Genomic DNA, 288,358 nt, shown 5'->3' with positions numbered 1-288,358 from the left:
TCATTCCGTGTTTCATGTGCTTCCATGTAAAATGTTGCTGCTTTCTAAAAGAAATTTACAGATATAAGATTTTTTTTCCATTGGAGGGTTTTTAAAAACAATTATTAATCAGTATTGACAACATTTTCCTTTATTTCAGAAATGTTCCGCTGACAATCTATTTATGGTGAAGTTGAAGAATTTGCAAGAAAGCAAGACGTACTCCAGTGAAATAAGGTGCAATGTGATCGGTTCTGAGGTCTGGAGTGATAAAGTGGATGTAAAATTCACGACACCATATACAGGTGAAAATAAGACAAAACTCTAAAACGTTAACTATAGCAACACCAACAACACATTTTGTACTTATAATAACCACAAAAAGTTACATGTACTTACAAAGTTTACAATAACCACAAAAATTACTTGTACTTACAAAATTTACAATAACTACAAAAGTTACATGTACTTACAAAGTTTACAATAACTACAAAAGTTACAAGTACTTACAAAGTTTACAATAACTACAAAAGTTACATGTACTTACAAAGTTTACAATAACTACAAAAGTTACATGTACTTACAAAGTTTACAATAACTACAAAAGTTACATGTACTTACAAAGTTTACAATAACCACAAAAAGTTACTTGTACTTACAAAGTTTACAATAACCACAAAAGTTACTTGTACTTACAAAGTTTACAATAACTACAAAAGTTACATGTACTTACAAAGTTTACAATAACTACAAAAAATACATGTACTTACAAAGTTTACAATAACTACAAAAGTTACATGTACTTACAAAGTTTACAATAACTACAAAAGTTACATGTACTTACAAAGTTTACAATAACTACAAAAGTTACATGTACTTACAAAGTTTACAATAACCACAAAAAGTTACTTGTACTTACAAAGTTTACAATAACTACAAAAGTTACATGTACTTACAAAGTTTACAATAACCACAAAAGTTACTTGTACTTACAAAGTTTACAATAACCACAAAAGTTACATGTACTTACAAAGTTTACAATAACTACAAAAGTTACAAGTACTTACAAAGTTTACAATAACTACAAAAGTTACATGTACTTACAAAGTTTACAATAACTACAAAAGTTACATGTACTTACAAAGTTTACAATAACTACAAAAGTTACATGTACTTACAAAGTTTACAATAACTACAAAAGTTACATGTACTTACAAAGTTTACAATAACCACAAAAAGTTACTTGTACTTACAAAGTTTACAATAACTACAAAAGTTACATGTACTTACTAAGTTTACAATAACCACAAAAGTTACTTGTACTTACAAAGTTTACAATAACCACAAAAGTTACATGTACTTACAAAGTTTACAATAACCACAAAAAGTTACATGTACTTACAAAGTTTACAATAACCACAAAAGTTACTTGTACTTACAAAGTTTACAATAACCACAAAAGTTACATGTACTTACAAAGTTTACAATAACCACAAAAAGTTACATGTACTTACAAAGTTTACAATAACCACAAAAAGTTACTTGTACTTACAAAGTTTACAATAACCACAAAAAGTTACATGTACTTACAAAGTTTACAATAACCACAAAAAGTTACATGTACTTACAAAGTTTACAATAACCACAAAAGTTACTTGTACTTACAAAGTTTACAATAACCACAAAAGTTACTTGTACTTACAAAGTTTACAATAACTACAAAAGTTACATGTACTTACAAAGTTTACAATAACCACAAAAGTTACTTGTACTTACAAAATTTACAATCAACACACTTATAACGAGTGCTTGCAAAGTAAAAACACGTATTAACCACATAACTCGTACGTACAACATTTACAAAAAACACATAACAAAGTCAACAATAACTACATAAATCACATGTACTTAGAAATTAAATAATAACCCCAGAAGTAACACTTTCAAAGTTAACAATAACCTTTTTAAATAGGCATTCGCAATAATCACACAAATAACATATACTTGCAAAGTTAACAATATGCATATAAATAACACGTAGTTCAAAGTTTACAATAAGCATATAAATAACATTTTCATTTTGGAATAAGAAAATACAATATAATACATTGATAGTTAAGGAACACTGCAAGTAATTTGAAGGCAGACTTATATAGCCAATGTTTATCAGAAACACCAATGTGTGAACACTGTACCGATTCTGTTGAAGATGCTTACCATTACTTTTTTGCTTGTCCAAAATATACATCTTCTAGAGATGTACTCTGACTTTTTTTCGTACTATTTGTTAGGCCATTATTTACACACTGAATTGTCGACGGATTTTTTCCGTAATTTCCCGATCATGACAAAGAGCACACGGCGGGTGTGACGGTCGGCAGGGAATGCTTACTCTTCCATGGCATAACAAATAACACGTACTTTCAAAGTTAACAATAAGCAGATAAATAAAACGTAGTTTCAAAGATAACAATAAATATTTAAATATGTGCTTACGATAACCACACAAATAACACATAATTACAAAGATAACAATAACCATACACATGTACATGTAAATAACATATACTTTCAAAGTTAACAATATAACCACTTATAATGTACTTACAATAATCACAGAAAACAACAACAAATACTTACAACTATGACAATAGCCACATAAATTGCATGTACTTTCAAAGGTAATTTGACACATTAATAATACGTACATGTATATACAAAACTAACGATAACCACATAAACAACACAAAATTACAAGCTTAATAGTAACCATATAAATTACATTTACAAACAAGGCTTACAATCATCTCATTAATAACACGTATTTAGAGTATTTACAAAGATTAGAATACAATCACGTAAATAGGACACTTGCATTGTTTACAATCATACATAAATAATTACTTACAAAGTTAATAGTAATGAAATAGATAACACGCACTAACAGAATTAACCAAAATCATATGAATAAACATACTTTAACCACATTTATAATATGTACTTAGAAAGTTTACATTAATCACATAAATTACATGGGTCTACTTAAAAAGTTTGAAGTAAACAAATAAATTAAAAATTACGTCTTCTTAACTAAAAATAAAACAAACAAAAACAAAACAAACAAACAAACAAACAAACAAAAAATTACCACATAAATAACACGTACGTACTTAACAAAGGCTACTGTCAAGAAGTTGTAGTTTTTGTAAAAAGAAAATGGAAGCAGTTGAAATGTTTTAAGTACATGTATTGCATTGTCATATTTCAATGTCCATATCATCTTCTTAGGAAATAACGCTAAATACTAGTGTGTTATAACACATATATATCATGAAAGAAAACCCATATTATATGTAACACTATTCTTTTTAAAGCCCCTTTAAGTGGACCTATAGTCGGCCCAGGAGGATACGATATGTTTGTCTGTCACAAAAAGTTCTACTGTCTGGTTTTGTACTGGAAGGCAAGTTTTCCCCCTCATCTTTCCAAGTTAATTTTGTTAAATAACGATGAAATTTTTGAAATCTATTAAATTTCTGCTATAAAACACTTATTTTTTGTGTGTAACTTTTTTTTGTCTCGAGACGACACCATGGCAATTATTTGTGCGATATCATTTCGCTGTATATTCCTTTCGATAAATAATAGTCTGTTTCTGTTCTGTTTTTATTCAAAAGGTCTTTTTAACATTCATTTAACTTACACCGAAATGAAGTATCTAAGATTAAAAATCAGTTTAAAATACTACAGTATATAGAATAGAAATAAATTTATTGCAGGTTTTAAAGGAGGACGTATCAGGTTTTAAGATACTGGTTTCTGACAGAACCCAGAAGTATGAGTTTGATGTTCCAAATTCATCTGTGGGTAAATTGCGCATTCCCAAGACCAGCAGTTGTCAGCGGTTTAATGTCAGTATCTTTAGTGTAAACTCTGTAGGAAAATCACAGAATGCTACTTTTCTGCAAGTAGTGGATCGGTTTTGTAGTAAGTTAATTACATTTCGTTATTTCTTTTTAAAGAAAATCTTTATGCATGAAAAACTTGGAATTGAATCGATCTCTCTGAAATTAACACTGCTTAATTTTTCATAGATTCAAATAGCGTGATGTATTTAAGAAATCAGTGTCTAATTTGTTGGGTATGCCAGGTCATTAATATATAAATATTGCATGTAGTTGAGTGTAACATTGAAAATTTTCACCCCAAGAAAACCATTGTCAACCGAGGCGTAGCCGAGGGGTAAAAATTTTCAATGTTACACTCAACTACATTCAATATTTATTATATTATACTAAATGTTTTATACATAAACATATAACAGTGAACCTTGAGCGCATGAATTCTGCGCAGTCACTATTTTTTTTGGAATATCACCCGTCGTCAAGCAATGTTGACTGTTGCTACGCTGGAGGGCGTGGCTTCATTATTCAGCGGTTAATAGTGTTTTTAACAAATGTTTCTGGACGAATCAGATTCAACTAATTTACATGAAAGTATAATATCTAAAGTTAGAAACGTGGGATAATATGCAGAATGGTGAAGCCCATTATGCATAAATATCCCACGTTTCCAACTGTCGTGAATGATCTGGCATACCCAACAAACTAGAGAGTGATTTCTTATATTTACATTTATGTGTGAAATAAAAATGTGAATAGAAATAAAAAAAATGTTGTGTAAAAGAATTATACACGAGGCATTCCATGTTAATTTCCGTAGTCCCCGCCAACTGACGTCTGACGCATTGACAGTGGAAATTGACAAGCATATTAGGCAACTGACCTTTCACTTTGCAAAAATACATTCAGTTGTAAATATCGTGAAATTTACAAACTTAACTTTCAAAGAGTTATCACGCAGAAAACAGTTGGAAATGTAAATATTTTGTGATCAAAATAAATGCAGTTTCATTTATTCTTTGATTGTGTTTTATTTCTTATATCTCATATTAAAGAAATTTTTAAGCTCTCTTGATGTAAGAATTCTATTATATTCTATTTTATCGCCCGTCTAGGTCAACATCGCCCCATTTCATGCATTATACGTTACAGCAATAACTCCCATGGTTATACAGGATTAGTGAATGTTAACGCACCATGTTTGAAATACCATAGCTGTGATATTGCTTACTACTGGTGTCAGGGAACTAAACATGATTCTTATGTAGAATGTCAGGTATATGGCAACATGCTTTATAGTATTAGAAAATATTCGCTATTTGACAAAGATGATTGATTGCTGCTTTAAAATTTCTTAATCGAACTTCCAGTTTATAATACATATTGTAAACTTTATAAGGAACCATGGTTTATAGTAAAAGAAAATATTCTCTTATTAACAAAGTTGTTTCATTGCTTTAAGTTTCTTAATCAATCTCCCTGTAAATTTATGGTGATTAATGGAAAATCTTAACTTTACCCTCAGAATTACGTCAAATGGACGAAAGCAAACCATAATGTATCAGCGACAGTGATTCCGATCCAGCAGAGAAAAGCTAACGGTACTGTGTATATAGGTGCGATGGTCAGTCGTGATGGTCAGTCTCCCGGAATAGACTGGGATATATGTCAAGGTGAGTAAAACAAGCCTAATTTAACGACATTCACATTTTTAAAACAAATTATCAACAAATACTTTCTAATAAAATACAACTAAAATAATTTGCCTGTACTTGTATATTTACATACAGTATACGATCTGGGAAACAACAATTAAAATGAAATTTCTATTTTAAATTGAAGCTTAAAATAATATATATTTACTGTTTTATATGAATCACTGTTAATGAGCATGTGGTTGACATTATCCACTTGCATCCTCCTTTTATGCAGAGAGCACTGAAAATACAAGATCTTCTTCCAAGTCTTACATCTTCGTCATCATTCCTCTCGTTGTCGTCTTTGCAGTTCTAACATTACTTGGGACCTTAATCAGAAGGTACTAATGTTTTATGTAGTATTTGAAAAGTTTTTAAATTTTCATTCATACTTAAATGAAATATGGAGATAACGAACAGTAATCAAGCTCAAAAGTCCATTGAATCAATAAAAATCGGAAGCAGAGCAAACACAGACCTCTAAAATACATCAGAGGTGGGATAAGGTGCCATGGAGGAGTGAGCATCCCCTGTCGACCGGTCACAATCGCCGTGTGCTCATTGTCATGATCGGGAAAAAGGAAAAAATCCATAGACAATTCAATGTTTAAATAATGGCCTAATAATTAAAATAAAAAACGTCAGTCAGCATTCGACTTGATGATAGATTGTATTTGCTGACAAGGTCATTATACCGACCACAGAACTTGCGAAATACAAAGAAGTTCCCAAATATACTGACATTTCATCATCTTGTATATAATTCAATTATGAAGAAAACAATCTTTTAAAAAATCGCATTATTGAAAATATCAGTAACAAAAATGTGAAAAATGTACTTCCTGCTTTACCTGATTTAGGCGAGGTGGTCTCAAGAAGAAATTATGGAACGTCTTAAAGAAATGCTCTATGGTAAGAAAATGCTTATTTTATCATTATTAATGAAAAGTTTAGTAAGGAGGCTAACATTTTTAAATATCTTTCTGTTACAATCAACAGAGAAATGTAACATCTGTAAGCAACAACCAGGGAGATCCCCCAACGCTGAAGGGAACCCCCAATACTTTGCAAATGTCTGATGTACAACCTCAGTCTGTGGAGGGTTACTATGAACCTGTATGTAGCAATACCTCCCATTCTGTTCTGTCTACAGACACATCCAATCACAATCTGAACGCTGAGTCTTCTACACCAATATCAGATTTGGATCGCTCGTCTCAAACATCACCGAAAAGTGTTTGCTCAATCATACCAAAAGAAAAATTATTCAATGGTAGGCACACAGAGGAAGCTACTTATATGGATGTTAATGCCGTATGTCCCATCAGTGATGATTCTGAAACAGATAAGAAAACCATCAGAGATGACTACGGCAAGGTTGACGACTTTGATGGGTTTTTGGGAAACAGTGAAACTTTTGAGAAAGAAATTGAAATTTTTTTTGAAGACACTAATAATGCTCAGAAGATAAACAATCTGGATTATACACGAAGTATGGAAGGTTCTGAAGAATTTTCCCCTAATGTGTCCATGTGTTCCAACAGAAGTATATATTCTGAAGAATCAAACAGTAAACAACAAACCGCAGAAGAAGATAACAAAATTCCGCACGTGCTTCCTTCTGAAAGAAAATTTGAATGTGAAGACATACCAATGGTAAATCAGAATGAAAACAAAGAAGAGGATTTTAAATTTTCCACCTGTGTTAAACCGATTTGTATGGACAACGGAGATCCTGACTCAAAAGACCCAGATGATGATCAAAATGCAGCTAAAGACCTTACCTGTAGAAATAATAGAAAGTCTGATATGTTGTTACAAAACGATTCAAAACTATCTGAAGAAGAATGCAATGATTATGTCAAAGCAGAGGGACCAATCAGAAATGACTTTATTACTGGCGAGTTTGACTACGTGGTCATGGAAATAGAAACACATCCAAGTTCTCTTCATTAACACTGATTTGTAAGCCGTGCTAAAAGTCATTCGTTTAAAGTCAGCAGTTTGCAAATGTTATATTCATAGTATAATGACCTTATTTGCATATAAAGCCTATCCTAGGGTTGCATTTGGCTGACATGTTTCATACCGATTGTTGGGGCATTGTTTTCCTAATAATTTTGACTACGGATTACTCCGTTCACTCAATACAGAGGGGTGCTTACTCATTTCAGGCACCTGATCCCAACTCTTTTTCCAGAGATTTTTGGTTTTCTCTGTATGTTTTGTATTGTTTACATGAATTATGAGATTGATCATGGTTCGTTATCTTCACTTTTTCATCCAAATTTAAAGTGTTTGAGTCATAAACAATGATAATAAAGCATAATTTGCTATAAATAAACAAAACAAAATGTTGAAAGGCATTGTTTTTATTTGAAAGTCACTTTTTTCCACATAAGAAGAGTATTTGTAAAAAAAATCTTGATCAATGATATTTTTGATATGGATTCTACATAAAAAAGTATTCTGCAATGATTTCAATAAAAATATTTAGATATGGCTTTCAGAAAATAAATTAACACATGCATATTTAAAAACAATTCGATTCTTTTTTTATTATTATTTAAAGCGGAGAATATTCTGAAAAAAATTCTGTTCTCCATTTTCTGATAAAGCAGAGAATACTCTTTTTAAAAAAACTTTTAAATAATTGAAAATAAAACTCTTAAGTAAACATGTAGTTTCTTGCAATTATTTCTATCTGTATTTTAGATGGTATTTTGTGATGTTTAAACATGAAATTAATTTTTTTGAAACGTAGTTAAGTTATAATTTCATGTACTGTTAGATTTTCAAATAAAAAATACAATTACTTTTTTTCGTTAGGTTGATTTTCATAGTTTTTTTTAGTTACTTTTCAAAATTACTTTCAAAATTTAATCATGATTATTTGGTTTACGAAAATTTTTAATTCGACTTTTGGACATACGATTACCATCTGTTTCCTTGTGGCTTAAAATTATTCATTTATTTTTTTAAAAAACAAATTTAAACAAGCTAAATGATAAAGAACAGATAAATCAGTAAATTGTAGGGAACGATAAGAAAAAATTAAAAATAATTAATTTCCGTAATTAAATTTTACTTTTGATTAAAACGGTGAATTGTTTCCTACACCATAAATATCAAATTATAGCAAAAATTTACATATATTTCTGCATTTCATATACCTAAAGATCTTTTTAACAACATTTTTAACAATTGTGTAGAGAAAAGTTTTCATAATATAATCAACTTAAAGTACTCCGTAAGCAAAATTAAAGATATTGATAACACATTATTCTGTGTAAATATGTACATGTATTCAATTACAAATGTTACAAAAAAAATTAATGACTTACACGTATTTTATGTTGTCATTCATTTACGAATTAGAAAGTAAGAAATAAAGCTGATATGTGCATTTTGGTGCTAAAAATATAATTTGTATGCATGAACTTTTTACAAAGTGTTATGTGCATTATTGATATACATTTAGAAACAGTTCAATTATTGGCTTTTAAGACAGTAAAATTATTGAGCTATTAATAACACATTGATACAAGATAATACAATGAAATAACATATCAAATGAACAGAAAACAAAAACATTTAGTAAAGTTCCTATAGGAAAATAAATTTACAAACTTCACATTAAAGACATAGTTCATATCTGCCGAGAAGGCTGGGTCTCAACCCTCTGCTCCACGCCAAACCTGAAGTAACAATTTCCGGTGACGTCCCATGTTACTTCTTTTCCTTTGATGGTGCATCCTCCGAATCCATTGTTTTTGCAATACCACCTCATGATTTCCACGAATGGTGCATCAATAGACTGCACCAACCGGTCGTCGATTCTGTTGTGGATGGCAACATGGACGGTTCCGTAAATAGTGGTCTTCATCTGGAAGGCTGCGTTATATTCCTTCTCTGTGACAGAGATGTTCGCCGTCACCTTCTTCTGTTTAGGGACCCTAACTTTGCAGTCGGATCCCCAAGTCATCGTTTCCTCTTTGGACTCTTCTGAATTGTCGGTGATGTTTACGGAGTATCCGAACGCTGTGGTGAGGTTAGCTACGTCCCCTGGCACGGCCAGCTTGAGTCCGACGTTGACCCCTTTGGTGTACCCCTTGGTGACGTAAGCTTTGCAGGTGCTCTTAGTGCTTCTTTGCATGGAGATGGAATGTTCCTGGTCTTCATTTGTTCCGTTCACGTAGGTTGATCTGTAGATCTCCTGCGCCGTAGGGAGATCTTCCATTCCCACGCTACCAAATGTTGGTTTTGATGCCACGAATTTGGTCCTCGACCAATCAATATCAATTCGAGCCTCTTTATAATCGAGTTTCTTTTCGCTTACTCTTGAAAAGGTATTCCATGCATAATCCTTGACAATGGTTTCTAAATCTGTTAGTTCGGCCATAATGGTTCAGTTTTTTATATGTAGTTCCAAGATTATCTTGATGAAGTTAACTTCTGCAAATATATTTTCATTTTATAACAACAACAAAAAAAGTTGGAAAAAACGTTATTCTTTTTATTTGAGAATGAACAAGAATGGAAACATTGAACATTTCAAAGTTGTTTAATAATCTCGTGAACTTTTCTTTAAGATTACAGCAAATCATATCCTTTTCCATGCAATGAAAGCAAACGTTCAAAATGAAAAGATAAATAAGTAAATAAATGAATAAATAAATAAAATGGACAAATACTAGTAGTGCCTCGACGGTCAGTTTATTTAAAATTTTATTTTACTTCGTCAATTTCTATATCTCTTTTTAATTTTTAATCTAATAAAAAAAGTAAGACGACGTTAAGAAAAAATAATGAAAAACTTAAGAAAAAATATGGATTAACTTACCCTGTATGCAAAATTTTCATTACTGCATAAACTTCTTATTAAGCCAGGGGTATATATACACCCGATATAAATTCGAAAGGAAATTCCAAAACAATTTCGAAAAAACCATCCATAATGTATTTTATTTTTAAAATACACGTAATTTTATCAAACCGGGTATGTTTGCATTTTATAGATTTGTGTCATCATTTTCTTAATATATCGTTTTATTTTTCCCCCGATAGTTTTTAGTGTATGTCTACAAACTTTTCAGTAGTAAATAGTAACACCAAAATGCTCACGCATGAGCTGTTGATTCCTTTCATTTTCTTATGTTTATGAATACCACATAACATTTGGAATAAATCCCAAAATCAATCGAAAGATCATTATCAACGTTCTTTATCCTAGTAAGGGATTCCTGATTTGTAAGGGGTGAAGATAGTTTGATTCTAAAATAAAAATTCAACGTCTAGTTCCAGACGTTTAATTGATTCACTTATGATAAATGTTAAATAAAAGTTTTTCTTAGATGTAGTAATGCTTGTACCTTCAAATTAAAAAAAAAAACATGGAATATGGCAACAAAATTACCTGTACAAATAAAAAAAAATATCAAAGTATTCCATAGGTGTTTTAAATTATAAATCAATAGAGTTGAATTTAAAATGGGCATATATTTGATGGGTATATATTTATGTTTCTTATATGAGATCACTAATAGCATTACCACATTATAATGACCAATAATACACGGTTTATCGATTTAGTACTTTTTCATTTGACCTACAAATAATTCAACTGCCTGGCTTAAAATAGCACTCATTCAATGTTCCAAATGTCTTGAAATAGTTCAGGAATTTAACAATCTAAAATTGAAAAAAAGTAGTGCAATTTATATAGTTCGGTTCATCGATACAGAACAGTTAACAGATCTTCAATCAGAATCACATTCCTGTTATATTGAGCTGGTCATAAAATCTGGCTGTACAAAATATCCACCAGGTAAATTTTAGAAACAAACGTTTTGGAATGGGTATAAGATTCATAGAAAGCCACGATAATGATCTGTAAAATTTGGTTAATTCTCAGGATATATATAGTTCCGCCCTACTCTGAAGTCAGACATTCAAAAAAGTAACATTACTGACTTTTGGACCCGAAATTACTTCGATTCGTGTGATTTAAACAAGAGAGAAATAAACATGGAAAATTTGAACTTGATTTCATTAATACCTTTATTGCATACTGTAGATTCTTTATTTTTTGCGAATACTTAATAATAATTCGCGAGTGGAGATTGATCAAGAGATTTTATATGGATTTCCATACAATAAAAATAAAAGCGAGTAAATCAATTTTGCGAGTGGTGCTTCTCGAGAAATTACGCCATAATTAATACCTCGCGTATATTTAAGAATCTACAGTAGTTGTATAGATAGAATAGCAAGCTTTACTGTATGTCGTACTGTTTTGAAGCAATTAATAATTATCTTTTCCGGCTTTTTTTTTTTTTTTTTTTTTTTTTTTTTTTACATTTTAATATCGACATGAATTAAAATCAGTTTACTTTTCGAAATGAATTTGTTGTCCCTCTCATAATCTTATACTGTCTCTTCGAGACGAGTTCTCTTTCCGACGCTATGTTAATTGGACATACTGCAAATCAGACATACAACGTATACAATTTGGTTTTCTTTGCATTAAAAATAGTAAGGTTTCTAGTTCATACTGTGCTATTTTACCAATAGAACGTTTCAATAATGAAAATTTCATAACTTTTCTTTTAGACTAGTGCAAGAATCAATTCAGTCGAAACAGTCTACGAATATAGCTGTTTATTCATTTCAACAATTACATATACGTCAATCACAAAATCATTTTCCAAAACTTACGGGGTATATACGAAATAACAGATGTAACGTTAAATACCTATTAATATATTTGATGTCGTTCTCAATGATTTATTACGAAATGTCCTTTTGAATATATTCTTTTGATAAAATGAGAATGTCCAAGCCAAGCAAAGAATGAAACTATTTCAAAATTATATTCACTTTTCATATATACATTATGTTCATGGTTTTCCCCAAATCAAATATTTATAACATTGAAATCATTCTTATATATTTTATTGTTTGATTTTATTCACCTTAGTATGTTATTTGAAATGTTTCGGTATAGCCTACATTTATATTGTGTTTTTCAGTTTCTCTGCGAAAGACTTAAGGCTGAAACAGAGACCCCCAACTGTTCCACAATGATGTTAATAAATTAATAAAATGGCCGCGAGTTCCACTCATACCCATGACGTGTTTTGTGAGGTTACACATGTTGAATATTCAATCAAAAGTATTTGAAAAAGTCCTTTCTTGTCAAAAATACACTTCAGAGACTTTTTATAAATACATGTAGATGTATTAAAACGATCTTGATAAAACTCTTCTCTTAATGTTTGGTTTGCAATATAAGCCTGGTTTGTGTTTTATAAGTACAGCAGAACATATACTAATTTTTTTGGCTTTGATTTTTAACAAATATATTCAGTATTTATGTTGCAGTCGATCGATATTTTATTCAAAACTCTTTTGAAAAATCTGGTCTGTGCTTTAAATTTTAGATTTTAGAATTCCTAAACTATTTTAAGGACATGAGGGTGTGATTCATTTCTATTTAAATGTATTTTCAGAAAACATTACATATTTTATATTTCTTTGTTTTCTCCTTCTGAGAAAATTGTACTACTCACACATTTTACTTCTCTCACAAAAAATTATTAAAGGTATAAAAGGGATAAAAGCAATTATTACACTTAATTATTATACATATAATCAAATATCAAATCAGAGTTTATGACACAGATTGCCAATTCCTCTAACAAACAAAAGGTTAAGTGGTTGTCCTTATTTTTATTTATTTATGTTTTTTTAATTTATTTTATTTATTTTTTATTTTTACAAACATTTCACCATAAAGAATTTTCCGTTCTTTCCGCCGTTAATCGAGAGTTTCACAGATATCTGTTATATTTACTGAAAGATAGCATCATTTTGTCCATCGATTCTAACTTTGAGTGATAGAAATTTATTGTACGAAAATATTTTTACATATTTCCTCCTTTGACTTTCATCAAAGTTCTACGTCAATGACGAAAAACATTCAAATTTCAGAATTGAGTCATGCGTTTTTAGCAACAGAAAAGCATGAGAAAAGAGATGCTGCACTAAATACTTGTGAATATTGAATTTCTTTGAGGATTTAATATTAGTTCTGATGAAATATGGAGATAACGAATAGTAATCAAACAGAAATCAAACTCAAAAGTACATTGAAACAATACATATTGGGAGTAGAGCTCTAAAACCAAAGTGGTGGGATCAGGTGCCTTGGAGGAGTAAGCATCCCCTGTCGATCGATTACACGCGCCATGTGCTCCTTGTCATTGTCGGGCAACCGAAAAATCATTGGACAATTCAGAGTGAAAATAATGGCTTGACGATTTGTATGAAAAACGTTAGTCAACATTCTATTTCATGATATATTGTATTTACTGACCATGTCATTGTATCGACGGTAAAATTTGCAAAATGTTGACTTTGAACGAGCTTGTTGATAATCTTGTTTCAACAACTTATTTGTCAATAGCTTGCCTACTTTCAGAAATTGATCTATGTAGGGTACGCTATTGTGTATCGAATCAACTGGGAGACATAAACTTCATATGCAGGTGATAATGGTATATTGCTACATAAATAAGGGAAGTTGATGATAGAAAAGTTGCAGTCATCAAGTTTATGATAAAGTTTTGTTGTTGACAATAACGTCTTTTTCCAGAAAAAAATTCCAAAAATGAAACAGATGTCAGACTTTGTGGTATCTTTCATTTCGAACTGAAAGAGATATTTCTAATCAAAGTATGAATGAAAATGAATATTGTTAATTAATAAAACGCCGTCGATATACATGTATCTAAATGTTGAATTGATGGCCAAACCAAGTGACTTTTTCTTTTCATGTATAAGTTTTTTGAAAACTTCATATGAATTCAAAAATAGGTATGTTCATGACGGGGTGCAATTAAAACCCATGGGAATTCCAAGAGATTGTTGGAAGACTTGATCTCCAAAATAAAACTACGTAGATATTGTCAATCAGAAACTTAATCATATTTTTAATATCAGCTATGGGGTACCTGTGAGTACAATCAGAATATTGTTTAAGTAAGTATCCCCTGTCGGTCGATCACAACTGCAGTGTGCTCCTGGTCTTGATCGTGATCGGGTAAACGGATAAATCTGTAGACGATTGTACACACAAGTACTCCAAAGTTCATACCGGTATTAAAAAGATGCTCGAGTTTCTGATTGACAATATCTATATAGTTTTTGGAGACTAAGCTTCAAACAATATGTCGGAATTCCCATGGGTACTAATTGCACCCCGTCATGAGCAGAACTGTTTTTGTATCCATATGAAGCAGAATTTATCTCAAAACTTTTACATGAAAAGAAAAGTATCTTGCTGTGGCCTTCCATTCATTTGATATATTCTTTTGAACTTGAAAGAAAAGACATGCAGAATCTGACACATCTGTTTCATATTTGGATAATTAAAAAAAAAGACGTTAATGGTAATCTAACAACAAATCTTTATGACGAATGTGATGACTTCAACTTTTCTACTGTCAGCTTCCCTTATTTATGGAGCAATATGCCACTATTACCCGCATATGAAGATTATGTCTCCCAGTTGCTTCGAGAACCAAGAGTTTGCTCTACATACGAACAATTTCTAAAACGAGGCAAGCCATGACACCTGATTCCACCTCTGGAATTTCCGGGGTTCGTGTTTTATGCCCTGTTCACAGATTTGTATTGTTTGTAGATTTTTCAGATCGACCACTGTTCATTATTTTCACCTTTTTCATTGATGAAGCAAGGATATCAGCAGTCTCCTTTAAAGTAAACATTTCGCGGATTCCACGGTCAATAAAATGACTTGTCAGCAAATACAATCTATCGTTTGGTCGAATGTTGAGTGATGTTTTTCATACAAATTGTTAGGCCCTTATTTTGACACCGAATTGTCTACGGATTTGCCTGAACACGACAAGGATTACACGGCTGGTGTAACCAGTCGACAGGGAATGCTCACTCCCCCATAGCACCTGATCCCACCTCTGGTATTTTTAGAGATCTGTTTTATTGCTCCCAATTTGTATTGTTTTAATAGACTCTTGACATTATTACTGTTCTTCGTCTTCATATTACAGTGTAGAGAAGAATTGACCCCCCTTGTTAATTTGAAATCTGTGTCCTGATACTCTTTTATTAAGTGATCCCTTGGTTTCACCAACATAAATAAGCCCACAAATACATTCTATTCCGTAGACAACATGAGAATATTTGCAGTTCAGATTTTCTCGCGTTTTGGTATAGAACTCAGTCCAGTAAGATTATAGTAAAAGAACACTTGGATTCGTAATATTTCAGGTTTTACGGTTTTTGACAAAGCAAAACATTTAAAAATAGAATTCTAATAAACTTCGATCTAACTTTGTTCACATTTCACAAAATATGTGAATAATGCAGATAAAAAATAAAATCGGAGTGCTTTCTATTGCAGAGTAGTTTGTGAGTCCAAAATTCGGAATTAATCTATACTGTGTATCATGTTTTATAAACTAATAGGGAATAATCTTGATCATATAGATATATATGTAATTTAAAGGAGTTTGTATTTCTTTAAATTTCTGAATAACTTAGAATTAATCCACTTATGTTATAAATGATACTTTGATATAATATAACATAGTTTGATACTTTGATTTATTCTGATGTACATGTCTTTGGTACTTTGATTAACTATACAACTTTCTTCCTATACTTTTATGGAATTTCCCAAAGTCATTTCCCCCAAATCCATTACCAGTAGAATAGATATTGCCTTTTTAAAATCAAATAATCGATATTGGATGAACGTGAATGTAACATTTTTTTCCTGTTTCGATTTCATGAACTATTATTGGATGATCAAAAGGACAACTGATTCACTGTTGAAAGAAAGCACTTTAATGGCAAAAAGAAAAGAAAAAAATTGATGTATTTTTGTTATGGAAGTAAATATATCTGAGGAGAGTAGTTAACTACAAATAACAAAACAAAAATGTCCTATATAAATGAAATATATGGAGATAACGAACAGTATTCAAGCTCAAAAGTCCATTATACAATACAAAATAGGAGCAGAGCAAACACGGACCTCCAAACATCAGAGGTGGGATCAGGTGCCATAGATATAATTTGTTTTCTGAAAATGAAAAGCACTTAAATAGAACTGATTCAAAACTTTCGTGTCCTTAAAAAAGTTTTAGGAATTTAAGAATTCTAAAATTAAAAGGTTGTGCAAAATTTAAAAATAGCCATACCTTTGAGTATACATTTTCGATCAATCCAATCATGAAATCTAAAAAAAGACACTAACCTGAGCGTGCTTTCTCATATGAATAGTACAAAGGCCATGCTTACATTAAAAACTGTCAGAAAATATTTTGCCCTCGATCAATCACTTATAGATTTAAATGTTTCTGAAGTGTGTTTATGAAAAGGAAAATGTCTATAAAAGTTGGGCAATTTATTTCCTCAGATCACAATTTCTTGAAAACATGAGAGCGCTAACTTTGTACAATTTCTTAATAAAAATTAATGAAATGTGAAGATAACGAACGGTAATCATAATCAAAAGTCCAATTAATTAAACAAAACATATTGTGAGCAGAGCAAACTTGGACCTCTGAATACAAAGCTGGGATTGTGTGCCATGGAGGAATAAGCATCCCCTGTCACACCAGTCGTGTGTTCTTTGTCATAGTCAGGCAAACGGAAAATCCCAAGACAATTCAGTGTGAAAATAATGCCTCCTAACAACTTGTATGAAAGAATCCAGTCAACATTCGACTTAACGATAGATTGTACATGTATTTGGAAACAAGGTCATTGCATCGAACAATAAAATTTGCGAAATGCTGTTTTTAAACGAGACTGTTGATATCCTTGTATCATCATCAACATACCCGTCAGTAGCCTGCCCCGTTTTAGAAATTGTTCTTACGTAGAACATGCTATTGCATATCGAATCAGCTGGGAGAGATAAACTCCATATATGCTAGTGATAACGGTATATTGCTACATTTCGCAAATTCTATGGTCAATACAATGACCTTGTTAGCAAATAAAATCTATCGTCAAGTCGAATGTTGACTTGCGTTTCATACACATCATTAAAAAATTATTATACCCATGATTGAAAAGTGGGGATACTGAGTATATAGTGATGGGAGTGTCCGTCTGTCCTTCCGTCTGTAACACTTGGGGTACTCATCTCTTATCCATAACCCCTCCAATACCGCTGAATGCAATTTAATGAGACTTTCGCAGAATTTTTATTACATAGTGCAATTTTGCACCTCCCAATTCCTTTCCACTTTCGATCGGACAGATATTTTGGGTTTTCCATAGCAAAACACGGACACTGACATTCTTTCTATAATATTGGAGGTATTATATGATTTTGATATCGGACAAATTTAAGCCCACATTTCTGAGTTATTTACAACCAAGAGTACAATGTATTTTTATTAAAATAATATTTTGTGAGCATCTTCATGCGCTTTCCATTCTCTGTAAGAAACTTAGGACTATGAACTTAAAAGCATTGAAAAAAAAGTACATAACTGATTGCTCTTATTTTATTATCTACTTTTTAAAGTACTGAAAGAAAAAAAAAACTGTCAAAGTGTTTTGAAACAGCTACATAGAGAAGCCAAGCATCAAAGTATTTTTATCCAGTTAAAATATATGAGAAATACGAAAAGTAAAGGGAAAATTGAACTAGGCTTTAAAATAAAAATACATTGTACTCTTGGTCGTAAATTGTAATTTTAAAAAGATTAACAAATCAACATTAAGAAACTTGATTGCTTCTATTACTTTCTAATTCGGGATATTTTGAAATATCACAGAAACGAAGCAAGTTATTGGCCCACTATTGTGTTCTCTGAAAAAATCTGAATTTAAATAGCATCGATTCAAAACTTTGAATGTCTTAAAATAGCTAACGGAATTAAAAATAACACTGCGGGGTATATTAACAAGAGGCCCATGGGCCAAAATGCTCACCTGAGTCACCTTGGCTCTCCCGATTTTCAGAAAAAAAATCATTATTATTATTTTTTTTTTTTGGCTTTTCATATATTATCTTTATTCCAATAAAAAATTGACCCTATATTGTGGCCTTAACATATCTTCAAGAGCTTGTGATATAACCAAAGTTAAATCCACACATTGAGATGCCTCAATATCAACATGGCTAACATGGCTCTGTTGTTCCCCCTAGATAACATTTTTTCCCCGAGCTTTTTTTTTTGTACACATACATGATGAACAAGAGGTCCAAGGGCCTTAACGGTCACCTGAGTATAATACAACAATTTAGAGGATCCATAGAGTATAAAATGAACTGAAAGGTGAAGCTTTGTTGCCCAAAAGCAAGAAAAATAGAATGATCAGGATCAACAAAATAATTAGTCTAGTTTTCATTAACAGTTCATAAATTAGGTTCTAATCTGCTCCCCATTTATCACTATCACCATGCAGTATATTAACAAATTATCAGTGATTCTGAACTATTTTAATTCCTTGATGAAATCTCTTACATTGGACTCTTTTGGTCTTTGATGAACATTGAATTAGACAAGTTATTTTTTGTCTCATTTTTTATTTATCTATTACTTACAAGTCTACCTAATCATTTAAACTATAAAAGTACTTTATCTATTATACATTAAAAAATCTTGCATAATTCTCCTATTCTATTAACCTTTCAAGTACATTATTTACAGTGATTAATTATCAAAAGTAAATGGCAAAGGGGAATAACTCCTCCCAGTTGAATACAAATTAATAGAGCCCTGGCCAGGACCAGAACACTTGACCAAATGGTCCAGATGTTCAAAAATCTTTATTAAAACTTTTACTCTTTTTGCCTCTGATATGACCAGGTGCAGAGAAGATTTTCCCCCAAAAAATGCATTTTTACTACAGATTCACTATATTATCAATAGAGCCCCCCTCCCTCCCCCTAGCACCAGAACCCCTGACCTTGGGGCCATGACTTTCAAAATTTTGGTAGAGTAACCCTTGCTTATCATAACTATGTATTCAATTTGTTTCAATAATACCCAGGAGTAGAGAAGAAGATTTTCAAAGAAATAATGCACTTTCAATATATGATCTATATAGTTCCGCCCTAGCGCCAGAACCCCTGACCCTGGGGCCATGAATTTCACAATTTTGGTAGAGTCACCCTTGCTTATCATAACTATGTATTCAATTTGTTTCAATAATACCCAGGAGTAGAGAAGATGATCTATATAGCCCCGCCCTAACACCAGAACGCCGACCCTGGGGCCATGAATTTCACAATTTTGGTAGAGTCTCCCTTGCTTATCATAACTATGTATTCAATTTGTTTCAATAATACCCAGGAGTAGAGAAGAAGATTTTTCAAAGAAATAATGCACTTTCACTATATAATCAATAGAGCCCCGCCCTACCACCAGAACCCCTGACCCAGGGGCCATGAAATTCACAATTTTGAAAAAGGCATCAATGCTTATCATAACCATGCACTTAGTTTGTTTATATAATATCCAGGAGCAGAGAAGAAGATTTTCAAAGAATTAATGCATTTTCACTATATAATCAATAGAGCCCCGCCCTAACACCAGACCCCCTAACCCTGGGGCCATGAATTTCACAATTTAGTTGGAGGGCCCAATGCTTATTACAATCAGGTAAACAGTTTGACTGCTTGATGTCCAGGAGTAAAGATTTTTAAAGATTGCATCAATTTTGGTGGTTTTAGCCCCACCCCTGGGGCCCAAGGGTGGCAGGGACCATGAAATTCACAATTTTTGTTCCCCTTCACCCAAAGACGCTATATGCCAAAATTGGTTGAGCGGTTCTAGAGAAGAAGTTGAAAATGTTCAAAAGTTAACGCACGACGGACGACGACAGACAAAAACGGATAGCAATAGGTCACCTGAGTGACTCAGGTGACCTAAAAATTTGATCACAAATTAATTCTAGCCGTACCCAAAACCCAGGGTCTATAATTTAAAACAAAAAGGTCGATACAGCTTAGGTATGTTTCCAAATCAGTATGATTTAGCGTGATTGTTACTTTTGAAAAGTAACTGAAATGAACAGTTCTTAAATTTCTTGAAAGCAACCATTTTCTACATTGTTAAATTTTAACTTTTTTTCTGACGCATGTGTAAAATGTGTAGCGGTAGTACTTTAAATCTCTGAAGGATAATTCTCATATATTTTCAGGTAAACTTATTTTTTTCTTGTATTTTGTTAAGTGTGACCTATCGACGGATTATTTTAATTATAAAGATCACTATTAATTTTAGACCTCCGTGGATACATATAAATTTCCAAATAAATACTTGTCCGTTTTGATTTTAGGAAAGAAATGCATTTTGTATTACAAGAATTAGTTAGTTAGCAATTATATTAGTAAATGATAGTTAATATATCATATTAGTTAATATATCATATTAGTTAATTCTAAAGATATTATGAAAATAAAAATTGTAAAGTTAATAATTTTAAAGTGAACACGAGTACATTGAGGCATTTCTTAATAGTAGTTCTTTAAGAATCTTTCTATAATTTTTACCCATCTGTCTTCTTTCAAAGTAATTTAGAGATATTGGTTATTTTATCATAAATAGATATCTCTATTTATATACAACCATATATGGTTAAATTATAAGTCATGCAAACAATTTGGCTGCTAGATGACCAGGGGTGAGGAAGGCTTCTAAAGACATTAAAAGAAAAATATTATACGAAAAAAAGGAAAAAAACCCGTAAGCTATGGCTATTAATGGCACGTTTTCTGGGGAGTTGGTTTATGAACTAAGGGAATGCTAAGTTCATTTTAATTAATATGCTTTTAATAAAACTGCACTCTTTCTGTAAATTGCTTGCAGACAAATCATGTATGCTGCTATGAGCAACTCCTCTTCAAAACTTGTGAAATCCATTCCTTGAGCAAATAAATTCAAAATTCTTAAACTGTGTTCTCATACAATTAACAACTACTGTAAACCAACTTTTATTCGCGTGCGAGAAATATTCGCGAGTTTCGCGAACTACTTTAACTCGCGAATATTAATCGCCGCGAACCATTTATTTTACTTTGTATAGAATAATCCCTCAGTCGCGAAAATAAATCGTCGCGGATTGATTTCAAACTGACGAAATGCGAATAAAAGTTGACGCGAATAATAGTTGGTTTACAGTATATACCAATACAATCAGATTATAATTTGGGGTACAAGTCTGCTACAATCATCCAAAAGAAACATTATCTGACATATTTAACCTCATGTGACACCCTTTCAAAATACTATTCACTTTCACGTTATGTAGCTGACCCAAAGAGGACAAAGAATGATTTACAGTTCGAAAAATTGTTTACGTCTGTCTTGTTCACAGCAATATGAACGTGTACATTTAACAAGCAATTGTGAATCATATCTATATAAGATTGATGTCTAGGGCTTTTAAGTCCTAAAAGGCGTGCTGGTTCCATCCTTGACAGACCATGCTGAGGATGTTTCAGGGTTATACTTCAAAATCCAAAGGTCACAATTCACGCATCTGGAATCATTTAGAAGCAGCAATTGGTTACTTCTGGGAAAACAGTAGGAAATAATCATCGCATGTCTGCCTAAATTACAAACTGAATGGTGGTAATATGTCACTCATTTGTCTTTCTCAAAATCCATAATTAGACTATGCTCAATTAATGCAGTGAATGAGCATTCAAATTATTGCACTTTTCAAAAAAATAAAGTGTGATACCTTGAGCGAGCATTTGTACCGAGCATCTTAATCAGGATAACATAAAACCTTCAGTACCGTTCACGGTAGCTGAGTCAGTAGAGCGCTCGCTCCGTGATTGGGAGGTCGTGACTTCGAATCTCGGCCGCAACTGACCTAAGTCGATAAAAATGGGTAGCAAGTGTTCCTTCTCCATGCCCTTGGCACTTTGAAGGGAAGGTTGGGGGTCCTTTGGATGAGACCTTGAAAACCGAGGCCCCGTGTCACGGCAGGCGTTGGCACAATAAAGATCCCTCACTGCTCAATGGCCCTGAGTGCCAAGTAATGGTCAAAATTTGAAGCCCTTCACCGGTGTATGGTGATGTCTCTATATGAGTGAAAAATTCTCGAATGGGATGTAACATACAATCAATCAATCAATAAACCTTCGGTAGCCTGTTCTATTACTGATGATGTCACCAACAAAGAAAACCTGTTCGACTAAGATGGAAGCATGTTTGTACATAAATTTCATGTTTACAAATGGTAATGATCTTTCTTTAAAAACAATTTTGAGAGATATTTTCATGCAAGCAACTTTAAGCATAATAATTTTGCAACATTTTACAATCAGTTAAAGTTTATAGGACCTACTTCATGCTGTTTGTTGATACCATGACCTTATCAGTAATTCAGATTAACACAAAACGCTGGATGAGATGGACACATGTACCACCCATTCATTTACATATCTGGGTAGTTTATCACAAGAACATTTACAATTTTCATATTTGTATTCAGAAAAATCTTCCACAAAAACAAAATAGTTTATTTCTTCAGAATCTAGTACAATGTGACTTTTCGATAAATCTCTTATCATGAACTTCATAAAGAAGAACTTTTACAAAGTTTACAAAACTTAAGAAAAATAAACTCACAATTAACATGAAGATGCATTATTTCCATGATAGGATAAAAATTAACATATTTTGGTGAAGTCTTCAATAGCCTTAATGTATGATCAATGCTAAATTCAACTTAAGGTGACAATGAAAAACTCAATCTACAAGGTACCATGAAAAAGTTCAGATAATTCGTTTGGAAACCTGGTTTCAAAGATTACATACTTTATCAATAATATGCTATATAATTCTATTCAATTGATATTCATGATTCCAAGGAATTCTAAAATCCTTCTTCCTTGAATATCTTTATCATACTTCATTTAAATTAAGGATTCTCTATAAACTACAACTTGTGATGTGTAACAGGGAAAACACAATTAACTTCTAATTTTGTATAGTTTGTGCAAAGATTTGCCTGGGATTGCTTTTGGGCTCTCTATACAGAGTCTTACCAATGTTTTAGAGATGAACGTTTGTCAAAGGAAAATTATGCAGTAAACTGAGACACCGTTAAGAATGGACAAGAGGTGTCAGTATCTTTCAGTTACATGTAAATCACAGCAGACCTTTGAGTTCTGGTAGCATAATATTTCATACACATGTACATAAGAGGTAAATTTATGAGAAAACAATTTTGCTTATTTATTTATCATGCTAATCAATACAATTATTGTCAATAAAATCTGCTATAAACTTAGTCCCCCCCCCCCTTTACTGAATTGTGCATTTCAATTAAGCCAATCTAAAAGTGTGATAAGAAATATTGTTAGCTTTGCTCATTGATTGCTATCCAGTTCAGTTGTCTATAATGTGTAAGATGAGTATAATGACATATGAGGTGTCCTACCAGTGTTTTTGAGTAATTGTTATGTATATATTTAAGAAATAAGGTATTTTTAAACATCTATCGGGATATAAATACGGGTTGGTACCAGATCAAATTTACCATAAAGCCCTTCGGGCTTTATGGAATTTGATCTCGTGACCAACCCGTATTTATAGCTCGATAGATGTTTTAAAATGTTACCTTATTACTTAAATTTACATTTGTGACTTATTCATAGTTTATATTTGCCTGATTATATTCTTTAGCACATGAAACGCTTTATTTTTCAAACCTAACAGCACGTGTTTGATCCACTGATTGCGCGTCGACCCTTTATGACGTCACTGAGAAATTACGTCAAACGTTTATGACGCGAGGAACCCGTGTTTTATACGGATATAGATACGCGTTGCTTTTAATAGTGTTATATTAAAGAAAACATTTGCAAATGTAAATATTATGATATATGATGATAAACTTTGATACCAAGAATTTTGTCATCAATAACTTTGATTTTGATTCAATTTCTTGTTTTGCTTTATTTCATAATTTTTTATTCAAAGATTTTAGAGAAAATTTCATACTTTTTAAAAAATTTCTTAAAGAATATGATGAATGTTTAAAATTAAGTTGATGATAATGTTTTATGAGCTTATTCCGATTAAAAGAACACTTACTGCACTACTTTTCAAAACTGGATGGAAAAAAATTCTTAATATTTATGAATAATTTTTAAACACAACTATTTCAAATGATGCATTATTTAAAGGTTGATATGTTTGTTAAAAGTAATACTCAGTAAGAGTAGAACATGTGTGAAGGACCCTTAATTCAAGTACAGAATAGGATTAAGAAATCAAGAACTTCAAAGACTGAGCTATCAAGAGTCTGTTTATCCAATACATGTATAACATTATCTCACGACATTTTAAATTTGAATTCTTCAACATGTTTAAGCATTTAAATATACATACAAATGTACTCAAGAACACTTGTGATAAGACTGTTATTCATAAATATACTAGTGTTTGACACTCTCCTGATTTGTGAGTTATAACTTATTAATACGTTTTTTAAATGCTTGGTATAAATTAACACAATTTTAAAGTTCAGCCTCACATTTAGTAAAGTAAAATCTCAAAGTACTGCAACTATTTCTCTACACATACATGTACATGTATTTAGATATGCATTTTGGAAAGACATTTTTACATCTTCTGATTTAACAAAACAGACCTTAAGAATTATTCAAGTATACATAATACCATGAACACATTGCAAATATCCATAGATACAAAGATAAACATACGACAAGAAATGTTGTAAATCATTGACAACACACAGTCACTGACATTCATCACTAAAACTCACAAAACAAACAAAATCTTTCACCCCTTACATTTAGTCTTTAGCCACTCAGGCCTGCTGTTACACTTCTATTATGCAAAAAGGTACAAAATTCTCTGTCTCTTTTCCTCACACACACTCCTGAAACATTGACCCTTAATGAAATAATATTTTACAAGCATGAAATCCTGCTCAGTAAAATTTCGATGTCACCAATCACTCATTTATCATTGTAAGCATTTATCATCAAACATTCAAGTTTGGACGTACAAGAAAAAATATTTTGACTTCAGTGATGATGATGGTGATGATGAAGATTTATTAAGAAAACCTAGGAATTTGTTGGGCTACTATTGGAATGGTTATAATGGACTTTGTCTGGAACCAAAGGACGGAGAGACACCAGGAGATCTACTGTAAGGGGACCGCCGGCGGGGACTGCTTCCATCCTGAGGGTGGTACTCTGTGGACCACAAGATCGGGGATTTTGCACTTGTCAGTGGGGAGGCATAGCTTGTGTATGGGGGTGGGGAGTGGCCTGTAAATTAGAATAAAACCTTAAAATGAGAAAACAAGGTCATTTAGGGGAATTTACAAAAGTTTGCATTTACATGTATCATTTTATTCAAAAAGATTTATTTTGATTTTTGTTCAACTTAATTTATCATCAGAGAATAATTTTCCTTATTCTGTTTATCTACTTCCAAAAACTCCCTAATTGATATTCAAAATAGTGATGCACGATAGTAATAACTCTTTTGACAAATTATATAAAATAAATAATCCATTAGTTGCTTGACCTGAAAAGAAGTAAATATAAGACAGATCTTACTGGGTGAGAATTGTGGCGAGGGGTACACCGGTGAGGAGGGTGTGGCCGCTCCAGCGGCCCCGGGTCTGAGGAAGGCTGGGTTACTGCTGGCCGCGGCCTTGTAACGAGGTCCAATCACGTAGTGGTAACCTACAATAAAGATACCTTATAGCAAGATCAATTCATTCAAGGGTACCTTTACAATTTCAGATATCATATGCTATTACTAGATCTGATTTAGCATAGATATATCAGATATCAATTACTCTTACAGTAATGGTAGCTAACAAAATATCAAATGCTGTTGCAAGATCCAATCATACAGTAATAGCTTATAATACAGATATCAGATATCAAATGATGTACATAATTCATGTACAGTACGCAAGGGTAATACACAATAATTCAAGAGACATGACATGTCATTAATCTTTAACCAATAGTCTCATTTTCCAATACATGTAGCATGACTGATCAAACTCAACAGAAGCAGGGCTGTACATCCTGAAGGAAAAATTTGTCGCAATATTATAGAAAAATATCACAATATATCATGATATATCAAGTTTTTACATTTGCTGGTTTCTTGATTTTAAGGAAGGAAAAAGTCTTTGGTACTTTCTGAAACTAAGATTAAAGTAAAATAAAGATTTCACTCTTCCTTTTTTACCAATTGCAAGAAAATAAGGGACTTTTCTATTGGATTTCTCTTCAGTTTTACAATATCGCAATGCAAATACTCAAATTTAAGGACCAAAACATGTCATAACACATTATCTACTTTTGGAAAGTATTGAAAAAAATTATTGATATTTCATCTTATATATCGAAGTATCGTATCCACAACCCTTTGTATCACAATACATTGATTTATTACACCCCTAAACAGAAACTGAAGTGGATATAATTCAACACAGGTCTTACAGAGATATTAATGCCTGCCTAATACATGTACTTACAGATCTCTACATATACAGCTAAAGTGTAGATTTATATCTAACACCTCACATACAATGTATAGCACAGACATTTATGGCCTATCTAACACTGTATGGTGCATTAGCATGGCTTCAAAAATAAATGCAGTCAAAGCTTCATATCAGATATCTCCAATTCTGTTGGATTGGCAAAAATAGAAATGAGCATTTAAGAGGGCAGGGAAAGTCTATACTGACCTACAAAAACCATTTCAGCTGTAGACAGGATACTGACCTACTAGAACTGCTACAGTGGTGGCTAGGATACTGACCTACTAGAACTGCTACAGCTGTGGATAGGATACTGACCTACTAGAACTGCTACATCTGTAGATAGGATACTGAATACTAGAACTGCTACAGCGGTGGCTAGGATACTGACCTATTAGAACTGCTACAGCGGTGGCTAGAATACTGACCTACTAGAACTGCTACAGCTGTGGATAGGATACAGACATACTAAAACTGCTACAGCTGTAGATAGGATACTGACCTACTAGAACTGCTACATCTGTAGATAGGATACTGAATACTAGAACTGCTACAGAGATGGATAGGATACTGACCTACTAGAACTGCTACAGCTGTGGATAGGATACTGACCTACTAGAACTGCTACAGATGTGGATAGGATACAGACCTACAAAAACTGCTACAGCTGTAGATAGGATACTGACCTACTAGAACTGCTACAGCTGTGGATAGGATACTGACCTACTAGAACTGCTACAGCTGTAGATAGGATACTGACCTACTAGAAGTGCTACAACGGTGGCTAGGATACTGACCTACTAGAACTGCTACAGCTGTGGCTAGGATACTGACCTACTAGAACTGCTACAGCGGTGGCTAGGATACTGACCAACTAGAACTGCTACAGCGGTGGCTAGGATACTGACCTACTAGAACTGCTACAGCTGTGGATAGGATACTGACCTACTAGAACTGCTACAACGGTGGCTAGGATACTGACCTACTAGAATTGCTACAGCGGTGGCTAGGATACTGACCTACTAGAACTGCTACAGCGGTGGCTAGGATACTGACCTACTAGAACTGCTACAGCTGTGGATAGGATACTGACCTACTAGAACTGCTACAGCTATGGATAGGATACTGACCTACTAGAACTGCTACAACTGTAGATAGGATACTGACCTACTAGAACTGCTACAGCTGTGGATAGGATACTGACCTACTAGAACTGCTACAGCGGTGGCTAGGATAAGGAACAGGTAGGAGAAGAGAGACTGGTTGTTGTTGATGCTGTTCAGGAAGAAAGCTCCCCAACCAACAGAACGGCCTCTGTAACCTACAAACAGATCAAAGCATCTTGTCAAACATTACACAAGGTGTATATAAAAATCATCAGACAGTAATGCACTGAGAGAAAAAGATAATAGCTTGAAAATAAAAAAAAAAAGAGTATGAAAATTATTTGTTTTACTATAAATTTACTTCTTCCACAGGGACATAATTCCGGGAAATCACAATATCTGATCCATCCACAGGTAGAAAATTATGAGGATTTCTTGGATTGCCATTATTATGTCTTAAATGCACTTTAAGTATGCTGTGATAAATATTTGTGGAATTGGTGTGACACCTACATAGGGTAAATTAATTCTATGTGGAAAGAGTATGTCTACAGTATTCTAAAGATAAAAAGCCATCCAAATGATTGAGTAAAATGCTCACCAAATTGTTCAGGTCGTTGTCCAATCAGCCTGACCGATACTGGGAGTCTGACCTTTTGACCTGTCTTTCTACAGGACAGTTCCACATGACTCTCAGCATTCTCTCTATCCCACAATGCTGCAGACTCTATAAGCCTTATGGGAAATATCAAAATAATTCCCGATTGGCTGTCTTTCTCCGGGGTCATGACCTCTAAAATGCTCTCATCACTTACTGCAGCCTGAAGAAATACCAAGGTTATTAAGAACATTTCATTTACAGGTGTACATATATGTAGCTGTAAGACATTCTTATAAAGCAGTCAACATTATTTCTTCAAAACCATCAGCATATAAATGTAGTATAATGCTAATTTGTTTCTACTTTGAAAAGTTGAATATAAGAAGAAAACATGGTCAATTAAAAATATTAGATACATGTATATGGATGACAATAAGAGGAACATGTTCTGTGAAATCACTCTTTTAATTTTAAGCTTCATTATTTTTTCCCCCATGGTATGAATAGACACAAAGTTCAGGTCCTCCACAAAATATTCAAAGAACTATGCACACTAACTCTCGATTCCCGCCTACATTTTACACCCATTTAATTCTATACTAATGGCAATTTGGCCACAAAATCTTTGTTGAATGCAAAGAACAGTTCAATGGTAATTGACTGATAATTTTAATACCAGTATTAAATAGTTATTTACCCCGAATTCCACCTCTTTAAATAAGGGGGTGAGACAATATTTTTCATTGAAATCGGGCTTTAAAACATCAGTATATTTTAAAATATTTTTGGATATGAATGAATGTTCCTTAAATCTATTCTTATGTTTTACTCATATAAAATTAAACATATGTTATTAATAAAATACAATGTTTTAGTTGTAAACCCCTTTGAAATTGGTGAAAAAATAAGCATTTTTGTGGTTTTTGTCTGTAAACATATGTTTCCTCCCGTGAAACACAAAAACCTTTGGTATTAAATTGTGAAATGACAGTCCATATTACCTGTAAAAAGGATTTTTTGTTTCATGGGGGGGGGGGATATTTTAAAAATATTTTCTGTTTTCCGTTGATTTCTATAGTGAAAAACAAGAGTTTTACCAAAATCATAGATTCATCTCTCTTTGTTTTCCCAAAGAAGTAATGTTTTATGAAAATTCATATAAATATCTATATAGATATGAAAAATCATTCAAATGTGTTAACTTTTGAAAATTGACTTTCAGGTAGGCGGGAGAACAATACTATCGTTCGCAGTTCTTACAATATTATGCTTCTTCAACTACAAAATCGAATCCCAATATTTTTCTTCAAAGCATGAAAGTTTGACCCCTTGAAAATAAGTAATTTTATAGTAGCCCCCCTCTGTCCTGAGTTTATACCTGTATACATGAGGACAGGTCTGGAATATACGTTATGAGTTACCAGTATACATGAGGACAGATCTGGAATATATGTTATGAGTTACCTGTGTACATGAGGACAGATCTGGAATATACGTTATGAGTTACCTGTATACATGACGACAGAACTGGAATATATGTTATAAGTTACCTGCATACATGAGGGCAGATCTAGAATAAACATTTTGAGTTACCTGTATACATGAGGACAGATCTGGAATGGTGGACACTCTGATGGAGGAGAGAGGTGCTGCTGTTGACAAGGACACGTCCGAGTTGTGGACATAAAATGGAGGCAGATACTGGTACTTTTTGACTGGTGCCCTCACTGCAGGCTGGTTCTCCAAACTGGGAACCAGCACAAATAACTGAAGGTCAATAGACATGGTACTAATCTGTTGAACTAATGTCTCGGGGTGTAACTTTTTCAACAGACATCCATACTTTCCTAAAAAAAAAATATTTTTTGGAAAATTAATATATAAAAGCTGATGATTAACTAAAGATAATCTTCTATTGCAATTGCATGTAACTGCATAAGCCTTTGTATAATCCTATTTTTACAATAATCATGGATTCTCTAACCTTTCTTGGAGCTGAATGTAGCCGACACTTGGAAAAGATCGGCAATAGTCAGACCATTGACAGTGGAAGAGAACTCTAGTTCACAGGTGATAGGAACAAAACTAGACTGAAAGTTTCTAGCCTGAATCTCACCAGTGCAATTCTCCCCTAAAAAATTTAATGCAAAACTGACTTAACTCTTTTATTTACATGGTGACAATACTGTCTTCATGAGATATATTTAAAACTTAACTTATATGATGGTTAAGTCAAAACATGTAATAATAACTAGGAAAAAACATCTAAGCAATAGTTAAGGTGATAGTTATTATTACCTATAACCTCTGAGTTGGAGTTCAAGGACACTTGGATAAAGTACTCTGTCAGGCGATTCTTGACATTTGTGAGAAACGACCAGGAGTCATCGACAGTCAGCTGATCAATGGGTGTGACAGTCACCTGATAAAATACAGCAAGTACTTAACTTAAATATAGGGAGGCAGCATGGAATACACTAATTAATTAACACTGAACATTTTATGAAATGTCACACAAGATCCTGTATCTCTGTAATTTTGCTTTTGTTGAGTTTACTGCAGCTAAGAAGATGAACACTATTTCAGTGTACTCTGGCAGGTGGTACTATCTTTGTTGGTGGTGAAATTTACATACCTCAATGTACAATAAAGGTTACTTTCCTACACATTGTGTACTCCATTCAGAGGTGATGTCTTGTGTAGATGATACCTGTAGGTGGTACTTACCTCTGTGTAGGTGGTTAAATTCTGTGCAGGTTGTGACTTCATACCTATGTGTGGGTGGTGAAGTCCTGTGTAGGTGGTGACATCCCTTTTAGGTGGTGACATCCTTTGTAGGTAGTGAAGTCCTGTGTAGGTGGTGAATATAGACTTAACTCTGTGTCGGTAGTCATGTCCTATGTAGGTGGTGACATTACTTACCTCTGTGTTGGTGGTGACGTCCTCTGTAGGTGGTGACATCCTGTGTAGGTAGTGAAGTCCTGTGCAGGTGGTGAGTCCTGTGTAGGTGGTGATATAGACTTACCTCTGTCAGTGGTGATGTCCTGTGTAGGTGGTGACATTACTTACCTCTGTGTAGATGGTGACGTCTTATGTAGGTGGTGACATCCTTTGTAGGTAGTGAAGTCCTGTGTAGGTGGTGAAATATAGACTTAACTCTGTGTCGGTGGTGATGTCCTATGTAGGTAGTGACATTACTTACCTCTGTGTACATGGTGACATCCGAAGTATGTGGTGACATCCGAAGTAGGTGGTGAGTCCTGTGTAGGTGGTATTGTCCTATGTAGGTGGTGACATGACTTACCTCTGTGTAGGTGGTGACGTCCTGTGTCAATGTATACTCCACCAGGTGATGGCCTATCGTATCTGCTGTTCCAATCCCAGAATTCTTGTCTACATCAATCACTTTATTTCTACTCTGCCAGACACCAGAATGACCTAATAAACAAGAGATGTTTGTGAAACACTCATGCTCACCCCCCCCAAAAATTGGAATTTTTCTAAGTCCAAGGGGCTTAACTCTGCCAAAAACTGCTCGATTGCACCCAAAATAGAACTTGACCTAAATATTTTTATGATAAATCTGTATACCAAATTCTATTTCAGAAAATGAACCAAAACTGCAAATAATTAAAATTTTTTGAAGTCCAAGGAGCATAACTCTGTCAAAAATTGCTCATTTGTCCTTAAAACAGAACTTGACCTAGATTTCTTATGATAAATCTGTATACCAAATTTCATTTCAGTATGTGAAACCTCTGCGAAGAAAATGAATGGAAACTGTTGGTAGACCGACAGACAGACAGACCGACCGACAGCAGCAAAGCAATATGCCCTCCCTTCTTCCCAAGGAAGCATAAAAAAGGTCAAATTAGTAAAACTCAAAAAAACCCTCTATCAAATCGTATCTCAGCTATGGATTGTTCACACATACATGTATCATGGATTTACAAGTACATTATCAAAGAAAAATACTACACACTCCTCCTGATAAAAACAAGATAAAAGGTAAAACATGTGACACTGAGACTTACCCGTGGTAGAGACGAGGGGGGCTTTGAAGCAGACGACTGTCCCCAGGGTCATTGTGACCTTGGATGGTGTGATGACATAGTCTACAGGGATGTTGATGTAGTCAGCTAGCCAGGGGTTCCTCTGATCCCAAACCTGACAAACGTTACAGTCTGATATCAAACATTACAGTCTGATATCAAACATTACAGTTCTGATATCAAATGTTAGAGTCTGATATCAAACATTACAGTCTGATATCAAACATTACAGTCTGATATCAAATGTTACAGTCCAATATCAAACATTACAGTCTGATATCAAACATTACAGTCTGATATCAAATGTTAGAGTCTGATATCAAATGTTAGAGTCTGATATCAAACATGTTACATATAACATACTTCACTCCATCTACAGGAATATTCTCTTCAAGGAATGCATACTTTTATCAACACTAAATCATTGTCAAATATCCTCCATGAATATTAGCCAGCATACATGTACATGTAAATAGCTTTGAGAAACTTACAATGAAATATACAAAAATAAGTAAGCCAAATTGTCTTTAAGAGATACATGTAGAAGCTCAGTCTCATGTTTTAATATTCTAACCTTGAGTATGGTCTGTCCGATTTCTGCTGCCTTGACAACCAATGTGTCATTCTCAGATCCATGTTTTATGTGAACAAGGTCATATCTATGGAATACAATAGTGTTAAATGTGAAAAAATAATAAATAACAAACAAAATGTCTCTGATCATAAAAAGTCGAGCACCTGCTACAGCGATATCTCATCTGGACATTGGTGGCATAAAATTGTTCTCCTACGTTGTCATGGTAAGTTATTGTTAAGGTTAAGATTGTCCCCACAGGAATGCTTTTGATGTAACCTTCAGCTGTGCTCAAGGACAGGTCAGAGTTTATCATTAAGTAAGAGACAGGTTTCACCTACAACAAAAACACAAATCAGTTCATCTATAATGGTGTAAATGTTTCATTTTGATTGTTTAAATCATACTTTCCATTAAGAATCCCTTTCTGTATTCTAACTTTTGTTTATCTGATTTTCTCTCTGTTTACCTTGACTAGTAATACCAGGGTCTGATTGGTACCAAACTCCTCCTGAGATGTGACGTGTAGCGCCACCTGTCCGGTGAGTGGACCACTGGACAGTAATCCTCCCTCCCCCACTGTCACAGGGCTTGGATCCTCCAGGGATATCACTTGATAACTCATCTTAGCAGAGCCATCCCTAGTGAGAGCATATCATAAAACTCTGTATATATATGCACATGTAATGAGGGTTCATTATGGTCACACATACAGCTATAAGTACATGTACATGTAATGCACATCTATTATGGTCAAACATACAGCTGTATGTACATGTACATGTAATGCACCTTCATTATGGTCACACATACAGCTGTATTTACATGTAAAACAGGTACATGCATTTCTTAATGAAAAAGCAATAAAATTATTAACCTGTTACAATATAATAATTAATCTCTGATCAATTGATCAGTGAACTCATTTGAACATCTTCAATACCTTTTACTAATGCAGGGCATCTATTCTAATTTGTATGAATATTAACTGGTTATTCAAAATTTTGTCAAAAATCCTATTTTAAAATAATTGTTCAATCAATAATTGATGGGAACAAGGATTAATCAACTATTGACTGACATCCCTATTTTTTACCCATTTGATTGAATAACTATGAGACAGAGACTAGTAACCTGTTAGTTTTGATGACAGCTTCTGTGTTTGGAGTCAACAGAATTCTCCCATCACAGACCTTTGGGCTTATGACTGCTAACTTTTCAAAAACCTATAAAGCAGAAGGATGAAAAGTTACAAAAGTCCTTCTTTATCAATTTCACTTTTTTAAAAAAAGACTTTCATATTTCCATGTATATCTTGCATTTTATGCACCCTTTGATTATAAACAGTATAAAATCTACACTGCATACCTCCACCTGCAGCTCATCTGTCAGTGTTCTGTGACCTTTGATCTGTGACCTAGAGGTTAAATGGGGTCTAACTGTCAGTTTGACGGTAACTTGTCCAGCTGAAATGGCCACCAGTTGACGAGCAAAGTCACTCTCTGCTGGGGACTTCAGACCAGTCTATAAATGCAAGAACAACTTATAAATAAATTCAATAAATTTGAATATTGATCCCACTGCTTTCTTTAATTTTATGTTCTCATCCTCATTTAGAGATGAATGTAAGAGAAATGACTATTGAGATCTTGTATTATATATATACATGTAAAACTGTTTGACTTGTTTAAACTGAGATCAGACCTTATGGAAGACATTCTGTAGCTGTATAACATCCTTATTGTTAATGAACCATGTGAAAACCAGAGGGGGCATGGCACTGCCAAAAGTGAACGGGGTCTCATGTTCTGACAGACCAATTGCATACAGGGGCATCTAAAAAATAAAATTAGTCAGAGCATACAAGTATTTAAGTATTTATACACCACTGCTCGTCTTCATACATGTATCAACTAAGTATAAAAACAAAACTTTAATATCAAAACAAAAAAATATGTACATGTAAACAAGGAACTTCAAATCATAAAACACACTATGTATAAACAAATGTGTAGACAAATTTTCATAATATACTAACTCAGTATGTTTTTATAGTAGAATAAACTGCAAAATTGAATCCTTCAATTCTTCATTGAACCAGCTTGATATGTATAACTGTACTTTACAGTGTAAATAGTGTGGCCGTGATGAGGTACTTACCTTGGTCCCTGTTTGCATCCTGGACAAAGCTGAGTGAATTCTGATCCCAGACAGCTCTACTACATTCACTGTTACTTCATCCTGATAATGAACACACAAAAACTTATACATATACTTAAATTATATATTACCTGTCTGTATATAATTCACCTGAGAGTATACAATGGTTTCTCCTGTGTGTATATATAATTTACTTGAGAGTATATAATGGTTTCTCCTCCGTGTATATATAATTTACCTGAGAGTATATAATGTTTTCTCCTGTGTGTATATAATTTACCTGAGAGTATATAATAGTTTCTCCTGTCTCTGGGTCCTGACCCACAGCCTGACCTAACACCCTCGTCGTCCCGAGGTTCTGGGCATCCAGCAGACCACTGCTTGACACGTCTGCAATACGACTGTCCTTGATGGAGAACAGTACTGTACATTGGGGGGTGGGGCCTCCTTTACTGAGTACCTTCAAAAATACAAAGGTTAAAGGTCATCAAAGTGTTATAGAAAAGATACAAAGGATAAAGGTCATCAATTAAAGTACTACAGAAAAATTTACAAAATGAATACAGTGCCATAATGTAAAAATTATAACAAATCAGTTAAAACCAGATCATTATACAAGTTATTCATTGTGTTCAGCTGATAACCAGATACTGTAGATTCCTAAATATACGCGAGGAATAAATTATCGCGTAATTACACGAGAAGCACCAATCGCGAAATAAAATTACTCACTTTTATTTTTATGGTGCTTTTATGTATGTAAAATCTCTAGATAAATCACCGATTCGCGAATTATTGTTCTCGCGATTTGACGCCCTTGGGTCATTTCGCGATATTAAGTACTCGCGTAAAATAAGGAATTTACAGTATTTTGTACTTCTTAGTGATTATATGTGACACAGAGGAACTTATTGTAAGAGGCTTCTCTATATAATTAATATGTTATTTATGGGGTCAATTTCAAAATACTTTAAATTACACAATTTATGTGAACATATATATACACAAAACATTCCTGAAAATCTTATTAAAACACACACACACTCAAAAAAAAAAACAAAACAAAACAAAAAACAACACATTTCAAAAAATTCTCTGAAGCATGGCTCTTAAAATTTGTCTGCAATGACCCAAACTCACCTGAAACTTGGCCCCAATTATCATTGTAATATTCCTAGGAATTAACTGGAGTGGTGGGAAAACCTGTGCGTAGACAAAAGACCGAGTACTTCAGTATAAATCCATTACTCTAATATCGGGTGTGTAAACTGAAAACTCATATTAAAATAAATCTGACTGTAGCAGAATTATACCGACTTCTACTGGTCTTGATAGACTCTTGATCACTACAGCATGACTGGGATGAGCCTCAGCAACCAGTGAAGTGTGACCAACTTGTGCTCCATGCATGATGTAGTACTCAGTGAAGAGTTCATCTCTCTGATCTTTGTCTTTTCTGAGGAAAAGACAGTCTTATTAAAATTCCAATTACATACCTTAATGTACGTACAAAAAATTAACAACAGAACTGCAATTTATTTTCACATGGTCCAATTCACAGTTCTGATAACATTTCTAATCAACACTTAATGCAATCTAAAAGCTTGTATTAAAATGCTACATTTACATATATGTGTGCGTTTTAAAAATGTAAATATTATTAATCACTCAAAAATTTTAATCCACATGTAATTCAAGTTTCAAATCATTCAGTAAGATGTAAAATCTGATTTTATCATTACAGCATTTGAGTTACATATGTGGAAAAAATATAATATCTGAAGCAAGACTGCTGTATACATCCTAGAGGCATCATCACTGCAAGTTTGGTTGCAAATGCTTATCTAAATTTCACTCGAAATGAGCTACAAAGGACCAATACATTCAGAAAAGATGTAACTACTGAGACAGCAAAATTCCATGAAAACAGACATAACATTTACATGATTGAAATAGATTTTCTATGTTTACATCTTCTTATGATTACAGATTACATGTTAATAAATACCTGATGGTGATAATATTAGAGGTGGGAATCAATTTTAACCCCATTAATCTAAAGAAGCTGGCCTGCAGGGGTTTTCCGTGGGCATCCATAACTCTAACCTTGACCTTGGCTTCTTTATTGACTTCAACCTACAAAAAGTAGTCAAGGATAAGTAGATGAAATGCTCATTGATAAATTAATACAACCATGTTAAATTTTTATACCAGAAAAAAGTTCCTGTACACCAGCAGATTACATACTGTATAAGTAGAATTTTTAGGGAGAACTCAATTTTGGAATTATTAGTGACAATGTTGATTTTGCTAAAATTTTACATACAATTCATTCTGCATCAGCTTAAGAGATATTTTTCTTGGCAATAAAAAAATCGCTATAATTATTTTTACATACATTATATACTAATTTTTAAGGATAAATTGCTAACATGATACAATAAACATTACACTTATATTGATAGTGTTCAGCTCATCCATTACTTATACCTTTTCTGTCACGGAAAGTTCCACACTACCTACACCTGACACGAATATGGTGGCCGTGGGAGGGTGTCGAACGTAAACACAAAGGTCATACACCGTGACCTTCATAGAACCATCAGCCACAGGAACTACCTGAATAAAAGACAGCCTCAATCACATACACTGAAATCTACACAATATGTGGAGAGCCGCAATAACAAAATTATACTGAAATCTATACAGTATGTGGAGAGCTGCAATAACAAGATTATACTAAAATCTATACAATATGTGGAGAGCCGCAATAACAAAATTATACTGAAATCTACACAATATGTGGAGAGCCGCAATAACAAAATTATACAGAAATAAATACAATATGTGGAGAGCTGCAATAACAAATTTCTACACATCATGAGAATGGTTGAATTCATTCAAATGCAAATTTTCAGCTTTGTATATTTTTCTTACATGTAATATAACATTCACAATTCTCATTTCTGGTCCATCTTAATTTCACTATTTCTTAATCATCAATTGACCTACTCTCAGGCAAGCCAAAATCCATACAATTACTCCTAACACAATTCTTTTTTTAATCCATATGCATACATGTATGTATTACAGTTACCTGCATTTGTTTAGTTTTATCAGTATAGTCTAGATTCACAACCCCTGCTTGATCAGGGATTACATGGAAAAATCCGGAACCTTTCTGTATGTCCACAGTGTACTGAAAGAATAAAGATAGGAAAATGTGATTCCTACAATATAACTACATATAGTCACATTGAAATGATAATGACCACTTCATGAAAATGAACAGATTGATCTATTTATTGTAAACCAACATTAAACACCAAACCTACCGTGTTAGATGGGTGATTAAACAGCGAGATGATGTCTGGTTTTACAATGACTTCCTCTACGAGCTTCAGCTCCAGGGATCGGCTTATCTTAGGATGGATTCTGGTCTGAAATATCAAACATAATGTGTACTAAATACTCCCAGATCAAACATCTGATGAGGATCAGTTATAGCGATGTAATTAAGAACTGACAAATACTGAGATAAGAGTGTGATTACTGATATTGGAGATCCCGCCATTCTGAGGTGTCTCTCCAGGTAAGAGTTGATGGAGGCCGTGATAACAACAAATCCAGGTCGACCTTGAGGTACAAGGCCTCGGTAATCTGAAAATAGAACTTCTGTTATTGTGAGGGTAAAAAAGGACACTTCTCAAACAAACTTCCAACAATAATTACATGTACCTACATAGCTGTATTATAAAAGTTACATTAAGTTTACAAATATTTTGTTTGTTTAACAATCTCTGCTAATTTTTCTGTGTTGATATAAATCTAATGTGTATGATCAACTAGTATATTCAATTATTGTAGAGAAAACATGCACAACTTACATTTGACATAATTAAAGCCTTCCTTGCTGGATATGGTAGAGATCTGTATGGAGCTGTCCACAGAATTGTCCAGAGTGGCCAGAGACTGGTCAGACACTGACCACTGAAAGTCCAGGGAGGAGAAATTGTCAAACTTCCTCCCGAAGGAGTCGGTGACCGTGACGAGGATGTCTAAATTCCGCTGACAGTGGACTGGGATCTGTAAGTATGCATGTACTCAGTAAAACCACAATTTTAATGATATTCAGAGTATGACTATTTAATAATAAGCAAGTTCCAAATGTTAAGCATCATTCATGTACCAGGGATATAACTGCTATGTTTTGCTCCATTGTAATAGAATAGGAGGAGGGGGATTTTCTGGGTACTTACTGCTATGCCTTGCTCCCTTGTTACAGGGCAGGGAGGGGGATTTTCTGGGTACTTACTGCGATGCCTTGCTCCCTTGTTACAGGACAGGGAGGGAGATTCTCAGGGTACTTCAGATCTGGGTGGAGCTGTAAACCCACTGGTTCAGAACAACTCAACCTGCACATAATTAGTTGAAACTTGATGATTATATCAAAACATAAAAGATGTTAACAAATTATTAACCATGTTGTTTAGTACTCATAATATAAAAATCATTTTAGAATCGTAAGTCAGTTAAATAAAAGAGACAAGAGTACATAGTCTTACAACTACTTTTTTTTCTATCACACACACACACACTGACCTTATTGAGGCCTCAGCGACTGCCGGATATTGATTGGTCGTTGTCTTATTGTTACCTACTCTCAGGGTCATGACCTGCTCCCCAAAGTCAACACACGTCGCATAAAAATGATGGAAACCACCTAAAATTAACAAATCTCTAAAAATCAGAACATTATTGTCTTTAACTAAATAAAGAAGTGACCAACAATTTGAGTAGGTCAAGTGACTGTCTTTTAAGCCCTATCAGAAGCTTCTTTTTATATATCTATGTTCTGTCTTACGTGTTTTTGTATGTGTCATGTTTCTGGTGGGTCTTTGTTTTATATATACGTTTGTCTTAATTGTGTTTATACATGTATATGTCTTATATGTTTCTAGAGTGTTTTATATGTACATGTACATTTTATGCATTTGCTTATATGTAAGTGTGTTCATATGTTCATGTACATTTTATGCATGTTTGTTTATGTATGTTTTACGTGACTAACTAGTCGATTAAAGAGCTTCATAGCATATGTTTCTTCTTATCTGTAATAGTCCGACTATAAATAAATTTGACTTACTTACTTAAACCAACATGTTATCATTTTTAACACATAGTCAGGCATGCCTGGCAGACACAGACACATTAATAAGGTGTTATGAGAACCAAAAATAAATTATGCTTATGCAGATCCAGACCATACTGCATGTGTTTTTTTCATAAAAAGCAAATTCTTTTGCCAAAAAAAAAGCAACCAACCAACCAACCAAACAAAAAAAAACATTCCTTCTTAGCACTTAATCACTAAGACAGCAGTGAAGAGTTGGTGAGAAAACGGTCTTTAAAAGACACCTGGTTTTACAGCATGTTTAATTCATTTCAGAATTACAAGCCTCTCTTGTTAAATTCTGAAATATACACATGATACAATGTTTACTTACGATTGTTTCCAAGAATTTTCACTTTTTGGACCTTTGTAACAGCTGAGTTGGTACTGGTCACTAAATGAAGAGAATTACATAAAGAATGAAGGCTTCATTACTGGTAGTATAAATTTACAGCTTACGGGGAGGAGATGCAAAAATTAGTACATGTACAATGTATATGGGTGAAATAGATTTACATGTATACACCTTATGCCCCATTCACACAGACAATTTAATTAGAATTAAACATAAGTAGCTGTGAATTTAAATCTGAACCATGTTCACACAGAGAATTTAAAGCAAATTAGTTTAATTCTTATTAATTTACTGCACATCAAATTGCAATGCATTACTTAAGTGTGAACACTAAGTGTACCTAATTCAAACTAAATGCTGCATGCAAAATAGCAAAATTAAGTCATAAGCCATATGCTGGTGGCCAGATATGGGTACTTTGCTAGATTTGAGTAAAAACAAAGAAAAATAATGTTAATCACTTTAAATGTTTACAAAGACTATGATATATTAGATGTATAGCTGCTCTGTAGAAGGTGACTTAATCTGCATGTGACCTCATAATAGTCTTAATTTGTATTATAAAATATTAATGCCAATAGTTAACTTCCTATTCACAGTCATTTCAATGCTATCTAATTCAAAACAAATTAATTTGCATTATTTTACTTTGCATAAATTTACTGCAAATTAAAAATTTAATGAGCATTTGTGTGAACAGGGTATTAAATATCGATCCTGTGTTTGAGGAAAAGAGCAACACTAACTTAAGCTATTCTTTGAACCAGGGCCAAGAACAACTTACAGTGTTGGACTGAGAACCAGGGCCAAGAACAACTTACAGTGTTGGACTGAGAGTTGCTTACAGTCTTGGAAGTAATTAAGCGAGTCTATAATCCAAAATAAAATGACTTACATCTTCATACTTGAGTGATTTTCAGGGCTGTGAGTTAGTTACAATATTGGAAGTACATATAGTTGAGAAGTCCTTGAGTGAGTATATGACCCATGATTTTCAGGGCTGTAAGTTAATTACAATCTTGGAAGTCCTTGAGTGAGTATATGACCCAGGGTAAAATGACTTACATGTACAATCTTCATACTTCAGTGATTTTCAGGGCTGTGAGTTACTTACAATCTTGGAAGTACTTGAGTGAGTCTATGACCCAGGGCTGAGGTCCCCCTTTAAAGATCAGTTCCTTCCTAGATCCTACAGCTATCACTGCAACCTTCTCTGGATCAACAGGCTGAAGTAAAGAATAAAGAATACGTCTAAGACAATTAATTTACTTCTATCTAAATTTGTAATTCATATCATCACTTTCAATAAACAATTGTTCATATCATCTCTTTCCATATACAATTTGTATTTATTTTTCATATTGAAGACAAAGAGGTTTAAGATGTTCTCAGTATTTATGCTCGACAGACTGTGAATTACACCTAAATATAAAAATGCTGCTGAGAATCCAAACATATCTACCATGAGTGGATCATAAGCTGCTATGGTGACAGAGGCAGACAGATCTATCCCCCGGGATGTGTAACTGGCGAGGACGACCGTGTGACCTCGCTGTACTGCCTTCAGTCTTAATGAACAGCACCCCTCCTCAGGAAGTGACAAAGAAACTGCAATAAAAAAAAGCACACTACACATGGTTTTTAAAATTATTTTATAATGGAAAATTCCAGCAAGTTCATGTGCATACCTATTTTGTAAGAAAAGTTTAAACTGGTAAAACATTAATTACATGTCCATGTACTGTGAGTGAATTCTCATTCATGGGTTAGAACTATCTACCTCTGTTCAGTTGTGAGTGAATTCTCATTCACGTGTTAGAAGTATCTACCTCTGTTCAGTTGGAAGGCTGTTGGATCAGAGAAAGAAATGTTGACCTTCATTCTGCGACAATCATTGAAAGGGAATAGTTTTCCTGAAATGAAGAAAATTGTTTAAATATTGATATACAAGTACATGCTTTCCACAACTCCATACAAGAAACATTACTTTCCAAACAGAAACACATTAAAGTTATGAACTGGTATGAAGAATTTACTGGCATAGCATTCTAATTCTGGCTTAATATTTATACGGTTCCTTCTCAGTTACAGAATCTTGGTTCAGATGTACTAAATACAGTGAAATGTAATAAATGTAACCTTGGTGCCGTCCAAACACAGAGAGTGGCATATCTAACTCGGATCCCACCTCTGCCTCCACATGCTTTGGGACAAATTTCATGTCTTCTGGTGGCAAAACAAACACCTAAAATACATAAATTATTGAAGATTTTGTTAATACATGTATATGTACTGTTAATACATGTACATGTATGTACAAGATATTTAAGAAATAAACAACAATGTTAAAAAGTTCTCTGGGATATGAACTTGGTTGGTCACGTGATCAAATCCTGTGAAGCCCGAAGGACTTCTTAGAAGATTTGATCACGTACCAACCAAGTTCATTTCCCAGTGAACTTTTTAACATTGTTGTTTATTACTTTTATTTACATTTGAGACGAATATTTTGAAAAGAACTGTATTTATTACACGAATGGCCTGCCGTATTGTTATGTTGTGATGCGCAATGACCTAGAAGCTGTTTGGTCTTGAGAGTTTGCCTCGCTCCAACATTTGAATACTTACATTGATGTTCAGCGGTCCAGATCAGGAAATATCTATTCATAATGAAAAAACTGTGATCGCTATTGAGAATAAACTTATTATTATTGTATGAGTTCTTTATATATGAAGTTAAAAGCGGTGATATTGTCTTAAGTTTACAAACCTTCAAAGGAATTTCGGGGTAAAAAGGTGAGCATGATTTTAGGCTAATTATAAACATTTTTCACACCAAAGACAGAAATAATGATCATTTGTTGAACAAAAAAAAAACATATTTTATCTTTTTCATCGCTTTGACGGCTTAGAAGTTCCGAAACCAGTGTCAACGTGACAGAAATATGTAGACAAGATATGATCTCGCTGTGTGATTCGGTCAAGCCTTGACCTCTGACCCCCTAATAAGTTCATACAGAATTGAACATATTTTCTTTTCAATAGGTTCATCTAAGAAAAATATTTGCAAATGTAAATAATCAGAAATAAATTAGGCTTTCCCACTCTGACAATGTACAGTAAAAAAACATATTAAATAAATTCTTCTCATTACATTATCTTAAGTTCTCTGTTAGACTCTAGTATTATCTCCCTTGTATACCTTGGCTGACCCGGTGTGAATCCTGTTCTTGGCATCAGCAGCTGTGATGGTGGCCTCTCCCCTCTTTCCTGTCGTTATCTCCCCCCTGACGCTGACCGTGGTTGTCTCCACATTAGACGAGCTCCAGACATACTCCCCGCTTCCTCCCTTTACCTGTCACATGACAAACATAATATTCTGACAGGCCCCAAAATAACATGTCACAATTAATCACGTCATTTAACTTGCATTAAAATGAATCTCTGTATAGAAAATGTTTGTTACCTGTAATCTATACTGGTGACTTGTGGGTGAGTGGGGGTCCCAGGGAAAATAAAGGGTCTCAGGTCTAACTCTGATTGGATCAAAAATCTCCACAGAACGCGAGCTTTTTACAGCAGGGTTAACTTCTATCTTTGTATCGTCCTAAAGTCAAATTAATGACATACACATTATAATCTCTACAGAACGCGAGCCTTTTACAGCAGGGTTAACTTCTATCTCAGAGTCTGTATCATCCTAAAGTCTAAACAGTACAGTGAAATACAATATTATCTCTATAATTATCCATCCTGATCATGTCAACACAGTGAAATATTTTATAAAGTGATTTATGGTTAGATTAACGACTTAATCTTTCTATCAATAAACATACATATCCTGCAACTTAGAATCACTCTTAAACTAAAAGTATGTTGTCCTACACGTACATGCAACCAAAACCTGCCTTAACACAGCTCTATACAAAGCAACTTCTTAGAATTATCTTAGCTTATGTTAACTTTTAAGAGCCCACAGTGTCCTGTGCAACTTTATAAAACTTCCATTGAAAGGTTGCTTAATAAAGGCTTGATTGTATGTGATCTGTTTATTTTCATATTCCTTTAATTTATCTGGAGACAATGATGATTCATTATTAATGTCCAACAAACACAAACTTGCTGTTAAATGTGAGTATAATTAACCACCTCTTGTACAATGGCTTTCAGGACGCCTTCAATGCTAGTTTTCCCCGGCTTCAGAGTGTATACATGGTGATAAGTTCCATTCTTGGTGGAGAATCTCACATCAAAATATTCTTTAGGAAACAATGCCCTCAGTATAACATTCTGCAATCAAATAGTATTGTATATTACATTGAATAAAACATTTTTCCCATCATATATGCCAATAAATAAATGTACATATGCTATTCTTGGCACATTATGGTTGATTAATACAACCCCCCTTCAATTTATACCAACAAACAAAAGAAACACATTCTATATTAAAGGAAAAAATTCAGAAATTTAGTATAATTTTGTACTTAAAAAGTAAGAACTATTTTGTGTAGTTGGTTTTTTAACAGTTGATTGATTTTCATCTTGTTACCGGACCAAATCTGAGCCCGACTTAATGCAAATCATGAACTGCATGTTTACTCAAAAATTTGTCTATAATTGAGTTTACAAGAGTTTGTTTCTTTATCATAAGTATTGCAGCAATATTCTAAAACTAGATGTGTCGTAAGGCCATGAATGAGCCCGCAGGACGCCAACATTTCAAATTGTAGATTGCACATTTGTAACCGATATAATGATTAGAAATTGTGAATTTTTAAATCTTTTCCAAGTTCAAGGGGGACAACTGTCAAAAATCATCGAACCATGACCAAATTCAAACTTGACCTGTATTTTCTGGTAAAATACCTGCGTGTACAATTTCAACCTTACACATACATCCCTACAAAAGGAAGAGAGCGGAAACTGAAAATTTCTTATTTTTCTAATTTCAAGAGGGATAACTCAGTCAAAAATCATCAAACCACAACCAAATTCAAACTTGACCTGCGTATTTCTATGACGTATTCATATCTTGAATTTGAGTTGAATGTGTGCAACTGTTGCCAAGATAATGAACAGAAAGTGAATGATAACGGAATAACAGAATAACGGAACAGGGTAACATTTATGCCCCTGGCCATTTTATGGCGGGGGCATAAAAAAGGTTTTGTTTCTTTTATCTGTAAGTGATGCCAAGGCTTCCTGAAAATGACTATTAGCATGCATTTTGATTGCTCTAGCTGGAAATTCTCAAAAAGACAATGAAAAGTATTGCAGATGCAAAATTGAACTATTTCATCCTTCATCATGCTCATACATCTCATAAGCTTGAATGAGGTCTGTGGACCAGAAATCCAACGGATACTATGCTGCACCAGGTTCGCGGAAATGTGACTTCAGTACCTGAAAAACAGGCACTTCAAAAGGCTGAAGAAATATTTCTTTTGCTCAAATCAAGAGACTGCTTATCTTACTGCATCGTAGAATCTGAACTGTAATTGTTGTACATGGCGGACTTACATGCTACAATTGAATGGCTGAGGGTGGGATAAGGGTGTTTTAACGGTTGTCTGTTACTTTCTAAAGTTAAAGGATGACATTCAACATTTACTGTTGAAATCTGTCCAAAATTGAGAATATCATTAGAGTAAAAACCGAGATACACTATTTGTAGTTAACTGCTTTTTGAGTTTGTTTTGTGTGTCAGTATACATACACAAGATTATATTCCCTACTTACCGGTACATCTTTATGTATCATTATTATTTAAAAAATTATAAAAAGTACTGAAAAAATCCATTTGCTTTTCCTTTTTGGAATTTTTATCTAAATTTGGAGGGAAGAAAATAGTCAATTTTAAAATGGGCTAAAGTCCTTTTACCAGAACCTGGATGCAATGGATATTAAGCCCTGGAATTTCTCAGTAGATAAAGAATTCACTTTGAACCTGTCTTTTACATCATCAGATAGACTGAGCTTGTAACTTTAACCCTTTCTGTCAATTGTACCTTTACAAGTTGTGACTATTCCTATGATAAACTTTATAACAATAGTATATATACATACTCTGGCTATTTTTAACATACTTAATGAGAGTGGTACATCAGACAGGTAGATTTTGTGGCTATTTTTATCGTACAGCTCTATGACAATGTAACACTTACATCAGATGGGTAGATTTTGTGGCTATTTTTATCATACAGCTCTATAACAATGTAACACTTACATCAGAAGGGTAGATTTTGTGGCTATTTTTATCATACAGCTCTATGACAATGTAACACTTACATCAGATGGGTAGATTTTGTGCCTTTTTTTATTGTACAGCTCTATGACAATGTAACACTTACATCAGACGGGTAGATTTTGTGGCTATTTTTATCGTACAGCTCTATGACAGTGGTTTACTTACATCAGACGGGTAGATTTTGTGGCTATTTTTATCATACAGCTCTATGACAATGTTGTATTCTTTCTCAGTCTCCAGGACCCACTTCCTGTCCGGCAGGACCACAAACCCCAGGTAACTGGGGGCCACAACATACAGCATGGCACTGGGTTTGACAAGGGCATCCTGCTTCAGATCTCAGAACTGTTAGGGAATCATACTGTCTGTAGTTCACATCCATTGATTTCAACTTTATTAAATCTGACAAGGCATTACTTGAAAAGAATTGAAATCAAGAATGTGTCATTAAAATGACTTTTTATCAAAACAATCTTGAAAAGTGCAAATACCATATTCTCCCTACTAAGCACCCCAGGTGCTTAGAAAATTGCAGAAAGGGGGCAGTTATGCGGTATTTCACATTAAAATCTTCAATGCTTTTCTGTGAAATTTTGACTTTAAGGAATATTTAAAATAAATATCAATGTCAAACTTAGAGTTTGTTATGTTTTCCTTCATGATAATTTAATCCACTCACGTCATATGACTGATTTATTATTCCAAAGGAAAGAGTAGTAATATAATACTACTTGATCCCTATACAAAAGGAACATGTATGTAACTTTCATTTTCAGACAATACTCATGTTAAGTTGTTGATGATATATTTTGTCTATTCCTGATGAAGTGGGGTCACTCTCAGTTTTATTTCCTGATATACACTGTAATTCTGCTTTTTTCTTACTCAGTATTTTGAGTCTAGTCAACCACCTGTAGGCTTTCAATTCTTGGTATTGGAGGTTTTCATGTGTACACAAGATATTTGGAATCCAATTATCAGAGACAGGTTAAACACGGAGAAAAGGTCATAATTCTATTAAATAATATACAGTTACCATGGTTACTGTAATGAAGGTATCATTGTTGGACATACAATATATGTTGAGAAAAAAAGCAAGATAGTTGGTTCTTTCCTTAGCAAAGAGGGACATTAAGGTGTACTGCAGGGTTGTCCCTAAGACCTGGGGGCCAGCAACACTCACTGAAAGGCTTCAGGGTGAATACATTTTTTATTATAAGGTAATAAAAGCAGATCCTTATTCTCAGACAATTAAAAAATACTTTGGGGGGGGGGGGGGGGGCACTTGATAAGGAGAATACGGTAAATAAATTTTTTTTAAAAACATTGTGTTTGTATAAACTGGTATACATGCATTGTTGAATTAGACATTTACAGAACAAGGATACTTCTGTCTGTCAACACAATTTCAGTGGAGCCGATTTCCTGTCCTGTTGCAATGGAGGTTTTGGCGTCTAAATTACAAACGCCATCATCCTGTACCTCCAGGAAAAATTGGGAGGAAGGCAGGGAAATCTCTGTCCAAAACAAAACAAATATATCTAATAATAATGTCCACTCTGGAAGGAAATCTCTGTCCAAAACAAAACAAATATATCTAATAACAATGTCCACTCTGGAAGGAAATCTCTGTGAAATATTAAACATTGATACTGAGGACAAATCTCTAAACCCATAAATACAGAAATTCACTGGAAAGCCAACTTAAAACACAGTATACGAAACAAAATTATACCTAACTCACTAAAAATTAAATTGTTTATGAAATAACAAAGCTCATTATTATATTAACTATCTGGTGATAAGAAAATCCACAAAATAAAGTACATGTATCTCATATTTTACTACGGTTATTGCAAAGATCAAAGAAATGCTGTGGCCATTATTCTCCAGTAAATCACAAACGTCATCTACAAATTATCAAAAATTTTAAATCGGTTTCCTCTAATTTTGACTGCTCTTCCTAGGAAAAGGACTGAGGCCTCTTTTAATTGTGACACAAATTAGTGGGGGAAAAGTTTACTAATTTACGGATTACCTCGTACGTTTTCTAATGCCTTAAGTGCAAATAAACGAGAAGTAGCATTCAATTGTGACGTAATAAGGCACTTATGTTGACGTCGACATTTACTTCTCCGTTTCTCTATATAGTTTAAAAGATTTGCCCTAGTAGAATAGAAATAATTCCCTTGTCATCAGAATTGTTGGAGAATATACCGCTCAGTCTCGAGATTTTGTTGGCAAATAAAAACGGAGCCCTTCGAGCTTAGTTTTTATTTGCCAACAAAATCTTGAGGCTGAGGGGTATATCTAAGAAATAATTCCTGCATTGGAGGAATTGTTGGAGAACATACTCCATTAGTGGAGAGATTTTGTTGGCAAATAAAAACCGTGCCCGGAAGGGTGAGGTTTTTATTTGCCAACAAAATCTTGAGACTAAGGGGTATATTCTCCAACAATTCCAAGGACAAGGGAATTATTTCTAATCTACTATGACGAATATTAAAACTTACATAAAGAGAAACGCAGAAGCTAGATTTGGATGTCATCATAAGTGTTTTATGACGTCACAATTGAATGCTATCCTTGTTCATTTGTATCTCAAGGCTTAGAAAAAGTACAATGTAATCCGAACCCAATGTAAATGTTTTCCCACCAATTTGCGTGACGAACAAAAGATACCTCTCTCCTTTTCCTAGAGAAGGCTGTCAAAATTAGAGGAAACTGATTTAAAATTATTGATAATTTGTTGATGACGTTTGTGGTTTATCGGAGAATAATGGCCGTGGTATCTCTTTGATCTATGCAATAACTGTAGTAGAATCTCCAACAATTCCGTCGACAAGAGAATTATTTCTTAAATCCTTACCTATCATGGAGCTCTGTTTGATCAGCTTCACGGCATATTTAATTGTGGCATGTTTTAGTATGTAAGCCTCAGCAGGAGTGATAATTAAGTTGGCCACCACCACCAACTTCACAACTGGTGATTTCACATCCTTGAAGACAAGAAAATGTTACCAGCTCACTGATACATATGTACTTATATACCAGCTCATTGATACTTATATACCAGCTCATTGCTACTTATATATCTGCTCACAGATACTTATTTACCTGCTTTGATACTTATATTCCAGACCACTGATACTTATATTCCAGACCACTGATACTTAAATATCAGCTCACTGCTACTCATATACCAGCTCACTGATACTTATATATCAGCTCACTGATACTTATATTCCAGACCACTGATACTTATATACCAGCTCATTGATACTTATATACCAGCTCATTGATACTTATATATCAGCTCACTGATACTTATATACCAGCTCATTGATACTTATATATCAGCTCACTGATACTTATATATCAGCTCACTGATACTTATATACCAGCTCATTGATACTTAAATATCAGCTCACTGATATTTATATACCAGCTCACACTGATACTTATATACAAGCTCATTGATACTTATATATCAGCTCATTGATACTTATATATCAGCTCACTGACACTTAAATACCAGCTCATTGATACTTAAATGCCAGCTTGCTGATACTTATATACCAAAAGTTGTCTCTTGGTGAAACCTTTTCATTGCTGCCATTACTGGATTTGCTATTATCAAGCAATAAAAAATGCTTGATTCCAATAGAAATGCAAATATTTTTGGCCCTAACAGAAATGTGATTGATGTTTGACTGTAGAACATATATAAAATACAGCTGACCTTGTATGCTCCATCTCTGATGCGAGCTTTAACAAGAGCACTTCCTGTTCTCATTCCCTCCACTAGAATCAGATCGCCCTGTAGACCCTTAGCTTCCAACTGCTGAATGTGATTCGGCATGACATAATGAGACTCCGTAAACTTAGTGATTCTGAAAAATTAGACATAGTGAGACTTGGTAAACTTAGTGATTGTGAAAAATTAGATTCAAAACTTCTTGTTAGAAGTGTTATAAGTTACACCTGCGTATAGATATTGAACACAATGAATTTGATGTACAGCATGATACAAAAGAAAAACAACCACATATATTTTAATGGCTAAACTGTGTCTGAATTAAGTACAGCAAAGATCAAATTAAAACGGGAGTCACCTTACCCCTGACATCTTCACTAGAGTTCCTTCTGAGGGATTAGTTAAATGAACACCTTGTGACCTGTCAGACATACCTGAGAATATCCACCATCTCCTCTGGATGTGTACTTGAGTCTGGGAATACTTCCTGTGACCTGTCAGACATACCTGAGAATATCCACCATCTCCTCTCGCTGGGTACTCATGTCTGGTAGTAAACTCCCTGTGACCTGTCAGACATACCTGAGAATATCCACCATCTCCTCTCGTTGTGTACTTGTGTCTGGAAGTAAACTCCTTGTGACCTGTCAGACATACCTGAGAATATCCACCATCTCCTCTCGCTGTGTACTTGTGTCTGGGAATACTCCCTGTAACCTATCAGACATACCTGAGAATATCCACCATCTCCTCTCGTTGTGTACTTGTGTCTGGAAGTAAACTCCTTGTGACCTGTCAGACATACCTTAGAATATCCACCATCTCCTCTCGCTGTGTACTTGTGTCTGGAAGTAAACTCCTTGTGACCTGTCAGACATACCTGAGAATATCCACCATCTCCTCTCGCTGTGTACTTGTGTCTGGAAGTAAACTCCTTGTGACCTGTCAGACATACCTGAGAATATCCACCATCTCCTCTCGCTGTGTACTTGTGTCTGGAAGTAAACTCCTTGTGACCTGTCAGACATACCTGAGAATATCCACCATCTCCTCTCGTTGTGTACTTGTGTCTGTGAGTAAACTCCTTGTGACCTGTCAGACATACCTGAGAATATCCACCATCTCCTCTGGCTGTGTACTTGTGTCTGGGAGTAAACTCCTTCTGACCTGTCAGACATACCTGAGAATATCCACCATCTCCTCTCGTTGTGTACTTGTGTCTGGGAGTAAACTCCTTGTGACCTGTCAGACATACCTGAGAATATCCACCATCTCCTCTCGCTGTGTACTTGTGTATGGTAGTAAACACCTTGTGACCTGTCAGACATACCTTAGAATATCCACCATCTCCTCTCGCTGTGTACTTGTGTCTGGAAGTAAACTCCTTGTGACCTGTCAGACATACCTGAGAATATCCACCATCTCCTCTCGTTGTGTACTTGTGTATGGTAGTAAACTCCTTGTGACCTGTCAGACATACCTTAGAATATCCACCATCTCCTCTCGTTGTGTACTTGTGTCTGGGAATACTCCCTGTGTCCTGTCAGACATACCTGAGAATATCCACCATCTCCTCTCGTTGTGTACTTGTGTCTGGGAGTAAACTCCTTGTGACCTGTCAGACATACCTGAGAATATCCACCATCTCCTATCGTTGTGTACTCGTGTCTGATAGTAAACTCCTTGTGACCTGTCAGACATACCTGAGAATATCCACCATCTCCTTTCGCTGTGTACTTGTGTCTGGGAATACTCCCTGTGACCTATCAGACATACCTGAGAATATCCACCATCTCCTCTCGCTGTGTACTTGTGTCTGGGAGTAAACTCCACTCAAACTCTAATCCAGCCAAAGTGGAAAACACATTTCCTACAACAAACACAGAAGTTTGTGAGCTTAAATTTTTTGTTTTTATCTTTAACCTTCCATACAGATCTTATGTCTTTTGAATCTATGAATGCTAACATGACGAGTATTAAGGACCCTCTATACACTGATGAAAAATGTTTTTTGGACTTTGGTGAAAATTATATAACATAAAGGCGGATATTTTGAAATTAACTAACTCATTTTTAATATGGGGAGCGTGCCTTTTTCATTCAGGAAAAATCTTCAAAGACATTGAAGTAATAGAAAAGAAAAATTGCCTTCGCTTACTCAAATGGATAAAATACATGCAAATAAAGTTTTCAAATACTCTATCTTGGTCTAATATAATGTTTAGAATACTTGGATTTATTTTAAATTATGTTATACAGTTCAGATTACAATTTTTTCTACTCATATGTCAAATGGTGGGTCAGTCTAATTACACAGAAGTACCCTAAAAATAGGGTGCAGTGTAGAGAGGGTCCTTAATAAAAGCTGTCAGAGAATATTTTATAAGGGGTTAAAAGTCAGTTCATAGAAGAAGTCTGCATTCAAATTCATCTTTGAAGATCTATAAGTCCTGTTGAAAAAAATCACACAATTTAGTCAGCTTCTTAACATTTAACTCTACCTTCTTCATCATATCCTTTAATAATAAGCTCTTCTGGTGAGTCTTCTAGATACAACAATCGTGTGGTGGTCTCAATTTCAAATCGGGATATTGCCTCCACAATCACTATGCAACGGAGTACTTCTCCAGTTACTATTAAAAAAACAATTAATTTCTATACTTAATATGTTAAAAAAAACTTAAATATTTTTCAGGGTAACCACAAACATTTAACAGTTTTCCTTGTGTAAGACACTACCTTTATTCTCGGCAAGCACCATGGATGTTTTCCTGTAGGGTGACTTGGACACTGCAGAGATCACAGCAGAGAATGCACACTCTCCATCCGTGCTGTTGACGAGCTGAATAGTGGCCACCTCCTGCTGAGTGGACTGCCTGCAAGAATGATACAGAATTGCAGTAGAAATGATGTTCAATTATATGCATAACAAGGATCTAACTGTAGGCTAGTGAATACAGGGGGAGACATGATTTTCGAACGATTGACTGGGTTGAGTGACTGGGTTGAAAAACATGCAGACCAAGGCTTTCTTTGACAGAGTGAAGTTTTTTTCTAAATAAAAAACAAAAGTGTGGTTGTTTGTGTTAGGACAAATTACGGAAAGGTATCAAGATAACTGATTATATCTACTATATGCTTAGTTATTGCCTACTGAACTTCAAGTCAAACAAAGTGACATCAGAATTCTATGCCATGTATAGGTCCATTCAAATTTCTACCTACACAGCTATATATTAGCTACCTAGGTATTTAAACCTACTCAAAGAAGCTACTTCTACCTGCTTTTTACCTGTCTTTAAAATAGAGATAATAATTAAGGTGCATCTTTAAAACAGGTCAGACTTGTTGTTATTCTGGGTGTAAATTTATAAGGGTGGAGACTGGAGAGGAAATGCATGAAGAATCGCCCCAAAACCTTTTACCTTTAGGATGCATGAATACCAGTTTTTATATTAATACAGATTAGCATGACATTTGAGGCTTCTTACGACTTACCTTTGATTCTTAGCTCTTAGATTTTAGAAAATGGAGCTGGATATAGTTAGTTACTGATGCAAAGTAGATAAGTTAGAAATAATCATTTTTGGTCAAAATCTTTGTTGCCTTCATTGTCAGTGTGACTGTATCAAGAAATTTGGTAATCACCTGACACCATATTTCTACATTCCCGCATTTGCCCATGTTATGAATGAAAAGTAAAAAGTAGGTAAAAATAGCTATCTGAGTAGGTTTTCATATGTTGGTAGCTAATATGTTGACGGTGCGACTGTTGGGGCGAGTTCATTGTTCACTTAATTTTAAGATCCGCCTCTTTAAACCGCACGAGACATTTGGAACGTCTAGACTGTGACGTCACATGATGTTGTATGTTAGCTGCATTTCCATAAACAAAAGTTTGAAAAGTGCTTAATAAAGCACTTTTAATCTAGGATCTGTATGCAATATCCATTAAATTAAGGTGAGTTTATTTTTTGTGAATTTTTAGTTGATTACCCCGAGAACGATGTTAGCAGTGAGAACAACAAGCGTTGCATTGTGGGTCCAGAGTTACTGCGTAAAAAAATTCTATTGAATGAATGTGCAGTCGTCCGAATTTTCTCTTCGCACAGGCATTGTCGTTAGAGCTCGCAGTGACGATAAATAGCTCGCGATCAATAGCTTAAGTATGCCATCCGACAACAAATTCACAACAAGCAAGTTTATAGTCTGAAGAGACGACTATAAACGGTTAGGAGGTAGATAAAATATACATGTTGGTTAAAGAATATGTCTAGAATTAAGGAATGAAAAGTAGTTGATTGAGCAATGCTGGAAAGCAGTCAGGGGTGAGACTGAAATTCGTCATTTCTGAAAAATGACGGATAATCGTCATATTTACTAACTACATATTTTCGTCATTTTTGTCAATATGACTTACTATTGTCATATTTTCTTTTTCAACTTAATTCTTCTATCCTGGTTGCATAAAAGCGAAATTTGAATTCACCGCTAAAAGAAGAGTGTTTACGCAAGTTTCATTTCATCCGGGTCACTAATTACTGCCGACCATGTGCGTTAGAACATCAACATGGAAGGTGAAAGTTATTATTTAGCTGTAAAATGTTGAATTTTGGTAGAACATTCGCCATTTTTACATGGCTTTTAGCCCTATAAAAACATATAGTACACCGTCTGGAAGAATACGTACTTGTAGAGAAAAGTCTCGACAAAAAGTTAAAGCCATAAAAAAGTAGTGCGCCCCGTAAAACAAGCGAGATATTTCAGTGCGCCCAGACCCTCCATTTTGAAGAAGATGGAATATTGTCATTTTCGTCTTCTTTCCTATTTAATGCAAATTAATTGACAAATAACTCTTCCACTCTTATTTTTGCTTGGGAAATTTGTACTGTCAACATAACCAGTATTGTAGTCAACTGTATTAGAGAAATGAAGTTTGTTTTTGATGTTTTTTGTCCTTTTTTCGGTTGGTGGATCTAACATTTTTCAAAGAGAGGTAACTCAGTATTCTAGAAACACTCTAAATTTTTATGACTGTTTTTCGTCATTTTCTTAAAAATGATGAGTTTAAGTCATAATAAAAATTTTATTTTATGACTAAAAATCGTCATTTTAAAAATGATGGATTTCAGTCTCACCTCTGACTGGAAAGTGGCAAAATACATCTCCAAAGTGCGCAGAAAATCTTGAACCGTAAATTGCACTTTATTTACATTATGGGATCTGTAGCGTTATGGTCAAAGACCAAAATATAAAACCATAAAACCATAACGCTACAGTTCTGCAGCTATAGCTTAAGTAGTTGAAATGTAGTCTTTGGACCAGGTCCAGGAAAATCACTATATTTAGCTATATAGCTTAATTTACCTATATAGCTTTATTTACCTATATAATATAGCTTTATTTAGCTATTTTAGAATAAGTTTCTGTTTTATGAAAAGCAAACAAAAAGTCGCATGAAAATTATGGCTGATATTTTTTTAAAAAAGGTTTGATAAAAACAACCTAGGGCATAGATAGTAAAAACATTGCCTCTTTTAAACACTTTTTAACCAAAAAATGCATCTCTATTGTTTGGATAGCTGTCCATTACTGGAAGTGCGATGAGGCATGACTAAGTGTGATTGCCTTGCATTGTGCTGAATTATTACCAATCAATTATCTTGTTGACCAAAACTGCTTTTCTTTGTTAAAGTAGCTGCTTATTCACAGATTAACTGTTATACATAGCCCCAAAACTTTTAGATCTTTGATTGCAATTGCACAAAAGGAGAAACATTTTTAAAAGTGGGTTTTTGGTGAATTGTTTTCAGTCCATTTCAAAGTTGAAAACTAATACTGCCGCATTATGCGACTTTTTGTCTGCTTTTCATAAAACAGAAATTTACTCTGAAATAGCTAAATAAAGCTATATTATATAGGTAAATAAAGCTATATAGGTAGATTTAGCTATATAGCTAAATATAGTGATTTTCCTAGACCTGTTTGGACTGGACCTCTGATGTACACAAAGTATAACTTAAGCTAAATGATTCAAGTGTAATGTGCATTATGACTGGCTTTTTCAAACTTAAATAAGGTAAAAAGACATTTTTATTAGAGCACATGCTAAGAAAGCTGAAACAGTCATTGTAGCATAGCGACCTACCATGTGTAACAACTGTCTGGAAGCCTGGCTTCTTCTCTCGATAAATTGATTTTCAGAGTGAAATTAGTAATAACAGAGCTATGGTATGGCAAAAGAATCTTAGGATCGCTTAATCTTGCTGAGTTTATGACAATCACTGCGATGGTCAGGAAAATAAATAAACACAAAACTGTGTTTTGATTTATCTTTGCCGCCATTCTTGGATGAATGGGGGCTGCCATGAAAATAACCTCTAAACCAAATAGTTATCAATTTTCATTGAAAAAAATAACATTTCTTAATCTAGAATTAATTTTGTTCCAATAAGAATGTTAAATATTAGATAAAAGACCAAAAAATAGGTAATCTAATGAACTACAAATTATTGATCTTGTTTAGAGATTATGAAGCACTGACGAAATTTCCCGGATGACACCCCGCCATATTTGTTTATGAACCACTTAGCTTCCTGGACAAGACGGCTGAAATAGTATCCATGGTGGGTTTTTATTAACATAGATCGTCAAGAAAGCCTCCAAAATGGCAAGTGATTTTGATCCAGAGGACAAATACAGGTAAATATGCGTGAGTCACAAGGAAACTCGAACTAGAGAGCCCCTCCTATAAAAAAACCTTCATATACAGATGAGATAGATATATCTGAAGTTAGATGTTATACAAATGAGATAATATCGTTTTGTAGGCATTTAGCTAAAAATAAAATAAAAACAAATACAGAAACATGAATTTCTAGTGTCAGTACAATTTTCATCAGGGTTTACATTGTGGTGGTATTCTAGTAATGCTATGACTCACAACTTTAAAAATTTGTGAATGACATAATTGTTAATGACTTTAATGTGCAGCTGACTTTTCCTGTTATGAAACTACTTGAAAGGACTAGTTATGTCATGTGTGGAAAGTTGTAAACAATTAACAGTTCATTCTAACTGTATCTTGCAGTCATAGTGATGATGCAAAATATCAGGCTTTTCTTGAAAAATCTTGTTCTGTACTAAAAATCTTACACACAATCAGTAGCGGTAGACAGACACCTCGGCCCAACGACACCTCGGCCCGTCACTTTTGACACCTCGGCCCTGACAGATCGGCCCAAAATTATTGACACCTCGGCCCATACTGAAGACACCTCGGCCAATGGATTTTTTTTTTTTATTTTCAGAATTATTATCTGTATTCACTATGGTAATATAAATGTATGTGTGTATAATGACGATATGTAATCGATAAATAGGAGCAGATAATTTCAGAATTTTTTAACGAACGACAGCATAGATGTCAGCGAGTATCTATTGCGTGGGAGGTAAGAGGTCTATTTATTTATTCATTTTGTTGCTTATTACAATGCAACTTTATTCATTTCATGATGTTAAGAATTCTTTTTTTTGGTTAGGATATGTTAAAAATTGCATATAATCTAACATTTATTTTCACTTAAAAATTTTCTGAGGGTCTTTAAAAAAACTAACTGGTTTTCAATTAGTTGTTGACGTATGTATTTCGATCAAAAATATCAAGCACCCAATGATGGACCTAAGTTCACTTGATTGACGGGGGTACACAGACCGGGTAAATCTGAAGGCGGTGCTTATTATCTGGAGCTTTAATCCTGCTCGTAATTAACTCCTCATTGTCACCACCCCATATGACTCTAAAGGATGCACCGCATCTTCTTGTTTGTTTAACAATTAGCACTTTGTAATGGATTATCTTTTTTTTAATTACCGTCAATTTACTCTTGGAAGATTATTCATTTATTTTCTTTCTCGCTTCATAGATATATAACAATATAATCCGTCGCATAATTCTTGTATAGTCCCTATCATAATAAAATACTTCAGAATATATTGAATAAATATATTCAAAATAATACACTTTTGTTTGTGTCGAGGTGTCTTTTATGTAAGCCGAGGTATCTCAAATCTTGGGCAGACCCGTCGGGGCCGAGGTGTCAATGGGCCGAGATGTCGTTGGGCCGAGGTGTCTGACATTCTCAGTAGCAAACATCATACATGTATTGTAGTAAAAAAATACAACGTTTTGGATTAAAACTCCCAAATGTTCTGCAGTAAGAATCATACATGTTCTGTAGTAAAAATCATATACAAGGTCTGTAGTAAAGATCGTAAACACATTCTGTAGTAAAGATTGTACACATATTCTGTAGTAAAAATTGTACACACATTCTGTAGTAAAGATCGTACACACATTCTGTAGTAAAAATTGTACAGTAAAACTCATTTAGTATGAACACAGATATATTTTGGGTCTCCAGCAAAATTCTGAAGCAGTAATTCTTTGTAAAATTTTATGGTTATAACAAATTCTGATATAACAAATTTATTTTGATTTTATTTTTATTATTTATACTTCACTAAAAATCCTATCACTCTGTAGTAAAAATCTTACAAATGTAACAAATGTAACAGGAAGGAGGATATTTATGGCTGGACTAGGAATTGAACCCTGTACACTTACATCACTAGTCAGGTGCTCTAACCATTGAGACATCCAGGCCTATATCAATTGTCCATTTAATCCAAAGCACCACACACATTTCTGTTCTGTTTTATATAGTGAGCTAATTAGAGCAGCACCAATATTGTTCTATGCTTTCCGATTTTGATTTTTTTGGTTTTCTGATTTTTTTTTCAACAAATATCAATTATTTATATTATAAACTTTGAGATTCCATGATTCTATTTCTCTTGATACCATGCAAACCTATGTATACCAGGGTTGCATCTAAGACCCGGGGGCCAGGGAATTTCCCCACCTATAATGATGTAATTCCCAGGTTAGGCTTTTGGTATTCACCTAAAACTCTCCATTAGGAGAGGAACCCCAGACCACTTCTTATTATTATGCTGACTATTGTATAAAAATGACAATATTTTCTCCATTTCCAATGTTTCATCACCTTTTACATTCAGTATACCCCTATTATGACGTCATGTTGTGCTACATGTACGTCATAATCTTTTCTCTATCATTTTGAATGTTTCATGCATTAGGTATAATGTACACAAAGTTTCAGAGAATTTTAGGTGAAAGGGAAAATAGCTAGAACCTACTTTAGAAAAATTATTTTGATTTTTTTTTATGAGTAAAATATTTGAAACTAAGTTTATACATGTATATATTAAAACATAGAGTTTTAGGTAACGGTGTCTGTGGCGTAATCGATAGCGCGTCAGACTGACAATCTTGGGGTCGTGAGTTCGATCCCCGGCGTGGCGCTGTCGGATTTTCTTCAGAATAAGAAGCCATGCACTATTTCAGCGTAGTATGCTTATGCTGTATAATTCCTTAGAACACTATGTGAAAAAAGTTTTTTTTTAACTTTTTTTTTTTTACGGAAATAGTTGGGTAGTGATTATATAGAGACAAACTGACAGGAAGCATAATAAAATTAATATTTTATATTGATGGGCTATATTGCCAAAGGTTATATTGACTGAATATTAAACCATGTTAATTGTGCTGGTTTTGTTTGCTTTTTTCTTTCTTTGTTATGTAATATGATTTTTGTCTATTGTTTATTGTTTGGGTGAAGTGTAGAAAGGAAATGTAACAACCAAATATTTGTTGTTTTTTTTTGTAGTTGGTATTTTGGGACCCTTTCCCGGGAGGAGACCAATGAGATTTTAAATCCGACAGATCCCGGGGTATTTTTGGTCCGTGATAGTCAGTCTATAAAAGGAGACTTTGTTCTCTGTGTCAAGTAAGTACACACACTGAATTACAAATGGAATTGATTTTAAATTTCAAATTTCATTTGAAAGAAGGAAATCTAACCGTATAAATTGTGTAAATAATAATAATCTTAGCTTGTATTTTTAATATATATAAACACTTCTCACTTCTGTGATAAGATTATAATGACATGTGCACAATGAGAAGACCTTGAAGCCTGTATTTTGTCAGAGTAAATGTTAAGCATTGTATATTAAGGAAGCAGTTATCATTACTGCTTTAATGACTGTATTACTGTAATTTGATAGTACTGTCCTTTACTTCCTGATTCTTTATTTTCAGAGAGGAAAACAAAATCAGTCACTACATCATAAACAGAATCCATGTGGGGACGGGGACGAGATTCCGGATCGGAGATCAGGAGTTCTCAGACATTGCTAGTCTCCTTAGCTTTTACAAAACACATTACTTAGATACCACATCACTAATTAAGCCTGTAAGTAATTACCACATCACTAATTAAGCCTGTAACTAGATACCACATCACTAATTAAGCCTGTAAGTAGATACCACATCACTAATTAAGTCTGTAAGTAGATATCATGTCACTAAGGCTGTAAGTAACCACATTACTTAGATACCACATCACTAATTCTACCTGTGAGTAACCACATTATTTAGATACCACATCACTTATGAAGGCCATAAGTAAACACATTACTAATATACCACATATCCTATTAAGGCTGTAAGTAAACACATTACTTAGATATCACATCACTAATTAAGGCTGTAAGTAGATACCATATCACTAATTAAGCCTGTAAGTAATAGACAAGACTGTGTGTTCTATATTTCAATTGCTTCAATTTACTGTACACACTAGTGACATACATGTAAAATAACTTTAGAAAGTATATATCAACTAAATAAATCATTGCATTTGTCAAGGTAAGTCGTGTGAAGTTATGGTAGAGAATAAGGAAATTATCTGATAAAGTGGGCTGCCTATCTCATATATCATCTCTTACTGTTAAGATCTTACAACAGCAATTGCTCTTAATACACTAGGATATGTCAAATATATTTTTTTCATTGGTGCAGATTCTGAGATGTCGGTGATATTGTTAAGTTTTGGCACTTGAAAAATGCTTATAGGGAAAATTCAGTGTGTACATTATGTAAATAGGTCACATAAAAACTGACTGGCGTCAACGAGAGACCAGTAGCAAAACATAGGAAATTCCTTGCTATCATGACTATTGTGACAAAATTTGTTCATTAAGAACTTGAAAAGCTTTGCAAATTAACATATTGTTATTTTTCAGGATTGTGAAGATGTTACAGATTTTAAAATTCCTAAATATTTAATAGAATAAAGGAAAATGTTTTCTTTGTTATTCTTCTAAATGACTTGAGTCATATTAAGCAGGATTAAATGTGTAAAAAATGTCCATAATTTTAGATTCGTACAACAAAAATTGGATCCTGATCAGTTGTTTTATTCTTCAGAAATTAGAATGAATTATTCTTTAAAAGATGTTGAACAATTTCATTCCAGGCACCCAGGGACAAGGTTGTTGCCAAATTTGATTTTCCAGGAAGGGTAAGTATAACTGTAAACTCTGCTTATTCATTATTACTTAACAGTTCAGTTTTGTTTACAGTCAGTTTAAGGACAGTTAAGTTTACAGTTAGGTAAATTTACAGTCATTATGTTCAACCAAGCTGTAACATTTCTTTAATCCACACGTAATCCCTATGTCTTGTCAAGAGAAATTGAATATCTTTTAATACATGTATTTTTTTTGTTATTAGCTGGATGAAATGAGCATTTCTGATTGAAGTTCAATATGTTGTCTGCACTAACTTTTCACATTTTCAACTTCTTCAGGACATTTATCCATAGCCAACAATTTAAAAAAGATCATCCTCCAACGTAGCATTTGCCTAGAAAAGTTAAAAACTAAGTTAGAAATGTCAAAACTAAGTTAGAAAAGTCAAAACTAGAAACCAAGTTAGAAATGTCAAAAAAAAAGTTAGAAAAGTCAAAACTAAGCATGCCTTGTCAGAAAAGTCAAACTAAAATTAAAAAAAAGTCAAAACTAAGTGAAAAGCCTCTTTTTATACTGTAAATTGAATTCAAGACTGATTCTAAGTTGTTGTTTTTTTAATTCATGTATGTATTGAATATCCTTAACTATTTGTAGTGATCACATTTAGTATATACATGTATGTCTGGTGTATTTTATGGATTAAATTAGAACTTGTCCTTGATTCTAGCTTCGGTCAAACTTTACAATTTTTTGCAAGAGGTGAAGAACTGAAAACATAAATATTTCTGTTATTATACTTTTATTTTTATCATACATTGATTCTATTATTATACATTGTATAAATAGTGCACGTTTTTGAGGGTAACAGTTGAAATTGACATCCCAAGGAAAACCATTGTCAACCGACGCGTCAGCGGAGGTTGACAATGGTTTTCCGAGGGGTGTCAATTTCAACTGTTACCCTCAAAAACGTGCACTATTTATTTTATTATACTGAATGTCTTATTGATTTCGGATGTCATAAAAAAAATTTGGAGATCGTCGTTAAGTTCACGCTTAGAAAGCTTTCAAACTCCCTGCTTCTATTTTTCTCAATAAGAAAGCTTCAGAAAAGATTTACCAACCTCTTTATTGTTTGTTTGATACTCAAAAAGTCCTTTATCATCTAAAGTTTGCACTCGCAAGGATGTTTCGTCTGTCGTTTGTTGTTTTCAAGTAAGCTACATCAGATGCAAGCTTTTATTGATGTCATTTATTCGGCTTCTTTCAAACGCACAACCGATGTTTTGAGAATACTACGGTGAACCGTACGCGCATGATTTGAACGCATGTGATATTTTCGTAATGTTACCCGTTGTCAAGTGTGTTGCTAACACTGAGGGTAACATTAGGGATTGTTAAATGCGTCTAAACCAATCAGTTTTTAGTATTTAACATGAAAGTATAATAAACAAGCATTCTGAGAGTATTGCATTAGCAATACTAGTCCCCTACCGGCAAGTGTAATCTGGTTCCCGTTAAGAATTGAAAATGCCATAATTCCGTCAAAAATTAATGAAGCTGGACGAAATGCAAACATGATCTATAACTAATCAAGGTAAAGCCACATACCAAAAATCAGGTCAATATCTACAAGCGTTTAGAAGAAAATTGCGGAAAACCCTTAAAAATTGAAAAGGCCGTAATTCCGTCAAAAATCAATGAAGCGGAACGAAATGCAAACTTGATCTGTAACTCATCAAGATACACTCACATACCAAAAATCAGCTCAATATCTGCAAGCGTTTAAGAAAAAAGTGCGGAAAACCAAGTGGGACAGACTGACAGACAGACAGAGGGACAGACAGACGGACGGACAGACTCAGAGGAAACCTATAGTCCCCTCCGGTTTCACCGGTAGGGGACTAATTAAAATTTAAGGGTAACCGTTTCCCTTTTTTGCACATGGTGAACCTTCTTCAGTCTTGTTCCACTGAGAATTATTCTTTTCAGATTCTTAATTGACAACATAATACTATAATTGGCCATACAGCATATTTAATACTGGTATTCTGTGAAAAGCAGAAAGTTATAAATATAGACACAAGGCATTTTAAGAATAAACATACATGTATGGTTGTCTTTAAAATTTTTGTCATTTGGTGAAAAATGTGTATGAAGAGTTTTCCCTATACCCCTAACTTTATAATTTCTTGAAAGATTAGTGATTTATTAGTCCCCTACCAGTGAAACCGGAGGGGACTATAGGTTTCCTCTGAGTCTGTCCGTCCGTCTGTCCGTCCGTCTGTCTGTCTGTCTGTCAGTCTGTCCCACTTGGTTTTCCGCACTTTTTTCCTAAACGCTTGCAGATATTGAGCTGATTTTTGGTATGTGAGTGTATCTTGATGAGTTACAGATCAAGTTTGCATTTCGTTCCGCTTCATTGATTTTTGACGGAATTACGGCCTTTTCAATTTTTTCGGGTTTTCCGCAATTTTCTTCTAAAAGCTTGTAGATATTGAGCTGATTTTTGGTATGTGGCTTTACCTTGATTAGTTACAGATCATGTTTGCATTTCGTCCCGCTTCATTAATTTTTGACGGAATTATGGCATTTTCAATTCTTAACGGGAACGGAACCAGATTACACTTGCTGGTAGGGGACTAGTATTGCTAATGCAATACTCTTAGAATGCTTGTTTCTTATAATATCTCTTAATTAATACTTCAATATCATAATAACAATTAACACCTGGAATAGTACTAATGTGTGTAATATTTTAGTGGCATAAGAACTGACGATGACATGATTGACTATAAATAGATACCCAGTAACTATAAAACTAACAGTAAAACATCAGAAAAAGAGAGGGTTTCAGGTGTGCAAGTCAGACATCTAGTTTGGAATCCTTCTTGGACTTCCCAAATCAGACTTACTGTAGAGTACACACACTGTATATATAATGTAGGATTTTATTTAACAAAGATATTTTAAAATGTTCAATAGAATTACATTGTATAAGGATATAAATAGGGAAAGTAATGTTGAAGCATCTCTAATATTATTGTGATGCATAAACTTGCTAATTAGTCCCCTACCGATGAAACCGGAGGGGACTATAGGTTTCCTCTGTGTCTGTCCGTCCGTCCGTCTGTCTGTCCGTCTGTCCCTCTGTCTGTCTGTCAGTCTGTCCCAATTGGTTTTCCACACTTTTCTTCTAAACGCTTGCAGATATTGAGATGATTTTTGGTATGTGAGTGTATCTTGATGAGTTACAGATCAAGTTTGCATTTCGTTCCGCTTCAATGATTTTTGACGGAATTACGACCTTTTCAATTTTTAAGGGTTTTCCGCAATTTTTTTCTAAACGCTTGCAGATATTGACCTGATTTTTGGTATGTGTCTTTACCTTGATGAATTAAAGATCAAGTTTGCATTTCGTTCCGCTTCATTGATTTTTGACGGAATTATGGCATTTTCAATTCTTAACGGGAACCAGATTACACTTGCCGGTAGGGGACTAGTATTGCTAATGCAATACTCTCAGAATGCTTGTTTTAAAAGCACCAGATCCTTGAAGGCACATTGAAGGATGAGGAGAAATGTAACTCAGGCTAGAGTTTTGGCCCTTGGTCCTCTTGTATTTGGTGAGGATTTAATAGTTGTTTGACTTGACATTCTGGATCTTTTGACAGGACCCTGAGGATCTGCCGTTCAGGAAGAGTGAGGTGTTAGATGTCATCTCTAAGGATGAAAAAGACTGGTGGACCTGTAGAAACAGCAGAGGAAATGTGGGTCAGGTTCCCGTCCCCTACGTCTCAAAGGTTAGTATCAGGGATAACCACAGTCTAACAGCAGAGGAAATGTGAGTCAGGTTCCTGTCCCATAGGTTTCAAAGGTTAGATCAGGAGTGGCCAGAGGAAATGTGGTCAATTGTCTGTCCTCTATGTAGCAAAGATTAGTATCAGGAGCAACTACAGTCTAACAGCAGTATCACAAATATTGAAGATTTAAATTAGACAAGGATAAGCTTAATTTGTGGTAAAACCAATACTTATTACACTAGTTCTACCAGTATCCCAGTTATATATCATTTGACTTTAAGTTTCCAAGCATTTACAAGACCTAGAAGACTGAAGTATACAGAACTGACAGCTCAAGTAAATCTTTAAAAGATTGGAAATTCATCAAGACACCAAGTTCTAGCTAATTTAGTTTTTACCTTTTGAGACTTTAAATATGTTACTAGGTAACAATGTGGTCTTTATTTTATATTTACTTCATTGTATTGTTTTTCAGTTTGACCCAAACAGTCCCCCAGTGGTTACGACCCCTGCTGCACCCGCTCAGTCACCCCCATCACCCACGCCAACCCAGCCAATCAAAGAGGTACACATATGTATAACACAGTCAATCTAAGTTGTACATCCATGTAAAATGTAGCTAATTTACGGGGTACAGTAACACACACAACCCAGCCAATTAAAAAGGTACTTGTACATTTATCTAATCATTAATCACAGCCCATTTAAGATGCTGGAAAATACATGTACAGCAAATCAAAGAGGTAAGTACAATACAAGTAATTAAAGAGCTACCTGTATGTACAACACAACCAACTGATGAGGCAGTCTACATGTACAGTGTACCTGCTTATGGAAGATGAACTAGGAACTAGTTTTCATCTACATTCATAGGGGTCTGACAATATGGCTTAAGTGTTTTATGATATGTGGGATACGTTCAGACTTATCATAATGTGCATTGTGGTATATTGTCTTTCATTATATTTATATAATTTAATTTTGGTTGTAATGCATCATTTGATTGGATAAAAAATTATTTTATATCGTATAACCTGTGTTGCCTATGTCACAATGACTTCCGTCAAAAACCTATCAATCTGCTTGACAGTACGTTTAAAATATGTACAATTTGAAGGCATTTTTGAAGGAGAAATTGACTTATTTTGTACACTCAATGGTGGAAAATTAAATCATAAGGATTTACATTACAGAAAAACATTGCACAGAACTAATTGATTTTTTTTCTCTTGTTTTTAGATTCAGCTTCCAGCAAAAGCTGTGGTCATCCACCAAAGGATACCGAGTGCCTACGATCGCACTCAGCTTAAACTAGAGGTCTGTTTTTGTGTCACTTGTACTGAATTGTTTTACAATCCTGTTAAATTAGAGTGAAAGCAAATACTTCCTTCTAGAAATAAATAATTAAACAGATCTTCCATGTAACATGGAAAAATGTTGACAAGTTTGTAACAGTATGCATCTATGTGATTTTTATTATTACAGAAAGGTGAAACTATTATTGTGACAAAAATGAATTCAAATGGACTCTGGGAAGGCGAAGTGAATGGAAAAAAAGGAATGTTTCCGTTTACCCATGTGAAATTTTTAGATGACATTTCTGAGGATGGGACATAACAGGATGCTCGTTAATGTTAACAAATTACTGTCTATTAATAGTGCTGATGTAACAATAAGGAGTCTGGGAATCGTCTTCCCTGGTGGTGCTGCATTACTAATCTGATACCAAAAACCAGAAACTGAGAGTCAGTAGGCTTGTCAAATTGTTTTCTGTCAATAAGCTTGTCCAGAGAGTGTATAAAATGATTGTAACCCACATCTCTGTGTCAAAAGTAGGGATCAAATCTTTATTATGCTTCATGAAATCATTAGATTTACACAAGTATTAAAAAAATTGGCTAAAAATTGAAATTTATGAAGTTTTTTAAGAATTCATTCAGAGGTACATGTATATCAATATGTTGTGACATTAAGAATGGGTCACAAAATAAGTGTTATAAATATGGCTAAACAATCTATTTAATGATATGGCATGTACATGTATGTATTTGTATTTGTTAAATCATATCAGTATTACAATGTTAACCAGTAGGTTAGATAATATGTACATGTATGTGTAGGATGTATGTGTTAATTTACTAGCCAAAAATATACATTAAGTGAACAGTCAACATGCATTCTTTGTAAATTATCGCCCTCTTCCGACTCTACAACGAAGGAATACAGTTCATATCTTGAATTCATTCAGATTTGTGTTGAAAATTTGAAGAAATGCTACAAGCTTTACTCATCTGCAGTCTGCCAACAGGCCTATGAAGGTTAAACTCCTTGTGGGAATATATTCAAAAGTTGCTGAAATGTTTGCTTTCAGTTGTGACTTCATATGTGTATACTAAGTTTTAGTGCATGCATTAAATGTTGTAAAAAAAGGCCACCTTTTCAGGAAATTACACAAAACTTCTTTTTGATACTTGGTTTGAAATGTAACATTTTGATATAATTTCTTTACCTTATTGTTGAATTACTATCAAAGCTGGTCCTTTTTTTATCAATTTGATATGCCTACAGTTATTTTTGGTGTGAAACAGCTTCAGAGATTAAATGAGGCTCCTGAAAATATGATAAATGAGAGTCTAAAATAATAGTAAATTAACAGTTGGGCTTTTTTCCCTTACTTAGGTGTAATATGTTATACATCATATTATTTAAAGTGATTCATATAGATGAAATAAGTGTTCTGATGTCTAGCTGTACACTTCTAAAAGTTGTGTAGTGCGATGTCTAGTGATGTATGTGATAAGGCCAAATAAAAAAATATGTGTGGTTCCGGTTACCCGACCGTCCCTATTTTATACCCCTGACCCTAAACTTTTTTTGGCAATTTTCATATTTTTTCCGGAATTTTCCCCAATTTCCATCAATGGCTCTGGTTTAAGTTTTAGTTTCAGCTATGACGGCCCCCTTGCACAACATAGTGCAAGTGTTTTAGTGTTAAATCCGAAGCAAGCTAGCATGTAGGTGTCCCCTACCAATATTGACTAGTATATTATCACACCACATCTAAATGTCATTTGCAAAGTATTTAGAAAAATTAAGAAAATCATTTTTTTAAAAAAAAAAAAAATCCCTACCTACCTACCCTAATTTTTTTGGAGGTGTAACCGGAACCACACATATTTTTTTGTTTGGCCTAATTAGAGTACTTGGTACATATGTAGGAAGATTGAATGTCTATCATCCATGTATTAAGTTATACAATTTATTTCTGTGGCTGTTAATGCATTAACATTTTACATGCATTTGGACCAATTCTTCAGAGGTCATAATTTTTCATATATTTGTATAATATTTTCACATGTCTGTAAAAAATCGCCAGAGACTTCCTACAAGTGCTAAAAGAAATGATGTATTGATTACATGCATTTTCATTAGAACTAATGTTACCTCAAATTATGCTTATAAACTCAAGTTCATTCAGGATAAAATAACCAGAGTTAAGGAAAACAGATATAGATGATGTAGATCAGTAATTCATTGCTATGAAGTGGACTTGAAATTACGGTCAAAAGAGATTTATAACGACACTGAGAAATTGATCATTTTAAAAAATAATAAATTTTGGGTTTTTTTTTTTAAATGATAAAGTGTAACTAATTGATGATAAACCATAAATGGCTGTTTTTTTTATCATGGTATTATGTGGAACATGTGAAAATTAAGCATTAAATTCAATGTTGAAAGTTCCAGTTTTATTAAAACTTTGTATAAATCTTAGAGTTTTCAATATGAGTTGTACTGCATGCTTTAATGAAATTTTATCAAATAGAGAGTAACTATGTAAGATAAAACAAGCAAACATTGTTCATTACGGTGTATCAGAAATCAACTACATGTACTAGTATTAGATTACAGTATTCCTAGGTAATGCTGTGGTTTAAACCTGTATAAGAAAACAATTTTTGCATGGTTCAATTCTCAGACTTAATTAATTTCTGAGGTCTGATAAATCTGTTTTTATTCAGAGAATGCTGTAACACAATTGCTGAAAAACTACTTCTTGAATAAAACTTCATATGCATACCATTTTCTTTCTTGTATTAGGGGTGTAGTCCAGGATTTTTGAAGAAAAAAAAAATCCAATCTCAAAAAGGTGTTATGGAGGGCTTTTCCTGCTTGTATGTGTGTCGCATTTTTTTTGTATCAAGGCACTAACTCTATGATGTATTTGTCAATATGTAAATTTTGTTTCAACAACGTTTTCAAGCCTGTCGCATTCTGAGTGTGCTCGCCATTTTTACCATGGTCTCTGTTTGGCAGAATCTACATGGAATTGTGGATTTACTGAGAAAGTTCTTGTCTTGGAAAAAAGGGGGAAAGAATAAAGGGATCCCATCTTAATGAGTTTGAGTATTTGGAAATCTTGGATACCCTGACATGGAAATCTAGTGCCGAGGGTCTCTGGAATCTCCAACATTTAACCTGTATACTAGAAAATGTATAGAAAATACCTTTAATATTATATTTTCTACAATGCCATGAGGTGCTATCCCACCAAATGTTGTTCATTGTATCCCTTCATTGAGGGAATTCTAAGCCTGTATTTATAATACTTATATTAACTACTGTATATCCACTTCTCGAAGAAACACAGGGCCAATTTTCCCCCAAACTTAACACAAAGCATCCTTTGGTGAAGGGTTGTCAAGTTTGTTCAAAAAAGACCCATGCCCTCTTTCAAGGGGAATTAAGAATTGGTGAAAAATTAATGGCATCTTTCAATGAAACTTATGTGACAATTCCATTACACAGTGTAGATTCAAGTTTGTTCAAATCATGACCCCAATGGTAGAGTGGGGCCTCAGTGGATGATCAAAATTATATGTAAGAGTATATAGAAAAAATCTCAAGAACAGCACAGCCATGGTTAATCATATTTATATGGAAACATCCTCAGGTAGTGTAGATTCAAATTTATTCACATCTGTTCATGACATCTGGGACAGGTTGGGGCCACAATAAATGATTAAAGTTTTACATTAGAATATATGGGGGTAAATCTGCTGATGAACAGCAGGGCTACGGTCAGGTGAGGCCCATGAGCCTCTTGTTGGCTGAACTGAGCCAAAGGCTCTTGAAAGTGTTTTTCTGATCAAATCTGTCATTGTCATCAATGTTTTCTCAAACTTTTCACAATTTCATCTTCTCCAGAACTACCAGGCCAATTTCAATCAAACTTGGCACAGAGTATCCTTGAGTGTAGGGGATTCACTTTTGTTCATGCCTTCTTCCAAGGGGAGGTAATTACGAATTAGTGAAAATTGAATGGCATCTTTTAAAAAAAAAATTTGTTCTTAAGAACCACTGGGCTAGAAAATATGAATCTAATGTGAAAGCATCCTCAGGTAGTGTATATTCAAGTTTGTTCAAATCATGACCATTAGGAAAGTGTGGGGCCGCAATGGGCGATCAAAGTTTTAGATAGGAATACATAGGAAATATCTTTAGTGTAGGCAACAGGGCCCTTTTACAGGACCTGGATGCACGGGTTATTAAGCCCTGGTTTTCTGTGAATTATAATTTTTATCAGAGACATTTTGGTACCAATATCTGTATTATTACACCTACATGTTATCTCCATTAACTAACCATGATTAAATGATACAGCTTAGGAATAAAAGAAACATCACACCAAGTACCATATATTTAAAAATCTACAATCATCATAAAATTGATAAAAAACCATGGCACAAAGTTATCTTCTACAGAATATATAGCAATATCTTGTTTCTTTAACAGACTAACTTAATCTTGCTATTATCTTGCTTTTTAACAGACTTTCTCAGAACAATTATTATTTCCATGCTTCATTTATAATAACATTTCAGATTTACTTATGCAATATACAAAACTGCAAGTTAATGTAGAAACTTTACAATGAAAAACATTTGTACATGTTTATTCAATGTATACTGATTATATACAAGATTATTTTCTTATCACTCAAATGACTTGATCATCGCAACATTTTTGACTTTTTTCTCTGGATTATGCTGAAATGTATACAGCAGGGCATCTCGACATCTATTTTATGTACTGGATGACTTTTATTTCTCCTGAATTATATAACCCTACCCACAACCTCCCTTCACTATCCACACTCAGACCATCAGGAACATCTAGTCCACAATTGTCCACACATCTCAGGAGTCGTCCATTTTGATTTAACACGTGTAGACATTCATTACTGCCATCTACTACAATGATGTGACCCCTGGAGTCTGTCACTATTTGTCTTGGGCTGAATGCTTCCTTCCCCCCTGGTGGTTTGTCACTGTATCTGAAGACAATTTTCCCTTTCCTGTCCACCACTACTACTACTTCAGCATTCTGATCAGAGACCACTATGTCTCCATTGTTGTTCTCCACCACATACACTGTGTATTCCCCTCCTTGATAGATTGGATCACCGTGGTCATCTTTCTCTATTTCCTGTGTCACCCCTTGCCCCTGGTAACGGACTATTTTGCACTGTTTATAATCAGCAGTATATATACTGACTAGAATGTCCCCTGACCTGGTACAGCACAGCCCCCCTAGATACCATCCCCTTGGTATGGTGATCAGTGTCTCTGTCTTCCCATCTCTGACGATGTTCACAGTTTTGCTTTTGACATCACTGTATAACAGTTCTCCCTGATTGGTCACTGCTATCTCAAAAGGGTAACTTTTACATGTAGTGGTGACAGTGTCTAGAATAGAACCATTCACATTTACACATGTCATCACATTGTCTTCACCATTAATCCAGCAGGCTCTATCAGATCCAATACAAACCACTTTAAATAAGTTTGTTATATTTGTTGGGATGTTTGCAATCACTTTGGCTTCTTCTAATAATTCTTTAACAGATAAAAAGGAGACATCATCTGTCAGACTGAATAGTGATGTCTGTGTCAGTGTAGCCTTGTATTCTCCTAATTCTATGCTGAGTTCTCTCCCTTGGACTGTGTTTGTTTGAAGAGAGGGCAATGGTAGATCAGGTATTGGTGGAATGTTCCTGTATTCCTTCAGTTTAGATAGGTAGTTGTTGACATCAGACACTTTGTTAGACTTCAGAATTTCTTTGTTTTCTTGAACAGTTTGGATCATACTGGAATTCTGACTTCTGAGTTGGGACTGGCATGATTTTAGAGTTGTAATATGATGATCTCTAAGTGACTGGATTAGTGTTTCAAGGTTACCAAAGATGTTGTCCACCTCTAGGTGCCACTGTTTTCTTTGATCAGTTGCATGTTTTTCAATATCTGCAAAGTGAACCATGGAAACTGAAAGATTGTTTTCCACATCCACATCTTGTGCTGTGTTCTTGGAAATAATGAACTCAATCTCTTCATTTTCTCTCTTAATTTCCTCTTTCTTCTTGACAATGATATCTGCCATGTCATCAAATTCGTGACCTCTGTGGTTAGGCCCTGTGAGACACTTAAGGCAGACGGGGGCATCACACTGTTGACAGTGGGCCTCACATCTCTGGTGAGAATGAGATGTACACTGAGGGAACACAAGCTGTACTGTACGCTTTGTGAAAGGAACAATGTCATGCTTCATGGACTTGAGGCTCTTGACATGTTTGTTGATGCAGTCCTCACACAGACCGACTTGGCAGCTGTTACAGAATTGCTGGACAGGTTTGACACAAAGGTCACAGGTTATGACCTCCTGACCCTGGATGGAGGCAGCAGCCATTGTTGATCCAAGACACCAATCAGACCTCTGGTTAAAAAAAAAAAAAACAGACTCGTGTCACAATCCAGAATTTCTGTAATCATTAAATCCAATGTCGTGTATCGCTTGTAAAACAATCAGTTCAACCCACAGGTACTTGGGTCTTGGCTTATAAATACGTATGTACTTTACTGATATGTAAAAAAAAAAAAAGTACTTTTTTACATATCAATAAGGTACATACTACTCCTACAAGTAAGAGCCTCGGTTAACGTCCCTACGCTCCTTATATACCTCGGACTCGAGGTTACGTGGCGCCAAGTCAAAAGTATCTCGCCGTGAACCTCTAGCATGCTGGAGTAAGGTACATACATATACATACATATTTATAAACCAAGATCCAAGTACCTGTGGTCCAACCTTCCTGACTAGAAACGATTTCAGGATGCTGTGGGGGTTTTTTTGTGGGGAGGGGGGGGGGGGCTAAATAAACGTTTTTGAGAAATACGTTACAGTAAATGTTACATTTGATTCACGTTATATTTTATCCAAAGCTAAGTACACAGGCACTGCCCTGTCTACGAAATAAGTGCCTGTGGCCAAATATCTCTGTTAGCGATTTATTTTTAATATTACATCAGATTTTTTATGAAATATGATTGATAATGAACACTAATGAAGCTCTTTGGAACAATAAAAATTGGGAGCACAGAAAACACGGACCTCTAAACACTTCATAGGAGGGATCAGGTACCATGAAGGAGTAATCATCCCCTGTCTACTGGTCACACACTCCACGTTCCTTGTCAAGATCGGACAAAGGGAAAAAAGCCGTAGACAATTCAGTGTGAAAATAATGGCCTAACAATTTGTATGAAAAACGTTAGTCAAACTATTAACAGTAAGTTAAATTGTATTTGCATTGACCATAGGAAATAAATGTAGTGGTCATGCAGTAGACGTTTTCTCAAGGATATTGGCACAACTAAAACTGAATTAGGGCGTTTAGCCGACATGGATGTAGCCTGTCCACTTACGAATTTTCCCGCGTAAAATAGGAGTACAATCGATTCCGAATCGTGTGACCTGAACATGGTGAATAGGGTATATTAGAAGGATTAAGTAAAGAAGAAAATAAAAAAAAAAAAGACATTTACCTGTCGACTCGTCAAGTAACTGATTAAGCAAGAGTCCTACCCAGCAATAGAATCTTGTACAAAGTTGTAGTTCGACATCGTGATAACGTGGAAAGTATGGTGGGCTCTGAGTTGTCATATTTCACGGAGCGCTGGAAAATAGCACGCTGGCGGATTTAGAGGAGGGGCGTGTGGTGCACGTCCCCTTAATATTTCCAAAAATTAGGTTAAATGTGTATAAATGTAAAGGAATTTAAAATGTGCCTGTCAAAATACGTTGTTTGTCAAACAAACTTAGTGTACATACATGTGTGAACTCAAATTATACAATAATATGTAAATGTCAATAGTTCCCTTATATGATAAATAAGAAATCATCGAGTTTGTATGGAGTATATAGTAAATATTGAGGTAAATCTACCTAAATGATGACAAACTGTTGCCAAAGACCACCCTTAACCAGAAAAACAACACTTGAATAATTTTATTTGGGTATGACTGCACTTCATTACATTTAGATAATTTTAGTTAGAGGTGGTTTTCATATTGAAAATGATGAACATATATATCTCATATTATTTCAAGATTTAGGAATCTGTCCCCCCCCCCTTTTTTTTTAATCATTTCGACATCAATGAACTCGTAGCGCAGTGGTATAAATTGCGGAGACGTAATAGCATGTGGTTATTCTGAGTTCGAACCCAACATTTTCTATTTATGCCTTATATTTTTTTTCTTTGTTTATCTTTTCTACGTTTCTTTATTTCTTTTATAATAACGTATAAACATAATTTTAGAAAGTTCTAATAAACACAATATCTCGGTAAAAAGGATCTAAACGATTTCATGGAATTTTGTAAACAAACTAAATAAATAGAAGCGGGGGATTTCCTTTTGAATTCTCGTGTGCGCCGTGTCGTCCGCAAGGCAAAGATTAGGCACTCTTGTAAGCAGTCTATATCAAAGGGAGGGACGATACAGACATTTTATGCCAAAAAAATTCTAAAGATACTTTCCAACTACAGACATTACTTTGCTTGTTTCAGAAATTCTTTTAAACAACTTCACTAACCTCGGAAAGTGAAGAAGGTAAAATTGGTGATTGTATCTCAGTTGGTAGACATGCAGTCAAGAATTCATAGTCGTAGGAACGGGGGGGAAGGGGGGGGGGTCGTGCCCCCTCCCCAATAATTTTGCTGATGTAGGATACTGTAGAAAACAAAGCTATGAATATACCCCCTCAATAATTACGTCTAATGAAGTTTGGTTTTGTTTTGCTTCTTAAGGAATATTTGTTTGGTTGTGCCCTTCCAAACTGAAAATAATTGTTTGTGCCCCCCCCCCCCCCCACCTTGAATTTGCTTCATACGAGAGAAATTCAATCGTGTTAAAAATGGCCTTACTTTCTGTACGATCTGGATTCCCACCCTTTTAAATGAGCTTTATTTCCAAGAAAAGTTCTTCACTACTACATATTTCTAGTAAACTTTTTTAATCATATGTCTCAAACATATCAAGTATAGCCCAAATATTGGTCGTTTTTATCTTAGACATATATTGCAATTTCATGAGTGTATACTTCTTTTTTTCAAATCAGTTAAATTTGGTAATGTTTCTAATCAGGTAATGTAAATGTAACATATCACATGTAACTTTTACTTATTAAATATTATCACTGCTATTAAAGAAGTTTTCTCAGTATTTTCGCGTCTGTTTGACCAAAACCTGGATTCATTGTCATATATTTACATTACAAGTGTATTTTGCATATAAAATGTGTGGAAATCTATGGAATTCAAAACACCATAACACGGACAGGGGGTCAAAATGTTAAAACATGCGTTTTATTTTGACGTTACAAACGTCGAAGGCCGTGGAAGTGTAACGTCATAAGCGAAAATCAAGAATCACGCTCACATTGAACAGACGCTGTTGAATTGGCTCTTCCATTAACTGTAACTTACTTGAAGGATAACAAAGGGATTTTTAAATATAAATCACATTTGCAGTCAATGCAAGGAGTTTAAAAATGTAAATATAAGCAATGAATCATTATTTTTTTGAAAGATATAGTCTCATAACTGCAACGGTGTGTGCAAACAAATTTTCATAAATTTTCATTTTTCTCAATAACGCGCATTACTCTATATCTTTCAAAAAATAATGATTCATTGCTTAAATAGTGTATTGAATACATGATAATTTAAGTTTGTTCCAACATATTATTTTCATTCAATTTAGATAATAATATAACAATGTTATTTTAGGATAAATTATAATGAAATATAAATTTGGTGGATAGTATAATCTTGCTGGATAGTGTAAATTTCCTAAAAGTCACTGAAAATACATGTACATGCACTTTTAAATTAATAAAACTTCCATAGATTGCTGAAAAAAATAACGCAAACTTTTTTTAAAAAGAAATCAGCGATATATTTCATAGATTTATATTCACATAGGTAACCCAAATAATGTTTGGAAGGGTAAATGCGAAAATCTTGTAAGATTCTGTAATAACGTTAAAAAATGTGTGCAAAATTTTGTAAAGAATTCATAGAAAACGGCATAAAGTCGCATATTTCAGCATCAAATAAAACTTCCTTTTTTTCTCTCCAAACATAGTCATTGTGTCATTCTTTTTAGAAGAATGTATTTTTAAAAAAATCAAATTCCAAGTCAACGTCAAGTTTATTTATTAGATGAATCCTTTTGTTTTCCTTGAAGATCTGAAAATAGAAATCATTCGTGAAATAAATTTAAGGAAACAAATATAATGTCGTGATATTTCCGTTATACGCTATAAAAACTTCTAGAGTCTATCTGAAGGTGAATACATGTGTAATGATAAGAATTAATTTGCATACTGGAGGGAAATGTTGTAACGTTTTAAAAATATGTTTATAGCCTTCATATTATAATTTATAACTTAATGATATGTATTGTTGACACGCGAAATATAACCAAAAAAAAAAAAAATCATTTATTGATGCAACATCAAGTTAATTCCCTATTTAAAAACTTATTTTCATTTCATATCATTTTAGAGCTTTTCAATTCAAGTTTTCATTGTGTTTATATTTTTTATACCCAATTTCATTTAAGCCATATTGAGGATATTTATTTATTTTTAAAATTTTCAGAAGAGTATATGTAGAAAATGAATCCAGATTCTTATGTGTGTTTATTTGATCGATAAACCCTCATGGTTGTATCGAAGATTTGAAAGAATGAAGTTTTTTTTTAAATAATGAGTCTTCCTAACCGTTTTTCGCTAATCAGGGATATATAATTTATAAGATTGTATGATCATGTGCCTATTTTTGCTGCATTAATAAACGTCATTTTTTCAAAAAGTATACAAGAATAATTAATTTGTTTTAAAATACTAGTCTGAATCGAAAGAATTCAATTTTTATCCATAAACGAACGAATAAATAAATAAATAAAATTAAATTGAAATAAAAATCAGAGTCGATTTTTTTTTTTATTCTTTTTTTTTTTTTTTTTTTTTTTTTTTGGTTCTACAAGATACTGATATTCTTTTCACTCACATTTTTTGTCCTGCTTATTTCCCCCCAATTATTTTCGTCTCGCATTTTTTTTTCAGTTAAATTCAGAACAAGAATTATTTTTTGTTTTTAATTTAATCAGTTATAATATATAATTAATTAACAAATTGTTTGAAAAACAGTACAAATTAGTTCTCTCTCTTTCTCTCTCTCTCTCTCTTTCTGTGTTGAGAAATTTTTCCATTTAATAATTTAAAAGCATGTTTACAAATGTTGAATTCCCAGAATTCACCGTCGTTTTAATTATATTTCTGTACATCTGAATTGAAATTAAATTTGACTTTACCGTTGTCCCCTTCGTTACTTTCTCGGGACCCCGTCGGAGACGGCGTGGCTGACCGGCTGCTCTCCGTTATAGGGGGCAGTAGTGACGCTGACGTCATCCCGGCGAACTGATTCTCTGGAGCACAAAAATAAGGTTAAAATTCCTAAATATGTCTGTGATTAATTTTTTTTTGATTAACTGGTTACATTTAAAATCAAATAGATAAAAACATAAATAGATAGCTAGATAAGTAAATAAATACATGTAATAAAAAAAATTAGAAAATAAATAAAATTAAAAATAAAACCATCGTGTCTTAATTTTTAAATTTTTAGAAAAAAAACACTAAAAGAATGCAATTCTTTTGTTAGTAAACAATATAAAGCTTTATAGTAAATATACATGTGATACCTAAATTTGATTACACTGGATGAGGCATATCATTATATATTATGACAATAAATAATACAGCTGTTCAATAAAATATGACTTTTTTTTGGAACATTTATTTTTCCTGTTGTTTAAGACGCGTCTAATTATTTTCAGATTCTTCATTTTAAGAGTTCAAAATGCATGCTACGTTAACGTAAAAAAAAAAATTGAAAATAAATTGTATTAATTAAAAAAAAATTAATTTTAAATTAAATACCATAAACGATTTATTTTTAATACTACATATGGTGGAAATAGTTATTCTATCATAATTTTTCAATCACGTTAATATGTTTTTCTGCCGTTTTCTTAATAGTTTTTCTTTGGATTTTGAAATATTTATAAGATACTGTGTCGACTTCAAAGTTGCCATATGGTATCCTGCTTTGTTTTGTTTTTTTTAAAAGAAGAAAACAAGGAAAAACTTCTTTTTTACCCCTGTCACCCCCCCCCCCAGTATTATAAATGGAAAGAATAATAGATATTATTCCTGTGAATCTTCGATAATTTTCTTACATCAATAGGATCATAAACATTAATCTACTATTTTCATTTTTTTCCTCTTCAGAAATCTTTTACCTGCTGAACACATTTGTTTAAAAATTTCGAAAAGAAATTCGCCATGTTGTTCGCTGATAGCACGGAAATCGTCCTGGGACATTTGGAGCAGTCTTCTGCCGTCCAGATCCTGGAAGCTGTCCACCAGATTGTCCGTCATCTCGGAGTCCATCTTGTATTCCTTCGCTACATACTCCAGCCAGCGAGTCAGTTCCACGGACGTCCAGTTACTGGGATGTAATGTTGCCCAGCGCGGAGGAAAATCTGTTTTTATTCATATAAAGTATTTATTAGATTCCCTCTTAGTTTCTCTAGTGTTGTACCATTCTATCAATTACCTAATTTAATTTGTGTGAAATAATATCTTTTACATACCCTCATAAATGTATTTTAATATTTCAAAACATGTACATGTACACTTTATTTATTTTTTAAATTTTGGTTTTATTCAAAGTTTTAAACATTATAAAATAATAATATCTTGATATCTAATGCCTCACGACACTTCTGTTTGGTTTGTTTGTTTATTGTGCTTTAATTTTAATATAATAAATATCTTATTAGAATACAGTACCTTTATCCAGTTTGAATTTTATCAGAGGTCTTGTAAACACGGTCCAAGTTTGAAACCATACCCGGTATTTCCAATATCAAATATAAACAACTTCTTAACTGTCCAATGACAAACTTTGAATTCATATAGTTTGGCCGGATAAACTCCTGTAGATTTCTTTAAAACTAGGGGTTCATTATGACGTAATATGTATACTGAGTAACCAGGAACAGTTAAATGCAGCTGATAATTTAATTTTAGAAATCGATAGTAACATTGGGAATTTATTCAACATTTATGAATGGACCGAAACCCGGAAGATTTTTGATTGGTCAATGGCGTGGGAATTTGAAGAGTTCTCTGAATGAGGAAGTATCGCGCCATTTTTGAGAGATCCTAATCAATGAGTCAGTTTGGTTCACCTGACATTTCACGAAGACCACACTAATACCGGATATCTCTCTTTGATTATCTTAGATAGCAATGGACTTACATAATACTCTTAGAATAGCGTTAATTCCTCTTTCAATCTCAGGCGTGAAGTGATAGATAGATATTTATTTGGTATACTACATACTTTGATACAATACATATTTAAAAAAGATAATATTAAGAAATGCATATAAATATAAAGTTTTGCACTCAAAAAATAGCATTAAATATATCGGAATCATTTAATTTTAGAAAACATAAATATTATGCAGAAAACATGTTCTTATACCAAGACCAAAGGCCGGTCCTTCGGATGAGGCCGTATAAACCAAGGTCCCGTGTCGCAGTAGGTGCTGGCACGAAAAAGATCCCTCACTGCTCAGTGGCCGTAAGTGCCGAGTATAGGACAAAATTTGCAGCTCTCCACCGGCAAGTGGTGGCGTCTCCATATGAGTGAAAAATTCTCGAGAGGGACGTTAAACAACAACAAACAAACAAACAAAAACCAAGGGCATATTTCCAATGTGTTCCTTATATATACGTATACTAGATTTTAAGTAAAAAAAATATTGATAAAGAAGTTGGATCAAGTTTACAACACGGTGATTATTAAAACTGAATTGTTGTATATATCAAGTCAGCTTCAATTCAAATTCAGGCTATACCGGTATTAGAATAGATTTAGCTTGATATTCAACTTCAGTATTTGCCATTATTATGGAGAAGAAAGAAAAAAAACACGTCTTGAAAACACTGGGTAAACCCATACGAGGAATAGACTCCCTGATCGATCATGATGTAGAGGTACAATATAGATGAAAGAGATGAAGATAATAATCAGTGATCTAATAAATCTTGTAAACAGGTCACCCCGAATAAACCAGAGATGGGATCAGGTGCCTAGGAGGAGTAAGCATCCCTTAACGACCAGTCACCTTTTTACTGATCAGGTGAAAGGATAAATCCTTAGTCAAAATTAGCACACACACCACACAAACATGTATATCCCCGTGGACTACTATCAGTTACATATATCCATCTTCTTACATATTTCACCTAGGTTACGGCTAGGTTACGAATACAGTTCCTAACATTAAACACTTCTTTGTGATTCTACCACTTGAATATGTATGAGGTTATGAATGACAACATTTGAAAGCAGAATTATGAAAAGATATGTTAAACCAAGATAAGTTGACTTTTTTCAATAGTAAAACTATATAGTTATACAATGTAGGTATTTAAACCACAGCACCTAAAGCGTTGATCACGTCCCCCTCCAAACTAACTAATAAAAATATAAGGAGTCTTTATTTTCTCGAAAATATGTGATTTCTCCGTCAATTCTATCTGTATGTCATTCTGTGCGATTGGTTTGTACTTTTGTTAAAGGTTTAAAATTTGACCATACACGGTTTAATAAAAATACTTAAGGTAAGAAACAAAATTATAAACAAAGGGGGGGGGGGGGGTCCCCGCTTCGAGGCTGATTTCCAAGGTACATTGTTATTTATCACATTTTTGCAACCACTCTGTTAGGGAGATGTTCTCCTACTCATCTCTTTAACCTAAAACCCATCTTTAGTGTTTTATATGCTCTAATCAGACTATTTATTAGATGGACACAAAATTGTCTCTATTGACAGACTTGCAGGGGGATTGAAATGTTACGCTTTATCTGATTGGTCAAATGATTTAAACTGTATTCCGTCAACCAATCAGATATTTTCGATAAAGATTCCTTATATTTTATAAGTTGGGGGAATGATCCACGCTTCAGTTGCCTGTGTTTAAACATCTTTATCTGTCAGTGTTTAACTTCTGCCACTTGTACTCTCTCTCTCTCTCTCTCTGCCTGTATCTGTCTGTGTGTCCGTCTGTCTGTCTGTATCTGTCTGTTTCTGTCTGTCTAGCTGTCTGTCTGTATCTGTCTAGCTGTCTGTATCTGTCTGTATCTGTCTGTCTATCTGTATCTGTCTGTCTAGCTGTATCTGTCTGTCTGTCTGTATCTGTCTGTCTTTATCTCTCTGTCTCTCTATATCTGTCTAGCTGTACCTGTCTGAATATTTTCTCGAGCTGGAGTTTATTGATATCGTTCGACCAATTGTGCTATTGTATATGGAATAATCCACATCACTTTTTCAAATAAAAACAAGTGAGTGACATATATACTCCTGTCTATTAAGATTTAAATATATGTAAGTGTAATATAAACAGCTTTACAGGACTGTAAATAACTCCTGCCTTAAGAGACAGAGTGTAATTACATGTGAATATAATATATAGATTTACAGGACTGTATATAACTCTTACCCTAAGAGAAGGAGTTTAAAATTACATGTGAGTTTAATATACAGCTGTACAGGTCTGTAACATCTCCTTAACCTTGCATCAAAGGCACTCCATTTTTTTGTACATGGTAGCATGACCTTTTATAAACTGTTTTTATAGGTTTATATTTCCATATAGCCACAGATAGACAATCAGTCAGTTAATTTAATCTGAAAACCTTTATGCTCATGTGGCAAAAAAAAAAGATACGTATCATTTTTTTATATGTCCAAGGTACATAGAAGCCAGAAAAAAAATTTTTTTTTGGATAAATTTCTATTATTTGATAAAATTCACATTTTAGATACACATGTTTTATTATGGGGGGTAGATTGATTGAGTGCTGCGGAGAATGCACGTCTCTTTTCTCTATTGTTCAAACATTTATAAAACATTTTAGCAGTTTCACATGTAAGTAATATTATCAATAAATAAATTTATGTATAAAGAAAAATCATATGTATGATTCTTTAAAATGCAGTGATTGGTAAATTTTGCAAATATTGAATGTTTTGAATGTACATATACATCTGTGACCTAATTTAATTTTTATAATTCACATTTAGGGACATATGTGTCAGACTCTGTGGTATCTTTTATTTCAAGATCATTGGGATATATCGTGTCGACATATAAATAGAAGTAACTATTGTTAATTGATAATATGTCGTCAATATATCTAAATGTCGAGTTGAAGGCCACAGCAAGTGTTTTCTTCTTCTCATGTAGAAGTTTTTTGAATAAATTCTGCTTCATATGAATACAAAAATAGGTCTGCTCATAAGAGGGCGCAATTGGAACCCACGGAAATTCCGACAGATTGTTGTAAGACCTGATCTCCAAAAACTACATAGATATTGTCAATCAGAAACTCAAACATCTTTTTAATATCAACTTCAGAGAGTACTTGTATGTACAATGAGAATGTTTTTTAACGTAATAATATTGCGATTGACCAATGACAAGGTAAGTATGTTTACGAGTTCCATTTTTATTGAAAAAGCAGCTGTCTAGATGTAAAAAAGCCTGGACTTTAATTTATCGTGGAGAATGGTTGTATAAAGTGTTGAAAAGTTATAAGTTTTGACGTTATTGATTTTGGTAATAGTTTGTGATTTCAATTTTTCTAAAAGTTCCTTTAATTTTTTAAGTATCCACATTTGATTTACTCCACTTCTGGAATATACTGTTATACAGTACTCCTGAAGTTTCTCCACTGCTGTAAATAATTTAGGGAGGAGTAAAGAAAAGGCTTGGTAAACATTTAAAAATATTTAAAACTGACATATAATTTTAAAGAATTTCCCCCTTAGAAAGGGAAATATTGGTACAAGTTGGATTACCACTTGCAGAATTAATTAGGATATCATTGGGACCCTTTTATAAAATGAATTGAAAATTTATTGTTTTATGGTCATAATCCCAAGGTTAATGCTAGTGGGCAACGAAATGTTTTAAATCAAGTCAGTAACTTTATAATCATTGAACGAGGTAAGTACAAGAGAATATATCTGTTAAAGCATTGCATTATATGTAGGCCTATAGTAATTATAAATTTTATTTTTAATTATTAAAAGTATTTGCTATCATGATCGTATGCTTTATCTTAAATGGTGATATGTCATGATTCTAATTCAAGTTCATACTGCATTGTAGATGTTTTCACTTGTTAAGTCCTTGTACCTATAAGAGTCTCAAAAAAAATTAATGAAAAAAAGATGATATTTAGTTATTTACATACCGGTTCTTGCTTATTGGACTGTGCTCTATCACTGTAACAGATCAGTTAACATTTGTTCGTAAATATTCGTAAAATTAGAAAAGGTCCACTCTAGAGGTTAATGTTAATTAGTACAAGAAAAAAAGGTAAAGATAACAAACGTGACCAATTTCATCAATCCCTTAAACAATATAAATCGCACAAAACGTGAAAAGACTAAGACATGGTCGTCTGAGAACACCAGAGGTGGGATCAGGTGCCTGGAAGGAGTAAGCATCCTCTGCCGACTGGTCAAACCTACTGAGATTCAGCTACATATTGATTAGGATAACACTTAATCCATGGTCATAGGCAGTCTGAAAATAACGGCTTAACAATTGGTATGAAAAATGTCTGTCAAAATTCGACCAAAGGATAGACTGTATTTTCAAACAAGGTAATTACATAGGTATAACGACCATAGAATTTGTAATATGCAGATTTTAAAAGGAGAATGTTTAAAGCCCTGCAACATCATAAATAAAACAAAATTTGAGAAATACTGACATAAAACAGAATTGTTGAAAGCTCAGTAACATCCACATATTTGTATATAATCTGCTTGGTTTGAAAATTTAATGTACGCAGAACATGCTGAAAATTTAATGTACACAGAACATGCTTTTGTGTACATCTAATCTCTTGAGAGATATAAACACCATTTGCAGGTATTAACCGACATTTACTAAAAACGAGGGTTGTTTGGAAAAACTCGAGGACAAGTTCTATATTGTGAGTGCGCTATTTGCATAGAACCAGTTAAACTCTGTAGGTAAAAACTACAACCAAAATGAATTCGAATTACCATATTTATATTGGATTCCGAAACTTCATAAAAATCCTTACAAACAAAGATACATAGCGGGTTCCAGTAAATGTTCAACCAAGCCTCTATCTTAACTCCTCACTAAGATATTAACAGTGGTGAAGGAGAAACTTCAGGAGTACTGTGCAACAATATATTCGAGAAGTGGTGTAAATCAGATGTGGATACTTAAAAATTCCAAGGAACTTTTGGAAAATTTGAAATCACAAGATTTTACCAAAATCAACAGCTTAAAAACTTACGACTTTTCAACTTTATACACAACCATTCCCCACGATAAATTAAAGTCCAGGCTTTTTGATATCATTGACAGCTGCTTTTTCAATAAAAATGGAACTCGTAAATATACTTACCTTGTCATTGGTCATTTGCAAAATTATTTTGTTAAAAAACATTCTGATTGTACACACAAGTACTCTGAAGTTGACATTAAAAAGGTGCTTGAGTTTCCGATTGACAATATCTATGTGGTTTTTGGAGACCAGGTCTTCCAACAATCTATTGGAATTCCTATGGGTACCAATTGCGCCCCGTTATTAGCAGACCTTTTTTTGTATTCATATGAAGCAGAATTTGTCCAAAAACTTGTACGTGAAAAGAAGAAATCACTTGCTGTGGCGTTCAACTCGACATTTAGATATATCGACGACGTATTGTCAACTAACAATGGCTATTTTCATTCTTATGTCGATACGATATATCCTGGTGAACTTGAGATAAAAGATACCACAGAGTCCGACACATCTGTTTCATATTTGGATATTTTACTTGAAAAAGACGTAAATGGTAATATAACAACCAAGCTTTATGATAAACGTGATGACTTTAACTTTTCAATCGTCAACTTCCCTTACTTATGCAGCAATATACCTTCATCACCTGCATATGGGGTATATATCTCTCAGTTGATTCGATACGCAAGAGCATGCTCTACGTATGTACAATTTCTAAAACGAGGTAAATTATTGACAAATAAGTTGATGAAACAAGAATATCAGCTGTCTCGTTTAAAGTCATCATTTCGTAAGTTCTATGGTCGATACAATGACCTTGTCAGCAAAAACAATTTATCATTGAGTCAAATGCTGACTGACGTTTTTCATACTAATTGTTATCTCATTATTTACTCACTGAATTGTTTACTGATTTTTCCGTTATTTCCCGATCATGAGAAGGAGCACACGGCGGGTGTGACTTGTCGGCAGGGGATGCTCACTCCTCCATGGCACCTGATCCCACCTCTGATGTTTGGAGGTCCGTGTTTGCTCTGCTCCTATTTTGTATTGTATAATGGACTTTTGAGCTTGAATACTATTCGTTATCTCCATATATTTTATTCCAATAAATAAGCAAAACTTTGGTGTTTTCCGATGATCTTTAAAAATATACAGCTATATTATTTAAATAAAACATGCTTCACAGAGCATGTCACTTTTTCGTAAATTTACATTAAATAGACATTTTTTTCGAAATCAAAAATTTTACTGTTCAGATCTCACTCATATTTGATACGCCTTAAAGAATATCTTATATAAAAGTAACATGTCTTTTTATAGTTATTCAATTTTTAAATAAGAAAAAGACACGAAAAGTCTATAGAACTAAAAGATATTTAGAACCGTGAAAAAGCTTAACAGGTTTGGAATCAGATTTTCAATTCACCTAATATAAAAAAAGAAGTGATTGCTCCGTACCCAATAAAAATAATTTTTTTTTTTCAAAATTTTAGCCCTGGTTTTTTATTTACTAATAAATTTAATCAGACATAAGTCTTTCTTCAAAGTACACAACAAATTTTCTGTAAATCAATGTGTCCGCGAAATTTTCTATCAACAATCCTCGTAGATAGGGAGCGTTAATCATTGAAAAGCTGTTGTCATCCCGTTTGTCAAAGTTTAGACTTTCATCCAAATATGTAAGAGATATGACAGAGTGTATGAAGTCTTTTATTTTGAATTCACAGGGATACATACTTTTGACATACGAATAAAAATAAATATTGTAGTTAAAACGTCGTCGATATATCTAATTATTATACTTTCATGTTAAATACTAAAATCTGATTCGTTTAGAGGCATTTAACAATCCCTAATGTTACCCTCAGTGTTAGCAACACACTTGACAACGGGTAACATTACGAAAATATCACATGCGTTCAAATGATGCGCGTACGGTTCACCGTAGAATTCTCAAAACGTCGGTTGTGCGTTTGAAAGAAGTCGAATAAACGACGTCAATAAAAGCTTGCGTCCGATGTAGCTTACTTGAAAACAACAAACGACAGACGAAACATCCTTGCGAGTGCAAACTTTAGATGATAAAGGACTTTTTGAGTAGCAAACAAACAAAAAAGAGGTTGGTAAATCTTTTCCGAAGCTTTCTTATTAAAAAAATAGAAGTGGGGAGTGTGAAAGCTTTCTAAGCGTGAACTTAACGACGATCTCCGAATTTTTTGTATGATATCCGAAATCAATAAGACATTCAGTATAATAAAATAAATAGTGCACGTTTTTGAGGGTAACAGTTGAAATTGACACCCCTCGGAAAACCATTGTCAACCTCCGCTGACGCGTCGGTTGACAATGGTTTTCCTTGGGGTGTCAATTTCAACTGTTACCCTCAAAAACGTGCACTATTTATATATTGTCGAATTGAAGGCCATAATAAAATTTTTCTTTCCTTATGCAGGAGTTTTTGAAAAAGAAAAAAAAAAACGCCTCATAAGTATATAAAAACAAATTGTCTTATCAAAGAGCAAAATTTGTGGACAGGGAAATATTCCATCCATCTGATGGTAGACCCGGTCTCCAAAGACTTCAAAAATATAAAGCAGAATTTATTCAGAGATTTATAAATGAGAGGAGGAAAACGTTTGGTATGGCCCTCGGCTTGGCATTTGGAAATATCGACGACGTATTGTCAAAATTTAGCAGTGGTTACTTCCATTCAAGTGTCGACTCCATATGTCCCAGTAGGCTTGAAGTAAAGGATACCACAGAGTCTGGCAGGTCTGTTTCATATTTGGATATCTTGCTGGAAAGGGACCTGGCGGCAAAACTTTATGATAAGCGTGATGGCTTTGACTTTTCTATTGTCAACTTCCCTTGTTTGTGTGTAGCAATGTGCCCTTGTTTCCTGCATGAGGGTTTATGTCTCCCAATTGATTCGGTGCGGGGGGTGCTCTGAGTGCGAACTGTTTCTGAAGCGAGGCATCCTATTGAGAAACAGGTCGATGAGGCGGGGATATCGGCGGTCTCTTGTGGAGTCTTCATTTCGCAGGTTCTGTGGTCGATGCGGTGGCCTTGTCAGCAAGTGCGGTCTGTCACTGGGTCGAGTGCTGACTGTCGTTTTTTACTATAGTTGTTAGACCATTATTTTCACGCTTAAGGAAGCTATAAACACTAATTAAAAATGCTTTTTGGACTTTGAGAAAAATATATCATATAAAGGTGCACATATTCAGTGTATCTAGTTCATTTTCAACATTGGGTACCTGCCCTATTTCTGCAGGAAAAAAGTTCAAAGACAATGAACTATCTGTGAACAGAAATCACTGTTGTTTACTTGCATCGGGAGAACTAATGGAAATAATGTATTCAATTACTTAATCTTGGTCTAACATAACATTAAGAATACTTTAATTATTAACAAATTGAGACATTAACTGTAGATTCCCATTTATTCTATTTTTCTTCAAAGGGCAGATCACTCTAACTCAATAAAACTACCCTACAAATAGTGCTCTTTAGTGTGCAGTGTTTAGGGCTTCCTTAATTGTCTACGGATTATTCCGTTTGCTAGATCTTGACAATGAGCAAATATGGTGGGTATGGCAGGTCGGCGGGGGGTGCTTGCTCCTCCATGACACCTGATCCCACCTCTAATTTTTTTAGGTCCATGTTTGCTCTGCTCCCAGTTTGCATTGTTTCAATGGACTTTTGGGCTTGATTGCTGTTCGTTATGTCCCCGTTTCATTTCAATGAGAAGCTCTTGCATCTTTTTAATATAAACTTCAGAGTAATTGTTGTGGAATCTGAACGATTTTAATAAGTTTTTTTTTCATAGATAACCAATTATAAGATATGAATATTTTCGAGTTCAGTTTTGATTGACGGAAGTTATTTCTGATGTCAAATGTCTAGCATATAATTTACCGCGAGCCATGGTTGTATAAAGTGTTGATAAGTTATTCATTTTGATGCAATTGGTTTGGAAAAATGTGATATCAGATTTTCTTAAAAAAAAAAAAATCTTTGGAGTTTTCTTTTCACAACACTTAATAATTTTGTGAGTAGTAAAGATAGTCTCGGTAGAACATTTACTGGACCCTTCAATATATGAAACAATAATGATTCTTACTAAGATAAAGCGTCGTGATTTTGATTTAACATCCATTGATAATTCATTGTTTTGAAATATTGAAACGTTTTAATTGCTGCAAACAAGAAATTACTTGTTGGATAGTATGTAGTGACTATGATTATAAAACCTCGTATGAATCTGCAGGGCGTCTGATATCAATGGTAGATGTACGACACGACGGACGTGCTAAGTCTTCTGACTGAGAGCTTTAACATAGCTGATAAGTCTTGTACGGCTATTTAATGAGAGGTCTGTTTACTTGAGCTACAGTTTAGAACTGTCAACAAGGATTCATTTCAAAGATCTAATATGAAGGTCTTACTGCTGCTGGTCGTTGTCATTGGTATGAATGGCCTTTTTAATAATTACTTGTGATATCTAGGAGAAATAATCTAGCTAATTTGTTTTTGTTTGTTTTTAAGTATTTTTTAAAAGTAATCTGTATTAAGATAGAACGATTTTCTGTTTTATTTCAACTACATAAAATTTACTCTGAAAGATTTTTCCTTTGTGTGAAAATTAAAGTGGATCTAGTCTTGAACTGTTGAAATAATGCACGTGTATAATACCGACAATTAAGATTCGCATAAATAAGAAATAACTTTAGAGAATTTAGTCAGTAAAAGAACTTTTTTTTTAAAAGTGAAGGCATACTGGTAGACATTTAATTCTTAAATTGTTTTTTGACATTTTAATGGGTATGGTCCTAAAATGTGTTCTTAAAATGTTGAATAATAAAATTTGGATTCGTAGGACTAACTCATGTAATTTTCTCGCAAATTCAAAAATTACGAAATTATCCACTTTAGGTAAATAAAGATCTTTTAGTAATAGATTTTTGTATTATTTCACGAACATAAATTTTAGATTCAAGATGTTAAAGAATGAAAAAAAAAATTATGAAAGGACAAGTTGCGTTACCCTTATGGTACAAAATATCAGAACAAAGCTACAATATCCATATTTTGTAATTAAAAACCTTAATGAATGCGCGTTTAAAATCCACCATTGGTTACGACTCGAAGCGTCCAAAGAGGCCTTAAGGTTCTAATAAGTTCTTGTGAAATTTAGTCAATTTTTAGAAACTTTTTCACTTTGGAAAACGCAAAGCGTTAGCTACGCTTCTGACATTTTCATAAAAAGATGCTTAGTTACATGTACTAGTAAATAACATATGTAATTCTAATAGAAAGGCTAGCTTGCGCTCTGTGTTTTTTAAAACAAAACGTGCCTTTAAATTGGTGATTGATAAGAAAATTTGAAAATTGGCAAATTTGATGATATTTTTGTGAATTTTTGAAGCTATCACTTTACACAAATGCTCATTTTAAAACAGGGATACATTAGATTATGAACCATTGCATTGTTCTAAAATACAACCCAAAGCACTGGCCAAAATGGCGTCTATCCTACTCTGCCCATTAAGTTTTCCTGTCTATTTAAACGTTGGTTCTACTAATAATGCCAAAATGCTTTAAATATTCCAACACTATTCTATTTATACGTTGATTTTGCTAATAATGTCAAATGCTCAAAATGTTCATCATTATTCTGTTTAAACGTTGGTTTTACTAATAGTGCCAAAATGCTCAAAATATTCATCACTATTTGTACATAAAAATATTATCTCCATATATGCATGTATATCACCTGTTCACTGGTATCTAGTGCAATTTATGTTTAAGGAGATAGCGCAAAGAAATGGTTGTTTGTAATGTAAGGAAGGAAAGGTTTGGTATAATTAAAAGGTTGCGCTGCTGAGGAGATGTGTAGATCTGTAATATAATTGATTCTCCTATTGCTTACGCTATTGCGGAGATGTGTAGATTTGTAATATAATTAGTTTTCCTATAGGTTGTAATATCATTGGCTCTCCTATTGGTTGCACTGCTGCAGCGATATTTCGATATGTAATATAATTTGCACTCCTATAGGTGGCACTGTTGCGGAGCTGTTTCGATCTGTAATATAATTAGCTCTGCCATAGAATGCGCTGTTGCGGGGATGTTTGTTCTGTAATATATTTGACTTCCAACAGTCTATTGGAATTCCCATGGGTGCCAGTTGCGCCCCGTTATTGGCAGACCTTTTTTTGTATTCATATGAAGCAGAATTTGTCCACAATCTTATACGTGAAAAGAAGAAAACACTTGCTGTGGCCTTCAACTCGACATTTAGATATATCGAAGACGTATTGTCAATTAACAATGGCTATATCCATTCTTATGTCGATACGATATATCCCAGTGAGCTTGAGATAAAAGATACTACAGAGTCTGACACATCTGTTTCATATTTGGATATTTTACTTGAAAAGACGTTAATGGTGGTCTAACAGCTATGCTTTATGATGGGCGTGATGACTTTAACTTTTCAATCGTCAACTTCCCTTACGTATGCAGCAATGTACCTTCATCACCTGCATACGGGGTATATATCTCTCAGTTGATTCGATACGCAAGAGCATGCTCTACGTATGTACGTCTAAAACGGGATAAATTATTGACAAACAAGTTGATGAAACAAGAATATCAGCTGTCTCGTTTAAAGTCATCATTTCGTAAGTTCTACGGTCGATACAATGACCTTGTCAGCAAATACAATTTATCATTGAGTCAAATGCTGACGTTTTTCATACTAATTGTTAGGCCATTATTTACACACTGAATTGTCGACGGATTTTTCCGTTAATTTTCGATCATGACAAGGAGCACACGGCGGGTGTGACTTGTCGGCAGGGGATGCTCACTCCTCCTTGGCACCTGGTCCCACCTCTGATGTTTGGAGGTCCGTGTTTGCTCTGCTCCTATTTTGTATTGTTTAATGGACTTTTGAGCTTGAATACTGTTCGTTATCTCCATGTATTTCACTCTCCTATAGGTTGCGCTGTTGCGGAGATGTGTAGATCTGATTCAGACTGTTCACATGTCCAGTGTGATTCCTCAACCCAACTCCACTGTGTCTTCAATACGTGTACCTGTACAGAACCATCCACACATAGTAGGAAATCTTCTTTATCTCCTAAATCTTAGAAATAAAATCATACAGCTTCACAAAGATAAATAAATGTTATACTTTGAAAATAAGAATGAGAGTACTAAGGCAAGAAAGATTTCTCTCTCTTTCTGACTCAGAAATTCATATCAATAATTGTAGGTACTATAAAAAAAAATCATTTTTGGAATATTTTTCAACTCAAACATGTTGCGATAGATAAATTGACATTTTTACTATATAAATATTTTTTTATTTGTAAGTCCACCTGATTAAAATTTATCTTTTCAATATCAGAGTGCCAAACACAAAGAGACTGTGCCTACATTAGATGGGACTGCCCACGTGACCGCCGCCACTGTATTGACGGATTATGCAAATGCACTCGAATTTAATAAAAATAAAAAATATATCTTACTCTATGTATTAATCACACATATACTAATTACATCAAGGGGTCTGAGATTCTACTGATATTCATATCATATTTAATGATTCAATAATTGGCCGAGTTAAGCGTCCTAATCCTAGTGAGAACTTGTCCGTCACAGGGAGGGATAAAGACTTAATGCTAATTTTCTTGAGAAGTATATTGTACTCCTATAGCATGATGCAAAATCGCAAAGAAAACTGGGGGTCAATGTGCATCTTACTGTGCAACGGTACAGTTTGGCCTTTTTGCACCTAAATTGTGACTATTATATTAATCACTTTAATCATTATTTGTTTGTATATTGTTTAACGTCCCTCTCGAGAATTTTTCACTCATATAGAGACGCACCACTTGCTGGTGGAGAGCTGCAAATTTTATCCTATACTCGGCACTTATGGCCATTGAGCAGTGAGGGATTTTTTTCCTGCCAGCACCTACTGCGACACGGGACCTCGGTTTATACGGTCTCTTTCGAAGGACCGGTCTCCACGTCCCACAGTGGGATTCGAACCCGCGACGTAAGGATCAACTCCTTACCTCGCGAGTCTAGAGCAGAAGCTCTAACCACTGCGCCACCCGAGCGACTTAATCTTTATTTTATTTTATCAGATGTAATCATGACAATAAATATAATCTTATTTTACGTAAAATGTATCATTGAACATATCATACAAATTAATGTGCATAAATTATTGTATGACTTTTTGCACTAAAACGTATCATATTTAGGGTATTTAAAATCTAAATAAGCAATAAAATATTTTCTTATATCAAACTTTTAATGGCTTTGTGCTGGTCGGTTGGAAATAACGTGTAGTTTAAAATGCTGAAAGAAAATATAGGGTCAGTGATTTAAATTTTGAGATATTGGTCAAAATACGCGATTTTCAGACAAAAACAGTGTAAATTTTATCTAGACTTCTTTTATATAATTATTTTCATCTCTTGGCAAAGTCTGTTAAGGTGAATGTGTAAAATTTGTTCTAAAAATATACAATGAAACCTATATTTAATATTCTTCGCATAAAATAGCGGAAAATATTCTCTGAGTAAAAATATGTGGGTATGAAGTTTCAAGATATTAAATGTAACAAATGTGTAAATTTGAAGAATTTTCTTCCAATTATCCTTCCACCACAAGTAATAGTCCTCGTAAATCTTGTTTCTTTATAACTTCGTGAGCTTAAATTGAATATTGTATAATCTGCATTGTTTATTTCACATATGTTATAAGAATTGAAATGTAATGAATAGTTTTGAAGTAAAAGATTCTCACCGAAATTTTCTTAAAAGCTGACCAATGACACATACCTTTACGACAATACGGAGGTCTCTTATCGTGTCAGTGCCTACTTAAACGCAGAGCCCAAGGTTTTTATAAAAAGTATCTACCGAAAGATTAGTGCTTTTCAATCTAATAGCGAGAAGGTTTATGTTGCAACAGTCACAATCTACTTTGAATTAAAGTGGGGTTTTTTTTCTGAACGAGACGAATGCATTAATTCGTAGATCACACAACAAAGAGCAAATTATCTCTGAAAATATCATTTAATTATTGGCCATACTTTTTACTTTTATGCATTCAAAAGTATTTTTAGAGAAATTTTAAGTAAGTATGCAAGCTTTCAAGGCATACTTGAATATAGAAGATAATTTTTGAACGAAAATTCAATTCGAAAACATTTTCTTGTAATACTGCATACATATTTGTAAAATGAGAACATTTAGGACTGCAATCAAACACCGGCAGAAGACCATTCCAGGCATTAACAAACATATTGCAGCCTAAAACGGAAGGCATTTGGACCAACTTTGAAAATTCAATTTAAAAAAAATACCTGCATATTAGAATTATCTCTCTTAAGTACAGAGTGCCGTAAACAGATCTTTAGACGGTGCTGATAGAATTAATGACTTATCCCTGCCCGAGGCTAATCAACTCCGAAGTTCGACACCGTTGATGACTTCAAAAAGGGTGACTGATTGATTGTATGTTGTTTTACGTCACATTCGAGAATTTTTCACTCACATAGAGACGTCACCGTAGCCGGTGAAGCGCTTCAAATCCTTTAGACAATACTCGGCAATCAGGGTCATCGAGCAGTGAGGGTTCTTTATCATGCCAACGCCTACCGTGACATGGGACCTTGGCTCTAAGGTCTCGTCCAAAGATACATTTCCGATAGTTGATGAAGGTAGAAAAAAGGAATCAAATTTGCATTTTATATCAAATCCAACTCCACTTTTATTAAATTCTCAGAGGCGATGTTGATCCCGTAGCAAACTGTAGACTTTTTGAGATTTTTGAGGCTTTATATTAAAATCAGACATTTTTCACGGGGGAAAATTGAAGGAATAGAATTATAGTAAGTAACTGTTTATTACCGTGACATTGTGCATAGATGACATTTAAAATATATACGTTAATTAATAATTTGCACCCGCCCGTTAGACCTATAGGTCATTTAATTTTTATGATTTATGAATTATGTGTATAAAACTAAGCCTACTAATTAAAATGCTGATAGCTATTAAACCACATATAACTTTGCCTTGGAATACCAAAAGTTCCATCTTTTATTGCTAGAATAAAGAAGAATATTATAATCAAAATATTAATTTAAAATGCAATCATCATAACAAACATTCGGATTCAATCTTTAAAAGGAAAACAGTGAATCACATAGAACCAGAATTAAACCGAATTAAACCACAATATTCCAGATTAAGAGCATGATAAATCCAGTGTAGTTCATAAAATATTTGTCAGGAAATAAGTGCATGGGAATAAATAATCTTATGCGTAAAATGTGAAGATATGGAAGTATATTTTGATCGTTGATAAGACTAGAAAACGTGAGGCCATCTTGACCATCAATGACCTTTAGATATGTATATAAGACGACTCCACCGTTATATCGACGTTCACCGACAAAAATCATGAAAGTCTTCCTCCTTCTGGTCGTCGTCTTTGGTAAGTTTGTTTGTTCTTTGGTAAGTTTGTTTGTTCTTTGGTGTAAAAAGTTTTCCACCTACTTATTGTTCATCTTATTAAACAATGTTCCCGCATTCAGTAAAATATATTGCATATATCATATTATTTATGTACTTTAATATGTACATTAATTAATATCATGATCGGTCAAAGAACGTGATTCTGTTTTTTGAGTGTGTGAATTGCTTTTAGTCTTACATACATGATCTGATTTTAATTACTTGGAGAGAAACATTATAGAGACAAACAAAATGATATTTTCCTGTAATGTACTGTTATTTCATAATGATGTAAATAAACAAATAAAGTAATTTCTTTTTCATTTCTTAAGTAGTGCATTTCGTTTTCACAAATGGCATTATGCCCCTTAATTCCTAGATATTGAAATCGCAGACGTAATCATGTTTCATAGTAAATTGCTTTCCTGAATAAATTATATAGGTATTGCATACAACTATTTCTCTTTATATTTACAATGCATGCTTAAAATAACTAGAGTGTTGAGTCTGTACTAAACTATTTCGTTTTATCTAGTTTGAACCATTTGATGACGTCATAGTGTATTTATTACAGGATACGTAGCAGCCGAGAGTTGCCGATCTGATGGCGACTGTTCCCATACACAGTGTGACAGCACGAGTCAATTGCATTGCGTCCACGGGATTTGCACGTGTACGGATGCCTCTGAGCACAGTTAGTACTCAAAATATAAAAAAAAATATTTCACCTGATCCTGGAGATATCAATTGTTCTATTTATAGCTCCTTACATGATACAACCATATTTGTTTTTTTTTTTCAGGATGTACAACTTTGCAAGATTGCCAACGAGTTACCAACTGGGCCTGCGTACTGAGTAGGCGCCATTGTATTGATGGTGAATGCAAATGTACAAGAATTTAATAAAATACTCACCAATCAATGAATATGCTTCCTACATTGAATAGCCATTAAAACTTTTTGTGCTTATTGTGATTTTAAAAGAAGGCTACTACATACATAAGATATGACAAGGTCGGCTGGGGATGCTCACTCCTCCATGGCACCTGATCCCTCCTCTAAATTTTGAGGTCCGTGTTTACTCTGCTTCAAATTAGCATCATTTCATTGGTATTTCCAGATTGAATACTTTTCGTTATCTTCATAGTTGTTGTTTTACGCCAAATGTGGGCTATTATAAACACTGTTTATTGCACACTCTGATTACAATTCATTTACTGCAGTATAAAGTGGGTATTCCGTTAAAGAAGAAAAAAGGCACTCCATTTTCCTCAGGATTCGAATCCCGGTCTGGTCCGTCGCATTTTTCTCCTCTCTTGTTACAGTTGCAATGACTACATCATTAATGTGGGGACTCTTTCAGCGTACAGTGTTATGATATGACTTTTCAAAATACACAAAGGCGTACACGTATAGTCATACACGAAATATACCAAATATGTTCATCCGAAAGACCTGTAACTTTTAATTCTAGTGCCGGGCGCTTGGTGAAGGAACAGTCACTACCTATATTAACAACTTAGTTTTAACGCTGCGCGGCGAACAAGAATCGAACCGGACATCCCAATCACGAATCACTAGGCTACCGTGACCAAAGGCCTGATGGACACGTCATTACTGGTGAGGTAAATGTAGATCTTCAATCACTTATTTTAAAGGACTAAAACCCCGATCTTTCAACTGGTGTCAAAATTTCAAAAATATTATGAATTCTGTGGAAGATTACGCCAGATGATGGGCTAACATGAAAAAAAAGTCTTTGGTATTGTGTCAGAATGGATTACAAGGATCAAATGGATGTTGAAATCTCTTAATAAACGCTTGAGGGACAATATGAAAATCATATAACCTGTGTTCCATAATTCAGAGGTGAAAAAAGATATATTGCATAATCAGTGAATACTGGTCCCTGCTGACAAAACAGATAACATCATTGTCTTTGTTTGTAAGGCTCATTATTTTAATTGTAACATCAAAACGTACAACTTTTCAATACTTTATTCAACCATTCCTCATAATAATTTAAGTTTAGGCTATTTGACATCATAGAAATATGTTTTTTTAATGAAACAGAACTGTAAATTTACATACCATATCATTGGTCATCTGCAAAACTATTTTAAAAACATTCTGATTGTACACACAAGTACTCCGGAATTGATTTAAAAGAAAACAACTTAAGTTTCTGATTGAAATATCTGTGTAGTTTTCCCATTGGTGCTGGTTGCGACCAGTAATTAGCACTTTTTTGTATTTTTTTGTATTTGTATGAATCAGAATCTATCTAAAATCGAAGTTTCTTGCTGTGGTCTTCAAATTGACATTTAGATATATCGACGACGTTTTGTCAATTAACAATTTTCATTTCCATTCCTATTGATTCGATACATTCCTTTGAATTTGAAATAAAAGACACCACAGAGTCTGACACATATGTTTCATATTTGGATATTTTACTAGAAAAAGACACTGATGGCAAACTAACATCAAAACTTTATGATAAACGTGATGATTTTAAATTTTCTAAAGTCAACTTCTCTTTCTTATGTAGCAATATATTATTAAGTCCTTCATATGGAGTTTATGTCTCCCAGTTTATTCGATAATCAAAAGCATTTTCTACGCATGAACACTTTCTAAAACAAGACAGGTTATTGACAAAATAAGCTGATGATACAAGATTGTTAAAAACGCAACATTTTGCAAATTCCATTGTCGATACAATGAACTTGTTAGCAATACGATCTATCGTTAAGTCGAATGTTGACTGACGTGTATTTTTAGACAAATTGTTACATCATTATTTTCACAATCAATTGCTTACTTTCCTTTTGCCCGATTTTGACAAGGAGCACACGGCGGTTGTAATTTGCAGTCAGGGGATACTTACTCCTCTATGGCACCTGATCCTACCTCTGCTGTTTTTTGAGGTCCGTAATTGCTCTACTCCCAATTTGTATTGTTCCAATGTACTTTTAAGCTTTATGCTTGTTCGTTATCTTCATATTTCACTCTAAGAATATAAGGAATCTTGCCAAGATTAATACTTGTGTTAGGAAGTGAGAATGGAGACAAGTCATATAATTAAATTTTTGCTTTGTATTTTTAGTGGTATATAGATTTCAATATTGGGTACATCTGCACCTTCCGTCGATGCAGTGGCGTCTGCTTTGAGGACATATCCAGGCGTTGATTGCCAGACAGGTCTGGACGTTAGAACAAGCTGGAAAATAAAATTTTTAAAGGTTTAGATGTATATCAATAAAGTTGATTCACAGAATTATTTATCTTAGTATAGTTTAATGGAAATTGGGCCAAAACTGCAGGACGGGTAACATTTTGAAAATTATTTACAGACAAACAGTTGGACAGACGGCGGATATCTTACCAGTGCAAAAGCTTCTTATCTCTAACCAGTAGAGCTTAAAATTTATGGAATATCCAATCCAATACTTATAATCCATTTCAATGGATCATGAAAACTTATACCTAGGGCACATTTATAAGCCAATGATCGGGCAACCAATTTTTTCTCGTGTCGTCGACTGAAAAAAATGATCGGCCGACATTAGTATGGGATGACTCAGTGCAGTCACATTAGTTCCTAGGAATACCGATGAGTCTTTAAAAGTTGAAATATTTATAAGTCAGACAATCGTCGCCCGATCATCGGACGCTGAGCCATTGCTTGATTTTCTACGTTGACCGACATATAAAAAGAGCTAGGTTCACTAACTCCATTAAATGACTCTGTCGATATAGCAATTAACTCACCCCTACTAATGTTATTGTGATTTAAATTCAAGGCACGTGGTGTAGGTTGACCCATTCAAAGGTTATAGGGTAGAACCGGTTTTATAAATAAAATTGGCAGTAAACAGGAAATTGCTATAATCTGTTTCTTTTAAAAACTTTCTGAAAGATTTTCAAGATTTTAAACAGAAATGGGTGGGATATAAAAAATCACAATCTACTTAATTAATCTTCGTTTTTGTGATAATTTACGGTGAATATTGGAGCTTAGTAGTGTTAATTTTTCCAAAATCGCCCGATACACGGGTAGAAAAAAAAAATATATATATGATAAACCTTTGTTTACCTTATATGGCTTTTGTTATTAATACGCACAGAGGATCTTACCACCAACAATTGACCAATCATTGCATGAATAGCAACGTTAACTTGACACTTATATGTTTACATTTTACTTCGAACACGTGGTTCAACTCAATCTACGATCGATATTGAATGGATTGCAAAAAATAAACCAATTAAAAAATCTGTTTATATGAGAAAATACAAAGAACAGAAACTATGAAAGATGCCACGGGCGTTTGTAATTTGTTGTTACGTTGTTAACTAGTAAATGCATATAAAAATGTAGTCTGTGCACGTTCAGAACACTAGCGCTTCAAGGTTAAGGAAAACGAGCAGCATTCCTTACAGTAAAAAGGACAACAAAGTTTTTTTTTCAAATTACAATACCCGTGATCATCTGTGCTTTTTGGTCAGGGAACCCACCTGACAATTGTATTCACTGATAGTACAACAAAGGAATACAGACGAAAATCACCTTACGGTATGACTGATAAACCTAGAATTCCACGTGTTACACATGTTACTAATGAATTGTATGCAATTGTGAGCATGGAAATAATAGAATAAAAATGGAAAGCACGAAAATGCATCCAAATGCTTGGGAAAAAAATGTTCCGTGTGCCTTTCCGATCGCCTTGTTTTTATTTTTCAAGCGTAAAATTCCTGTAGTATCCGTAGTAACCCACAATGCAATTCTACTCATTCAGATTAAGCCATATTGGTACCCCATTTGCTAATCTAACGCCAAAAAATATAATCCCAGTTCCCATGCAAGCATGTTTGTCAAAAAGAAAGTATAATACATAAGTGCAGAAAATAATGTCATGAGGAATACTTATTGACGTTTGAATGAATTCAAGAGAGATTGAAGTACATTTCTACAGATATTATTCAGGGGTGAGAAATGAAACGCAAGATAACTTTTCTGTTTACCATGTCTCTACGTGCTAGTCACTTCCTAGCCACATTTCCGTGAATAATTTACCTTATCTCGTTGTAGTCTCGCTAGATCTCGCCAGAGCTACTGTGAGAGCTACTGGGAACTCCTCGGATTTTATCATTTGCAGAACACCGAAAAAGAAAATGTTCCGAACACATTAGTAGGGGTGTAACTGACCAAGTCATAATCTCCCATTTCAACCATCAACATAAAGTAGAGATTTAGTGCTTTCATTTCCTATAAAAAAAAAGTTTCCTCTCGGAGTCCAGGTGTTGAAAAGTGGAATTGTAATGTTCTTGAATTTTGACGAAAGTGGGTGTATTTGAACATCTTTAGTAAATGAATAAAATGTGAGCCCACACTGCGTCCAAAAATAAAACATAAATTATAATCTACTGAAACAGTACTTTCATTATATAACTTAACATTTCAGATCGGAGGTTGCGGTCTATACAAAATATTAAAAAACAGCTTAATTTTTTTTAATTTTTCAGGATTTGGGGATAATGACACAAATTATGACGTCATAGTGCATGAACAAGAGAGAAAATTACGTCAATTTTAATAAATATGCAGTCACCAAGGGTCCAGATAAACTTTAATGTATTTTCAACTAAAACTGAAATTCAGAAATTCACAGGGACAAAAAGTGAACCTTGTTCTTTACATCCGGCTTAATACTCCAATCAGATCTCTTGTTATTAGCTATATAGGAAATAAAACATCCACTAATAAAGTTACTCCATATGAATATTACTCTACATGTTACAGATATAGTGACTTACACCATATGGTTGTTAGTCACTATATCTGTAACATGTAGAGTAATATTCACATGGAGTAAGTAACTTTATCAGTTACTTACTCCATGTTGATACTCCATATGGTTGTCACGGTGCATGTTACTGATACAGTCATGTCCTTCACGTGGATATTACTTTACATGTTACTGATATAGTAATGAAATATGAAGATAACGAACAGTATTCAATCTCGAAAGTCCAATGAAACGATACAAATTTGGACAGCAGAGCAAACACGGACCTCAAAATTTAGAGGTAGGATCAGGTGCCATGGAGGATTGAGCATCCCCTGCCGACAGGTCACAACCGCCGTGTGTTCCTTGTCATGATCGAAAAAACTGCAAAAACCCCTAGACAATTCGGTGTATAAATAATGACCTAACAAGTAGTATGAAAAACGTCAGTCAGTATTACACTTAATGATAGGTTGTATGTGCTGACAAGGTCATTGTATCGACCATAAAACTTGCAAAATGATGACTTCAAACGAGACTTTTGATATCCTTGCTTCATCAATTTGTTTGTCAATAGCTTGGATCGTTTTAGAAATCGTTTATTCTTAGAGCATGCTCTTGCGTATCGAATCACCTTAGAGACATAAATCCTATATGAGATGATAATGATAACTTACTCCATGTGGTTGTTATCGTACATGTACATAAGTTGTTGACACAGTGGAGCTCACTTCCGGAATCACACGACGTGTGCTGACAGGAATGGGTTTCTGTGCAATGTTCACTGGTAACTAAACCTGTTTGAAACATTTCATATAATCAATCTTTTCTGATGGAATATGAAGTTGAGTCTTCCCCTCCCCCCCCCCCCCCCCCCCCCCCATCTGAATCTGGAACAAACATGACAAAAACTTTTCAACAGCTATATAAAATTGATGAGTAATTTAAAATGGGAATTTTTTTTTTTAATTCTAACGTGTAGTCTTATAAAGCTTAGAGATTGTTAAAAGCGTACACTTTAAAGGTCTTAAGGAGAATATAGAATTAGAGCAGTACACATATTTTTTCATACAAATCTGTCGTACGAAAAGCTATAGGGAACCGCTACCCCGACAGCTGGTCACATGCTGGTGACAACGATTTATGTTTGCTGTTTTCAAAAATAGAGTTGCTTAGAAAAATAAAACAAAAGACAAACTATCGTATATGTATTAGTAAATCTTTTAGCTAAATTATATATTTATAATAATGAATATATGTCTTACCGACACAGAGTGCAATCCAAACAAACTTCATGCTCATTGTTCTTGGATCTATTTATCAGATACACTTGCTGTCGTTAGTATATCTAGTTGACCTTAGATCATGTCTATGATAAGCAAGACTGTTCCATAAAGAAATATGATACTGCAAAATACTGGTAACATTTCATGTAAAAAAAAAAAAGCTAGCTCAAGACGGACAATCCTTTAATCAAGGATTATTATAATTTGAAATGTATTATTGTTTGTGTCCACATTTTATTTAAACATTCTCAAAAGAATTCATTAAGCTGTCATTAAGTTGGGGTTTATAACTGTTTATAACTTAGTAACATGTCACATTCATAATATATCAGTATAAAACACTGGAAATTTAAGACATTGGATTGAAACCATTCTTGTTGTCAGTCTTTTTTTTACATCTTATAAGTGAGTCTAAGATGGTGAATACAGTTAATGATAAGAATGTGCTGATTGTATTGGATAAACTAATATGTAATTGAAACAAGCTAGGGCTCCAGGTCATTGCATCTCTTTTGCTTTGGTAAAGCATTTATCTTAATCAAAAGTGATATCTATTTAAATACTCACATTTATTACATTTTCAACAGTGAAATACTGTAATTTATTTACTGAATAAAAGTGATATTCTGACACAGTGTGAAAGGATATCTGAGGCAAAGGGAAAAATCTAAGAAAATGTAAAAAATGTAATAAACAGAAAATCCAATGTTTTGTAGATGAATATGGAATTTATTTCACGAGTGGGACAGGATTTTTTTTTATATATTTTCACGAGTGAAAATATAAGAAAATCCTGTCTCACTGGTGAAATAAATTCCATATTCATCTACAAAACATTGAATATCCACTATTTACATGTGCACATAATTTATATAACACTATTTGATCAATGTGTATCTATCACTGGATAGGCGAAGTCCGTCATATGAAAAATTCATTGTGAAGTCATTAGTGGTCGACCTTTTGACTTTATTAAGATTTGATCACATGACAAACCGTATTTAAATATCTTTTCTTCCAAAATCAAAACTCACAGTTTTCAATGATTTGAGCATCACTGAAGAGACATAATTTGTCGAAATATACATCTGGTCCATCAAAATTGGTACCGTATATGATTTAAATTATACAACCATATCTCACCTAAAAGTGGATAAAAGGCCTTTTGACATCATATGATCAAATGCAAAATTACGTTGTAAAAAGTAATTCTGATTCTGTACACGTACTCTAAACTTCATTTCAAAATATGCTTAAATTCCCAATTGACAATATGTATATGTAGTTTTGGAGATCAAGTCTTCCAATAAACTGTTGAAATTCTTAAAACATGTGGACATAAATTGTACCGCCTTATTTTCCAATTTGTTTTGTATTCTTATGAATAAAAAAAAACAAACAAACAAACAAACAAACTTCTGTTTGATTGGAAGAAAGTCTTCAGTTCGAAATTTAGATATACCTATATAAAAGACGACGGTTTATTGACATGATTCACAATGCATGTTCATTAATACAGAAAATGAACTCAAATTAAAGACACCACAGAGTTTACCACAAGAAATAGATGAGGATAACGAACAGTGATCAATCCGTACAGCCAGTAAACAATAGAAATATGGGACAGGTCAAACACGGATACCCCTGAAAACATCAGAAGTAGGATCAGGTGCCTGGGAGGACCGCCACTGTTGAAGTAAGAAAAACTTTAGCAGAAGAACAGTTTATTGATGTTCTGAGGGAAAGTGATTTCACAATATTTCCATTTCTATTTGTTTTCTCTGTGATAACTCTTTGAAAGTTAGTTGAATTGATTTCTTGATCATTCTACCGGAATGCAAATTTCGCCAAGCGAAAGGTCAGGACCTAAGAAGGCCTTATATGCATGTAATTCTCGTGCGGCTGTCTTTGTGTCTGACTCTAAGGAGGCCTAGTATGCATGTATTTCTCGTGCGGCTTTGTGTTTGACGTCAGTGGGCGGGGACTATTGAAATTGACATGTGAGGCTTCGTGTAATTTTAATCTATTAGTCTACAATTTTAAAATCTAAATTTACAATTTTATTTCACAATGAAATGGAAATATAAGGAATCATTGTCTAGTTAGTAGAGTGTGCCAGGGACATCAACGATAGTTGGAAACGTGGGATAATTTATGCATAACGGGCTTCGCAAATTATCCCACGTTTCCAACTATCTTTGATGCCCTGGCATACTCTACTAACTAGACAGTGATTCCTTAATTAAACATTCCCGAAGAGTGGACTTGAATGATGTGATGCAATCAGGCAATGCCATTGAATTAGATGCATTCAATTCAGCTGAACGACGTTTTACAGAAAGCAAAGGTTTTCTGAGGGAAGTAAAGCCAGAGGAAAAAGCAGACCAAGGAGATACTATTACTTCCCTACTGAAAGCACTTCAAGCTATCCAAAAGAAGATTTGTGAAGATGAAAATGAAGAAACAAAACTCCACAAAACACTTCTCTGCGGGTGAGACCTGTCATTACAGCAGTAAGAAAGGTCACGTGAAGAAGAAATGCTTCAAGTATCAGAATCTGATATATGGCAAGACAAATGCCAAGTCACAGCAAAGGTTTACACCTGTAAGAAATGAACAGGCTGATGAGAAGAAAAAGGATAATTCTGCAAATTGGACAGACATCAGATGAAAGGCTGATGACGCCGGTATATTTATTGATGCAATCATTAATGGATATAGGGTTAAACTACTACAAAATTCTGTTCTTAATGATCCGCACCAAGACTTGCTGAAGATTGCACTGGCACGAAAGTAGAAGGGTCTCTTTCAATTTCCCTTACATTATCGAAATCAACATTTAGCTAAACATTTGCTATAGCAGACACTGGTGTTGATGGCATCCTTGGTCTTAATTTCATGACAAACAATGATGATTGCTTGATTGATTTGACAAACTCCTCAATTATCATAAAAGGCAAATGTATATAACTTGCTTCTGAGGGGAAGATTGGATATTTTAGGCTAACTGTCGCCGAGAATGTTGGCGTTCCATCTTATAGAGAACTTACCAAGGGAAATGTTACACCACCTGTCTTTAAAATGATGGGGAATACATGCAAAAGTTCCCCCAAGACAATGTGGAAGATGCCCTATGTGTGCATATGTGTTAAGATCAAGAGAAGTTTATAAAAGTCATGCTCTGTAGTGTACTATTGGAACATTTACCTGTACTTTCTGTAACTACTCATGCAATAAGGCGATGAATGTCAAGAGACAAGAAAGATGAAGCCACCTTGGCTTGATTGAGGACACCATCAAACCTAATACTAAATATGATACTAGCAAAGCAAAAGAGTCAAGCAGTAGTTAAAGTGTGGAAGAAGAGGCAAAAAAGGCAGAGGAAGAGTGGCTTAAACAAGATTATGGGAAGATTATTGGTAATGTGTCCACTGACAGATGATGAACGTGAGTCATAAGATGCTTAACCCAAGAAAGAGGAAAGAACTCTTAATGAACAGTTGCTGGGGGATAGAGTAATAAGGAAACAGAGAGCATCCACTAGACCTCACGTTCCTAAAGTCAATTGTACATTACGGGATTTTATGGACTCCAAGTTAGCGAAAACGATGTTGTGTCGATCCTAGATTAGTCCGTCAATGTGTGGGTTATTTTATATGAAATAGTGATGATAATTGTACATTTGTCAACAGGCTGTCCAAGATTAAGGAAATACTCTTTTTTGTAATAAATGTTAACAGGTTAAAACAATAAATGCTACTATATGACGGTACTTAGCATTATGTGAACTATGAGTAAGAGTTCCTCCTTCCACCAGTAAACCAGAAGTTGAAGGCACACAAGATTAAAAATGTGACAATTGTAAGAGGAAGATATCTTTGGCGGACACTGGTATCCAGACAGAGACTATAATCAGAAGACCGTTCTGACCAGGCCGATTAAGAAGTTTCGTGAGGGCGATATTGACTTTGAGGAAGTGGTTGAAGAGAAGACAGAATTCCGCTGACTTATTGATTTTACCAAGTTGTACATTTGTGTATATGTCGGTTATGAAAGAGAGAAGAAAGAGAAATTATTTGTTTATAACTTTAAAAAATGTTGGTTGTTTATCAAACCCTTATCTTAATGTTACAATTATTTAGTTTTCAAGTCGTAAATGCGGAACGCATGTCATTGGAAGTATGGGTAGTGTAATGATTCCGGAATTTTAAGGTACGACCATGCGGAGTTCTCAATTAGTCACTGTTTACATCAAATGACATCAGTTCTGTATAAATATCGAGACTCTACAGTCGTCTGTTATGTTTGGATTCGGCCAAGAAGAGAAGAGTGTAAGTGTACTGAATAAAATATTTACGGTTAACCATCCCTCGTCTGTTTTACAGTAAGAGAGAGAAATTGGAAGGCCATTTGAGGATTGCCAAATCAGTGAAGGCCTGCGAAGAAGTTGACCAATAAATAGGATAGCCACAGTTTGCTTTCTGTCGTCTGCATTGACTGGCAAGTCCGACGTCCAGGCTGCTATACTCATTGTCCGTCCTAAACAAGGCATCCAACAGTGAGTGTAGTGGTTGAAGGGCCACCATATATACTGTCCGTCCTGAAAAATGCATCCTACAGTATATGAGGAAATTCGAGGGCGACTAGGCTCTTGTGTTTTGGTACAAATACCATTTTATTGTTGCTTTCCTCTGATTATTTTAATGATTAACCATTTAATTATAATAAATCTAGATAAGGTCAGGACGTATTTATTTTAATGATTAACCATTTAATTATAATAAATCTAGATAAGGTCAGGACGTATTTATTTTAATGATTAACCATTTAATTATAGTAAATCTAGATAAGGTTAGGACGTATTTATTTTAATGATTAACCATTTAATTATAATAAATCTAGATAAGGTTAGGACGTATTTATTTTAATGAGTAACCATTTAATTATAATAAATCTAGATAAGGTTTGGACGTATTTATTTTAATGATTAACCATTTAATTATAATAAATCTAGATAAGGTCAGGACGTATTTATTTTAATGATTAACCATTTAATTATAATAAATCTAGATAAGGTCAGGACGTATTTATTTTAATGATTAACCATTTAATTATAATAAATCTAGATAAGGTTAGGACGTATTTATTTTAATGATTAACCATTTAATTATAATAAATCTAGATAAGGTTAGGACGTATTTATTTTAATGATTAACCATTTAATCATAATAAATCTAGATAAGGTTAGGGCGTATTTGTATATTTCGGAGCCCACTAGAATCATACCAAGAAGTTCCAGACAGTTATTGTTGAACACCCCAAACCCTGGAATTGACCACGTGCGATCCAACTGTTTTATGTAAATACGTTACAGAATCCATAGGCAATGTAATTAAAAAGACAAATGATTCATTCTTTTCATGCATGTCATAAACTAATTGTTATTCATCTCATCCCTTCTGAACAGAACCTACAAATTACAGATGAAAAAGGTGAACATTATGCAGGTGAACGTAGTATATTACAACATAAATAATTAGTGGTGGAAAACCTGAGCTCACCCAGGTCCATGCTCGATCAAATAACTCTTCTAGTCTGTTTGTATAAAGCTAAATATGTTCCGATTCAAATGAAACCAATTGCAAACAGATTTTAAAAGAATACAACAGCCAAACTATATTGGTGTATTGAATATATGAATTATATTTAAAAAAAAATATAAAGTAAATGATTATACAAGTTTAATGTCAAAGATATAATGTATCAAATTTATTATCAATTGCGCACTACGATTATAAAAAAGTATTGAAATAAACTGCGATTTTAGCGAGAGCTTTATGAACCCTTTTCAAAGTTTTGCTGTCAAAAAAATATGGCACTCCTTAATTATAACGGAATGAAGCAGTAAAGATACAAAAATATAGTGTCATATCAATTGTCTAAAGGGAAATTTAAAATATTAAGGTATTCAATATATAACGACCATTTTTTGTACCTAATAAATGAATGATCCAATTTTTAAATCATGGTAGCATTTTTGAAGGTGTTATCAAGCAAAAAAACTCCACCAAAGGAATTTACCAAATTTGATTATTGTACAATTGTACCTTGAAGTTAACATTGTAGTCTATGGGCAGCGCATGTGTTATTAAGATATTGTAAAAAGTAATTTGAATTTCATACAAATCTCTTGGTGAATATGTACATAAACTCTCTCTTTATTATAATATGAAATGACATGAATCATTCACCATAGATATTTTGAAAAAATTACAATTTTTTTCTCTTCATCAAGGGCAGATAACTCTTCAAAAACTTTTAAGGCTGCTTACATGTTATCTGTCATATGAATTTGGTTCATTTCACTGTCATCGTTATCTAGCAATGCATTTTTAACTAGTTTAAGAAAATTGTTCAAAGTCCCGTCATTATACATTGAATACATGTACCTTAATATCAGTGACTTTAAAAAAAAACAAGCAAGATTTTCTTCTAGGAGACGGTTAACCTTACATCTTCAAATAAAACAATGCTTTTGTTCATGGATAATTCAGGAAGTAAGATAAGCACAATTTTGTTTATACAAAAGGTCCAATATAATTACATAATAACATATAGCTATACTGTCGTTGTTGTGACTCGAAAATAACAATCGCAGTTTCTGAATAGACGCTTACATTTTTTACGGAACTTATTATCAAAGAATCCGTAGATTAACGGATTAACAATAAAACTAATGATGTAAATTCGTGCCAGAAACGTCATAGCCACCAGCTTTTCCCTGTCAAGATTGAACCAGAAGTTTGTGACCGCCACCTCTAGAACACGAACGATAACTCGAGGAAGAAGTGAACAGCAATATACTGCCGACATTAAAACAAACATCCAAGTAAATCTTAAAAAGCGAGCTCGCTTGCGTTGAATAAATCTTGTTTGCTTGGCGCGCTTTTTCTTCTTCTTTAGCGTTGTATCGAGGGTATAAATGGTAGATGGCACACAACTTGAATTTTCTGTTTGATCAATATCATCTAGGTAGAAAGTGGATTGTGTTTTAAGGTCTTTTGTGTGACCAAGTATATCTTTCGTGGCAAAAGTAGACAAGGAGAAGGTGCTTGCCGTCAGGTCATCGGACATTTCGTCGATATCGTTGGCGGGAGTCGTTCGAATCGTGGACTGGGCTTGAGAGTACTGTCTCTTGATGCGGACACCGACCAGTGAGTAGGTCACAATAATAAAAACAATACCTCCGACACATAGTGCTGCTATAAACGACGAATACACACTGGACGAGATTTTCAATGTGGGTGACAGTCGCTGGCACTTTGTCGCGTTGATTCCATGCTCGATGTCAAAATAGAAAGTTGTGTCGCTAAAGACTAACGAGGGAAGGGATATAACTAAGCCGGCGACAGCGGTCATTGCAATTGTTTGAGTCTGTGTAATGTGCAAGCGTGAAAAAGGATTACAAACTCTTTTATATCGGTGAAATGCAATTGCAAGCAAAATCATCCCCGAAATAGATGCCGGAAGCAGGCTTGTAAATGTCAAAACCTTGCAGGATAAACTTCCGGGATATCGCAGAGGATATCCATTTTCGATCATGTATTGACAGGATGACGCTAAGGAAGCCATAAAATCCATTAGTGCCAAATAGGGAATGAAGCGGCGGTCGTCTAATTTGTTGGAGAATTTGTAGTCTTTGTAAACAAATAGCACCAAACAGTTACCAAAGGAGCCAAAAAGCATAAACAGAACCAACACGGCCGTGTTTCCAGCCAAAGCAACTACTAGTTCATTTTCATAGTCCAAAATATTATTCGTGTCAACTAAAAAATAACTACCATTAAAAGACATGTTATCAAACATGATTGAAATACGGCTACGAATTCACATCTGAAATTTTCATTGTCCTTTATAACTTCCTCGTGGAGAGATGTAGATAAAGTCCATTTCCTGAAATTGTGCACTTCCTGAAACTGAAATTCTGCATATTCTTAATTAGGGTACTTGTGTTTTATATTATTAACAATTAAGGAAATTATTCATCTAAATGTACAACTTCCTGACTGTTTCATATATATATTTATAAGATAAATTTAAAAAATGAAAATATCACAAAAAATATATCTACATAACACTACAAAGAGAAAAATAAAACATGAATGTATTAAAATTACTAAATTATTCTATGATTTATCTAACAGTTATATACTACTATACACATAACAGGGATACTGTTAGTACAGGAATGAACAAAGTTTTTATATTCTCTGTTGAAATTTCTCGTCACATTATTCGTCTGTTCCTTTGGAAGAACAGCCATAAATCAGTGACGTCACCATTGCCATTCCAGCCGCCCCCACCGCTACCCAGAACGACCATCCAAAATGAACGGGCGCGCCATTCGACACTTTGGCATTTTCATCTTTTGAAGATTTGATTCCGTACACAGCTGTGGCTATTCCCATGCTTAAAACTGTCAAGAAAATTAGAAAAAAAAATGTGTTCATTGATACAGAGTACAGAAAATGTAGCATAAAACCATTAGCGTGAAAAATGTAAAATCGTGACAATTAAATATAGACACTGATGGGAAATAACGCCATGTGATATTTCAATAATACAAAATCATCATTGCACCATTTTATTCTATGTACCAATATATTGGATAATAAGTGCTTCACAAGGATGTCTAAAGATGACTATTTATAATATCTGAGTTATAACCCAATTGTTCTTTCTTTTTATACAATCAAGAACTTGTACTTTTTACTTAATTCATTGAGTTTTATATGATTTTGCATATGTATAAGTGAGATTGTAATTTTTTGCCATCTTATTTATGATAAGTATATTGAGTGTGTCATATGCCAGTAATTTATGTCACATGTAAAAGGGTCCTATTGGAAATAAGCCAGACTGGCTTTCATGGGATATCCTTGGGTTTAGGCTTATAAGATTTTATGTTTATTTGATTTATACATAAGAATTATTACTAAATCTGTTTTAAAATTTTAAATCATTTCTATCCAGGTTTTGATGTGTATACCAATCATAACACAATGTTTATGTAAATTGCCTATTCCTGAATAAAGAAATTATTATTATTAAAAACTATTGTAGCTCAAAATCCTTCAAGAGAACTATCTCATTTTAAACACCATAAAATGTCATCATAAACACTCTCTCCTTCGTTTAATTGTCCACAACTAGTTCTTTAGTTGTTTATCATTAGAATAACTTCCTGGTACTTCAGCATAAACAAAAGTTTCTAAAATTGTATTGAACCGGACACAGGATGCATTGAAACTGTGTATCATTTATATCGAGTGATTTTTAGAAAGATTATGAAGTACTCTTCCGAGACATGTAAAATATAACTTAAGTAAAAAAGTAAACAAAAAAAAAAAACAACCCCAAAGCAAAACAAAAAAAAAAAAAAAAAAAAAAAAAAAACATAAAACATAAAACAAAACAAAAAAGACACATACATACATAAAACAAAAACAAAAAAAGCAACACAAAACTCTTAATTGGATGCATTTTAAAAGAATATCTCTAATCACGAAACAATAAAATCATGTTTTAAGATCATCTTATGAAAACATCTAAGCTAAATGAATTTAAATTTAAAAAGTCTATAAAACTTACACGCCGTTATAAGCAAGCCCGCAACAAATCCTGCATGGTTGCAACTAGTGCATTGGCAACATAAGGCTAGTGTTGCAACAAGGAGTGCAATGAGACACACGGCCAGACCCACAGACATCAAACCCTGGGAGGCGATGACGTAATCTGTAAAAATGTATCAATTAAATCATTATAATCTGTTACACATACATGTACTATTAGAAAACAAAATGCGAAAAAAATAGAAATAGAGAGCAAGAGTACCTGAACTTGGCGTCGATGTTTTTATATTAATTAAGGATAAGAGCTTAAGGTTTGACAACATGTTCCTCAAATATCTGTTTTGTTTATCCTTGTAACATATAAGAAATGTTCATAATATCAACATTATCTTGTGATCTCTAAACTGTTTTCAAAATGTCTTAGAAAATAAATACAACAAAAATTGTGATTTTGACAATTCAAGTGATTTCAAATTGGAATATATAGGAAACACTACCCTCAGGATCTTGCACATATGCCTGGTAAGGTAGCTCAATTTTTGTTGAGGAAACTCGTTAAAGGAACAGTACTTCAATATGACAAATTCTTGGGAAAATTATATATTATTGAGGAACGTGTCGTCTGACCTTAAAGAGAAAAAGTACGTCTCAGTCGTGAGCAGACATTTTTATAGAGTAGTGACTTATTGCAAAAGTGTGAATGATTCCTTTGGTACAAAAGCACTAATTCTCTCAAAAATATTTTTTAGATTGAATTTCAAAATTTATTTTGGCAATTTTTTTATTCAAAAACAATTCTCTTTTTTTGGTATACACGTGTATGTATATAGTTAGTTTTAAACTTTAAAAACTAGTCTTACCCTTATCGCTGGGACTGTAGTCTGATTTTTCAAATACCCATTCACATTTCTGGTCTTCACATTCCGCCCACAAACCTATCGTCTTCGATTCGTAGTTCAGCCAGTAAGGCGTGGCGAAACTGACAATGCAGGCTAAATTGGTCACTACCAGCAAAATTAATCCGGTGATGGCGGTACAGCTGTTCATTCTCAAAAAGTAGGACAAAGAACCCGGTGTCGGAAAACTGAAAGTGACCTCTTGATAGCCAGAGTAAAGTCAAGTCGGCTTTTATTTTCCTCTTCAAAAGTACAGAGTCTGTTATAATTTACCAACTGCTTCAAAACTTCGCATGGTCGACCAACCACTGTGTAATTTAGCAAAGCGTTCCCCTGGAAACGACACAGATTCCGATTGCACGGAATATCTCTATATCATACAGCGTTAGTTCCTTATCTTGTGTTAATCTTCTAAAACTAAATAATCAAGAGATCCCGTAATGAAGTTCCCAGATTATAACGCCTGTAGATGACTGAGTCATTTACACACCACTCATTGCTTGCATCATACACGCTTTATAATAATTTCCACAGAATATAAAAATAATGCTCTTCCGGGTTCTATCCGTTGGAGTCGGCGGAGAATATACTCAAGTTTTGTTTCTTTATTTAGTTTTGAATGTTGCTGTACGTTGCTGAGGATAAAAGGATTTTTTTTTCTAAGAACAATTAAGCCTTGTTGACTCAATTAGTTTTAAGAACTAAATAACAATTCTTAAGGACCAGATCCTTAATTCCAGACGAAATATACTTGAGTAAACACATATATTTGTACGCTATGGACGTTTCTAGTCAGCGAGAGCGAAACCACCCTTGGAGATCTTACTCTGTTTCTCAGCAATTATTTATACTTAATAAACATCGCTTTATTGTTTGTTAACACGAATATTTCTATACTGACTGTAAAATGTAGACGAAAATTAACTATTTCTTGAATATTCATATGAAAAATGAGGAAAAACATATTGGTATATAAATAGTATGTATGTTATGATGATATCATGATTGCCTGTATAAATTAAAAAATGATTTACAAATAAGTATCATAGGATGCATATAAAAAAGTACTTTACTGAAGTCCTTTTGGCACTGCTGATCTTCATTTTTAAAATATCATTACTTTATAATGTATGAAGTACTTTATAGCTAAAAAATTTAACCTTAAATTGTCATTAATATTTTGTATTTCTTAATACAATGATTTTATCGTATAATAACTGTCCCCCCCCCCCTTATTGGATAGAATGAACATGCACAATGTAAAAAATATTATTCGAGAGGTTATCATAAAAGTTCGTGGACTAGCGCCATAAAATTAAAACCGCTTGAGGGACACCTTGATTTTTGACAAATTTAGTTAGCATCATCTTTTCTATCTATAGAATAAAATTTAAATCATAAGTTTAATTTTTAAATAAATTATCATTTTTAGCAATGGTCTGACCAGGCAGCGAAACATCAAAATACGACGAATTTCCAACCTAAGTCTATCGGAGAAAAACTTTTTTTAATATCAGTATTTGTCATCCAATAATCACTTTAATTTACTTATGTCTTACAATACAATTGTTCTGTAAAATTTGCAACTTTTACCTCTTCTGTAAAGTCTATGAAATCTTATCGTAAATTTTATATGGAATACCCAAACAAATATAAGGGATTAAAAATAACGAAGGGGGGGGGCATGCTTTCCCCCATATCATATAAAGTTTATTACCTGAAAAAATGGCATAGACTCAGGAATTGTTTAAACAGGCTTCAGAGAAATAAAATGTATTTTAAGTACCTGTTTTTAAATCCCGATAAAATTCTGAGAGAAGAGAGATGCAAATTTAATGTCGATTTGTAGTCCCGGTGTCCAAAGTCAGTCACGTCGAAAAGTGACGTTGCTCATGATCGGTATACATTTAATTCCGACAACCAAATTATGCTGGCATAATCTTTTTTTCTGCAATATATTGCATTGAAATCAGGTGAAAAGTTATATAAGAAGACGGGTTACATTCTACATAACTCCAGGAAATCTCATCAAGAGGAGAGTTTTGAGACAGAGGAAGCGGACATTGAGAAACAATGACGTCGTCGGACGTCAACGGCGACAGAATCGGGTTATAATATAATGTCTTTTGTATTTAATGATAATTTGGCGAATTATCAACTATCTAGCTAAAATTTTCAGCACATCTTAAACTTTTAATGTTTTATGTTCCTGATAAATTTTGTAAGCACCGACCATATAGTGTCAATTTAATCGCATCAGTCCACGAACTTTTTGATAACCCCTCGTACATGTATATTGCATTCAGAGTAAGATTGTGAATTTATCGATGAAACAATAATTACCCTTTGCACAAATATTTTAATTTGCATTAAAATTTCAATAGTGGAATTAGGTATATAATATGATTTTTTTTTTTAAATTTAGCAGTTGAAAAAAAATTCGTTCTAATTTTTTCCCCACAAAATTTTCAACCAAGTTATACATTTAGAACATGGTTCTGCAAACAGATGTATTGAACAGTAAGTTTTGCTTTTAAGGAATCTTAAATAAATCCCGATTATAGTTCTTTATAACTGATGTGTCTTGTATTTGTTTTATTTTAGAAGATTCTTGAGTCCATTTGTATGTGAATGTTTAGACTTAAGTAATGTTCAAGAATGTTTTCAGAATTTACATATGTATATTTATTTGTTTGTTTGTTTACTGACCTTTCGAGATTTTTTTCATATTAGGACGTCACTGCTTGTCGGTTGAAAGCTGCAAATTCAGACCACTATTCGGCACTTATGGGCATTGGGCAGTGAGGGATCTTTATCATATCAGCACCTAATGCGACATGGGACCTCTGTTTATACTGTCTCATCAGGCAGTGGACAGTGAGGGATCTTTATCATATCAGCACCTAATGCGACATGGGACCTCTGTTTATATTGTCTCATCAGGCAGTGGGCAGTGAGGGATCTTTATCATATCAGCACCTAATGCGACATGGGACCTCTGTTTATACTGTCTCATCAGGCAGTGGGCAGTAAGGGATCTTTATCATATCAGCACCTAATGCGACATGGGACCTCTGTTTATACTGTCTCATCAGGCAGTGGGCAGTGAGGGATCTTTATCATATCAGCACCTAATGCGACATGGGACCTCTGTTTATACTGTCTCATCAGGCAGTGGGCAGTGAGGGATCTTTATCATATCAGCACCTAATGCGACATGGGACCTCTGTTTATACTGTCTCATCAGGCAGTGGGCAGTGAGGGATCTTTATCATATCAGCACCTAATGCGACATGGGACCTCTGTTTATACTGTCTCATCAGGCAGTGGGCAGTGAGGGATCTTTATCATATCAGCACCTAATGCGACATGGGACCTCTGTTTATACTGTCTCATCAGGCAGTGGGCAGTGAGGGATCTTTATCATATCAGCACCTAATGCGACATGGGACCTCTGTTTATACTGTCTCATCAGGCAGTGGGCAGTGAGGGATCTTTATCATATCAGCACCTAATGCGACATGGGACCTCTGTTTATACTGTCTCATCAGGCAGTGGGCAGTGAGGGATCTTTATCATATCAGCACCTAATGCGACATGGGACCTCTGTTTATACTGTCTCATCAGGCAGTGGGCAGTGAGGGATCTTTATCATATCAGCACCTAATGCGACATGGGACCTCTGTTTATACTGTCTCATCAGGCAGTGGGCAGTGAGGGATCTTTATCATATCAGCACCTAATGCGACATGGGACCTCTGTTTATACTGTCTCATCAGGCAGTGGGCAGTGAGGGATCTTTATCATATCAGCACCTAATGCGACATGGGACCTCTGTTTATACTGTCTCATCAGATAGACACGTCCCAATTTACATATGGAAAAACGCACAGGTGATTGAGGACACCCCCCCCCCCCCATATAGTCCCTGTTTCGACTTCTTTCTCATAAATTTTATAAATGTGTTATATCTGAGAAAAAGTGGAATTGCAAAACATCAATTGGTACTTCAAGATTGTGTGTCGTGCGGAGAAATCGTGTAAATACAGTTCTTTTATAAGTAAGTAAGAAAATATTTTATTATAGTGACATGTGTATATATTCCAATACAATAATAGATACAATAGTAACATATATACATTACATTACATTATTTTTGTCTTACTGAAAAGCATAAAGGATGACTGCACTTAACGCCGGCTTTTGGGTCTTAAATTTCGGTCGCTTCTGTTGCTTTATATCTTAACCTCATTTTACTTTTGCATATATAGAATGAAGCGCATTAAAGTGGTAAAATTTGTCATTTGAGTAGAAAGTGTGTGTGTTTCTTATCGAACGTCAATTGTTTCATAACGACACGCCCATTTCTTTAGAAACGAGAAAGAAAATCGTATTGCTTTAAGACACTTTACTCTCTGCGACTAGCAACACGAGTTACACTGAAATGGAAATTTTATAAAGTTAGAGGAGGAGAGTTAGAGACCCCTTTCTGTAAAACACGTATTGCAACGAATATGTGTACATAATTAGGAATTTATCGTTTATTGGAGTTACCACAACAGATGTATCTATCGAACACGTGTTTACTCGGTGTTATGTAGACTGTCAATTTGATTGGCCACTGTATTTACAGAATACCTGTTCTACAGGTATTCGAGTGAACCATTTGACCGTTTTGTCATTTCTAAAGAAATGGGCGCGTCATTATTTAAGAAATGAATTTATTTTTTGAAGATTCATGAGGACATAAACTACGACGCTTCACGCCGGCATATTTCATGAAGCGCTTTAGCGCTGCATGATACACTGTAAATATGCCGGCGTGAAGCGTTATAGTTCATGTACCTTATAAATTTTCTAAAATTAAATTCATTTCTTATATTTACATTATTTTTCTGATGAGTTGCCACAAATTATGCCATTCAACTGTCATTTTTAAAGCAAAAATCAGTTCGCACTATAGTGTTGAGGTCAAATAGGGTATTATGACGTAACAATGGAGATATTCATGCTCATCCATGGTAGTTCATGAGAAAATGAACTGTTTTCTGTTTTGTAAAAAATCGTAGGGGGAATTTATTGGAAATGTAAATATATGACAATCAACGTTCTAAATAAAGCCCAAAACGATCCATTCAATCGGAAAATTTTAACATTTCAATGCGCTTCATTGTATTTAAGACTCCTGTCAATTTGGAACCAAATGTAAATGTTAAAATGATTTTAGACTGTGAAACAATAAAAAAAATCTATGTTTTCTTTTTCCTTACCTGCTTCCAAATATAGAGAATTAACACCTACCTGCCCTTGACTGAATATTATATATAAATGCATGAGAGGTAGAGGTAACATTGCAGGAATGGGTCTAATATTAGACTAGATAAATAACAATGGCTTGTATTTAAAAAGAGTGGCCACTCTTTCCCATCTCCCTCTCTATCCTGTATGGCACAAGTATACTATTTACAAAGGTTTCAAAACGAACTTAACAATATGAGCATGTCCACGCGAGTAAAGAAGATTTTAAATCAATGTCAGACAATATATGGTGTTCGAACACAATGTCCTATTTAGCAAAACATGCTACCTTACAAGTCACGTGACGGAATTTAGTATTCACAGTTACCTGACGTAAGAAATCACGTGGTGAATTATAATATTCAACATGTCACAGCGAGAGAGAGAATGTAGGAAGAAGCAGTTTTTTTTTAACTTTGAGCGCATGTTTGTCTACTAATCTCCTTTTGACACAACATAATGCAAATATACAACCACTGTTAAACGGAGAACAATAGACAAACATGCGCTGACTATGTGTGACCGCGTGTTTTTATTAATAAAGATATTATCTAATAAAAATACAGCATTGACTTATTGTTTTTAATTTTTGTCCATAATGTATTTCCATACTTTAAATAGTTATAAGTAAGAGCGTTTGTATATATTTATTACACTAAGGCTTTTCCATAGTGTGTCCCATTAAGTCAAGCATGCTATTCATGCATGGGTGAACCCAGGTATTTGATTGGCTACTCTGGTGAGAAGCTCCCTATTGTAGTAATTTTTTAGACATTCAAAAAAGATCCTTAGAGAGAGCAGTGTATTTTTACTGACTCCAAAATGATTTACTGACAATTTGTATACCAGACCTATGGACTTATGGACAATTTAAATATACTAAACAGGTCAGTTTATTAACATTTTAACATCATTAATTATGAGCATGATGTATGAAAGTTATGTGAATGAGATTTATGTAAAATATTATTTTTTATGAGTTTTAAATATATTTTGCCAATAATCAGTCAGACTTACTTTATGTGATAATTTATTATAGTTATGACTGACTGAGAAATTAAGAATCAAGAAGATCAGGTTCATATACCATATATTTGGTAAGCTTTGTGTTTATAGTGAAGTTTGTGTTTATTGTGATGTCTATTTGTGTTGTAAATAGAATTTCATTTGAATACTATGAATGGATATGTTTATAGTGAAAAGTGAATTTTTTTATGATAATGAATTGCATAATATAATGCTTGAAATGATTATTTTATGATCCTTGAGGTTATGAGGAAAATGGAGTTATTTCCCTTAGCCAGAAAATTCAGTGTTTTGTGTGATGTATGTGTATGTTTGTTTGTCTGTGAATTATTTGTTAAATATTTTATTTACAGGACTACACATAACATGACCTGTACATATGGAATATACAATAGATCTATATTAATTGAACCCAGTCTTCGTTGTTATTAAAATCAACGTCTACATATGTATATCGTCAGTGAAAAAGTGGGCGTCCTCATTATCGTACGAAGATTGAAGATATTGTGATGACCCCCGCCTTTGAAAGCAGCTTCGTACTTCGTGAATACATACTTTTATTTAATGTAATTCCGTAAAGTTGTAGATTGGATGTTGGGCCTTCCTGCAATTAAAAGAAAACTGCTTGTTTTGAAAGCTTATTTTATCGCAATTTCGCCTGTCCTTAAGTGCAGTCATCCTTTAAAAAATTTGGCAGTTTGTCTTTAATTATTCTTCATTAAAGTGTTTAAATTATCAGCTGGATCTACACTTCTATTCAAATTAACATTATGAAAAACGTTTCTATGATATATTCAAAAACTTTACAATGAAATAAGAAATGTTTTTCATCTTCTACCGATCCTTCTTTATATAACACACAATAACGTTCTTGTGGCGGTTCATTTCTAGTTCGGCCTGTTTCAGTTCGAAAGGGAAGGATACCACATGTAAACCGTGTCATTGTGGAGCGTTCTTCTTTGTTCATATTCATCGTTACGTAAGGTTGCAATTCGAAATAATGTTTAAAATTAACAAATGTTCTCAATTTAGGTAAAGATAATATTTCAATTTCCATTCTTCTTCCTTTTATAAAGAAAGATAGACAACTCTTTCCTACCATTATCTAGAGCATTAGAAATGGAAAAAGGGGGAGGGTGTAAAGTTGACGTTATTATCTTCTTTTCATTGTAAAGAAAATTTACAAAGACATAAAAAAATATATAATTAAGAGAGAACAGAAATAGATCTATCAATGGGTAGTAACAAATGTGATTTCTTTCATTACTCGTCTTTCTAATCTTTTTTCATATTGACAACACTAACAATGACACCAGGCAGTGCTGAAAAAAAAACAACAACAAAATGTGCATATGTGCTTATCCCTTCGTTTACAAAAAGACAAAATGTTTTTATATGTGCTTGTTAGTTCAAAAGGTGATTAATTTAAACTAAAAACATATCACACGCATAACCAAACTCTAATATGTAAAAGATCCGAAAATATTGTTTAAATATAATAAAAAAAAAAACAGTTTTAACCTTTCCAAATATTTTATTCACATTATACAAAATATTAAAAAGTAGGTCAGTTATATACACAACAGTTTGAGCACTAGATGGTACGGACTTAAATATGAACTGGTGATGGTAATAAATATACAAAGAAAGAAGAAACAATTTCATTTGTATCGTCTGTAAAACGGAGATAAATTTATTGACCACATACAAGTCTCTCAAATGCTTTTATTGTGTATAATGATAAAATACACAGGTTACAGAAAAGTTACCTTAAAGACAGCACACACACAAAAATAAATCAACACAGACATATATATATATATATATATATATATATATATATATATATATATATATATATATATATATATATATATATATATATATATATATATATAGTTTATCTACCATATATATGAGGTTTTGCTTAATGTTGACAATCAGACAATCAGACACAGATATTAAAGTACAGAGATATTAAAGTACACAGTGATACAAAATTATTCCAAATAAGAAGGTTAGTGAGTCTCATTCATTTTTTTACAGAATTTTTCAAAACTTAAAAAAACACCATCCTTCAAAATTAACTTAAGAATTATGTAACTTTAAATTTCTGTAGACTGTGTAAAAAAAAGTTCGTCCTACAAATATTCATGAATTGTTTCACAAACATTCAAACATTTTGATTTCCTTCATGACAAAACAAGGGGATGAGGTCTCTGTTATTCCTTCTGTTTTTCTTCATACGAATGTTTTGTACCAGTAGAAATAAGAAGTAGCATTGAATATCTTTTATATAACAAGATGAAGAGTGTTAACTTGACCTTAAGTAAATATACTTGTAAGTACGATGGTTTCTGAAAAGATGTGGCAAAAGAGCGGAATACAGTTCTGAAAAAACATATTTGTCACAGGCACTTGTTTCTTTTATGAAATTTTACCCCTATTGTATACCAATAACAAAAGGTATATAACTCCAAATTTACATGGACTAAGCCCTCTACAACCTTCCGAGAATTGCAGTCATTTTCGACATTTGCAGTCAAATGTATTCACTACCATTCTCTTTCTACAAAATCATGTATGACATGATTTGCTTTTTTGTTTTACTTTCTACATAAACAGTATCAAATCGTTGCTTATCGACTGGAAAACTGTTTTAAACTACCATACGCTATGCAATATTCTAAGGCAGAATATCTGGTTGAACTTTGATTGTTCAACAAGCGTTTCTAGGGGAAACACCATAAAATACTGCTTTAGTTTCATGATATTATTGATGAAGACTATACTACGATCGTAGAAGAGAAGGCCAGTAAACACTTTTGCACTGATTTTTTATATAAAAGCAAAACTGACTGCAATCCCTGGAGGTCCGTATTTCATGTAACGTTAGGAATAACTTTGTGTTATTATTATACTCTGGGGTTATACTAAATGGCTGTGAAACATGCTGAAAATTAAAAAAAAACTTCACGATCTTGGTTTTGCAAAACGGAATTTTTTCTTTGCACCTCTGTCTTTTAGCAGGTAGGCAAGAGAGGAGGCTACTGAATCGATTTTGATTAGTTAATCCATTGTCAGAGACAATGCAATACACGGTACTCTGAAAAATAAGGCTAAATTGTCTAAATAGTAAAAACAGAAAGATCTGAACTTTCATAGTCCCTCTTAATGTCATACGCAACGTACCTTACCTACTGATAATTTTTCAAGAAATTCTTAATTCAAAATTATAGCACCATCAGGTGTTCATAGGCAAAAAATCAGCATGCATTACTAGGGGTTTTGAATAGATATCAAATGATGAACATTTTTGTGTTGTTCAAAGAAAAACACATAAAATTACTAAGCGTACATTCAAAATGTTTTTCATCAAAATTTGTTTTAGAAGAGGTGTACAGCACCATATATAGACATTAAAAAGTAGCATATAGGTCTTTCAATTATTGGAACTCTTCAACCCCAGGGAATAAGACAATGAAGTTCAAACTATGTTGCGCATGTCCTTAAAAATTCACTGTTTACTATTACAAAGATTGCCACTTTTCCCCCACGTTAGCCATACAATTTTGAAAAAAAACTCTTCATCTGACAGGAAGTCTAAAGAGTCATCAAAAGTGAGTACCCTCCCTGTGGAAGTAGAAATTGATCCTCATGGCACTTTTGTCACTTTTTAGTGTTTTAACAATCTGATTCTGAGAGTATATGCTAATATTTACATTTCCAATGTCTTTGTCCGAGATAAAATTTCAAATAGTAAAAATACTTTATTTCTACATAAATCTACTGGTTCATCGATAGGCGTGGTGAAAAAAAATCACGTGCGAGGCGGGACAAGTAGAGACATAAGCGGGGCTTGTAGCACGTGAATTTGCAGAATCAAGAGCATGTAAATATAAGGAATAACTGCCAGATTTTTTGGTTTCATGACGATGATCAATCGATTGGCTTGCGTGATAATTTTATGCATAAACGCCTTCGGCGTTTATGCAAACTATCACGCAAGCAAATCGATTGATCACATCATGAAACCACAAAATTAGACAGTTTTTCCTTAAGCTATTCACAAACTGACCCTGACACTAGCGTTCAAAAGCAAACCTTTAAAACTGGCGTTACAAAATACAGCAAATAGACTGAGAACATGACAGTGTTCATTAGAGTTTTGACACTGCTGCTCACAAGTAATTCTTAGAGGACAGAACTCAACAAATACGGAGAAGACTTTGGGAACTTAACAGTATTGATAAGAATTGAGACCTTTTGAATTTAGTACATAAACAATTACACTGAACTTAACAGTATTGATAAAATTGAAACCCTTTGAATTTAGTATATAAACAATCACAATGGGAATAGTCTGAAAAACAAAGCCGTGTTCATAAGAATATCAAGTAGACTTTGACACTAGAGATCACCTTAGAGACATCTGACATGAGAAATATACAAATACATAGACGAGTTTTAGAAGACAAAACCATTCATGAAAATTCACGAGTAGACCTGGCGTTAGTGTTCACTTGTAAACATCTGAAACTAGAGTTATAAATGTAGACTTCTGATACAAGAATTCACAAGTAGACAAGTTAGTGTTCATTAGTACACATCTGATGTTAGTGGTCACCAGTACACATCTGATGCTACTGTTCACTAATAGACATCTAACATTAGTGTACGCTAGCTGCATCTGAAGTAAGTGTTTGTTAGACATCTGAGTTTGTGTTCACCTGTAGACATCTGACGTTAGTGGTCATTAGTACACATCTGATGTTAGTGGTCACCAGTACACATCTGATGCTACTGTTCACTAATAGACATCTAACATTAGTGTACGCTAGCTGCATCTGACGTAAGTGTTTGTTAGACATCTGAGTTTGTGTTCACCTGTAGACATCTGACGTTAGTGGTCATTAGTACACATCTGATGTTAGTGGTCACCAGTACACATCTGATGCTACTGTTCACTAATAGACATCTAATATTAGTGTACGCTAGCTGCATCTGACGTAAGTGTTTGTTAGACATCTGAGTTTGTGTTCACCTGTAGACATCTGACGTTAGTGTTCACCTGTAGACATATGACGTAAGTGTTCACCTGTAGACATTTGACGTTAGTGTTCACCTGTAGACATCTGACGTTAGTGCTCACCTGTAGACATATGACGTAAGTGTTCACCTGTAGACATATGACGTTAGTGTTTACCTGTAGACATATGACGAAAGTGTTCACCTATAGACATCTGACGTAAGTGTTCACCTGTAGACATCTGACGTTAGTGTTCACCTGTAGACATATGACGTTAGTGTTCACGTGTAGACATATGACGTTAGTGTTCACGTGTAGACATCTGACAAAGTGTTAACCTGTAGACATATGACGTTAGTGTTCACCTGTAGACATCTGACGTTAGTTTTCACCAGTAGACATATGACATTAGTGTTCACCTGTAGACATATGACGTTAGTGTGCACCTGTAGACATCTGACGTTATTTTTCGCTACTACACATCTGACGTTATTTTTCACTAGTACACATCTGACCCCAGTGTTTTACCAGTTGTAGAGAATTGGGACACCTTTCTACCGATGTTTCTCTTTGGTTGAGTACGAACACATCGTGAGACAATTTGTCGGACTTCCTGGACCACCTGTTTAAGTGAAATCTCACAAATTAAACAGCTTAAATCTGTGACATAAAACAAAACTTAGACTAAATTATCAACACACTATTATATAATTGTAATTCAATCCTGTTCATTTTGAACTGCCTAAATGTATACCACAATCTCTCAAAAGATGCTACTTTTATCAAATCATTGAAAAATATTTACACCGCCATTTTAGCTTAGAATTTTTGTACAAAATTTAAGGAATTTAGTATGGTACCATAATGTTAACTTCTAAAATGATTGTGTCAAACTGAGTTTCTACTTACTCTTTTATCCGTGAAACATAGCGTGACAGACAACAGAAAACCCTGAAACATAGATGGAAATGTGTTTAATTGTTCACTCTAAATCTTCAAGGAAATAATAAATATGCAACAAACAACCCTAACTACTCTTAAGTTTCCATGGAAACCTTCGTTATTTCTTATGTGTCTAAATTAAACTATAAACATTGAAATCAAATTAAGAATTATACAGTTCAAACTAACTATAAAATATACAATGTATTGCATTTTAATAAAGGAATAGTATCTATATTGAAAGTTGAATATTATACAAACACATTATATGATAAAAAAGGTTTTGGAAATTTCTATTCTCTTTTTGTATTAAAAATATTTTACAACTTTTACCTGGAATGAACTGAAGAACATTTCAGCATACAGGTAAGCGACATCAAAGAAAAATGACATGATAGTAAAGATGATATAGGGGACCCCAAACAGTGGAATTAAGATGCAGATGTGCTTGGTCATCTTTCTGTAGAGAGAAAAGGACAGAAAAGGTCAGATGCAGACTGATATATAACTGTTGGAATTTCGATGGGCACTAATTGTGCTCTTTTATTAGCTGACCTGTTTTTTTTCCTATGAAGCAGAATTTATTCAAAAACTTCTCCACGAAAAGAGGAAAACACTAGCTGTTGCCTTCAATTTGACATTCAGATATTTCGACGATCTTTTATTAATTAACAATAGTTATTTTCATTCGTATGTCGACTCGATATATCCCAGTGAACTTGAAATAAAAGACACCACAGAGTCTGCTACATCTGTTTCATATTTAGACATTTTACTGACTATAGACGATAAAGGCCAATTAACAACTAAATTATATGACAAACGAGATGACTTTAGCTTTTCCATCGTCAGCTTTCCTTATTTATGTAGTAATATTCCACTATCACCTGTTTATGGTGTTTATGTCTCCCATCTTATTCGCTACTTAAGAGCTTGCTCTGAGTACGATCAATTTTTAAAGCGAGTTAGGCTACTCACTGATAAGTTGATGTTACAGGAATTTCACAGCCTCGTTTAAAGTCAGCATTTCGTAAATTTTATTGTCGTTATAATGACCTGGTTAGCAAATATAACCTATCATTTGGTCGAATTTTGGCTGACTTGTTTCATACCAATTGTTAAGCTTTTGTTTTTGTACTGAATTGACTATGGATAGTTCCGTCTACTCATTCAATACATAGGGTTTAGGGCGGGTGTGACTGGTCAACAGGGGATGCATACTCCTCCTAGGCACCTGATCCCACCTATGGAATTTCCAGGGGTCCGTGTTTTATACCCTCTTCACATATTTGTATTGTTTGTGGAATTTGTTTTAGATCGATCACGGTTCGTTATCTTTACCTTTTACATTATTACAAAAACCCACCTATATAAAAGAAGTGCTGAAAATAGTGACCTCCTACAAATATATTTCACTGTTCTACGTCATCATGAGCAGTCCTTTTTGTCATTATTTAGATATATCAGCGACGTTTAAACAATTTACATTATTTAGTTTCATTCCCATGTAGATTCAATATATCCCATTAAACTCGAATTAAAGACACATCTGTTTCATATTTGGATGTTCTATTATAAACACATTGATTACCAACCGACGGCTAAAATTTATGATAACGGTATGACTTCATCTTTTCTACCCTCAATCCCATATGCCATTATCACGTTTTTGTTTCGTTTTTGTCTCTCAGTTGTTCGACGTACAACTATTTTTTTAAAATGAGACAGACTATTGACAAATAAGGTGATGATGCAAGTATATCAACAACCTCAATTTAAGTCAACATTTTGCAAATTCTATGATCGATTCAAAGACCTGTATATATAAATTGTCGTTAGATCGAATATTGACTGAGGTAGATACAAGTATATTGTAGACTGTCGTTTACACACTGAAATGTTTACGGATTTTTTTGGTTAACTCGATTTTAACAAGGAATACACGGCGAGTGTGAGCGTGGATGCTTACTCCTCCATAGCACCTGTTCCCCGCTCTGTTTTCAGAGGCACTTGTTGGCTTTGTTCATAATTTGCATTGTTTAAATGGACTTTAGACTCACTGTTTGTTATCTTCACGTCATTATTTAAGATATTTAATTTTTTCAACTATAACATGGTACAATATACATCATTTTGATTATGTTTCAACGCAGACTAAATTTCCTTTCTTTTTTTCCCTCTAGGGTCACGAACTTCTTTTTTAAATTTCAACTTGAAACACTGTAAGTGGCTCACTGATGTTTCTCCAACAAAATCAGGCAATTAGACGTATATAACACCAAAAGGAATATAAAATCGCATGTTTTATTTATATACACACTCTTCCGAAACAGAAGGGAAAATTTACAACGGAATGGATAACCTTTAATCTATGAAACTAATTAAAATGTCTGCTTAATCAGGTGTTGCAGGTTTATATATTTCGGATTATTCATAATGATTTCTTTATCAGGCGTTGCAGGTTTATACATGTTTCGGGTTATCCATTATGATTTCTTTACTTAATCAGGCGTTGCAGGTTTATATGTTTCGGGTTATTCATTATGAATTCTTTATCAGGTGTTGCAGGTTTATACATGTTTCGGGTTATCCATTATGATTTCTTTAATCAGGTGTTACAGGTTTATATGTTTCGGGTTATTCATTATGATTTCTTTATCAGGTGTTGCAGGTTTGTATGTTTCGGGTTATCCATTATGATTTCTTTATCAGGTGTTGCAGGTTTATATGTTTCGGGTTATCCATTATGATTTCTTTACTTAATCAGGTGTTGCAGGTTTGTATGTTTCGGGTTATTCATTATGATTTCTTTATCAGGTGTTGCAGGTTTATATGTTTCGGGTTATCCATTATGATTTCTTTACTTAATCAGGTGTTGCAGGTTTGTATGTTTCGGGTTATTCATTATGATTTCTTTATCAGATGTTGCAGGTTTATATATGTTTTGGGTTATACATTATGATTTCTTTACTTAATCAGATGTTGCAGGTTTATACATGTTTCGGGTTATTAGTCCCCTACCGGTGAAACCGGAGGGGGCTATAGGTTTCCTCTGAGTCTGTCCGTCCGTCTTTCTGTCCCTCTGTCTGTCCCTCTGTCTGTCTGTCAAATAACTGTCAACTTGGTTTTCCGCACTTTTTCCCTAAACGCTTGCAGATATTGAGCTGATTTTTGGTATGTGAGTGTATCTTGATGAGTTACAGATCAAGTTTGCATTTCGTTCCGCTTCATTGATTTTTGACGGAATTATGGCCTTTTCAAGTTTTAACGGGAACCAGATTATCTTGCCGGTAGGGAACTAGTATGCTAATGGAATACTCTCAGAATGCTTGTTCATTATGATTTCTTTTTCAGGTGTTGCAGGTTTATATGTTTCGGGTTATTCATAATGATTTCTTTATCAGGTGTTGCAGGTTTGTATGTTTCGGGTTATTCATTATGATTTCTTTATCAGGTGTTGCAGGTTTATACATGTTTCGGGTTATCCATTATGACTTCTTTATCAGGCGTTGCAGGTTTATATGTTTCGGGTTATCCATTATGATTTCTTTATCAGGTGTTGCAGGTTTGTATGTTTCGGGTTATTCATTATGATTTCTTTATCAGGTTACAAGGGAATATCTAACCTTTACTCTATGAGACTAATTAAACGTCTGCTGAATCAGGTGTTACAGGTTTATATGTTTCGGGTTATCCATTATGATTTCTTTATCAGGTGTTGCAGGTTTATATGTTTCAGGTTATCCATTATGATTTCTTTATCAGATGTTACAGGTTTGTATGTTTCGGGTTATCCATTATGATTTCTTTATCAGGTGTTGCAGGTTTGTATGTTTCGGGTTATTCATTATGATTTCTTTATCAGGTTACAAGGGAATATCTAACCTTTACTCTATGAGCCTAATTAAACGTCTGCTGAATCAGGTGTTTCAGGTTTATATGTTTCGGGTTATCCATTATGATTTCTTTATCAGATGTTTCAGGTTTATATGTTTCGGGTTATCCATTATGATTTCTTTATTAGGTGTTGCAGGTTTATATGTTTCGGCTTATCCATTATGATTTCTTTATCAGATGTTACAGGTTTATATGTTTCGGGTTATTCATTATGATTTCTTTATTAGGTGTTGCAGGTTTATATGTTTCGGGTTATCCATTATGATTTCTTTATTAGGTGTTGCAGGTTTATATGTTTCGGGTTATCCATTATGATTTCTTTAATCAGGTGTTGCAGGTTTATATGTTTTTACATGTTATTCATTACGATTCATTATGATTATTATTATATTATTCATTATGATTACTATTATATTATCCATTATGATTATTATTATATTATTCATTATGATTATTATTATATTATCCATTATGATTATTATTATATTATCCATTATGATTTCTTTACTTACAATATAGTCCCTCTGTTATTATTGGTTTTCCTTTTCAAACAATTTCTTCTCACTCTTTTATACATGAACGTCACAATCCTGCTAAAATACAGGAAGTTTGCCTGAAAGTAGAACATTTTTATTAAACTCTCATTCAAGGAAGCCTAAAAATTAGAAGCTTAAAAATTACAAGACAAAAATAATTTCAATGTGAACAATCTCACCAAGTTCATAAAAATAATGGGTACTCTGTAAATCCACACAGTCCATAGTCGTGGATTAGTATTCCAACATCTAAATGAATGCAAATATGTCTTATTCGATATCTCACTTAATTGTAACAAATAATAAGGAGAATACTCAATTTGTCGATTTCGACAGAGGCAATTTAAGCCAATGTTAAGTCGAATAATGAATATGAACTTACAAATAATCTTCTGCAAAAGTTCGAAAAAGAGCCCATGCGATAACAATTACCAAAGGCCCAACTGCAAAAATAATAAAACTCCTTAAAAAGCAAGAAAGCAATTTAGGAATAAAGATCCCGCAAAGCGAGTTTAAAAGCCGAGATATATTTTCTTTAACATTTCCTTCGACTAAATTTTTACAAAGGGGAGCGCTATGTAAATATTCTTAAAGAAAATTATCCCAATACATATTACAAAGTACTTAGAAAGTTTTCTTATATTCAAATCAATCATATTGCTTAGGTATAGTATAGCAGCCGTTACAGTATCTTAACCAATGATTATAATAGAGATGTTCTCTTTCGATATATTTGATTTTAGTTTCCTTACCCCACCCTATGGCAATGTGCAGGCGTGTGTATCTTTTCTTTTCGAGGTACCAGGGATCTTTATCGATGAGTTTTCTCAGAACATGAGCGTCCATAGTAAGCCAGAAGGTACTGGCCACTAATGTGTAAACGAAGAAACTCACCAGGAGCTTACACTCCCAGTGCTGTAAATAGACAGAAGTCACAGAGAATTAGTACGAGAGAGAGAGGGGGATTGCATAAGTACCCCCTTGGCTTATAGAATTAGCCCTTGAGAGAGAGAGAGGGAAGAGAGTTCAATAGTTTTATTTTGTGACTAAGAATTTCAAAAAAGCTTTTGGTCAAATGGGGCAATTTGAGTCCAATGAAATGTACGGAGATAACGAACAGTATTTAAGCTCAAAAGTCCATTAAACAATACAAATTTTGGAGCAGAGCAAGCACGGACCTCCAAAATATTTTTTTTAATTTCAAAATAGCCATTTAAATGACAGCATTTCTAGATTTACAATATACATTTCCAGACATGTCTGCTGTTATGACATTCATGTCTACATGCGCTGAGAGCTTTTCCTCCCAAACTGTCATAAAATGGGTTTTCATGACAAATTTTTACAAACAGCATGCTAGTAATGATCTCACCGGACCATCGTCCTTGAGTCCCAACAGTTCTCCGTTGTGCAGAATATCTTTGGGGAGGGCAAAGCCATCCACCAGAAAGTAGTCCTTCAGTAGTGAAGCGGCTGCTCGCAAGATGTAACTGAGGAACATGTTGATATGTAGTGTTGTGATTTTAGATCGAGTTCTTTTACAATTCAAAATAGCTCTGTTAGAGACGAAATGAAAAGTTAAGCAATTAAATGATAATCATCGAAATAATTTCTGAACAAAAAGTTTTTCACCGTTAGAAAACAGTACTTAGAGTAGGAGGAATTGATCAGATTCAATAAAGAAATTCAATATACTTTCGAGATTTAACGTAAAAGTATATGATAGGACTCAACGTATTAAGATTTACAGATACTTTAACAAATCGTGAATCTAAATTTTCTTTGTTACTAGCTATTTTCAGATAAACTGCTTTGATGTGTGGACGTCGTAATATACTTTATTTGGATTGATGAAACGTCACAACTAATCCACATGAGTTAAAGTAATGACGTCATAACCTACCTGTATCTGAGTTGAAGAAGAACAACGACAGCCACGATTAGAGACACCAGAGATACTGCGTAACCAACAATAGACATGATCTGTATGCGGTCGAGATGGGGCTGAAAGTTATTAAAATGATGGAAACTTAAGTAAATACGCCTTCAATGTTAGTTTTAATGTTTAAAGATGTGTAATATATTTATTTATTTATCGATTCATTTATCGTTAGCAGGTGCTGTTACAGGACCGAAGACATCCAAAAAAAAATTCAATGCTTATTTTACATTCTCTTATGTTCTTTCTTTTTAATTGTTAATTTTAAACATAAAATTTTTATATTTTATACAAATTGATAGGGTAATCGTTTTCATCTAAACTGAGTAAAACATATTGTTAACATTTATTCTTCAATAAGCTTTTAGAATATAATATTTTTTTCAACGTGTTAACTAATCAACCGTCGTCACATGGTTTGTTTAACATCTTTGGGACATTATTACATAATTTAGATGCACATCAAATTATAAGGTTATCTTTTGTTCTCTTAGATTCTTCTAATTTTTTATTGGATTAGAAAGTAAAAAAATTAGAAAATAAAATTAAATATACGAAAACTTCTCTGCACTAATTCTTTCAAACATCGATGATCTACGCGGTACTCATTCTGTCAGGTTTGGTCAAAGATCTGTAAGTTTGGTTTTGTTAATTGATAGTTTACAAAAAGAGCGTTTTCCTCAAATTGATTTTTCTTTATGTATCTTCTTTATGATCTTCTTTTCTTAATTATATCCTGTGTTTTATTTTAGAGCCGCAGATTGAAATACAAGAAGTACACGTATAGATTAACACGGAATGCTAGACATGGATAGGTTCACGTACTTATGGGCATTACGGAAGTCATTTCTCTAGACGAAGTTCATTTATTATCAATGACAACATAATCTGAATATAAAATATATAACAACTGTTACAGGTTTGTATTGTTTGAACATGAATATCTTTATATTTTTCTGAAGATATATTTCTTTGATAAAATGCTTATTCGAACTTTAGGTGTTTTCAACATAATTTCTATTCAATAAGACTGTTCCGGAGTATATTTGCTATTGATTCGTTGTACAAAAAATACATATAATAAATATATCATTCATCATAAGAACTATTTTCCGTTATATAGGTTATAAAGTATCTACGATACAGTATAAGATTTACATTGAAGTGAGTTATTCTTGGTATACTTGGTATAAGGCGAGAAACGACATAAAAATCGACTTTGAAAACTAAAGGCAAATACATGAATAATGAAGATGACGAGCAGTAATCAAGCTCAACAGTACATTGAAACAACACAAATTCGGAGCAGAGCAAACATGGACCTCTAAAAAGATCAGAGGTGGGATCAGGTGACATTGAGGAGTAAGCATCCCATGTCAACAGGTCAAACCCGCTGTGGGCTTCTTTTTATGATTGGGTAAGCGGAAAAATCCGTTTACAATTCAGTGTGAAAATAACTGCTTAACAATTCTTTTTAACATTTGACTTCATAATAGGCTGTATTTGCTAACAATGTATCGACCATAGAATTTGCTAAATGTTGACATAAAACAAGACTATTGATATCCTTGTATTCATCTTATTTGTCACAGCTTGTTCGTGCTTAGAAAGTCTACTGCGTATCGAATCAACTGGGAAACATAAACTCCATATACAGGTGTATGTTTTATTAATGTACTTGGTAAATTAAAGAGTAATAAATATAAAAATTGTTTATACACCAATTTCAAAGACAGAAGCTGAAACAAGTGAGAAATAAAAAAAGTTAACTTGAATTCATGTGCTTATCGAAATTTACTATATTTATATATCAAGAATTAATCAAAGTTACATGATGATAAATTTGATTCATACTTATTGCGATCAGAACTCAAAATATTTTTTTTACTTCTTCATATTCAAACCGTAAAAGTTTCAGTGAATATCGTAAAAAGAAAAAAAAAATCCTTTTTGATGATCGTGAGTGGATTTAGAATGATCGAAGAAAACTTACCATCCTCTCCTATGCACCATAATTAAGACATGATTCCTATTAGAATCATTGAAAATTGCATACTGATGGGTGAAGGACAATTACCTGGACTTTTAATGTTAGCTGAATTAAACAGAAATAAATTATAGACGGGGTAGACGGTGTAAATGAATACACAGAGGAGGAACTCCTTTATTATTGCACGCTAGAACTAACGAATTTGACGGACGAACGCACTGACCAACGAGGTCGAGGAATTTAGGATTTTATAAAATAAAGTTTGCTCACATTTATAGATTGCCACCTTTTTTCTAGGGGTATACACCCAGTGAAGTCCGTCCATGATCTGTTGTAGACAGGATGGATATACCATGTACCGTTATCTGTGCAGGTTTTCCTTGCAAATCCTGAAAATGTTCCTGGATTATTAACTCATAATTACTCAGAGAAAACCGAGAAGGATCAGATTGTCTGAAGCAACGATAATGTACTAGTAATTTATTTCTTTAGGAAGGACTTCATTAATAGAACCTTGAAAGCAATCATAATAATAAACCCTATATTTTCTGCTGTTCACAATAACTGCTCTCGACTTATCTTCACTCACACGTTTTAAGCTCATTAAACCAAACTAGTTCTTCCAAATTAAGCATCAAGTAAAGAGGGGTTCTTTTTGTCCCTTCATTAGTATTAACGACAGGTAGAAACTGTACATATACCGTATTAGATGTATTTCTGTGGGAAAGCCTATGTTATATGTACTTTGTATTCAACCCAAATCTGTAACAGCGACTATTAGTATCTAAATAACCCTGTCCCGACCGGAAAAATATTTCACTTGATTAAATAATGAAATAAAAACCAAGACATAAAATCGATAAATCACACTTGTAACTCTTCTCAGAAGAGCTATAAAACGTAGATAATTGGGATTATCTTCATTAAAACTGTCTGAAGAACTGTATTGCACCACAAGCTAGATAGCCTTAACCCACAGGTGTAAAATGGCATGGACATTTATCATGATTTCGATATATATATATATATATATATATATATATATATATATATATATATATATATATATATATATATATATATATATAAATACTATGTTTCGAAAAAAGATGCTAAAAGTAGGAGACATTATAGGGGGAACTTTTTATTCAATCTTTAATTTCTTTGATTGGAATGTTAACCGAGCGTAACAAAATGACCGACATTGGGTTATGAAATATAACTTTCTAAATGAATTATTTTTCACCTTTTTTCTTGCTTTCAGTTGTCGAGTTCTTTTTATTTTTTATTACTGAATACTTTTATTATTCCCCAATATATTGTGCAAATTTTGAAAAACATATAAATTGTATGAAAATTTCTATATGCTTACCGTGTAAAAGAAACTTATGTATGTAATTGGGACACGGCTGTTTAACAGTGACACCAGCTTCTGTAGCATTCCAACAGGTCACGTGATCCCAGACTGGCGGGCATGTCAAATCTGTTAACATACAAGTACTGACGTAGATTTTGTTTTCTTTGATACAAGCTTTGTTCGACTAAAATAAAGAAAGACAAATTTATTTAAGGACCCCTCTAATTTCAGGGTACTCTTGTGTAGTTAGACTGACCCACCATTTGAAATAAATTAGAATAAATTGTAATCTGCACTGTATGACATAATTTAAAATAAATCCAACTATTATAAAAATATTATTATACAAAGATAGAGCAGTTAAAGACTTTATTTGCATGCATTTTCTCCATTTGAGTAAGCAAAATCGATTTTTCTTTATCATTACTTCATATTCACTTCTATATATTTACTTCTTATTCATATTTGGATATTTTACTTGAAAAAGACGTTAATGGTAATCTAACAACCAAGCTTTATGATAAAAGTGATGACTTTAACTTTTCAATCGTCAACTTCCCTTACTTATGCAGCAATATACCTTCATCACTTGCATGCGGGGTTTATATCTCTCAGTTATTCGAAACGCAGAGCATGCTCTACGTATATACAATTTCTAAAACGAGGTAAATTATTGACAAGCAAGTTAATGAAACAAGAATATCAGCAGTCTCGTTTAAAGTCATCATTTCGTGCGTTCTATGGTCGATACAATGACCTTGTCAGCAAGTACAATTTATCATTGAGTCAAATGCTGACTGACGTTTTTCATACTAATTGTTAGGCCATTACACACTGAATTGTCGTCGGATTTTTCGGTTAATTCCCGATCATGACATGGAGCACACGGCGTGTGTGACCGGTCGGCAGGGGATGCTCACTCCTCCATGTCACCTCTGATGTTTTGGAGGTCCGTGTTTGCTCTGCTCCTATTTTGTGTTGTTTAATGGACTTTTGATCTTGAATACTGTTCGTTATCTCCATATATTTTATTCATTGTCATAAATGAAATATGGAGATAACGAACACGCGGCAAGGATAAGGCTGCCCGAAGAATGTCACAGTGTACCAGCCGTAGTAACTTCTCTGAACTACCTAGATATGACGTCATAATGGCATATGACGTCAAGTCACTGCAAATTTGAGCAGACATGACGGGGAAAGTGTCATAACCTTTACATTCCTTTCACATCACATGTAGATTTTTTTAAGTTGATGTTTAATTCATGTGTCTGGATTGTTGTTTTAACGCTGTTATGGTGGTGAATATTTGCAGTATAAAATCGTTAATCCTTTTTCATGTCTAACATGTACGTATTCAAACAATTACAAGAAAAAGAATGTGAAATGCTCCCCCTTACACGTCCATAGACAGAGTTAAAATTTATAAATCTTATATATATATTAGACTGGCACAAGTGAATAATAAGGATTAATTGAAGATATTCTGTGTGAATCAACTAGAGAATTATGTCCTCTAAATGAATTTCGCTGGGGGATTGTATGTAATTTATCCCATTTTGTATAAATTGCGATGAAGAGTGGAAAATGACCCCTTGTATGCTGGTAAGTTGAGTTTCTCGTGAAATATTTTCTTAAGAAATAAAATTCAGACTTGCCCCAAGAACTTTATATATACTCAAGAATACGTTTAATTGATTTATGTAACAAGCCGTTCACAATAATTTTGTTTTTCACTTGTGCCGATGCGATTTTTGTGCAACATTAAAGAAAATTTATAAGTGTCCATCACGTGATCAACACAGTCATATGACATCACAAAAATGCTTTTTATAATACCTTATTCAATTCCCTTTACAACTTTAGTGTGTATGTATACATAGATATCGAATTTAAATCAATACAAAGCTCAAAATAAAATAGTATATATCTTATGCATATTAAGCCTTCGGGTAGCCTTAACATAGCTGCGCAGTATTCAAGCTCAAAGTCCATTAAAACAATGCAAATTGGGAGAAGAACAAACATCAGAGGTGGGATAAGGTGCCATTAAAGATTTTTCCAGGAAAAAAAGGCACGCTCTTCATCTAAAACATGAATTAGTGAATTTCAAAATGTCCTCCTTCACGCTATATAATTTTTTTAAAAGTCTAAAAACATTTTTCCATCAGTGTATAGAGGGTCCTTAAGACACTCCTCCAGTCCTTACTTATATTATATATATATATATATATATATATATATATATATATATATATATATATATATATATATATATATATATATATATATATATATATATATATATATATATAACTAAAAATGACCAACGACAATAGAAATTGTCAAATTTTCGGGACACCCTGTCCCTTCCTCAGGACAAAGAAGAAAAAGGGTTAAGAAGTCATAAAAACAAAGGAAATAGAAAAACAAAAACGGCTAGCACTACTACTAAACTACCAAACACTATTTATTTACAATGTTACATGTTGAATTTGAATTTTATAATCAGTTGTAAAGAAATAAATCCGGACCGCTATGAAATACGTCCGGTCTCTCGGGTGTACTCTGGTGAAGTGCGATTTACATAATTGAACGAAATAATTATCGCTAATTAATTACGGCCAAGCAGTAAGTCGTACACTGTCTTATTCTCTCAAAATAGCTTAACTTTACATAATAAAAAGAAACCAAAGAAAGAAAATTTAGATGTATTATAAATACATATAAATTATAAAATATAAATTATAAAGAGGTCTTTAAGGAACCTCCATTGGCTGCCTACAGGCGCCCGAGGAACTTAAAGGACATGGTAGTTAGAACCAGATTGGACAATCCATTACCTAACGGAGGCTTTAGAGCTTGCTCTGACAGAAGATGTCTTCTCTGTAAGCACAGTTCTGACACAGACAGCTTTAAAAGCCCCGTTACAGGCCGCAGCTACAGAATTCTAGGGAATTTATTTTGTCAAACAGAAAACTGCATATATCTCATCAGTTGTAAAGTTTGTTCCATACAGTACGTTGGGGAAACGGGAGACATCAGCAGAAGAATCAATTATCACCGCTCGACCATTAAGACCAAAAAACTCAATGAACCCGTTGGGGAACATTTTAACCTTGAAGGTCACAAATGGGAGGACATGACAGTAGTGATTATTGACCATAATCCGAATTGGACCGATGCTCAGAGAAAAAGCAAGGAAAAGTTCTGGATGCACAGACTGAAGTCATTCCGCCCTAATGGTATCAACAAATTAAATGACTTCACCAGGATGAACGTGAACTAGACCCAATTCCTGATTGTAACAAACAAGTTTATTTTCTCTATATAGTGTTAACTTTACCGTTAATTCGCTTTATCAATTCTGGAACAACCCACGCATAGATTTTTTGCTTACATTTTTGTTTATTATTTCTTTTATCCGATAAACAGTCCTAAAACATTTCCAAATTACATTTATAATACATCTAAATTTTCTTTCTTTGGTTTCTTTTTATTATGTAAAGTTAAGCTATTTTGAGAGAATAAGACAGTGTACGACTTACTGCTTGGCCGTAATTAATTAGCGATAATTATTTCGTTCAATTATGTAAATCGCACTTCACCAGAGTACACCCGAGAGACCGGACGTATTTCATAGCGGTCCGGATTTATTTCTTTACAACTGATTATAAAATTCAAATTCAACATGTAACATTGTAAATAAATAGTGTTTGGTAGTTTAGTAGTAGTGCTAGCCGTTTTTGTTTTTCTATTTCCTTTGTTTTTATGACTTCTTAACCCTTTTTCTTCTTTGTCCTGAGGAAGGGACAGGGTGTCCCGAAAATTTGACAATTTCTATTGTTCGTGTCGTTGGTCATTTTAAGTGCTTTATTTAAATTTCCATCCTTGACCTTGTATCTATTTAGTAGATCCGACACTTAGGATATACAGTGTTGTTGGTTTTTGTAGTGCTTTATATATATATATATATATATATATATATATATATATATATATATATATATATATATATATATATATATATATATATATATATATATATATATATAGTTTTTTTTTAGATCGATCATTGTGCTTCATCTTCACCTTTTTCATTTTAAGTATTAGGAAAATAAATAATTTAAAATTTACGGATGATGCTTAAAATTAAGGGAAGTTTTGTGAATATCGTGTGGATCATAAACCAGAGATTTTTTAACCAAAGACAAATATTGAAATTGCAATGTCATTATTAACAAGAGGTTTGTCCACCAACTTAGGGCACCACAATCTATTTTTAGCAATTCCCCGTGATTACAAGTAAAAGCGATTTAATATAATTATATATTTTTAAAAGATATACTCCTCAATGGCACCTGATCACACTTCTGATGTTTTCAGAGGTCCTTGTTTGTATTGTTCAGACTTCTGAGCATTATAACTGTTCGTTTCCTTAACATTCATTTCATGTGCCTCACTTACATATACGTTTTTGTATTCCAAGCATTTAAGTAAGAAATCTTTTATAATTGAATTTAGTAGGTTGTTATATACTTTAATATTGCTTTATTGATAGTCTTATTTCATTGCATTGCTCTTAGAATACTCTGGGAGGGGATTCTATATCACTGTGACCTTTCCTGACACGATTAAAAAAATGTCCAAAGGTAAAATTTTAAGATAATTCCTTTTTGAAAATACACTTTTCAATTCAAATTTTCCCCAAATAGGACAATAGTATAGAACAGATTAATTCTGGATATTCCATTTTTTTTCCTAAAAATATGTATTGTTTTTCTTTGTTTGAAAGATTTTGCTTTTTGATAAATAACATTTTAATACATATTTATGTCCGTAGGATTTATTTAATTTCTTTCTACTCATTCTAAAAGTACAGAGATATCATGAGTTACGGAAGTAAGGGAACCTCATCAATTATCTTTGGCAGTAAATAAAATAAAACAAATTTCAGTAACAAAGAACCCAATAAAGTTCGTCTCCCCTATGAGCGGGATGTGTTCACCTTATCGATTTAGCGGCTGTAAATTTATCTTTTGATTGCCTTTGACACACAAATCAGTGTTTTGTATAATACATCATAACATGCGTTCGTTAGGTGCATATGAATTTCTAATGGGAGATCCTAGTCTTGTTTTTTCAGATAGCTGGCAGAATATCATCTAGTTTTTTCCATTTGAATTCCTCATTGAATCAATGACACCAAATTACTCTCAAAATATTCCAAAGTTTTATTCAGATTTTGCACGAATGGCATTGGCAATTAATGAAGTAATAAAATGTTTATTTTAAAAAGATTTAAGTTTTTGATGCCATTACTACACAAACTGTTACATTGCGTAAAGTGTACTTATCTTAATACTGATTTTTTAAATAAACACCTACAACATTGTTATTTGGTACACTTAACCAAAGTGAGATCTGTAAGGACAAGTTTATTTCAGTCGGAAGGAACTTGACAATAAGATCTGTAAAGGACATAACAAGATAATTAAAAAATAAAAGAGACAAAAAAGAACAAAGGCCAACATTTTAAACTATAAAAACACAAACCACCACAAGATGATAGTTATTACAAGTCTACAAAGTCGATTGACATTTACCGAGGTATATAAAAAGAGATTCGGTCATGATATACTTTAAAACTGATTAAAAGATTCATGGATAAAAGAGAAGTGTATTTGTATAATTAAGAAAGAGGGCATATAGATCAAATACAGGGTAGAAAGAAAGACGCGGATAATGAAGTAGCACTAGCAGACAGTTCTGTACTTTAAGACTGAGTTCCAAGTCTAAGAAAATATTCCTAGTTTCCGTAGGACTCCTAGAATTTCAGAGATACCTAAAGGGGAGATGTACTTTCAATATTGGAAGAACATTTTTAACAATCAGGCCAAAGAGATTATTAAATTTACCAAAAGGAACAGCTTAATCAGTAGGTGTGCAATCTTCCTTGTACTGACTACAACCTTACATATAGTCATACATAGTTCTTTGACATCATGTTCAATATGAATTTACAATCATCCTTGTGTTCTACATAATGATTAATCAGAATTGATTTATTGGAATCTAGTTAAATCACTGCATCGACATATGAAATTATCGATGTAATCACTCAGGAAAACAATGACTACAAGATGGTCACTCTTTCAGTTATACCATAACTTTCCGAAAATAAAAATGACTGTTACGCATTGTAAATAAGCATAAATGCATTAGTACTTGCTTAAATTATGATAAAGTTTAATTGAATATTATGGATAATTTTGGTTAAACTTCTTCATTTTTTTTTAAAATAAAAAATTAACTATACTTTAAGATGCACCAGGGAAGGTGATTGCTATATTTGCTTGACTTTGGGAGACCAGTATCTGCTCTTTGTTGCATCACGACAGATGTAGTCCTTATTTCCGTGATTGTGCAGCGTGATAAATATTCTCGCCTATATTAAACTGATTTCTTTATCTGATTACCAAACACATTCCATTTACTCTTTTCTATTACCCTTTCTATAGCAATGTTCCCCAGATCATACAGTAAATATGAAATCTAGTGTCAATTGCGCAAAATGTTAGTTATTAGAAAACTGTCATATCATGTAACACTACGACAAACCCCAATAATATTTTTTTCACAGGTTGTTAAAATTTATCATAACACAAAGATTTTAACTCTTACTGCCAGTTCATGGTGCGAGGCCAACGATTCTCGGTATAACGGTAACTCATGCTGTGAGGCCAATGTTTCAGGTACCACACCCATCGTACAATTAGCTAGCAGTTTATCTACGTGCTATTAATATTGATATAGAGAGGAAAACATATTTCATTAAATATGTTATTTGCTGGATTTCATTTTTATGTCCAAAATGATGGCATATCTTCATAAATTAATCATTAATTTGATGTTTCTTTTAATTACCTCCGCTTTTGTTATTTTTTCCTGTGGTAAGTATGAACGCTGACAATTTTGTTGCCTACGGTCGTTCACCGGTCGTGGGTCGACATAAATGACTATTTTGATACGGTTGTTCGCTTACCATGAGTCAACATAAATGACTATTCTGGTACTGTTGTTCACCTGTTTTGGGTAAAAATAAATGACTATTCTGGTACTGTAGTTGATTTGCTTAAGTAAGTATTCTTGCTATCGACAATCTTACTTCGAATTATTCTTTCGTCTACATGTTTAGATCTGGGTTACTGAATACTTGATGTTAATATTTTGCATTGCTTCCAATAAAATCACCAATATTCGTTGGGGGGCTGGTTTATTTTCCTTGTTTTCGTGATAAAAATACAAATTCATGTCTTTCACAAATGTTAAAATTTTAAACTACATTTAACATAATTGTCTACCATCGCTTCTTCAACCATGAAATCAAATTCCCACGAACAAATAATTTTTATTCCAACCACAAAAATAAGACCATATGAAATTAATGATTTAAAAGTAGTTGTTTTTTTTTTGGGGGGGGGGGGGGAGGTTCTAAATAAAATATAATTTTATTGTTTTTCCATTGAAACTGAAAACGTATTTTGTTTTCTTCTCGTGTCTAAATATATAAGAGATGCTTTTGTTGTTCATCTTTACTTTTAACAATGCATCATTCTTAATTTCACGGATTTCTGTAGTGCATGAAAATTTACGACTTTCTTTTTTTCTTTCAGTGGATCTAGGGTCTAGATAACTGACAAATTAGTTTTAGTTATTCGTATTTCAGACAATTTAGTTGCTAACTTTTACTTGTTAGGAAACCTGACAATTTAGTTGTTTACTCGCTGTTGTTTGTTGTTACAGATAATTTTGTTGTTTACCTGTGAATCTGTATTACCCATTATTTTGCTATATATCTGTAGTTGGTGAGAAAACCTGTATTTTGCTATATTCAATGTGAATTATGTTGATTTTTTGTTATATACCTGTATTTGGTTAGAATTTTACTGCTGAATTTTTTTATATACCTGTATTTGGTTTAAATTATATTGATTCTTTTAAATTATATACCTGTATTTGGTTGAATTACACTGATTTTTTTTTTTATTATATACCTGTTTTTGGTTTGAATTATACTGATTTTTTTTATTATATACATGTATTCAGTTTAAATAATACTGACGTTTCTGTTATATGCCTGTATTTGGTTTGAATTATACTAATGTTTCACTTATATACCTGTATTTGGTTTGAATTATACTAATTTTTCTGTCATATACTTGTATATATTTGAAAAATACTGACTTTTCTATTTTTACTTGAAGATGGACTAAAATTCATACTAAATACAATAGCAGTTTTTTTTTTCCTAAGTTGGTGTAAAATGTGAAGAAAACGAACAGGAACAACCTCATAAATCCAGTAAACAAAACATGAACTGGCCAAAAACACAACCCCAGGAAACATCAGAGGTGGGATCAGGTGCCTAAGAGGAGTAAGCATCCCTTGTCGACCGGTCACACCCGCCGCGAGCCCTACGTATTGATCAGATATATAGAAATTCCGTCTGAATTATTTTGGTGCATACTTGTAAGCTTGTTTTGATTAGTGACTACTTCTTTCCCTATATGTTTTCGATCCGGATCTTTTACGAGTGTTAGTGTCTCCTTTGATTAGTTTTTTTTTACCTTTAGTGAGTCGGGACTGCTAAATAAAGAATTTACATTTAGTTTCTGCTTCTGAATTTTACCTGCAGTGAGCAGGGACTGCAGGATCAAGCATTTACATTTAGTTTCTGCTCCTGAATTTTATCTGCAGTTGTCCTGTACTGTTGGATCAAGAATTTACATTTAGTTTTTGCTTCTGAGTTTTACCTGCAGTGGGTCTGAACTCCTGGATCAGGAATTTACATTTAGTTTCTGCTTCCTTTCTTCTTTTCATCTGCTCTTGGAATGACACTCTGTATTCCTGAATTCGATAAAAATATAACATATCAATACAACTGAGCCCACCTAAATCTCATAATAATCACCCATTTCAGTGTTTGATGATATGAGTCATGACTTATTATCAGTACATTTATAAATTATCATTTTATCATAGAAATTTGTCTTCAGCTACCCATGATTTGAGTGCATATGATATAAAAATAAGCAAGAAGGGCGGATAGTCATGTATGAATACAAAAAAATGTTTAATAATGGATATTAAATGAGGACCCTGTATAATTTTACAAGTGGGTGATTGACGATATCGCATTTATTCGAGGATATATGACTTAATCCGTCAAGACATTTGGTCCTCTGGCAAGTTCAATTTGTGCTTCGTGTTTCTGGAACAATAAAAGCTGGATCATTATTGTATTATCACGCACTATTTAAGTTTTAAACTGTATCAGACCTTGACTGTCTAGGTCATTCTAAGATCCTGAAAAGAAAAATAGAACTGATTGAATGAAAACAAAGTATGCACTTCGAGTACATCTTCTTCTAAATCTGGAAGCCAGAGTGTGCATGGAACTATAACTATATACATACAAAATAGAGTAGACAAGGATAATTATATATATATATATATATATATATATATATATATATATATATATATATATATATATATATATATATATATATATATATATATAATATGGAGATAACGAACAGTAATTGAGCTCAAAAGTCCACTGAAACAATACAAATTGTTAACGGCACAATCACGGACTCCTGAAAACTTCCGTTGTGTACATTTTACATGATGTAACGGGTAGGATCAGGTGCCATGGATGTGACAGGTAGGATCAGGTGCCATGGAGGAGTAAGTATCCCCTATCGACCAGTCACACTGTCGTGCGCCCTTTGTCATGAGTTCAGTACAGAAATAATGACCTAACATTTTTCATAAAAAACGTCAGTCAATATTCGAACTAACGGAAGGTTATATTTGCAAACAAGTCATTGTATCGTCTATAGATTTTCCAAAATGTTGACTTCAAGCAAGATTGGTGATACTCTTGTAACATGAAAGTCTCACAAAAAACAATAAACGACGTTTAAAAAGTTCAAGTTCATTCGCAAATTTAGTCATTCTATCCAGTATGGTGTTTTAAGCTTGAAATAAAAAGAAATAGTAATATACAAAATACTTAACTTTAGAAACAGAAACCTCTACAATCATTAACTTGCAATGTTAAGTTAATCTGTATGAAGGAACACCTACAGTACCAACCAGACCCAACCTGACACAAAGCAGTCCCAGAGCAGTCCCGGGGACTGCTTTCTGGGACTGCTAAAGCAGTCCCAGAGCGGTCCCAGAGCAGTCCCAGAGCGGTCCCAGAGCAGTCCCACAGCAGTCCCAGAGCAGTCCCTCAGCGGTCCCAGCAGTCCCAGCGGTACCAGAAAGCAGTCCCAGCAGTCCCAGAAAGCAGTCCCAGCAGTCCCAGTGGGCGGGGTTAATTATTTTAATGGTCGGAGCTTACTCAGAATGAGATTACCAATAAACAATGTAACTATATAAAAGGCAGTTGAAATTGATGAGCAATTCTTTCTGAGTAGTGTCAACAAATATTTACAATTCTTACGCGACAGTCATTTCTGAACTGTTAAGAAAAGCACAGTATGCGTATAGAAACAAATTATAATTATTGAATGAAGAAGACGTTCACACATATTAATAACATGAATATTTAAACACAATTATTTGGTATATTAATTTTTAACCAAAATAAACCAATTTCTTTTTTTTTGTGATTGATATTGGTTCTCATATTTATTTTTTTATATAGAAAATTAAACTTGAATTGTTTACTTTATAACAGAATTAGCTTTAAAGAGATAATAATAATTATAGAGCAAGGCCGATTCCCATACTATACTCTGAATGCATTTTTCTTAAGTATTGGAGCTTTTGAAAAATTCTTTGTTAAACATTGCCGAGTATTATATTTCAGTCATGATTATTTTCAATGACTTCTTAATTAAATTATCTTTAGATTCTCAGTTTTAAGTGTTTTGTTATATAAATGTTCGAGTGTACATCTGTAAATCACGCAAATGGAACCCTCAGATTATGTTCAAAATTAATTAATCCCGAAATAAATTTATACACAATTATTGAAACTAAGATTTTTTGCAGGACATAGATTGAAATTAGTGTCAATGTTGACCAGCGTGTTCAATGATGTGTAACACTGTTACCCAAATATCATGCATTGACTTTCTGCTAATGCCCAAAGGCGATTGAAACCTCAGGTGTTGGCACCATTTTATACAATCCAGCTGTATTAACCGGCCAGGTAAACACAAACAAAGAAATAAGAAACAAGTCACAATTCCCGATATTTTCAAATGTTTATTTTTTAAATAAATGTACTCTTTTAATAACTTGTTTATAAATTAAAAACTAATTCATAAATAAATCCCCGAATGATTGTTCACATTGTTTATGTGACAGAAGAACGGTAGAATAATTTTATTTCATGGTCATTAAATAAATTATTAGGTTATATTTGAGGGTGGTAAAAAATAGCATGGAGTGCTCTTTTTTAAGCATGGTATTAGCTTTTTCCATTAAGGAAAAAAAATCCAGTACAGTACGTTCCTCTGAATACATGCATCTTACTGAAATAACAAGTTTGTTTGTTTTTAAATAGTGCTAATGCAAACTTTGAGTACATATATAATTTGAAAGCATTAATTTATTAAATAGGCCTAGATAATTATTTTTTTTCAAACAGCTGTATTGAAGTTTAATTTAAGGGATAAAAATCATCCCCTGACTTCCCTTTTTAACTACTTTTATTTTCTTAAAATTAATTCTAGACTACAATTGTGTAAATTTACAGCCCTCTTAAGACATTTAGTAATTACATGTATAACTATCTCTATTTATTTAATTTTTGTAAGAAATTAATACTTGTTTTTTTTTATATTTGTTTCTATCTTAAACACCTCTCTGCAGAAAGTAAACAAAACAACAACAAAGAGCTGCAAATTCAGAATACACAAGGGGCGGAGCTATCATGTCACTCAGAACCTTTTCCACACATGAGTGAACAAAGCAGTCCCAGAAAGCAGTCCCAGGGACTGCTGGGACTGCTGGGTCTGCTTTCTAGAGCAGTCCCACAGCAGTCCCAGAGCAGTCCCGTAGCGGTCCCAGAGCAGTCCCACAGCGGTCCCAGAGCAGTCCCAGAGCGGTCCCAAAGCAGTCCCGGGGACTGCTTTCTGGGACTGCTTTGGTGTCAGGTTGGGTCTGGTTGGTACTGTATTATTTATTGGCTTACTTGTCAAGTTAACACTTCCAGTCGTAACAAACTAATCAAGACTTAAAATGTTCTAAGAGGAAGTTTGATGCTTTCTTTTTGTCGTAAGATGTTCAAATTTTAAAATTTTATATAAGATGGAAAGATGAGGGATATATTTATCGGAAGCACATCTGCCTTTGTTTTAACATGCTACATGGCATGATCGAATAAACGGAAAAGTCCGTTAACAATTCCTTTTGAAAATAATGGTCTAAGAATTTAATTTATAGGAAAGGCGTCAATCAACTTTCGATTTACCGATTGACTGCGTTTACAAACAAGTTCATTGTATCGACCATAGTATTTGAAAAAGTTGATTTTAAACGATATTGTTGATATACCTGTGCCATTAACTTATTTGGCATTTGTCTGTCTCTTTTAGAAATTGTTCGCATGTAGACTATATTCTTGCGAATCGAATCATAAAGTTTAATGGGGTTTATGTCTCTATGCTGAGTTCGATACGCAAGAACATGCTCTACATACGAACAATTTCTAAAACGAGGTTATTGACAAATAAGTTGATGAAACAAGAATATCAACAGTCTCGTTTAAAGTCATCATTTCGCAATGCCTATGGTTGATACAATGACCTTGTCAGCAAATATAATATATCATTAAGTCAAATGCTTGTCATACTTATTCTTATGCCATTTTTACACACTTGTCTACGGATTTTTCTTTTACCCGATCATGAAAAGGAGCACACGGAGGGTGTGACATGCTCATTCCTCCATGGCACCTGATCCCACCTCTGATTTATTAGAGGTGCGTGTTTGCTCTGCTCCTGATTAGTATTGTTTGAATGGTCTTTTTAAGCTTGATTACTGTTCGTTATCTCCATATTTCATGTTTGCCATCAATGTCTTTCTCTAGTAAAACATCCAAATATAAAACAGATATGTCAGATTCTCTGGTGTTTTTTTTTTAATTTCGAGAGATTTATCGAATAATCGTAGGAATGAAAATAAATATTGTTAATTGATAAAATATCTATATATCTAAATGTTGAACTGGAGGCCTCAGAAAGGGACTTTTTCTTTCCATGCAGAAGTTTTTTTTTATTAATTCTGCTTAATAAGAATACAAAAACAGGTCTGCTAATAACAGGGCACAATAAGTACCAATGGGAATTCAAACAGATTGTTTGAAGACCTGATCTCCAAATATAACATAGATATTGTGAATAAGAAATTCAAGTGTCCTTTTAAGGTTAAACTCGTAGTATTTGTGTGGAATCCGAATATTTCTAACAAAATAAGTTTGCAGATGATCAATGACAAGGTATTCAAAACATGTATTTTTACTGAAGAGCAGTTGTCTATGATGTCAACATGTTTATGTTGAAATGATGTTATATTTTCTTTTACTTATAGATACGGTCTCAGATAACAATAAAACTGTTCTTATTTGAACTTAACATGCGCTGGAATATAACATCGATCACTCGTACCGGATTTCGTTTGATCTTTTGACGGAAGTTTGATACTTGCCACCAGCTGATTTAAAAGACCTTTTCTATGTGTACGAGCTGTACGATATCATTAAGGTAGCTAAAGGGTTTACAGCATGACAAAATCTCACAAGAAAACATATTCAGAATATTTTCAATAGAATTTACATTATATCTGAACTTAAAATTTATCAAGTATACCTACGTAATTTTGATGCAATATTATTGTAAAAGCAGTATAGTTTGTTTTTTATTCAAATAAACAGGAAAATGGTGTTTTCTGCAAATTTTAAAGGAAACATAGTTTGATGTCTTTGTGTTTTATATCATCACACATGGTTTCTGCTTTGTATTACATGTATTGATTTGAGCAGTACAAAAACTTTTTAAGGTCAAACTCAGGTTTTCAGTATTTGTTGAACATTAACTAAATTGACCAATGTATTTGTTGAACATACATTCATTAACTTGTGTGATATATGTGTCTAAAATAAATAATTAAGTGAAAAAAATATATCAAAATTTTACACATGAACAACTAATGTTTGAAATTTATGATAAACATATGTTCAAGACGTATTGTAAATATTATGCATAATCTTCAAATGATAAGATATGTTAATATGTTTAGATATGTTGCTGGGGACGTAACCGCTCGATATTGGATGTTCACTCCTCCATGCCAACTCTGTTTTCGGAGGTTCGTGCTCTACTCACAATTTGTATTGTTTAATTGGACTTTTGAGCATGATCACTGATCATTATTTTCAAATTTCATTGATAAATAAACTTATTCCTCGGGAGAGATTTAAAATAAATTAAATTGTTAAAATGGTTTCAAAGGACAGTAGTTAATTTGTGTTTTTAAACACATTTTTAACCTTCAGACATTGAGGTGTATTAAATAAACCGATTTCAGTATTTTCTGTATTTATTTATAATGAAAGTTGTATGAGGAAACCATTATTTTATCTATACTTCATAGAGCGATTTTTTTATCATTCTTATTTTTTTTTTAAATTTCTTTATCTATTTTTCAGTTAACTGAAAAAATAGTAACTTATTCATTGATTATAAGTGATGTAGCTTAGACGTTGGTTTTAAAATACAATAGCTAGTTAGATATGTAAGGAATTAGATGAGAGAGAGAGAGAGAGAGAGAGAGAGAGAGAGAGAGAGAGAGAAAGTATGAGTGATTGTTTCAATTTGTGGTTATTGAAGGTCTTTAGCAAAAGACATTGAAATTCCCTTTTGGAAATATTACTTAGAATATTGAATATTGTAAAGTGCCATCCTGACAACCTGCTTCAGTCCACTTATTGTAAATATTTTATTCACTTTCACACTTATATTATGTAGTTTCTATAAACCAGGATAAGTTAAACAATATAATAGCTCAGTCCAATCTTGAGTTCATTAGCTCTCGTCATTTTATTCAATATACAAAATTTCTTTGGAATAAAATTTGGAATTCAATACATATCATAGTAAGCGATCTTTGTAAACATTCATTGGCATATTTCTAAATCACTTCCATTTACATTCAATACATGCTACCAAAATGTGAGTAAAACAGAATCGTTGACAGACCGTGACCTCGATTAAATTGGTATATTTTTGCCTCCATTAACAATTGCTATTCTTTCTATGCATTACCAACTGTAAAATTGCACAACAATCAATCAAGTAGGATAAATCACATAGCTTTTTTTCAAATTACATGTACTAAAAACAACTTATAATGCCCTCCGCTTTCGTTATTTGTTTTTCTAACAGAAAACGGTTTTTACTGTGTAGACCAAATGAGCATATTAAGAATGTTTTTTTCCGCACTAATCTCCTTATTTTAGGTCATAAAAATAATATGGAGGATATAATAATTTTAAAAAATAAAGAATTCTTACCTTTTCTTCCGTCGGGAAAAGCATTCCGTCCGTCCTGTTAGAATATCCAGAAGTTGTGACATCCATATCCATGGTGAGGTCGACTTCCAAATTATAAAGTTCAATTGTTTAAAAATTCGGTGACGGGATCGTCAAAATTTTACGACCTCTTGTAAATGATGTTGTGATGTGTTATTGTCATAATCCCGACCCCTGCAGGGATTAACGCCCTCAGAATCGACACTCAGAGACAATGTTCAACTGTACTAATGGAATTCTACCCCGGCCGTAATGAGATTCAAATACTGGCTGTAAAATCAAATTTTATGAAATAATCACGAGCGTTCTTTTGCAGTTTTATGGCCGAATAAATACAATACACGGTTACAAAAGCTGGCCTTGATGTAACAATTTAGGTATTTATTTCAATTGAAGCAGCAACTCTAGCTGTCATCTCCGTCGGTTCTGGACGATAACTGGGTATTAACTTATAAGATATGCTGAGTAAATCGAAGCTAGCTACTTCCAAATCACGGCATTACTGCAGAAGTGTCTCCTCGCCATAAAGTGAGTATCTTATATCACCAGAGAGTGTTCGATACAGATTAATAACGAGGATTGTTCTTTTCATCATATATAATCTCTATGTTCTAGTAGCACAGGTTATTGATAAATATTTTCAAGTACAATACGGTAACCTTTATAGCATCTATGACAATCAGCTTAGGTATTTGCATCTTTATAGTTTATTGCAATTATTTAAGGTTTTCACAATAAGGCTTTTAAAAACTATGGCCTTTGAAATCATGAAAAATTCACTGAAGGAATAATTATACATAATATACATTTGTATTCTCAGGTCCTAAACAATTTTTTTTGAATGAACAAAATCAAAAGTCTATTTCATCTTACTTATATTGTTTTATGAGATAAAAATTAAATGAAAAATACCTTAGGATAAGCTGTTGTTGAATGTTCAGTTTTGTATGTCTTCTATATCGTCTCTAGCTTAATTCATAGGGTTATGAATTTCGAACATTCAGAATATATGTACAATTGAAGCATTATAAATCATAATTAAGAAAATTGCATGACGTTAATAAGAAACCATCAACTTCGCTTTTGTCATGAACAAGAATAATAACTAAGCGTAGGTTCCTCTGAAAATTTTCAGGCATTTTGTGTTTTTGTATCGAGACCGATCGAACAAAAAGATACTCAGAGCGATAGTGTATGCATGTCATACATTCACAAATCAGAGAGACATAACAGAGAAAAAATTATTAGAGTATAAATACCTTTGTAAGGTAAACATAACATTAAAAAAACACCCCAAAAAACCCAGTAGGTATGCACACATGATTTTTTTTTTTTTTTTTTTTTTGGCAATTTCTCTTTCTTCAACTAAGGTAGCCTGAAACATTTTTTTTTTGTCTTTGTTGATAGTCTTCAAAAAAAAATATTATTTTCAGTTAGGAGACAATTTCATACATTTATTCTCTGTGTGCATGAAAGAGAAAGAGAATTTTACAGATAAAGGGATTCAAAATAGAAATATCGGCAGAGATTATATTGTTAGCTGCAGACTGAAACCGTTATGTTTTGTCTTAAATATACGTTATGTAATGAATTTTAATTCAGAGTGAGAAAAATAATCGAGATCAATCTAACATGTGATGCATCGGGTAAAATAAATAGAGTTTGAAAAAGTGATGCTATTCTTTCACTTATTAAATCTAAACTCGTACCTAATTTTCGCATTACAGAACATTATTTTCTTCAGATTGCCAACATATTTTTGGCTTTTAAAAAATCAAAGCGGAAAGGCAAATCAATTATAGCTGGACTAGTGCTATTGCATGCGTTAACGTCAAGTAGACTGTTCGTTTTATAACATGTGCTAACAACAAGCAGATTGCTGGTCTTAAAACATGCGCTAACGTCAAGTACAAGGCTGTTGGTCTTGTATCATGCGCTAATGTCAAGCAGACTTCTGGTATTATAGCATACGCTAAGGATAAGCTGTTTGTTGGTCCTGTAGCATGCGCTAATGTCAAGCAGACTGCTGGTCTCATAGCATACGCTAAGGGTAAGCTGTTTGTTGGTTTTGTAGCATGCGCTGACGTCATGTAGACTTCTGGAATTATGGCAAGTACACTTAGATACAGTGCAGGGAACTAATTTTGTTACATAAACCAGCATCAGCATAAGAATTAGTAGCATCAGGATCGAGCTAGCATTAGGATCAGCATTTAAAAAACAGCATTACCAGGATCAGCATCAGCAAGCAAAGGATAAAACCAGCATTGACCTACATAAAATCAGCATTATCCTACTAGCATCACAAAATCAATGAGTTTTAATTCAGTAAAAAATTAAAAAAGAAAGAAAGAATATTGGTTAAAATATTCACATTATTGATACATAGCGAGATATTATGATCAAATAATAGTAAAAGGCACTTTTATTGCTTTAAACAGCAATGCTGAAATTCATTATCTACTTCCGGTAGCATGATGCTACTTCCGGTAGCATTGACCTAATTATAAAACAGCATCAGGATAAGGATAACTAGCATTAAATCAGCAACCAAAGGAAGCATTCAAATCAGCAAGCAAAGGAAGCATTCAAATCAGCATTGATGCTGTAACAAAATTAGTTCACTGCACTGTACACCAATTTGTCTACAGATTTTCCATTTTTCCTTATCATGACAAAGAGAACAAGGCGGGTGTAACCGGTCGGCAGGGGATGCTTACTCCTCCATGGCACCTTATCTCACCTCTGTTTTCAGTGGTCTACGTTGGCTCTGTTCATAATTTGCTTTGTTTAAATGGACTTTTGCAAATGTTTACTATTCGCTATCTTCACATTTCATTTTCATCAGACAATGATGATGTATTTTAAGAAGATTTATTTAAATGATGAATTTTAACTTGATAACCTAGTATATTTGAAAGAAATATTCGATTGTGAAGTGTATCAATTTACTTGTACGTTTAGTTTATTTCTCCTCAGTGTATTTCATAAAAATAATTTTGCCTTTGAACTACTAGATTTTTTTTTCTAATTATTTTTATAAGTAGGTTACGTTATGACTTGTTAAACTCAGGAAAAGAAGTCAATAAGAAGTAAAGAAAAAAAAAATAGCATCCTCCTCCCTAATGCAAGTGGAAACATTGAATTTTAGGCTTAAATCAATACATGAGTATTTTAAAAAGCAAATAAGTGATTAAAACACATAAATTCTGGCAAATACGTTCAAGCATTTTTATAACCTTTTATTCTATTTACGCTGTGCTGTTGATACTATATTCAATTCATGAAAAAGTCAAGCTCTAATTCAGTAAATCATTGCAAATTAAGAAGGTGAATAAAAAGCAGAACAAACACGTACCCTTAAAAACACAAGAGGTAATCAAGGTGCTATTATCAAAATTATGCTCCCTTGAAACTTTGCTTTAATTAATTTAATTTTAATCGTATCTCCTGAGAGGAACATCAAAATTTAGAAAAATGTTACCATGGTCATTTTTTGGCAATGAAAAATTAAAAGTTGAAATTAGTTTAACATTTTAGAAAATGCATGTGGTAAAAATTGTTTCACGTAGTAAAACGTATTAGGTTGAATGTATTGTATTTAAAATAGTTACACAAAATCTACTGACATATGTATTAAAACATCACTGAGGTCAAACAAATTACAAAAGAGGATCATCAATTTTAACCAGTATTTATCATCTCAAACAATTCAATGATTTCAAATTTTATTAATTGCTTGGCTTGAAAAATTGTGCAAACACAATATTGTTGCTAAATAAACCGTAAAAATGGACTTAATGCACGATATATTTGCATTTAATTCATCTCAATAATTGTGTATGCGAAATTTTCGCCTTATACCAAGTTTATCTCCATTAAACTCGTAAACCATGTCAAATGCACTTTTGATGTCCTACAATGGTGTGGAGATCTAATGGTCACTTGAAAATCAGTGTCTCCGGTTTCTTGACGATATTAACACGTTCTTGTCAGAACGCACATATCGATCCTAAAACTGAGGGGATCATCTCCATTTTCTACTTTATTTAGTAAAATAACAACTGTTGTAAAGAAAATTGGATGGAAAGCGTAAATATAAAGAACAGTGATTGGTCTCAAAAACCCCAGACCGGTCACACCCGGCGTGAGCACTATATTTTAATCAGGTAGAAGAAATATTCCTTAGTCAAATTCAGTGTAAAAACAAAGATCAACAATTGGTATGGAATATGTCTGATTTGATTTGAATTACTCCCCTTATGTAATTGTACTTTTAATAATATCTAATTTTAAAGATATACGTCTAGGAAGTTTTATAAATTAGCAATACATGTAGTTATTTTTTCTTTGTATGTTGATTTGATATATCCCAGTAAACTCAAAATCAAAGACAACTCAGACTACTAAATCAGTTCCATATTTAGATGTTTTACAGACTATAGACGTTAATGACCAACTAATAACTAAATTATAGGACAAAATGAATGAATTCAGCTTTCGATCGCTAATTAGTAACAGTCAACTATCATCTGCAAATGGTGTTGATGTCTCCAGGCTGATTGGTACGAGCATGCTGTGATTAGAAAACGTGACAAGCTCCTGACAAATAAGTTAATGTTACAAGACTTTCTACAGTCTCGTGAACACTGAGCTTTTTGCAAGTTCTATGGTCATGTTGACGACATCGTTTGCAAATACAACCTTTCGTTGAGTCAAATTTTGACTGAAATGTTTCATACCAATTGTTAAAATATTGTTTTTATACAACTTTGGACAACGGTTTACTCAGTTTTCCTGATTAATACAGAGAATTCACGGTGGGTTGTGTTCAACAGGAGATTCTAAGTCTCCTTTGGAACCTGATTCCATCTCTAGTCTTTCCAGGAATCCGTTTTTATGCCTTGTTCACAGTTTGTATTGTTTCAAGGATTTATAAGATCGATCACTTTTATATCTATCCTCCTCCTTTTCATTGCATATAAAAACTTCATTAAAATTTTTCTCTTTACTAGCAGAATTCATATATTTTGTGAGCATTTTAAAATTCCTTCTCTTCATCGTACAAGATCAATCACGCCCTAAGTTATGCATATCTCACTGTCATTACCTTGCTAGCTTGGAGTATTTCCCCTTGATCCTGATTGAAAGATTGACGGAATACTAGTAATTAAGGGCACATCTACGATGCTTCTTATGCTGATCGATTAACCTTAATCAGATTTTCTAAATGGAAATTCTATATTCCATTGCTTCAGGTGAAAATTGGTATATTATCTAAAAGTGTAGATAATATTCTGTCCTGATTTGGATTTTTTTTTTTCCAAAAATAGACCTATTGAAAATGCTGACTGGTTGGAATGTCTCTTTCCGAGTCAGTGCATAAAAATAAAGCAAGACTGATGCGATATGACCATGGCAATCTTAAACAGTTATTTAATTTGACATTTAAAAGATGTCGGAGGTTTGAGTATGTTCTAAGTACGATACTTTTTAAAACGGGGCAGGCTACTGACAGATAGGTTGATGTTACAGGGATTTCAACCTCCTTTAAAGTCAGCATTTCGTAGAACTGAAAACATATATATACCTTATATGTCTATGGTTTCACATATAGATTTTTGCTTGAATTATATGCTGGCAACATGGATTTATGTTCTTCAACAATAACCTATGTAATCTAATATGCACTATCAAATTTTAAGAGACGGCTAAAATACAACATGTGAAAGGTAATATTTGTTAACAAGGTTATTATACGAACATAGAATTTTCGAAGCATAACATTGTTTACACTAGTGACAATCGAATGATTTGATATGATTCGAACAATCAGTATGTCGAATGTATTGTCGAATGCTGAACTCTGAATAAAAGGTTGTCTAAGTAAAAATGTTCAGAGTATTTTGCGAATTCCTAAAGTACCAATTATTAGAGAGAAATAATTGAATTTAATTAGAAGAATCGGCCTGAGTGAAAAGTATCATAAAAAATGTAAAACATGAGGACTATCTCCTTTTGTTTTATTAGCGGGGTTCAGCGGTAGTTCAGGAAGATATTTAACCAGGACTTCTATCTTATCTATCCTTATAAAATCCAAAATGATTGATCTTGTGTTGTATTCAACAGCACATTGCCCCCAGCTAACAGAGTTCTGTTAAGTTATGTTATTGCAATATGAAGTATTTAGTTGTAAGTTTGTCCTATAATCAGTAAAACATCCAAATATGGAATAGATGTAACAAACTTTGTGGGGTTTTTTTTATTTCAAATTCACTGGGATATATCCAGTCGACATATGAATGGAAGTAACTGTTGTTAATTTATAAAACGTCGTCGATATATCTAAATGTCGAGTTGAAGGCCACAGTGAGTGTTTTTTCTTCTCTTGTAGAAGTTTTTGGATAAATTCTGCTTCATAGGAATATAAAAACAAGTCGGCTAATAAATGGAGCTCAATTAGAGCCCATGAAAATTCCGACAGATTTTTTGAAGACCTGATCTCCGAAGACTACATAAATGTTGTCAATGAGGAATTCCAGCATTCTTTTAATATCAACTTTAGAGTACTTTTGTGTAGAATCAGTGATTTATAACAAAGTAATTTTGTTGATGATGGAGGGATTGATGTATAAAGTGTTTCTAAAAGTGTTCCTTATCCCAAGGACCAGTCTCCACGTCCCGCAGTAGGATTCGAATCCGCGACGTTAGGGTGTGTCCTTACTCTGCGACTCTAGAGTAAACGCTCTAACCAATGTCCCACGCGGACGACTTGTATGAAGTGTAGAAAAGTCGTACCTTTTGGTGTCACTTACTTAAGGAAATTTTGATGATTGTAGATTTTCTAAAAGTTCTTTGGAGTTTTTGAGAATCTACACCTGATTTACACCACTTCTATAATATGCTGTAGCAAAGTATGTCTGAAATTTCTCTTTGCAGCGGTTTATATTTTTGAAAAGAGTACAGAAAGGGGCTTGGTATTTGCTGGACCCTGCAAGGTATCTTTGTGACGATTTTTTGAAGTTTAGGAATTCAATTTAGGTAGGGTAGATCGAACTCACCTTGGTTGACTGGAATGTGAAATGAACTAAACACTGAGATATGATTTCAAAGAATTTCATCCTTGAAAAGTGAACTGTGAGTATAAGTTGGATTTCCAGATAGAATTAAAACCAAGTTCTTCTAAAATACAGTTATTTTAAAAATATTTTACAGGTAAAATTGAGCCTTACAAACAAAGACGATATTTTTTACAAACCTTGTCAGCTTGAACCATAACATATTGTTCATTTATTCTCTCTAATTCTTTTATCAACTCCGATTTAGGGAAAACGAAATGATAGATGGTTCGAAATTGCCTTTTAACTTTCCAATACGGTTCTTTAATATATTTTTTGAACACTTAATCCATTCTGTCAAAGTGTTCAGGTCTTCCCTTTCATATTTAGCCCAAGTTCTGGTATAATTTTCGATAGAATTCATTATAAAAATGAAGTTCTGTCGCTAACTGAAAGATCGGGGCTTCCTGTATTTAGGATCTTTTAAGATAAATGTTTAAGGTCATCAATTTCACCGATATTAACATCTCTGGTAATTACAAGTCCGGCGAAACTGTTGAAAAAAGAGCAAGAACAGTTTAGAGGATTTTGTTTCAGGTGTTCAATATCTAGGCACTGCAGGGTTTTGTTTACAGCTGAAAAGTCTGGGTATGTCTGCAGGTTGTAGACTTCAACTTGAAATATGGTGGAATGTAAAATTTAACTTTTTTATATTACTAATTTAAACAGCATCTATTCCTTTGTTAGCAAATTTTTAAGTAACCGACTGAGTGAGTTAGATTATCTTCTGAAACATGTTGTGGTTTTAAAAACCTGTGATGGGCAACCTCCATAATCACAAACACTAGCTTGTATTCTGCATTTGAAGAATCTAAGTATGGACTTGCTTTAGCTTCTTCAAGTAGTCCATTCAAAAATTTCAAGGGAACCGAGTAAAGTTTAGTGCAAATGTGATGATCTATTATGAAGCATTGTCGCAAAAGTGAATCAAAAGTGACCTTTTGTATATTTGGTCTATTGCTCGAATGGGACACAAAACAACATACATGTACAATCAATCAATTTATCTATTGTAAGATCTATGTCTATGACTACGTCTACATCTTGGTTTATTGTTAAAAAGTCTGAGCAAATTGTGGGCTTGAAAGATTCCCTACATTATTTATGTGGTCGTTGTAACGGTGAGGCTGTGCCTAGTTCTTTGATCCAGTATTCTCCTTGTGTACGGAATGGAGTACTTGATGTGGGACTGACATTTTTTTTTTCAAAACTTCTAACATTCATTAAAAGAATAACCCTAACCCTGATAATGTTTCGACAAATATATGAAACTTGATGGTCGAGCACGTTTGTTTTAGTGTTTTGTGAAAAATGGGTTTATTTCCTTTATATTTACTTTTCTGTTTGTTGTTGTTTGACGTCCCTTGCAAGATTATTTCACTCATATGAGTCATCACCAGATGCCAGTAAATTAACTTAAAATTTAGACCTATACTCTGGATTTCTTCCAAACATTAAATATTACTTAGAATTACGAGGTCACCTTAATACATTTAAATTAACTTTATTACTCATCCTCTTGAAATCGGAGACTTGAAATATTGCAATTTTCAGTTTCATCATGACATTAACTATTTAGAAAAAAATTCGCCTGTCTGTCTAGTAAATGTTCTTTATCTTTACTGAGCACATCACATTTGCTGTATTTCTTGTAGGTTAACAGGTTTGAAAGCCTCAAGCATTTTGAGAACCGTTAGACTTTGCAAGGTTAAAATTTCTTCAAAATTCTGACATCAAATTTGTATGTAGAAGGAGGACCGATGGACATGCCTAAATTGCTTTCTTTTTTTATATTTTAAAAATCACATCTACCGTCATAAGATGGTTTGTGGTTTTTTTAAATTCATGTTGACAGGATTATAATTATAAAACTTCGAAGACGATAAAACACCCAATGCTAAATATTGTTTTCATAAATATTTTCTTTGCCTTATCATGTAAAATCTTACGCAACTTTTGAAATGAAGAGAGCTTACTGATATAAATATAACATATAACACTTCTACCATACAAAGATGGTTTATGGTTGTTTTCATATTTACAGGATTATAAAACATCATAGGTTATAAAACACACAATGCTAAATACTGTTTTCGTAAATATTATATATTTTTAAGATTAATTTCATGATTAATTTTGAAAGGTAAAAGGCCTTAATACAAATAAATGTTTATAATTATAATATTTAGTCTAGCAAACAGTGACCATTCCACCATTAGAACTACAAGACGTACATCTCTGTCATAATATTTAGTCTAGCAAACAGTGACCATTCCACCATTAGATCTACAAGTCGTACATCTCTGTCATAATATTTAGTCTAGCAAACAGTGACCATTCCACCATTAGATCTACAAGTCGTACATCTCTGTCATAATATTTAGTCTAGCAAACAGTGACCATTCCACCATTAGAACTACAAGACGTACATCTCTGTCATAATATTTAGTCTAGCAAACAGTGACCATTCCACCATTAGAACTACAAGACGTACATCTCTGTCATAATATTTAGTCTAGCAAACAGTGACCATTCCACCATTAGATCTACAAGTCGTACATCTCTGTCATAATATTTAGTCTAGCAAACAGTGACCATTCCACCATTAGATCTACAAGTCGTACATCTCTGTCAAAGGACTGTTTTGTGGTGGAAAAATTTTGCTCTTCACACGAAATTTGTAATTTGTTTGAGTATAAATTAAAATAATATTAAAAATATTACTATTAATAAATTGTTTTGCAGGATTCATTTGTTGCACAAAATTTGATGCATTGTTCCTTAGTATATTCTACATTTAAGTTCACAAAGTTTCTATACATTGATTTTCAACCTACGACTTTTGATTAATCTTGTTAAATTTTGAACACAAAACAATTATTTTGGGTTTTTTCAATAAACAAGAATGCACCCATATACTTCATCATCACAATCATGGTGAGACACTAACACTAACAGGGAAACAAAGAACACTGGCGTCTCTCACGACAGATTCATTACATACATAATATATATAATCAACCTCCTTCTGCACCCGGGCTTTGTGCTTAACATTTAGTTATTCTTTTTGCTGGAGCAGGTGTCCTTCGTACTTCACATTATATGAAATTCAAATGAAAAAGAAATATATGCCTAGAAAGGCGCCTCTTTATGTGTCTTTGGTGTTATAAATAACAAAATTTTATTTTTTGTGTACTGTCCAATATTAAAAGTTTGCTTAAAAAATGCGAATTTAAGTGAAATATCGCACTTGTATCTATCTAATCGATAATAACTTTGTAAAGCCCATTTCACCGATGCATGTTTTCTACGGAATACACAAAGTCTAGTATAATAAATTACTTCAGATCACCTATTACTTTTGATAGACGTTATCTAAATAATAGAGTGTCTCGAAAAAGGTACCCTGTATATAACGATTAGAGACATTACGTGGTCAAACGTTGAAGTATTTACACAGAGTTTTGTATAATGGCATACCTGTGAAAGATAACCGTCACATTTTAATTAAGTTACCTATCAACCCTACTGTTCTGGCCCGTCAGATTCCGTCTTCTCAGACGTGTCTCTGGGCTTCGCTCTATTCCTATCTCTGTTGTTCTGACCGGCTGCCTATAAACTATTGGAATTTAAGTGATCAAATCAATTTGGTTAGCACTTACGGGGTAGGGAAGCAGATAACAGCCTAAATTAGTCAGGTTGATGAAAATTTAGACCTCAACTTAGAAGTGCAGGAGACTAGAGAGGACGAAGGGGTAAATTGTTTGTCCAAAGAAAAAAAAAGAAGATTGGAAACAGTTTGGTGCTGGTGTTGTTGTCGTCACTTTCATCAGAGGGACAGCATGACTAACAATTCAGAGACATGGGGTGCTGTTGTTCTTTTTACCGAATGAAAAAGATTTTCATTATTTTTAACACGGTACTCTGGGTAAGAAATTTGACTTACAAACAACATATAGTTAAATGTCTCAAAGAATTTCTTCTATTAATGTACAACCTAATGTTTTCTAGTCATATCAAATCAAGAAGTTTGATAAAGTTTGTTTAAAAATTGTTTTAATTTACCTAACGTAAATTTCTACATATCGTCCATGTTTTTTTTTTATTTCGTTTTATACATTAATAATAAATTTTACGAGAAATATTGATAATTATAGTCAAAATATATCTTTAAGTTAATTCACTTTCTCTTATAAATTTAGTAACTATACGTTGTAATGATGCCTTAAAGAAAATTCGAATTTTTCTTTAAGTATTTTTTTTTATTTTGATACAATAAAATAACAAAGTATTTTCAGTTCACTCATTGCTTTACGGTGAAACGAGACAAGTAAATCATTATTCAAATAATGCACATAAGTATCGTAATTGTTCAATATTTATGAATTAGTAAGTTTTTAATAACTATTTAATGGTTCAATATTGCAAAAGAAATTGGAATTATTAACATGCTATTAATTATTAAACCCATCAAAGGTTATCATTCATAAAATCAAATAAGATTTTGACGTAAATGATATGTTTCAGCAACAAAGCGTGGGAATTGAAAAATATCTTTTTTCCTTTGGGATAATAGTAGCAAAAAGTATACAAGACCCTTTAACCTGTAACTTAACTATCAAGTTATACAGAACCTTTGGGCGTGACATCTTGAGGGCCTTTTTACCTTACGGTCGTGGTTAATTTGGTATTCTCTTACTAAAATAACATGTTTTGTGCTTTTATTTAAAACATTTACATCTGAAGTTTTCAAAAACAAATAAAATGAATCAAAACATGCAGACATCTTAAGCACACAGTGTTTAGGAAACAAAAGGTTAATGTTTTGTGTTTTGTGTGAGGACTAATCGGCAATAGTGCGATGTAACCGAAATAAACTAAGGAACCTTACACCAGCCTCCGAACACCTGGGAAGATACCTAATTATCTGAAACATGCCCTTCAAATATATTACAGCTGAAGATTCCTTTTGTTTAAGAATACTACAAAAGAAAGAATATTGTACAATCTTTACTGTAAAGCTATTCACTAAAATGAATCAAAACGACAAAATTTGTTTAGGTTTTTTTTTTTATTTATTTATTTATTTTATTTTATTTTTTATTTTTTATTATTATTATTTTTTTTTTTGTTTCTGTTTTTGTTTGTTTTTTGTTCTTGTTGTTGTTGTTTGTTTGTTTGTTGATTTTTATAAAGTGACTGGTACTTCTAGATAAGGTCAATGTTCAATTCTTCCATTAGATCCTTCTGTTCTTCAGTCATCTGGGATTGTCCCTGGAGTATCCATTTGTAATACAAACGAATGTGTTAAGATACTATCTAATATTTCAGCACGACAATTATTGCACGGTGTCAATAAAAGTTAAATATAATATTATTTATATGAAGCATTACAAAACAAATACATTGTTAAATAGAGTGGGTGGGTTACATGAATTAACCTCTCTATTATGACGTCATAACATTATCACTAAATAAGTTAAAAGTAAATAGACGGGTAGAATAAGGAAGGGCCCAAGCTGAAATATATCACAAGAAGTGATATGCTACGAAATTAGATAAATTGAAGAATTGATCGATGAATTATATATAGGTTTCATGCAACGTTGATGCTTTGTCTTTTAACAAGATCCCGCTATTCATCTGAAAGATGCTGTGTGTGTTAATTCTGTCTTTTGAAATAAATACTCATGCAATCTTTGTTTTCAAATCAACACACGTGAAGCCTGATAATACGATAAAGTCTCAAATTAAAGAGAAATTTTTCGGGAAATTATTATTCTTAAGTAAATATGAACAATATTGTCAGCTAACTTAACCATGTCGACGTCTTAAAACATTTGGAAACCAACAGACCCCGTATTAGTCGTAAAGTTAAAATGTTGAAAACATTCAGAAATATTAAATTAAGTATAATATTTATAAAAATAAAAAAAATACATTGATTAAAAATGCCTAAAGAATCTTTTTTTAAATTAACTACTTGAATAAAGAATATAAAATAAGCTTATTTTACAGTTTGCAGGTCCAGCTCTGCTTGGTGTCTCTATCTGGCAGTATATTACTTATTTTACAGTTTGCAGGTCCAGCTCTGCTTGGTGTCTCTATCTGGCAGTATATTACTCTACAGTCTTACGATCCTATTCTAGAGATCGGAAAGTTCCAGATCTCCGCCATTATCTACATATCAGCTGGAGTGGCGTCCACCTTCAACGGGATCATTGGGTGTATTGGAGGAGTCAATGAAAGAAAAGGCGTCATCCTACTGGTAGATATTTCATTATATCATATTCCTTATTACCTGTGTTTTAATTTATCGGTAACTGATGTGTATCAAAAAGGACATAATAATGCAGGTAAAACATAGACCTCATTACCTGTGATCATTAGTAACAATGTGTGTAACTCACTGATATAAAGGCAATATAACATGTGACTGATTATTTCCAGTTTTTGTTCTTTCTGGTGATGATCTCTGGTGCTGAGGTGTTGGCTACTGTCCAGTTCTTTAAGTTTTATGATGAGGTGAGTAATTCGTTTTGCAGAACGTTTAACAGTAAAATAACAAGGTCAGAAGATTTATATAAGAGCCACCAGTTTAAGGATAATTCAAAGAGTTTTCACACATAATGATCATCCTTCGAATTCTCATTATAATCTCTCTTAAGTCTTTAAAGACGATTATATTCTCAGTTTCTGCATACCGATATGTACCAGGACTATTATAGAAACAGGAGCTTCAGGGTGACTGTCTTTCCATCAATCATAACCTACAGATTTCATTAGAATTACATTTTGACAACAGAAAAAGACTTTTCGTTCGTCCTTTGTCTAATTTGAATGTCAGTACCACAATGTCACGTTCACAGGAAGCAGGGGGAAGTGGACATATTAAACTTGATAAATCGGAAATACTTCCTCAGAAGAACAATGTCATAACTCTAGGATATACATTAATCATTTAATGCAAGTAGCCTGACAATTACAACGGTAATTGTTATATATTAGCCCAGGACAGTTCATCTTATATCAATTCATTCTATTTGAGCTCAGTTGAGGAGAACCTTAAAACTAGAATGTTTTCCTAAAACAATTACTTGTCATGAAAGCTAGGGCTAAATCTCTTTCTTAAAGAGTTAACAAAAATCATCCCTTTTGGGCGTTTCTTTAAACATTTGAAATTAATTTTTGCTCCTTGGATTCCAGATCTTAACTCTCTGTGAGATGAGTATTTAATTACCGGATCAAGCCAATGATTAATACTAAATTGTCTGTAAGGAAAGCTCTGGAATAATATCCCTCTTAATCTCAGTCACTGTTATACTGTAACTCGGAAATCCTCATCAATTGTGTAGTATTTTATCTCTTACTTTTCACCTGGTGACCCCTGTTTATCACTACACCCTGTCTCCGACATTTAATTTCTCTTCAGGGGAGAGGTTGATTCGTTTCCGAAAGGAATAGTGTTTTTAATGATACATCCTCAATGTAACTTATCTTCAGGAGTTGGTTGGAAATTATATTGTTATATTTGTATATCACTATGAATATTCGCAAAACATTACTTAATTAGAAGATACTTAAAACAAAATTGATAATTTATACACCTTATGTCGAAATATAGAAGTCAAGTTATTGTTTCTTTTTTCTTTCTTTCTTTCTTTTTTGATTGACAATATCTAATTTTTTGGAGACCAGGACTGGTTTCTCCCATCAATCTGTCGTAATTCCCATAGATACTAATTGCGCCCGATTATTATCAAACCTATTTTTGTATTCATATGAAGCAGAATTTATTCAAAATCTTATACATGAGAAGAAGAAGACACTTGTTGTGGCCTTCAACTCGACATTTAGATATATCGACTACGTATTATCAATTAACAGTAGTTACTTCCATTAATTTATCGACTGGATCTATCTCAGTGAACTTGAAAATAAAAGATACCATAGAGCCAGGCACATCTGTTTCATACTTGGATATTTTTCTAGAGAAAGAGTTAATGGTAACCTAACAACAAAACCTTATGATAAAGGTGATGACTTCAACTTTTCTATCGTCAACTTCCCTTACTTTTGTAGCAATGCGCCCTTATCACCTGCATATAGAGCTTATATCTCCCAGTTGGTTCAATATGCAAGAGCATGCTCCACGTACGAAAATTTCTCAAATGAGGCAAGTTATTGTCAAACAAGTTTATTAGTCGCCCGCGTGGCACAGTGGTTAGAGCGTTTGCTCTAGAGTCGAGGAGTAAGAAGATTCTTACGTCATGGGTTCGAATCCCACTGTGGGACGTGGAGACCGGTCCTTCGGATGAGGCCGTATAAACCGAAGTCCCGTGTCGCAGTAGGTGCTGGCACGAAAAAAGATCCCTCACTGCTCAATGACCCTGAATGCTGAGTATAGGTCAAAATTTGCAGCTCTCCGCCGGCAAGTGGTAGCGTCTCCATATGAGTGAAAAATTCTCGAGAGGGACGTTAAACAACAATAAACAAACAAACAAACAAGTTTATTAAATAAGAATATCAACAGTCTCGTTTAGAGTTATAATTTCGCAAGTTCAGTGCTCGATACAATGACTTTGTCAGCAAATACAATCTATCACTAAACAAAGTCTGACTGACGTCTTTTATACTTATTGTTAGTCCATTATTTAAATACTGAATTGTCGTCGGATTTTTCCGTTTGCCCGATTTTGACAATTAGCACACGGCGAGTGGAATCGGTCGACAGGGGATGCTTACTTTCCATGGCACCTGATCCCACCTTTGATGTTTTTTAGAGGTCCGTGTTTGCCCTGCTCCCGATTTGTATTGTTAAACAGACTTTTGAGAGCTTGAATACTGTTCGCTATCTCCATATTTCATTGTAGATGCCACAATATTTATCTGGTAGATTATTGAAATTCGTACAAGACTACTACCTTGATTCTTCAGTTCGTGAAAATTTAGATAATCTCCAAAAAGAGGTATGTATTCGGCAACCTTTTGCACGATTTATCTTTAATTAATGATTAATTATATATCTTTTTTCCCCACCTTTGAATCAACAAGTGATTTTCTGTGTGTTTTAGTTTTCAGTCAAATAAAAACCATTTTAGTTTGAAGCATTCTTTCATACTTATTAAAAGTAGACCCAAGATTCAAAGTTTGACAGTACCCTTCCATTATACGAGCATACTAAAACATAAACATTTTTGGCTAGCTTTATAGGCCTCTAACAATGGCATGCAACTAAGTTTCTCATCAATTAATTTAGTTATGCATACTTGCTAAAGCTCTTAGATAAAAAGCAGACAAAACTTGTTAGATGAAAAGCAGACAAAACTGATCTTTTATTTCAATATTTGATTATAAAGTCCTCAACTCCTATTACGATTTGTTTCCTGAATAAAAGCTTTGTAAAGAACGGTATTTTCTCTTTCAGAGCCAATTTACTCTAGCATTTACTTTCAATGAGACATGAATTTTTAAAATCATTGATCATAAAACATTTTATCAATTTCAAGATATGTTTTTGTGATCTAACGCATACAAAAGAAAAAAAAGTATTTTCTGTATTTTGTTTTAAATTTTTAATGCTCTTGTTTATAGTCCCTAGAGATGGAGAAAATTATCTTAAATTTATAATTCATCATACCCTTTTAATGCAGTTCTTCATTTCTATATTTCCAGTGGTCGATTTTGATATTAATGGGAAGCAAAACAATACAAAACTTTTAAAAATATACAAACATTAGTCAAAAAAGTTACTTTGGTACCCTAAGACTGGAGTATTTGGATATTCTAATCAATGTATAGGATTACTACACGAATTTTAACCCGCCTAACAGTGAGTGCTATAATCTCTCGAGCTCCAAACACGATACACAGAATCTGTTCAGAAAGAGGGAGAATCGCCCATTACATATAAACATGCGATAACACACCATGAAACAAGACGACGCAGCGACTTACTTTCTTTAATCTTAATTGACCTTTACCTTACATTTGGTCTGTTTCAACGGTATATCAATAGAACATCTCTGTTTCACCGGAATATCAATAGACCGGAAGTCCTTCTCTGATTCGTCAAGAATGTAGCTCAATCTGACGAGACACACGTATGATTGGTAGAATTCAATATCAAGTTAATGAAAGCTACAGACAATTGATAAACAAGTATTTTTATCCAAGCTATTGATCCTTTAATATTACATAGTGATATTGATTTAAATCATATCAGCCATCGTACTTTCTTATAAAATTACCACGTATATCGAGATATATTTAGTCTTAGGAGACCAGGTTTTCCAGAAATCTGTTGGAAGTGCAATGGATATTAAATGTGCCTCTTTGTAAGCCGACCTGTTTTATATTCTTACGAAGCAGAATTTTTCAAAAAAAATTAAGAAAATTATCTAGATGTAATCATGTTTCTTGCTTAGGCTTTCAAAATATCAAGAATTCATTTTCAATTAAAAAGATTCATTTTCATTTATGCTTTGATTCGATATATTCAAATAGAAATCGAAATTAAAGACTTCACAGAGTCTGACACATCTCTTTCATATTTTGATGTTTTACTACAGAAAGACATTGGACTACAACTAAATTTTATCATAAATAAGATGACTTCAAATTTTCTATCGTCAACTTCCCATATTTATGTAAAAATAAACCATTATCACAAGCATATAGAGTTTGTCTCCCTGTTGATTGATTTCGCAAGAGAAGGTTTTGCCTAATTTATCTATTAAGTGAGGCAGCCTACTTACAAATAAGTAAATAATAAAAGGGTATCGCACATCTCACATCTTTAACTTTCATTCCATTTCAATCAACTTTCCTTGCTTACGTAGTAATATTCATTATCACCTGCATATGCTATTTTTGTCTTGTAATCTATTCAATACAATAGCATGCTCTGAATACGATCAATTTCTAAACAGAGACAGGATAATGACACATAAGTTGATGTTACAGGGATTTCAACAACCTCGTTTAAAGCCAGCATTCCGTAAATTCCATGGTCGTTATAATGACCTTTTTAGCAAAACAACCTGGATCGTATTTTGACTAAAATACTTCATATTTTGTTGGGCCTTTGTTTTTATACTGAATTTGATTACCGATAATTTCGTCTACCTGATCAATACAGAGGGCTCAGGGCGGGAATGAATGGTCAACCGGGGATGATTACTCCTCCGAGACACATGATCTCTCCTCTGGAATTTCCGGGGGGTCCATGTTTTATCCCCTGTGCACAGATTTGTATTGTTTGTAGGTTTTTTCGGAGATCGATTACAGTTCGGTATCTTTTTCATTAAGGTCATCATTTCGCTGATACATCGGTCGATACAGTGGTTAGTCTCCTGTTGACACACGTTATAATAAAGCCATTATTTTCATAGTAAGTTGTCTATAAATTATTTCGCTTTCCCGATCAAGAAAAAAAGGGATCTCATGGATGTGACTGATCCTATATCATTCAATGGAAAAGTTTGTTTGTTTGTTGTTTTTTTTTTTTTTTTTTTGAAAAACACATGATCATGAAATGATGCAAAATTGCAGTTAATATCGCTTTGAATTTGATAACATTTCAAAACTGTGCATCGTGTATCAGAAATCAAACATAATTCTCAGTAGTTTTTTTTATCAAATGTTTAGGGGGGATTGTATGTGTTTTAAAAGGTTTCCATTGAATGACCACAGTCTTTAATTGGGTATTTCTTCTTGCAATGTCGAACATTTACTTATCCAAGAGTGGGTTATTCATATGATAAAATTCCAAAAGCTCATGGTATGAAGAATTAAGTTGATGTAATTCATTTATAGGTACTTTAAAGCAGACAAAATATTAAATAAATTTATGAATTGATTTGTTCATCAAACTGTTTTTTTTTTATTTTAAAAGTTTGCCTTTACTTTTTTTAACATCAATAGTTGCACGTACTCTGATATCGGAAAAGGATCCCATATCGTGATATCTTTACTAAACTGTATTCTACTCACTTGTTTTTAATACGCGCGTATACCTCCTTATTTGAAAGTTCTGTTCGCCTTGGCCTTCTTAAATAAATTGCATCTCAAAATGATTCTGATTCATTTAAGTAAATCCCATTGCTAATTTCATTGTTTCATTTATGTATCTTGTTGACATTTATTAAAAGCACGACTCTGTCAAAAATTGTACTCACTGCAAACAACAGTGTGTCAACATACACGTCTTTCAGCACTGGCACCTTTGTGTGTGTTAATTAGGGCATTGTCCTACTGCGACCCAGTGTCCACGCTTAATGTGAAACGACAATGTCGGCATTGTTTCAAACCTGCGTCATACACATGCATCATTATCGACCTTTATTCACTACTCTCTGGGGACATCAGGACATTTCATTTGAATACTAGTAATTAATTTTTCATTATTATTTTTTTTTTAGAAATCACCAGCAGCTTTTTTTAATTGAAGACAATTCAGGATCTCAGAAGTTTTGGTGACAAGCAGAAACCAAAAATACCAGCTCTTGTTTCGTTCTTTGTCCATACTTTTTTTTTTTTGTTTTTTTTTTTTTTTGAATTTGGGAGTGATAAGTTCTAGATAAGCCGATATAATAGCCCTACCGACTGTTTGTTATTTAATACATTTCTTTGAATATCACTGATTTCTTTATAAGCAGAAAGACAAATATGGCTATATTTATTGTCAAAAAGTGTAAAAATACAGAAAATCACAACAAAATAGAAAATCAATAGTTCCTTAAATCAAGATTAGAACCTTATTACCTCCAATTAATAACATGAAAGAAAATTAGTACACAGGCGTATATAGACGTGCATATTACCCATCACACTCTGAAAACAAATATGCTATAATTGCAATCATGCAATCTTTGCACCTCTGGGACTTCTAACTTTCACAATATTCATAATGTCAATCGGTACGTAGCACGCTTTGTGAGCGAGTGAGAGGAAAAATGGAGTTATTTTTAATGCATAAGTGGTGCCTCTTAATACATCACACGCATAAAAGAGAAAGATATTATCTGCAGTATAATTTTGCCCTGTGGTAATTAGTTTGAACTCTATGGCTTAATCCAATTCTTTTTGTTACATCTCTGTCTTTTATACTGTAGTACCATGTGACTTAAAAGGACACATAAAAATAGAAACAAAGATATTTCCAGATAATGAATTATTTTCCACAAACTTTCATACAAACTAGATTCTACTATTCTTGATGGGAACCTACGAGCAAACATTTGTAGCTTTTTAATACAGACTTGCAACGAAACAGATACACTTTCACCTGGTTCCTCAATTAAAATGTAAGTCAATTGTAATAATAAACAACGCCTTTCTACTTTTCTACAAACTGAACTGTATTAGAATACATAAAACCCACGTAAGTATCTGGCTATCAACGATAAACCTGAATATTTGGGTATATGATTCCAAATACTAAACGCTTACTGCAAATCTAAAACGTTAGGATTAGTCCTTTTGTAAAGGTTTGTGCTGTATCTAAGAGCAGGTTGAGATCTTATAACAAGACCGGATAGACAAACAGAGCTGTGGGGATCTATGGGGGTTCTTCTCGACGACAGGATATTATCCAGGTCGGCTTAATTTTCCACTATTTACTACTTATTTTGCTTTTAATTCTCAGCTTTTGTTTCAGATGGAGTGTTGTGGGTGTTACAATTACACAGACTGGTCTGCCACTCATATACCAAGCACATGCTTTAAGATGTTAGTCGACCAGCACAATTTATCGAACACTTCCAATATGATATACACTGATGTAAGTCGTCATCTTTATATTTACGCTTTCATACCTCTGTATTTTTAAAAGACTTCTGTCTTGGATGAAGGAAATATCTATATCTTTAAGACACTGGTTGTAAATTATACATTCTACCTCACAGGGATGCAGTGAAGCACTTGAGGCCTGGGCTAAAGATAATTTATTAATCATAGGTTGGGGAGGCTTTTCGTTCTCAATTGCTCAAGTAAGTCTAGTCAATCAGTTTCTTGTTTTGTGCCCCCCCCCCCCCCAAGAATTTATCCATATTTTAGCTGATTATATTCATGCTTATTTACAGTACAATCAAAATACAAGAGAAAAGATAATATAAACACTGATTACACAAACTTTTCTTTTTTCAATATGAATTTCAATGTGTGATTTAATATTGAGATTTAGTTGTCGTATGATGAGTAAAGGTAAATCGTATAAAACATGTTGGATGTTCACTGTGTAATAACAGGGCAAGTGTACTAACAAACCAATAATACGAGTTAGCGTGTTATAAAAAATTGTCTGCGCAGCCTTCCTGTTATGACACGATGAACTTCTAAAATTTACAATTCAGTATACTTATATTTACATTCAAGAATATCATGGTAGATTGATAAATATCGTTTCTTTCAATGTATTATGCCTGTTTAAATGACACAAATCGCAATTGTATATCTAATTCGAGGGAGCGGCCTTTACTGTTCAACGTCAGCGTGAATTTTGTTTCTGTTTTTTGTTTGGTTTTTTTTTTTGTTTGTATGTTTGTTTGTTTGTTTGTTTTTATAAAGCGCTTAACGTTTGAGATCATTAGTAAACTTTTAGACCTCCGCGTCTGTATTTTGATATTATAGATACTGTAGCTTTTATCACACTTTGTAAGGAAATTATATATCAAATGTGTATATCTTTTATTTTAAAGATATTAATGAATTCCCTGTCGTCGATTTTCGTTGTCTGAAATACAATAATGTGTATAATTTTGAAAACCTTTCTTTAACAGATTTTCGGAGCCATCATTTCATCTTGTTTTTACTACACATTGAAAAAGGAATTTGGATGAAGGTGTCTGATGTTTACTCGAGCTAGGATCTTCGTGAATACTTTTTGTTCGGCTTAAAGCTTTTCGTTGAATCTCATACTTTTAAACGCTATTTAAAGAGATGTGATGTGATTGAAATTATTTATTAGAGTTAACAAAATGTATTTGACAAAACACTATCCATTTAATAATGTGAAATAATGTCCTTATTTTGTTTGTCATTAAATAGTACATAATCATGTAACCTTCTTAATGTTGTTCCTGAAGTCGCATTCCTTACACCAAACCACTGTTATAAGGAGATTCGACCCTGAGCTTTTGAGCAGCTTTTGTCTGGACCTATATTTCTTAAATTCTGCATCATATTTATCAATTTGGATTCTACAATTCAAATTACTTCCGTATATATGTTTTATATCTCTTGAACAATGTCCTGAATTGACCTCTTTTACCTTTCTCTAGCAACATCCTTGCATACAATTAAGAATCACTTTCTAGTTTGTTGGGTATGCCAGGGCATCAACGATAGTTGGAAACGTGGGATTATGTGCATAACGGGCGAAGCCGGTTATGCATAAATTATCCCACGTTTCCAATGATTAATTGTTTATTATCTTCATTAAGGTATGTCACTCGTGAAATTAGATATAACAAGTATTTTTTGAGAAGTATAATTTAGGTAAGCGCTCATATAGCATGACTCAAAATCGAAAAGAAAATTGGGGGGGGGGGGGGGGTCAGTGTGTCAAACTGATCTACGATACAATCAAGTTGACCTTTTTGCACTTAAATTGTTACTCTTTGGTTAATCACTTTAATCTTTATCATATTTTAGCAGATGCAATTATGGCGATAAATATAATCTTATTTTACGTAAAATAGTTTGAATAATATTTTTCATTGCAAATTAATGCACATAAATTATTGTGTGACCTATTTGCACTAAAAAAAAAAGTATCATATTTGGGTTATAAAAATCTTAATATGCAATAAAATATTTTCTTGTATCAAACTTATATGACTTAAGTGCTGATCAGTTGGAAGTATCGTGTTGTTTAAAATAATGAAAGAAAAAGTTTGGGTCAAAGATGTAAATTTTGAGATATTGGTCAAAATGTGCGATTTTCAGGCAAAAAACGGTGTAAATTTTATCTTGACTTCTTTAACATATCTTCATTTCTTGGCAAAGTCTGTTGATTGAATGTGTAAAATTTGTTCTAAAAATATAAATTGAGACCTATTTTCAATAAGCCTAGCATATCATAACGGAAAATATTCTGTAAGTAAAAATATGTGGGACTAAAGTTCCAAGATATTAAATTTAACAAATGTTTAGATTTGAAGAATTTTCTTCAAAATATCCTTCCATAACAAGAAATAGTCCCTCATAAATCTTGCTTCTTTATGAATTTGTGAGCAGTATTTAAATTGAATGCTGAATAATTTGCATTGTTTAATTCAAATATGTTATAAAAATTGAATTATAATAAAAGTTTAGAAGTTAAAGGTTCTGACTGAACTTTTCTAAAAAGCTACCGAGTGACATACCTTAAGCTTACTTAATCGTGCGTGCAAATATCTAATTTCATAATAATTTGCTACTATAGCCATTGTTAAATAATGCTTGTTGTTTAGCAATTTACAGAAAGGGCTAATGTTAAAACATTTTTCAGAGAATTAAAAAAAAGAAGAAAAGACGCTCTCGCTAGGTGATAAGATTTTTTTTTTTACTTGCACCTAACGTAAACTATTACTAATAGCTAAAAAAATCTTTTAAGCTGCTCTTAGTGGGTTAGGAAACTTTGTATCCCACCTAAAACTCGATCGTGACAGTTGTATGGGCGTAAGTTGCGAAAAATACTTCAGAAACATTTAAAGCTTTGTGATATTTATTAATAGTGATTTACCGCCTAATTCATCATAGTATTATTTTATTAGTTCATCTGTTTTTATCCAATATAACATTTACATCATTTCTCAGAACAAGACAGATTTTATTATCTATCAAATATAATAGTTGATTCAACTAAATACAAAGCATAACTTCGATTTGGCCCCTCCTGAACAATATTGTTTATATCTCCCTTTACAGTGTAGCAGATTTTCACAGTTGATTCGTGTCAAGTGTCCTTTTTGCGCGCATATGACAACTTCGTGTTTTATAGACAAGGCAAGTTTTCTTTTTTCGGGGGGGGGGGAGGGGGGCAATAAATGTCATATAAATGTGAATTTTTCAAGAAAAGAAAACTAATAAAGAAAGTGAATAGAACACTTACAGTCTAGTTGTCGTTAAACACATAGTTACTAGCTAGTATATAGCACTCTGAGGAATTTAATACGAGGAATCATAATTTTAACCCTTCTGTCAACAAACTATATACTACAGCATCATTGGATACACTAAACTTGAATAAATCAGACAGATTTTTAAGTGTGTTGTGTGTACATGATTAAACATACCTGGTTATTTACAGGTTACATGATTAAACACACCTGGTTATTTACAGGTAACAACAGGAGATGGATATGTTCATTTGTTAAGCGCTTTAAAGAGGCAAAGTCCTGAAAGGATTTTCTTTACTACTCATGAAAATGTTAACGGTATTGAAGGATAAACTTCAGCAGTATTGCACAACAACATATTCCAGAAATTGAGATACCTAAAACAAAGAACTTTTAGAAAATTTAAAGTAACAAAATCAATAGCATCAAATCATGAGTTTTCAACACTTTATACAACCATTCTCTAAAATAATTTAAAGACCATCCTTTTTCATGTCATAGACACACGGCGGGTGTGACCGGTCGGCAGGGGATGCTCACTCCTCCATGGCACCTGATCCCACCTCTGATGTTTTGGACGTCCGTACGTGTTTGCTCTGCTCCTATTTTGTATTGTTTAATGGACTTGAATGGACTTGAATACTGTTCGTTATCTCCATATATTTCACACAGCTTCTTCGATAAAAATGTAAATATCTTGCGATTGGTTAACTACATTACAAAATCTTTCCGATTCTAAACACAAGTACTCTGAAGTTGACATAAAAAAAGATGAGTGGGAATTCCCTGTGGTACTTATTGCACTTGGTACTATAAGCAGACCTTTTGAAACAGAATTTATTCAAAAACTTCTGCATAAAATGAAGAAGTTTCATGCTGTGCTACAGCTTTTCAATATTACAGTTTTCAATATTTATTTTCATTCACACGTTGATTCGATATATATCTTACTTTACTTGAAATAAAAAACACAAGAGTCTGAAGTCTAACACCTCTGTTTCATATTTAGACGTTTTATTAGAAAAGAAAAACAGAAAGACGTTAATGGTAAACTAACAAGCAAACTTTATGATATCGTGATGACTTCAACTTTTATATCGTCGATATTGTCAACTTCCAATTCCCTTATTTATATACCATCATCATCTGCATATTGTGTAAATGTCTCAGCTGATTTCATCATATAACTTCTAAACCAAGGCAGACTTCTGACAAATAAGTTGATGTTACAAGGGTATGAGCAATCTCGTTTTAAGACAGCAATTCTTTGGTCCAAACAATGGTCTTGTTTGCAAATACAGTCTGTTGTTAGCTCGAATGTTGACCGACTTATTTAACATAAATTGTTAAGCCATTATTTTTATGCTGAACTGTTTATGAACTACTATGTTAACCCGATCAAGACAAAGCGCTTATAGCGGATGTGATCAGTTGAAATGGGATGGTTACTCCTCCATGGCATTTGTTCCCAACTCTGAAGCTTTTAGCTAGCTCTGTTCTCCATTTATATTGCTTATTTGGGCTTGATGGCATAATAACATTTCGTAATAAAGGTGTTCTCTGAAAGTTTATTGAAAAAATAAATTACTGAGATATTATCGACTCCATGTGAAACCGGTCTCCTCCTAGGTACCTGATCCCATCACTGATATTTCCAGGGGTCAGTAAGTTTGCCCTGCTCTCGATTCAAATTGTATGCAGAATTAAAGATTGATCATTGTTCCATATTCATAAACACGACCAACTTAGCCCACTTTCTGCACCCTTATCCCAGAGGCGATAAATTTTACAGTTTGGGTAAAGGGATCATTGCTTATTGTTGTCCAGGAGTAAAGAAAAATATTGATAAGATATTATGCGTTTTCATAAATATGGTCAACTTAGCCCCATCCTGGAACCTGAACCCATGGCCAATGAATTTCAAAGTTTTGGTAGAGATAATAGTCGTGTTAACAGTTTCACTGTTTACAGTCCAGATGGGAATTAAAATACGTTCTTGAATAAAATTGTTACCAAATCCTGGAACAATCCCTGCCAAAAGGACGATGATTTGGAGAACTATGCATCTATATAATATGGGGATACCTAATTCCATGTTGAACCTTCTGTTCTTGAGAAGCATATAACAGATTTTTTACCTATGCATTTCAACGTTAAATATGGATCCCTTATTGTGGCCAACCCGAGCCCAAGAGGCCAAATTTCGTGAAAAATGCGTTATTTTGCCTTTTTTCAATATATGACTAATTTAGCCCGCCCTGGGGGCTGAAATATTGACCCTCGGGACATGAATTTCACAATTTGGTATCGGGCTAATTTCTCATCAAATGATTTTAAGATTATAGTTAGATATCCAGGAAGAAAGATCTTTAAATGTGTAACATTTTTCAATGTTAAACCAACTTGGTCCTTCTCTGATGTCAGACACTTCTACCAAGGGTCATGGATTTCACTATTTTGGTTTAATGCTTATTGCTCATTATACCCATGCAAATAGTTTGCATGCCTTTTACACACACACACACACCCACACACACACACCCTCACACACACCCTCTCTCACACACACACACACACACACACACACACACACACACACACACATATATATATATATATATATATATATATATATATATATATATATATATATATATATATATATATATATATATATATATATATATATATATATCACCAGCAAAGCCCCATAAGACTATATCCTGGATTTTAAAGAAGTGTTGACGTCTTTTAATACTCATGCAAACACTGTCTTGTCTGCGAAATGTGCAGGAGGCAGGAGCATAGAAAATATTTTTAAAGAAGATGGGTGAACAAGGCGGGCGAAGTGCCTATAGTGCGACAAACATGAAGTGAAAAATAAAATCTCAATTATATCCAAAATTTCTTTGATATTTCATCTAAAATTAAAGTATACTTTATGTAAATTCTCTATAATTTACAAAAATCTCACAAAGACTGAAATTATTTGCCTACAAAATAGCATACACACAATAGAGAGGACAAAAAGTGTCATTTTCTCACACTTTAAAAAATTTTTCCGATATGAGTGGGTCTTCGCTCCATTTTTTTGAAAGTTAATCCTAAAAGTTTGCATAAAAATATGCATTTTTGGTTTACAAAAAAATGGAGCAAAGACCCACTATACATTAAAAGTACAATTTTATGACAAAGCATTCGCATCTTTCCGAAAATTACTTGAAGTCCATTAAGTCAAGGGTCATATCACAAACATGATTTAAATGCCGCTATTCATCAGGAGCTGTGTAGCGTAGTGGGTAGTGTGTTAGTCTCAAAGCAATATAATACTCCGGATTTTTATTGTTAGGGGTTCGAATCCCACGAAAACTATTTTATTTTTTTAATAAAAGAATAATTTTTCCGATATTTTTTTTTTCTCAGAAATGTTTTGTTGATCATAATTTCATAAATTTCAATAATGAGAACTTTACTTTAAATACTTAATTCACAAATCGAATATGATTTTTTTTAATATCTGAAGCTATAGGCATTCTGCACGTCTTGTTCACCCATCTTCTTTTGCATGAATAAAGATGGCTCTGATTCCACCAATCAAATAATTATTAATATACCTTACCATTTTTCGCTATAACGCCTACTTTTTAAGAGAATAGTTTTGCTGTAGTTTAAATATAAAAGAAAGTCATTTATAGGCTGCTTGGCCCCTGCAACTATTGTTGTGGTATGATCTCTGTTTTACCGAAAAGTAAGAGAATGACCCCCCCCCCCTTCTAGTTTAGTTTTGTCTGTGTTGTTATTGTTGGTTTTTACGTACCAATTTTTTAGAGACTCCAACCCCCAACCCCCCTCCGCTTTCAAAAAAGGTTGCTTCGGGCCGTCAAAAGGTGTAATAACGTCTTCCTTTTTAAAAGGAGTAATAGGCCTTTCAATTTTTTTTTTCAATTTTTTATTTTAATTCAATTCAATTCAATTTATTGATTCACCAAACATGTTGGCATACAACCATGTTACAAACAAAATGAAAAATACAGTGTGTTTTCAGATTACTAAAACATATACTAAAGTACATACATACATGCAAGTGTACAAATCAGTGAAGTCAACTACTTTTACAACTTGAAGTTATACATAATCATTATGCAAATAGTATAAACAGTATAATATGGACAGAGATAAACTAATTAATGCATTAAATATATATTATTGTGCTCTATTTTTAGAACGCAATTCAAAACATTCATGTAAAAATTCGCATAGCCTTCTAGAATGAACTGCATTGTCAGGATTACAAAGTACTTTACAATGATTTTCCTTCAACATGTTATCATTTAAATTATAGATGTTCAAAGGGTAATACTTTTTTTCGCAAATCTTTATATATAGGACAGTCATATATGAAATGTATTTCATTTTCTACAACATTTTTAGAATAGTGACAAAAACGAGATTCTTTTGGGATACAAGGCTTTGAATATCTGCCAATTTCAATTTCTAAAGGGTGTGCAGAAATTCTCAGTTTTGTTAATTTAGAACGTACAGATTTATTAATTGGAAATTTCAAGTAGTCTTGTAATTCATAGTTCTTTCTAATTTGACTGTAAAATAATAATTTACCACATTTGGTGAATTCAATGTTCTGAAGTTGCAAATTAACATTTTTTATGTAGAAATTCTTCAAGTAGCTGCTAAATGTGCTATCAGTGATATCTAATGATGGAAGTTTAAGTTTCTTTTTTAATTTATCAATCTGACTCTGCCAATTATCCTTTACATCATTATTATACAGAATGTCATCTTCTAAGAAAGCAGCAATAAGAATTTGATTTCTAATTCCATTTTTATTATTATGGTTTTTTAGTCTCTTATAATATTTAAACATAGAGATGAAAGCTTTGCAAGAAATAGGAAGTGTTCCTAGCTCATATTTAATGGCTAAATTTGAAGCTTTTCTCTGTACACCCAAGATGTCTTTAAATATTAAATGCTGTATCTTTTCAAAAGGTAGTTGATCACAATTGTTTATATTAATATTAAAGTCTGAAATCCATATCTCAGAACCATACAAAATGATAGGTTCAATAAGTGAAGAATATAGTTTTAAAAGAGTTTTTACAGATAAGCTGTTATGAAATGGTAAAGAGTGTTTCATTGCATAAAAAGCTTTTCTTGCACGGTCAGCTAGGTGTTCAGCTGCATACTTAAGTTTACCATTATAAGTAAAAATAATTCCCAGATATTTATATTCATGTTCAAGATGAACTATTGAATGATTATAATAAAAACAATGTTGAGCTGTGTCAGGTTTCTTATTTGAGAAAATCATTGCTTTAGTTTTATCAAGGTTAACAGTCAATTTTGATTTTATGCAATATTCTGAGAGACAGTCTATTGAGTTTTGGAGACCTTCTTTAGTAGTAGAGAGGAGAATTAAGTCATCTGCAAAGAATAAATGTCCGACATCAATATTCTGTAATTCAGGAGGGTTTGTGTTATAATTAACTAACTGCGAGTAGAAGTCATCAATAAATATATTAAAAAGTGTTGGGGAAAGATTATCTCCTTGTTTAACCCCGCGTGTAGCTATAAAATGTTCACTATAGCAAGATTCATCTTTACAGCAATATTTAGTGTTTGAGTACATATTATTTATAACATTGTAAAATTTCCCACCTATGCCCTTTTGGTATAGTTTGTATAACATTAAAGTTCGATCAACTGTATCAAAGGCTTTGGTAAAATCCACAAAACATGCATAAATGTTTTGTTTCTTATATTTTAAGTACTTATTTATAAGAGTTTTTAAAATAAATATGTTATCTGTGGTACGGTGGTTTCTTCTGAATCCAAATTGATAATTACTCAGAAGGTCATTTGTTTCCAAGTACGAATTTAGGCGGCATTGTAAAAGTCCATTAAAAAGTTTACCCATACAGCTTGTAACACTTAATCCTCTATAGTTTGATGGGTTACATGGGTCACCAGATTTATAAATAGAAGTTATTTGTACCAAATTCCAGGCTTCAGGTATTTCCCCAGAAAAAAGAATTTTATTAAAAAGTTTTGTTAATATATTTAGAAGTGTACTTGAACCACTTTTAATAAATTCATTGAGTATTAGGTCTTGTCCAGGTGATTTACCAGTTTTTAGATTTTTAATGCCAAGCTTGACTTCACTGTATGTGAAAGGATAGTCAAGGGGAGTAAGTTTCTGTATTTCAGATTCAACTACATGTTCACAGGAGTTATCGCCCTTAGAGCACAGTAAGTTTTGATAGTGATTCATAAATGCTTGAAGTCCTGGAGTGGAAGAATTTGAGTTTTGCTTAATTTTATTTTTATTTAGGACCTTCCAAAAATCTTTTGAATTGTTCTGATTTAGGTTGTCGATGTTGTCAGTTACTGTCTTATAAAATTCATGTTTTGATTTCTTTTTCATTCTGTTAAATTCTCGTTTAGCATTTGTGAAAACCTGTAATAAATTGCAATCTTTTGGATTCATTTGAATTCTTCTTCCAAGTTTGCGGACTTCTCTTTTTAGTAGAGATATATCATTAGACATCCAAGGTTTTGGTTTTCTTTTTCTTATTTACAATTATATATTGGTGGTTTAAAGAGAAGGGTTTTAGATGCAGCTGTTAAGTATATTTTAGTTAATTTACTGTTAATATCATCAATACTAATGTCTTTCTCATTTAGACTTTTATCAAGTTCAACTAGGCTGTTAGAGCTTTCTACATCAACAAGGGCTGTTTGATAAGCAAGTTTACATTGATTAGACCAAATGTACTGTCCTTTCAGGGGGGTAGATCTGCATTCAATATATGGTTCACATTTAACTGGGCAATTAAAAGCACCACACTTAAATCTAGTACAAATAATACTATGATCAGACAATTCAGACGCCTTTTTCGCGTTATAACGCCTTTTGAGACATTATAACGCCTTTTTAAAAGGTGTATTTGCGCTTCTTCAAAAGGCGTTGTAAAACCTTTTAAAGGGGCGTTATTACGTTTTTTTTTTTTTTTCACTTTTCGTTATTATGCCTTTTTGCGTTAATATGTCTTATGAAAAGGTCTTTCTATTATTTTTTTTTTCACCTAAAGATTGATCCTAATAAGCTTTCGTAGTAGATAGAGAAGCAGAAACCCTTGATCATTCCAACCTTTTAACTCAAAGCTAAGAAATTTACTGGAAGAAGGGGTAATTTTTACATACTCTGTCAAAACAAGGTGATTTCTCTAAAAGTTTCCTTCCTTTCAAATTTGATATTTTTTTTTATAAATCCATGTAACAAATGTTAACTTTGTGTATCAGTTTCATTAAATATTCTTTACGAGGGCTGAATATTTTAGTGAAGATCTTGCAATAAAATTCTGCTTTAAAGCCCAATGTTTAACCAAGAAAAAAATTCTGAAAACGGAATTTTTAAATACTCTGTTACAGAACAGAAGTTACATCTGTAAATAAAGGGCCATAACTCCATTGAAAAGAATAGAAATTCCACGAAGACACGACTCCTCTTTATCCAATATCTATAAATTTTCGAAAAATCATTTGGAAAATAATAACAGATAAGACAACAGAGGTAAATCCTAATGCTTCCAAGTTTCATAAAACCATTTAGATATTACTTTCCCGCCTCTCCAGATGTGGCTACAGAAGTGTTCAGAGAAACAAAATATAATTCACTTAATGTCATCTGTTGTGTCAATGACTGAAACACTAGCAACCAATAATCAGGTCAACGTGTTTAATTCAAAAAGCATACAATAAACTTGACAAATATTTGTAAAGTAAATAATTAGCACAAGAAAAACAACTCTTGTAGTCATTCATTTCACTTATTGACATCACTACAATTATAACTACTCAAACTGCTAAGTCATATCTTTACAACTTGTCTTAATCAACTCCTTAAAAAATCAACAATAATTAAAACCTGATATAACATCCAAACACTTGAAAAACTTGCATATTTTTAAAACAAGATTTTACAGTATCTGCATTTGAAATAATCTATTAATCATCAAAGTACCAATGATTCTATGATTGTTTATATTGATTACATCCTTTTTATCATGAAAAAAAAAATCCTTAACATGAGAACTTTAAAATTGCTTCTTTTTTGTTATAGTGGAGAAGACTCTGAAGACACCATTAAGGCAGTATTAATTTTCAATAAATCATTTATATACATTAAAAGAGTAATTGAGTAAATGATACATTTTTAAAATTGACTCAAAATTAAGCAACCAAAAAAGTGCTACTATTGTAATAGACATAATAATACATAGTCCTACCAGTTAAATAGTTTCTTTTAAGAAAAAGTTTATCCAATCAAATCAATATTGTTTTCTCTTCTTCAAGGGCACTGTATGTTGACATGGGGTACTTGTTCCTTTATAATGACATTGCACACCTGTTCCTGTATATTGACTTGGGGCACCTGTTTTTGTATAATGACTTGGGGCACCTGTTCCTGTATATTGACATTGCACACCTGTTCCTGCATATTGACTTGGGGCACCTGTTCCTGTATATTGACAGGGAGCACCTGTTCCTGTATATTGACATGGGGCACCTGTTCCTGTATATTGACTTGGGGCACCTGTTCCTGTATATTGACATGGAGCACCTGTTCCTGTATATTGACATGGAGCACCTGTTCCTTCCAGCTTTGAGGTGTCTTCTTTCCATTTTTTCCATTCCTTTGGAATAATGATACAGTTCTTTCTGTACACACTTGCAATTTTTTCCTGAATGGAACTCCTTCTACAATGCATCTGACTGTTGACATTCAAGGCCGGAGACATGCACAAGGCTGAATTGTACATGGTTGTAACCTGTGTTTGTTGTGCAGGAGATTGGGTACAGTTTGCTGTTTGAAGATCTGCTGTTGCACATACAGACACCACTGGAGACTTTCTGTGACCTCGCGATCTATGAACCGAGGACTGGTGAACGACTGCCTCTTTGGATTGGTTTTTGAATCTGTAAAACTTCCTACTGCTCTGTTGGTTGATTTGTTGCCTGCCTTGAGTGTTGTTACTTTCAGCAACTACTGTACATTTTATTTCTGTGGAATTTTTGTCTTTAGTTTTGTCTCCATCTAAACCTTGGTATTTTCTCTTCAACTTGAAAGTATTTTCATTCTTTGTGACAGCAGCCACAATGTTTGTTAATTTCTTGATAGGAGTTTGGGAAATGACTATCTTGACTGTGCCCTGTCCACTGTTCTGTGAATTAAAAGATGGTTTATCCTTGTTTGAAGCTGACGACACAGGAGGTGCAGTTTCACCATTCTTCCTTTTCTGTCTCCTACCCGTTTCTTGGTTCTTTTGACACTGTACACTTGTTTCAATATTATTCTGCTTTCTCCTTCCTCTTTTTCTGGTGACATCCATTTTTGGTTTTTCACATATTTGGTTTTTACATTCTTTTCCAATAACTGTTCTATCTTGAACTTTCCAATTTAAAGCTTTGCTCTGACTTTTTCCATTTAAAGCTTTACTGTGATTATTCTCATTTACAGCTATACTTTGACCTTCGTCATTTACAGCTATACTTTGACCTTTGTCATTTACAGCTATACCTTGACCTTTGTCATTTACAGCTATACTTTGACCTTTGTCATTTACAGCTATACTTTGACCTTTGTCATTTACAGCTTTACTTTGACCTTTGTCATTTACAGCTATACTTTGACCTTTGTCATTTACAGCTTTATTTTGACCTTTGTCATTTACAGCTATACTCTGACCTTTCTTATCAGAAGCTTTTTTCTTAATGAACAACTTGTTTCCCTCAGCTGTCACTTCAAACATAGATTTTTGTCTGTTGTTACAAGGAATGTTTTGATGATCCACCTGTCCCAGAGTCTGATTAATACAAATTTTCTGATGTTCAAGAGTTGCTGCTGTTACATGAATATTTGTCTCTTCAGGCAAGCCTACACAAAAGAAATTTTAACTTCATTCATAATATCACAATAATGTTTCTGAAAAGAACAGCTACTTCATTAAACCTCCTGGTTTCTACCGTTTTTCATATAAAAATGATGAAGCATTAATTATGTATACCTTTCAGTGTCCGTACATCTGTTATTCTTATTTTTAAATCCTCCTTGCTTGGACCAGTTTGACAGCTAGCTGAACTGACTGTCTCTCCTTCAGCCCTTTCTGAGAGAGCAAGATCTCCACTGGCATTAGCAGTTGTGTTTCCACATAAGTTTTCATCTCCATTCCCTCTCTGCAATGAAGTTTCACTTTCTATGGATGCCACTTCATTTTTTTCCTGGAAGAAAGATGTACTGACACTCTGCATATTGCCTACTATTGTACTGTATTCCTACTTGATGATTATTCCTTGGATATGATCTTAATTTTCACACAGTTTAGACATTGGCGCATTGGTAGAATATGCATACCAAACATTATTGGAGTCTCAAAGCTTGCCAGCTTAAAGTTTAACAAGGGCACTGCAAAAAGGAGCAACCCCTCACAAAGGAGCACATCTATCCAAATACAAATTCCGTTATGCATCCACTTACTCTCCCTCACACAAGACCATTACTATACTTCCTCCAACTTAATTGCAAGGACATAAATACCATTTTGACAAAGTAAGGCACTATATTTAATTTGCAACAATCCCTATTTTTTGCAGTTGAGAGACTTTTAATAAAATGTATTATCCCAAAATTTTGCCTTTTTGTGAATTTACAAATGATTGGAAAAATAGCAAGAAACTATATCACTGATAAAAAAAAGAGCTTTGTTGTATATACCTGACTTCCTTTAAGTGTCAGCCCAGTGTCTGTGTTTTCAGCATTTCTAACATCCACTGACAAAGAGCTGCTGGTGTATGCCACGCTGTTTACAAAGCTTCTGTCATCTGCTGGTAAAGAAACATCATACACCACACCATTCACTGAGCATCTATCCTCTGTTGGTAAGGTGCTATTGGTACAAATTGGCCTACACAATCCAAAATCAAGATTTGTTGAATTTTTTTTTATGTTAATGAACATGTCTCATACATAAGAATTGGGTATGGATGCAAGTGAGTTTCATTTACATAATACCATTTGCATATGTGCATCTTGAATTTTACTAGTAATTAAATAGAATTTTAAAAATCAAAGTACTCTCCTGAAATTTACAATAAAGTTGCAAAACAAGGGCACTGCAAAATAATTAGTGTGCTCTTTTGTGAAGGGATGCTCTTCTTTGGCAAAGAAGAGCATTCCTTCACAAAAGAGCACATTAGTTCTGATGTTAATTATTACTTCTGTTATGCACACACTCACTCACCCACACATTCAGAGGCACATTACTATATCCCCTCCAACTTCGTTGCCAGAGGATAATAACTAAATTTTACACAGTTATTGCATACCTGACAAAGGAGAAGATTCTACCACTTGAGCTACTTTGGAAGGGAACTCGATTTGCTATAAAAAGAAACAAGATAATACCCTCAGCTACAATCCTATTCTTCTACAAAGGTCCCTCACAACTTTACATTTATATAACTTACTGTGACTCAATTCAATTAGATTTTCAACTAGCTAAGAAATTTATCTGCAGTGTACTTTCTCAAATGAGTTTACTCAAGGAAGTGACTACAGATAAGAGAGCATCTTACTTTTACCATTTGTACTCGTACCTTGAGACAGGCAACTCCACTCCTTCTGCATGAACTTGTTCTGTTGTCTGTGGTGAAACGTATTATAACAGGTATTCAGGTGAGCCATGTAGGCCTTCCTTGATACAAAGTTAATCAGGCAGAGTGGGCAGTAGGCTGTGAAGTCCTCGGTTTCTGACGAGATATCTTCAGATCGCTCGTCAGTAGACTTTGAGGAAATACCTATGGACTGTTGATTATCAGAGCTGGGATCAGTACTCAATCTCTCCACAGGCTGGTTCAAACTAGGGGTCAGGATTTCTGATAAACTGGCACTGCATGTTGGTTTCTGATTTAGTACAGAAGGGAAAGGAGTCAGGTCTTCCAATGAACTGGCACTAACTCTTCTGTTCAAAACAGATGAATTGGGAGTTGGGTTCTCTGATGAACTTGGGCTAGTTCTCGGGTTCATGATAAATGAATTAGGAGTCAGTTTTTCTGATGAACTTATACTAACTCTTGGGTTCAGGACAGATGAATTGGGAGTCAAAGTTTCAGATGAACTGTTACTAGGTCTTTGGTTCATGACAAATGAATTGGGAGTAAGCTTTTCTGATGATCTGGTACCTGGACACAATGTTAAGTGGAGCTTTAAATGTGCCTTGAGCTGATCTTCGGAGTGGAATTTAAGATTACATGAGGGACAGGTGTCATATTGGATAACTAATGGCTGCTCTGTCCTGGTGTATTTTTGATTTGTTTCCTCCAAAAACTCTTTATTTCTATCTACAAAATAAAATAATTTCTTTAACTTTTTTTTTTACATTAGAAAACAGATTGCCTTGAATTTGGTTTCTTGAAATCTAGAAAAAAAATTTCTTGAATAGAAATAAGCTACATGTATATTTTTATTTTACTGGGATTTTTTTGTCTCCCCTGATAGATATCACTTACCTGCTTTTTCCTTTTCTTTCAAAATTCTTTCCAAAGATATAGTTGTAGTATCCTTGCAACTGGGAGTCTGGTTTTTCAGGAGCTGCTTGTCATTCATTGACCAATTTGTTGATTCAGCATCACCCTCCATGTACTTATCAACCAGTCTAGAAATGAACTTATATACTGAATCCCTCTTATCTCCACTATTCTCATGATTCACCAGATTGTCACCTTGTTGACAACTTTCCATTTCAGAGTCAGACAATGGTTCTTGTTTAATATTCTGTTCTACACATTGTGGTCCTGTCCTAGCATTGGTTTCTGGCATCTCTTGTAAATTGGGAATATTTGGGGCCCTCGTCTGTAGCTGCGGCAGACTGTCTGTATTAGATCTAACTACATTGTCATTGTTATAGCTTAAATCTACTAACCCTGGTATTTGTGTTGATGCTGGGGTTTGTGATGCTGATATTTGTGGAGAAGGATGACTCTCACATACGGATGCATTACTCTCTTCACCCTCTCCGGTACTGCGACAAATCTGAAAATGTAATCTTCCTTTAAGAGAAGACTGAGGGAATGTTCCTAGTGTGAAATCACTGTGATTTAATGCTAGTTCTGGATTTTCAATCTCATTTCCATCGTTCTTTACTTTTGTTTCTAATGCCTCTTGATGTGAAACATTTTCTTTGGTTCTTACAACTACAGGAATGAGTGAGGAGTGCTGTCTCAGAAAATGAGATAAATGATCCTTTGATTCCAGATAATGAAGCTGTGTAACTCTCTCTAACTCACACAGGACAACAACTGGGGTTGTGAAGAGCTCACATGCAGGAATCAGAATTTTCTTTTGCCTAAGATAGTTGTGATATTGCTTGCAGAATGCAAAGAGGCTTTCCAGTCCTAAGAGATGGACAATTTGTTCTACCCATGGAGCATTCTGTGGGGTTAGATGAAGTGTTCCTGTGTACCAGTAATGTACTATGTTGTTCAGGGCATCAGTCTTAATGCTAGCTGGAAGGATAAGTTCTAACGGCTTTTCTGAGTTCGAAATCTGCATCTGAGTCAACCCTGGGATTGCTGCCAATAAGATCAGGCGATGGACCTAAATAAAAATGTTATCCCGATTAACTGCCACCAAAGGAAGCAACCAAATTTGTACCCATACAAAACTACAAAAAAAAATTTAAGTATTTAATTGCTTGCTAGGTGTTCATGTCAATTGTGATATCACTATGACAACATCAATAATCAATCTCTATCATTTATCTTCAAAAAAAAATATTTTGCATGTTTCAGATATTACTACTGCTTATGCTTATCAGTCAAGTATACGTAGATGTACATACAAGCAATAATTGGGCAGTCATTTTCAACAAATATTGGAATGTAATCTATAGATGAAGCTTGTGCATGATAAGTTCTTCTGCCAAGTCCTTTGATCACATGACATACCTCTTCACAACTCAAGATTTCTCAAGTATATTATTCTTTATGTTGCAATTAAGACATTTAAAAATTACCATTCCAAAAAGATCTAAAATGAGAAGGGTTTAATTTACACCCCCCTCCCCCCCCCAACACCCCCCCCCCCCCACAATCTGCCACTGGTTTTGCCAAGTTCTTGCAATAAAGTGAGTTACTTATAGTAAACATTTTTCATTTAGTCTACTTTTCTTTGAACAGGATTAAATTATAACAGGCACGTGTTATCGGGAAGGAAAGGGGTCTGAATACCATAATGATAATGTTAATTTAGAATGAAAATGTTCATTGAAGTACCAGTTGCGCCCCTCCATTATTTTGTACTATAGTCAAAAAATCCTCCCATGTTAATTTTAAGAAAAATTCTTGTCAACAATTTTGGAACCTTCCTCCCTCCCTACTTTCCTCTCAAAAACGATTTTACGTGCCTGCATATCCTTAGAGAGAATAATATTGTCAAATTGAATAAATAAATAAATAAATAATAAGAGTAGAGAGTAATAAAGAATGGAGTAATAATTTTTCATATTCATACGTAGACTTTAACTGGTCCTGCCTCTAGAGTTGCATCACACAGTGTTTTGGTGAGCCAGAATGTCTTTAGTTTTTCGAGGACTGACAAGGGGTACTGGTAGTCTATGAAATCGTTTTCCAATACATCCATGGTTCCTTGATTTTCTTTTAGATCTAACACCTGGGGAGAAATAAAAATAAGATCTACATTTTTCATGGACTATATTTCGACCTGTACATTTTACTTTTCTTTAATTTTCTTAACTTCTTTAAATATTCGTTATACACTACTTACTACTCAATTTTGATGACATCATCAAGCGCGTGCAGATTCGTCTGCTAAAGGAACAATCGGAATTCATTATGTCGATCGTTTTTTAGTCTTGGAATCGCTATCTGTAATGAATAAGAACAAATCTAACACAACATTCAGTTTGCAACAGAGAAAATTATATTTTATATGGCAGGCCAGACAGTTTAATTCGTAATTTACATTTACATGGTCCATTTTTTTAAAACAAGTTTCTGATTTGATCAATATTAAACTAGGGACTGTGTTAAAACAGGGCTTATCTAAAACCCTCGCGGAACAATTGAAAATATATACTACAAGTTGAAATATAGTCCGAAATATCTGACATTTTCCAGGCGTTTTTCACGATTTTGAATACCTGGGGCCCGTTTTACAAAAGAACTTACGACTATGACTAAAAACTTTAATTGATTGAGAAATCTTATTAAATAAATGATTCTGTTAAAAATTGCTTGCATAAAATTATTTTTCTAACTTCTTTTGAGAAAGATTAAAACTATTTTGAAATTATTGTAAGATAGAAAGTTATTCACAAAATTACATTTTGGTCTTAGTCTTTAAAGCTCTTTTGTAAAACGGGCCCTGGCACGTAAAATATCAAAATCGTGAAAAACGCCTGGAAAACGTAAGATATTTCTGACTAGTTGAAAAAATTGCATCTGTAGATGAATTTCAGAGTCAAAAAATTTCATCGACTCTGTAAATTACTTAAAACTTCATATTTATTTGATTCATAGTTGTGCCGCTTTATTTGCTGGTGTCATTGGAAACTTTGACTGTATGCTTCCATGTAACCCCACTAATTTTATATGGAACTGAACAAGTACATTTTTTTTCATTTCATTTTCACTTTTTCTTTTTTTTTCTTTTTTAACTCAGTTTAACTTAATTAATTATATTGTCCAATTTTCTTTTCTGGGTCAACACTCTATGACATTCCACTGTTTTGTTCACCCCGATGTTATCTTCAATCAAACAAGTGTTTTACATTTCCTTAATTTCATTTTGTCACAATATACTTGTTCAAATTGTCTCGCTTTGAGCACAGGCACTTGGGGTCTGGACCCCCCCCCCCCTTCCATTTTTTTTTCTTTTGAAATATGGGGTCGAGTCACCTTTTTCCTATTTTTGTATTCTAATATGCACTATATGTTATCAATAATGTAACTCTTTTGTCTCTATATGCTGTTTTTAAATATACCGTTTTCGACTGATACATAAAAAGAGGGAAGGCCTTCCCTCTTTTTATGTATCAGTCGAAAACGGTATATTTAAAAACAGCATATAGAGACAAAAGAGTTACATTATTGATAACATATAGTGCATATTAGAATACAAAAATAGGAAAAAGGTGACTCGACCCCATATTTCAAAAGAAAAAAAAATGGAAGGGGGGGGGGGTCCAGACCCCAAGTGCCTGTGGCTTTGAGCACAGGTGCTTGTAGACCCCCCCCCCCCAACCCCGAAACCCCCTCACCCCTGGTCACAATATTTATATACACCCGCAGCCAGTAAGAGCTTTTTTTTAAATTTGTTTTGCTTTATAAATTATTATTCTAGTACAGATATATATGATCTCCCATGATTTGTGGTTGGATATGATTTTTATCCAAAGAATTTTTTGGTTTTGTTTTGTTTTTTGTATCCCCGAACCTTGGCGAGAGGACAAAAACACACAACGAATTGAATAAAAATCATATTACCCAACCACAAATCATGGGAGATTCTTTTATATCACATGTTTTTTTACACCAAATTCAATGTTTTACACTGTTTCTATATAAGAATCCACACTATTCACTTCATCGTTTTTACGGAAAACCCATTGTGACGACAGCAGTGGGATATAAAAAAAAAAATATCCAATGAGTGATATCCACGGGATACACATGTGATAAAATTGTATAATTTGTACTACTTATCTAAAAACTTGATCGGAGAAAGTTAATGAATGTAGTTTTCATTTACAGGCAAGATTTTTTGACAAAATTGCTGTAATATTTTAGAATAAATATAATGTGTTGTAAAATCTTAAATTCAAATACTGCCGCGAAGAGAATTCATGATAATCTTTCCCGGTGCTAAAAATAGATAGACTTCGAGAACGGCCTATATTTAGGCAGTTAACTGTAATTTATTATAGAGGAAGTGATTATTTGTATTAAATATCTCAATGTATGAACATTTCGAAGAATTCATTAGTCCTACATGTAAAAATAAATTACCTTATGTATTTTGTACAGTAGAAAATTAAAAAAAGAATATGTTACTTCGATGCAGGTTTTAATAAACATCGCGAGCTTGACCCCATTACGTCGACGCTGTGCGGAGTAGCCATTTTGAAGCAACATCGATGGATTTACCCTAAATTGAGGATTTTTTGTTGAATATCCTCTATTTCTTGGGTGGGTATGCATGTAGGGAGGATAGAAAAGAAACTCAAAATATGCTGTCAATTAAGTTATTGTGTTTTAACTCGCCATGAAGTTCCTTTCCATCGACTTATTTGATACAAGACATAACGGAATTGTTTATATTTTCAAGGTCACTATTTTGTAGTCTGTTTTTACAAAGTAAACAGGTTAAGTATAGTCTGTGTCTACAATAGGTAATAAAAGTAGCAATAGCTTTATACTGTGCTTTCATACATTGAATATAAATTAGGAATGAGCGAAGAAAAAAAAATTGGAGTTAACACAATGGCCTCATGTTTGTGCATGTGTACAGTAGACAATTGCAACCTTTATAATTTGTAAGGTTACAGGACATGCATTTGTGTGAATAATTAGAATTCAAACAATAAACAAATTATAACAAATTATTAATAATTGCACATTTTCTGCTGTATTATGAAATGCATCAATTAGTGAATGATTAAAATCCATCCTCCAAAATTTAGAAATTATGAAGAAAAAACACCCACACACAGAACACTTTAAACCATGCCCCCCCCAAGTCAAAGTGGAAGGCAGTTCTTTAGCAGTTTTTTAACCTTAACAGTTCAGTGCTTTAGCAGTTCTTAGACAGTTTACTAGCCTTCTCCTCTGTTGGTGGCAGAAGGTTTTTGTCATACTGATCATTAGGCAGTTTTCTTAGCAGTCCACAATTTAAGCAGTACTTAGCCAGTTCATTAGCAGTAACTTAGCAGTTGCTTAGCAGTTTCCTTAGCAGTATCTTAGCAGTCAATAGGAAGGTTAAGGAGAACTGCTTAAAAACTGCTTAATAACTGCTTAAGGTGTTTTCTTTTGTTTGCTCTACTTATATGGAAATGACTCTGAGTGACCTACATATAAATTTGAAAATTGATTAACTGCTTAAAAACCGGTAAAAAGAATGCTATAAGTACTATTCTTGTCTACTTATAAGAAGATAACACCACCCATATACATGATATATGAATACAAAAATGCATATAATTTATGCTATTGAAAAAAATAACATCACATATGGGAATTTAACTTAGTATTGAGATTTAGATCAGGTATGAATTGTATTAAATAAGTCCTTTCATTAAGTCCATTTTCTTGCATAAACGAGTGGCAACTTTAGAGCTTGGTTAATTAATACAGTGGACTAATCTACAGATCCCTCTATCAGTATAGCTTAAATTTATCTGCAAATATTTTGAATTTATACTAAGTACTAATTAAAATACAAACTAGATTATACGTTTTATAGTTTAACAGTTATCCAAATGAGAGTGGGGATGACTATTATATCACAAGCCCACACACTTACCATATTTTCTGAAGCATAATACTTTACTGCCAACAAATCTTTTAAAAATTTTCCTATATCACTCAATTCCATTGTTGCTGAATGCATGTATGATCAGATTTTTATAATAATGATTTCCCATCTCATGGAATTTAATTCAGATACACTTGTCACTAAATATTATGTTCACATCCAATCCTGGATGTGGTGATCACAGATAATTGTATTTTCCAAAGCATATATTTTACTTCTTCACTGTATGGGTATAAATATATATAATATTCCAGACCATCACAAACATCTTCACAATTTGTAATTTTGAACTGATGTGGAAAAGGCGCACAAATCTTGACTGGCTTTCCTCATTGGATACAACCCTTTAGTTTCAAGCAACCAAGGGGGACACAGCAGGTTGTTAATGTAACTAGAGGACTGGATTTGCAAGTTGATGGGATAAAGATTAGAAGCTCATATGCTCATGCTTTTTATAATATGAAGCCTCAATTTATTATAAACTATTGTATCATTTCTAGTAAGATTTTTAGTATATATTTTTTTCTTTCTAATTTTATTTTCTGTATAAACAAACTCCTGCCTGGCCCCCAATTATTTGTGACGTTATCATCAGGAAGCATTAACAGTAACACATGGGCAGTAATGAAGGCTAGTGAAAGTTAGGACCACCAAGAGTGAAAAAGTGTTGAATTACTTCTTATAAGAAGTCAAAATGAATTAGTTGCACTTTTAGCAGTTTTGAGAAACTGCTTGTTTGACTGCTTAAGTTTGTTCAATACTGAACTGCTTACACAAATTCTTAGCAGTTTTTTAACCAGTCTGTAAGCAGTTTTAAGGAATGCTAAGACTAAGACTGTTAAGAACTGCCTAAAAACTGCCAAAAAAATTGCCAGACTGCCTAATAACTGTTTATAAACTGCTAAAATAAGCAGTTCACTTTGACTTGGGCCCCCCCCCCTCCCCCCACCCCAAAAGAGAGAGAAAGAAACAAATGTTTACAACAGGGTTGTCCCTAAAACCTGGGGGCTGGGGAATTTCCATGCCTATAATGATTCAATCCCCCGCATATTCTATGAAATATGAGGTATTTCTCCTCATCCCTTTGTTGAGGAAGGAATCCCAGATCCCCTTCTACTCTTTTAATGCCCCCTGCTTCTTTAATTCTTAGGGACAACCCTGAAGATTAGAAGATAGACAAACAAAATCTATGTTAAGAAGGAATTATAACAACCTGACAAAAAATGTCTGGTAATAATTTAGTTCACACTGCATATTTTGTTTATTGATTTCAGGGAGATGGAAGGAAGCCACCAGAGGTTTCAACATGACATCTCTGTGGCTACTGACCTCAGTCTGTCCACAATGAATGAACAAGAAGACATGGGGCTGTACCAGCAACCACTAGACCTGCAAGCAAGTTGTCAGAGCAACACAGCCATGCAACATGGATATGTCAGCAACTATAACATGGCACCTTCCTCCAGCAGGGGTTATTTGTCATCTAATGTGACTGATCAGTATCATGCTAATTCTCACTTGACATCATACAAGTCCACTTATACAAGTCCAGGTAAAACTTCCTATACTGGAAGTGGGTGTGACCAGTACAACTTAAACACTGGCAATGTCTCTGCTCAAGATTACTCCCAGAAAGACCTACCAAACACTCCTGTCATGACATACAAAAGTCCCACAAACCTGATGATAAAACCTCCAAAGGGCTACACTGGACGGGGAAGTGAGTTCGGTGCAGTGATTCCAGCCTACAGAAACAACGTCATAGATAACACCCCTACAGCAGTTTCTGTCATTCCGGACCTCCCAACACCCATGAAAAATCCAGATCCACCCCCAGCAATGAAAACAACGCCATACAAGCCAAGACATAACATCAGTGAGAAGGTGATGAGAATGGAGGCAGAACCTCAGACCACGGAAGACAAACTCGCCACACAGGATTACACCGAGACTAATCTGCCCCGAGAGCTGATGAGCAAGATGTTTGGGTTGCTGAAGCAGGGCATGTTTTGGGATGCTGTTCTTGTTGCTGGAAGCAAAGAGATCAGGGTATGATCAGAAACTGTTTCTTATTACATAATGAGAGAGAATTCAAAGTGTGACACCATCCTCTTTGAAGGCTGGAAGCAGGATTATATTTGTTTTCCCAAAAATACAACCAAAACTATCAAATTTTAAAAATAAGATTTATAATACTCCTAAGATGAATTATATGTGATACCTGTATTTTCTTCAGAAGTCAAAAATAAATGTTAGAAGTTTTGAATTTTATACATTCTCAATATTTAAGTGTTTAAATTGGTTGTTGATTTTTTTTTTTACAAACATTTTTGAATTATCAGTGTTTTATCTTACATTTCTACTCAAAAATCACAAATTTTATTATTATAACAGGTACACAAACTTGTTTTGATGGCAGCCAGCCCTTTTCTGATGAACAAGATGGCTAATCCCAGTCCTGGTGAGTCTATACGAGTGAGCTTACCTGCTGGAATTCCTGTAGAAGTGGCCTCTCAGCTGGTACACTACCTGTACGATGGAAACGTAACCATCACAACAGAAAACGTAGGGAAGTTTGCCAGGATAGCAAAGCTGTTCCACCTTGAGCATCTCCTAAAGATCTGTACACAATTCATACAACACTACAAACTGGATAACTCCTTACTGAAAGTCACAAATGAAGACATCTCCATAGTGGTTAGTGTCATATCACCCCAGAAAGCTGCGGCTGCCCCAGAAAGTGTTCAGAAAACACCCCCAAAGAAGGAGGATCAGACTGTTAGTAAACCTCCAACCAGTGGGGGAAAGAAACCCATTAAAGAGGCCAACAAGCAGTGTCCTATCCCCACCACTGTCAATCACATGTATGGGACCCGTACCCAGTCTGGCACGGTGAAAAAGAAGACATTTAAAGACCAAACTCTGACCAGCAGCTTAAAGAAAGGAAACAGTACCAAGAAACCAAATACTGCAGTAACAAAACCAGAGCCAGTAACTGAGAATAAAACTACTGTCTCTCCTAAGCAAAAGAGCAGTATTCCCACTGTTGTGGCACAGACTTCATATCTGAATCACCCAAGAAAAAGAAGGCTTTCCATGCTAGCTCAGGAGACTGCAAGCAACAAAGAGTCCTCAGAAAGCCTGGGTGTGGATCTAGGAGGGGTGTCTGAGGAGGAAGTGGATGATGATGCAGACAGTGACTACACTCCTCCCTCCATCACAACACAGTCAGGGATGCAGAGGGCTGTGTTTGAGGGGGCCAGGAAGGGGAAAATGTTCAAATCACTGAAGAAGTCTGCGACTCTCAGCAGCATCAAGAAAGGCCTGGGTAAAAAGTAAGTAACAGAGGTCTCTACTGTAGAAATAAAGCAACACCTGGGGATTCCATTTGTACATGATGTGGTCTTTACATATGAAAAATCATACTGTTAATATACATATAGGATCTCCCATGGTTTGTTGTTTAATATGATTTTTTATCCAATGAGTTGTGTGTTTTTATCCTCGAGCCTTGGCGAGGGAATAAAAACACACAAGTTTGATGAAAAATCATATCTAACCACAAACCATGGTAGATTCTTTTTATCACATGTTTTACACATAGCCATCAATGTTTTACACTGTTTTATATGTGTAAATCCTTTAATATGTGACTTGATTAAATTCACACAAAACCATTGTGATGTCACAATCGTGGATATGAAAATGATATCCTATGAGCTCTATCCACTGCATAAAGGACTAAACATGTGATAAATATTAATATTATACTTTCATGTAAATTTCTTGAATTTGATTGACCTAGAAACATTTGTTAAAATACACTGTTACCCTCTGAATGATGAAACCACACCCCTAGCGCAATAGTACTTAGCAACAGTCAACATTGTTTGACCAAAAAAAATATGGACTGTACAGTTTACCTTTATTTTTATAAAACATTTTGTATAATAAATGCTGCATGCAGTTTAGGGTAAAATTGAAAATTTTCACCCCTCAAAAGCCATTATCAACCTTGGTTGCATCTCAGTTGACAATGATTTTTTGGAGTGAAAATTTTCAGTGTTACCCTCAAGTATATGCAGTATATATATAATATCAAATTTAATGAAAAGGATGACAGTTCTTTAAATGTACAATAATCATAAAATCCAAACATTCTTACAATCCATTATGAAAGAGTTATTCCCCTTGTTACAGCATTTTAAATAAATAAACCTACCATTATACTTTTATAATTTAAAATATCTCTTCAAACATATATTGAAATGTTTTACTTAATTAGTAATTTCATTTAAGTCCAATAATTTATTCAACATACAATAATCATAAAATCAAAACATTCTTACAATCCATTATGAAAGAGTTATTCCCCTTGTCACAGCATTTTAAATAAATAAACCTGCCATTATACTTTTATAATTTAAAATATCTCTTCAAACATATATTGAAATGTTTTACATTAATTAGTAATATCATTTAAGTCCAATTATTTATTCAAAAGATATAATTTAAAAAAATGATGTAATGATTGAATAAAGATGTACTTACTAAGTATAAAATTGTGAATCTGAGAAAGTAAGCTCTATCAATTGTATGGAGATATCTCTTATACAACTCATAATGTGAATTTCTCATTTCAGGAGAGCACAGACTAATTCTCCACTGTTGAAATCAGAGACCACCAGGCAGCCCCCAAAAAAGAGAGCGAGAGAATTCGCAGAAAAAGAAGTGGAGGAGATGGCTTCCTACATCTTCAAGAATGAGCCAACTGCATTCACCAACATTAAACCCCTGCATGGTACGAAGGGCAAGAAGAAAAAGAAACCCACCAAAAGCAAGACTTCAGGATCCTCTAAACTAACTCCATATTCGGGGATAAGCCGATATGCTTCTGAACTTGAAGACATGGCAAAATCGGTCCCAGAGGATGAGAAGGTCTTCATCTGTAGATTGTGTGGGAATGAGTTTGTGTTTCCCAAGCGCTGTATCACACATGTCATGAAAACCCATGAAATGAGTGTTGCAGATTCTGTTAGTCACATAGAGATTGGCAAAAGGGAGGCTACTCCTAAATCCTGCGATATTTGTGGCTATGTTACTAAGGATGCTAATCATTATTACATGCACTACCATAAGTATTTCAGACATGGAGTTCCTCTGCCCAAAGGCTGGAAGCCTTATAAATGTGACATATGTGGAAAAGAATGCTTCACAAAATTTCAGCTGAAGGACCACAAACTCATTCATGTGGAACAAACTCCTTTTGTTTGTGAAACTTGTGGCACAGGGTTCAAATCCAGAACATGCCTGAACAGCCATGTATACCATAAACACAGTACAGTACGTAAACATCCATGTACAGAATGCACCAAAACATTTAAAACTCGAACCCAGTTGTTAGTACACAAGCGAACTCACAGCGGTGAAAAGCCATTCCAGTGTCCGGAGTGTACATATAAAAGTACAACCCGAGGAAATATGAGAATCCACCTCACGAACAAACATAAACTCAGTCCTGAAGAAATCAAGTACCTCATGGAGAGCATCAAGTTTGATAGCCCCTCGGTTCTGTGTATTGTAGAGGTGAATGAAGATTATGAGGAACCTCCAAACTCCGTACAAAAAGAGGTGAAGACAAAATCAAATCCTTCCAAAGCATCAACTAAACCACAGAGTGTGATGGTGATGAATCAAAAGGGAGAGGTAGATTTACTGGACAGTCAGACTTACAATGAATCTCTCACAGCTTTAGGAGGTCCAAAACTTGCAGCACAATCTCAAGTAAGGGGCAGTGAATCCTCTGATATAACTCCCTTACACTCCACACTGAGCTCACTGATTGAGTCTTCTGGTAGTGCAGGAACAACCTCATCGTCTGGCCTACAGGACCCCCAGCAGTACCTCTTACAGACCATCAATATCCCAATATCTCAGGACATGCCGATGGGAGACGCCGAGACGGCTCAGCTGCTGCTGAATCATGTCAGTGGTGAACAACTGCATCATGCTGATCACCAGTATACAATGGAGACTCCTATCAACCTAGTACAGGACACACAGAATATTAATACAGTCAGTCAAGGTGTCAAAACATACACTAACGAGGAAATCCAGTCTATGCTTGCCAACAATGGAAGGTCGTACGGACAGCAAGCCAAGTCTCAGAGTGAAACCTACATACAGATGGTTCCTGCTGCTCATCTTCAGCATGTTCAGCTGCAGGACGGTTCATCTCAGAATAATATGAACATGAACCAGTCCACACAATTAATCACTCCACAAGAAATCCCTGTTCAGAACATGTCTCCAATAAAGAAACAGCTACAGTACCAATACCAACTGAATGCAGATCCGACTAATTCTATACTGATCGATAACCAGGAACACACAAGTTCAAACCAGCTGACATCTACTCACACTCAGCCCACTGTCTCCCTCCTTCCAGTCAGTTTACAGACGTCCTACACCCCAGTGTCCCAGTACGTCACCATAGCCAGGAGAAATGACCAACAACAAACAGTGCCCTCTAGTTCAGGGGCAGTAACTTTGCACACATACATTGTCAGGTCCCAAAAAACAGGATCAGAGACTCAAAAAAATTACTCCCCTGTCTTACAAACCCAGAAGAAGATGGATGAGGATATTCTTCCTCCAACACACACCTTGTGGAACACTCCAATAACAATACAGGACACAGTGACGTCTGGAGCACCTGTTGGACAGAGAAGCCAGACCCGTCAGCCCTACAACGCAGGGCAGACAACTGGACGCTACACTGCTAATGAAAATACTGATGTCAATTATCAGTATTCAAACTTCAAGTCATAACCATTGAGAAAGAATGGAATTAATTAATCATTAATTAACTGAAGATTGTGTCTTTTGTTATGTAAAATGCATTCATTTGTAGCTGATTCATTTGTGAATTTCAAGGAGAATGAAATAAATATAAACATGCAACTTAAAATTATGTCTGGGCTAAGTTTTCATTGATGACTAGCTGTGTATTTCATACATCTGAATTAAAAATTTTAAAAATGAATTAAGAATGTTTCAGTTAATGTCTCTATCCATATCTTTCTGATATCAGTGTTGGGTCCATAAATCCTGGCCTGGTCCATGGCATTTTCTCTCTTCCTCTTACCTTTCAAGTGCAGTTGACCATCCATGAATTTGCAGGTGTTGGGGTCAAAAGAATCTGGCTTTTGGGTATATGTGACATCTTCAGAGTTGGGGTATAGACAATGAGGTTCATAAACCCTCTGCTCACTAATATAAAATGTTTCTTTAACTCTAGACTTATGATTTTCCAGAGACATAAATTAATAATTTAATTTTGTTTGTATTCTAGCCTCTGATTGGTTAATATCCAAAAAGGAACACAAATTATTTCTGTATAACCTGGTTTGGTATGGGGACACACCCCCCTGACAACCAGCTGAATCGTCTGTATCCATGCAATGCTCTCATTTCCAGTCCTCGGGATTCATGGAAAATTCCAGATTTAATAAATGTACCTTTAGCTTCAAACAATAACTCGGATCTTACCACATGCAAACAAAAAACATGGCTGCTAGGACTATGTATCAGTTTTTACCTCCCCTTGCTTCCCATCACTTCCGTTACTAGGGTTGTATTATTGAGCGGCAAATTTGAACTAATAAAAAGCAACGAAATTTTACACCCACAGTTGTTTAATGATTTTAAAATTAAATTATAAGGAATGACTCTAATTCTTGGCCAAATTATTCGAGTATAACCTGGTTTGGGTCAGTTTACGCTGTTTTATAATCCGCTTCGCGGATTATAAAGCGTAAACTGACCCAAACCAGGTTATACTCGAATAATTTGGCCAAGAATTAGAGTCATTCCTAAAATAATGTTTTTTATGTCTCTGGATTTTCCAAAAGAAATCATTATGTATTTTTTAGGTAAAACACAAACAATTATAGCATAGCTTGTGTGGCAAAACATTTCAACATGACAAATTTTGTAAAGGAATAATAGACATTTATGTCATTAAGAGTTATCTCTCTTATCAGAGTACCAATGAAGGAATGTAATGGTAGAGGTGTGTGACGGCCAGTGGCTATAGACAGCTCAGTTGATAAAGCAAGGGCACCTCTTTAGAGTTCAAGGGGCCCCCGGTTCAAATCCTTGTCTGATCAGCTGTTGCATTTTCTCTCTTCTTGTATCAAATGAAATGCAGATCAAGAAAAAATGGAATAAAAGCAAAATCCCTCCCTCACTTAAGAAAATTAAGTTATTTCTGATATGCATAAAATCCAAATTTCTGGCAAATGAGCAAAATTCCCACCCAATCTCTCTCCCACCCCCAAAAAATTCAAGTTTTTTTATTTGTTGATTTTGAATTTCCCGCTCTTTTCCACAAAGCGTACCATTTGTAGTTGTTATATTTCATCATGTGATTGGATAGATACAGATTAATGAGCCAATGAAAGGGGTTCTTTCTTCAGAATTGCACTTCCTGTTAAAAATTGTTTACAAGTTCACAAAAATAGGAATGACCTGAAAATTGAAAGAATGACATTAACTTGATTAAGCAATTAAAGTCAGAAAGGTAATTTTGTGTCAGGTACTGAATATGAATTATAATGTAACATTTTGAGTGCTATTTGTCAAAATAGTTACATCTAGCTGTCGAGTCCTAGAGAATTGACTACGTATGATAAAATGATATGATGAATCGACAGTTGCTGAAGTGATGAACATTGTATTCTGTGTACAACGAGGGACTGTTTGTCATTTTGATTCTTTCACACAGAAATGAATATTTCATTAAACTTATTGATCAGTCTTTGGGGTATTATAATGTACGGAAACAAACCAAAAAAAGAACACAGGATCCTATGTTTTAATCAACTTAATTGATCAGCTGTTTATTTAATTCCCACAATGGTGATCTTATAGGACACTTAAGTTTCAATGTTTAAGGTGAATACCCTTTAACAATGAAAACATCTTTATGAAACAATAAGTTGGAATTATCACCTTGTTTTACACATTGATTTGATTGAAACTTCTTTAACATGTTTAATTTACAAAGTAGACATGCACTGTACACATGATTTAGCTGAAACTTCCATAAGATACTGAGTATTTAGGAATTTGTCTTTTGAGTAACAAAAAATACTGGAAGATTTGTATCAGTATTCCATATAGGGATGGAATAAGTTTAGCATATATGAAATGTAACGGTACAAAACACATGAATGGAAAATTCTCATATCATTAATCATTAGGGTTTTAATTCCTGGAGTGTTTTGATTCATATTAATGAGTATCCATGTATTTTTTAAAAGGCTTGATGTCATTCCATGTGTTTCCAGGCGTTTCCACTGATGGAGAATGTGACATGATTTAGTGCTCTAATACATTAATTATTGCTATGGAGAGATATGAGATAGTTCACAGACTTGGGGCAGGAGGTTGTGGAGCTGTATATCTGGCCCGCAGCAATGAAACCAAAAAGTGAGTAACCTTCATCACAGCAGATTTTATTGAACTTTTATTTTCAATGATTTTGCAGAAATTTGTCAACTCCAAAATGACATCACTATTGAAAGGGTTGTTCTTTATGAAGATAAATTAATCATATATTTATATATCGTGCACTATTGAACTTGCATTAATATTTTTTGTGCACACACAAACCGCGTTTTGTTTAAAGCTACACCCTCCCTGGTAATCCATAAAAATGATTAATGGAATATTTAAATCTGAAATGTTAAAATGTGTAACCTATAAGTCATCATTCACTATGTTTAGGTACTGTGCATTAAAGAAAATAGAGTTGGATGAAAAGAGGAAAAACAGAACAAAAGAAGCAGTACAGAAAGAGGCCAGGTAAACAGAGAATATAAGGTTAATTACTGTACAGAAAGAGGCCAGGTAAACAGAGAATATAAGGTTAATTACTGTACAGAAAGAGGCCAGGTAAGCAGAGAATATAAGGTTAATTAATAACAAAAGAAGCAGTACAGAAAGAGGCCAGGTAAACTAAGAATATAAGGTTAATTACTGTCTATACTTCACTAATGCCTAGTTAGGGTCATACACAATGTACATGTACTTTACAATGTACCTTTCCTACTGACAATTCTTCCAAAATATTCTTAATTTTAAAATATAGTACCATCAGATGTTCTTAGACCCAACATTGGCATACATTTCGAGGAACAGATAGCAAAAATATTTTTTTAGCTGGTGGTATTTCCTCAAAATTTGATTCAGAGGAGGTGAACAGTGTTACCAAGCATCGTAGATTCATACAAAGGTCCTTCAATAAGTGGACAGAACCTCTTAAATTTTACAGGGAATAAGAAAATAAAGTTCAAAACTATATTGCATTTGTCTGTATACCACTATACCATAAGTACAGCCTGGTGATGCAATAATCTAATACAGTAAATTAAGGATACTAAACTCTTACTGCAGCACTTTGGAACATTGTTATTGTAATTAAGTGCTGTACCTCCCCCCACCCCCATTCACAGTATATATTATAAAATAGAGGGAAAAAAGCTAATTTACAGTTGTGCTACCTCAAAAATAATGTCTGATGACCCTTCTTTTTTTGCTTGTCAAAAATTTCTGAAGTTCAAGCCCCCTAAACTGAAATTACTTCCTATGGACCTGTTATTCTTTAACAATGGACTTGTTATTCTTACACAATGGACCTGTTATTCTTAAACAATGGACCTGTTATTCTTACACAATGGACCTGTCACTGTTACACAGTGGACCTGTTACTCTTACAGAATGGACCCGTTATTCTAACATAATGAACCTGTTATTCTTACATAATAAACCTGTTATTCTTACAGAATGAACCTGTTATTCTTACACAATGGACCTGTTATTCTTACACAATGGACATGTTATTCTCACACAATGGACCTGTTATTCTTACAGAGACAATGGACCTGTTATTCTTACACCATGGACCTGTCACTGTTACACATTGAACCTGTTATTCTTACATAATGAACCTGTTATTCTTACATATTGAACCTGTTATTCTTACACAATGGACCTGTTATTCTTACACAGTGGACCTGTTATTCTTAAACAGTAAACCTGTTATTCTTACATAGTGGACCTGTTATTCTGACACAATGGACCTGTCACTGTTACACAATGGACCTGTTATTCTTAAACAATGGACCTGTTATTCTTAAACAGTGGACCTGTTTCTGTTACACAATAAACCTGTTATTCTTACATAGTGGATCAGTTATTCTTACACAATGGACCTGTCACTGTTACACAGTGGACCTGTTATTCTTACACAATGGACCTGTAATTCTTTCACAATGGACCTGTTATTCTTACACAATGGACCTGTCATTCTTACATAGTGGACCTGTCACTTTTACACAATGGACCTGTTATTCTTACACCATGGACCTGTGACTGTTACACATTGAACCTGTTATTCTTACACAATGGACCTGTTACTTTGACACAATGGACCTGTTACTTTGACACAATGGACTTGTTATTCTTACACAATGGACCTGTTACTTTGACACAATGGACCTGTTATTTTGACACAATGGACCTGTTACTCTTAAACAATGGACCTGTTATTCTTACACAATGGACCTGTCACTGCTACATAGTGGACCTGTTATTCTCACACAATGGACCTGTTATTCTTACACAATGGACCTGTTATTCTTACACAAGGGACGTGTTATTCTTACATAGTTGACCTGTTACTCTGACACAATGGACCTGTCACTGTTACACAGTAGACCTGTTATTCTTAAACAATGGACCTGTTATTCTCAAACAAGACCTGTCACTGTTACACAATAAAACTGTTATTCTTACATAGTGGACCTGTTATTCTTACACAATGGACCTGTCACTGTTACACAATGGACCTGTTATTCTTAAGACTGGACCTGTTACTCTGACACAATGGACCTGTCACTGTTACACAGAGGACCTGTTATTTTTAAACAATGGACCTGTATTCTTACAGAATGAACCTGTTATTCTTACACAAAGGACCTGTTATTCTTAAACAATGGACCTGTTATTCTTAAACAGTGGACCTGTTATTCTTACACAATTGACCTGTTATTCTTACAAAGTGGACCTGTTACTCTGACACAATGGACCTGTCACTGTTACACAGTGGACCTGTTACTCTTACAGAGTGGACCCATTATTCTTACATAATGAACCTGTTATTCTTACATAATGAACCTGTTATTCTAACATAATGAACCTGTAATTCTTACACAATGAGCCTGTTATTCTTACACAATGGACCTGTTATTCTTACACAATGGACCTGTCACTGTTACACATTGAACCTATGTAACTGTAAGCTTTATTGCCTTGCACTAGATAATAGTATTTATCAATGTTTTTTTGTTTCAGAATTCTTGAAAAACTGAAGCATCCCCATATTGTGTCTTACCATGAATCCTTTTTTGATGAAAATGAACAGTTTTTGTACATAATACAAGTGAGTGAATTTATTACATTAATGTAAAAAATGATCAGTTTTATTAATCATTTGATACAGATTAAAATAGAAATTAGAGATTCAAATAGAAATCCTTATTGACATGTGGACATTTCATCAAAAATCCCTATCAGATTTATCCCTTGTAATTTAGACATCTTGTCTGAGCCTCAAAAATATTCAGTAGTATTATTCACTTTTCTATGTAAAACCCACTGTTGGCATTATATACATTTATTGTAGGACTATTGTGATGGAGGTAACCTAGACGACAAAATTAAAGAGGCAGCTAATGTAAGGTTTATCTCCCTTAGACTCAGTGATGATCAAGTTCTATGTTAAATGTACTGACCTTTATGTATCCAGCCTGATATGAATATTATGATTTTTATGTTTCAGAGAAAGAAACATTTTGAGGAAAAACAGATTATGAATGTAAGTAATCAGCGATTTTTTTCTACCCATTGGGAAAGGGTCCGGTACCGGTTCAGTTGGGAAAAATAGCATCGAAGTAGAACAAAGGAGAATTTTCTGGCATTTAAACAAATGAAATGTATTTTCAGTTTATTCCAACTTCATTACCTATTACCCCATGTTTTAAAGAATAAACAACAAGCATTTATTGTTTTTCATATCAATGTCCCTTGTTTTCGCATTTTCATGCTTTCAGTTTGTCAAAATGTATAACACTACGCTGTCTACACCACAGGTCCCGCCATATTATGACTAATCTCTACTTTCGATTCAAGCGGAAGTGAAACAATTAGTCAACTCAATGTTTCATTTAAAAAGAAATACGTTGTCATCATAGTCTGTTGCTTGGCAGTTGAATTGGGAATTTTTAGTCTCAAAATTGGGAAAAATTAACGTTTTTTGGCATTGGGAATGGTACCGTTTATCGGTACCAGTTATATAAGGAAAAAAACGCTGGTAATTATAAAATCCTTAGTACAATTATCATACTTCTATGTATATCGGTCACAAAATACTGCTATAGAGGTCTTATGCTGCTATACAGGTTGTATGCTGCTATACAGGTTATATGTTGCTATACCAGTTATATGCTGCTATACAGGTTGTATGCTGCTGTACAGGTTGTATGCTGCTATACAGGTTGTATGCTACAACACAGGTTGTATGCTGCTATACAGGTTGTATGATGCTATGCAGGTTGTATGATGCTATACAGGTTGTATGCTGCTATACAGATTGTATGCTGCTATACAGGTTGTATGCTGCTATACCAGTTATATGCTGCTATACAGATTGTATGCTGCTATACAGGTTGTATGCTGCTATACCGGTGGTTTGGACTCTACATTTGTTTTGTCACTATCTCTAAATATGTGACTGATTTTTTACTTACAGTGGTTCGTACAAATTCTGATGGCAGTCCAGTACATACATTCCAACAAAATTCTTCATAGGTAAATAAAAGAAGTGTTTTAAAAAGTATTTTATGGTTGATATATTTGCCATTTTTAACACTGTCATATCTATTCAAAGCTGGTTTAGAGTTTGCAACTTTTATATTTCAGAGATCTGAAGACAGAAAATGTGTTCCTCACAAAGAAAAATGTTGTTAAACTCGGTAAGTGTGAAACTGACCATAATGATTTTGGTATATGAGGAAGCACTGTAAATAGGTAAGTAAGTAAATTATATTCAGAGTCGGCGTTGTGTTAATGAATAACGAACAACTTGAGCTCTGTAGAGCAACTGTCTATGATTTCAATCATAGTAAATAAATAAAAAATAATATTAAAGGCCTAATCATTAATGAAGAAAAAAAGGACAATTTCAATACAGAGTTTTTGCTTCAAAAAGGAAATATATAATTAAAACAAAAAATTTCTCTAGATTATAAACCATAGAAGTTAGGTTAAAAACACTACTTGCAGTAATAAAGGAAAAAAATAAAATAGCTAGCTTAGAAAACTTAAAATTCAGTCAGAAAAAAATGATGAAAATTAAAAGGAAAATAAGTTAAATTCCTCAACAACGCAGATTTTGCCTAGTGATTGAGTTAATCCCTAGCAACATTAACAAGATCTAATGAATTTTTATGGGGGAAAAATGGAACAACAGAAATAAAACAAAAATAAAAGACACAGGGATCCTAGAGAGCTTTCACTTCTGCCATCATAAGATATTACTCCAGAAATTTCAGCCCCAGGTCCCAGATTCTTTGTAAATCTAAGAAATTAAAAAGTTTGACAGAAATAAAAGTCATTGTAAAACACTAAAGAAATAGAGGTGTCAGTAAAGCAGATGGAAGGCTACAAAAATAAGCATAAAACAAGATGTGTTTGTGAAACACTGATGCCCCCATATGGCAGCTAATGGCAAAGGTTAAAGTTTCTTCAAATGCAAGTCAAAATCCAGGCCAAAAGATAAAAAATGTTGATACCCAAAGAAAGGTCTTGTCTCGAGGAATACACCTGTGAAATTTGAAAGACCTAGATACAACTGTTCAAAAGCTATGGCGAAGGTTAAAGTTTTTTAAATAAAAGTCAAACGTCAAGGTCAAGGTCAAAGTGGTTGGTATCCAAAGGAAGATCTTGTCACAAGGATTACATATGTGAAGTATGAAAGCCCTAGCACCAACCATTCAAAAGTTATGGCCAAGGTTAAAGTTTTTCAAAAGTAGGTCAAACTCCTAGGTCAAGGTCAAAGGGTCAAAGTGGTTGGTATCCAAAGGAAGGTCTTGTCACAAGGATTACATATGTGAAGTATGAAAGCCCTAGCATCAACCATTCAAAAGTTATGGCCAAGGTTAAATTTTTTCAAAAGTAGGTCAAACTCCTAGGTCAAGGTCAAAGGGTCAAAGTGGTTGGTATCCAAAGGAAGGTCTTGTCACAAGGATTACATATGTGAAGTATGAAAGCCCTAGCATCAACCATTTTAAAAGTTATGGCCAAGGTTAAAGTTTTTCAAAAGTAGGTCAAACTCCTAGGTCAAGGTCAAAGGGTCAGTGTGGTTGATATTCAGAGGAAGGTCTTGTCTCAAGGAATACACATGTGAAGTTTGAAACCCTAAGCACCAACTGTTCAAAAGTTATGGCCAAGGTTAAAGTTTTTCAAAAGTAGGTCAAACTCCAAGGTCAAGGTCAAAAGGTCAAAGTTGTTGGTATCCAAAGGAAGGTCTTGTCACAAAGAATACACATGTGAAGTTTGAAACCCCAAGCACCAACTGTTCAGAAGTTATGGCCAAGGTTAAAGTCTCATAAAATTTTGCAAAAGTGGGTCATACTCCAAGGTTTAGGTCAAAAGGTCAAATATGATGGTACCCAAAGAAAGGTCTTGTCACAAGGAATACACATGTGAAATATGAAAGTCATAGCTCCAACCAATCAAAAGTTATGGGCAAGGTTAAAGTTGACAACAGACAGACAGACAAACAGAGAAACAGACAAACGGACAAACAGACAAACAGATAAACAGACAAACAGACAGACAGGACAAAAACAATATACCCCCTGGATCTTTCAATCCGGGGGCATAATAAACTGTAAAATAATGCTTTGAAATTATAATAAACAAGCATTCTGAGAGTACTGCACTAGCAATACTAGTCCCCTACTGGCAAGTGTTATCTGGTTCCCCTTAAAAATTAAAAAGCCATGATACAACTAAAAATCTTTGAAGTGAAACAAAATGTCAACTTGATCTTTGACCCTTTAAGGCAGACTCATATACCAAAAATCAGCTAAATATCTGCAAGCATTCAGAAAAAAAATGCAGAAAACCAAGTGGGAAATATTTGAAAAGACAGAATTCCCTCATAGATCATCAAAGTAGAACAAATTCAAACATGATCTGTAACTCATCAATGTACACTCACATGCCAAAAATCAGCTTAAATCCTGCAAAGTGGAGAAAAACAAGTGAGACAGAAGGACAGACAGATGGACAGATGAGGAGGAAACCTCTAGTCCTCTCTGGTATCACCAGTAGGGGGTCTAATAATACTGCTATTTAACTCCCAAATTGTAGCTTTTGAAATAACTACATTTGTACCCCCCTCCTTGTGTATATCTAAGGTTCTAGATAGACACTTTTAAGGTCTATCTAAGATCCTAGCTAGACAGTACTATTGAATAATAGAGTGACTTTTTTTTTGTGCTTCAGGTGATTTTGGTATATCTATGATCCTTGACAATACCTTTCATACAATAGCTTCTTTTACAGGCAATTTTCTATATCTAAAGGTCCAAAACAGTACAGTTGATAGAGATACTTTTGTTTACAGGTAATTTTGGCATATCTAAGGTCCTCCTCTTACAAGTGGTATTGGTATATCTAAGATCCTTCTTTTACAGGTGGTATTGGTATATCTAAGAACCTTCTTTTACAGGTGGTATTGGTATATCAAAGATCCTTCTTTTACAGGTGGTAGTGGTATATCTAAGGTCCTTCTTTTACAGGTGGTATTAGTATATCTGAGGTCCTTCTTTTTCAGGTGGTATTGGTATATCTAAGGTCCTTCTTTTACAGGTGGTATTGGTATATCAAAGATCCTTCTTATACAGGTGGTAGTGGAATATCTAAGGTCCTTCTTTTACAGGTGGTATTGGTATATCTAAGGTCCTTCTTTTACAGGTGGTATTGGTATATCTAAGATCCTTCTTTTACAGGTGGTATTGGTATATCAAAGATCCTTCTGTTACAGGTGGTAGTGATATCAAAGGTCCTTGTTTTACAGGTGATTTTAGTACATGTATATCTAAGGTCCCTGTTTTACAGGTGATATGGGTATATCTAAGATCCTTCTTTTACAGGTGATTTTTGGTATATCTAAGGTCCTTATTTTTCAGGTGATTTTGGTATATCTAAGGTCCTAGACAGTACTATTGATACAGTTACTTTTGTTTACAGGTGATTTTGGTATATCTAAGGTCCTAGACAGTACTATTGATGTGGCAAAAACTGTGGTTGGGACTCCTTCTTATCTTAGCCCTGAACTCTGTCAGGATATTCCATACAGCTCCAAGTCTGATATCTGGGTATGTGATCCACAAATTTGATATCTGTTAAGAGATCAAGTCTGATATCTAGGTCAGTGATCTCAAAGTCTAATATTTTGGTATTTGATCTTCTAGCTATATATCTAGGTCAGTTATTTCCAAGTCTGACTGGGTATGTGATGTTTTAGTCAGATATCTAGGTGTCAGTGATCTCAAAGTCTGATATCTAGGTATGTAAGACAGATATATGAGTCTGACTGGGTATGTGGTTTTTTAGTCAGATATCTAGGTGTCAGTGATCTCAAAGTATGATATCTAGGTATGTAAGAAAAATATATGAGCATGTAATCTTTAAGTTACAAATCTTGGTAAGATCTTTGATTTGATATTTGGGTAAACTTCACCAAAACAGATATTTTGGTAGATAATAACCAAGCTATCGGTAAATCTGATATCAAGAGCCAAGACTGTTACCATGGTTACTTTGGAAAGCTATTGAAAAGTCTGATTTTAAAAATAACAGAGTTTAACAGGTATATAAGCTTTTTTGAAAATTCAAATGAGAAAAAAAATGTTGAGCTGAGTGTCTCCACAGAGTAAAATCAAATTCTTACAAGTATTGCAGACTCCACTGAATTCTTAAAGAAAGCCAGGGTTAATACCTCCCACATACTTGCAGATATTTGTCTATATGTTATTTTCAAAGTTTAAGTGAAGTTTATTTTTTAGGCATTAGGTTGCGTTCTTTATGAGATGAGTACCCTGTGTCCCCCGTTTGATGCCCAGAATCTTGTCAGCCTGTTGTTTAAAATAATCAAAGCTGAGTATCAGGTCAGTGGGAGACAACTCATATTAATAAAATGAGTAAAATCATAATTTATCCCATGTTTACCCTTTTATCCCGTGGATATGACTCATTGAATAAATTTTTCATAATCCACAGTTGTGACGTCACAATGGTTTTTGCGTTAGCGCGATGAAGTAAAATAAAGTGGAGTCCTATATAAAACAGTGTAAAACATTGGTTGTGAAGTATTAAACATGGGATAAAAAGAATCTCCCATGATTTGTAGTTGGATATGACTTTTATCCAACTCGTTGTGTGTTTTTATCCCCTCGCCAAGGCTCGGGGATAAAAAACACACAACTCGTTGGATAAAAATCATATCCAACTACAATCATGGGAGATCCTATATATATTCATTAATTTTGCAAATATTTATTATTAAGTACCACTGCATGTTCACAGAAAAATTAACCATGATTGATTAATTTTTGAAGCCCATTCCATCTCAGTATTCCAAATCCTTACATGATCTTGTTACCTCCATCTTACAAAAAACACCGGAGGACAGACCAAGGTTAGATGTATTACATTACATATCAAAAAATGCAGTTTATACTTGAATAGGTTCACTTTTTGAGACATTCCATGTATTAATCAATTGCATGCTTTATTTATTGTATTTTATTATAAAGGATTTTCAAACAATTTTAAAAAATATATAGAATGCAACCTTAACAGAAGTTGCCTAGAAATTCTGTAATTTTATTCTGCAGTGCCAGTGCCCTCTTAAACATGTCCTATATAAAACAGCATCTGGCAGAATTCATACAAGAAAAGGAGAGCTTACTCCAGTTAAAGACCAACAAAGAAAATTCTAGATCCTCCCCACATCTCAATGTAACAGACCAATCAGGAAGTAAGGGAAATAGGTAAGGGAATGTTAGATCCTCCCCACATCTCAATGTAATGGACCAATCAGGAAGTAAGGGAAATAGGTAAGTAAATGTTAGATCCTCCCCACATCTCAGTGGTAGGACCAATCAGGAAGTAAAGGAAATAGGTAAGTAAATGTTAGATCCTCCCCACATCTCAGTGTTAGGACCAATCAGGAAGTAAAAGAAATAGGTAAGTAAATGTTAGATCCTCCCCACATCTCAGTGGTAGGACCAATCAGGAAGTAAAGGAAATAGGTAAGTAAATGTTAGATCCTTCCCACATCTCAGTGGTAGGACCAATCAGGAAGTAAAGGAAATAGGTAAGTAAATGTTAGATCCTTCCCACATCTCAGTGGTAGGACCAATCAGGAAGTAAAGGAAATAGGTAAGTGAATGTTAGATCCTCCCCACATCTCAATGTAATGGACCAATCAGGAAGTAAAGAAAATAGATAAGTAAATGTTAGATCCTCCCCACATCTCAGTGTTTCGGACCGATCAGGAAGTAAAGGAAATAGGTAAGTAAATGATAGATCCTCCCCACATATCAATGTAAAGGATCAGTCAGGAAGAAATGGAAGTAGGTAAGTAAATGTTAGATCCTTTCCACATCTCAATGTAATGGACCAGTCAGGAAGTAAGGGAAATAGGTAAGTAAATGTTAGACACTCCCCACATCTCAGTGTAATGGACCAGTCAGGAAGTAAGGGAAATAGGTAAGGGAATGTTAGATCCTTTCCACATCTCAGAGTTACATACAGAAAATCAAATAGGTTAGAAAAGAAAGTTATACTTCTCATTCTAAATCATAAACCAGTCACTAGAGCAAAGGACACTAAGCACATGGTGTTTCTGGACATTAAACAAAATTGAAATATGTGTATTTTATTTGACTTAACTGTCATATTTTTAAGATTTTGTATTGAAAAAAAATATTTTAAAATAGTTGCAAAATGTGCCAAGACCAAAATGAAGTAATGATTATTTAAAACTTTTGAAAAATATTAAATTGTGTCATCTATGTAATACTGGATATTGTCAAATCTTTACAGTGCAAATAATTCAGTATCAGCCAGTCCAGCTATACATAGACGACAGGGATCTCCAGAGAAAGCCTCCAAATCTGCACAACAGAAGGACAGTGGTCTAGGTAATGTGTCACTCTCTTGTCATGTGGGATAGATTTGTGAAAGTGAACTTTGACCTGACATCTTCATATTTAATTAAATCTTTTTCCAGTGATGAATGACTTGAATGGTGATGGGAAGGCAGACTATTCTGATGATTTTGATTCTTCTGATGAGGAAGGTAAGTCTCTGTGACATTTTGATATCATGAAGTCACAGTTTCCTGAACATTTAGTGTCATGTTTACCATTTTTTCCTCAGATATCGCTGACAATTGTGAGATGGCAGCAGACAGTTCTGATGCTGAGTACGATGATGATTTTGAGGAGTACGACTCTAGTGAGGTCAGTTCATAACATATAAAATTAAAGATTAAACAAATATACCGAGTGTATTAAATCTTTTTTAAATGACATTTGCTCATAGATTTTTAGCTAATGATCAATATTAAAGGATTAAAATACACTTACAGTATAAACGATGAATATAGGTGTATGAAATTACATACATAATTATTATGTGATGATGTTCTAGTATTTGATGAAATATCTATTTGGTGAGATACATTTTTACCTGCACAATTTAGATGAGATTAATACTGTAAATCTCATGCTATGTTGGAATTTGTTAGACTTATTATTATATACATTAGTATATGTGCTACTTGTAGTATTTGGATGAAATTGTCGCTCAGGCAACTCATGAAGCTCTTTTGATAGCTATTTGATGTGATACTGTACATGTATATTTGTACCTTATGGATTTAGATGAGATTGTCACTCAGGCTTGAGAATCTCTTGTGATATTTATTTAATGTGATACTGATCACTGTATGTGTATATTTATAAATGAAGGATTTGGATGAGATTGTCACTCTGGCTCGTGAGGCCCATTTGATATTTATTTCATGTGATACTGGTGCTTTATTCGTAATTTATTCCTTACAGGATTTAGATGAGATCGTCACTCAGGCTCGTGAAGCCCAGGAACTGGAGCCTGTGGATGTTTATTTTGCTGATGACAAGATCCTACAGCAGCAGTTCAGACAAACAGCCATCTTTAAAAGGTAGATAACTCAGTAGAGTGTGTGATTCTTAATGTGGAAGGTAGATAACTCAATAGTGTGTGTGATTCTTAGTGTGGAAGGTAGATAACTCAGTACTGTGTGTGATTCTTAGTGTGGAAGGTAGATAACTCAGTAGAGTGTGTGATTTTTAGTGTGGAAGGAAGATAACTCAGTAGAGTGTGTGATTTTTAGTGTGGAAAGTAGATAACTCAGTAGAGTGTGTGATTCTTAGTGTGGAAAGTAGATAACTCAGTAGAGTGTGTGATTTTTAGTGTGGAAAGTAGATAACTCAGTAGAGTGTGTGATTCTTGGTGTGGAAAGTAGATAACTCAGTAGAGTGTGTGATTCTTGGTGTGGAAAGTAGATAACTCAGTAGAGTGTGTGATTCTTAGTGTGGAAGGTAGATAACTCAGTAGAGTGTGTGATTTTTAGTGTGGAAGGTAGATAACTCAGTAGAGTGTGTGATTCTTGTTGTGGAAAGTAGATAACTCAGTAGAGTGTGTGATTTTTAGTGTGGAAAGTAGATAACTCAGTAGAGTGTGTGATTCTTAGTGTGGAAAGTAGATAACTCAGTAGAGTGTGTGATTTTTAGTGTGGAAAGTAGATAACTCAGTAGAGTGTGTGATTCTTAGTGTGGAAAGTAGATAACTCAGTAGAGTGTGTGATTCTTAGTGTGGAAAGTAGATAACTCAGTAGAGTGTGTGATTTTTAGTGTGGAAGGTAGATAACTCAATAGAGTGTGTGCTTTTTAGTGTGGAAAGTAGATAACTCAGTAGAGTGTGTGATTTTTAGTGCGGAAAGTAGATAACTCAGTAGAGTGTGTGATTTTTAGTGCGGAAGGAAGATAACTCAGTAGAGTATGTGATTCTTAGTGTGGAAGGTAGATAACACAGTAGAGTGTGTGATTTTTAGTGCGGAAGGTAGATAACTCAGTAGAGTGTGTTATTTTTAGTGTGGAAAGTAGATAACTCAGTAGAGTGTGTGATTTTTAGTGTGGAAAGTAGATAACTCAGTAGAGAGTGTGATTTTTAGTGTGGAAAGTAGATAACTCAGTAGAGTGTGTGATTTTTAGTGTGGAAGGTAGATAACTCAGTAGAGTGTGTGATTTTTAGTGTGGAAAGTAGATAACTCAGTAGAGTGTGTGATTTTTAGTGTGGAAGGTAGATAACTCAGTAGAGTGTGTGATTTTTAGTGTGGAAAGTAGGTAACTCAGTAGAGTGTGTGATTCTTAGTGTGGAAGGTTAGATTATGCAGTAATGTGTGTGATTCTTAGTGTGGAAGGTAGATAACTCAGTACTGTGTGTGATTCTTAGTGTGGAAGGTAGATAACTCAGAAATGTGTGTGATTCTTAGTGTGGAAGGTAGATAACTCAGTACTGTGTGTGATTCTTAGTGTGGAAGGTTAGATTACTCAGTCATGTGTGTGATTCTTTCTTTGGAAGGAATGTGGTTTAGCAATCTCTGCTGTCACCCCTTACTCATAGTTTTCTAATGAAGACGAAGCACAAAGATGTACATTTCTGCCTCTTATTCTACTGAAAGAAAAATTAATGTTAAATTTTACTTTCAAATTGTACGGAGATGTATATTGTATAAAACTTCTCCGACAAACTTGTTGTGCAGAATGATGTTTAATAGGTCATAGAGGGAATACAGTCACTATTTCAACAACATAAGAATTTGTCACACTGGGGCTTTTTTCTTTTTTTTACTAAAAAATATTTTATAATATATGTATTGGTGTAAGTTTGAATTGAACATTTGTAAATATGTGATAGCAGGCTGTTTATTGAATGCTATTTATTGTACTCTACATAGGCAATGCATAGAGAATCTTGGTGCTAAGAATTTGAAGGAAGTGGACAAATTGATACAGAATGGGACCATAACAGAGGATGATCTTAAGTTAGTGCCAATTTTTCATTTTGCATTACTTTAAACATATCAAATTGTGAATCATTGAGTTAATGATTGACTGATTTATTTTCCAGACTCAGTGTTTGTCACTCCATAGGTGAGGATGCTGCCGAGATCTGCCATTTTAACATTGATGATCTTCCTAACGGCTGATGTCATACTGGTTCCTTCAGCGTAAAAATGTCTACCGCAACCTGTCACCTGTGATATATATAACAAGTCCCTCAGCTAACATAAACGTCTACTGATTTAAGAACTGTTTTAATGAACATGTACATGTATCTTCATTTTTGAAGAGTACTTTAATGTATTCAATAAAATCAACACATTCTTTTTACATGCAAAGCTAACTATTCTTTATTAGCTATGTATAAATTAATTTTGAAAAGAGCTTTTTTTATGTATACTAGAGATATTCTTTTTATTGTTGTAGTTACAGTAGATGTGAAAAATTAAATTTTTGTTTTATATTTTGTGATGTTAATTTTGTATATTATTTATGTTTAAATTGTAGTTATATTACAAATAAAACTTGTAATATATATTTTATAGCCATTATAAAGTACATTACAAGATTCTCCAGTCCATGTGTTATTAATTCATTGTAGCAGTAATATTCCAATGATAAACATTTCAGAGAAAAAAGTTACTGTAAATCACTTTTTATTCTCGAGAGCTTTATTTTCGCGTTATTACGTACGCTCTGCCAATTAATTCTATTTGCGAAATTTTTTTTGTATATATGGTGTTTATATACAACAACCAATATTCAGGAAGATTGGCCTTATTTATAAATACATGTACGAGGGGTTGTCAAAAAATTCGTGGACTGATGCGATAAAATTAATACTATGTAGTCTTAGCTTACAAAATTTATAAGGAACATAAAACAACAAAAGTTTAAGAAGTGTTGAAATTTTATCTTAATACGTTGATAATTTGCCAAATTATCATTGAATTAAAAAGACATTATATGATCACCCGGCGCTGTCGCCGTTTAGTTTGTTGACGTCCGACAACGTCATTGTTTCTCAATGTCCACTCCCTCTATTTTATACACTTTACTTGTCGAGATTCCCTGTAGTTAAATAACGATTCAAACTGGTCTTGTTTATAAATATAATTTTACAATCTCAAGAACAGCTGAATGTAGTAAATGGATCTATACATAAGGAACGCTCCTCACTTGATTATGCCAGCATAATTTTCTGGTCGGAGTTTTTATATCTACCACACAAGATCAACGTCACATTTCGACGTGACTGACTTTGGACACCCCCTGTCTACAAATACACATTAAGTGCGCATCTCTCCTTTCTCTGAATCTTTTTCATCATTTAAAAAAAGTACTCTGGATGCATTTCATTTCTCTGTAGCCCGTTTAAACATTTCTTAGGTCTATGCTAGTTTTTCCAGGGGTGAATCTTTATAAAGTGCTGAAAAAAGAAACCCTTCCCCTTTTTGACGTCATTTTCAACCCCTTAATTGTTTGGACATTCCATATAAATTTTACAATAAAATTTCATAGAACTGACAGAATGAAGTAAAAATTGCAAAATTTACGGAATAAGTGTGTCCAACCATATGAGTGAATTCACAGGATTTTTGGATGAAAAATGCTCATGTCTAAAGAGTTTTTGGTGAGTAAAATAACTAAAGAGTTTTTCTCAGTAACACTCAGGTAGAAAAAACGTCATCTTAGAGGTTGCGCCGCCTGGACATACCATTGCTTACAAAACCATTAACAATTTATTAAAAATTAATAAAATTTATGATTTATAGTTTATTATATACATAGAAAAGATTATGCTAATTAATTGTTTAAATGATTCATGATGTACCTTTAGCGGTTTTAATTTTATGGCGCTAGTCCACGAACTTTTTGATATCCCCTCGTACATGTACCAATATTGACCATCTTGCGAAAATAAGATGATCTACAGTATTAATAACCAGGAAAGTATATAATGCTTCAATAATGTAGATTATATTTTTATCATGACATTTCCTACAACGTAAACAGGTGTGCATTTAAGGCATCATAATGCCCATTATTCAAATTGTGAAAACGTGATATTACGGTTCCGTGAAAAGCAGTATTGCAATTATTGAAAGAACTCTCATTCTGAAGAAAATATGAATCAAGTTATTCAACGTTTGGATAATATTTTTTTCACACAACTCCGGTCCCTTACTTTTATGTGTTTCTGAATTGTAGGAAGGAAGGGGAGGGGTGCCTTAGCAGAAATGACGCTGTACTTTCTCTTATTGAGGATGACGTGAGAATATTGGCGCATAGATGTTACTTATAGCTTAAAGTAGAAACTTTGACGACTATTACATTGTTGAACTTCAGGAAAGTTTGAAGATTAAAATATGCCTTAACATTTGGTCATTGTTTATTGCTATGAATGTGCAAACAATACAATTTATTCAGTGTTAAGGCGGAATTCCAGACCATGATTACAGCCAAACAATGTGACAGTTTTGTTACCAGATGATGTATACATCTAATAATTACGAAAAAGTTCCTCCCAGAGCCTGGCAGAGGAAGAATAAAGTACAGAACGAAGTTAGGTCTTTTATTGTCTTTAGAGTGCAAACAACACGATATTCAATACACGAGTTGGTCCACTTGATTTAAATGTCTCCATTTTTTCAATAACAACAGGTGCCCGTTCAGGATGGACGGAGTCGTCGTTACTTATACTAAAACTATTCAGGCGATCAGGATATATCATATTTTATCTTTCTTCCGCAGGGGTAAATAGATCACCACTTATTTAAAATTGTGTATATTGACAAGGTTTGTTAGACAGTCATTTTAATGTTTCTGGGAATACCCCTTATGAGCAGTACCTTCACTTGTTTTATGGATAGCGTTAATGTTATGAGGATCAGAGAATGGATAAATGCATCATTAATGTTATGTGGATATATATACTGAAGCTTTGGGGTTTTGTAGGTGGTCTCTACAACTTCAGTATTTCCTGAAAATTCTCTATACATTATACTTTGGAAGCATTTCACTTTTCTACATCTTGTAACCGTGTCTGGAGTGTCTACAGCAAAAAAGTCCAGGACTTGCAACGGTTCCTTTATTTTGCAAATTTTACTGGCGGACTAGCAGCTAGTAAGTAATTTTTTCCCAAATACTTGTATACAAGGAAAAGCTATATGAGCTGCGATTTTCGTGTCGGAAATTTTTGGTACATAATTTACTATTTCAGAGACGGAAAAAAATTAAGATTTATAAACTTCAGATATCCATACATGTATTTGCATTGGAATAAAAATTTTGAAAAAGCACTTACTGAGGCAAGATCGCATTATTGATGTTTTGTATAAAAAGTCTTATATTAATAATATTAAATAGTGCACGTCTTATATAATACTATACATTAGATAGTACACGTCATAAATAATACTATATATTAAATGGTACACTTCTAATATAATACTATACATTATATTAGTACACTCTATCTTCTGACAAAATGTAACGCTTTGTTCTAGTCTTATTGTCATAAGAGCTTGAATTACACGTAGAATTATTATAGTAATGCATCTTTAAAAAATAAATTTCTCTAAAATGCAGCTCATAATGAAATGTTTAAATCAGGAAGACCTTGTAAATCAACCTTGTCACAACGGACGATAATAATCCAAGCTTAAAAAGTTAAACAAACTGGAAAAAATGTCATGTGATTGCACGGAAACAATACTACAATGGTCAGATAACGAGTAAATCCTTGAGTCATTGACCCTGGTGCTGTGAGGGACTAGACCCTCATAAAGAGACCCACACTGGGAGGGACAATAGACCACTGTCCAATTAGAGAACATGTTACAGACACTGGGGCTTTTACATGTACATTTGTAGTTTTCATGGCAAATTACCTGTGTTTTTGTGGAAAAAAAGATTTATGTACTTTTATAGTGTATTATTATGCTTAATCGATAAAAAAATGTATACAAGTTTCATTAAAACATTCTCATCATTCAAGTGTGAGTCTTTAAGTATGTAATTTTGAATTTTCTCGTTTTCTTTATGCGCCATGAAAAAAAAGTTATCATTTCAACATATTCCGATTGAGCAAAATAAAAGATAGAAGATTAAAGTATGAATAACCGCTAAACGCACATACATTTACATAGGTAAATTTCTGACACAAAATGCAGACTTGAAATCCATCAGAAATGAGTTTATATGCTGATATGAACTATTTTGTTGTCGTAGTAATAGGTGTACAATTATAACCGGTTCCCAAATACCCAACATATCATTTGCAAATCTCTAAAGTAACATTTAAGGCAGTAGGTGTGGCAACACGCAGTTGAAAAGTAGGTTATTAGATTTTAGAATGTTTAATGATGAAATGCACCTGAACTTTGTAGATGTCGTAGATGGAGAGCCCGAGAAAGAACGTTACATCTTTTAGTTTTCCTGTCAGACGGCACCAGGAACGTCCCGGATACAAGAATTACGTCACAACATTGGAGCCAAGTAGTCCGAGACATTTACTTAACACCTCCATCGTCTCCTCTGTACAAAGCGACAAAAATAAGGAGACACCTACCTTTGAGAGGATTCAGGAAAACTGTCTTCTAACGTGAGTTTTCTTGCACTCATGATATCATTGTAGAATTCACTTGTTTTATTGAATCTGTTACATTATAATGCAGTTTTTCTATATATATAGTCAGAGTGCCTACTGTGTCTGATTTGTTGACCTCTTTCTGACGACAGGCGGACCTTGTTCGAAGACCATGATTTCCCAGCCAATGACAGATCACTCTTCTATAGCTACAGACCAAACATAGGACCTATCATCTGGAAAAGACCGTATGTGAGTAACAACATTTAAGGGTCCAAACAATTCTACATTTTAAGTCACCTTTGTGTTGAAATCGATCACTTTGTGTTGAAATCACATAAGTGGATTTTTTCATTCTTTAGGAAATTGTATCACATCCTAAATTCACAGCTAACGGATTTAGTCGATTTGACCTGCTACAAGGAAAGTTGGGTAAGGTTGTAATGGATTTTGGTTATCGTAAATATCTTAATATATATTCACTGTAAGCTCGATATCTGGTATAGCCACAGCGAATTTATGTTCGATTCTAGGTAACTGTTGGTTGGTGGCCGCCTTTTCTTGTCTCACATTGGCACCAAACTTAGTGAAAAGGTGCATTCCAGAAAACCAAGGATTCACCAACAAATACGCGGGAGTCTTCCACTTCCGGTTTTGGAGATACGGAGAATGGATTGACGTTGTCATTGACGACCGTCTGCCAACCATTAATGGTAAATAGGCGCCGATCCAGGAATTTTTCCAGGGGGAGGGGGTAGCCCAGTCATAAAAACAAAATCGAACCCAGAAATTTGTTGACTAGCAGAAAAAAAAACAAAACAAAGCCAAGAATTCTTTCCCGTGAAAACCCTATTTGTTGGGGGGGGGGGGGGGGGGATTTCCTTCACTTTTAAAGCTTCATATGTATGACTCTTCCTACCAATGTAATAGGGGACCTCGTTTTCTAGGGGATACAAGGTAATTTTTTTACTAACTTTACTATGTATAATTTTAATAACTCATTCCAGGGGGTAAATAACCTCTCAAAGTATAGAAAAAATTGCCCGGACCGAAGATTGTGCATCATTAGTCTATATTGCTAATGAAGAAAGTAATTGACCATTCTTTTCTTTATTCAGGAGAGTTGATCTATCTAAGAAGTTCTGATAAACAAGAATTTTGGCCTGCGCTGTTTGAAAAGGCTTACGCAAAGTAAGAGGATAACTTTTTTGTGAAATTGCATTCTACAAAACATGAAAAGACCTTGCTTGATTTACATTATTACATCAATTTTTGCAGTTTGCATCAGGGCACGCCTTGCATTTACCAAAATCGGTTCAAATAATGACATATAGAAGTAAAGACGGACAGACAGATACTCACACACGCGTGTGAAGACATAACATCCCTCCTTCTTTATAGATAAATAATCAGTGGGTGGTAATAGAAGAAGAATTAAGCAATTGGGAAAACAAAATGAGCGGATCCGAAAGACATACATTTGATTATCAATGTTTCGGCGGGAATTTACCAAACATTTTGTAGGATTCGCGTAATTATATTGTTTTATGAACAAAAATGTTGAAAGTGCTTTTTTTCGGTTAACATTCTTATATTAATTTGAATATTTTTTTTTAACTCAGTAGCAAGCTTAATTTGTTTTTATTTGAATTTTCAAGCATGTTTTAGTCCATACCATTTCATGAAATGCATACACATTTGTATGTGCACCTCTTGTAGATGCTATGGATCCTACGAAAACATAAGTGGGGGTCTAACGAACTGGGCCCTACAGGATTTGACGGGTGGGGTGACGGAGACCCACCAAGTGTATGAAAACCCTCGCCTGATTCAGAGGATATTGGATGTGTCGATGACTAACGCTTCTCTCATTGGTACCTACATATCTGTACGTAGAAAACACGCTTCTTCACTCCTATTTAATGTTCCTGTAGAAGAAATGTACGCTTTTTTTTTTTTTTTTTTTTTTTGCCTTTTGTACCTAAATAATGAAATATTACTTTAAATAACATATACTTCAAAAAATAATTCAAGTTGTGTTTTTATGAGAAAATCCGTACAAGTAAAACCTTCGAACAGACTGCTCAGTATAAAGCCAAACCTATTAAAACTAAACATGAAGGTAACGAACGGTAGTCAAGTAAAACCTTCCAACAGACAGCTCAGTATAAAGCCAAACCTATTAAAACTAAACATGAAGGTAACGAACAGTAGTCAAGTAAAACCTTCAAACAGACTGCTCAGTATAAAGCCAAACCTATTAAAACTAAACATGAAGGTAACGAACAGTAGTCAAGTAAAACCTTCAAACAGACTGCTCAGTATAAAGCCAAACCTATTAAAACTAAACAGGAAGATAACGAACGGTAATCAAGTAAAACCTTCAAACAGACTGCTCAGTATAAAGCCAAACCTATTAAAACTAAACAGGAAGATAACGAACGGTAATCAAGTAAAACCTTCCAACAGACTGCTCAGTATAAAGCCAAACCTATTAAAACTAAACATGAGGATAACGAACAGTAGTCAAGTAAAACCTTCAAACAGACTGCTCAGTATAAAGCCAAACCTATTAAAACTAAACATGAGGATAACGAACAGTAGTCAAGTAAAACCTTCAAACAGACTGCTCAGTATAAAGCCAAACCTATTAAAACTAAATATGAAGATAAACAACAGTAATCAAGTAAAACCTTCAAACAGACTGCTCAGTATAAAGCCAAACCTATTAAAACTAAACATGAGGATAACGAACAGTAGTCAAGTAAAACCTTCAAACAGACTGCTCAGTATAAAGCCAAACCTATTAAAACTAAACATGAAGGTAACGAACAGTAGTCAAGTAAAACCTTCAAACAGACTGCTCAGTATAAAGCCAAACCTATTAAAACTAAACATGAGGATAACGAACAGTAGTCAAGTAAAACCTTCAAACAGACTGCTCAGTATAAAGCCAAACCTATTAAAACTAAACATGAGGATAACGAACAGTAGTCAAGTAAAACCTTCAAACAGACTGCTCAGTATAAAGCCAAACCTATTAAAACTAAACATGAGGATAACGAACGGTAATCAAGTAAAACCTTCAAACAGACTGCTCAGTATAAAGCCAAACCTATTAAAACTAAACATGAGGATAACGAACGGTAATCAAGTAAAACCTTCAAACAGACTGCTCAGTATAAAGCCAAACCTATTAAAACTAAACAGGAAGATAACTAACAGTATCAAGTAAAACCTTCAAACAGACTGCTCAGTATAAAGCCAAACCTATTAAAACTAAACATGAAGGTAACGAACAGTAGTCAAGTAAAACCTTCAAACAGACTGCTCAGTATAAAGCCAAACCTATTAAAACTAAACAGGAAGATAACTAACAGTATCAAGTAAAACCTTCAAACAGACTGCTCAGTATAAAGCCAAACCTATTAAAACTAAACAGGAAGATAACGAACGGTAATCAAGTAAAACCTTCAAACAGACTGCTCAGTATAAAGCCAAACCTATTAAAACTAAACATGAAGGTAACGAACAGTAGTCAAGTAAAACCTTCAAACAGACTGCTCAGTATAAAGCCAAACCTATTAAAACTAAACATGAGGATAACGAACGGTAATCAAGTAAAACCTTCAAACAGACTGCTCAGTATAAAGCCAAACCTATTAAAACTAAACAGGAAGATAACGAACGGTAATCAAGTAAAACCTTCAAACAGACTGCTCAGAATAAAGCCAAACCTATTAAAACTAAACATGAAGGTAACGAACAGTAGTCAAGTAAAACCTTCAAACAGACTGCTCAGTATAAAGCCAAACCTATTAAAACTAAACATGAAGATAACGAACAGTAGTCAAGTAAAACCTTCAAACAGACTGCTCAGTATAAAGCCAAACCTATTAAAACTAAACATGAAGGTAACGAACGGTAATCAAGTAAAACCTTCCAACAGACTGCTCAGTATAAAGCCAAACCTATTAAAACTAAACATGAAGATAACGAACAGTAGTCAAGTAAAACCTTCAAACAGACTGCTCAGTATAAAGCCAAACCTATTAAAACTAAACATGAAGATAACGAACAGTAGTCAAGTAAAACCTTCAAACAGACTGCTCAGTATAAAGCCAAACCTATTAAAACTAAACAGGAAGATAACGAACGGTAATCAAGTAAAACCTTCAAACAGACTGCTCAGTATAAAGCCAAACCTATTAAAACTAAACATGAAGATAACGAACAGTAGTCAAGTAAAACCTTCAAACAGACTGCTCAGTATAAAGCCAAACCTATTAAAACTAAACATGAAGATAACGAACAGTAGTCAAGTAAAACCTTCAAACAGACTGCTCAGTATAAAGCCAAACCTATTAAAACTAAACATGAGGATAACGAACAGTAATCAAGCTCAAAAGTTCATTGGAACAGCACAAATTGGGATTAGCACAAACACAGACCTCTGAAAACACCAGAGGTGGGATCAGGTGCCATGAAGGAGTTAGCATCCCCTGTCGACCGGTCACTTCTACCGTATGCTCATTGTCATGATCGGACAAACGAAAATTTTTTTTTAGGCAATTCAGTGTTGAAAAAATGGCCTAACAATTTGTAAAAAAAAAAAAAAAAAAAAAAAAAAAAAAAAAAAGTTCAGTCAACATTCTTTTTAACGATAGATTGTATTTGCTAGCAAGGTCATTGTATCGACAATAGAATTTGCAAAGTGATGACTTTAAATGAGATTGTTGATATCTTTTTATTACATTTTCAACAGTGAAATACTGTGATTTATTTATTGAATAAAAGTGATATTCTCTAACAGTGTGAAAGGATACCAAAATGATATTCTCTCACAGTGTGAAAGGATATCAAAGTAAGTAAAAAATAATTTCTGGACTGTCATAAGATAGAGATAGTAACTAACGATCTTGATAGAGCTAAACTGCAAATTTCTTCCCAAATATGTTGCTAAAATCCATGCTATGTAATGTTTTCAATCTCAGAACTGCTAAGCTGTGACGTCTCAACCTCTCAACTATGATGTCAAGCCTATGACACTGTGTTAAGAAAAGACAGAGGCAAAGGGAAAATCAAAGAAAATGTAGTAAACAGAAAATTCAATGTTTTGTAGATGAATATGGAATTTATTTCACTCGTGAGACAGGATTTTTTGATATTTTCATATAAAAAAAATCCTGTCCCACTCTTGAAATAAATTCCATATTCATTTACAAAACATTGAATATCCTCTATGTATTATCAAAGAGTCAATAGCTTGCTTCGTTTTAAAATTGTTCATACGTAAGAGCATGCTCTTAATTGCGTATCAAATCAACTGAGAGACGTAAACTACGTACGTATGCAGGTGATAAATTGTTAGTTTGTTTGCTATTAGTCTTTCTCTAGCAAAATATCCAAATATGAAACAGATGTGTCAGACTCTGTGGTGTCTTTTATTTCAAGTTCAAATGGATATATCGAATCAATGTAGGAATGCAAATGAATATTGTTAATAAAACGTCGTCAATGAATCTAAGTGTTGAATTGAAGGCCATATCAAGAGTCTTCATGTAGTAGCATTTGAAGAAATTCTGATTCATATGAATACAATAACTGGTCTGCTAATAAAGGGGTGCAGTTAGCACCCCTGGGAATTACAACAGATTGTTGGAAGACCTGATCTCCAAAAACTACATATATTTTCAATCAGAAACTCAAGTATCTTTTCAGAATCAACTTTGAATTACTTTTGTGTAGAATCAGAATGGTTTTTAACGAAATAATTTCACAGATGACTAATTACAAGGTATTTAAATCTAAGAGTTCCATTTTTATTGAAAAAGCAGTTGTGTGTGATGTTAAAAAGCCTCATCCTTAATGCTTGTATAAAGTGTTGAAAAGTAGTACGTTTTTATGCAGTTGATTTTAGGAAAATTTTGTGATTTCAAATTTTCTAAAACTTCCTATGAGTTTTTTATTATCGACATCTGATTAACATCGCTTCTCAAATATGTTGTTGTAGAGTGCTCTTGAATATTTTCTTCGTTGTTCATATTTTGTGAGGAATAAAGAGGCTTCACAGAACATTTTCTAGAACCCGTGACGATCTTTGTTCAGAAGAATTTTTATGTAGATTAGGAATCCAGTAGAGGTATGGTAATTCAAATTCAATTTGATTGTTTGGAATATTGGAATATTGAAAATATTTAAAACGGAATATGAGTAAAACCTCCAAACAGCATGCTCAGTATATAGCCAAACCCATTAAAGTTAAACCTTCAACCAACATGTCAGTATATAGCCAAACCCATTTAAGATCATAAAACCTCCTATCAACACGCTCAGAATATTAGCCAAATCCATATAAGGTAAAACCTCCAAACGTGCCCAGTATATAGCCAAACCCACCAAAAGCAGTTCAACTTTGTGATAAATATTTGAAGAAAGTTAAATGGTGATTAATATGCCGATTTTAGGTTTTGAAAAAACATAATAGACTTGCGTGTATTTAGTCCCGAAGTCTTAAATCTCTCTTTGTCTGATTATAATCTTCATTATTACACCCAAACTAATTCTGGTTTCCAAGAAATGCCATCAACATGCGAGGAGAAGACAGATGCTGTGGAATTGCTGAAAATGTTACATGAGTCAATCGCACTCTTCATAAAAGTTGTATTCATCTCAACAAAAAATATTTTGCAGACGAATATGACACAAGGGCAGAGAAGAAGGTTATCTAATGGCTTGGTGACGGGACACGCCTACAGCGTCACAGGTTATGCACAAGTGAGTTTATTCAAGGGCATGTCACACCTACAATGTCAGAGGTTATGTGCATGTGATCTCATTCAATGAAAGGACACGCCTACGATGTTAAAGGTTACGCCCAAATGACTTAAACTTCGAATACGCCCACGGAACCAATTTTTGTCCATATGAGTAACAGTTAAAATAATTTCTTTTTTAAATCAGTCTTTTGGGACGTGTCTTTTCCTAAGGTAAATGATAATATATAATACTGGGCAAGATTACATTCTATGAAAAAAAAACATACCTTCAATGTACATGTATTAGGTTCTGTCCAGATCAATGGAATACACCCATACAATCAAGTATTGCCAATATGAGCTAAAAAAAAAAAGAAAAACCGAGTTCATTTTTTTTCCATCAGTCTTTTGTAATATGTCTCCTCCCCAAGTAAGCGTGGTAATTTTGATTAAATGATTTGCAAATGAGATAATGTTTTTTAATTAACAAAAAATGCTTTCATTCATTTGTAGATACCGGTGAAAAATGGAATGATCATTTTGATTCGGCTGAGAAATCCGTGGGGACATTTTGAGTGGAATGGAGCTTGGAGTGATGGGTAGTCATCTAAAAATTGTCAAATAAAAGAGGGAGCCGTGTCATGGATATTGTTATTTTGTTCTGTTTGTATATTTCAGTTAACAAAATGTTTAATTTTGTGTTTTTTAATTTCCTTTATTTTTGTTATTAATAATTAAGATCACCACACTGGGGAGCCTTAGGTCAGGATGCACTAAAGAAACTGAAGCCGACAAATTCTGAGGATGGAGAATTTTGGTAAGAATTGAAATAACCTCCCCAAAAAAGTATTGACAGACATTCCATACCCTGTTTCCAAAGAAAATACAGATTACTGTTGAGAGAGAAGTCTTACTTTAGGTTTTATGCTGATAATTTTTATTATTATTATTATTTTTTTTTTTTTTTTTTTTTTTTTTTTTTTTTTTTTTTGATAATTTTAGTAAAATTTTCTAAATCATGAATATGAAATTGTTAAATTAGGTGTTGCATTATAAAGAAAACTTATGGAGAAAAACAAGGAGAAAAACACTTCAGCTAACTAGACAATTTAAGCCACAACTTAAATATATTTCTAGAAATAAGTGTTAACTATTTCAGTTATCTTTCTTTGTCAGTGTTGAATTGTGCCCAATAGTAATCTGAAGTAAACTGCAGAGAATTCCAACATTTGGCCGTTTTTTGTACTGGAATCCTCTTTCAAAAAGTGTTTGAAATCTAATAATTTTATTTTATTAATTTGTTACAGAAAACACGTTTTTTTTTAAAAAGGATGATACTTTAGAATTCTTACAGACAATCTGACAAATCAGGGTATAAGATGACATATTTCCAGTTAATGTGGATCATCATGTCCAAGCATCCATGACCTTCAACTTTGCAATGCGTTTTAGGAAGAACTCAAAATTAACTTCAATGAATTAGATTTATGTCCTTGTTCCGATAATGAATCAATGCCAAGGTTACCTTTACTGTGGAAAATAGATGTACTCAACATCTGTATTTTTTAGTATTCTTTTGCATTGCTGATGAAATGTGTCAATGTTTTATTTTAGGATGTCGTTTGTTGATTTTTCCAACATTTTCACCATGTTGGAGGTTTGTCACCTGGGTCCTGAGTGCTGGAAATGTGAGCCCTCCATCCAGCATAGGAAATCCTGGGGAGCGGCTGTAGGACACAGAGAGTGGAGGGTGGGCTACAATGCTGGAGGAGCAGCCTCTTCACGTCAGTATATACCATGAGAGTGTTCGAATAATTTATCCTGAGAGTGTGAATAATACATTTTTTTAACCCAAGATTGTCTGTAATTTTTACATAAGTTATGCTAAATACATAATTGGATTAGGCAGCAGACATGGCATATATTATAAATTTCCATCGAACTGAATGTCTGACTGAATCAATTTTTATCATTTTAAGAGACCTGAGTCAATGAGAGTGTATGGATTCATCATTTTATTTAATAACATGAGTACCTAGTGACTCAAATTCAAGTCTTTGAATGATTTATATTATTGTAGACATCCTGAGAGTGTGTGCTTTAATCATGTTATTTTATACCCTGGGAGTATGTGAATTAATCATATTGTTTAATATTCTGTATGTGAATGGATTATTTTATTCCCTGAGAGTGTGTGATTCACAATATTGAATACCCTGAGAATGTGTGTAAAAGGTGAATATAACGAGCTGTGATTAATCTCATAAATTCAGTAAACAATATGAAATGTGAACAGGGCAAAAAACAGCAGCTAATGAGTCATTTTATATGCATAGATAGGTGTGCATGAATCGCACTAAATTATTTTTTGAAAGCATGTGAATAAATCTTATTTCATAACATGAGAGTGTGCGAATGAATCTTATTTGATACATTGATATTGTGAGAATGATTCAAAATTATTTTATACTCTGAGAGTCTGTGAATGAATTATATAATTTTATACACCAAGAGTGTGTAAATGAATCAGTATTAAGGATAGACGATACGTTCCTCAATAATAATTATATAATTTTTTCTATGATTTTGTCACTGAAGTATTGCTACTTTAACATGTTTACTCGCAAAAAATTGAGGTACCTTATGGGGCATTTGTGGAAGATACCAGAGGATGATGTTTCCTGTATAATCCTTTTGGAAAAAAACTTTATTTGCCAATAACACATTTTTTAGCGTTTCAATTTTTTAAAGACAATTAGAAACCATTTTAGAAATCAGAAGGTAATTATAATTTTGAATATTTTCCACACAATACGATTCGAATATATACAAACAGATATTTGAGGAATGTATCGTCTGACCTAAATTATACCCTGGGAGTGTGTGAATGAATCATGGTATTGTTTACCTTGAGAGTGTAAATGAGCTAATTTTTTAATACTCTGAGATTCTTCAATGTAAAAAGTAAAGATAACGAACAGTGGTCAATTTCAAAAAATCGACAAACAATACAAATATGTGAAGAGGGCATAAAACATGGACCCCTGGAAATTCCAGAGGTGGGATCAGGTGCCTAGGGGGAGTAAGCATCCGCTGTTGACCGGTCACTCCCGTTGTGAGCCCTATGTATTGATCAGGTAGACGGAACTATCCGTAGTCAATTCAGTGCAAAACAAAGACCTAACAATAATTGGTATGAAACAAGTCAGCCAAAATACGACCCAGTGATAGGTTATATTTGCTAACAAGGTCATTATAACGACCATAAAATTTACGAAATGCTGACTTTAAAGGAGGCTGTTGAAATCTCTGTAACATCAACTTATCAGTGAGTAGCCTGTGCCTCGCTTTAAAAATTGATCATACTCAGAGCAAGCTCTTGAGGAGCGAATATATTAGGAAATATAAACACCATAAGCAGGTGATTGTGGAATATTACTACATGGATAAAGAAAGTTGACGATGGAAAAGCTAAAGTCATCTCGTTTGTCATACAATTAATTGTTCATTGGCCTTTATCGTCAGTAAAATATCTAAATATGAAACAGATGTGTCTGTGGTGTCTTTTATTTCAAGTTCACTGGGATATATCGAGTCGACATACGAATGAAAATCACTTTTATAAATTGATGTATCTGAATGTCGAATTGAGGGCCATAGCTAGTGTTTTTCTCTTCTCGTGTAGAAGTTTTTGAATAAATTCTGCTTCATAGGAATATAAAAACAGGTCAGCTAATAAAGGAGCACAATTAGTGCTAATCGAAATTTCAACAGTTTGTTGGAGAACTTGGTCTCCGAAGACTACCTAAATATTGTCAATGAGGAATTCCAGCATCCTTTTAATATCAACTTCAGAGTACCTGTGTGTACAATCAGAGTGGTTTTTATTATTCAAATTGTCTATCCTGATAGTGTCTGATATATATTTTTTTTTTCATCCAATGCGTCTCTGAATTAATTATTTTACATCCTAAGAATGTCTCAGTTGTTTTATTCGCGAGAGTGTCTGCATGAAAGATTCTGTAATATGACTTTTCTGATGATTATATGATTTGCAAATATATGGATAATATATTCTGTATTTGTTGCAAGCCTTTGCCGACATTTGATTTTATAACAGTCCTGCTGAAGAGAACATTATGGGAAAACATCATTAATAAGGTATTCTTTGTTTTCCACATACAGCTCTGCTTTGGCACAACAATCAGTTCTACCTCGAAGTACCGTCTGCTTGTTGCGTCATCATCTCTCTTATGCAGAAGTACAGATTATGTGGTGACGTCAGACACTTCCTGTCATGTGGATGTCTTATATACCAGGTTATTATTTGTTGTTTTCTGCCATATAGCCCCTAAATATTTCAGCTGTGTTAGAAAAGAAGCATATATTTATAACAATATTTGCGATCAACCACTCAAAATTATTCATTGTTGGAGACTTTCTACAAGGATGAAATATTCTCAATCGTTCACTGTTATTCATAAGCTGGTTCACTGAGTTAGTATGAGTTCAAGGGGTTAATTTTCGCCGAGAGTCAATGAAAAATGTGAAGATAACGAGCACTGAACGATTTCTAAAATCCTGTAAACAACACAACTTGTGACGAGGGCAAAACAGGGACCCCTGGAAACATTAAAGGTGGGAATAGGTGTGTAGGAGGAGTAAGCATCACATGTCAACGGGTCATATCCACTGTGAGCTTCTTGTATTGATCAGGTAAATGAAGTTTACGTAGTCATATTTAGTATAAAAACATTGACAAATCAAATGGTATTAAACATGTGGACCAAAATACGATCCAACGATGGGTTTATTTACAAACAAGGTCAGAGTAACGACCAAAGAATTAGCGATATTCTGCATACAAAAGAGATTCTTGAAAGCCCTTTAATATCAACCTATTTGTCAGTAGTCTACCTCGGTTCAAAAATTGATTGTGCTCAGAAAATCCTCTCTTACGTACAGAATCAGTTGGGAGACATATGCCCATTATGACATTTGAATATTACTACATAAATAGAAAAAGTTGGCAATGGAAAAGCTGAAATTACGTTTGTCATATAGTTTAGTTGTTAGTTGGCCATTAATATCTATAGTCAGTAAAACATCCAGATACGAAACAGATTAGGATTTGAGTTTGATATTTTGACTCGACATCTGATCGAAAATGATAAATCGATATATAATAATGTCGAATTGAAAGCCACAGCAAGAGGTTACTTCTCATATAGAATGATCTGAGAACTTTAAACAAATGACGTTTAAGATGAAATATGAAAATAACGAACAACATTGCAAAAGATACCTAGTATTCCAATGCATTCTGAATCTCTATGTACTGTAGATATTTAAGCACTGACAAAGATTTTGATGTGTTTCATCCTCCATTTTTAACCAAAACGTTTTGGTTTATCATCGCTACTATTTTTCTTTGGTGTTATTTGTAGTAACATATGATAGGAAAAAGTAATTTATAGTCTATCCGTTATTAAAAAAAAATCATAGGCACAGTTATGTTTTCATTGGCAAGGAACTGGTAAATCATTCTGTTTATAAGAGCCAAAATAATAATCCATTTCAAGTAGCAACAATTAAGTCAATAATTCCTGTATTTCTTTCTCTTCTAGGCTCCAAAGGACCAATCTTCTAGACTCACAGCGTACTTTTTCAATCATAGCAGACTTTATGCCACGACTGGTTTTAAAACTGAGCGAGAGAATGTGGGATTTTTCAGATTACCCGCCGGATATTACGTCATCCTGCCAGTGACAAGCTTCCCCAATGTAGAGGGGAAATACCTCATCAGAATTTTTACGTCTGGAAAATGCAAAATGCGGTAAGCAATGTCAGAGATTTTTCATGGCATAGTTTAAACTACATCTTCGTTGTCCGGTTTGATTCCTTTACAGCAACACAGTATTTTAAGGCTGCCTTTTTATGCTTTCAGTCTGTTCATTCCTCATGCAGTATTAAACGTGTTTAATGCTTTATATTGCAGAGAATATTATCCAGTTCTATGTATCAACCTATTACAACACAGTAGATATTGCATGTATAACTAAAATGCTTTAATAATTTAATGAATTTCAAGAAGAATGAAATAATGTGTTGAATACAAGTATATAAGATATTTTATTTCTGTCTTTTTTAGGGAGCTGGATGATGACGATGCTATGCTGTACATACAGGTATAATAATATACGCTAGCAATTGGTATCTCAGTTATTATATTTTACTAATATGCTACAAATGTAACCGGTTCTTGTAGAAATTAAAAAATGACTGCAAGATGGTATATAGGGTTGGATTCTTAGTATTTATTCCGTGGAGATATATAGTTGATTTCAAGATGAATTAAATGTTTTAAATCAACCCTAAAATAACAATAACAACATATAAATACATAGACAACATATAAACAAGCACATTCACTTTACAACACAAAACGATCACAATTTAAACACATAAAACATTCATTTAGGCCATTACTTTACACTTTATATAAACGCATTCAAAGGGCGATAACTCTTTGAAACTCTTACTGAATTAATGATGTAAATTATATTTCTCTATACTGAAATATTTACAATACTTTAAAAATATGAGTTTAACATACCAGTGTATGGAACTGAGTGATTTATCTCTTAATCAGGATGACTTTAAAGAATTATTACATGATGACCTAATGGATTAATAAATTATAAAATCATAATAATTCAAACCCAGATCTTAATCCAAAGATCTACATGAATTAGATTAAAACATATAACTTGCTCTTACTTTACAATATCGATCTTAACTTTAATAACTTTAGAACTTTCACTCTAGCACATTCATACTCATTTAGCAAGTTTATATTAAAATACTTTATTATCATTCATTATCTTTAATTTTAGTTTATGATCATTAGATGTGTTTATAAAAGGTTTACTTACAGTTTATGGGTGTTTAATATACTCCAAAATATCAAAAATTAAATTTTAAGCAATCACAAATCTCTAGCTACACCCTTCTCAGACAGTATCTTTGAATGGGATAATAAAACAAAGGTTTCCCGCCTGAATGGACAACTTTGACCAAACAATACCAACTGACCAATAGAATGTAGGAAGACAGACAATACCCTTATTTATAAATGGACTAATCCTTATATCTACCTTAACCCATAGTCTTTGGGTTAAACCATTATTTAATAGGGATGTTTATGATTTAAACATATAAATAAATAATATATTATTTAGTAATGCAGGCGCAGCGCTTGTATAGATGTATGGATGAATGAATGAATGATTAATTCCTGAAATAAAATATATAGCATTAATTAAAATAAAATAAAACTAAGTACAACTACCACAAACTCCCCCCAGCTGAGAAATGACGTCCCTGTCATTTACTATACAGCAAAGCATAAAATGTAGTTGTATTTAATCTTTATTAATGAAACTGATGATGCTCTTCAATAAAAGTGTTCTTTCTTCTGGAACATCTGTCATAAAATACATCTGTCTGAGCATATCTAATTCTCTGTGTTTGGTATCACTACTGTCTTTGATCTGGTAAACTTTATAATCTTCAAGATGTTTCGGTGGTTTACGTTGCCTTGCAGATCTTCTTACTGACCTTTGTGCTTCATCTCCTGACCCTAAGCCACCACCCTCCTCTGACTGGGGTGCAGGGATTTCCCGGGTTTCCCTCACTGGCTCTGGTCTGGCTTCTTCTTCTCTATCTTCTGTTCTCTCCTCAGCTCTATCTTCAGCTCTCTCTTCCCTAATACTGTGTTCAGTATCTTCTAGAGCATTACCCTTCCTTGGTACCGGTACCTGCAAATAATATTCATCCTCAGAATCACTAAGATCTGCATTCTCTTCTACTTCTGTAACAGTTTCCTTGTTGTGTTCTTCCTTCTCCTGTGTTGGTTGTACTTTCTTTAATCTTGGTTTGGGCTTTGGCTTTTCTGGAACAATCTGCTGTTGGTCTGGGTCAATGCATCCTATTGGCAACAGAAGATTTCGATGTAGTGTTCTTGTTCTTCCAAGGCCATCTTCTCTTTGTACTTTATATACTGGTACGTCAGGGTTAGGTTGTTTGATGATTATGTATGCCTCTTCCTCCCATCTATCCGCAATTTTATGTTTACCGTCAAAGGCTACAATTTTCACTAAAACTCTATCACCTACTTGTAAATTAACACCTCTTACCTTCTGATTGTAATACCTACCTTGTTTTATTCTTGCTTTTTCTGCTGCTCTTAGTGCTAACTCATATGCGGACTTCATTCTTGTTCTTAGATCTTCTACATATTTTGTCATTGTTTTCTTCTCTGTGTTGTTGATTCCGAAGGCTAGATCGATAGGTAACCTTGGTTCTCTCCCAAACATTAGCAGGTATGGTGATTGCCCTGTACTCTCGTGCCTAGTGCTGTTATAAGCATGTACCAATGGTGGGATGTAAGCTTTCCAATTGGACTTCTGTGATGGGTTGAGTGTTCCGAGCATGTCCATAAGTGTTCTATTAAACCTTTCACACATGCCATTGCCCATGGGATGATAAGGGGTTGTTCTTGATTTCTTCATCCCTGTAATATTGCACAGTTCTTTTATGATGTTACCGTCAAAGTTGGCTCCTTGGTCACTGTGTATTCTAGTTGGAAAGCCGTACTTGGTCATAAAATTTGTATAGAGGGCCTCAGCTGTTGTTCTTGCTGTCTGATTCTTTGTTGGGATGGCCTGGGCAAATCTTGTGAAATGGTCAGTTATTATCAGGATATGATGGTAACCTCCTTTAGATGGCTCCAAGGTCAAGAAGTCCATGCACACTAATTCGAGTGGATATGATGTTCTTATTGGTATTAGTGGTGCACGTTGATTGGTTGGTACTTTTCTTCTTAAACATCTTGGACATCCTTTCACCCAGTTGTCTATGTCATTGTTCATGTCATTCCAGTAGAAACGGTCCTTTACTAAAGAAATCAATCGGTCTCGTCCTGGGTGTCCAAAGTCATTATGCAGGCTTTTCAAAATGACTGGTACTACGTCTTTTGGGACTACCAACTGTTTCCTCTCTTTGTCATCTATCTTTGTTTTCCTGAATAAAATACCATCAACTAGGTCAAGGGAATAGAAGTTTCTTATGAGAGCCAATGAATGGTGGGATGGTGGTAGATCTTCCATTCTTGGTTTCTTCCCTGACTTTACATGATGGATCCAATTTCTGAGAACAGCATCCTCTTTCTGTGCTTCTATCCAATTGACCTGTTTAAACTGACATGGGGGTTGTGTGTTCAACTGGTTTACAATTTCTGAATCAAAAGATAAATTTTCTACATTTGGAATATCTAACTGAATTGAATTACAAACAGCCTTAAAACAATCATCTGAAATATAACAAGATTCAGTTGTCTGTCCTGTTAGTCTAGAGAGTCCGTCAGCATCTGAGTTTTTCTTACCTGGTCGATATTGAATTTCTAAGTCAAAATTGGCAAGAGCTGCCAACCACCTATGTCCTGTCGAATCTAATTTAGCTGTTGTGAGGACATAGGTGAGTGGGTTATTGTCCGTCAGTACTCTGGTCTTACTCCCCAGCAGATAATCTTTGAATTTGTCACACACTGCCCACTTCAGTGCTAAGTATTCTAACTTATGGGCAGGATAGTTCTTTTCTGCTTTTGTCAGCCCTCGACTTGCATAGCTGATAACTCTTTTCTGTTTGTTCTGTTCTTGATAGAGTACTGCCCCTAGTCCTTGATGGCTCGCATCTGTGTGGAGTTCAAATGGGATGTTGTAATCTGCATAACCTAAAACTGGGGGTGATACTAAGGCGTCTTTTAGATGTTGAAATGCTTGCTGCTCTTCAGTGCCCCATTTCCATTTCTTTGTTGAACTCTTTTTAGCTGCCTTCTTACTCTCTGTTGGAATTGGCATTAATTGGCATAGTGGTTTGGAAATTTTGCTGAAATTCTTAATAAATTTGCGGTAGTATCCTACGAATCCCAGGAACTTCCTAACCTCTTCTGGTGTTGTAGGGGTAGGCCAGTTGATGACTTTACTGGTTTTGTCCGGGTCCGTCTCAATACCTTTGTTGGAAACTATGTGTCCTACATACTTGACTCTTTGTTGGAAAAATGTACACTTCTTCTGGGATAATTTCAGTCCTGCATTTCTCAGCTTATCAAAAACTTGTTGAAGTCGTTGTAAATGTTCTTCGAAGGTCCTAGAAAAGATGATAATATCGTCCAGAAATATAAAGCAGATGTTCAGATGTAACTCACCTAGGCAGTCTTCCATTAGGCGTTGATATGTGGCCGGGCTGTTGGATAAGCCAAACGGCATGCGGTTGTATTCGTAGAATCCTAATGGGCTTACGGTAAATGCAGTCCTTTCCTTATGCTTTTCCTCTATTTCAATTTGATGGTATCCTGATTTAGCATCTAAAACGGTGAAGTATGAATTCCCAGATAAGCTGTCTAAAATGTCTTCAATTCGTGGTAAGGCATAAGCATCTTTTTTGGTCTTGTTGTTCAACTGTCTATAGTCCACGCACATTCTTAATTCTCCATTCTTCTTCCTCACTAAGACAACATTACTAGAAAATGGTGATTTGGATCTTCTTATCACTCCTGCTTCTAATAGCTGTTGTAGATGGTCTCTAACTTCTTTATACATTGATGGTGGTATTCGTCTATGTCTTTGTTTGAATGGCGTTGGATCTGTCAACTCAATTCTGTGTTTAACTGTTGTCACATGTCCGATATCTGTGTCTCCCTTTGAGAACATATCTTTGTTTCTCAGAATCATTTCTTGAACTGCAAAGTATTCATCTCTGCTTAAATTCTCCCTTGATATGTTAAATGAATCCTGTTCTGTGATTGTCTTAGAATTGGTTGCAGCAGACTCTTCAGGCATTTCCTCCATGGTGACTGGTTGAATCTCTGCAATAAGAGCTCTGGGTGGAACCTTTACTGTTCTAGTAGTAACATTGCTAACTGTAACTAGTACTGGTTCCTGTACTTGATAGTTGTAGTCTATAAGGTTTGGGATGATGTCTAAATCCTTTGGAATAGATGACTTGACTGTTGGTTGTATGAGAGCTATCGTCTGTTGATAAGGGATCATTCTGTCGACAAAACCTTGGATTTGTACTTCTCCATTTGGTGGAATAATGATAGGTTCTCTTTCTGCTGACTTGATCAATCCTAATCTGTAATTGTTCTTTATTAATTCTCGTTCACGTAATGATAAACATCGAAATGTTAAATACCAGGGTGTATGTAGATTTGCCTTTTGTAGGAATCTATCTCCGTAATTGTCCTTGGTATCTTCCATCATGACTCTCAGTACATTGGTTCCTAAGAGTATGGGTACAGTCCTGTGGTAGTTTGTATCATCAACAACCAGGAATAAGCATCTATGTTGTTTACTATCTCCTAGACCTTTTGATGAAATATCTAACTCTACAGATCCTTTGTATGGCAAACTACTACCATCAGCACACTGTAGTTGGAATGCTTCTTTAATATCTTGCATTTCGATGTCCTTCAGATGTTGTTGGTAAAATGACTGACAAATAGTTGATACTGTAGATCCTGTATCTAATAATGCATTTGTTGTTAATCCATTTATGTTCACTTCAACTTCTGTTGGTTCTCCAATAATCCCTGTTGATTGACGCTGTATATGATTTCGACCTAACGTCCGCGTCTCAATGCAGGCCGAGATAGGTTTAACCCTCTCCTGTGATCTAGACGAACTCTACAACCATACTTCACATGACCTAATTGTCCACATCTATAACAAACTACATCACCATCATCTCTACTTCTGTATGAGGAATGTCCTTGATTTTGTCTGTAATCTCTAAATTGTTGTTGACCTCCTCCTTGACCTTGAAATTTTTCATTCATAAAATGTTTCTGTGGTCGTTCTGCTTGGTATTTCTGGCGTACTTCATTGATATCTTCCTTCATCTGGGACATTTTAGTATCCATTTTCTGTATCATAGCTTTCAGTTCGTCCATCTGTGGATTACTGGCTATAGTTTGGATTGTTGTTTTCTTGATGTCCTTTTTTCTTAGTTTGTCTTGTTCCACTTTCCTTATTGCTCGTCTTAATTCATCAAAATCTGTTGACTCCTTGAAGATATGACCAGTAATGTCCTTCAAGTTTTCAGATAAACCATTCCAGAACATGTTTCGCAGCATCTGATCTGTGTTGGTTGGAATGATTTCATCATTCTGGATGACTTTATTTAGGAGATCTTCTAATCGACAACTCCACTCTGACACATCTTCATTATCTCTTTGAGCTGCACTGTAGAACTGAGAAAGCAGGTTTTCATTGTCATCTACAGTTCCATAAACACTTTCAAATCTGTGCATTATTTCCTCTAATGATGCATCAGGTCCAAGTCTCATAAGCACTCTGGCTGCATTTCCACGCAATGACCTCCTCATGCTCTGCAAAAGTATGGCTGGTTTTACATCACTCTTCTTTAAACACTCTACTTCGTACCGCCATAAATCATATGAGGTGTCACTTTTCTTATCTCCAGAGAAGACTGGGAGTTTTGGAAGATGAGACGAAATAGTCGCAAATTCTGGGGAACTGTTGCTTGCACCTGAAGTTGTGTCTCCTTGAGATAATCTTGGTGCTGTCCAGTGTGTATAACTTGTCATCCAAGCTTTTAATTCCTTGGCAGACTTTGCCTTTGGTTTTACTCCTAACTCCTTGAAAGCTTTTGCTAGTTGTTGAAGTTCTGTTTCAGACATATCTTCTGTTGTTTCTGGATCTACACTCATGATGATGATTGAGTTGTGAGATTATCTCTAATTTCTGAGTACTTCACTTAACTAAATGTATACTTACTATCTATATTACACTAGTACTATACTACTGTCTATTGCTAGCTAACTACTCCTAATCTAATCTTAAGTTAATTGAACTACATGCTGATCATCAATATTTCAAATAATTTCTGAAATGAAGAGATAATGAGAGGCTGAAAAAAAAAAATTTTGATTAAATTTCTAATTCCCTGAAAAAAATAATAATTAACAGATTCTGAAATATATACTACCACCAGCAGCTAATAAACTATTTTTCAAATGTTGTTTAAGAAGACAAAATTTTACTAAATAAATGAACTAAATAATTTAAATAAACTTGACTTAAATAAATGATCTAACTAATACTCTATGAATTAACTGTAAGTTCAACTAATCAATATCTAATTCTTAAATCTAAATCTAAATTAACTAAACTAAGTCTAATTAAAGCTAACTTAAAAAAAAATAAAAATGACGTGTAATTCAAGAAAAGAAGAAACCGAAGCGCTGAGTTACAGAAAAAGAAACCGACACGTTGACCTATTGGTCAATGAACCTGAAAAGAAAATGAATATATATATCCCCAAATTAATCAACACATGATTTCAGAATGTTTGTTCTACAAGTGAAGGGAAATACCAATACTATATTGGAGTATAATGACAACAGACAATATGCCTCAGAAAAGCTCACTTGAAAATTTCAATCTACAAGAAGTGGAATATTTTTTAGTTACACCTTTACCTGTAGTCAGCTTATAGCCTAGCTACATGTATAATTCTAATCAGCAGTAAACTGACAAATCAGCAAGTCTGTATAATACTGGAAATTCAAATGCAGTTGCAATATAAAATTATTTCTTACTAATTGATGATGATGAAATGAATGATGTGTTGTCGCTGCAAGCAAAGCGCAGTGTAAGTAAACACAAATATCTAAATGGGGAATTGAATTTAATTGACCTACATTTTACTTGTAAGCTGAAATGAAGAATTTATCTTGATATTAAATTATTACCAAATGCAAGATGGTCAAGCCGCTTCCAGGAAATGAATAAACAAACCAAATACAAAACACCAGCAACTCTAGTTTATGAATACCAGCTGAAAAAAACCAACAACTCCTTTTGCTAAAACGTGGTTTTGTTTACCGGATGTTGTTATCTGGATGTCAAGGTCAATGGAACTGGTTTAGTTTAATTTAGAAAATACCTTCCGGATATTTCCGGATGTGCTTTTAGCGCGTTATTTAGTAAACTTTTAAGTTTTAAGCACACTCAAATGTCTCTTTTTCACTGACTTTCAATCTATGTTAATACTAAATGACGCAAAAATATGAATTCATACAGAATAAACAAAACAAAATGAGATGACCTACTGTACAAAATAAAACAGCTGATATCGATCACGTGATCAAAAATTTAGGCCAAATCTAAATATAGTTTTTGCATTCACAGAACATGAGCAACGAATAGTGAAACAATCTTACCGGTTCATGCATGGTAGTAAATAGTCCAAATACACAAATACAACACAATTTCACAAATATAGTGTCACAAATCACAACACAAACACAGCACAACACAAACACAAATACACATGTACATGGCTCTTGCGCAATCCCTGGAAAGATACTTCCGGTGACGTCACAAAGCGCGGAATACGAATGATGAATAGGAATTGAAGTTCAAGTTCGTGTACCTCTGGAGCGCGCGGGAAAAACCACCAGTTTTTATCTCCAATTCACGTTGGGCGCCATTTTTGTAACCGGTTCTTGTAGAAATTAAAAAATGACTGCAAGATGGTATATAGGGTTGGATTCTTAGTATTTATTCCGTGGAGATATATAGTTGATTTCAAGATGAATTAAATGTTTTAAATCAACCCTAAAATAACAATAACAACATATAAATACATAGACAACATATAAACAAGCACATTCACTTTACAACACAAAACGATCACAATTTAAACACATAAAACATTCATTTAGGCCATTACTTTACACTTTATATAAACGCATTCAAAGGGCGATAACTCTTTGAAACTCTTACTGAATTAATGATGTAAATTATATTTCTCTATACTGAAATATTTACAATACTTTAAAAATATGAGTTTAACATACCAGTGTATGGAACTGAGTGATTTATCTCTTGATCAGGATGACTTTAAAGAATTATTACATGATGACCTAATGGATTAATAAATTATAAAATCATAATAATTCAAACCCAGATCTTAATCCAAAGATCTACATGAATTAGATTAAAACATATAACTTGCTCTTACTTTACAATATCGATCTTAACTTTAATAACTTTAGAACTTTCACTCTAGCACATTCATACTCATTTAGCAAGTTTATATTAAAATACTTTATTATCATTCATTATCTTTAATTTTAGTTTATGATCATTAGATGTGTTTATAAAAGGTTTACTTACAGTTTATGGGTGTTTAATATACTCCAAAATATCAAAAATTAAATTTTAAGCAATCACAAATCTCTAGCTACACCCTTCTCAGACAGTATCTTTGAATGGGATAATAAAACAAAGGTTTCCCGCCTGAATGGACAACTTTGACCAAACAATACCAACTGACCAATAGAATGTAGGAAGACAGACAATACCCTTATTTATAAATGGACTAATCCTTATATCTACCTTAACCCATAGTCTTTGGGTTAAACCATTATTTAATAGGGATGTTTATGATTTAAACATATAAATAAATAATATATTATTTAGTAATGCAGGCGCAGCGCTTGTATAGATGTATGGATGAATGAATGAATGATTAATTCCTGAAATAAAATATATAGCATTAATTAAAATAAAATAAAACTAAGTACAACTACCACAACAACTACCACACATTTAAACATATAAATAAATAATATATTATTTAGTAATGCAGGCGCAGCGCTTGTATAGATGTATGGATGAATGAATGAATGATTAATTCCTGAAATAAAATATATAGCATTAATTAAAATAAAATAAAACTAAGTACAACTACCACATAATTTTATGTTTACCGTCAAAGGCTACAATTTTCACTAAAACTCTATCACCTACTTGTAAATTAAAGTATAAGCAAAAACGATCTTCCAAAAACATTTCTAGCCTTTGTGTATTCAGTTTAACTGTTTTAAATTTTGTATGTGGCACATGTGTAGTCAAAATAACTGTTTAATGTAAATAGTAATAGCAGATGTTTGACTGATTTATCTTAATATTATTTTTATCATTCGTTGGGATGTAGAGTAGCCATGAAATTTACAAACATTGCCCCGACCCCCACCCACCCACGAAAAATGATACTACAGTAACATGGGTGCTCCAAATATTTAAATAACACGTTATGTTTTCCATCTTTACTGTAAACCTGTTGAGGAACAAATCATGTTGCTATATGTAAATGTATATGATATTTCTTTTTGTTATACTTGGTCATTTAACACAAAGAATATTTAAATCACTTATAAATTTATTGAACCATGACATGTGGCTTATTCTTAAACTAGATTTATTGTAAAATCTTAAAATCAAGCATTAGAAATAAATCTATCCGAATACTGTGAAACAAATATCATTAGAATGGCGGGTTAGAGGTTTTGATCAGCCAATAAATTTCTCTATAAAACTAGACGACTCTCAGCACATACCTTTGTTAACTTTTAGTATCAGAGTATACAAGGTACGGTTATATCAGATACAAGATTTATCTAATAAGGAAAAAGAACGACTTGAATGTTTCATAGGATGCTCCACCTAATCTTAATGACACTCTTGTCCGATTTCAGTGAAAAAATTGCTCTTCCTCTTTTTCTTTCGTGTTCATTGTATGTTCAATGCATGTTATAGCCAGAAGACAGATTTGCTGACCTGGACGCCAGATACACTCTTCACAAGCGTTTTTGTGCCCTTACCAAACAGGTAAACGTAAACAACATGCTCCTCAATCAACAGTGGTGAAAACCAAAAACGTCTTAACATCAACATACAATGTTTGGATACTGACCTTCAGTTTATGTTAGTAAACTAATGTAAAGAACGATAAATATTTGATATTAAACGTTTACAAATGATTCCTAGCTAAACGGAAATTATTTCCTGAGGATTTCTAGAGTTTATAACATATTTTGTTAATTAAAACTGTTATCTGTTTTCAGTGAAATGACATCTTTTCTATTTCTCGTTCTAGACAAATAGACTAGATGCATTGGGACTACAGAAGCTATTGCAAACGCGCATGCGCTCTCCTTCCCATACATGCTGCTTTCAAGGCACAAATAGTAAGAAGTCAATTAACTGTTGATTTGATAAATATATTTTAAAATTATTCTCCTTACACACTTAATACAAATCCATGTTTGTGTCGTGATAAAATTTGAAATGTAAAAAAGTGGTAAAGTAACAAAAACTCAAAGATAATCTTGAAAGAAACGACAGCATTCACCCAAAATGTTGAAACAACAAACGTTAACTGTTATTTGTAACAATAATTTAAGTGTATTGAATCAACAAAACGTTTACGACTGCTATTGTCTATAGTTTCTTAAAACTATATACTTATTATCTGTATTGTTTTTATTTTTCTTAGATTTTCACTTCAAACCGATAAAACTGACACTGCAGGCATGTAAGGCAGCTATATCCATAACAAATGTATCCTTTATATACACGTAAAAACTGTTTAGTTTTGGGGAAGGGAGGGAGTATGATGGCATTTTTATTGATTTGAGCACGTGGTACATGTACTACAAGAAAATATGACAAAGCCATTTGTATTCTATAGGAATTTCGATGGGAACTAGTTGTGTCCAATTTTGCCGACCAGTGTTTATATTCTTATGAAGTAGAATTTAGACAGAAACTTCTACATGAGAAGAGGAAAACTCTTGCTGCGGACTTTATTCGAAATAAAGACATATTGACATTTTCTTCATTAACAGTGGTTATTTTCATTCATATATCAACTCGATATATCCCAGTGAACTCATAATAAAAGACTCCACAGAAAATACCATATTTTATTCACATTAGGATATTTTACTTGCTATAGACAATTAAACCATAAGGTACATGGGACGACTTCAGCTTTTCCATCGTCAACTTTCCTTATTTATGTAGTAAAATAATACCATCACCTGCATGTGGTGTTTATGTCTCCCAGCTGATATGATAAGCAAATTTTTCGAGAAACCAATTTTTAAACCGATGTGGGCTACTGACAAATAATTATAAGTTGATGTTACAGAGCCTTAAACAATCTAGTTAACGTCAACATTTTGTAAATTCTATGGTGGTTATAATGATCTTGTTTGCAAATACGACCTATCGATTGTTATTTGACTGAATATTTCATGCCAATTGTTAAAACCTTTTTTTTAATTTTAATTTTGACTTGATTTCTCCGTTTACCTGATCAGTATAAAGGGCCCACCGCGGTTGTGACCGGTCGACATGGGATACTTTCTCCTCGTAGGCACCTGATCACACCACTAACACTCGCAAAACTAAAAACATTTTATAAATGCATCAAGAATCAAGAAAATTCCTTCTATTGCATTGAAAAAAGCTCCTTAAAATAATGAAGACGGACTTCAGTGGCAAACTGAACTATGATGAATTCAGCAACCTTATGTTCAAAGTTATGATGTGGCAGGTAATTTACAACTGTTTAATAACTAATCACATGTCCTATTCTAGTCATTTTATCACCTTTTGTATGTTATACTCGATTTTTCATTTTTTTCCCCTGATTTTGCTGCTGTACATATTTTTATTTTACTTACAGAGAGTGTTTAATCAGTTCTGCGAGGATAAGATAGAAATGGACACGTATTGCTTGAGGAATGCCTTAAAAACCTTAGGTATATGGACTTAAGTTAGGAATAAATAAAGGCAATAATAATAAATAACAGTAATTATATTTAATAAGAACGTGTACTCATTCTGCTTCTGTTATTTTGTACATTCGAGGGGCTCGATTATTATAATTGCATTTACAGTAATTCAATTTTCTAGATATGTTTTCGAATAGATTATCTATTCATTATTTTCACAATGTACCGGGGTACACCATGATAAAAACCATTATAATGGATCTTTTCATCGAACATTTCTAAGATGATAAAATGTCTGTCTAATATTATTACGCCATATTGAGAAGTCGGTTTAGGTATTTTGCCAGAGTTAATGAATAATATTTAGTTGGCCTTTACATAATGCAAAGTAGCATATACATGTATGTACATTAAGTTTGTTGTATATGAGACATTTTCTTCCAGGAATTACAGGAAGTAATAAAACAACTGAGGCCCTTGTTATACGATATTCCTCGGTAGGAAGGATGTCCATGGAGAACTTCATTAATTGTGTGATAAAGCTCGTGACGGGCCACCGTAAGTTATTAATGATACTCATTATTTCAACTCGTATTCTGCGCTCTTTTTGATTTTTTCTTCGATTTTTCAATAATTTCACTCGAACAATATTGCAAGCTGAAAATGGTCATTCTTAATAAAATGTAGATCAATTTTATCCGACATATATATTTACGTTGTGGAAAATTAATATATATCATAAAGGAAACATAACACAAACAAAAAACTAATACATGGATTGATATATATTTATTTGACTGATTTTGAATAGAAATGACATAAATAATAAATCCCTAAAATATAAATTCTTTCCTGCTGGAATGAGCGACTTTGTGCCGTTTTCTATGCATCTCTGTATAAAATTTTGCACATATTTTTTAACGCTTTTATAAAATCTTACAAGATTTTCACAATAACTCTGGCAAAAATTATTCATGTTGCCTATATTTATATAAATCTATGAGATATATTGCTGAATTCTAAAAAAAGTTTGTTTGTGTTATTTATCTTTAAGGTTGTATTTTTTAAAAAATGAAAACAAAAGGTATACTCATCACAATGTAATTGTATCCTGTATTACAGATAGGGCTGCTTAGGCGGTTACTTAACACAATGAAATTGTATTATGTATTACAGAAAAGAGCTGCTTAGGCGGTTACTTAACACAATGTAATTGTATCCTGTATTACAGATAAGGCTGCTTAGGCGGTTACTTAACACAATGTAATTGTATTCTGTATTACAAATAGGGCTGCTTAGGTGGTTACTTAAACACAATGTAATTGTATCCTGTATTATAGATAGGGCTGCTTAGGCGGTTACTTAACACAATGTAATTGTATCCTGTATTACAGATAGGGCTGCTTAGGCGGTTACTTAACACATTGTAATTGTATCCTGTATTACAGATAGGACTGCTTAGGTGGTTACTTAACACACAGATAGGGCTGCTTAGGTGGTTACTTAACACAGTGTAATTGTATCATTTATTACAGATAGGGCTGCTTAGGCGGTTACTTAACACAATGTAATTGTATCATTTATTACAGATAAGGGTGCTCAGATATTACTCTGATGATAAACAAAGATTCATTTCTTGAGTAAATGTAAATAATTTATAACATAATCGAATACAATTAAACTGGACCCAAGTTCAATTTAATATTATGTACGTAATTCTCGTGTTCCGATGAAGGTACGTGTCTTCCTTTGTATAGGACTGTAGAATCCGTATTGTTCGGCTTTTCATTTAGATATCAAATATGAAAAGGGATGGAGAAAAAGAAACATTGATTATTGGAAATGAACCCTGAACTAGTCAGATGAATTGTGAACGTACTGAGTCACTTACAATCAGCCTCAGGCGGTACCACAGAATATTCATCTATTGTTTTATTTTTACGCATCAAGAGAAATGATTATCTATAAATGGCGCAGTAAAATAGCGTCCCTCTGCCATTTCTGATACATCCATCAATTCCTCTGGTCCTCTGTGTCAGACCCAATTCAATCGCTTATTTTTGATGCGTTTATCCTTCGTTATTGATTTCAGAGCTCTACAGACGTCGACTCAAAGAGAAAGCTGCCATTGAATTGCCCTCATTACCTGAGGTAACAATCAATCCGGAAACACAGAATTCTGCGATCGATATTGGTTCTCTCTTACACAGATTTTTCTCACTTTGACTCAAACTTCAATTTGAGCAGAATTTTATTTACCTGAATTATAAATCCAATAGCATAACAAAATGACTAGATAGATTATTCGGTTAAATCGTGTATTTTCCTTCAAATCAAATAATTAATTATTGGTGTTGTATAGTTGGTTATTATTGAAAATCGTTTTCTATTATTTAAGGTTTTGTGTTCCAATATTTATACATGAATGGAAGTTCAGCAAAGTGCAGAGGACTTTCCGACAGGAGCGAGTGAGATCTGGCATTCTATAAGCCAGCACACAGACAGACAGACATATTGTGTCACACAAAGTGCAGCAACTGTGTACAGAAAAGATGATTTAGTGTACAGAGGAATTATTCTATGTACAAAATTATAATGTGTATCAATTGAAATTAACTAAAGACATGCATCCTAAGCAACCTTAAGCGTAAGCATGCATGAAAGAATCCTAAGGGACAGTCAAAAACTGTCAACATTTCAAAAAGAGCTGGGATTTTCCTTATGTGTACATTTCCTGTTTAAGCATAGATTTTTTTTTTATATCACTTTGTCATAAATTATGCAGGTGTGCATATACCAGGACACATTTCGGAATTTTCTAGGTAAACCTGTGTAATAAATGGGTGGTGAAAACAAAAGAATAAATCATTAAACTCTTATCAGTACGTTATCTTGCCACTTATACGTTTATACATAGTCTAGAAAGATTTTTCATATACTCTCATGTTACTTTGGTGGAGTAATGGTGCTTCACTGATGCAGAAATGCCTGCATGTACTCTACAGAGTAATATAATTTTAAAGCATGAAAACAAGGAAAGACTTTTTTTCTAGTTTAATAAATATAAAACCCATATACAATTACAATCACACATTTAATTTGCTCATCTGTGTGTTTTGCTATTTCTATATTGTATTGCTGTGTATGTCAGACATACTTTACTATAGTCTATATTGTATTGCTGAAGAATTGTGCCATACATACTTTTCTGTAGCAGTGACAAGATTCTCTATGAATGCATTTACAATTTTTAAGTTTAGATATCGATGTGAAATGCTGAAAAATTATTTCCTGGGAGTGAAGTGTGTTGTCTTGAACCATTCATCGTAAAAGTTTCTACTTTAGCTTTCGATATGCAAAAACATAAAGAGCAAATTCTACACTTCCTTTAAAATAGTTTAAGAGGTATAATTAGTAAAAAAGACAAAGTGAGTTTCTTATCAATTTAAAATAGAGGTATGATCAAATAGGTATTTCTAAATTAAGATGTACAAATAGCTGTATAAAAAAAGCAAACATACATAAAAATATGCTAATAATTAAAATAAACCTAACTAATTACTGTCGTTTGTACATAAATGTATATATTCAACATCTACATATTCAGCTTAATCAAAATATTCTACTGTTCAGTAATAATGTACAAATAACAAAGTAATCGTGACAAAAAGATCGACTTACAACAGTCACACAGGTATAAAATATATGTCACTAAACACAAGGTGTACATGAAAACTCTTACTTAAAACATTAAATCAGCTTTGTGTCATTGATTGAGAGATCATTCAAACTGTTTTCGGCGCCTCTGGATTGAAAATAGAACCGGAAATCAGTCATGAGTACGCGCATGCGTTTTTTTTATCCACTTCTTTTCTTTTATCCCATTACAAGTATTGCACCTCATGAAAAAAGTAAGTGGTGCACTGATGTTTTCACGTACCCACTCAACCCAGATTTATAATAAGCGTCATTAAACACTTCAGACCTGCTGCTATCAATTCTGCACAAGTGCAATCAGTTTCATGGTGAAAATTAGCATTTTTAATTTGCCACTTATATTTTTTTTTTAATAATTAGTATTAACAAAATTTCTGATTGTTACGTTTGATCATTTACATGTACATATGTTCTAATGTATAACTATTAGTAAAAATATGTGGATTCCAATTGAATTCCCCCTTGTTCTGTTGTTCTGGCTACCATGTTACAAATTTCTGTATAATTGTAGATTGATTCACCATATTGTTAGATGATACTGCACTAACTTATGTATTGGTAGTGATAAAATTCTCACTTATCCAAGCACATTTAAAACAAATAGCAAATATAATGTTAAAAAAGGCACCATTTACACAACATCAGACAAAATTGCTGCTGCATCTGAAGGAGTCTTCCTGTCATGTCGTAACTTTGTATACACCTGTATCGAGAGAGATTTAAAGTCTGTAATCTTATATAATTTACTGCAAAACTGCTATTGCAGGTCACCAGAAATATATAAGACACAATGCAACATCAATATCGGTAAGGTTTGTAAAAGAAGACTTGCTTCCTCTTGAAGTTAACCTTAGAATATAATGGTGGATGTTTCAAAGAAAACTACAGAACTTACCATCTACGCCTGGATGTCCCTTATTGCACAGCACAACACGATCGAAAAGATCATTCCTAGGATCTAAAGATTAACAACAAAATTCATTTATATAAGACAATAATATCAACAATGTACACTTTTCACTTCTTATATGGAACAAATATGTTTATTGGACTGACTGTTCCAGACAACAAACATTTCAATTTATTTAAAATATACTCAGTTCTATTGTAAAACCATGCATACAGCTGCTTAGCTATTGATAATTAGTAGGAAAATGTCTTACCAAAACAACAGCGATTCCTATGGCAACACCAGCAACAATTAGAATGTTATCTTCAAACCAAGTACTTGCTTTATCTAAGCATCCCTGGAACAGAAAATATAAACTGAAAATATCATATATAATGTCAAAACAAAGGGGTTTTCTATTGTAGTGTAAATACCAAAAATATCTCATTATCTGTTATCAAACATATCTTGTATTACACATCACTAATGTCTTGTTTCCTGAAGTAAACGACTCAGTTGTTTTGTCTTATTGGTAATGTTGAATATTGTAAGTAATAATAATATTAGTTTTCCTATAGGTAATCAGTAATGTCCAATTGGTAGTATTACTTTAAGCTAATAAAGTTGATATTTAATGCTTTTTAAGTCATCATTGATAACTAAAATAAGTCAAACTTCGTTATCTCGAACTGGATCTATGTCTGTGGTAACAGAATGGCTTACATTATCGATGTAAATCATCATGTTTTATATTATCTACATAATTTACTGTGTCTTAAGTTTCCTGTGATATTTTCAACCTCGTATATAAATTATACTTATCCCTACTATCTTTAACCACCTATATCATATATGTATATTATCAGTAATACCTAATATAATCAGTATTATCCTAAATTATTTAAGTAATCAGTCTTTATCAGTAAAGTCTAATATTGTCTGTGACATCAGTAACGTTTTACAGATACAGTTAATCAGTAAACTCTATCATTATATCTATCATAATTTACGTAATCAGTAATGTCCTATATTATCCCAATAATCGGTATCGTCTTAAATTTTATCTGTGTAATTGTATACATTGTCTATGCAATAAATAATTTATTTTTCATTTTCAGAATTGTCTTAAATTTTTAATGCTTTCAGTAAAGTCTTGTATTATTTATGATCTCAGTCATTTTGAAAACTATTTATTTGATTTCAGTAAAGTCATCATTATTACTAAAGATTTTTATAAAATCATATCATACATTATTTAAGGATATCCGCTCCTCAGCCAGGAAGAATAACTCTTAAATTTATTATTTAATTTAAAAAGTCTCAAAACGAAGCTTGAAACTGAAATCTTTTCGTGCAACAATTTTCATTTTATGCATCTGAATGTGATTCAAGGTTCTTTAAGTCTTATAAATGGTCTAGTAAAAAGTTGAACCCCATAAAAGTGCAAAAATACATTTTTAGAGAAATCGAATTTTCTTAAAACTAAGCCTTAGATACCAGTGAGTATTAGTATGACAAGTAATTAGGAGTGATCTGTAATGTTTTGCAATGATAGCAAAAGCTTTTTTTCAGTATGTATTATATAGCAATTGAAGAAATTGAAGAACTAAACAACCATATAGATATAAAAATATATATATATATGCAATTTTCTCCAGACGCCTGGATACCTGTAGTTTTTTTTATCGGAGAATATATAAGTTGATCAATTTTCAATTGGAAAATGCATAGCTGGAGTTTTTATTTACATTTCATGAAAATTTATTTGAGATTTGATAATTTTCCCTTTGTGATATGATGAACTGTGAATTACCATGTTTCAAGTAAGTCTTAAATTATTTATGGTTTAAGAAAGTCTTACATTAGCTATGTTTCCAGTAAGTCTTACATTAGCTATGTATCAAGTAAGTCTTACATTAGATATGTTTCCAGTAAGTCTTACATTAGGTATGTTTCCAGTAAATCTTACATTAGCTATGTTTCCAGTAAGTCTTACATTAGCTATGTTTCCAGTAAGTCTTGCATTAGATATGTTTCCAGTAAGTCTTACATTAGCTATGTTTCCAGTAAGTCTTACATTAGCTATGTTTCCAGTAAGTCTTACATTTAGCTATGTTTCCAGTAAGTCTTACATTAGCTATGTTTCCAGTAAGTCTTACATTAGATATGTTTCCAGTAAGTCTTACATTAGATATGTGTTTCCAGTAAGTTTTACATTAGGTATGTTTCCAGTAAGTCTTACATTAGCTATGTTTCCAGTAAGTCTTACATTAGCTATGTTTCCAGTAAGTCTTACATTTAGCTATGTTTCCAGTAAGTCTTACATTAGCTATGTTTCCAGTAAGTCTTACATTAGATATGTTTCCAGTAAGTCTTACATTAGATATGTGTTTCCAGTAAGTTTTACATTAGGTATGTTTCCAGTAAGTCTTACATTAGCTATGTTTCCAGTAAGTCTTACATTAGATATGTTTCCAATAAGTCTTACATTAGGTATGTTTCCAGTAAGTCTTACATAAGGTATGTTTCCATTAAGTCTTACAATAGCTATGTTTCCAGTAAGTCTTACATTAGCTATGTTTCCAGTAAGTCTTACATTAGATATGTGTTTCCAGTAAGTCTTACATTAGATACGTGTTTCCAGTAAGTCTTACATTAGATATATTTCCAATACGTCTTACATTAGGTATGTGTCCAGTAAATCTTACATTAGCTATGTTTCTAGTAAATCTTACATTAGGTATGTTTCCAGTAAGTCTTACATTAGATATGTGTTTCCAGTAAGTTTTACATTAGATATGTTTCCAGTAAGTCTTACATTAGGTATGTTTCAAGCAAGTCTTACATTAGATATGTTTCCAGTAAGTCTTACATTAGATATGTTTCCAGTAAGTCTTACATTAGATATGTTTCCAGTAAGTCTTACATAAGGTATGTTTCCAGTAAGTCTTACGTTAGATACGTGTTTCCAGTAAGTCTTACATTAGATATGTTTCCAATAAGTCTTACATTAGGTATGTGTCCAGTAATCTTACATTAGCTATGTTTCTAGTAAATCTTACATTAGGTATGTTTCCAGTAAGTCTTACATTAGATATGTGTTTTTAGTAAGTTTTACATTAGATATGTTTCCAGTAAGTCTTACACTAGGTATGTTTCAAGTAAGTCTTACATTAGATATGTTTCCAGTAAGTCTTACATAAGATATGTTTCCAGTAAGTCTTACATTAGATATATTTCCAGTAAGTCTTACATTAGCTATGTTTCCAGTAAGTCGTACATTAGATATGTTTCCAGTAGGTCTTACATAAGAGATGTTTCCAGTAGGTCTTACATTAGATATGTTTCCAGTAAGTTTTACATTAGGTATGTTTCCAGTAAGTCTTACATTAGATATGTTTCGAGAAAGTCTTACATTAGGTATGTTTCGAGTAAGTCTTACATTAGAGATGTTTCCAGTAAGTCTTACATTAGGTATGTTTCCAGTAAGTCTTACATTAGGTATGTTTCCAGTAAGTCTTACATTAGATATGTTTCGAGAAAGTCTTACATTAGGTATGTTTCGAGTAAGTCTTACATTAGAGATGTTTCCAGTAAGTCTTACATTAGGTATGTTTCCAGTAAGTCTTACATTAGGTATGTTTCCAGTAAGTCTTACATAAGATATTTCAGTTATGTCCTAGTCCTTCATTATTTTTTTTCTCATTATCTTCATTAATTATGATTTCAGTGAAGTCTTCATTCATAATTTCAGTAAACTCTTACATTGTTTATGACTTCTGGCTTGCAGGGTGTGGACTTGGAGGCCTTACAGTCAACGAAGGTTGCGTAGTCTATCAAACCATCAACACCACAGCATTGGAACTGGTGATGCAGAGCAAAAGTGAAAAAATATTCATGTTAAAACAATTTTACTTTCTGATTTTTTCCCATAGATTATGTTTTCTGAATGCAAAGAAGTAATCCTGTAAAACATGAAACTAAAGAATTTTTAATTACAGTGATGTCAAAAGAGGATGGTTACCTGTGTTTGTACATCATCTAGAAAGTTGATGCTCTTTGGATTGGGATCTTTGATATCGCATGCTCTTTTGATTTGGTTATGAAGGACATCTCGCACTAAGTCCTTGACCTGATAAATATGAAGTTAAAAATCACAACATCCTTGTCAAAACCAACACTAAAACAAATAGTACTAGAATGACGTCAGTGACTTTTCCAAGATTTTTTATTTATGGATTATGAGATTAGAAACTGGACCAAGGTTGATGAAAAGAATGGAAAATAATTCACGGTCCTTCTTCGGAGCCTTTATGTATTACGTAAACTGTTTATGACGATATACTTACGTCATCTTTTGCTATGACAGCCCAGATTCCCGCGCCAAGTAGAACAGCAAAAATGAGGAACAGGAGCACAAAGAACTGAAAAAGAAGACAGCAATCAGGATAAACATAAACAGTCCACTCTACAGTGTACAGGGAAACAATCAGGATAAACATAAACAGTCCACTCTACAGTGTACAGGGAAATCTAAATCGATATGCTTTATCGATATCCCAAAAGTGTATCGGTTTCTTCTGTTTCTAATACTATTTTATAATCATATTTAAAAAACATTTCGCATTAAACAGTACTAATGAGTACTTGAACTTGCACTTGCAATGGGCTGGGTTATAACAAGAGGTAAATTCATTTGCTCAGGGCAAAGAAAAAAACATCGTGTCGTATCATTACGATTTCTACATTCCGCTCTAATTCTAAGTCGTATACCTTATTCCTTACACAGATTTTCAAGTCCAAATTTTTTACTTCTGAAATTTTAGAGACACTTGAATACTTACACATCCCAGCATGCACTGACTTTCTCTGATGGCACCACAACATCCCAAAAAGCCGATGATCATAATCAGTGCGCCAATAGCCACGAGAATGTAAGCTCCAGTGTAAATGAACCCCAACTTCTCGTCAGCATCGGAGTATTTGGAGAAATCATCACTGACCAAGAGCCAGATACCCACCCCCAGCATAGCACATCCTAGCAGCTGTGGAAAAAAGAACAAATGGTCATAAACATGTAGAGATTCCCACCAACAGCAAATAGTAATTTTTAAAAAATACACACAGATAAGTGTATAAACGTGGGCTGTTCAAAAATTACACGGACTTGCTAGGCCCTACACAGAATAAATACTTAAACGTCTGTAATATTACACAAAAGCAGAGTCCACCTAATTTTAATAGTGAGAGGGGAAATTAGTAGTTTACGGTTTGTGTTGGTCTTTCTCTGCGTAAAATCAACACAATTCAGTAGACCTGTATGTACCACTGTTTCAAAATCCTGAGTCACTCAGGTGACCTATTGCTATCCGTTTTTGTCGTCCGTCGGTCGTAAACTTTTGAACATTTTCAGCTTCTTCTCATAAACCGCTGAACCAATTTCAAATAATTTTGGCATATAGCATCAATGGATGAAGGGGGACAAAAATTGTGAATTTCATGGTCCCTGCCTCCTGAGGGGTGGGGCTAAAACCACCAAAATTGATGCAATCTTTAAAAATCTTCTTTTTTACTAATGGAGATCAAGCAGTCAAACTGTTGGCATGATTGTAATAAGCATTGAGTCCTCTACCAAAATTGTGAAATTCATGGCCCAAGGGTCAGGGGTTCTGGTGCTAGGGCGGGGCTATATAGATCATATAATGAAAGTGCATTATTTCTTGGAAAATCTTCTTCTCTACTCTTGGGTATTATTTAAACAAATTAAATACATAGTTATGATATGCAAGGGTGCCTCTTCCAAAATTATGAATTTCATGGCCCCAGAGTCGGGGGTTCTAGTGCTAGGGCGGGGCTATATAGATCATAAAGTGAAAGTGCATTATTTCTTGGAAAATAGCATCATTAAAAACATATACAAGAGGCCCAAGGGCCTTGAATCGCTCTTCTGATAAACTGCACAACCTATCACTTCTATTTGAACCTCTAAGTATCCTGCATATTTAGATAAACCCTTGAAATTCCAAAGGTAGGTCATCATGACCTACATTTTAGATGAAACACTCTGAGAACCCAATATGATTCTAAGCCAATTAGTACCTGAGAGTTGGTCATAGTGACCTACTTATCACTTGTCATTCTCTGAGGACCCAAGATGCATCAACTAAGTTTGATGATTCTAAGCCAATTAAAACCTAAAATATTTTTAAAATTTTAACCATAAAATTTCAAAAGTAGGTCACAGTGACCTACTTTTCAGGTGACATACTTTGAGGACCCAAGATGCATCAATTGATAAAGTTTGATGATTCTAAACCAATTAGTACCTGAAATATTTAATTAAAGCCACAAATTTTCAAAAGTAGGTCACGATGACCTACTTTTCAGTCGACCTACTGCGAGGACCCAATATGCATCAACTGACAAATTTTGATGATTCGTAGCCAAATTGTACCCGAAAATATTAAACACAGCCATAAAATTTTAAAAGTAGGTCAAGGTGACCTACTTTTCAGTTGTCGTACTCCAAGGACCCAAGATGCACCAAGTGACAAAGTTTGATGATTCTAAGCCAAGTAGTTCCTGAAATATTTAATTAAAGCCATAAATTTTCAAAAGTAGGTCCTGGTGACCTACTTTTCAGTCGACTTACTCCGAAGACCCAAGATGCATCAACTGACAAAGTTTGATGATCATACTAGGCCTTAAATTGTTAAAAATATGCCTCTAAATCATTTTGAAAAAAAAATGGCCGCAAAATTTCACAAGTAGGTCACCGTGACCTACTTTTGAGTCAACATGATATGAGGTCCTTGAACAATTTTTAATCTACAACATATCCTCATCCTTTTGTGTAAGTTTGGTGATAATCTGCCCAGTGGTTCTTGAGAAGAAGATTTTTTAGCAACGAGTACTTTTGTTTTTATTTTCCTAATTATCTCCCCTTGTTTAAGGGTCACAACCCTAGTTTTAGTATAAAAGAGAGCCCTTGGGCCAAGGATACCCTGTGACAAATTTGATAATAATTGGCCAAGGGGTTCTTGAGTTATGGCCCATATTCTAAAAAGTTTACGCACACCGCACAAATGGCCACAGCATTAGCTCTTTGAGCCTTTGGTGGTTGTTATATTTATTTGCATATTAACAATATAGTTGATGTAAAGAAAAAAAAAACATCTATAATACCTTAGATTCGTAGTTTAAAAGCATTTGGACTGCAATTTCAGTTCACATTTTTGCTGGAAGTACAAGCCCAAGTGGTATACCAATCGAGATTTATTGTCTTATAAACTAGTGACGTTTAAATTTCAGTTTGTGTGGTTAATGCACAAGTATATATATGACAGTTTGAAAGTAGGTACTATGTATGCAAGCTATCAAAGCCCTACATCTCAGAATTCATAAGTACGGTTTGGAGTTTTTTCTCATTCAAAAGTTATGTCCAATATTTTATTGATTGAAAAGTAGGTCAAACTTCAAGGTCACGGGGTTAAAAAAATCATAGGTCTTGTCACACGTAATGTACAGGTCAAATATGAAAACAAAAGGAATCACCATTGTTAACATTTTTGAAAGGTAGGTCAGACTTCAAGGTCAAGATCACGGGGTTAAAAATCTGTGTTACTTGGAAAAGACTTGTCACAGGTAATGTACATGTGAACTAGAAATATGTCCATACGACATGAATGCCCCGCCCGAGAGTATATTAGTAATGCAACATGAAAATTGTATTAGTGTATGAAATTTGATGAGAATATCTTGAATTGTTTCTTTAAAATTGAAATCTGAAAAGTTGGATATAGATAAATTCTCGCCAAATTATGTATAAGTGCTTAAACTTACATAAATATATCTTAAGAGGCAGTCCACCGAAAAACCAGGCAATGGGTGGCACATCGCATGTCATGGATTTTAATTATTTTTTGCATGTAGACTTATTAAAGCACTTGTTTACACATGACAACATTAAAAAAATTTTTAGTGCTCCTCTAGTCCTATTTTTGGTAAATGCTTAATTTTAAGTGCAAAAAGGTCAACATATGGGTAAAAATAATTACTAAGTTTTTATTTTGTTTTATATGTAACAGATACTCAAAAGCTGGATGTGTCGATGAATATTATTTATAGCATAGACTCTTATCTTTTATTTTATTAATGAATAAGCCTCCAATTTATACTTCTTTAGAAAAAATTATATGGTCCAAATTTGAGTTAAGCAAGTAACTTTTTGAATTCAGTATCCAATTTTCATTACGTTATAAAACCCAATACATTACAAGGACAGATTTTTTTTCTTATGTTATTATGAATACAAAGTACAAACTTTTGAATCACTCAATAAAATCAGTGGGAACAGGTATATTGAAAGAAATAAAAGGAGTCAAATTTATCTTCTTTTTTTTAATTTTCCCAAATGAAACCGATCCCGACCGGAATTATATAAAGAAAAAAATACTATAATTGTAATGTTAAATTTGTCTCTTTTGTTGTAATATGAGTAAAAAATTACTTGATTTATTTTTTAACATGTTATGTAGGTGGCAGGTGCCTTTAGTTTGATAAATTTGTTAATTTTGCATTATTTTCGATCGGATCGGGATCGGTTTTTACTGTTAATTTAGAAACATTTCCTAAATTTGGCTCTTCATTTTAATTTATCAGAAAAATATGCTTGTCTTTTATTTCTTTTCAGTCAGTTAACTGTTTTTAAATGAGTGTAACCATAGATTCAAATTTATATATTATTTAAATTACTAATGTCTTTTACGTACATGAAGATTACATGTAAAACATCTGATTGAATTCTTAATAGATACTCGGTATTTAAAAAAAAAGTATTTGTACATGCATTATGCAACAAATGAGAGCAGACAGCTTTCTAGCTTTATTATTTATCTTATTTCCAAGTAAAATTTATTTTTTATTTCCTCAGGAATTAAAGAGTAAATTCTATCTGTGGCGAAATTAAACTTGCCTAAATACAGGAAATATTTTTATGTGTACAGTCTCGACTTTATCCAAGTTTTTTCTTACCTGTCATCTGTAAAGCCTTTTCCTCTTTTACATAATTTGATTTTATATAAATAAGAAAATAAGTTCTTTCATATATAGTATCATTATTCAAGAGCCGATAAATCGCAAGCAAAAAGCAGGGGGGGGGGGGGGTTCATAACATCATTATTTTTAAAAATTGGTTTCATGAACGTGAAAACATTTTAGAATTGGCCAACATAGTCACATGTTTAAACTCCATATTAAATGTGAGTGTGTGATTGTTTCAATCGCCAAATTAAAAAAATAAATAAGTAAAAAAAAAAAAAAAAAAAAACCGAAATGTTTCACTAAACCATCTTCCGTTTTAGTGCCAAATTATAGTGGGGAGTTCAGCAGTAGCTTAACTCAATACTTATATTTTTATAACTTATTTTTCAGGTTTTTTTTTTTTCATTTTTAATCGTACTTCGGATTGTTTATTTTGATTTGACTGCATAGATAAATATATTTAAGTTTTTACAAATATCATGAAGTAAACATTTCAACTTCGTTGAATTAAGTATTGCGTAAATCTAACACATTCATCATTGATTCCCAATTTTATAAGAAATGTTCATGATAAACACTTCCTTAATTATTTTTACGCATATCCTAGTAAATCAGTTAAAAAAAAATTAGTTCTCAGACATGTATAAAATTACTTATCAAAACGTCATCTAGCTGAGACGCCGCCTGTGTATAAAATACATTTGGATATTAAAATATTATTTAACATTTAGAATAATGCACTCTGAAGAGTAATTAAACAGAAAAAGAGAAATCATTTTTTTTAAAATCTTTTACGCAAAGAATTTACAAACTTCTCTGGAAACTTGTAACTATTTCATTGTGACGCAATATTAGTCAGGTATATGACGTCACTGATACATCAATGGAAACGTGGATTCAACCTGAATAATAGAGCCAATTTTAATCTAAATATTACGTCTGGAGGCGAAAATGAATTATATTTTGAAAATAAATTATTTAGTTTTTTGTTTAATTATTTTCTTTAGTGTATCGATTCTAAATATTTCACCAGGATTCCGATAAAAAGGTGTTGAGCAGATTTACCGATGCCACGGGAGATAACTCTTGCATCGCAAAATTTCATAAAAACGTCCTTATATTTTGCCAGAAAACTACTATCAAAAGTGTTTTTCCCACCGATTTTATTTTTTAAACAAAAATTTGAAATATTTCTAGATTTAGTTAAATGTGAATTATAGTCCTGTTAAAAATGTATTAGAAATTACAGTTCTTTGTTTCCGACCTACATTCAATGGTTTATATAGGGGCAATCAAAAACACAAAACACAAGGATATTTTACTAAATAAGCAATTATCAAACAAATCTTCAATTACATTATTCCTTTTGGGCTACATTGATATTGTTTTTAATAAAATATCAAATATTCCTCACATTCGATGTGCCGCCTATTAATACAATACTGCCTGGTTTTTCAGTGGACTGCCTCTTAAATGGTTTCCTTAAAATTAAGCAAAATGCAAATCTACGAAAAGTGAGGTCAAGGTAACAGGAAAGTTCAAGGTCAATGTTTTTGATGCAGTCGAATACTTCTCACAAATACGTATTAGCATATTTAAGTTTGATAAAAATATTTTGAATGGTTTATTTAAAACTGAGCGAAACACTAATTTAAAATTACGGAAAAGTCAAGGTCAAGAAATGTTGATGCAGTTGAAAAGCTTACATCAGTATGTATTAGCACATGAAGTTTGATAAAAATATTATGAATGTTTTCTTTAAAACTGAGTTAAACACAAATTGAGAAAAGTGAGGTCAAGGTCAAAGGAAAAATCAAGGTAAAAAAATATTGATGCAGTTGAATAGCTTACATAAGTATGTATCAGCGTATGAAGTTTGACACTAATTTAAGAAAAGTGAGGTCAAGGTCAAAGGAATGGTCAAGGTCAAAAAATGTTGATGCAGTTGAATAGCTCTCATCGGTATGTATTAATATAAGAAGTTTTATAACACTGTATTGAATGGTATTTTTAAAAATGAGCTAAACACTAATTTAAGAAAAGTGAGGTCAAAGGAAAGGTCAAGGTCAAGAAATATTGATACAGTTGAAAAGCTCTCATCAGTATGTATCAGCATATTAAGTTTGATGAAAATATCTTGAATGATTTCATTAAAACTGAGCTAAACACTAATTTAAGAAAAGTGAGGTCAAGGTCAAAAAAATGTTGATGCAGTTGAATAGCTTACATCAGTATGAAACATCATATAAAGTTTGATTACACTATCTTGAATGGTATCTTTAAAACTGAGCTAAACATTAATTTAAGAAAAGTGAGGTCAAGGTCAAATAAAAGGTCAAGGTCAAAAAATGTTGATGCAGTTGAATAGATCTCATCAATATCTATCAGCATATGAAGTTTAATGAAAATATCTTGGATAGTTTCTTTGAAACTAAGCTTTGAACAGAGCTAAACGCAAAGTGTGACGGAAGGACAGACGGACGGACGGAAGGACAGAAGGACGGAAGACGGACATGACAACACTATATGCCCCGGCCATATTCATGGCGGGGCATAAAAATGAAAGCCCTTTGTTATGACAAAGGATAAGGGTGTTTTGAAAGACGGCAAGACTGACAGACGAATGAGATTTAATGACCACTTCCTTTTTCGCGAAAGCAGGGGACAAAAATGTACTCCCCCTGTCGTATCAGCAAGTATGATCTTTCCCTTTCATTCGTCCTATAAATCAAGATAATCTACTACCCATGAATTCCTCTGTTCTATAAGTAAAGATTATCTACTTCTCTTAAATAAATCTGTCCTACAGTTTTACTAATTCCAATTATTTCTGCGTCTTATAAGTCAAGTTTATTTACTTCCCATTAATTCTCTGTTTTCTGGTACAGATTATCTATAGCCCTTTAATTCCTATGTCCTCTAGTTTAGGTTATCTATTTCCCTTTAATTCCTCTGTCTGTCCTCTAGTAAAGATTATCTATTTCCTTTTGATTCCTTTGTCCTCTAGTTAAGGTTATCTATTTCCCTTTGATTCCTTTTGTCCTCTAGTTAGGATTATCTATTAATTCCCTTTCATTCCTCTGTCCTCTAGTGAAGATTATCTATTTCCCTTTCATTCCTCTGTCCTCTATAAAAGATTATCTATTTCCCTTTGATTCCTCTGTCCTCTATTAAAGATTATCTATTTCCCTTTCATTCCTCTGTCCTCTAGTAAATATTATCTATTTCCCTTTGATTCCTCTGTCCTCTTTTAAAGATTATCAATTATCCTTTCATTCCTCTGTCCTCTATTAAAGATTATCTATTTCCCTTTAATTTCTCTGTCCTCTAGTTAAGATTATTTATTTCCCTTTAATTCCTCTGTCCTCTAGTAATGATTATCTATTTCTCTTTCATTCCTCTGTCCTCTAGTAATGATTATCTATTTCCCTTTGATTCCTCTGTCCTCTATTTAAGATTATCTATTTCCCCTTCATTCCTCTGTCCTCTAGTAAATATTATCTATTTCCCTTTCATTCCTCTGTCCTCTATTAAAGATTATCTATTATCCTTTCATTCCTCTGTCCTCTATTAAAGATTATCTATTTCCCTTTAATTTCTCTGTCCTCTAGTAAAGATTATCTATTTCCCTTTCATTCCCCTGTCCTCTAGTAAAGATTATCTATTTCCCTTTCATTCCTCTGTCCTCTAGTAATGATTATCTATTTCTCTTTCATTCCTCTGTCCTCTAGTAATGATTATCTATTTTTCTTTCATTCCTCTGTCCTCTAGTAAAGATTACCTATTTCCCTTTCATTCCTCTGTCCTCTAGTGAAGATTATCTATTTCTCTTTCATTCCTCTGTCCTCTAGTGAAGATTATCTATTTCCCTTTAACTCCTCTGTCCTCTAGTGAAGATTATCTATTTCCCTTTCATTCCTCTGTCCTCTATTAAAGATTATCTATTTCCCTTTCATTCCTCTGTCCTCTAGTAATGATTATCTACTTCCCTTTCATTCCTCTGTCCTCTAGTAAAGATTATCTATTTCTCTTTCATTCCTCTGTCCTCTAGTAAAGATTATCTATTTCCCTTTAATTCCTCTGTCCTCTAGTGAAGATTATCTATTTCTCTTTCATTCTTCTGTCCTCTAGTGAAGATTATCTATTTCCCTTTAATTCCTCTGTCCTCTAGTGAAGATTATCTATTTCCCGTTCATTCCTCCGTCCTCTATTAAAGATTATCTATTTCCCTTTCATTCCTCTGTCCTCTAGTAATGATTATCTACTTCCCTTTCATTCCTCTGTCCTCTAGTAAAGATTATCTATTTCTCTTTCATTCCTCTGTCCTCTATCAAAGATTATCTATTTCCCTTTAATTCCTCTGTCCTCTAGTGAAGATTATCTATTTCTCTTTCATTCCTCTGTCCTCTAGTAAAGATTATCTATTTCCCTTTCATTCCTCTGTCCTCTAGTGAAGATTATCTATTTCTCTTTCATTCCTCTGTCCTCTATTAAAGATTATCTTTTCTTTTTCATTCCTCTGTCCTCTAGTGAAGATTATCTATTTCTCTTTCATTCCTCTGTCCTCTATTTCCCTTTAATTCCTCTGTCCTCTATTTCCCTTTAATTCCTCTGTCCTCTATTAAAGATTATCTACTTCCCATGAATTCCTCTGTCCTCTATTTCCCTTTAATTCCTCTGTCCTCTATTTCCCTTTAATTCCTCTGTCCTCTATTAAAGATTATCTATTTCCCTTTAATTCCTCTGTCCTATAGTAAAGATTATCTATTTCCCTTTCATTCCTCTGTCCTCTAGGGAAGATTATCTATTTCCCTTTCATTCCTCTGTCCTCTATTAAAGATTATCTATTTCCCTTTAATTCCTCTGTCCTCTATTAAAGATTATCTATTTCCCTTTAGTTCCTCTGTCCTCTAGTGAAGATTATCTATTTCTCTTTCATTCCTCTGTTCTCTATCAAAGATTATCTATTTCTCTTTCATTCCTCTGTCCTCTATTTCCCTTTAATTCCTCTGTCCTCTATTTCCCTTTAATTCCTCTGTCCTCTATTAAAGATTATCTACTTCCCTTTAATTCCTCTGCCCTATAAGTAAGGGATAGCTACTAAGTTCCCCTGTACCATAAGAAATATCCAACACAACACGTTACCTCTTACATATATTCTGTCGCACAAGAGAGCTTCCACCCTATTGTAGCAAATTCATTTATCATTATCTCGAAAGTAAAAAAAAATATCTCTAAATCTCAAAGTTTTAACATTTCAAGACTATTTTGGTCAGATTGGTTAACACAATAAGACATACTAGTAATCAAACCCGTATGATAGAGTTTTTTCAGCCTAATGAAATTTACAATTTTAATTTGTACTATTTCTGTCATGTAAACAAGGAAGTGGTCGTTCATTCTTAGAGGTCATCCGAGTATGACATCCAGATTGATTCCGATGTACTACGTCGGTACGCCACAAACGGTAAGCAGATGAAAATCAAAAAAAAAATTTAATGTAAGAACATGAAGAAGGACAGGATACACTGTTTTTTAACAGAGATAAATGTTTAATTCATGAGGTCAATGTCAGGCCAGTTTTTGGTTCATTTATTCAGCATGTGTAAAGTATGAATTGTTCACCGATAACCGAGCTAAACCCAATGGCTACACAAATTTATTGATGTAGACTAACGAACGAATGAACAGACAAAAAATATCAATATATAGAGCAGACCAAACCACACTTGTCCCGCTTATTTGCTCTCGAGGAGTGTTGTAATTAGATGTACTTAGGTATTATGCATTATCATCTGACTATTAAAGTGACATGTCATTCAAAGGTTTCATTACTTTTACAATTTGTAGAAAAGCATTCAGTCTACTTGATTTTTCTAAAGTAGTCTATATGATACATAAGTGTAAAATCTCTCATAACATTTTATCTCTCTGTTTTCATCAACATATTCATCTCCGGTAAAATTTTACATCTAGATAGATAAAAACAACTTTAATTTACATGTATACATTATTTATAACAAACTACATGTATACGTTATTTATAACAAACTACATGTGAATGCTATTTAAAAGAATCTACATTTATAAATTATTTATGACAAACTACATGTATACATTTTTAAAACAAACTAGATGTATACGTTTTTAAAAACAAATTACATGTATTCGTTATTTATAACAGACTACATGTATACGTTATTTGTAACAAAGTACATGTGTACGATATTTATAACGAAAAAGGTGAAGATAACGAACAGTGATCGATCCAATAAAAAAAAATATACAAACAGTACAGATCTGTGAACAGGGAAACAACATGGACCCCTGGAAATTCCTGAGGTGGGATCAGGTGCCTAGGAGGAGTAAGCATCCCCTATCGACCGGTCACATCCGCCGAGGGCTCTATCTAATGATCAGGTAGACGAAATATTCCGTAGTCAGATTTAGTGTAAAAACAAATGTCTAACAATTGGTTTGAAATATGTCAGTCAAATTACGACCCAAAGATAGTTTACATTTGCTAACAACGTCATTATAACAACCATAGAATGTACGAAATGCTGACTTTAAAAGAGGTTGTTAAAATCCCTGTAACATCAACTTATCTGTCAGTGGCGTGTTTAAAAATTGATCGTACTCAGAGCATCCTCCTGAGTATCGAATAAGTTTGGAGATGTAAACATAGTCAAATATTACTACATAAATAAGGAACGTTGACAATGGAAAACCTGAAGTCGTCTCGTTTATCATACGATTTAGTTCTCAGTTGGTCCTTATCGTCTATAGTAGTTAAACATCCAAATATGAAACAGATGTGGCAGACTCTTGGTGTCTCTTATTTCGAGTTCACTGGGATATATCGAGTCGATATATGAATGAAAGTAACTTGTTAATTGATAAAACGTCGTTCATATATCTGAATGTCGAGCTGAAGGCCACAGCAAGTGTTTTCTTCTTCTTATGTATAAGTTTTTGAATAAATTCTGCTTCATATGAATACAAAAATAGGTCTGCTAATAACGTGGCGCAATTGGAACCCATGGGAATTCCGACAGATTGTTGGAAGAATTGATCTCCAAAAACTCTAAAGATATTGTCAGAAACTCAAGCATCTTTTAAAGTCAACTTCCATCAAAGATTCAAATACAGATATAGGGCACCATTTTAATGTAACAGATATAGGGCATCATTTTAATGTATATTATACATCGCATTTAAATTTAAAATGAGGTATTATACAACCACATGTACCCTGTACTGCCGCCCCATATCCCATTGGAATAAAACCCCTGATTGGTTCCTGGTGGTCAAATTTTAATCACACAAATATTGTTCCTGAAGGTCTAGAAAATTCCTAAAAGTTGAAAAGTGGAAATGAATTTTACTTTTGTTTTTGCCCTTCAGCTGACACAAGGCCGTGATCTTTTACTTCATCTGATTCTCGATACGTTGATCTTTTCTCTCGTAAGAATCTGTCTCTCATTATATTTATATAACTTTGTCTTACAAAATGTTTTGCGGTATTGGTACTGAAGACAAGGATAATCAAATGTGCTACATCTGAAGAACCTATCAATACTTAATTAATATTTCTTACATATACACCCTAGAATGTATTCATTTTACATTAAAATTGAACCGATTCTAATTACCCGCCAGCTCTCACATTTGGATTATTTTTTTTTAAATCTTAATTTATTTTATTATTTTTCTGTCGATTCCATCAAGTGAAAATTAAGTCTTCAGATACCCGGTTCACGATGGTCTAGGACGACAAATAGCTCATCAATGATTCATCGACATCGCTCTCGCTAAGTCGTTACTTAATATTGATTATCTGGTAAAAAGTAAGACTACATGAAGGGCTTTAATTGTTTCGAGGATAATGCAGTGTTTGTATCTAATATGATGTTGAATTCATAAAAAAAAAAATACAAAACAGCGGATGCACAGAAAATTTTCGAAAAAAAACAGACATCATTACCTTTGAGTGTAAATCGATACAGGTGATGCTGGATATTGCTATGAATAATTCATGAACTTATTGTTGCATACATGTCTGAGAGTGTATTTTTTATTATAACACTTAACAAAGTATCGTCACAAAAAGATTCATCGGCGGATCTAACAGGGGTAATTTTAAGAGACCTGTATCTCCCCTTTTACATCTTAATGGATCCACTCAAGGTAAATTTTCATTGAATCTAACCTAAGTAAATGGAGTCGAAACTCCAAACAACCGTCGCCCCTTTCATGTACACAACTGAAACAGGACTATCTATACACGAGTTTATCAAATGCTGGGCATATAAAGCTATTTCCGCACCTGCCTTTATAGTTTACATGTTTACTCTGAGCTCGACAGTTATAAACAAAACACTAAAACACAGAACGAGACAAGCATTTTAAAGTCAAACTAGAGGACCTGTGAGCACTGAGCTCATAACCCCCGCCTCCCATATGTTTATAATGGCAAAGTCCATGTTTTGCTATGGGAGACCCGAAATAAGTGTCCAATCAAAAAGTAAAATAGAAGGTGCATAATGGCACTATGTAATAAAGAATTTGTGAAAGTATCATTAAATTTTATTCAGTGATATAGGAGGAGTCACGGATATGAGATAGGTACCCCTAAATAATATAGAAAGAATGGCAGTGTCCATGTTTTGCTATGGGAAACCCGAAATACGCATGTGTCCGATCAAAAAGTAAAATAGGAGGTGCACAATGCTTCTATGTAAGAAAGATTCTGTGAAAGTCTCATTAAATTTCATTCAGTGGTATAAGAGGAGTTGCGGCTAATAGATGGGTACCCCAAAGCGTAACGGGCGGACAGACGGACGGACGGACAGAGCAAAAACTATACGCTCCCGAAATCTTTTGATTACGAGGGCATAAAAATGTCGAAAATTATGAAAATTTCAATCCATTCCCAATTCTTTGTTTCAAGCACTTAAAACAGCCCGTTCTTTTTGTAAATTTATATTGTCCAAATGAATTTTTGCACATTTCAAACTGTGAGTTTCAGAGTGACGCAGTTGTAGTGCACCGGGCATGCTGTGTTGGCACTTCAATCATACATTAGGAGGTAATAGAGTACTCTGTTTACTTATAAAAGTCAGACGGGTAAAATCTAAGTGACGAGTGAGCTTTGGGATTTCTTATATAATTTTTTTAACTTCAATCTTTAACTTTATCTTATACAGAACAGATTTTAATTTGAGATTAATTAGATAGTTTCATCGTTAATTTCGTATAAACTCTTTTTTAATACTTGTAGAGAGTGTGAATTTCATACATTCTTTAAAAAATTTTCGGCAAGTCATCATGTACCTCCTTTTCCCAGATCAAGTTCACTTATTTTTGACAAAATGCTTGACTTGTCAGCAAATCACAAGTGTCGGTTCTGAAGAATGTACAGGGAAATTTTTCAAAGAATCTTATGATGCTTAAGTTGTAAAACGGCACACTGCTCATCCTCTCACTGATGCAATGTAAGTTTGGCAGAGGGCCTTTATTCGTTTGTAGTTTTGTATAGTATGAGGGTTCACGAGCACGTGTTAATCTGTGTTTAAGATGTTGATTATTGCGGATATTTGAAATTCATATTTTCCCATACTTTGTGTCCCGACAAATCATTTGGCAAAGCGTACTATATATAAATTAACTAAACATCCACTGCCTCGAAAGTTTTCATGATGGAAAGTTTCTAGTCGGGTAGGTTTAGCATTGTATTTCAGTAGATATAGAAGGTTGCTATTTCATATATGTATTATTATTTATACCCCCCCCCCCCGCTTGAAAAGCGGGGGTGTATAGTGATGGGAGTGTCCGTCCGTCTGTTACGCTTTGGGGTACACATCGCTTATCCGCAGCTCCTCTTATACCACTGAATAAAATTTACAGAATCTTTGTTACATATAGTGCCATTGTGCACCCCCTATTTTACTTTTTGATAGGACACATATGCCGGGTTTCCAATAGCACAACATAGAATACGGCCATTCTTTCTATAATATTGAGGGGTACCCATCTCTTATCCGTAACTCCTCCTATACCACTGAAGAAAATTTATTGATATTTTCACAGATTATCTTTATTACACTGTGCCACTTTGTACCTCCTATTTTACTTTTTGATAGGATGCTTATTTCGGATCTCCCATAGCAAAACATGGACTTTGCAATAAACATATGGGAGACGGGGTATATCATTTTGTGAGGTCAGTGCTCACAGTTCCTCTAATAATCCCCCGCTTGAAAAGCAGGGGGGTATATAGTAATGGGGATGTCCGTCCGTCCGTTTGTCTGTCTGATAGTCTATTTGTCTGTTTGTCCGAAAAACATTTAAAAACCTTAAACCTTTCCCATAAGTTTTGAATGGATGGAGCTATGGCTTTCATATATCACTTGTATATTCCTTGTGCCAAAACCTTTCTTTGGGTACCAACATATTTGACCTCTTGACCTTTACCTTGGAGTTTGACCCACTTTTGCAAAATTTTACCAAACTTTAACCTTGGCCATAACTTTTGAACGGTAAAAGCTAAGGCTTTTATACTTTACAAGTATATTTCTTATGATAAGATTTTTCCTATGGTATGAATATTTTTTACCCTTTGACCATGACCTTGGAGTTTGACCCAATTAAAAAAAATTAATCTTGACCATAAGTTTTGAATGATTGGAGCTAGGGCTTTCATATTACACGTGTATTTTTTGTGACAAGACCTTCCAATGGGAACCAATAATTTTGATCCTTTGACCTAGACTTCGGAGTTTGACCCACTTTTGAAAAAAACTTTAACCTTGGCCATAACTTTTGAACGGTTGAAGCATTCCTTGTGACAAGAGCTTCCAATAGGTACAACAATATAAGACCCTCTGACTTTGACCATAGAGTTTGAGTTACTTTGAAAAACTTTAACCTTGGATATAACTTTTGAACGGCTGCCAAGGCTTTCATATTTCACAGGTGATTCCTTGTGGCAAGACCTTCCAAAGCGTATCACCAATTATGACCCTTTGACCTTGACCTTGGAAAAACTTTAACCTTGGCCATATAATTATAGCTAATTCAACTACAGAACTTAATCACTTTCAAGAGATTGTGCAATACCTATTTCAATTCTTATTCATTCTTAAAATATTTATATTGAATGGTTGAAAAGGAGACTTTCATTTCTTTGGGTACCAACATTTTTTTATCTTTTGACCTTGGAGTTTGACTTGCATTTGAGAAACTTTCACCTTTTGGCATCAGCTGCCATACGGGAGCATCAGTGTTTCACAAACACATCTTGCTTTAACAAAGTGTTCGGGAAGTAAAATTATCTTGAATTAATACAGATTTGAGAATGCTAATAAACAAATAACATAAACTCTCGACCTTAATATAGCGGTATGTATATATACCAATTATAGATGTTAGTCATGGAAAACTTGAAAAGCTACGACGTGTTTGCCTTTAATCGCAATCTAAACAAGACTAAAGATAAATATAGAAAAAAAATATCCCATTACGTAACAACCTGATTGCACAACTATGCATTAATTTACACAAAAACAAAATTTCAAATCGTTGATAAACGAGCACCTGAAAAGTTACACATATCTTAACATAATGAACAAATGCTATCCATTTTTAGTGAAGAATGGGGATGTTCAGAGATGAAATCAGAGAAATGGAAATTGATTTCATTTTTGTTTGTATTAAGCTGAAACATTTCCTTAGGATCGACAATAAATCAATGGAAACAACTATGCAATAACGTTGTTATGATTCCGGACTTCTAGATGGGATAGATTATACTGGGTCACAAGCGCACTAAAATGACATTCTCGTTTACATCCTATTTTCGTCTGTGGTTTAGTCAGAATAAAATTAAAGATGCAATTACGCTTGTGAGATTTCTTAACGAGGTTTATCTTTGTAAGTCACGGTCGAATAAATTCTGAATAAGTATTATGACTTTCAACGATTCATATTACTAAGTAACTTTACCGGGTCCCGTGACACAGAGTCAAAGATGTGTGTACATTTCTGAAATACAATCGGAATGGGAAAACATGAACATGTTCTGGGTCTATAAATTCTACAATCGATGTCAGACAAGGGAAACTGAAACTCGATAATACTATTCCTCCATAAAATTGCTGATTTTTGATGCATAAACAAAAAACTCGATATTTCTACTTAGAACGCAATAAGAAGAGTATCATGGCGTGGTAATCTTAATATCACAACATCAAAGATACGTTTAGTTTGTTTTTTGTGATGGCATGACTACAATCTTCAACAACGCATAGGTGATCGCAATATCAACCGTGTATAGAGTAATGGCAGTTATTACGGGCATAAATAAACTACTTCTCAATGAGGACACACATGTTATAGTAGTAACCTTTACTCAATAAACAATTCTCAATGAGGGCACACGAAGTGGAGTGGTAACTTTTAATCAGTAAATGATTCTCAATGAGGGCACACATATTGTAGTGGTAACCTTTACTTAGTAAATGATTCTCAATGAGGGCACACATGTCGTAGTGGTAACCTTTACTCAGTAAACAATTCTCAATGAGGGCACACATGTTGTAGTGGTAACCTTTACTCAGTAAACAATTCTCAATGAGGGCACACATGTTGTAGTGGTAACCTTTACTCAGTAAACAATTCTCCATGAGGGCACACATGTTGTAGTGGTAACCTTTACTCAGTCAGTAAATAATTCTCAATGAGGGCACACATCTTTACTCAGTAAACAATTCTCAATGAGGGCACACGAAGTGGAGTAGTAACTTTTAATCAGTAAATGATTCTCAATGAGGGCACACATGTTGTAGTGGTAACCTTTACTCAGTAAAACAATTCTCAATGAGGGCACACATGTTGTAGTGGTAACCTTTACCCAGTAAACAATTCTAAATGAGGGCACACATATGTTGTAGTGGTAACCTTTACTCAGTCAGTAAATAATTCTCAATGAGGGCACACATCTTTACTCAGTAAACAATTCTCAATGAGGGCACACATGTTGTAGTTGTGACCTTTACTCAGGAACATTTTTCCCCTTGACCCAATCTGGCTAAAAATAAAACCCATTGAGTACCCTTGAGTAAAAGGTGTGCAATCACCTTGAAACGTATTTCTATAGGTCAGACGTCAGTGAGAAAGCATTATTTTCATTGTTAGAATATTTGTTTTCTGCCTATCGACCAGTTTTGCTTTACTTAATAGTGAGCTTAATCTACGCGTAATTTTACGTACATTCTGCGTATCTAGGTCAAACGTCCACATTTATAAAAGGTCTGTGTGTAAAACCCTTGTCCGGAACATATTATTCTCCCCTTTGCCTAGTCTGGCTCAATTCTTAAGTGTTGAGCAGTGACCTCATCAAAGTTTGAAGGTCAGGCGTGAAAAACAAAGCGCGTCTTCTTGAAAAGCCTTAGATATATAATCCCTGTCCTCAACTAACACATAATACATAAGGTACCATGAACCAAGCAAGGATGTGCAGTGTTTGAACCAAGTCAAGAGTCGAGGTCAAAACACATTTGTATAAACTCCCCAAGGGGTTGTGATATTTTCAGGTACATATAATTCTGTAGTCATTATCTCAACTAAGTTTTTTTTAAAAAAACACAAGTAGCAAATTTTCCGTCTAAAACAACGCGAAAACTTTCTTGGTATACATTTTCTCCCCATTACAGCTAGTCCTGTGTAAATCACCTTTACTATACAAAACCCTTTACATTTACTAATAGCAAGGCGGCTACCATCTTGATGATACCTACTTTATTTTATAATCTCACATTTTGTGGTATATTATGTAGGCTCTGTGTCGGCACAAAAAACATCATCTTCAGAAAATGCTGCAACTATTCGCTCTATTTAGCTTTTAACTGTATATTTATTATCCTATTTGAAGCTTTTTCATCCAATTACCTCTACACTGTTTCAGAACTGAAATATTGAAAGTATTTCTTAATATATGATTAATTCAAAAGTTTTACTACTGGAGAATTTTATATAAACATATAAACAAATAGCTAGCTAAGATCGGCTGGATGGGCGCGAACAAAAGGCCTAGGGGTCGTCCCTTTGTTGTTGTATATCTTGGTCGTAGCAGTCGCCCGCTGTGAAGTCAGAAATGACGGGAGCTGAATGACAGAAATTTGACCTGCTGTTTGTGAAGGTCAGCGGAAAATGAGAGTGTGTACGTCCTCAGAGTATGTATAAAAACGCCACTGAGGAAACTTCAGGACGCCAATTTTGTTCTAACAACATGAACAAAGAATGCAATGTCTGCAAAGTTGAATTGAGTCTAGTTGAAAAAAAAATCAAAGGCTCTAAAAAAAATAATCCACTCAGCAATACACAAAGACCTCAGTTTAAAGAACTGTTTGGTTGTACAGGTGTATATATATAATTCTTTAAAGTTGAAGGACGATTAACAAAACACGCAAACGTATTTCCTGATATTTCTGAAGTGTCTACAGAAATAGAATATCAAACCTTACAATGTTATTAAAAACCACTATTGAAACCCTATTCTGCTATTAAAATAGGAATGTTAACCTCTTGTTCATTCATTGTGAAAATGTCTTATTCATGACTCTACGCTGACATTACAGACTTAAAATGTCTTTAGTTTCGTATGTCAAAAACGACCTCAGCACATTTATCGTAATAGCTCTCAATATCGATAATCAGACGCCCCGATTCATTGCTACTCTGGTCAAATGGTTATAATGACCCCCGAGTTTCCCGAGTGACGGAGCGTTAAATGAGAACAGATGTAGCGATAATTAAGTCCACAAATTAACATTCTGTCCATTAAAATATGCCCCAGAGAGAGAAAGCTGCGAGTTACAAGGTGTGGTCACTGAGTGACGGAGCATCGTGATTAACAGCTGAGGCAGGGCTTGTAAAAAATTAGCAGCTGAGGCAGGGATAACAAAAAAAGTTCTTGATTATAACTAACTATTTCAAAAAGCTTTATACACAATAGTTATTAAGCTATTATTTCTTTGTCTAACGCAGTTTGTTATATGTCATTATTATTACACTAGAAATCGAAGCGTTTTACAGGGCGATCAGTATCGATAACCCTCAATCTGTCAGAAGTATTAGCACATTTACTCCCACGAATTCCACATGTAAACACGTGTGCAACATGCTATGTAAATCATACATTTTATAGAGCACAGAGCCATGCTGTCGTTGTGAAACACAGCCTAAGTTCCCAATGAGCGTGCATTCCAAAGTTGTTCAAATTCCACTTGTTTTAAGACTTATAAATGTCCCATCTGTCAGTCGGTGTCGTAACGTGCAAACAAAGCTGCCTGTTTATCGGGGTTTGTAGGTGTTTAGGTTCCGGGGCTCAGGAACCGTAGGAATTATCTGTGGGGGTTGTATCATCACCTGATAACGAAGATTAGAAACAAATTCCTCCTCCGGTTACCAAAGCAGCCGGGAGTTTATTTATAGCACAGATTTACTGCTGCTCAAATGGCAGAATTCCCTAAGGAAGTACAATTACATTAACCGCGTCAGATTACAAGCGGCCATCTCCAGAATCAGATATATATCGGCTTCTTTGATTCTGTGACCTTAATTAAATGTCTTGATTTCAACTTACAATGTGCTTGGTCTGTCCCATCGACCAGATATTCGTTATGTTAATAGATGATACAGGTGTAAACATTGGAGAAAAACTAATGTACCACATAAAATCACATACACACACGTACATGTACGTGAAAACTAGTAAATCTTGCAAATTTGATAAATCGAAGTCTGTATACAACATCATCATTATACAGCGAATAATTGTTCGTTGTATTCGAGTTCCTGTTTATATTAGCCAAATTGCTTGGAACTGTGCCCTTGATATAATTTAGCTACCCCTTCGTCCTTCTGGTTTTGGAATAATTTCTTATTGATTTATCCGTGTATAATCGCACTAAACATAACCCGCTACTCGGGTCGCAGTTGTTTACATTTAACATTTATGTATTACTTTGTGGTAATCCTCTTTATAAAATTTATAACCTTATGATTACCACGTTCATGTATGTCTTATAGTAAGAGCAAACACAAACGCTACAGATATATGAATATGCATGAAGCACGTCCGGGTTATAAACAGAAGACATTTAAGAAAACTTACCCAAAACAAAAAGTTAAAGGCGAACATCAAATACTTGATGCATGTGTGACAACTTCCTAGTGCCATTATTATTGCCTGAGAATATTAATCCAGTATCTTGTATTAATCCACAAAATAAATCCGAGTCGGTCGCACACCTGACGCTGCCGTTTGTCGATCCTGGCCGATAGCTGGTTCCGATCTGCTTCACTGAAGACGAATACCAAGTAAGTTCGCGATGAGCGGTGCTTGCCGTAAACGCCCTATTTACTGAAATATTAATCTCGTTGATCGTGTGCGTTTAGTAAGAATGACACTAAAAACTTAAAATTACTCCTACGTTAACAAAGTGCTTTTCCAATGATTGATGCATTTGTGATGTAACACGGTGTTAACCAACAAACAGCCACTGGTACAGGTCAAGTGAGGACGCTATTTTGTTGGAATATTTAAACAGTGACAAAAATAACGGAATTTCTTTCGGTTTCGGTTTCCTGAAGTTCTGCTGAAATTCTGTTTACAGTAATAGAAATACAATTAAGTGTTGTACATATAGGTTTTATACATAAATATGTCATATTTTTGATACATCATTCGAGTGACAATTTCCTTTATAGATATGTAATTATGACTGTCAGAATTATAACAACACACCTACACCTGTTTTACATCGCTTATTTTCAGTCTCATAAGAGATATTTTGTTAATATTAGGCAACACATAAACAATTGCTAAAATAATCTCTTCTCGTTGCATTCTCCTATTAGAATTGTAGTGATTTAGATTTTTATTTTAATAGTACGATGGCTGATATCAGCCATGTCATTCTACAGTTAAATTAAGTGTAGAATGTCAGTGTTATGTACAGTTTGCTTTGTCAGGTTACTCATTGCTGGAGTAAACAGGTAAAGTGTACAATGTGTACACCAAGATTTCAACACTGTCACGGCACTCACATTGCTCGGAAGATGTGAATTGTATACATGTGTTATTAATTGACGGTTTACTCCTATCTGCAATTAAAATTCTTCAAAACCATAAAAACAAATCCCTGCATCTGGAATCAGCGGTAGGGACACAAATGGTGCAACAAAATAAAACATCTTGAGTTTTTGTTTTGGTTAACAAAAGGATATATCAAATTTTCCCTACAAGTATTATATAGATCACTTTCTTAAAATTTATGTGATTAACTAATTAAAACTTGTCATGTACTTTCAGGGTAAGGGCGTAATAATTTTTAGAACTTGTGCACACTCCCTTTTTTCTTATAAATAACAAAAATGTGTTGAAATTGAATCAGATTTGTAGGATTGATACACATTTGTATACATGTATTTTACCTGAACAAATTTCATAATTGTGTGATATGACAAAGAAACAAATATTCACTTCATGTATACGTGTATACTGAATTATTGAATCTTTCGGACAACCTCTTTAACATCAATGCTACTGTACATTTACGAAGCAACTATAGTTAATCGACAAACTTTAGTTTATTTGAAAGGTACATAACTGTACTCTGTTTTTTTTTAGGGGGAAAACATATCTTTAAGAGTTGAAACGACCCATTAAAAAAATGAAATTTACATATTCCTGAGAAATAATCATTCTCAGAAATTACAACAAATGCGAATTCTGGCCCCAAGACCATAGACTGAGAACAGACTTAAGTCAAAATTTCAAATCGATATAACTTTCCAAATAGTTTTGATCATATAATAAAATTTTCATAATATGTTTGAATTGAAGTGTTATTCACAATTGCAAATTTTTAAGCTAATACGTTGAATGAAACTTAAGATATTAAAATCAAATTTTTGACTTTCTTAGTAAGTCTGTTCTCAGTCTATGGTCGGGGCCTGGTGTTACTCAGTCATTAAGACACTAATGTCAGTATTTCATTTCAAAGAAGAATGGGGACAGTAGCAAACAAATATTCTTCTAAATATGATAGCTTTGGCCTTATATATCTTTTATCGTACCAAAGGTTTTCTCTTTCCTGTTAAAACTTTATTGCCTCCTTGACCATACTTTCTGTCCCTGCTGCTGTTTCCAGATATAGGGATTTGTTTTTATGTTCTTGAAGAATTTTAATTGCAGATAGGAGAAAACTGTCAATTAATAACACATGTATACAATTCACATCTTCCGCGCAATGTGAGTGCAGTGACAGTGTTGAAATCTTGGTGTTCACATTGTACTCTTTACTCCAGCAATGAGTAATCTGACAAAGCAAACTCTACATAGCACTGACATTCTACACTTAATTTAACTGTAGAATGACATGGCTGATATCGACCATCGTATAATTGCGAGCGGTGCGAAGCGCCCTCGTCACTGCAAGCCCTCAAAGCAACGCCTAGGCGAAGAGAAAATTCGGACTTTGCACATTGATCCAGACGAATTTTTTTCCGCAGTAACCAATGGAACTACAATCATCTGCGAATCGCATATCGCCGTAAACTACGTTCTCGCGGTAACATCAATTTTTTAAAGTTCAACAAAAATAAACTAACCTTGATTTAATGCATATTGCAGATAAATAACTAGGTTATATATTCTTTATTAAAATGAGCACTGTTTTGGCTTCGACTTACATACGACGTCATGTGACTTCAGAGTCTAGACGTAACAAATGTCACGTGTGGTTTGAAGAGACGGTTCTAAATTGAAACTGAATAGGTATTTGCACTCGCCCTAACGGTTACACCGTCAACATATTAGCCCTTGTTTCGTAAACTAAAGCGAGTGCTGCTCACGAAGCGAGCTCAGTACGACAATAGACTAAAGTGTAAGAACAGAGAAAATTCGGAATAACATATACGTCAAGCAAATTTTTGTGTGAAACGTTTCCAGAACTCCTTTGCTACCAGGATTTCATGCGATAATGGCGAATAAATAACATAAAATATAAATGGCTTGCAGTTAGTAGAAAGCTTATAAGAAACAAAAAATACTAGTATTCTACAATGTCTTTCGTTAAAAATTGCACTAGGCCTATAGTCTCGTTCAACCAGATGCTCTGCTGTCTCCGTAAACTCTAGGCCTAACAAGCTCCGTCACGTCGTGTGACGTCACAATCTAGATGTCTCTTGCGACTTAATTAAAGTTTGAAAAGGGGATCAACGTTACAAGTGTATTTTTTATGGTACAACTGCGCTCGCCCCAACGGTCATCTCGTAAAACATATTATTTTACATGAATTTGCTGGTATTTCAGTATAACCCTTTTATTATTCCTCTTTTATAAGTTTGACCATGTGTCGACATTCCACATGTTTTACTTTTTAAACAGGAAGTGTCATCCATTTTGGCAGTCTTTCCATAGTACTTTTGATAGCTGTGTTCTAATTGGTTAAGTTAGCCATAGGATCTTTGATGTTTGTTGGCTGTTAATTTTCGACCTAGCTAGGGTATTTAAAGCCGTGTTCGAGCAGCTTACTTCACTTGGGTTGGGGAACACAGCTTTATAGTTAGTCCCTATTTACAGTGCTAGAAAGCCTCATGGTTTAACAGCACTCAAGGTCTTAGCTAGCTTCAGTTGCACGTTTTTCAGTTAAGTTATTGATAAGTTAGGATATAGGTCTAACAGAGTAAATTTAGTTTCCCCTTTCCAAGTCCAGCCTGGTCTAGGGATTTGTGATAACAGGACCAGTATTCACTATTCACTATTTATTTTTGGTGTTGTTTATTTCTGGGTCAGTTACTTTTAGAGCTCAGATTTAGTATTATTATTTTAAACTCAACTCTAGAGTGTTGATAGAAGAGTTCATATTGGGTGATGTAGCTCATTTACCTTACATTTTCCACCTCATTGGTATTTACAGTGGTGATTATTTATAGAGCAGGTATTTTGACCATTTTCATAGGTCTCCCACATTCCTCCCATTTTTAGCTCACCTGAGCTGAAAGCTCAAGTGAGCTTTTCTGATCACCCGTTGTCCGTCGTCCGTCCGTCTAGCTGTCCGTCCGTCTGTAAACTTTTCACATTTTTGACTTCTTCTCAAGAACCCCTGGGCCAATTTTAACCAAACTTGGTACAAAGCATCCTTGGGTGAAGGGGAGTTTAAATTGTAAAAATGAAGGGCCAAGTCCCCATCAAAGGGGAGATAATCAAGATAATACAAAATTTTTTTGGGTCATTAAAAAATCTTCTCAAGAACCACTGGACCAGAAAGGCTGAAACTTATGAAGAAGCATCCTGGGGTAGTGTAGATTCTAAATTGTTCAAATCATGACCCCCGGGGGTAGGGCGGGGCCACAATAGGGAATCCAAGTTTTACATCGAAATATATAGTAAAAATCTTTAAAAATCTTCTTCTCAAGAACCACTGGGCCAGAGAAGCTGAAACTTATGTGGAAGCATTCTGGGGTAATGTACATGTAGATTCTAAATTGTTCAAATCATGACCCCCGGGGATAGGGCGGGACCACAATAGGGAATCCAAGTTTTACATTGAAATATGCAGAAAAAAAATCTTTAAGAATCTTCTTCTCAAGAACCACTGGGCCAGAAAGGCTAAAACTTATATATGGAAGCATCCTGGGGTAGTGTAGATTCTAATTGTTCAAATCATGACCCCCGGGGGTAGGGCGGGGCCACAATAAGTACTACGGGGGGGGGTGAGAAATCAGGTGAAAAACAGCAAGACCAAAGTTACTCAGGTGAGCGCTGTGGCCCATGGGCCTCTTGTTCTATTAAATTTCTCATAAACTTCTTATTTATTCATTGAGATTATTGTTATTCACTTGCCAAATTAAATTATATTTTGATAAATCTTTATTTATTCCTGTGCAATTTTCAAAGACCTTATTCTTTGTTAAATTTTGATTATTATTTGTTATCATTTACAAAGGTTAATTCTCACTTTATTAAATTTATAAAACTAACAGTGTTTTCATTTAGCGTTGATCATAGTTCAGAAATCCCTTACCTGGGTTGACAATTGTAACTGGAGGTAGTTTACCACTTTAAGCCAAGTTGGCTATTAACTTTGACATTTTTATTTAATAAAGAGCTCTCCCGGTTACAGAATATTGAAGACATTGGACGATGCAATGGACAAGTCTTATCTATGAAGCTAATACCTATAAAAATCGCTAAACATTCATGATTTAAGTCTGATCATGTCTGTAGTTTTTATTATGTGTGATGAAGTATTGTTTCATTTAGCAATTCTTAAAAAAAATCAAGTTATTTCTTTAAGACTTGCTCTTCAGTTTGTAAACCAATCTAGCCTACATGATTAAGGCTTTTGCTCCCTTTTATCTTATCTAAAACATGATCCTTTGATTAAATAAAACCTTGCCTTATTCTGAGTCAGCTTGTCTTCTGTATATAAAGGCCTTCATTTTGTCTTAAGTTATTCTTTACAAGCCTTAATTTTGTCTTATTCTATCTCTGTCTTCATTTTGTCTTATTCTATCTCAGCCTTCATTCTGTCTTATTCTATCTCAGCCTTCATTTTGTCTCATTCTATCTCAGCCTTCATTTTGTCTTTATCTCAGCCTTCATTTTGTCTCATTCTATCTTAGCCTTCATTTTGTCTTATTCTATCTCAGCCTTTATTTTGTCTTATTCTATCTCAGCCTTCATTTTGTCTCATTCTATCCCAGCCTTCATTTTGTCTTATTCTATCTCAGCCTTCATTTTGTCTTTATCTCAGCCTTCATTTTTTCTTATTCTATCGCAGCCTTCATTTTGTCTCATTCTATCCCAGCCTTCATTTTGTCTCATTCTATCCCAGCCTTCATTTTGTCTTATTCTATCTCAGCCTTCATTTTGTCTTTATCTCAGCCTTCATTTTTTCTTATTCTATCTCAGCCTTCATTTTGTCTTTATCTCAGCCTTCATTATGTGTTATTCTATCTCAGCCTCCATTCTGTCTTATTCTTTCTCAGTCTTCATTTTGTCTTATTCTGTTTTAACTTTATTTTATCTTATTCTTGAGTTGGCATCTATTTTATATAACACTGTGCAGCTTAAGGTATGTCACTCGTGAAATTAGTTATATCAAGGATTTTTTGAAAAGTATAATTAAGATAAGTACTCATATAGCATGACTCAAAATCGCAAAGAAAACTGGGGGTCAGTGTGCATCTTACGGAGCGACGGTACAATTAACTTGACCTTCTTGCACTTAAATTGTTTGTTCGTTTGTATGTTGTTTTAACGTCCCTCTCGGGAATTTTTCACTCATATGGAGACGCCACCACTTGCCGGTGGAGAGCTGCAAATTTTGTCCTATACTCGGCACTTACGGCTATTGAGCAGTGAGGAAGCTTTTTCGTGCCAACACCTACCACTTAAATTGTAACTCTTAGGTTAATCACTTTAACCTTCATCATATTTTACCAGGTGTAAACATGGCAATAAGTATATCTTATTTTACCTAAAATATAGTTTGAATAATATTTATAATTGAACAAATCATGCAAATTATTGCGTGACCTTTTTGCACTAAAAAATATAATATTTGGGGTAATAAAAATCTAAATGGGCAAGAAAATATTTTTTTGTATCAAACTTTTTATGACTTTAGTGCTGATCGGTTGCAAGTGTCGTGTAGTTTAAAATGATGAAAGAAAAAGTTGGGGCCAGTGCTATAAATTTTGAGATATTGGCCAGATTATCCTGTTTTTAGGCAAAAAACAATGTAAATTTTATCTTGACTTCTTCAATATATCTTCATTTCTTGGTAAAGTCTGTTTCGTGAATGTGCAAAATTTGTTTTAAAAAATATAAATTGAAACCTATATTTAATATTCCCGGTAAATAAAAACGGAAAAAAATTCTCTGAGAAAAAAATATGTAGGGCTAAAGTTCGAAGATATTAAATTGAAGAAATTTGTAGAATTGAAGAATTTTCTTCTAAATATCCTTCCACCACAAGAAATAGTCCCCCAAAAATCTCATTTTTTAAGAATTTTGTGAACAGTTTTTAAATTGAATGTGGCATAATTTGCTTTGTTTAATTTGAATATATTATAAAATTTGAATTGTAATAAATAGTGTTGTAGTTAAAGGTTCTGACTGAATCTTTCTTAAAAGCTGACGAGTGACATACCTTAAATGTCGACTTATTCTGTACCAGCCTCCATTTCATTTTATTCTATGCAAGTCGCCATTTTGTTTTCCATTATATTTTATTTTTTGCTCTAACTTTTCCTATTCTTAGTCAGTCAGTAGTACTGGGCCAGTCTTCATCTTCTCCTTTTCTATGCCATTGCTTGTTACCATCATCAATTTGTTTGTTACCATGTCCATTTGTTACCATTACCTAATTGTTTGTTATCATTATCGATTTGTTTGTTACCATGTCCATTTGTTTGTTACCATTATCCATTTGTTTGTTACCATTATTTGTTTGTTACCATGTCCATTTGTTACCATTACCTAATTGTTTGTTACCATTATCGATTTGTTTGTTACCATGTCCATTTGTTTGTTACCATTATCCATTTGTTTGTTACCATTATTTGTTTGTTACCATGTCCATTTGTTTGTTAGCATTATTCATTTGTTTGGTACCATTATCTATTTGTTTGTTACCATTATTTGTTTGTTACCATTATTTGTTTGTTACCATTATGTATTTGTTTGTTACAATTATCCATTTGTTTGTTACTGTTAATAATTGTTTGTTACCATTATCGATTTGTTTGTTACCATTATTCAATTGTTTGTTACAATTATCCATTTGTTTGTTACTATTAATAATTGTTTGTTACCATTATATTGTCCTACGTTGTGTAATTTTTTAAGTTTTGTGTACAAATTTCCAGTTTTGCATCAGACCAAGGCAGCGAGTAGACAAAATAAATATATATTGAATTTTGTGGATAAGTTATAATGATATTTTTTTTTCCAAAAAGTCTTTAAGCGGTTTTTATGTATAGGTTCCCAGTTTAACAAAAACACCATACGTACCAGGTACGTTTTCAAAGGAAAACGGTGGATAGAGTTGCATCAAACCTTTAAGTATGGAACAGACGGGGTTTATTAACAATTTAGAATGCTGCAAAAAGTTTATTTTTGTTCCAAATCAGAGACACGAAGTATCAGTTGAAGCATGCTTCTTTATATATATATATATATATATATATATATATATATATATATATATATATATATATATAGATATAGATATATATATATATATATATATATATATATATATATATATATATATATATATATATATATATATATATATACGTGTTGTACATAGGTATTATATATAAATGTATCGTATTTTTTATGCATCATTTGAGTGACAAATTCCTTTAAAGATATGCGATTATGAAGATATGATTATGAAAATCAATTTATTGTAAAATGTAAAGAAAATTAGGATTAAGGAAAAATATTAAAACGGAAGGAGAATATATGAAAACAGTAAAACCGTAAACAAAATTTTTGATATCTGGCAATCTGTCAGATCGTGTGCAAATTCGAGATAAAAGAAAGAAAACTTGCTAAAGAAAAGATAATAAAAAGAAATCAAGATGAAGAATTATTTAAAAGGAAGGAAAAAATACCAAAATAGTAAAATACTAGTAAATAAAATTATCTTTGTTTTCTGACTTCCGTTAGGTTTGAGGAAAATCTTAAATTTATTTCCATCTACACAGTCGTAATAATAGCTCACTAAAACTCCCCCCCCCCCCATACCCCCACACCCACCCCACAAAAAAAACATTGTAAAACATTCTAAAAATTTTGTCAATTATTGAAAAGGGGTGGTTGAACTAGTGGCGGATCCAGAAATTTTGAATAGGTTGGCCGAAATCAAACACATTGCATAACGTAATGTACAATATACTCTGATGAGAAAAAAGGGGTTCAGTTTGGAAAGGGGTCAAGGGCTTACTAAGCATTGTAAAACATACTAACAGTTTTGTTAGTTATGGAAGGCGGTGGTTGAGCATTCGCTAAAGTTACTTGTACCGCATATGTGTGGCGTCTATGATATTTGAAAACCCCAGATTTCGATCACGAAACGACACTTTTATGTACTTACTACACTGACGTTATAGCACATTACTCGCTAATAAGTAGGTCACATACTACGTGGTGAACTTATATTGTACATATATCATAATATGTTATACCTTTAGAACTTATATTGTACATATATTATGATATGTTATACCTGGTGAACTTATATTGTACATATATCATAATATGTTATACCTGGTGAACTTATATTGTACATATATCATAATATGTTATACCAGGTGAACTTATATTGTACATATACTATGATATGTTATACCTGGTGAACTTATATTGTACATATACTATGATATGTTATACCTGGTGAACTTATATTGTACATATATTATGATATGTTATACCTGGTGAACTTATATTGTACATATATCATAATATGTTATACCTGGTGAACTTATATTGTACATATATTTTGATATGTTATACCTGGTGAACTAATATTGTACATATACTATGATATGTTATACCTGGTGAACTTATATTGTACATATATTATGATATGTTATACCTTTAGAACTTATATTGTACATATATCATAATATGTTATACCTTTAGAACTTATATTGTACATATATTATGATATGTTATACCAGGTGAACTTATATTGTACATATATCATAATATGTTATACCTGGTGAACTTATATTGTACATATACTATGATATGTTATACCTGGTGAACCTATATTGTACATATAGCATAATATGTTATACCTGGTGAACTTATATTGTACATATATTATGATATGTTATACCTGGTGAACTTATATTGTACATATATCATAATATGTTATACCTGGTGAACTTATATTGTACATATATTATGATATGTTATACCTTAAGAACTTATATTGTACATATATTATAATATGTTATACCTGGTGAACTTATATTGTACATATATTATGATATGTTATACCTTTAGAACTTATATTGTACATATATTATGATATGTTGTACTTAATTCAACTTCCTTTTGCCAAGGTAGAATATTCAGCTTGAATTTTCTTGAGTTTAATTCAGGTCCTTGATCTTAATCTTCACTGAAACCACAGTTAGTAAGCAACTTTCTACTCTTGTTGAGTATATGTTAAACCTTTTAGGGTACATGCTTTTGAGCACATGGTCATACTGATTAATTAATTGTTAAAAAAATAACCATCAATTGTAATGACCATGTGCTTCAAAGCATGAACCCTATACAACTCTCAAAACCCAAGATCTTTTTCTTTTATTTACAATTTAACAACATTTATTCATACATGATGTATTTTAAACAAAATATGTGACTGCACTCTAACAAAAAGTACTTTAAAAAACTTAAGTTAACTATAGTTTACTATAGTTAACTATAGT

The 288,358-nt window shown here is 33.6% G+C and overlaps 13 protein-coding genes across 13 annotated transcripts; 5 read left to right on the top strand and 8 right to left on the bottom strand.

The window, feature by feature from the left end:
• Positions 1-9,036: 9,036 nt before the first annotated feature.
• On the bottom strand, positions 9,037-10,025 carry LOC133191345 (uncharacterized). The gene has a single exon (XM_061327092.1). The coding sequence runs from the start codon at positions 9,978-9,980 to the stop codon at positions 9,228-9,230; it is 753 nt and encodes a 250-aa protein (XP_061183076.1). The 5' UTR covers positions 9,981-10,025; the 3' UTR covers positions 9,037-9,227.
• A 14,624-nt stretch (positions 10,026-24,649) lies between these two features.
• LOC133191081 (nuclear pore membrane glycoprotein 210-like) lies at positions 24,650-57,542 on the bottom strand. The gene is made up of 43 exons (XM_061326766.1): positions 57,331-57,542; positions 53,922-54,058; positions 53,684-53,815; positions 52,959-53,052; positions 51,168-51,318; positions 50,295-50,424; positions 48,814-48,942; positions 47,591-47,763; positions 45,325-45,465; positions 44,642-44,782; positions 44,378-44,530; positions 43,315-43,420; positions 43,005-43,088; positions 42,638-42,783; positions 42,290-42,401; positions 41,155-41,214; positions 40,250-40,370; positions 39,963-40,062; positions 39,535-39,733; positions 39,201-39,307; positions 38,983-39,087; positions 38,745-38,846; positions 38,138-38,266; positions 37,656-37,783; positions 36,965-37,103; positions 36,788-36,850; positions 35,928-36,107; positions 35,648-35,728; positions 35,192-35,323; positions 34,856-35,011; positions 34,622-34,713; positions 33,957-34,128; positions 33,652-33,824; positions 33,488-33,572; positions 32,896-33,028; positions 32,166-32,299; positions 31,160-31,283; positions 30,846-30,992; positions 30,455-30,708; positions 28,862-29,081; positions 28,359-28,475; positions 26,208-26,336; positions 24,650-25,913 (listed from the first exon to the last, which is right to left on the bottom strand). The coding sequence occupies exons 1-43, from the start codon at positions 57,525-57,527 to the stop codon at positions 25,738-25,740; spliced, it is 5,784 nt and encodes a 1,927-aa protein (XP_061182750.1). The 5' UTR covers positions 57,528-57,542; the 3' UTR covers positions 24,650-25,737.
• Positions 57,543-57,722: 180 nt separating this feature from the next.
• LOC133191080 (adapter molecule Crk-like) lies at positions 57,723-70,468 on the top strand. The gene is made up of 8 exons (XM_061326764.1): positions 57,723-57,884; positions 60,935-61,054; positions 61,369-61,522; positions 62,588-62,632; positions 66,257-66,385; positions 66,861-66,950; positions 67,625-67,702; positions 67,871-70,468. Exons 1-8 carry the CDS (start codon positions 57,850-57,852, stop codon positions 68,000-68,002), a joined length of 783 nt encoding a protein of 260 aa, XP_061182748.1. The 5' UTR covers positions 57,723-57,849; the 3' UTR covers positions 68,003-70,468.
• Positions 70,469-72,466: 1,998 nt separating this feature from the next.
• Positions 72,467-74,131, bottom strand: LOC133191606 (uncharacterized). Its single transcript, XM_061327351.1, has one exon. It carries the CDS (start codon positions 74,129-74,131, stop codon positions 72,467-72,469), a length of 1,665 nt encoding a protein of 554 aa, XP_061183335.1.
• A 3,787-nt stretch (positions 74,132-77,918) lies between these two features.
• On the bottom strand, positions 77,919-81,055 carry LOC133191604 (ETS-related transcription factor Elf-5-like). The gene is made up of 4 exons (XM_061327350.1): positions 81,049-81,055; positions 80,095-80,337; positions 79,105-79,218; positions 77,919-77,975 (listed from the first exon to the last, which is right to left on the bottom strand). The coding sequence occupies exons 1-4, from the start codon at positions 81,053-81,055 to the stop codon at positions 77,938-77,940; spliced, it is 402 nt and encodes a 133-aa protein (XP_061183334.1). The 3' UTR covers positions 77,919-77,937.
• Positions 81,056-90,645: 9,590 nt separating this feature from the next.
• On the top strand, positions 90,646-93,742 carry LOC133191603 (serine protease inhibitor Cvsi-2-like). Its single transcript, XM_061327349.1, has 3 exons — positions 90,646-90,679; positions 93,217-93,336; positions 93,628-93,742. Exons 1-3 carry the CDS (start codon positions 90,646-90,648, stop codon positions 93,723-93,725), a joined length of 252 nt encoding a protein of 83 aa, XP_061183333.1. The 3' UTR covers positions 93,726-93,742.
• A 15,820-nt stretch (positions 93,743-109,562) lies between these two features.
• On the bottom strand, positions 109,563-114,848 carry LOC133191079 (claudin domain-containing protein 2-like). Its single transcript, XM_061326763.1, has 3 exons — positions 114,331-114,848; positions 113,490-113,633; positions 109,563-112,314 (listed from the first exon to the last, which is right to left on the bottom strand). The coding sequence occupies exons 1-3, from the start codon at positions 114,515-114,517 to the stop codon at positions 112,130-112,132; spliced, it is 516 nt and encodes a 171-aa protein (XP_061182747.1). The 5' UTR covers positions 114,518-114,848; the 3' UTR covers positions 109,563-112,129.
• Positions 110,457-111,257, bottom strand: LOC133191602 (uncharacterized). Its single transcript, XM_061327348.1, has one exon. The coding sequence runs from the start codon at positions 111,255-111,257 to the stop codon at positions 110,457-110,459; it is 801 nt and encodes a 266-aa protein (XP_061183332.1).
• Positions 114,849-126,119: 11,271 nt separating the features above from the next.
• LOC133191343 (parathyroid hormone/parathyroid hormone-related peptide receptor-like) lies at positions 126,120-152,087 on the bottom strand. Its single transcript, XM_061327091.1, has 13 exons — positions 151,979-152,087; positions 145,197-145,290; positions 136,396-136,506; positions 135,294-135,412; positions 132,998-133,098; positions 132,467-132,650; positions 131,847-132,009; positions 131,477-131,537; positions 131,274-131,343; positions 131,071-131,171; positions 126,995-127,121; positions 126,629-126,670; positions 126,120-126,341 (listed from the first exon to the last, which is right to left on the bottom strand). The coding sequence occupies exons 1-13, from the start codon at positions 152,048-152,050 to the stop codon at positions 126,219-126,221; spliced, it is 1,368 nt and encodes a 455-aa protein (XP_061183075.1). The 5' UTR covers positions 152,051-152,087; the 3' UTR covers positions 126,120-126,218.
• Positions 152,088-162,976: 10,889 nt separating this feature from the next.
• On the top strand, positions 162,977-174,078 carry LOC133191078 (CD151 antigen-like). Its single transcript, XM_061326762.1, has 7 exons — positions 162,977-163,042; positions 165,191-165,382; positions 165,565-165,639; positions 167,988-168,083; positions 172,775-172,897; positions 173,022-173,105; positions 173,895-174,078. Exons 1-7 carry the CDS (start codon positions 162,977-162,979, stop codon positions 173,952-173,954), a joined length of 696 nt encoding a protein of 231 aa, XP_061182746.1. The 3' UTR covers positions 173,955-174,078.
• Positions 174,079-184,487: 10,409 nt separating this feature from the next.
• Positions 184,488-190,933, bottom strand: LOC133191601 (uncharacterized). The gene is made up of 7 exons (XM_061327347.1): positions 190,801-190,933; positions 188,799-189,885; positions 187,887-188,630; positions 187,617-187,671; positions 187,006-187,195; positions 186,299-186,512; positions 184,488-186,168 (listed from the first exon to the last, which is right to left on the bottom strand). Exons 1-7 carry the CDS (start codon positions 190,927-190,929, stop codon positions 184,562-184,564), a joined length of 4,026 nt encoding a protein of 1,341 aa, XP_061183331.1. The 5' UTR covers positions 190,930-190,933; the 3' UTR covers positions 184,488-184,561.
• A 2,485-nt stretch (positions 190,934-193,418) lies between these two features.
• LOC133191077 (uncharacterized) lies at positions 193,419-201,893 on the top strand. Its single transcript, XM_061326761.1, has 4 exons — positions 193,419-193,496; positions 196,116-196,890; positions 197,236-198,176; positions 199,485-201,893. Exons 2-4 carry the CDS (start codon positions 196,120-196,122, stop codon positions 201,670-201,672), a joined length of 3,900 nt encoding a protein of 1,299 aa, XP_061182745.1. The 5' UTR covers positions 193,419-193,496; positions 196,116-196,119; the 3' UTR covers positions 201,673-201,893.
• A 1,460-nt stretch (positions 201,894-203,353) lies between these two features.
• On the top strand, positions 203,354-257,829 carry LOC133191088 (calpain-9-like). The gene is made up of 37 exons (XM_061326774.1): positions 203,354-203,425; positions 204,168-204,336; positions 204,634-204,711; positions 207,262-207,349; positions 207,593-207,643; positions 207,749-207,784; positions 208,718-208,776; positions 208,888-208,940; positions 212,227-212,354; positions 213,045-213,146; positions 213,597-213,676; positions 213,876-214,031; positions 215,089-215,186; positions 215,276-215,344; positions 215,425-215,507; positions 216,111-216,229; positions 218,048-218,134; positions 222,897-222,996; positions 223,107-223,176; positions 223,278-223,457; positions 223,863-223,935; positions 224,464-224,632; positions 229,438-229,521; positions 230,016-230,101; positions 230,242-230,319; positions 231,117-231,286; positions 233,688-233,821; positions 235,130-235,338; positions 235,654-235,690; positions 246,194-246,265; positions 246,534-246,624; positions 246,933-246,997; positions 247,929-247,997; positions 248,130-248,205; positions 248,623-248,736; positions 250,271-250,329; positions 257,698-257,829. Exons 2-37 carry the CDS (start codon positions 204,254-204,256, stop codon positions 257,824-257,826), a joined length of 3,435 nt encoding a protein of 1,144 aa, XP_061182758.1. The 5' UTR covers positions 203,354-203,425; positions 204,168-204,253; the 3' UTR covers positions 257,827-257,829.
• The last annotated feature ends 30,529 nt before the right edge of the window (positions 257,830-288,358 follow it).

The sequence above is a fragment of the Saccostrea echinata genome, unplaced genomic scaffold (genome assembly GCF_033153115.1).
Source record: "Saccostrea echinata isolate AGI-Se365-2 ecotype Australia unplaced genomic scaffold, CSIRO_AGI_Sech_v1 ptg000023l, whole genome shotgun sequence".
In the NCBI taxonomy this organism is placed as follows: domain Eukaryota; kingdom Metazoa; phylum Mollusca; class Bivalvia; order Ostreida; family Ostreidae; genus Saccostrea; species Saccostrea echinata.
This window is presented reverse-complemented; position numbering and strand designations above follow the sequence as displayed.

Bases quoted from the DNA above. Each gene is read 5' to 3' on its own strand.
- LOC133191603 (XM_061327349.1), top strand. From the start codon at position 90,646: ATGAAGGTCTTACTGCTGCTGGTCGTTGTCATTG. The intron at 90,680-93,216 runs GTATGAATGGCC...ACTCTCCTATAG, and splicing joins GCTGCTGGTCGTTGTCATTG to GTTGCGCTGTTGCGGAGATG. The intron at 93,337-93,627 runs GTAGGAAATCTT...TTTCAATATCAG, and splicing joins TACAGAACCATCCACACATA to AGTGCCAAACACAAAGAGAC.
- LOC133191606 (XM_061327351.1), bottom strand. From the start codon at position 74,131: ATGGCTGCTGCCTCCATCCAGGGTCAGGAGGTCATAACCTGTGACCTT.
- LOC133191081 (XM_061326766.1), bottom strand. From the start codon at position 57,527: ATGGCGGCAAAGATAAATCAAAACACAGTTTTGTGTTTATTTATTTTC. The intron at 42,784-43,004 runs GTAGATACTTCT...TTTTTATTGCAG, and splicing joins AGCCTTCCAACTGAACAGAG to TTTCTTTGTCACTTCCTGAG. The intron at 37,784-38,137 runs GTATAAGTAATG...TACTTTTTGTAG, and splicing joins AACTTTCCGTGACAGAAAAG to GTTGAAGTCAATAAAGAAGC.
- LOC133191079 (XM_061326763.1), bottom strand. From the start codon at position 114,517: ATGAACAGCTGTACCGCCATCACCGGATTAATTTTGCTGGTAGTGACC. The intron at 113,634-114,330 runs GTAAGACTAGTT...ACATTTTTACAG, and splicing joins CTACAGTCCCAGCGATAAGG to ATTACGTCATCGCCTCCCAG. The intron at 112,315-113,489 runs GTAAGTTTTATA...TTTTCTTGACAG, and splicing joins GGGCTTGCTTATAACGGCGT to TTTTAAGCATGGGAATAGCC.
- LOC133191088 (XM_061326774.1), top strand. From the start codon at position 204,254: ATGGAGAGATATGAGATAGTTCACAGACTTGGGGCAGGAGGTTGTGGA. The intron at 222,997-223,106 runs GTGAGTAACAAC...TTCATTCTTTAG, and splicing joins TCATCTGGAAAAGACCGTAT to GAAATTGTATCACATCCTAA. The intron at 230,320-231,116 runs GTAAGAATTGAA...GTTTTATTTTAG, and splicing joins TCTGAGGATGGAGAATTTTG to GATGTCGTTTGTTGATTTTT.
- LOC133191602 (XM_061327348.1), bottom strand. From the start codon at position 111,257: ATGACCGCTGTCGCCGGCTTAGTTATATCCCTTCCCTCGTTAGTCTTT.
- LOC133191601 (XM_061327347.1), bottom strand. From the start codon at position 190,929: ATGGATGTATTGGAAAACGATTTCATAGACTACCAGTACCCCTTGTCA. The intron at 188,631-188,798 runs GTAAGTGATATC...TTTATTTTGTAG, and splicing joins GAAAGAAAAGGAAAAAGCAG to ATAGAAATAAAGAGTTTTTG. The intron at 186,513-187,005 runs GTATATACAACA...TCTTTCTTCCAG, and splicing joins TGACACTTAAAGGAAGTCAG to GAAAAAAATGAAGTGGCATC.
- LOC133191604 (XM_061327350.1), bottom strand. The intron at 79,219-80,094 runs GTAAAAGATTTC...TTTGTGCTCCAG, and splicing joins TAAACAAATGTGTTCAGCAG to AGAATCAGTTCGCCGGGATG. The intron at 77,976-79,104 runs GTAAAGTCAAAT...TTCTATTTTCAG, and splicing joins AAGTAACGAAGGGGACAACG to ATCTTCAAGGAAAACAAAAG.
- LOC133191078 (XM_061326762.1), top strand. From the start codon at position 162,977: ATGGGGTGCTGTTGTTCTTTTTACCGAATGAAAAAGATTTTCATTATT. The intron at 165,640-167,987 runs GTGAGTAATTCG...ATTTCATTGTAG, and splicing joins TCTTTAAGTTTTATGATGAG to ATGCCACAATATTTATCTGG. The intron at 172,898-173,021 runs GTAAGTCGTCAT...TCTACCTCACAG, and splicing joins CCAATATGATATACACTGAT to GGATGCAGTGAAGCACTTGA.
- LOC133191080 (XM_061326764.1), top strand. From the start codon at position 57,850: ATGGCAAGTGATTTTGATCCAGAGGACAAATACAG. The intron at 66,386-66,860 runs GTTAGTATCAGG...ATTGTTTTTCAG, and splicing joins CCGTCCCCTACGTCTCAAAG to TTTGACCCAAACAGTCCCCC. The intron at 66,951-67,624 runs GTACACATATGT...TCTTGTTTTTAG, and splicing joins CAACCCAGCCAATCAAAGAG to ATTCAGCTTCCAGCAAAAGC.
- LOC133191343 (XM_061327091.1), bottom strand. From the start codon at position 152,050: ATGGATATGGATGTCACAACTTCTGGATATTCTAACAGGACGGACGGA. The intron at 132,651-132,997 runs GTAGGTTATGAC...CGTCTCTAACAG, and splicing joins CTTCTTCAACTCAGATACAG to AGCTATTTTGAATTGTAAAA. The intron at 131,538-131,846 runs GTAAGGAAACTA...TTATTTTTGCAG, and splicing joins GCACATTGCCATAGGGTGGG to TTGGGCCTTTGGTAATTGTT.
- LOC133191077 (XM_061326761.1), top strand. From the start codon at position 196,120: ATGGAAGGAAGCCACCAGAGGTTTCAACATGACATCTCTGTGGCTACT. The intron at 196,891-197,235 runs GTATGATCAGAA...TTATTATAACAG, and splicing joins CTGGAAGCAAAGAGATCAGG to GTACACAAACTTGTTTTGAT. The intron at 198,177-199,484 runs GTAAGTAACAGA...TTCTCATTTCAG, and splicing joins AAGAAAGGCCTGGGTAAAAA to GAGAGCACAGACTAATTCTC.
- LOC133191345 (XM_061327092.1), bottom strand. From the start codon at position 9,980: ATGGCCGAACTAACAGATTTAGAAACCATTGTCAAGGATTATGCATGG.